We start from the raw sequence: 288,358 nt of genomic DNA, 5'->3' as shown, positions 1-288,358 counted from the left end.
ATGAACAAATAAGTAAACTATTTACTTTTTATTGTGCGATATTGTCCCAGAAATAATTGTGATATGCGATATTATTGTCATTTTAAGACCATTTCATGCCACTGAATATATAATCATAATATAACAGCAAGTAGGCCTACACACTTTCAAATGACAATGAACTTAACTCTTAAGAATATTTAGATAGGCTACTGGAATTGAAGCGTGAAAAAAATAATGTTGAATAAATAATAAACCTTTGCTAACAAAAACTGCAAAATAAGAAGAAGAAAAAAAAAAAAAAAAAAAACACTTGCAAATGCACAAAAGAAACTTATATGGAGATTTTCCATCTACAGGCTTTTCCCTGACCTTATTTTCTCAGTAAAGTAAGGGTGCACGCTATTGTCAGATGTCCATATGAACAAAGACACAGATTTAGAAGTCACATATGGCCTGTTGAGGTATCTGTTTTTCTAGAGGCATGTTTGAAAAACTTCTTTTAACTTGAGTGCCGCGTTTTAGCGCCACATCATGCACAAGATGCTGCGAAAGACGCGAGTGCAACAGTCAAACAAACACGTTTTAATGGAAAAACAGCGCAGTGGAATGCAAAAACGCGTTCTCTATGAAAACAAACAAGACACTCGCGACTGCCGCGTCCTGTGTGAAACTAGTTGTGAGCGTGCACCATTTCGCGCTGTCATGTTTATATTTGCACCAGTGGATTGCGGAATTCTTTGCACTTATTCTTTCAAAGTGTCTGTAGTTGTCAGGAAAACACTAACGTTTCGAATGGCGCATTTTTCCGCCTGTCGATGTCAGCTCTGTGTATAAAGGAGCTGCCTGAGCCCCGCTTTCACCTCGGAGAGCAGACGAGATGACAGAGGCAGCCCGATCGGCAAAATGTCAGTGACATTTATTTTTGTGTAAACATAATGGGCAATATATCACGTCACCAAAAATGATCTAGGTCATGTCCATATATTGTGCGATAAGTCGATATATCGACTATCGCGACAGGCCTTACAATAATTCAAAGCCTTACAATAATTCAAATTATTACAGAAGTACTGGGATAAAAGTTTATAGTTCCGATATAAACACTAATGTCTACTGTAGCTTCAGTAAGTAATGCTTCAAGCAATCAGCTTTTGAAAGTAATGTTTTAAATAAGGATTGTATCAATTACATCATTACACCAGTAGGTAGAAACAAGTGACTGTTAAAAAATGAAAAAAAAAAAAAAAACATTGAATCATTCATTAAAACTTTTTTTAAAAAATAATTTAAAATGAATTATTTTTAAATAGACTGCAGCAAATAACATTTTGTCAGAACCTGTGATAAATGACGTGATTTTGTTTAGCAGTCTATTCAGAATCGTGGGAGATTTGTGATCTTTATTTTAAAGAATTTATCCAGAATCGTGCAGCTCTAAATGCATTATTGAGAAAATAACAGGCATATACACCCTTTCCTTACAGCAGAAATGCAGTAAGGCACTTACCCTTCCTGGCATCTCCAGAGGCAACCTCTGCAAGATATCTGTAGTAGTCACCCTTCATCTTTAAATAGAAGACTTTGCTCTCAGCATTTGTTGAGTTCTCGATCAAATATTTGCCCAGCAGTCCCTGAGGGTGGGAAGAAAGAGGATGTGTAAGGAAAAACAAGCTCTCTCTATCTGTCTATCCACTTTAAACAAAACGGTTACAATTAACTAATTAAGGTGGAAATGGCTGCAGTTTTATGGAACTGTAAATGTGAAATATTCATTTCAAAAGTATGCACAGTCTGGTGTATTTTATACTGAGAAATCAAACTCTTTTCCACAACCAGTTTGAGGCAACAGTTTACAACATTCTGGGCGTTGGTGGTTCAGTGGGGCTGTTAGACAAACCATGCAAACGCACACAAACCCAACTGTAAAGCACAGAATGGTGCAGACTTCCTGTGTGACAGCCTAGCCCTTTCACTGCTCAGCCTGTCATTTTAGATCTGCAGAACCAAACTGTGTTCACTTCCCTAATGTGAAAGAAAATAAGAAAAAAGAAAGATGTTTTTTTTGTTGTTGTTTTTTTTTTTTTTTTTTTTTTTAAAGGAAACTAAAGAGAGAAGAAAATGAAAAAAAGAAAAGGCAAAGGAAAAAGAACAAATAGTGAAATTAAAAAGTAAAAGACTGACATCAGTGCATTTAGTCTAAAGAGGGCAGTCATGGTACTCTGGCCCCACATGACCCTGTGATTACACAGTCAGAGCAGCAGCCACATCACATGTGCTTCCTAATGCCTGATTTAACAGCAAGCCTGAGCACTGCAACACACTCCCCCTCATGACAACACAGACACGGATGTGTCAGAACATAAAATCCACTGTCAGGGGTAATATTTAAAAAGAAACCTTACAATGTTCATAGTGAAGAAATAGTAATGCTTTCTGGACTTTTTCAAGATGTTTAACAAGCATAAAGCATGTAAATATGTGACCTGAAGAGTAACTGAATGTTGATGGAATAAAGGTCACTTTTTGGGTGTTATGGAACAGAAGAAAGTGAAACCACATACAAGCAATCTTGCATAAAAAAAACACTCAGAAACAGCTACTGTAACCTGAATGAGATAAAGCTTAGATTTTCTATTTTAATATATAATTAATACCTGTGATGGCAGAGCTGCATTTTCAGCATCATTACTTCAGGTTTCAGTGTCACATGATCCTTCAGAAATCATTCTAACATGCTGATTTGCTGCTCAAGATTTCTTACTGTGCGTTCACACCGCCGTCGGCATAAGCGTCAAAATTCACTCTGGCTGCCCTGCCAACGACGCTGTACTGTGCGTTCAGACCGCCGCCGGTGGAAGCGTCAAAGTAATCAATCGGAATGTAGAAGTCCTCCGTTTGAGAGGATTCCAGAGAACGCAGAGAACAAATTGCTTAACTGGAGAAAATAATGATAAATGTCATTAGGCTTAAATATATAATGCATACAGCTATAAATTTATATAGTTAATACTATATAGGCATACAGCTATGCCATTTTAGACATAGCATGCAAAACAATGTCAGACACCTTGGTCCACGCATCATTTTTCTTATTTATGCCCCTGTTAGCAAACAGGGACACACATCGTATATTATTGGGAAACCCGTCACGGCAATTATCCACCTCTCCTCCATTTTGCTTGGGAACTAATGTTTGGTCGGAACCAAAGTTTACACGACTGCGTTCTCTGGAATCCTCTCAAGCGGAGGACCTCTACATTCTGATTGGTTGCCGCCGAACCGCCTCATAGCTCATAACCATAAAGTTGACCTAACTTCAACTCTCCTCGATGCCCACACAGTCCAAGACGCGCGGTGCCACGGCTCGCCGGAGCTTGCCGCCGGCTCAGATTGAAAATGAATGACTTCCTGTCACTTTGATGCTCTCGCCGGTGGCGGTGTGAACGCACTGTTATTACTATCAATGTTGAAAATAGTTGTTCTGCTTAAAAGATTTGTAGAAACAGTGATACACTGTTTCCATGATTCTTTGAAGAACAGAAAGTTCAAAAGAACAGCATTTATTTGAAAAATGAATGTTTTGTAAAATTATAAATGTCTTTGCTGGCTCTTGATCTTTTTAATGTGTCCTTGCTGAATAAAAGAATAGTATTTCTATATAGTATATATGAAGTATTTCTTTCATTAAAAAAAAAAACAAAAAACTTTTGAACAGACGTTTGTTTTATGCAGACTACCACATTCAGATATCATGCCATCAGAAAAAATCTTTATGTAACATTAGGAAGGATAAAACAAGAAATTAACGCACTGTAATTTTCAATCTCCTAATGCAAGTTAAAGTTTAAACATCAGTGTTTACTGCCTGCTGTTAACAGCAACTAAACTTAAAATGGCAAATGTCAGTAAAGCAAGCGTGACATTTAACCCCACTGTACACATTAATCTGTCTAACAGATAATTAGCACAGCTCTAATGTCTATGAAGCCAGGGATCATTTTCCTGTTTGCCATCCAGTAATCCAGCTGGTACCACCTTAAGAAAAGGAACTGGAACGGGATTTGATAATGAGAGCAGAGAATTTATGCAGCCATGTACCCTTCAGTCCAGCTGAAGTAAAGGGACTGATCCCGAGTCCCCTGCAAAGTGTAGTTATGGTCAAAGACATTTTAAATGAAAAGATTTTGATGCATCTTTGAGCAATCTGTGGAAGTCTGATGATGAAACTAGCATGACTCCAAGTTGCATAACAGCCAAACATAATGGAAACAAATAGCTAGTCATTTCCCCTGAAGGAACCTGAGGTTAAGTGCCTTCTTCAAGGACAAAATGGTGAAAGGTCATGGCTTATTTTTTGTATTGCTTGAACCAGCAGCGTTCAACGTTTCCACACCATTCACATTAAAACACACTGAAAAATAGAAATTAGCCCCTCTGTTTTGATTTAAAAGTTGTTTGCAAGACAGATTATATTAGTGTTACACTATTTTAGTAGTATATGTATACTATTCTAGTATTCATTAAAATTTTGAATTAGCATTTATTTTTATATTTTCAGTTTATTTTAATTTACGTTTTAGTAACTTAGTTTTCTGATTTTTGTTTTGGTATGCACATGACATCACAGTAGGTGGGAGTCACTGCGGTTACACCCTGAGTGTTACATACTGAGTGGCAGCGTTGGTGTTCAGCCAGAATGCCGTGAAAGACACAAAAACATCTAAAATGGGAAAGAGCTTTGCAATTGATCCAGCGTTTATTAAAAAAAAACATCCACTATGATGAGCCTTATGTTCTACAAAGGGGGATGGTTAGACAATGTTAGACAAACCCGGTTTTCCTTAGAAAGCAAGTTTAGATAAATAGATAGGAGCACAAAGGAGTTCAGTTCACAGAGTGAAACTCTATATCACCTGCCTGACGGTAACAGTTGACAGTGATCCAGATATCTTTTAAAAGATTCTACAAAACATACTGAAACAACCAGAATATCCATTGATGTCCTCGTCACTTTTATCCCATCTGGAAGTACGACCAAGCGTCAAGTCAAATTTATTAACGCTTCGCAATATACAGTTTCCAGGCAGCTTTACAGAAAGTCATAATGTTGTGTCTATAATGCCATAAGGCTTCAACAAGTTTTACAGCTGGGCGATATGACGATATTTAACAATGATATAAGTGATCATTCGGATTTAGATCTACCTATATTGTATTTATAGTGTTGTCTAGAAGATAAAGCGTTCACAGGCTTTGCTTTATGCATTTCCACTCCGTCAAAATCCATGGACCACTGGTTCTTTGGTAAGTTGTAAGGAATACTGTCGAGTCCAACTGAATTTGATTTAAAAAGATGATAGTTTGTTTTACTCCTGTTTTCACAGTTTCTCACATTAAGTCCATTTATGTTGCAGGATGTTTTGCCACTCAGTCCAGCTGGAGGCGGCGTGTTCGGGTGGGAAAGTGATGTCAATGCTAGTGTTGTCAAAAGTACCAACTTCGATACCAAGTCAGTACTGAAATTTAAAAAATGTAACGCTTTGAGCACCTCTGATTGGCCATTCAACATATATGTCTGTGATTGGCTACAATGATCAAGGCAGGGGAGCGTTTGAAAGCACACGGAAGTGTTTGAAAGTGTTTTGGAAGCCGGAGCTTTTATTATGCATTTATTAGCGGCATATCTGTATTAGCACTTGGTGAAGAGCGTCAATGATGTCTATTTACAACATCTTTTTGAAGCGTTGATCATTGTAGACAATCACAGACATATCTGATGAGCGAGTGAACACAATGGCCAATCAGAGGTGTTTATGAATCCGCTCAACAGTGCTCAAAGCATCACATTTTTAAAACTGGTACTTTTGACAACACTAGATACCCTGTATATAAATATATATAGAATGAGATTTCTATATTGCTTTAATTTTTTTTAAATTCCATTTGTTTTAGTAACTGTAGTACTTCAACTTATTTTATTTCAGTTAGTTGCTAAGATATTTCTAGTTTTCATTTTTTTTTTTTTATAAAAGTAATTATAATTTATTTAGCTTTATTTCAATTTAAAAAATATTTTTAGTAGTTCTAGTTAATAACAACATTGACAAATACATAGCTAGTTTTGAATTGCAAGCAATGGACAAAGACCCATTTGCAGTCACATGGTGTAGTTACAGAACCTACCAGCAGGGGCGAACTGGGCCATGCTAACCAGCCAAACCTTGACCCTATGATAGTCACCCTTTACACAAAGAGAGACTTCATAAAGTCATGCCCTTTACTCTACACTCCAATGGATATCCTCCCTGTGTGTCAGCGGCCCCTGACCTTCCTCTCTTCACACATTTTTTTTTTTTGTCTGACAGGAAACCAGCTATTTTAATGCCCTTCCTCCCGTTCTCTTCAGCATAAAGAGATGCAAAGAAAACAGTGGCTGACATGATGATGTGCACATCCATTTCCTGCCACCTTGTGCGACATGTAGCCTACAGTATGCATGCACACAATGACTCTCCATTACAGGATGGGCCCCTCATGTTAAGGATACCACTCCACACAGTCAGACGGATTAGCAAAACACAATCCTGAAACAAACCACGCTATTAAAAAACAGAGCACACTACAACAGTCAACTGCACGGCAATGCATCGCCACGGAAACTGTCTTAAAGGCTACTTTTAGTAGCTGAAGTCATTTGTTTCTAACCACAAATATTTTCTATCTGCAGCATGTGACAATGGTAAAAGCTCCTTTGTTAGACCTGTGAAGAAAGATGCAGATAATGAAAGCTGAACTGATCAGCAAAACTCTTCATTATCAAGAAAAAGCTGTTTGTGAAGAATTATTTGCTCCCTTCAAGCTGGTTTAACAGATAAACCTTTATAATATAAAGCCCAGCTTGAGTTTAAGTCAAAACGTCAGAGGTTGCACAACAAAATTATCATTATGCACCACTACGATGGCCTGGGTTGTACATTTTCTATCATGCCCTACCCCAATCCATTTTATCTGTCAGTAAATAAGTGTAACACTTGGTATTTCTAATGAACAAGAACTTCTGATCTTTTAGTCTCTTCAAATGCAATGTTGCAGGCTCTTTTTTCTTTTATTCTGCTGTCGCAATATAAAAGACAACACTCATCACTCTTGTGATCTGGTCAAGTGATTTAATGAAAAATATCCCATTAATTACTGCGTTGGAATCTTTAGTTTTTCTCTCAAAATCCTTACTCATGTTCCACAGAAGAAAAAATGTCACAGGTTTGGAATGACATGAGTGGGAGCAAATGAAAACAAAATGATTATTTTAAGGTGAACTATCTCTTTAAATTATCTGTCAGTCTGTCAATTTCATCACATAACATTAATAGTCTTGTCTGTACTGCAGCAGAATTTCAACAAGTTTGATAAGATGACTGGGCTACCAGGGGAGTGACAGTAGGAATCCAATAGTGATGACACAGAACCTCACAGCCTGTGGGAGAAGAGAGAGAAAGATGCTGTACTTCTGCCTGCAATACATATCGATTGTGAGAAGCTGAAGGCTTGGTTCTTGCTCTCTGCACCATTTCTCGGAGGAATCAATTCTCTAATAGTTCCACGAGAGCCTCTTACAACAAGAGCACTGTGATGAGGTGCCAAGCTAGACACCGGAACACTGTATGTGGCTGTTTTCCCCTCTAAATATGCCATGCCTCAACACAGCACTCCTTTTGAGACGAATACGATTCTTCTTAATTCAATGAGGTTAGAGGGGTACATAACCACTGGGTTCAATGCTTGTCTGCCATGTACTGCCAGCGATGACACTGCTAACAGTGACAGATCCCTGCTGGTGCTCAAATCCAGTTCCACATCATTGCTAAACCTTAAAGGCTCTGTATGTTTATCCATACATAATGATGGTCCATATGTAATACTGATGCATAGAGGTCAGCAAGGGGGGAAAAAAGTTAAGCTAAAAGAAGTTAAATATAATAAAAGATCATTCAAAATAGTAATGAATAATAATAGCATATAAAAGAACTCACCATGAAATCAAAATCTGCAGTTCTTATTTTTTTATGGAATACTGCAGTATTTATTATACATGATGTATCCATGCAATTCTTGTGATCTTGTAACCTTTAATCAAAACAATTTTCCCTCTCTCTTGCAATGACATCTCTTCTCTGATGACATGTTTGCTGGCGTGAGGACGGGACAATAACCTCTTTCCAGCAACCTGCGTAAAACTTAAAACTTTTAAGCTTGCTTTAAACCAACTTTAAAGTCTGCATTAAAAGGAAGCAATAGTCTTTTCTTCCTTATTGTGATTTATGAGTGAAACAGCTTCTCAAACATGAAAAAATGTAGGGCAGGACTTGATTTTGTCCATCGGGAATTGACTGGATCATTGTTATTTGCTATTGCTGCGATCCCATGTGAGTGACGGGCTGTCCCGTCCTCAAGAAAAATGTCATCAGAGAAGAGATGTTGTTAGAAGAAGGAGGGGAAGTTATTTTAATTACATATTTAAAAAATAATGATGTTTATGGATATGGATAAATCATTAATACTGCGATATTCCATCAAAAAATAAGAATTGTCAATTATGATTTCATGGTGACTTTAAATGCGTAATATAGAGTGTCAAAATTTAGTATAGTATTTAGCCAGCATAGTGTGTATACAGCATTTTATATATAGCCAGATTAGCAAATAAAGAGGCAGTATAGATTATAGACATACTGAGTATGGATATAGAAGTATAGATATCTAGTCAATACAGAGTCAGTATTGAGTATAGTTCAGATATAGTTACTACAGTACAGCAAATGGGGCTGGGCAAAAAAAAAAAAAAAAAAAAAAAAAAAGATTTTTCGATTAATCTTTTTTGTTTGTTTGTTTTAAATGTGTCGATTCAACATTGATTCTCAAAAGCCACGAATCGATTTTTCAATATTTATTTCCGCAAACATTGAACATAGCGCACATACTCGAAGCGCTCACAGCAGTGCGCCTCAGACAACTTGCAAATAATAAAATGAATTCTCTTTCACCTCTCCTTGTGCCTAAACAGAGAAATTCACACAAATTTATCTCAAAATGTCGCCTTTGCGAGTATCCAGGTTAACATAGTCGGTTATGGTTATGGTAAGCAGTAGAGAAAACACACGTGTATCATTATTGAATCCGTGCATTAGTCTTAAAGTGACAGCAACCTAATATTCCTGCAGCTGTCTGTGTTTTCGTTAATCAAAAAAAAAAAAAAAAAACGAGAAAATTACTCCCTGCTCTTCGCTGAATAACGTTCTTGTAACTTCAATAAGAATTAACCTTTATTTAATTTGTAAAGAGAAGATTATATGCGGTGTTGTTCTACATTTGATTATTCAATTTCTGTACCTGGAAACTACTACTACTACTACTACTATCGAAATCGAATCGAGATCTTGTAAATCGGAATCGAATCGAATTGGGACACCTGAATCGATACCCATCCCTAATAGCGAGTATTTATCTAGCATAGAGAGTCAATAGTTAGGGCATTGTAAATATGGAGTACATTCAGTTATAGTAACGTTATATAGGCATTATAGAGAACAGCCTTACCAACACCTCGTTGCAAATATCGCGTAATTCGGCCTCCACCTTCTCCCTGTACTCCTTCACCATCTGAAGCTTCTTGTCGTTGCCCTCGGTTTTCTGTTCAATACTGGAGATAACTCTCCAGGCCGACCTCCGAGCCCCGACGACGTTCTTGTAGGCGACGGAGAGCAGGTTCCTCTCCTCGTTGGTGAGTTCGGCTCCCTGCTCCGTCACCTGCTTCATGCACGCGGCCATGTCATCATAGCGCTCCGCCTGCTCCGCCAGCTTGGCTTTCTGAATCAGCTCCGTCTTATCCATGATTTAATCGCACGATGCGGCCGTTTAAACTCCGGGAAATGGCGAGTCCAGCAAAGAGGGGAGGGAGAGAAAAACAGTGTGTATAGGGGGAAAGGAGAAGCTGGCTGGCCGAAGCAGTAAGGGTGAAGTAATCCAGGAGCACCTGAGGATAAATTATGACAGTTTTAATCAATCAGATGTTCAGAAGGGACACAGCATTTTGTTCAGATTAATGAATATTGTATTTTATAATATTTTCCGGCTTTTAGCCTGTCAAAGAAGTGTTATTATGCTACACAATACATATTTTGTTTAATATGTCAATTTGAATCACATGAGGTTTATAGCCATACACCAGGCATGGTCGCTAATGTCCTATTAATCTCTTTAATTAATTCTCAAAATAAACAGAATAGAGATGTTTGATATTAAATAAATTTCTCCTTCTCGAGTTACTCACGCTTGTCTAATCTAATACTGTCCATTAACCAGCCGATGGCTAACCTACTACTAATGGACCACGACGAGCGCCACGATTCTGTCACTTCCAGCAAACCTGTCCGCTGTTCGTGTAAATATGTTTTAAATATCATTTAAGATAAATAATGCCAATACATATCAAATATTTGCATTGGCTTTGAATAATGCCCAGTTCACCTGATAGCGCGTGTAATTGAATTGGTTAGCTTGTGACAGCTAACGACTGCACTCCTATCTGACAGTATGAGTTTTACAAAATAATACCTGGCAGCGAACGCTAAGATCAAACACTATCAAATTCATTATATAACTGGAATAAGGAATACTATACGACGAGGCAAAAAAGTAAGAAAATGTTCCCACCTTGAAGAACGGTACCAATCAGCTACTCCGCGAAAGCTATATCCGCTTTGGGTTGGAGGGAGAAAAGATTCGCCTTCGCCTCAACCGAACCTGAAAAGGGGGCGTGGCTTTTAGAGCGCAAGTCCAATCAGGTCTTAGATATAGCATACTTTTTAAACGTCGGTCAAACTAAATTGACCAATGGTCGATAAAATATTGAAATAAAGGCGGGATTAGAGGAGGTTCACCCTGAGACCATGGAGTTTACGCCAATTAGAGCAAGTGAGAGGACGTCATCATCACGATGGACACGACCCCCCGATTCTTGTGCACTCAGCGGGCGTGGTAGGATCATTAATTCGGAAAATGGATGGTGTGCAAATATTTGATATATTTACAACATTGTAAATATGTTATATCCACGTTTACGTCGTATTTTCGATAGAAGTCTAAACATTCCACTCGCATGTAGCGCTGTCTGCAATAGTGTTTGTGTAGTGCTCTTATTGACACTTATTAGTTGGCTGCAGTTCAACTGTATTCTAATCTGCTTAGGTAACTCTCATAAACACTATACATGGAAGATCTGTATATGCATTGCTTTGATAAGTTTTCTGCAAAAAATATGTATGAATAAGAAGCTTTGGGAAATACATTATAATGATTGAAGTAAAATTTTGAATGAATTTGAATGTTCATGAACCCATATGCATCTAATAATCTTTCATAAAATAAGAGGTGGTAGTTTAGGATGTGCATAATTTTTAGGAGCCCAACTGTCCATTAGTTTAATCAATATGTTAGAAGATCATGCATTATAAATGTTCTCAGTAATGATATACCAGTTTACAGAGAACAGAGATACATTATGTTGTACTTAATATGTACAATGACTGAATCAAACAGTCTGAAAAATGGCTGCAAAGTGGTTGTAAATTACCACTTACTTTGTGTTCATGCCAATGAACCTATATTCATTATGTCTGACTTAAAAGTTTGTGTTCTGATCACTTTTTTCCCTTTCTATGACATTAAATGCTTCAAAGTAAAGAAAAGAAGCACTCATACTTGAATTTTAAATTGAAGTACCCAAAACAGGTCCAGCAAAAGGAATAAAATGGGGGACTGAATTGAAAATAGTGGACCTTTTGCTCCAGGTCAGACTTCACAATAGGTCACATGGCCTGCTCTAAAACAGGAAAAACTGCAGCTCAGTTACCGGGAATGATCTCTTGCCCTGTAATCCCATCCTTTTGTTATGCCCCAAGGACTGGAAGGGTGTATGGTGTTTTTATCACTGAATGGGGCCTTTCTGATTCATGACATGGCATTCCTCAACTCCATGATGCAATGTATAAATACTTAACTTTCATTGGATCTTCCAACCAGAACATATTTTACTGAATCACAGGAACACAAGGTGGCAGAGATGCTAATAGGCCTGCACTGCCTTCTGTTTAAATCTTACACCACTTTATAGTGCTATCTTTCTATATCTTCCACTTTATACTTCCACTTACTTCACTTTATATTCTTCTATCAGGCTTAAAATGATATGGGGATATTACAGTGATAGAGAGCAGTAATACACTGAGCCTCCTTCTCAGCACACATCTAGCCTATACTTGGCTTATCTAACACTCACATGGAGCCTGAGAGCTGTGGAGAATGTTGATGATGAGTGCTGGGCATTTCTGAACTGCTGCACCCGCTCTGTCCTCGGGGTCGTAAAACATTCATAAAGAGCGGAAAGAGAAAGAAGGAGAGGGAAAGTGTTCCCTGATTAGAAAAGCCTAAGATAAGGGTGATGTCTCTAATGAGGTAGGCTACCCTTTCAAGAAAATATGGTTTTATGATTATGGTTGTATGATTTTCTGGTCCTAAAATAAATAACATATCATATATGATTCATAATTATTTTTAATAATAATAATACTGATTAAGCAACATAATTTGTTTAACAGACAAGAGCATATAGTGATAGCATCATTTTTTATATGAAAATGTTTTGATATAGAAAGATGTTTCTTGAATAACTTTCAAGTACTTTATGAAGCATCAATTTGCTTGTATTGCTTAAATATCACTAAATTAATAAATTTGATTAGACTTTTATTCATTTTACTATTTTTTTATTATTATTATTTGGCAGCTACTGGAAAACTTTTTTTCACCATTTTTATCACCTTCAACAAAAGCAAAAATCATCTCTTCCATGAGCACTTAACTGCATATTTCTATTTTATAATAATAGTTCTTCTTCTATGTTTTTACTATTTCTTATATCCCCTGTTGTTGCTTGTACTATTCTGGACAATGTTTGAAACATTGTATTACTATCACTTCTCGTGTTTTTGCCTCCTTAAGATGAATCGCTTGTATTCCGCATTTGTAAGTTGCTTTGGATAAAAGCATCTGCTAAATGAATAAATTAATGAAATAATATCAAGTTTTTTTGTCTTAATTATATACCTAAATATTTCTACCTAATATATCAAAGTATAGAAATATAGGTATTCTCATTAGCTATATAAACCCACAACTTTTAAAAAATATTAAATGTTAGATCAAGTTATTTAAAAATCCATCTTTTGGATCAGGAAAATTGGGCAGCGCTTAATGAAGTACACATCATACTATATGTTTTGAGCTTCATAGTGAATACAGAGCAAGATAAAGCCTTTTAGTGAAATGCATATTGCATTGCTCACACCCTCTCCAATCTTTCCTCCACCTCCTCCCAGCCCGTCTGCTGTCATGCGCGTTCACGAACTGGATCAGTCAGGCTGTCGGCTCACACTGTCTGCACAGGCGAGCGTTATTACGTAATGGTTTCTTTTTCAGTGAATAAGAAGGAAAAATGTCCCAGGGCGTTGTCTCGTCTCCTGAAAACCTGCCTGGAAACAAAGCTTACTCATCCCTGTTATCGTGGCTGTGTAAAATAGTTTCTATTTAAATTTTCTCTCAACCCCTCACTGCACTCCAGTGTTACAGCATCCAAAAACAGGGATGTTCCAGAAAAACAAGACTCATCAGAAAAATCATTCTGGGAGTGGTCAGAACTGAAGAAACATGAAGAAACATGTGGAATACGATTCAGATGGGTATTTCATAGACTACTGTGCCTGTGCATGACTGTCCTCTGTGAACCTGTGATCCAACACAGCTGAATCAGAGGCTTTGATGGAATCACATCTCTGGGGACTATTATTTTGTCATTCCTCTTTTTCTCCACTTTATCAAGGCAGCAGTTGAAATTTCCTTCCTGCTTTCCTCTATTACTTATCTGGTTTCAGTCTTTGATTATATTGATATTCACATTCACAAAGCTCTCTGGCTGCATCACAAATTGTGTTATGATCTGATTTTATAATATGTACAAGAGCCTCCTTTGTTTTGTGGTTATGTAGATATTATGTAATTAATAACAAAAGAAAAAAAAAAGAAATATTACACTACATTAACATCAGTATAATTTATTCTGTGTGCTTGGAAAAAGTTTTACTATGTTCAAATCATGTAAAATTCAATAACATATATATATATGTTATTTATATGTTATATATATATATAATAGGTCATATAATAGGTCATCATATAATAACATATATATATGGGTTATTCTGTGTCAAATCAACCAAATTTCAGACCTTAAAAATGAATATTCCAAAAGAAAAGTTATTATTATTATTAAGAATGATAATCTAGAAGGATATCAAGATATCTTGAATACTTTTAGAGTTACAGGCATGACAACTTTAGAAAAATAATATTTATGGCACACAGACAGGTATGTTTTATGCAATTGAGCTGATAGAAAAAAGAGACATTTCTAGTTTTAACATTATTTGTTTTTTAGATATTCCTCTTTAAAAGAAAAAAAAAGTTGTACTCAGCTGTATTCAAAGTGACCCTCATTTTGTTTTTGACCACTGAAAATGTGTAGCCTACAATTTACCAATTTACTCATGGAGCCACATTAACATGTCCATATCTCTGGGATTGAATCATCGAAGGCCTTTAAAATGAAGATACCAAAAGGAAAGTTTGCTAAGAACCAGAATGTAAAAGGATATTAATATATCTTTAAAACTTCTTGAGTTACAGGCATGCAAACTTGAGGCAAAAAAAAAAAAAAAAAAAACAAGAAAAAAAAACAAGAAGTGATTTTTGCCATTTTTGAACTGTCACCATTGGCATATAATGAAACAAAGATTGCTAAAGTAAACAGATTTTACTAAAAGACCTACCAATCTCTGTGTATAAATAAAATGATGCTATCTTTCTAAAGTCATTTTTACACCCCTCTATTTTGGCTCCAAATCTCAGGTGATAGTGGATTATTCAGTAAATATATATCTGTGAAATTGAATATTGTGGCTTTCATCACTATTTATGTTTGTCTTACTACAGAAAAAATATTAACAAAATCAAAAATTTGAGCCGGGGACATCTGGTTGAGTTTACACGTAATGACCCTTTTAGACTTCCAAAAGAAACCTGCGTCTTAGGGCGGTTGCCAATGTCTTATTCTGGGATCTAAGCTTGATCTAAGCTTGGATGGGCACATATTATAGACAAGTTTGGCAATAGCATAGGTTAATTTTCACCACTGGCACCATCTCAATTAATTTAATCTCTCTCTTCTCAAACTCACAGCTTCTTAAGCTTGGCTGCATATGAGTAGGCTGAAAATTAAAGCGATGGTATGACTTTAACCTTGATTTAACAGTTTCTGATGTTGAAGAGAACAGCATAACCCTGTTATATTTCTGGGGCCTTCCAAAAGCAGGAGGCAAATGGAAGCTCTAGGTGTCATTTCTGAGGTCTCATCATTTCTGAGGTGCTTTGATGTATAACGCTTGGGCACAAGTTGTCGCCCTCATTTCTGGCTCTGTTAGTATGCTGCTGGCCGTCAGGTTTCATTTATCACTATGCAGAAGCTGTTAAAGTATTTAGCACTGATGCTAAATATGGCTACTGTGAATGTTCTTCTTACATCTGCATCTATGTGGTTCTGTAAATCCTCAGGAAAATGCGACATGTCAGAAAAGTAATAATGTTAAAGAATGGCTTTAACTTGCCAACAATCATAATATTAAGTCATTGTATATATATATATTTTTTCTATCATGACAACTCTCTGAAGATTTTTAGCATGGTAATGGATATGACAATGTTAATGTGTTTGGTCTTGGCAGAATAGATCTGCTATGCTGCTGCTGTAGATTATTGCTGTTGTTATAGATTATTGCTGCTGCTGCAGAGCAAGTACAGGAATTTGCTACTGCCAATACACCGATACGCTGCTGCGAGTAAGACAGTGCTGCTGCACAAATGGCATATATCAATAACACATAGCAGATCTATACAGGTGGAGCTGGGGAAGGTGGAGGGTTTTAGAGGAACTCTGAAGCGTGTTGCAAACTGCCATAGTGAATGTATCCAGCCATTTAAATGTGTGAGCAACAAGCTCATTGGCTGCAGAAGTGACATGAACATTAGCTTATGCCAGTAATTAAAAGGGTTAGTTCACCCAAAAATGAAAAATGAAAGCAACGAGAATACTTTTTGTACGCCAAAAAAAACCCCAAAATAACGACTTTTCAACAATACCTAGTGATGGCCAATTTCAAAACACTTTGGCAGTTTGATACACGCTCTGAACCACTGATTCGAAACAAAAGCTTTGAAGCTTCATGAAGCAGTGTTTTGAAATCGGCCATCACTAGATATTGTTGAAAAGTCGTTATTTTGGTTTTTTTGGTGCACAAAAAGTATTCTCATCACTTTATAATATTAAGGTAGAACTACTGTACTCACATGAACTGTTTTAAATATGTCTTTAGTACCTTTATGGATCTTGAGAGGTTCAGTGAAATTGCTGTCAATGGAGGCCTCACTGAGTCATCGGATTTCATCAAAAATATCTTAATTTGTGTTCAGAAGATGAACGAAGGTCTTACTGGTGTAGAACGACATGAGGGTGAGTAATTAATGACAGAATTTTCATTTTTGGGTGAACTAACCCTTTAACGCTGTAATTATCATCAGCTTGCGCATCAGCCTATGCCATCAGAGTTTCATGACAGAACTATGTATATAATCCATATTTTTGCTGGCACAAAAGCAATGAGGGGTTTTAAATGTCTGCACAATTTCTTGAATTAGCTGTAAATCTCAAATCATAAGGGAGCTTCTACAACAATACAAAATATGGATCAGTGTTAAAGCCACATTTCCGGTGATATGGGCGTTCTCTTGTTTAAAGAGAAATTGACTGCCGATGGTGCTTCTAGCTAATGCTTTTGTTGCCTACACTGTGTTATATAAGTACAATCTGTGATCACAAGCGTAATATATAACATTAGTAGTCACATCCTGCATCCGGTCATTTGAGCCAGAAGCCAAAAGCAAGGCTTATACTTTGCTGTGGTTTCTGTCAGATGCACACAAAAACAAGCACACACATATGCAAAGGAACATGCTCAGACTTTTTTCTCTTTCCTTCTTTTTACATCACTGACACACGCAGTAAAACATTCTTTTGGTTTGTTCTTGGGCATACAAGCATGAATTTGCAGTAATTCCATTCAGTGCAAAATTCTTCTCTATCCAGAGCCTGATAGCACATTGTGCTCTAGATTGGCAGAGTACCAATGGGCCTTTCAGTCCAAGAGAGAGTGAAAGGGAAAGCCCACATATGGAGTCCGTAGACCACTCACCCTCAAAGCATGCCTCAGCTCTCAGGATAATGAAATATTCATTGCATGCTCAAACAGACAGTGCACGTTTCCTCCATTTTTAAAGTGGCCTAGAAGTGGAACTTATCATATTGGCCATAATTCAATCAGGTTTTCATCTGGTGATCATCAAATACATACAGCAGCCTGTCTGGGAAATACCCCTCTTAGATATTAAATAAACACATAAGTACTTTAACTTTCCAAAGCCATCAGATCTTCTTACTCTCACTGAGATCACTGACTACTAGGGGCCACTATAGTTCTGTCAACACTAACTCTACTAATCCATTTGTATTGCATACCTTAGTAACTCCATCAGATAGCTGAGATCAGCTTATCTTGTTTCTACAACACACCAATAATACATGCAGAGTGCTGTGCAAATTACTTTTCGTTGGGATCAATCTTTCATTTTGCATATGCTTCAAATCCTGCATTGTTAATGCATCAATATTAACACTGAAACAGGTTCATAATGCATGGCTTTAACTAATCACTACTTCAGGAATTCACTTTTTTAATTGAGGAATTATTAAATTGCTTTATAATATTGTACAACTGTCGTTGTTGCAGTCTTCACTCTATTTGTGCCATATAAATTTCATTATAGTGATGGGTGCTTTGGAAACACTTCTTCATGAAGCTTTGAAACTTTTATGAATCTTTTGTTTCAAATCATCGGTTCGGAGTGTGTTTCAAACTGCCAAAGTCACGTGATTTCAGTAAACGAGGGTTTGTTATGTCATAACTGTTTTGAAACATTTCGAAATTTCCATGGTTCACCGCTGCAATCTCTGTGAACCCAGACGTGTGAGACGTTTTAATGAGACATTTGTACAAATAAAGAGAAAAAGTTAATAGTCTCTTATTGGCCTTTTTAGCTGAGCCATCTAACGAACGAATGAAACAAGCCCTGAAAATTGATAAAAGAACACATATTAAACAGACCCTTAATATTTAATGATATTAGATGATTAGTTAATTGTATTTGATAGATTATAATTTCAATAAAACACTTGAAATGGGTTTTTAAAAGCTGTTTTATGCATGTTTGGCCTGAGTTTTTGTTGCATTTACACTGTTTTGACCGGCAGGCGTCACCAGCGTGTGACGTTTTGAACGCTTCGAAACAGTGAATCATTTGGCGACGCAATTAGTTCAATTGATTCAAAGCTTCGAAAAGCTTTGTGTCTTCCATCACTATTTCATTATAGGCCCGTAATTCAGCCTGTTAAATACTGCACATCAGTTTTTGATGAGTGTAGTGCCAGGTGTGGTTTGTATGCGGTTGCGGGTAAAAAAGTGTGGAAGTTGTGAAAATTGCAATGCAGCTATCATGATTACGAGCTAAATACAAAAGACGCATCTAAAATAACCCAATTACTGTCATGGACTGCATTTCCCATCATCCTCCCTGGCACCTAATCACGCACACCCGGAACTCATCTAGCCCTCATCACCAGCACTATATAGAGCACACACGTTCCCTCAGTTGTTGTCTGGCTTTGTCTGGTGTGACACACTATACCTGGTTTATATTCCTGATTACGTTGCTATTTACTGCTGTTTCCTCCTTAAAGTTGATCTCCAGTCATCCCCCCTTATCAGTGTTGCCAATTTAGTGATTTTGTCACTAGATTTAGTGACTCCCTCACCCCTTTTGAGACTTTTTTTTCAAAAGCCTAGTGACAGATCTAGCAACTTCTTGGGCAAACCTTATCAAGATTCTTATCTCACTCACTGATTTATATTTATATTTATATAAATCAGTGAAATCGCCATTATGACGTCATCTAGTGACATTTAGCGATCAGATTTAGCTACTTTCAACTGAAAGCGGTTGGCAACACTGCTCCTCATTGTGTTTCCCTTGTGTGTGTAGTGTGTACGCATGCTCCAACAGTTCTGTAAGACAAAGATTTAAAGTTAACAATTCAAGTGTATCTCATCTGCTAATGACCTCAAGTATAATCACTTACCTGTTTATGCACTGTGTTCCTGCCATATCTGCAAATAAACCTGCCTCTTTGAGTTTTACCTCAGTTCTGGTCATTGTGTCCAAGCCTGAGCATGACAGTTATATAACAGACATTAATCACTTAGTTTAGGGCATTTTTAAATGTGACAATTATATTAATTGCAATTATAATGGTCTACATATTTTATCAATACACATGGATAAATTATACACATGAACAAAGTAGCCTGTACACTCTAAAAATGACTGTAAAAAACGAAAAAAATTTACAGTAAAATTTATATTAAATTTATAGTAAAATACTGTTTTCCACTGAAACCGTAATATACCATAAAAACAATGCATTCTGGGTAATATTTGTCATTTTAAGAAAAGAGGCCTATAGGCTACTTTCTCGAAAACGACAAATAATATTACCCAGAATGCATTGTAATATACAAAAGTAATATACTGTAAAAACAATGCATTCTGGGTAATGTCATTTTCGAGAAAGTAGCCTAAAGGTTACTTTCTCAAAAATGACTAATATTGCCCAGAATTCATTGCTTTTATGGTATAATTCTGTTTCAACGGAAAACATTATTTTACTGTGTAAATTTGTTTAGTTTTTTTACAGTTATTTTTTAGAGTGTAACTTTTTTTTTATTTATTTAAAGAAATATATTGTGGCATACCTCAAACTTTCATGAATATTTGAGAGTAATTTATAAGAACAGATTTGTATAAAAGTAATTTGTTTGCTAATCGAATTATGGACTGGATCCCATTGTGCGGCTTCCCCTTACCATGTCGCTGTTCAAATGAGTAATTGCCTTGAGGACTCTCTGTTGGGTCCTTCAGAAGAGTTGACTATCAATAATTCATGTTTTATTTCACTTTTGAGAAAGCTCAGGATCGCATACATACTGTGGTGCTGCTTCTGCCCACATCACCTCATTATCCAGTGAATGTCTGAATAAAGCATATATATTTAAGAATAATGAAATTCTGCTGCAGCATTCTAGTTCACACAGATTTTTGCAATCTATAAATAAAAATCACTCTTCTACATAACTTTAAAACAGATGAAACAATGGCAGCTGGACACTTTAAATGAATTAAAAACAAACTCCCATTATATGAACACTGAAAACAAGTTCTAAAGCAAAACTGGACACTTAAAGAAGCTTAACCTTGAGGGAGTGAACTGGAGTTGGTGGAAGGACAGTGCCTAGAGCAAAGAAACTAGTGAGACATGCAGCCTCAGTCTGGTCATGAGATTTCATCACTCTAAAAATACATCCTCTCAAAAGCCCAAAGAGCTTTTCTGTGCTCTCAGTACGTGTGCGCGCACGCGCGTGTGTGTGTGTGTGTGTATGTGTTGAATAATGAAGTGTGAGAGCTGGCAGAGCATGCACAGTGTACTGATTCTCCTCAGAGAATTCTCCACCTAGCTTTTGCCACATAATTTTGACTCCGCCCCTTTATAGAAATATGAAGTTATGCTGGGCTCTATTAAAGGGATACTCTAGCCAAAAATGAAAATTATCATTATCATTTACTCACTCTCATGCCATCCCAGATGTATATGACTTTCTTTCTTCAGATGAACACAAAGAAAGATTTTTAGAAAAATAATCTATCTCTGCAAAGTGACTCATCTAATGAAACTGTGTAGTAGTAGCCCAAAAGATGACACTTCAAAAACCACACAAAGCGAACACGATGATAACCCATCCGACCCCACTGGATGAATCAGAGTATTCTGAAGCAGAATGACAGGTAAAATATAAATATTTAAACTTTTAAACTAATATTTTAATACTAATGCTTTGTCATAGGTGTGTTCATTAATTCATGCTTGATGTAAATGTCAGCAAGTTGTGAAGAGTGATGGAAGTGCGCTGTGAAACTCGAGAAGTGATGGTTCCCCATCACTTCTTGTGCGAGCACAATGTGCTGACGTAACTATGCTCTGACGTAACAATGCTCTCATGAACTCACACCTGAGTGTGAGTGTGAGTGTAAAATATTAGTATTTTTCTCACACATGCCTATCGTTTCACTTTAGAAGACATTGATTAGTCCATTGGGGTCATATGGGTTACCATTGTGTTCATTTTGCGTGGTTTTTAAAGCATCAAATTTTGGGTTACTATCCACTTGCATTATATGGATTCGCAAAGATTGAGGGTGAGTAAATACGTTTTTGTTGTTTTGGGAGCCTGAAAATGCAAACTTTTGAAAATGGGTTTCAAAGTTTACGTTTTTGAAAAAGATACCATTATTGTCTCGGCGTAAACTTCAAAAACACGAATTTGTGAAAACGGTGACGTCATGCACATGTGTATTATGTGTTTAGTCTTATAGGCGTATAGTTTTTTTTTTTTACAAAGCCAACTACTGGCCTGGCATGCATAATACAGCGTTTTTCATAATTTTGCAGATCCGTGTGAATGGAGATCGTTTTTGTAATGTTGTCGTCTGTACGCAAAGAAAATACTTTTTTGAAAAACCTTTCCGTTTTTAATACATCATTGTACAAACGTACAAGTACAAACGTGCCCATAGCTTTTACCTGAGTTCTCGTTCTTTGTTTGTTACTATGGTTTCCAATTAGACACACCTGTTCCTTGTTTTGTTGATTACCTGTCTCTGTGTGTTTAAGCCCTCTGTTTGCACATTTCTTGGTTCTGTGTCATCAGTGTTAATGTGTGTAGTATTTCATGTTCTTGATGTTTATTAAAAGCCTCTTTATTGGAGTACTACTACATGCTATACTTGAGAGGCACATTTCAGCTGCTGTACTGAAAAAAATATTGACCAATAACCTATCAAGAAACTTCCTCAATTGTTGCTACTACAATGACATCTTCATTAACAAAGAAGCAAAATGATAATAAAATGAAGTAAATAACAGCAAGAAAATTGCATAGGCCTATTATGCTGAATACTACCATCCTGTCTTCCCTTCTCTTATTGGTATTTCTTTTGATGTCACAATATTATGTCTGAATGCCTTTTCAAAACCGCTCTGTCCCACCACCTCTAAAATCACACACACTTTCACACATATAAACACAATCATACTGTAGCTAACAAGGGAAGGGTGAGATGTGTGCGATGAAGGAATAAAGGCTGCATAATTCATGTGTGTGGGCAGGTGTCACCGCATTCTGACAAGCCTGAGATTTCTAGTGACTAAAAGCCACAAAACTTTACATTAACAGTGATGACAAATAAGACTGAGTGATGCTTTGTTCTGACCCTCACCCACTGATGCAATTAATCTATGAGTACATGACCACATGCCAGCAGAGTAATCATGAAATAATGGTGCTTTTCTCTAGCTAATGCATGTTAATACCTATATGCAGCAGACATATTAAACAAATAATGTAGATTGGAGACATATCTCTCTATGGAAACAGAAATGTTATTTTGCAGTATATACTATTTGTCTGTGTTTTGCAGAGGTTATCAAACTGAAGTGCAGGTTAATGTTTGACTTGATAATCTCTTTGATGTGTGAAAGTTCTATTCAAGTAAATGGGTCAAAAGCCATGGCAATAATTACAGTCCTCTGTGAAGAAAGAAGAGTAAAGCACTAACCAAACGCTTGGCACTTTAATCTTCAGATAAATCACTTTCTCACTGCAGAATCACCAGATGCCTTTCTCATGCTTACATATTAAAACAATCTCCCAAGAATTAAAAAATCATCAGGGATGTAAAAATACAGCGAAAAAAGGTGAAGTGAATGAAAAATGTGACTCAAGTACTGTATACAAGTAAAATATGATATTTGGTGTCAGTAATTATTTGATATTATTTGAATTTATTTATCTTAGCATTAAATACCGTTCAAAAGTTGAGTAAGAGGTTGTAAACTTTATGTTTTTGAATAAGTATCTTATGCTCAACAAGGCTGCATTTATTTATAAAATACAGTAAAAACGGTAATACTGTGAAATATTATTACAATTTAAAATAACTGTTTTCTATTTGTATATATTTTAAAATGTAATTTATTTCTGTGATGGCAAAGCTGAATTTTCAGCATTGTTACAGTCTTCAGTGTCACATGATCCTTCAGAAATCATTCTAATATGCTGTTTTGGTGCTAAAGAAACATTTCTTATAATTATCAATGCTGAAAACTACAGTTGTGATACTTAATATTTTTGTGAAAACCATTGAAACAAAGTTTCAGAGCTTAAAATGTCCTCCTCGTTATAAACAAAGCATGTATTAAAACAGCTTGTTTGGATAGATATTGGGGGACTTGTGACGTCACGCGGGCAAATGTATTTGCATATGACCAAGACATCAACAAATAGTTTTACATCATCATACCACAGGCCCCACCTACTGGCGTTCCAGATGAGAGCGTTGCATCAAATGCAGCAACAAAAAAAAAACATTATAATCATTGACGCTGTCTACACTGGATACAGTACAGATGCCCGTTCACTTTACTCCACGTGCTTGAGTGCAGACAAGAGGACAAACAGAAGAGTAAACAGAAAGTTTGCTTTGACGCGTCCTGTTTAAACAGCTTGTTTAAGTCTCTCTGTACAGACTTCAGAAGCATACTAGCATCATGGAACAAGTGGATGGTTTGTTTTTAATGGTGTCCTGGGTTGCGTCGGAGGGTTCTATGTTTGTTCAGTAAATTTGACTGCAGATTATTTTTTAAACGAGGCACAGTGTAATGGAGAGTTCGCGAAGAAACATTTGTTGACAGATGAAGCAGTCAGCTGTATTGTATCTGACAGCAGATACATCGCAAATTGTAAGTAAAGAATTTCATCTTGTCTGTAAATTACGGTTTTATATGGATAATATTTTCAAAACACCCACTTGCAATAGCGGGTGGGCGTTGATACTGTTTCTCCTATGCAATGACGTTAGCCAATCATAACAGTGCCTGTATACTGACAAGCCTTAAAGGAGCCGCCCCTTAAAATGGATCATTTCAGACAGAAGGTCCAAATGAGGGTTGAAAATAATCGTTTTTTTAACATATTTGCGTTGTTTTGTTTTGATCAAAAAACTTTATTAACATTATAAGTGAACCTCAAGAAACATATAAAAATAAAAATCCATTTCATGACAGCACAACAGTTTTCAATATTGCAAATAAAAATAAATGTTTCTTGAGCACCAAATTAGCATATTAGAATGATTATCTGAAGGATCATGTGACACTGAAGACTGAAGTAATGGCTGCTGAAAATTCAGCTTTGACATCACAGGAATAAATTACATTTTAAAATGTATTAAAATAGAAAACAGTTATTTTAAATTGTAATAATATTAGACAGTTTTTACTGTTTGACTGTATTTTGCTCAAATACATGCAGCCTTGGTGAGCACAAGAGACATCTCTCAAGAACATTAAAAAATCTTACTGACCCCACACTTTTGAACGGTAGTGTATTTAGCTTGCAAAAATATATATTGTCAGAATATACAACTTTTAAATATGGAGAAAGATACTTTTTGCAGGCATATGTTGAAGTTACAGCATCTACCAGCAAGAGCTAATGGGGGCATGCAAACTAGTTAAACCATGTCACCTTGGATGAGATAAAATTAGACAAAGCTTTTAAGAAAATCCCACTGCGCTGTTTTATCATTGTTTGCACATCACATGTGCTCAGGAAATGTAATAGCTCTTATCTTCTCAGTTAAAGATACAGATAATGGTATGCAATTAGATAAATAGCAACGCTTTATGAATGAGGCATGAAATGACCCTCGCTAAGGGACATATTAGTAAAACCTGGATGCCAGTTTTCACCATAACACTTCAAAGTTGCAGTGAACTAGGCTTTATAAGGCATTACATAATCTGACTGGGATGCTTTAATGCAATGTTTTGCACAAACAAACTATTAGCAATAACCTGGCAATAACCTCAGTACTCTGGAGGGTGATAGAGTTCCCTTCAAATATGTTTCATTAAAGCAGATGTGATATTATAAAAATAGTTAGCTAAACATATTGAATAAAGCTCATTCAAATTCTTTTAGATTTTCTCTGTCATGACAGTAGTTGACCTTATCAGAAAAATCAACACAATCTCATTGCAATTTGTAACTATTTTAAGTTTTGACGAATTGGTGACTAATTCGTATGAAGTTGTACACTCTCATTTGTACGTTTTCGTACAATCTGCTTACGCCCCATTGACGGTTAGGTTTGGGGTAGGGTTAGGGTTGGACCTTCATGCCTTTTTCTCCCCTAAAATGCAAACATTTTCACATACTAGGAATTCACGCGAAATCACTACCTTGTAAAATAGTTTTCTCATGAGATGGGGTTGGAAAAAAACGGACTGTAGAAGAAGTTTATGCTAATGTCCATTATATCACCTCTTGAGGCAGCGTTGAGCACAACATGTATTTTCATTGTATTATGAATAACAGTTTGACACATTTTACCCTAACCCTAAATCAAGAGCAGACAAAATTGAACTTGAGTAGATAAAAGTGTCTGCGTTCATGTATTTGCGAAGACTAGTTCTTAGTTTTCGGCTTAAATCTACACGTGTGCCACTCGAAAACAGAAGAGGCTTTTACTATGCACTGCCCACACAAAGCTTTTGTTCTTTACTCTCTTCAAAAGAAATTGAGCATGTTCAAGTGAGGTGTTTTATAAAAGGCTATGCAATTACTGTAAAAGGTATATTGGAATGTAGTAGATGTGGCGGACCTATTTTTAGTTGGTTGCAAGGAGTTAGTTACCATAGAATTCTTCTTTCTCTTTGCCTCTTTTTCTCTCACACATACTCTAGCTTTCATTGTCATAGAGTCCACCGGTAGTTGCTATGGAGACAGCCCCCGTTATCCCACGCTTGGTATTGTATTTTGAACAACCCTTTAGCAGGTGGGGGAGCCGTGGAGACCAGATCTGCCGATGGGTATGTACCAATCACAATATAAGACCTCACAGGAGTACCCTGGGTATTTGCGCCTTTAATGTAATTATGTAAAAAAGCTGTCTGTTAAGTCTTTAATGATGGGGCTGTCTTCGGTTTCAAACACAGCCTATATTCATAATCGGCCTAAAATGATCTCTTATGCTATATTGCTTAATTAAAAGAAAGGAAATATTGGTCATCTGCCACAGTGCATTACTGTTCAATGAACTCCAGAAAGTAATAGGCCACACCCACTTAATATAGTGTTAGATTAAATATAGATTAAATATAGTGTTACATAAATATGCATGAGTGTCATATTATTAAAATTGTCTATATACCTCTCCTAATATTTCATACATTGTAATAATAGACCTCATTCACAAATAATTACATACATTTTGTGTATTTATGTGAGCAGAAAATTTACTTATGCAAAACTGGTAAGCATGCACATAAAATTGTTCTTGCTGTTTTAAAGATGCAATGTGTAAATTTTAGGAGGATCTATTGACAGAAATGCAATATAATATACATAACTATGTTTTCAGTGGTGTATAAAGATGTACATAATAAACCGTTATGTTTTTATTACCTTAGAATGAGCCATTTCTATCTACATACACCGCGGGTCCCCTTATATGTTAAAGGGGTGGTTCATTGCGATTTCAATTTTTTAACTTTAGTTAGTGTGTGATGTTGCTGCTTGAGCATAAACAGTATCTGCAAAGTTACGACGCTCAAAGTTCAAAGCAAACTGAGATATTTTCTTTTAAAGAATTCTCTGTTTAAGGACTACAACAGCTGGTAGGGACTACAACAAGCTTCTTCCTGGGTTGGTGACATCACTAACCCAAGAATTTACATAAACCCTGCCCCTGAGAACACGCAACAAAGGGGGTGAGGCCATGTTACTGCATTACAGTAGGTAACACAAATGCAACAGCATGTCATAAAAGCAAGATGACAAAATGACAAGTTATAAACGTAATTAAACTAAACTATATCTGTTCTATCTTCATGCAGCATATATTCTCTGGCTCTGTTAGCATCTTACAAAAGTTCCCACAGGAGCGATTTATAGATTATCATGACAGAATATGCTAATCAATGACTTTAAGATAGTTAACTCCACATCAGCTACATAAATTCATCAACTAACCATTCAGAAACATCCTGTTGCATTCTACATGTTGTCACTTCTTCTTGAGTCTCTCCATCATCCGTTTTGAACATAAAAGGCTGAACAGTTTCTGACATTTTCAGTGAGTCTGCGTGAGGTAATGTGAGGTGCTGCTAAGTGCTAACATGAGCTCTTGAAACTCTGCCCCCTTTTGAGAGCAGCAGCTTATTTGCATTTAAAGGGACACACACAAAAACGGAGCGTTTTTGCTCCCCCTTAAAAAGTGACAAATTTAACAAGCTATAAAAAATTATCTGTATGGTATTTTGAGCTAAAACTTCACATACACACTCTGGGGACATCAGAGACTTATTTTACATCTTGTAAAAGTGGCATTGTACCACCCCTTTAAATCGTCATTTTGCGGCGGCATGTTTCTACAGTAGCCCTAAATGGACAAACTGTTCTACAGAGCGCTTTTGCTTGACTGGCTTCTCTCTTCTGACGACAACATTTTTGTCCTGTGTTAACCACGGTAGCTTCTCTATATTGCAATTCACAATCTCACCGCTAGATGCCGCTAAAATTTACAAACAGCACCTTTAATGCTCATGAATCTGAATTATTCTAAAAGAGAAATAGAGCTTGTTATTTGCATAAAACACACGCAAACCATATCCATATAAGGGTTTTCCCTTCTGAGAGCATGTTCGAGTGCCAATTTTCAAAACCAATAAAACACACACACGTATATATAAAAATTTTTATATAGTTTCAGATAGTTTCAGACTAGCTGTGCATATGCATATAGCCTGCATTTTGTCATGTGTTTTGTATATTACTTATTACTCAAAAATAATATCTTTGTAGAGTCACTAAGTTATTCCATTTCTGATACATTTTTTTAAGCATTTGTTTCTTAGGCTACTGGGAATATGTGGTTCTGAAGGCTTTCGTAAATTAATTGCAAGCTTATTGATGAATAACACCAGCAATTGTAGAAAGTGAATCACTCTCCTCGGAAACTGAAGGAGCCAGCTGAATTTCAAAGGTCATCCCAGGATACTGGGAAATGCCTCATTCCTTTCTGCTGACCACAGTATATTCTAATGGGGCTGGTAGAGTCACGTCAGTCAATTATCGGTCATGCTCTGAGAACCATATTGCAGTTGTGGGGAAGTAGGAAAGTCTTAAGTCTTTTGTTTACAAAGAAGCAGGAATAAATAGCCATCTGGAAGGAATAAATAGACGCATGGAAATCAAGAATCTGAGCAGCTCATTGATTCAGAGAGTCTTGGAAGTATGTTGAGCTTTAGTGTTCCAGAGATGTGTTAGGCTGACTGCAGATTGTGTTAATCAAATGGATGGGACAGTCATACTGACTTCTGCTGTCCTCTAAACATATGCCTGTTCAAAGTATTTCTGAAAGAAAGGAAATGTGTGCAGCTTTTATCACCATGGTGATGGCGGGCTGAGTAAACAGCGGGCCTGCTGACAGGCTACCGCAGTGACTAATGATGGCAATGAGGTCATTTGTTCCAGAGTGATGGGAGGAACTAAAATCTGGTGTGTATGTCTATATGTGTAGCTTCACCCATAGATGTAGTGAAAGTGTATACCGTACTTGTATAAACTACCATGTGCTGTACTGTGAAGTGTGGATTCTGTTCACATAAATATGCAGCCTGTTATTTACAGACCAGTGTGTAAACAGCTATAAAGATTTCAATGCTCCAAGTGAACACAACAAATATAGGCCTGGTCATGTTTGACTCTGCATAGAATGTTCTGAATTAAATATAAACAAAGAATGAAGCTAAAAGTGTGAACCTGATCATATATATTACATGTGTATGTTCGTGGACTTTTATGTTATTCCAGTCTTGAGTGCCATGTTGTAGTTCTTTGTAGTTTTTCCCCTTGATTAGTCTACCCAGGTGTGTCTCATTATCGTTATCTTGTTAAGCTTGTTTGCCCCTGTGTATATATCCCTTGTGGTTCTCTTGTGCTTGGTCAGTCGATGTTTGGTGTTTCTTGCGTTTACATGCTCTCTGTGCTCCCCAGGTTTTGGATTAGTTTGTGTTTGTTTATTAAACGTACTCTCTGCACTTAGATCCTCACCACTGCCTGTTCTCTCCAAACGCTACAGATCGACTGACCAAGCACAAGAGAAACACAAGGGCTATATACACAAGGGCAAACAAGCTTAACAAGATAATGAGGTAACAAAACACACCTGGAGAAGAACTACAACATGGCACTCAAGACAGGAAGTAACATAAAAGTCCACAAGCACACACAGGGAATATGTAACAGACTACAAAGGCTGAATCCCAAATGGCACCCTAAACCCTCATGGTCTTCCTCTGAGTCCGCACTTTTCTGACGTAATGCCGCTTTGACTGCCAGGTAAAGTCCTCTGTGTAGCTCACAGACTTGCGGGCTCAGCTGAAGTGCGCATCGAGGACGCTCAGCAGCCGCAAAGGGGGTGCTTGCGAGCACCCTTCTGAAACCTAAAATGATGAATGGGACAACCTACGGTTTTGTGAACTTAACAGACACGCACACGTGGCAGCCATTGTAAGTCCACAAGTCCAAATGTGCATAGAAGTGTGCCATTTGGGATTCAGCCAAAGAACTACAACATGACACTCAAAACAGGAAGTAACATAAAAGTCCACAAACACACACAGAGAGTATGTAACAATGTAACATTTAGATAATTTGCTCATCATTACAAGAACAAAATTGTTTTGTCACTTATTTATCGATCTGACTGTCATATTCAAGGCCATTTTGATAGCTCAAAAACATATTTAACCTTGAAGCGTCAGGTTGATTCCTCATGACTTTTCTTAATTATATGAAAACTGCATCATTTCTCCATGGAACCTATTACATTTGTTTGTAGTCTCTTACCTTTTACCCTTAACCTTTGTTAATAACAAAACAAAACAAAAAAAACACATAAATACAATCTTTTGTATTTTCTACTAGTGTTTTGGCTGGAGTCAAATTTACCCCAAAATGTCACTACATTGAATAGCAGTTATATTTCTGAAAGGTTTACTTTGTGATCCAACAAATATGATCCAAGTAAATACTGCAATAAATTTAAATTACTATAACACTGGGGTCTCTTAGACCTCAAACATGAACTTACAATCAGAAAATTATGGTTAGAAAACACCACAACATTACTTTTCAAATATTCCTCTGCATATTAACCCTAGATAATTATTAAAACGGGTACATTCAAATCATCTGATTAATGTGTAACATTTAAATTCTCTCAGTGGAAAAGGTGGTTGATCCAGACCCCACAAAACATCAGATCCTTTGTGGATGCATAATTCTAGCAGCCTCTTTGAAATGAGAACTGTGCACGGTGCATGCGCTCTCATCTTTGATTATGCATGAACTACCCCCTCCGTTTGCTCCGACTGCCACTACGTGGTGTGGTTGCCATGGTAACCGACGGGACGCAGACCTGAGGTGGGCAACAATAGGATTTTCCATGTGTGTAGTGTGTGAGAGCGAGTGAAGATTCCACTGCCTCCACCTCACCATATCAAAAGATGTATTTGATGATGGATAATATCTGTACAATTGAAGCATGAATTAAGTTATAGATTCAATATTTTAAGTTTATTTAATAAATCATATATGTTTATTTGCTCCAATTTCATTAGTTAAAACAGCAATGTGTATACAGAGGTTTTAGTATGTCAATGCAGTGCTTGGTGACATTACTGCATCACACTAGCATTTATCCCAACTCAACAAAAAAATGCTGCCAGCCAAGATAGACTGATTATCTGGCTGAAAAGAATAACTTATTAATCCATATTATACCATATTAATCCAAGGTAGTTTATGCTGGTTTGGTTCTGGTCTAGTCTGTGGACCAGCAAAACCATGTTGTTCACCAACAAAAATGTCTTTCTGATGAAGCTGGTTGACCAAGGGAGGTTAACTGGTTAACAGTGATGTGCAAAAGCATCGATAATTCTCAGCATTAATACAATAAGTAGGGATTGTACACCACTCTAAGAAAAGCAACGTTCTCTAAGCATGACGCAACGACTAGACAGAGATACAGAGACAGAGAAAAACAGGCACAGGATGTTCTTAGAATCTTACAATGGCCACTTTAAGACAGAATGTCTTACCCATTGAACATCCATGTGCGTTTATATGAAAATAAGAATTTAGGAATTTATATTCATAGGAATTCATAGGAATTTATAATGCAATTCGACTAATGATTTTTGAACTTGGCCTATCCTATACACAATCACTGTTCCCTTCTGGTGTGCTTGTTTTGGTTTTATTATATTTACCAGGGCAGTATCTGGAGGTCTTGCCAATAATCTGTTTTGTAATGATAGCCACACATCTACTGCACCATCTGGTGGAAACGGATATATTATGACAACTTTAGCAAAGATAACATTTTCAAGTGGTAGTCCGAGGTTTGATTGTGCTTTTGATGCTACTTCAAACCACGTTTTTCCTTGTACTATTGTCCACTCACATAATAGGTCCGATAAGGACATCAATATATTTCGCTTTGATATATTTTGAAAATTCTGTTCTTTATTGTGAACAGGTAAAACACAATTCTATCTGGATATGGTCTCTGAAGTATTATGTTTTCCAATCTTGGTTCTGACTCTAGGGAACTTTTAACTAAGTGAACAATATTCTCGCCGAATGCTTCGACAGCTTCTATGGATGAACACTGTGTGAAACTCTCTAGCGGCGGTACATCCATTAATAAGAATTTGGCCCTTAGTGCATACAGGGTTGTGTAAAGAGTTAGCACTGTTTGACTCAATGGGCCATATATCTTCTCGCTTTGGATTACCCCCACCTTACTATTTGAGGTAGTTCTTTCCTCCGCTTAATCAGTGTTTTTCCTCCTCCCTGTTAGGCAGTAAGGTGAATCCCCCTTTGAGATTCTATGTGTGCTTACATTATCTCAAATGTTTCCAAGAATGTTTAAATCCAGGGAAATAAGCAATTTTAACCAGGACACGGGCCATGTCCGTCGTTTCTGCTCGCACAACACTCAGCCCTGCTTTGCTTCATAATACAGTAACGTTAATAATCTCATCCATGAACATGATTTCTGCCGAGTCTCGTCCTGATTCTTTTCCACCGGCTGTAGACGTGAAGACAACATCTCCCATGATTCCGCGAAATCAATGTGTCATCAAGCTACGCCTTGAATAAGCGACCTCTAGTGGTGAAAATTTACATAGTGTGCCTTTAAGTGTTAAATATGATAGCAAAGATTGTTTCATGGTTAGGTTTTAATTACAAAGAAACAGACATTTCCAGTGAATTGGTTGAACCGGTCTCACCAGTTTGAGTTGATCAGAAGTGGTCATAAATTACTTCCTGAACTGATCCGGCTTAGCGGTTCCTTCAAACTACCTCACGCGTTGCGTGCTTATACACACATACAAATTTAGATTAAGTGTTATAAATATGATAGTTAATAGTGTTTCATACTCTTTAATTACAGATAAAGTCTACTGTGTGGTGCAGCTCACAACAAGCAGTGGCTGGTTTTTGGGCCAACCTCAGCTGCCATGAACAGCAGGAAGCTGAGTCGTGATGGGAAAAGCAGTGAGAGCATGTAATATTTATACCAGTTAGGAACTAAGTGTGCAAGACTCAAGTATAATTTTCTCTTCGCCCACAGCCTCCTACTATCTCTATCCATGCAATGCGACGTCTGTGGGGATGTGAAACGTGCCATACTGGAGGGAGTGCAATCCGCTGCATTATTAGTGTGAAGAATAATACCACCTGGCTGCAGTTACTGACTATTCCTGATTTCCATTGGCAACAATGCTGCGTTTTGCATAGAGAACATGAAAGAAAGCATGGGAGGCAGTAAACCATGAAATTGGCCCGGTGGTGAAAGAAGCAGCTTTCTTCAAAGAGGTGGGGAGGAGGAAGGGAGGTTTGCTTTGCTGATGCCCACGTGAAAAAAAAAGAAACACACACACACACACACAAGAAAAACACATAGGCCTATGCACTCAAAAGACAAATGTCACACTGCACATTGAATCTCCTTTTATTTTGTCTGTAACATATTATTGCTGATAATGTGTTAAAAATTCCCTGCAGCTCTTCAACTTTAAATGCATAATCTGGACATAAACATTCATGAATCATATTATAAATATGGTGTGCTTATACGTGGCTGGAGAAATGTCATAAAAATGTAATGTTTGATATGAATACTGCTAATAAGACCATCATACAGACAAGGACACTATTATATCTGTCATCATGGAGTGAGGAGAGTGGTAGGAAAAAAGAGAATGCTGCTCAGTTTTATTTATTTGTTTTATTTATTTATTTATTTTTGTAAAGGAAATTTGGGGGGAACGGATGCAGTCCAGGTATGGAGTACTATGATATTGTTTACACCCCCAAGGCACTGACAGATTCATGGACTTATACACCATCTACTGTTCATTGTCCATGATGACATATGTCTTAGTTATGCAGTAGAGACATGGCAGATAAAGTGGTAATAATAACTATGCATTTGTATTGCCAAAACAAAAGCACAATATGTAAATTAATGATAGCAATTGGTAACATTAAATCAAATAATAATCAAATAATAATATAAATAATAAAATAATTGAATTCTTTATTTCTACATACATGAGAGTGTGCAAGTATGTGTATTTTCTAAAATAAATTGAACTTCCAGATTAAATAATGTATTTAGTAAGTTTTATAAATATATAATAAAATTATACTGTATTATGTACAATTATTACACAATTACTTTTTTTTATATATTATGCATATGTATAAAATATAATAATAATATAATATAAATAATAATAAACCAAGTATTATTTATGAAGTAATTATATAAAATAAGGGATATACTAATAAGTATTCTTTATTTCTACACACCGTGCGCAAATATGCATTACTATGACCATTATTAGCATTTTGCTAATTTTTAACTTATCTATTAAAGTATTTATTATAATTTATATTTAATCATGTAAAATAATTGTATAACATTCAATTATTACACAGTTTTTATATTAGGCATATATAAAAATGTATTTAATTTTATCATAAAAAATACATAAAAATAATAAACTATAAAATTAGAAGTAAATATATAACAAAATAATGAATGTTCACAGTAATAAAATAAACTAAAGGTTTAAAACCAATTTTTAACTCTCATAAAAATTTAGATGACCTTGGACTTTTATTATGAAAATTATGCGTAATTTCCCTTCCCACGCTGCTTGATCACAGAAGGAAAACAAAACTGTGCGCGCAGGATGGAAGTTTATATGGAAGTTTTAAGAAGCTCGTATTGAAATCATGGACGAAGAGTTAACTGTGAGTTTCTCCTAAAGTTAGTGTTGTTTGGCGGTTTGCACTGGTATTTCACTATGGGAGCTTATGATGATGTTGCTGCTTGCTTGCTTGATGTCTTCTTCCAGGCTGAATACAGTGAGCCATGTGGCCAGTGCGCTGCTGTGGACTGGGGAGTTTCCGATGAGGGTCACTTCTTCTGCAATAACTGCCACAATGTGATCGAGGTTGGTAAATAGACGCAAATTATTAGATATCCGGAGCTCTCGCAGTCATGGAAATCAGTTTTTTTCTGTTTTCCAAGGTTAGAAAATTCTAGTTATTAAATTTTTTGAAAACAATGAACATTTGTGTGGTCCATATACGTGTTTTTCGGCTGTAAAATATTTAATATTCTACAGATTCTCATTTTAAATGCGGTTTCCAGTCCAGTGATGCAAATGACTGAAAAATCAATGCAATAATATGTATATAATATATATATAATATATTTTCACATCTTCTCCTAGAAAACGAAGGTGGTGTTTGATGAGTCCTCCCTTCATAGTAAAAACAGCAGGGTCTCATCATTTAAGAAATCCAAGAGAAAGAGAGAGGGTCAGTCAGTGTCTTCTCTCCACTTTGATAAGCTGGTATGAGACATTTAGAGTTGCAAAGCACTGTCCTTTACATGATCTCATGACTTCTGTCTGATTTCAGAGGATGAACGAGAGTGGATGGTATGTGAGGGATTTCAGTTCATCTTGAAACACCAGGCCAAGGCTTTGGTCGGTCTTGGTGTTTGCATGAAGTTTGAGGTTAGTAGCTTTTCCCCCCCGTTTCACAGATAAGGCTTAAGCTTTGTCTCAGACTAAAATGATGCACACTAGTAATGTTTTTTTCTAAGGCATGTTTATAAAAGCTACTTAAATATCCTAATTGAACTAAGGCCTAATCCTGGCTTAATCGAAGTGCTGTTTGTGAAACCAGGCCTTAGTGTAATATATCACAGTCTTAAAGGGTTAGTTCACCCAAAAATTAAAATTCTGTCATTAATTACTCACCCTCTTGTCGTTCCACACCCGTAAGACCTTCGTTAATCTTCGGAACACAAATGAAGATATTTTTGTTGAAATCCGATGGCTCAGTGAGGCCTCTATAGCCAGCAATGACATTTCCTCAAGATCCATTAATGTACTAAAAACATATTTAAATCAGTTCATGTGAGTACAGTGGTTCAATATTAATATTATAAAGCGAATATTTTTGGTGCGCCAAAAAACACAAAATAACGACTTATATAGTGATGGCCGATTTCAAAATACTGCTTCAGGAAGCTTCGGAGCGTTATGAATCAGCTTATCAAATCATGATTCAGATTGCGTGTCAAACCGCCAGACTGCTGAAATCACGTGACTTTGGTGCTCTGAACCGCTGATTCGATACGCTGATTCATAACGCTCCGAAGCTTCATGAAGCAGTATTTTGAAATCGGCCATCACTATATAAGTCGTTATTTATTTATTTTTTTGGCGCACCAAAAATATTCTCATCGCTTTATAATATTAATATTGAACCACTGTACTCACATGAACTGATTCAAATATGTTTTTATTACAATAATGGATCTTGAGAGAGGAAATGTCATTGCTGGCTATGGAGGCCTCACTGAGCCATCGGATTTCAACTAAAAAATATCTTAATTTGTGTTCCGAAGATTAATGAAGGTCTTACGGGTGTGGAACGGCATAAGGGTGAGTAATAAATTACATTAGTTTCATTTTTGGGTGAACTAACCCTTTAAGGCCCTTTCACACTGAGCTTGACGCGATAAAGCAAAGCGAATCGCTGACGAATAGTGGTTTCACACCAAACGCCTGCACGATTCCTGCTGACCAAGAATGCATTTTCCCCTGTATGTGTATCGTTGTTTTTTTTCATTTGGCTTTAACCTCATCCACTGCTCTATATACAACAGTAAATTAAGATAAAGTTTGATACTACACCAGAAACACAAACTATCTATAATGCTTAAGAGACCTTACGAGGATTCTTTTGACCAAATACATCATAAAATCGCAGCTAGGTAAAAGGTGTATTAGATATGATTAGTAACAAGCTACACCTCACCATTTATGAGATTATTACTGTTTTTGCTCAAAAGCCACTTTAAACCATCATCGAGTGCTTTTAATAACTTTTGATAACTTTTAAAACAGACACCAAGCGCTCTGTACGCTGTTTCAAGCTCTTTAGATCATATAATTCAGTGGAAAATGAATAGAAATTATATTTTGTATAAAGAAATATTAAGTAAACGTGACAATAAATCTGTTCACCACACCGCTGATAACAAGAATTCAACATCCATTCTCTTCTCTCTTCCTGAATACTTTTCTTCAGTGTTAATGCTGGTTTTCAAAACCGCACCACCAGTCTCTCCCTTTTGTGCAACAACAGCATCTCCGGGCACATGATCTAAAGCTCAAATCTAATTGGACGGCCCATTTCATCGTGGGGCAATGGGGGGGGGGAAATCGACACACTGATCAGAAAAAAATCTTGCTTTGTCGCACCGTGATTGATTGCGCTCTGTGTGAATAGCTCCATAGGGATATGTTTCGATTTAAGAGTGTCATTGTGTTGTACATTCACATCACTTAATTGCACTCAGAGCGAAAGGCCCTTTATAGATGACAAGAAGAAAGTGACTGTAAGATCCATCATATTTTGTTTTGACAGACAGAAGTTGTATGGAATTTCTGGAAGAGATACCTGCAGAACACAGAGCAAGCTTTCACAGAAAATCCAGTGTACACTCCAAGATTTACAATGGTAAGTTTTATGTTGAATTTTAATTTTACATTAAATAGAAAAAACTTTGGATTTTGTATAGTGTAAAAAAAAAAATCCCCCTCTTTGCTCCAATGTTATTTTAGTATTATTTATATTCTGTTATAGTGTTCATTCATATTTTCAATTAGCTTTTATTTATAAATTTTCAGTTTTTATTTTAAATTAAAGGTACACTTTTCAAAAAAATTAACAACATTTAAATAGTCAATACATAATCAATCACACGTTTAAAAAAAAAATGCTGAACAGAGTGTGTGCTTGCAAAAAGTGAAAGCGACAAAGCTTGTAATATAACATAATAAATAATAATATAACATAATATGGACTGAATGATTTGAAATGTTGTAAAAGCGACACGGTATTTTATTGAACAGATAAATTATGTATCTGTCTAACAGTTCATTGTAAAGCATTAACTATTGTGAAGGGTAGTTTCATTATGGTTGTTGTAGCGCTGTGCTGCTATTTATTTTCAAGGAAGTACCGTGTCTATTAATGGGTATACTGTAGCTACAGTAACGTCTTCAGCTAGTCAGCTTGAGATTCTTTCTATCTAAACTGGTCATATCTCTTAAACCTAGTAGTGAATGATTTATGAGCCGCAGGATAATCTCCCTCTCTTTTTGTAGGTAATGAGAAAGAACCATATTCACCCGCGCGGTCACACAGAGCCAAAGCACAACAAAAACATGTTCATCAAAAAAATGTTCTACTGCAAAATGCATGCAGTTTTGCTTTTTAACCACTTGAGGGCCAAAAGTTACATAGTGTGCCTTTTTAAGTTTGAAATGTTTGGTTATGTGCTTTTTATGTCATTTATTTTATTTTATTTTTTTATCACTTTTTAGATTTCTATTTAGCTGTAATTTATTTGTATTTCAGTTTGAGTAATTTAGTACTTCAACTTATAGTATTTCAGTTAGTTGCCTAGTTGTTTATCTAATATTTCTATTCTATTCTATTTTTTTTTTTTTTTTTTTTTTTTTTTTTTTTCAGTAACCAAAAATGATTTTTACATGATTTAGTTAACAGTAACCACTGCTCTGCTTTCTTCGTATCTTTTGCCCTCAAGTACAAGAAGAAGAAGAAGAAGAAGAGTGAGTCAGAGTCTGACATTCAGAGCGAGCTGTCTTGTCACGGTAGTGAGACTGCTTCAGATGCTTCAGGACAGTTGTCATGCTCAGGTATGAATATCATTATGAATATGACTTTCTGTCAGCTGGCACATTTACACCTTATTTAAAGTGTCAGTTGAGCTGCATTTAGTTTTCCTGCTGCAGGTTACACCAGTGAAGAACAGTCATCTCTTGACTCTGCTCTATACCAACATTCATACCCTCTTATGACCATGCCACGGACGCTGGCCCTGTGCCATCTGGCTCTGCTTTGGGTCCGAGAGGCCATCACTCTGACTGACTTACTGAGGTTTGGAAGACAACCTCTTATTAAGTTGCTTATTTCAACTCTAATTGCCTTTTGTGACCCATTTACTTCATAATGTTACATTTATGAGTGAAATGGGACATAGAGTGGGATATGATACTATCAATTGGGAATTGTTTGGATTTGGCTATTAATTAAAGGGTTAGTTCACTCAAAAATGACATTTCTGTCATTAAATACTCACCCTCATGTCTTTCCAAACCCATAAGACCTTCGTTCATCTTCGGAACACAAATTAAGACATTTATGATGAAATCTGAGAGTTTCTATTTTTTATCCCCCATAGCAAGCAATGTGATTACTGTCATTCAAGGTCCAGAAAAGCGGTAAAGACATGGTTAAAATAGTCATTGTGACTACAGTGGTTCTACCTTAATGTTATGAAGCGACAAGAATACTTTTTGTGTTGTTTTTGTGCACAAAATGAATTTTCGTCGCTTCATAACATTAAGGTTGAACCACTGTAGTCTTAACGATGTCTTTACTACTTTTCTGGACCTTGAATGTGGTAATTATGTTGCTTTCTATGGGGGATAAAAAAAATTGGATTTCATCAAAAATATTTTAATTTGTGTTCCGAAGATGAAAGAAGGTCTTACAGGTTTGGAAACGTCATGAGGGTCAGTATTTAATGACAGAAATTTCATTTTTTGGGTGAACTAACCCTTTAACATTATCCAGTAGCCAGCACGTCCTAAGTGTAGGGCTGCATGATTAACTGAAATAAAAGTAAGATTGTGATATGGCTTAGTGTGATCATCAAATTGCAAAGGCTCATGATCTGGTGTTTTCATTGTCTCGCAGCCACTTGGTTTACAGTAAATGCTGCTCCACATCTCTGTATCTACTCTGCGTTTGGATTAAGACAGACATAAACATTAGTATTGTGACTGATTTTGTACTTATTTTATAGTTCTATATATACATACTCACATTTTGGGCCAAATTGTGCAGCCTTACAAACAAACTGCAAACCTGTAGCTTTTTTCTTTGTAATTGCAGTCACATTTTTTTTTATTAGAAAAGGTTTTCCCCCAAATCATGCAGCCCTACTTTTAAGATTGATTAAAGGGTTAATCCACCCAAAAATGAAATTTCTGTCATTAAATACTCACCTTCATGTCGTTCCACACCTTCGTTCATCTTCAGAACACAAATTATTTTTGATTAAAATTAGTGAGCCTTCTGGCCTCCGATAGACTGCAACACAATTACCACTTTCATTCTTTGGAATAACATGCGCCAATGAATCATTCTTCATTTACATGCATGTAAATGAGGTCGATTTTTGGTTTTCATGCTAACTTGATGCTGTTTATGTGTTTGATGTGTTTGCTTTAGACAATTTATAGGCCCAAGGTTTATGCATGGTGTGCACTGTGCGGCATCAAAATGTTGCTTTTCGGTCTTTTCAGCCTGTGTAATTAGATGTATTGTTAGTGATGACATGATGCTTTTTACACTGTGTATACTTGTACAGGATCATTTGAAAAACGTCTGATTTTGCAGTCATGTTTTTTGCAGGTTGGTCTCAGAGAGACGTGTCCCTTATATAGACATTCAAGATGTTTTTCCACAGGAGATGAGACTGTTTGGAAGAGATGTCGAAGTCTTTCGAGTTCAGGTGAGGATAACAACCAGTTCACACTTCATGAATCAATGTGTTGTATTTCTAATAGCTATGACTTCTGGATTTCTACAGAAACTTCCGCTCTACTCAGTGGTCCATAGAGAAGCTTTGTTGCTGGCTAAGGTCATGAAATTACCTTCCTTCCCAACGGTTTCCCAGGACTGCCTTCTCCACCCACTTCCACTCACTGTCCGATATCTGCTAGAAGCAAACCTCCCAGGTGAGCGTTTTTGACTGTAATGGAGAGTTTGTGGCAAATGATGGCTTTATTACCATTACAGTCAAAAACGCTCACATACACATACGCTTTACACATACTTCTCATTTTATATGTTTGTTTGGCACTCTTTTGACTAGCTATATGTCTCTGATCCTCCTCAGATGCCCTTCATGTTTGGGTCCACAAGGTTATAAAAGGGGCAGGTATGGATGATGACTCCTATCTGACCTTTAACCCCAACAGAGAGAGCCCTTATCTCTTGCGCTATGAGATTCAGGCAGTAGCTGTCATCATTGTCACCATGAAGCTCCTTTTCAAGTTGGATGATCGTGTGGAGTGGTGCGTCACTTTATAATATGTAACTGAGGGTTTTGACGTTATCTTTGGGGTAAAAAGGTCTTTTTTATACTTTACTGGCTTTGTAAAATTTGAATTTTTGCTGAATGTTTCTCTTTTTCTCATTAATGTCTCAAGGAAGTTATCTGAGGTAGTGGCCCAGAAGAAGAAAACGGAAGGTAACACTTGTTTGCTAGTTTTTATTGTGATTAAAAACCCACAACATGCTCTCATAAGCTTTTCACAGTCTTCAGGTTAGACAGGTGGTTTGCAATAGTACAACCGGTCTTAGAGAAAGCCAGACAGAATGAGGAACGAGAAGAAGCCCTGTAAGACACAATTATTTCAATAGTTTCCATGACTTTTATTGACACATCTTTAACTATAATCGTTTCTGTTCTTCTCTTTCAGCCGGAAATGGAAACCCACTAATCCTTTCATTACATCTTTGGGCAGAAAGTACTTAATCATGAAAAAAAGACGTAAGCTGATCTGGTCACATCTCAGTAATGATCTCAGTACTGTATCTCTGTCTCTCATCCAATGCTGTCTACTTTCACATCTCCAGGCGTGGCTGATTATTTGGAGCACAGATTTCGTAGGTTAACCGACTCTGCATCAAAACAACTGCCTTCCACCACAAACCCTCACTCCAGCTTTCGCTTCAGCTGGGGAAATGAAGAGGGTTCGGATGGACCCAGTATGTATAACAGTTGTTTGGTCTGTACCTTCAACAAAGATGGGGTCAAGTACCTCACCAACCGAAAATACTGGCATCCTGAACTGAGGTTATGCGTATCTAAGTGAGTCATCACAAATGCTTTTTCTCAATGACAGATACTTTAATACTGTATTATATTTTAGTATAATATATATTATATTATAAAATATATAATGTAACGTGTAAAATATTTTCTCATACTTTTTTTTTTTTTTTTCTCTCTTCTTACTTTCCCTTTCATAGGTCTTGCGGTGATCATTTCCCTGAAGTTGAGCCCTGGTTGCCCAGGATGTACTCATGGGTCCTTGATCTTTTCTCTTTCATTCTGGGGGTCCGTCAGGCAGAAGTGCACAAAGCGGTTCTCGATGTTGAGCGTCGCTTCTTGAGAAGAAATCATTCTGCGTTTAAATGGACTTATAAATCCGTCCTAAAGCAAAAAATAAAGTCCAAAACTGGAAATTGATTTGTCATGTATTGTCATGATTTTCACATGTGTGCATTATTATTTTCAATAGTGTCTTACACAGTTTATCTCTGTTATGAGACTTGGAATGAACAGTATCTGTTTCCCTAAAAAATGTTATTTATCTTGTATTTATTTTATATTTTGATTAAAATGAAATATACAGCTTACATTGGTTGTAGCTGAACAGATAAACCAGCAGGGGGAGTAATGCGACTCACAATTGAGTGTTGATAGATTCTTTTGTCCTGCAGCTCACTAAAATGGTTTTGTCTGTTATTTGTGAAAGGAAAAATTGATGTGTAAAAATGTAAGTAATTCTTCTGGGTATATTTACTGCTTGAGGGTTTTGTTTCTGAGCAGTTTTCTTTGTTCTTAAAGTCTTTGCAGTAATAGACCTGGGTGAAGGAATCCATTTCACCCTTTTCAGTTCAATAAATGACTCGTTTAGGAGAATGTGGCCATATATTTGACCATACTCTGCCTTAAAGTAATTCCATATATACATATTCCAGCTGTCCTGTTGCTCTAGATTCTGCTGACACGAAATTAAACTTATACATGTCATTTCAGTATGCCTCAATTGTGTCATATTGTATTGCAAAGTGACAAATTTGTTTCTTAAAAATCTCATGAGAAATATCACCTATTGAAATAACACCAGATGTGATAAAGCTACTGATGAAAAGAGTTCATATTGTTTTTATTTGTCTGCACGTGATTTCTGTATTTGTTTTGCTGCTTTGTCCATCTCAAGATATTTGTTTGCCAAGTTGATGAAAACCTGTGTTCAAGAAATGTGTTCAATAAAATTGCATTGACGTTATATTATTATTTTTTCTCGATATTTCTCTCTCTCTATCTCTTACAAAAAAATGGAGGAATGGGGGGAGGGAATAAAACAAAGGAAAACTTTTGTTTTTATGTTTGAACTTTTTGACCGAAGAGTACAGTCCAATTGGCTAAAGAGGAGTTGGACTATTTCAGCCAAGAAATAAAACACGTTTGATCCAGAGAGAGAGAGATAAACATTGAAACAGCAAGGCAGGAGTGATGGAGGGAGGAAGAAATTTGAGAAAGACTGAGCCAGGGGGGCTGGCCGAGAAGGGAAAACCAGGACAGAGAGCCATGGGTGTTTTTCTGGCACTATTCCTCAGCCAAACCAGCTGACTGAGCGTGTGTGCATGTAAACACCGTCTACATGCTTTCTGCATGAAAAACCCTGACGTGCACAAACGTATACTAACACTCACAGAAACACTCTTGTTTCCAGCGAAACAAATTACCCAGCATGCTTTTCAGGGTTGTTTTCCCTTCTCACGTGTAGAGGGGCCGTTTTCCTGGCATGTTTTCTGTTTGACTTGGGCTCTCCCAAACAGACAGCACTATTTTTGAGCTGATCACACTCCGTGGTGCCAAATGGAAAACACTCGGTCTGGGGATTGCACGAGCGGGGTTTAACCTTGGCTTACTGACCAGGGTTTGTGTGCACACAGATAAACATGCTAGACCGGCGCAATTTCATTGTAAACAACCGACGGTTTTATCTTTAGTGTTTTATCTCACACTTCACTTCCTCTCCTTCCCCCACCTCTGTTTCTCTCTTTTATTCTACTTCGTGTCAGTATTTGACGCTTTAGTTTTAGCTCGTTAACCATTTATATAACCAGTATTATGAAACTACATTTAGAAAAACTCAAAAGAAAAGTTTTTATCATAGAGTTGACACTTTTCATGTTTTAATGAAAGCAGTCGCAAAAGCCACTTCCCCTCAAAATATTGCCTCAAATATTCTTCTCCAGGTTTTTCTTCATCAGCTGTTATATTTGAGCTTCAAGTCAGTAAAACAATAAAACTGTGTAGGCCTAATTCTGAAAAATGTGAACAAGCACGATTTTCCTGCAGTTTATTTATGGTCCTAGGTTAAAGGGCAGTGGACAAACATCTTTAGTGAACTTATCAAGCTCTATTCAATTGCTAAACTATCACAACTACAGATATCCAAGTCTGACTAAGACTTACTTACTGCTGAATCAAAAATTATTCAAAACTTTGTGGTAAGATTACACTAACTTCTTTCTTTCGTTCTTTCTTTAAGAACATACTTTTATTTAGCACACATGAAACTGATTAGTGGGTATTTATAATGTTACAAAAGATTCCTAAAGATCTTTTAAATAAATGCTGTTCTTTTGAACTTTCTATTAATTAAGGAATCCTTTAATTAAATAAAAAGTATCACAGTTTCAAGAAAAATATTAAGCAGCACATCTGTTTTCTGATAAACAACACTGATAAAATAAGTTTCTTGAGCACCAATTCAGTATATTAAACTAATTTCTAAAGGATCATGTGACTCTAAAGACTGAAATAATGGCTGCTGAAAACTCATCACAGGCATATAAATTACATTTTAAAATATATTAAAATACAAAACAATTATTTTAAATTGTAATAATATTTTACTGTATTTTTGATCAAATAAATGCAGAGCATAAGAGATTTCCTTCAAAAACATTTTTTTTTTAATTGTACAGACCCCAAACTTTGCTATTATCATGATACATTTTTTTCAGAAATAAGAAATAGTTGCTTACAGACTGTGTGGACTCCTTTGTGTGCATTATACAAGATTTACTTTTTATCTGCAAAAATGCTTTGCAAAACAGACTCACAATGTGCCTTTATCACTAATGCTACAGGTTAACCAAGTAGACAGGCCATCATGTTTTAGTTGTGTGCTAACTTGTCAGTGTGAGTCAATGTGCATTTACCCTTTCTTGCATTATGTTGCATATTCAGAACTGAGGGGTGTGTATATTGTGAAAAATGTTTTCATCCTTCTGTGTGAGTCGTGGGTGTGGAGGCGAGCTGTTTGCTCTTACAGTCTCAACTCATGTGATGGTGCCTCTGAGAATTCATGTAACTTACTCAAAATGCTGAGTATGTCTCATTCCAGTACAAAAACTGTGAGATAAAGCACCAACGCTCTTACTTTGATTTATGATGTTAATTTATCAACATTTATTTCTAACGGCCATGATGGGGCAGATTCAGGCTATGCAACACGGAAAGCACGTTGCATCTTAGAGGTTAAAAGCGAGCCCGCCCTTTTTGGATGACCTACTTTTTGAGAACCCCACCTATTTAAGCTGAGCTCAAGTCATTCAGTTCAGACACGCTGCAGCAGCACATTGGATGAAGCCCCAAAGTTTCAACTGTTTTTCCTCAGCAGCCAAAAGCGGACAGCACATCTGCCACCCAACCCTCCTCAAAGCCTGTGTTTGCATGCCCTGTTTGGCCTCTCTCTTTCACACACACAGACACACACACTGCCTCCCTTGGCCAGCAGCTTAACCCCCATAAATGGCCTCACTTCCCTCCCAAGATTCCACAGTCTCTGGGTTCAAACAGCTCATTCTCGAAAACACAAGCTATGGTGATGAATCTAGAACCTACAAGTTGTTTGTGATGTATAACAGTGCAAAATTTTAGGTCTAACAATTTAAATAAAGATTTGTATAATAATGTCTCAGCTTCATTTAAAATGATGTGTGCAAAGCAAAGGTTGTACATCTCCAGAACTCTTTATATAATTTTATTTCTCATTAAATAGACTGACTTTAAAAGTTGTCATAATTACTAAACTAAAAAAAAAAACACATGAATAATTCAAGTAGTAATATCTTGTGAAATATTATCTATTTAGTCACTTGTATTTTATGCTAACATTTTAGTTCTAATTCTAAACAATGTTATTTATACTTATTGAGAAACAAAAATGATTACATTTTCACTAAGTACTGGAACTACTATTATAGTGGGGTTAGCTCTTTATATTTTTATATACCAAATACTTTCTTCTATATTTATTTATTTATTTTAAATATAACCATTCAGCAGCTGTATTCAGAAATTACTGTGGGAATCGATAAAGGAAATAATTGTGTCATTTAAACACTCAAATGTTTTTTAAGGAAGCAGTTGTCAAACGAAGAAAAAAAATATCCAATCATAAACAAATAACCAATCACTGCATTCGGGACAAACATTTTTTTGGTCCTGAGACTTCCACAGAAGATTATGTACATTTTTTAATATTAAGACCACTTCTATTATTGATTACTATCAGGATGTGAAGAGAGTTTCAACCAGTATAACAAAAAGTGTTTATGAAAAACATTGCCTATACCCTATCTTTAATGTGTTTTTTTTCCCCACAGCAAAGACATGTTAAATTGATCAAAAGTGACAGTAAAGACTTGGTACAAAAGATTTCTATTTCAAATAAATGCTATTCTTTTGAAATTTCTATTAATCAAAGAATACTGAAAAAAAATGAATCATGGTTTCCACAAAATTAAGTACCAGTTTTACTTTTTTCAAAAACATTAAAAAATCTCACTGATCCCATACTTTTTCTGAGTGTTTTTAGTTTATGTGCAACTTTTCTTCTACTTTGTTGATCTGTTTTCTTGTTCCATCAACACAGGAGATCTTCTTTCCTCTGTTCCGCCAGGATCACTATCGTCAAATATGATTGATAATTGCATAGAGATTGTATTGGCGGTCTGGTTCTGTTCTGGGCAAGAACTCCCTAGCAGCCTAGCATGGATAAGAGCAGGGAGAGCAGCAATAACCCCCCTTAGGGTGAACAGAACAGAACCAACATATGCAGATATCATTAATGTCAATAATTTAACATGTACACATATTTCAAGAATTAGTCTGATTCAGGGGAATTATAAGGCCAATCCTGACTGAAAAGAGGAGGAGCTGGGGATGGAGGAGGGTATTTAGCTCCTGAGAAATGCGATAGCTGCTGATAATACTGAGGAGCTTATATATGAATGCCGTGATAGGCGCCATATTCCTATAGGTAGACATGAGTCACCTGGGAGTCATCTGATGCGAGCTTGACTGACGTGACCTGCCAGAACTGACGCTAACGCTGGATTCTTTTGCTTTTTCTTACAGCTTTTGCTAAATGGAGACATGTTCTTTATTTACATGCATCATCTCTACAATATTAAAGACCTTTGTGTATTTTCTCTTTACATGTGACTCCCACAACACCAGTTTCAAAAACAACTGAAAACCCCCAATCCTGCTATCAAAATGTAGGCTAATAATTATGAAGCAAAACCAGATGTTGCCTTCTAAACCTCCATAAAGAAATGTGTTTCACCAATAAAAGTCCTCTTTTGTTTAAATATTTTAGATGGTTTAACACTTTTAGCAGGCTTAAGAAGCAATTATTTTGTTATAATGTCCAATTAGTTGTCATTTTTTCCCATGGGGTTAATATTTCCAGATCCGCGTCACAAAACGCTCAGTCTTTATTATCAGACAAAATGGCTGAACCTTCCCTATATGTATATAGAATTAAATATCGCTCTTTAATAGGCCTTTGTTCTCGTGTCAATTATGTGTTTAGGACTCCACATTCATTTTTATTATTGAATTATCTTTGTGCAAAAAAGGTGTGCTACACTGTTTAATTATTATTCAAAAGACATTAAGTGTTGCCCATTTATATACATTTGACGATTTTATTTCACGAATATCGACTATAAATTCCCTTTATTTCTTTGCTAAGAACATTAATAAATGCTAAACATTTCTAAGGACGGCAAATGTCTTCCTCGGCTGTACAACACATCGCAGACAGAGAAATACAATCTCCTCTGTCTTTTTCACTGAATATCTGAATCTCAGAAGAGGAGGGGTAGACCAATGAAGCCTTTTGTCTGCTCAGCTCTGCTCACCTAGACAAACCAGCAAAATCACAGCCCTCCTGCAGGGACACACAATTAGGATATACCAGTGATTTACACACATTTACACCTGTTCCGACTAATCATTTCAGTGTAAGAACAGCTAATTATCACGAAAAAACACACAAAGAGAGAGACACATAAAGGTTAGTGTAGCTACAACAAAGAGATGCAGCACACTCATAGGCTCCGCCCTGGATTCTTTCACAGAAAGCTGTTCCACTGAGGTTCCTGAGTTCAGTTTAGTTCACTGAAACCAGGTCCGTGTACGCACGTCATGTGGGAGATGTAATGATTTCCGGACCACTCTTGTGACAACTGTCTTTTTTAAGAGACAAATAAAATGAGATATCATAATAAATGTGCATCCGTAATTTTTCTAAAATCGTTTGTTTTTGTTAAAAAGGCGAAGTAAATATGATTATACTATATATTTCCATATTATTATTGTCATTAGTCGCATTGTTTTTCATTTTTAGTATAGCTATTATTCAATACTTCTTTTAGCAGCCTCTCACTGTATTCCCGTTTCGCCTTTGTGCACCAGTCGCATGATGCTACTAAACATTCATGACAATAGTATATATTATAAAAGCAATACAGACTGTCCATAAAAACACAAAGCCATATTTTATATAAAATATGTACGATACGGTTTTCGCTTCTATATTTCAGTTTTGTCTTGAACACAGGCGTTGGCTCACGTACATCCAGTGTGGACTCAGCGCGCGCTCGTCTGCGCATGCCACACTCCGATGGCAGAGCTAGCCAGACGCGTGCGAGTATCTCACGATTCCGCTCGTTCGCTGCACCGACCTTTCCCCCAGTTCTCGAGCACCGGGTTCACCGGGTTTACTCTGACACCGCTGACTCCTCTGTAACGCCCCCCAACAGCCACGCACCCCGTTTCAGCCAATCGGCGTGCGATCACGTACTGATCACGCGCTGCCTGCTTTTTCATTGGTCCTTTCCCGCTACACCTTTGTTTTTGATTGGTAACATGTTACCACCCGCCAGAGTGCTCTGAATTTTGTTTCTGTTTTTTTTTTCTTTCTGTTGTTTTTTTGCGCTTCTGATTCACTCAGCTGAGGTTGGACCCTGCTGTAAAAAAAGTGGTTAGACTTATGTGCCCGGGCTTCGCATCACAACTGTCTACTCGTTGCTTTTAAGAGACGTACACATATGCTGAATTTTGCTTCTGACTCCGGCCGGGTAAGTTGATTTTATTGACAAAGTGGCTTTATTGCTACTTTTTTAGTATTTGCGCATTGACCCACTAATGACAACCGCTTTTTCTGTAAGTTGCGCCCCATGTAAAATAATTTAATGCTCACTGACGGAGAACAGTTGACTTTGAGCAAAACAATGTGTATAATTTCTGTTTACACACACAAAAAACATACTTGACAGCTGAAATGAACCACATTCTTTGTGTTAAATTGCTTTAATTAAATAAGTCATGATGAGCCATTTGCCGCAATCATTGTTGTGCATTTCCCTCCTGCATTGAGCTGCAGTGCTACTTTACGTTCAAACTGTTGTCATCAGTTTTTTTGTTTGTTAGCGACCTTATGTGCCCCCTGAACATAATTGAGTTTGAACATAAATTTTCACCTCCTTCATTTATACATTTAATTCTCAGTTATTTCAGAATGCATTGTTTGTGTTATTACAACAACGTTGTGCATTTTCTCTATTATGCTTGGTGTATCATAAGGGCTCTATTATGACAAAAAGAGTAACCTTAATGCAAAACGTCTTGATATGGTTAACCACTTGGATTATACTTTTTTTTTTTTTTTTGCATGGCACACTCACATGGCTTTTTGGTTGGGTGCACGTCACTCTTAAATCTATATTTGGCGATGGGAGGTTCCCAGCAGCTCACGGTTAACGCTATGCAAGGCGCTGGGTGGGTGTAGTCGCCAACTACTGGGGCCCCTTTCTTTGCTTATGAATGGCAGCAGCAGCTATTTACAGCAGATGCATAACAAACATCACCATTTTGCCACTTTTATTGTATGTCATGCAATTAGATTGATATATATGAACCGTTATCGTGATGGTGTCAATTCAGATTTAGTGTCATTTGCAGTTTATTAACCAGCCCACTGTGGCATTAAAAAGATAAATGTGCTTTTTTATAATCTATAGTCTAGTCTTGTGGACATCTGCGAGGTGATGATGGAGAGAAACAGGCATGACAGTGAGAAGTCCTGCTCCTCCACTCTGGAATACAATGACCTGGAGGCTGCGGAAGCTTTAGTGTGCATGAGCTCCTGGGTCCAGAGGACGCACAAGCCTCGCCCACTGACTCCCACCTCAGACTCCTGTGATTCTCTCGCCTTGCAGCCTGAGCTCATTGAGTCCCCTAAAGACCTGGTCTCCCTTTCATCACTGGTGAGTGACTCTAAATAAAAAAAAAAAAAGGACTGTGTGAGCATTCTAAATGATTTTTTCCAAATAAGGTTTGTGGATGCTGCATAAGTGAAAGCTGTTATGGCCTACTTCATTTCGAAAGAGGAAGTGTAAAGTAGGCTTGAATAAACTACATGTTTAAGATCAGAACAGATTTTAAAACACAAGGCATCACACTCTTGCTGACTTTGTAAATGGTTCTAAATAAAAACCGGGCATCATACACTAAATGACTATCACACGCTACCAGACTTTCAAGTCGTTATGAACACAACAAACTCATGCACCCCATTGCTAGAAGCATGACAAATAAAAGCAATATTTGTTCCAAAATCAGCTCAAAATAACAAACATGTTTTGACTGGATAGCAGTGGTGTCATTTCACCAAAATCCAGGGTATGCCAGACCCTGATTACATCATCCAATCTTACTCCCTCCACATGACCGTCTCACTTTCTTCACACAACTTTTTCCAGCACTTCAAAGCTCAAAAGTCTGAATATTATCTGATTTAAGTGTTATTTTTAATATGATTACCAAAAACATCTGGTTTATCCTACAAAGATTGACTTTTAGTTTTACAAATGAGGACAATCAATCAAAAGCCACAGCGAATCAGAACAGAGTGTGGGCGGGCTCTCGCAGCATTTGCAGAAATGGATAAGTACATAATCAAATTCACAAATATTACACAATTTAAACATTATTTAAAACACATACTAAAACAATCTTTGTCATAGAATACACTTGTTTGTTCACAGTTTGAACATTCTTGCTTCCACTTGTTTAATTTCAAGATCTGAGGTGAATTAGCTTTTACTACGGCTACAAAGCTGGGAGCACTAAATGATATTAAAAGTCACATTGCATGCTTTTAACATTAAATAAAGCACATAAACATTACCTGAGATTATCATTGCCATACTTTGTGTTGTTGTTCCAGCCGCGACTTCGCAAAAAAATAAAAAAAGTTTCTAAAATAGGACAACCGGTAACTTAAACACCTCTGATTGGTCATTATTTTCAACAGAAATCCCTGTGATTGGCTACATTACGCAATGCTGCAAAATCACATTGGGAATAGACACATTGGCAGCGCCGGTGATCTTACATGACTTTTACTTAACAATACAAATTATATGTTACATAACTCTGTTAATCCTGCATGCAATGGATAAAATTATATAAGTTGCATTGACTTGACCAGGCAGCCAAGGTATGGCAGTCGCCACACCCTGCCATACCCAATTGACGCCCATGCTGGATAGAATCATAGTCTGAAGCTACAAAATTGGAGTCTGTGCCCATCATACACTATGTGATTTTCTGTAAAAAATCAATAAACTCAGACTTCCCAAAATCTGCAGACTGGCTCTGACTTTCAGCAACTAGCGTCAACTTGTCCAGACTGAAAATTGGCCAAAAATCATGTAGTATATTCCAGCCTTAAAGGAAATTCCCAATGCTCAATACAAATTTCTTCTCTCCCACCAGTGCATGACCCCTCCCCACAGCCCAAGCTTTGCGGAAACTTCAGGCACAGCGGTTCTCAGTACCTCAGTGGCCTGCTCAAGTCTCAAACCACATCCCAGACTATGCTCAGCCTTGACCAACAGGGCTGCATGTCACATCAACTTGCATCCCAGTACCACAGTCCTTCTCAACCCAGCTCAGCCGCAGACGGCAGAACAGTCCTCGTTGCGCAGAGCCACCAGTGTTATACGGCACACCGCCGACAGATCCGTGGACCACAACATTCCATCTCCGACCACAGGGCAGGAGCAGCCATGTTCCACAGAAATCCCTCTACAGCACACAGAGCCCAATGCCAACCTCAAAGCAGAACTGCAAAGCTGCAGTAGCCCATGTGACACTGCAGAAACGGAGAGAACGGCCCCTTCTCCTGACTCCCCATGCTTTGCTATCCCTACTTCACAGTCCGCCGTTCCACAGTCGGCCATTTCCAGCCCGCCGGTGCTCTGTCAGGTGTTTCCTGTTAACGGGCAGACTGGAATCATCTCAGCGTTCGTTCAGACTCCAGTTCAGATGCAGACCTCAGGGTCAAAGCCCATTCTTCCACATTCTCAACCTCTTCTGGTGAGCTCATCTGTGGCTCAGGGCACTGTGATGTTTGTAGTCCCGCAGTCTCAGGTATCCCAATCCTCCACCTGCCAGCAGAGCGTTGTTACGCTTGGGAACACGAAGCTCCTGCCTTTGGCACCCGCTCCAGTCTATGTGCCCTCAGGTCAGAGCGGCGGAGTGACACAGTCTGACTTCTCACGTAGGCGGAATTACGTCTGCAGCTTCCAAGGATGCAAGAAGACTTACTTTAAAAGTTCCCACTTGAAGGCTCATTTAAGAACCCATACAGGTTTGTATCCATTTGGCGGACAATACGTTTTTGTTCTAATCAGTTGCACCCATAAACATGTTTATTGATAATCTCCCTCTGTTTTTCAGGTGAGAAGCCATTCAGTTGTCATTGGGAAGGGTGTGACAAAAAATTTGCCCGTTCAGATGAACTCTCCAGGCATCGTCGGACACACACGGGTGAAAAGAAGTTTGTCTGTCCTGTCTGTGAGCGTCGGTTCATGCGAAGTGACCACCTGACCAAACACGCACGGCGTCATATGACAACCAAGAGGTCTACGGCATGGCCTAACGAAGTTCGTGATGTAAACAAAATGGCCACTTCCCAAGCACCATCTTCCATGCCCCTTAGTGTGCTTCTTCCTGCCTCAAACTAAGTTGAGACTCCTACCACTCACCTCAGGACAATATCCCACTGACCATTTAACGGGAAATACAAGAAAACCAAGGCTGCTACACATCCATGTATATAAACAATGTGACATTGCACTGGATTTTTACTTTAATCATTGTTGTTTATAAGGAATTCTTGTTTACTTTTATATAAGTTATGTCTCCCAATATGTATTTACTCCCTTTGCCAAAGTCTTTGCATCATTTCATCTGTTACTTACTCTTTACTGTTGTATATTTGTATATAAATATTACTATCTATATGAATGTAATGTGTATTCAAATTTGCATTTATTGTTGAAATATATAAATAAATGTTATTGATGTTACTTCTGTTAATTGGACAGTATTCCTGTATGTGATACTACCTGCAATATTCCATATTATTTAATAATAAACATTTGTAGTAAGAATATAGAATTTGTTTTATTTGTTACCTCTGATAAATGAAAATAAATTACTTGTGTGTAATTAGATACATTTAAGTGTTCAAGACATTTTAAAAACATTACTTGGTTTTAAAAGAAAAAAAAGACCACTTGAAATGGTTCACCAAATATATTTTTACAAAAAAAAAAAAAAACAAACAAACAAAAAAACAAAGATTAAACTTACCCATGAAAAAACAACAAAAAAACATTAATGTGAACACAGGCTGACAAGTGTTACACAACGTGTAAAACGTGGATAAAGAAAACAATAGAATCATTACATAGCCATGAACTGGTGTGACGACACAGTTACACAACACCAGCTCAACATCAATTCTCAACATTGTCACCCCACAGCACCCAGTAACAAACCTCGTCCAATCACATCGCTCCATTGTGGAGCGGTTAGGGGGCGCGACCAATCACAGAAGATGACTATTTGTAAATATGGCAGCAGCAGCTTGACTGACAAGCCTTGGTCTCCGCCCATTTGCCTTACTGACCGATATTTCCAAACGGAAAAAGGAAACACAACATAAATAAAAACAGTAACTGCAAAAGTCGATTTAAGATACAATATTTTCTGTTTTAATGATGATTAACTAAACCAAAGTGAGAAGTAAAGAAAAATGGCAAAATTCAACGATGGCTTATTACGTGAACAACTGTATTTTTAAAAAGAAAAAGAAAAAGAAAAAAGCAATTGGCGGACGGAATACAGTGATTTTTTTCTTTGTATATATTATAATTTATGATAATATATGTATATATGATAATAATAGCCTTTTAACAACTTTTATTAAATGCAGACAATCCATATTAAATCTCGCGAACGGCAAATTGCAATATAGGTGAAGCGCGCCCCCTGCTGTCTCTAGCATTACAGGCAGTTTACTGCAAAATATTCGAGGCTTTGTTTTGTTTTATTTCATCCACGGTGTTGATCCCACTATCGCATTTAGTGATTTGATAGCAGCTAAAATGTTTTGTGTGTATGTGTATTTTGTTCTATTTTATCTTTGCATTCGGCCTGTTACCATCATATCCATAAAGAGTCAAATAGTAATTCATCAAGATTCTAACTAAATAAGTAATGTAATGTTGTCTGCGAGAAGATTATGAAGATGATGTGTATGCAGCAGATAATTTTTCAAAAAGAAATGTACAAATGTTTTGCTTTGTTACCAGAATTTATTTGATGAGTTTCTGCAATACTAACATATCACATCTGTGATTATTGTCCTCCTGCCACTAGGAAGCAGTATCCTAAAAGCATTCAGTATTTTATCCCAGGCAGTGACCTCTTGGGCGTTTATTGTTCCTTGTCCCGCGTCCTGAAAATGTTTTTTTTTTTTTTTGTTATAAGAAAACAAAGGATTTCGACATTTTTGCTGTTGTAAAATACATTTTCAACACAATTTGGGTCGTTGTGTTATGCCGATTTTTATCTAATCACAAACCTCGTAGAAATTCGTGTTTTGGTTTGGCCGTGGCGAGCTACTGGCTAAACAGCTGATTGTTTGTTGTGTAATGTTTAATAGTCACTTGAAATGCATATACTTATAATCTCTCTTTTTAGACACTAAAGTCTACAGTTAATATTAATTAATGATGGTCACAGTGATCTTTGTACTTGTGGACAAGAGAAACAAGAAGAAGATAAACAAAACACTGTACGCCACGTCAAAGGGATGAATTTATGAAGGTAGTGGTTTTAAAGATCACATATCTAGTTTATGTTCATCATTAAAAATGAATATTTCAGTTAAGTATTATTGATAATAATACGGGTTGACGTTATGTATTTCAGTTGTTTACTGAAATCTGGCGCGCAAAATTGCTTCCTGGCAGGTTTTTGTTGTTGAAAATAGGCTTGGGTTTGTTGTTGACTTGTTATATAAAGATGCACTGAGAAATGTATTTTCCCCACTGATCGATTTTTCCCCCCGATACAGCAGTTGGGATGTTGTTTTACCTTAAAAAACATTTATTGTGTGCTGTTTAATGTTGCATCTGTAATCGACAACTGCTGTCTTTGTGACTTGAGTGGTTTAAATGGCACCACGTGTCATTTTATATTAACTTATTCTGTTCGAATAGAATTATAAATTATATCAACTCATTAGAATAAAGTGTATCCAGAAATTCCATATCCTGTACATGTAAGACTTTCTTTAGTGACAGTTAATCTGAACAAACATTTCGCTCAATATATTGTAAATTATATAAAATATTAGTATAATACAATATAATAATTTGTATAAAATATTAGCGTGATTTTGATATTTTTTACCTCATATTCGCGCCTTTTTAGACCGGTTTGTGTAATTGCATGTTCGGTTTTGTGTAACACTTCGCATCCCCCAACATCTTTGAATTTCCCGCGAGGCGTAGTTCTCACGTGACATCTTGGAGCATTTTGATTGGTTCATCTGATGAAAGAGTTAAAAGGACCAAACAAAGCAGTGAGGTTTGCCCTTTTCCTATTGGCTGAGAATGAGCGCCAAGAATCGAATATAAAAGAGTATCACTGGCATTCAGTCTTCATCTTCTTCGCTTCAGCTGGACTGTAGATCTTCAAGCTCATACTTTTCTTTTTATTTATTTGTATCTGACTTTGTTTTAGAAGTTTTTTTTTTTTTAAACTTTTAACTTATCCTCATTTTCTGTTCTGCCTAACGCTTTAAGCTTTACAATGATGTCAACTCGCTCTCCACTGAAGGCCAAAAATGAAAACGCAGTTTCTGCAAAAATAAATAACATGTCCTTGATGGACAAAGAGAACACAGTAAGTTTATTCTTTTAGCTATTATCAGATATTTATACATGTATTTTTAAGACGTAACGTTACTGAGATACTCTTAATTTTCAGGATTAACGTTACTAGATCAGTAGTATATACTATGACAGAAATATCACTTACGTTTAAGACAAATACTAAACTGTTAGTCTTGATATAGATTGTAAAATGTGTGATTTTTGTCCTCAGCCACCTAGTCTGAACTCCACCAGAATTCTGGCGTCCAAAACGGCGCGCAAAATCTTTGATGATACAGAGGTATGCTCACTTTTACTGCACTCCTGCACGTTTCTAAAGGATTTCTAGCAATAATGAATGTCAAATATATACCAACTTAAACAATTTATTTCTCGAGCGATGTTTTAAAGGAGATAAAATTTGGCGGATTCAGAGCGCGCCAAATTGGGCTGGTCCTTCCAAACTATTCGGTCCTTTGATAAGAACAATGGCTCGTAAAAAGCAATCTAACTGAAGAGCATGCTATGTTAACTTAAAATGGGGGGTTATTGTGTATTAAGCCGGGTTGTAGGTTGATTTGGCGGGTCAGTATCTCGAGCTGATTTAATGTAGTCTAAACGACGCAGAATTGTTTTTGAAAACTTACGATTAAATATGTAAATATTCTGTACATGTTTCGAGCAATATTTACATTAAGTTACCATATTTTCGTATATTTATTGTAATTTTTATCCGGTTAACTTAACTGGAACACCCTTGTTTTACCGGCAAACTAGACCGGAAGTGGGTCCAGAAAGGGTTTACTTTTATAGTACTACGTTTATAAAGTCCAGCGAAAGCCACAGTTACATAGTAACAAATGGTAATGTTTTCTTTTTCTTTTCTTTTTTTTTTATGAAATGTCTCACTTCTAAGTTTTTTTTTTTTTTTTTTTTTTTTTTTTTTAGCATGGAAAAAGTGCATATTGGTCAAAATGGTAAATGTTTTGTATTTAAATGCTGCGAAGTCAAGTCTTCACATGACGGTGGTCAATCATGACGTGTTTTGTGCATAGTTATTAACTATGCTCCTCCCATTCACATGCAATATAATAGGCACTGGCTATTAGATTTGTTTTAGTTGCCACATAGTTTGTCTCAGCAAATAATTAATTTTTTTTTTTTTTTTTTTTTTTTTTTTTTAATAAATAAACTTTAAGGATCAGACAAAGACCAAGAAAGGAAGTGTGGAGGAAGAGCCCCTTCTAAAGGACAACCCCCATCGCTTTGTCATCTTCCCAATTCAGTACCATGACATCTGGCAGATGTACAAGAAAGCAGAGGCCTCCTTCTGGACCGCTGAGGAGGTGAGCCTCAAAGAATATTTAATACACCAGAAGAATTGAAAGTTTGTTCAATTCCTAATTATAAATTATAGATTAAATCTATGATGTCAAATACAACCTTAAAGCTGCTTGTACGCTTGCCTTGATTTTTAGATTGCAGTATTTTAAATTTTACTTTTTCCAAGGTTGACCTGTCCAAAGATCTTCAGCACTGGGATTCCCTGAAAGACGAGGAGAGATATTTCATCTCTCATGTTTTGGCTTTCTTTGCTGCAAGCGATGGCATTGTCAATGAGAACTTGGTGCGTTCAGAAGCAAACTTTCACAAGATTTTCAGACTTCTTTAAAAAGTCACTCACCTTATCGCATGTCTTCTGTGATGATCTAGGTGGAACGATTTACTCAGGAAGTCCAAGTGACAGAAGCCCGTTGCTTCTACGGTTTCCAGATTGCAATGGAAAACATCCACTCTGAAATGTACAGTCTGTTGATCGATACCTACATCAAAGATCCCAAAGAGAGGTGAGCTATTGGACATGTTGTGGGAGTTATTTGGGAGCAATGATGAGTGGCGCAGGGGTACGTACCTCAGCTGATAATGGGAGCTGAGTGTTGACTGCTCAAGATCAGTGGACGTGTGGTCTGCTGGTTGTAGGGTGTCAGCACGAAAATATCGCCTTTACTGAGCTCCCTAAATTGTCTAATTTCAATCTATTTTGACACTTACTTAATGATGTGTTTCTTTTGCTCCTGTAGAGAATATCTGTTCAATGCTATTGAGACAATGCCTTGTGTAAAGAAGAAGGCTGACTGGGCACTCAACTGGATTGGTGACAAAAATGCACAATACGGTATGTTGTATTAACATACTACTGCAGTTATTATTTGCTAATGACTTTAAATTATGGCCTGAGCTAATTTAAGTCTCTTTGTGTGTTTAGGGGAGAGAGTGGTGGCTTTTGCCGCAGTGGAAGGAATCTTCTTTTCTGGGTCTTTTGCTTCCATTTTCTGGCTAAAGAAGAGAGGACTCATGCCTGGACTCACCTTCTCCAATGAACTCATCAGCAGAGATGAGGTAACCATTTTCAGATGTCTTCTAACACAGGCATTAATGCACTCGGATGTGTAGTGTTATAGTTGAAGAATTGATCTTAACGCTAATTCTTATTCTCCTCACAGGGTCTTCATTGTGACTTTGCCTGCCTCATGTTCAAGCACTTGATCAACAAACCATCAGAAGCTACAGTAAAGAGAATCATCATGAATGCAGTTGAAATTGAACAGGTTTGTGTGCTTGCACAACACCAAATCCCTTTCAGGATTTCAACCAGTATGTAGTTTACACATACTTTAAACTGCTTTGAATGAAATGCAGGATACTGGCAAGAAACAAATTGGATTTGTCTCTTTAACTTCCTAGGAGTTCCTGACTGATGCTCTGCCAGTAAAGCTTATCGGCATGAACTGTGACCTAATGAAACAATACATTGAGTTTGTGGCTGACAGGTTACTGCTGGAGTTGGGATTTGACAAGGTAGGCTTATTTGGTTATTTTAATATAGCCAATTTTATGACTTGTGTAAACTGACATGTTTAATGGAGTTTTATGGTAGTTTAGCATCTTTGCTCATGGTGGTAGTGTAGCCTTTGTGACTGACCTCAGATCAGTAGCCTTGTTGGCTAATATCGGACTACATATCAAACTTGTTCTGTGCCTTCAGTTTAACAGATGGCATTTCAAGTGTTATTAACCTTCTACATTTCTTTCTAGGTCTATAAAGTGGAAAACCCTTTTGACTTCATGGAAAACATTTCCTTGGAGGGCAAGACCAACTTCTTTGAGAAGCGAGTTGGCGAGTACCAGCGGATGGGAGTCATGTCTGGAGCTACAGATAACACTTTCAGACTGGATGCTGATTTTTAAAGACTCAATCTTGGTGCCTGAATGGACACTTGTAAGCTATGGATCCTTTGGACTCTAAAGAGATTCAACCTCACTTATTCTACAGTGTTTACATGATTTTTCTTGAACTTTTCCTTTGTTTTAATGATATCTAATACTTTTTATTTTTGTTGTTTTAAATAATAATAAAAAGGACCGATCTACTTGCTGCTTTTCTACTCATTGCTTTGCCTGTAGGGTGTGGCAGAGATGAGGATTAGGGGTCAATGACATGATGTGCATATTGTGTCCAAGTGCATTTCCTTTTAAAATAATTTGGTAAATTCATGTCATATCACTATCTTATAAAACCTATTTAGTTTGAATGAATTTTAGTACGTTTAATGCAAATTATTTTTGTTTTAAACCCCAAAAATGTAAGGTTGGTACAAATGTCTGAACAAAAGAAACTAAAACTATTGTAAATGGTGTCTTAAGAGGAAAAAAAATAACTAAATACTATTGCATTTTAGGTTTGAAACCTTTAATAAACTTTATAAATATCAGTAGTTTTAAAGCTGTTGAGGTAATTGGGAAAAACAACTGCAAACATGGCTCTTTTATCAATTAAGGTAATAAAAGTAAACATGCATCCAGAGGACCCCAACTGATCCTTGTGGCAGAGTGAAAAGGTTTGTAGTTCTTTCTCAAATACTTGTAAAAATGGCTAATTTCAAGTATAGGTAGGTTGGTACTTTCCATGTCAGGTACAACTACAATATACACATGCAGCTATTTGGTTGTACCACCTGATACAAACAGTCAAAAAAATTAAACGCTTTAAAATGTTATTTAACAACTGAAACATGTTTAAAGACATGACTCAAATATGCGTTACATCAGTTTTGAAAAGGGTTGTTTGTTTGTTTTTGTTTATTTTATTTTTTTTTTTTTTTTTGAAGCTTTATTTGGCTACTATAAGACACTTGTTGCACACTGCAGTAAACTAGATCGCTATTAGGCATGGTAAAACATCATACTCGCTGTAAATCAAGAAAACGAGATTTAAACAATAAAACTTAATGTGTTGAGCTATATAACATGATTAGTTTTGTCAATGAATGAATTCATCCAAACAGTTGCTCACCTGTCTAACAAAACACACAATATATTAAAGCGTCTTTGGTGTTTCCATGGTTTCTACTAAAGAAAAATGGAAACCGAGGGTAACGCAGGTACGATGTCATTGCTAGGCGACACACAGACAGCCCATATCCTGGTTAAAATTGCTTATTTCTCTGGATTTAAATATTGGAAAAATTTGGGATAATGTAAACATAAGTCAACAAAATATATAACATTGTTCTAGTGGTTTTTTGGATATTTTAATCCAAAAATCTTACATATTGTGCCTTTAAATCCAAAACATCTCTTCTAAAAGTGTATAACATTTGGGACCTTTTCCCTTCATGACTGCCGCTGTCTCCTACACAGGCTTAATGAAATCTTTCAGCTGCTGTAAAGCTTTATAGCATCTGCCCAAACTGGAAAAGGCTTACTGACTTCAACTAGTCTTTCAAAATGTCACTCTGTTTTTCATTTTGAAGTATGATGAATCAAAATAAGTTTTCACTGGAGGTTGATTTTCAAAGAGTGCTACAGTTCATAACTGATCTTGGAATTCTGATCAATACAATAAGCCAGTAACTACTGGCCATTGAATGATCAATATTAAATTCACATTGCAATTTTTTAATTTCATATTTTAAACTTCTCAAGGTTAATCAGGACTTAATGTTTTAATACACTAAGTGGATTACATGGTTTTCTCCATGCACACCTGTAATGAACAACATTGCTGACATGGAAACTTCTGAAGCACTCAATATATTTATAGTAGTCATTATCTGGGGCACTCCTGGTATGAGCTGGTGACCGACCGCTCTCCTCTAAGTGCTTTCAGGACGTTTCGAAACAGTTTCTGCATGGGACAGCATGAACTTTAAGATGTAGGAACTTAAACACGAAGAACAGAGCGTTAACATTGTCCGGCCTGCTTTAATATAGCACAATTAATCCTTTATGTTTATTTACATGCTGATATCAGTTTTCTTTTGCACATACTAAAACAAGTGTTATATCTTTCCTCAATTCACATTTCTGTTTTGGAGTGTGGCACAACTGTCATTGACTTGTCAGCTGATCTGTCTTACTGAACATAATTCTTCCTGTCTGAGTTAGTATGAGTGTCTGAATATGAACAGTGATTGGCTCTAAGGCATGTACATTACCGTGAGGATCATTTATATGGGTTTTTCTCATTAGCATGCCTGTCAGCGGTCTGTCATTCTGAAGAGTTAACAGCTGCTTTAGCCAACACATTGACACACAGTAGATCTTGTTAGCAGACATTATATCACTAAAACAGCTCAGTGTCACATCTATCTATCTATCTATCTATCTATCTATCTATCTATCTATCTATCTATCTATCTATCTATCTATCTATCTATCTATCATCTATATCAATCAATCAATCAGTCAATCAATCAGCTGGTCACTTACTTACTGGCATTTCCCCCCCAGTAGATATTCGACTTTTAATAAAAGGCCCTGCAAACACTACACGATGTGGATCAACAGCCCAGCATATGATCCACATCACTCTCTGGTATGGCCCTGCAGGGTCATGTCACAAACAGGTTGATCAACAAACCATTGCTCCCAGTGTAATGAATGTTAAAAAGCATTTGGGCCCAACAGTTGCCACACTCCAAGTGGTGGTCTACTGGTAAGCGCAGCTGTCTGAAACAGGCAAATCCTGTGTCCCCTTCATGCCCTTTTAAGGAGACAGGACCCTGTCAAAGTGCTTGTGTTGGTTGCCTGCTTTGTTTGACCACTGGGCCTCCCACACAGCAGCGCTTCTTAACTGACGCTCATAGATTACAACCCAGTAAATATTGCCATGGTAGAATTACAACTGTTACTGTACTTTAATAGCCCGATAGGAACACCCAAATTCCTTCATTTATCTTTCCTGAACATCATGGATGCACACTTTTCACCAGAATGATACTAAACCAGACTATAATTTCAAAGAAGCCATTAGCAATGATCTCATTTTGCTAAACAGCATCATCAGAGCTATAATAAGATGCTAGTATCGGTCACAGTATACGTGAGGGTTCAAGGGAATCCGAAAGGATTGTGATCTGTAGATATCTATCAAGCTATGGTGAAAAAAAAATGGCTAATAATAGCACATCTAACAGAGGCTTGAACTTTATGATGCTCAAAAATGCTCACACATAATCCAACTTTGGCACAGCAAGCCGAAAAGTCTATAAGAAACTCTAGAAATCTGATAACAAAAGGTTAGAAAATACTATCACGCTGATATCACAGTCTTTTTCAGTCAGGCTTGAGCTTTGAGGATCACAAATAGAACATTATCTTCTGTTCACCAAGCCTGAAACAACACAAGATAACACCTACACGTCAAAACAGGAGGCAATGCCAAATGGTGAAATAAAATGAATTTGTAATATGCATGTCTTAACCCAAAGTATATGCGTAGAATCAAACTACAGTATTTCACAAATATAGAGGAATATACAGAGGAAACAATCTCTGTTTTCTCACAGTGTCGAGTGAAAGAGATAACGGGGGAGAAGGTGACAAATAAGGAGTTGGAGCCAAGCAAGCAGCACTGAGGAGCAGCACTGATGTGTCGCCAGGAGCACCTGTCACTCACCATGACCCTAAAAGGACAGAGCTGGGCCAATCAGAGAACAGCAGTTGCAGAGAAAGGACACAGGTCCTTCCTAACACCCCCACACCTCTCAGCTGTCTGGCATGTTATGGGCCCGATCGCATACCAGGGTCCAGGCCATTTGACAAAGGTGGTGTAACTCAGGTCTGGCTCCTAGATGTGACCCCACGCATCTAGTGTTACATCCCCTGTGTTCTGAACTTTCAAATGCCTGAGAAGTCAGATCATTTTTTTTTTTCATCACTGACCTTACACATATATTGGTATATTGTTCCGTGTCAAAGGTCATGATGTGTGATTTCCTGACATTCCTATAAGTTTATTTGTGTGGTGTACACTCTGAAAAAAAATGGTTGGGTTAAATGTTTGCTCAACCTGCTGGGTAGTTTTATTTAACTCAACTATTGTTTAAAAATTACTGTATTACTTGCTTAAAATGAACTCAAAATGTTGAAAATTAACATTTATTAATATGTTTATTAAATGAACATTTATTAATAAGTTTAATGAATAATAATTAAATGATAAACATTTATTAAGTTGCTTATTAATAAATGTTCACCTTTTGATTATTATTGTTGCATCCTGTAATTATGTGTCTGATTTTTAATTTCCAACTTATTTGGGGTTCGTTTTAAGTCAGCCATAGTAATTTTAAACAATAGTTGGGTTAAATAAAACTGCCCAGCAGGTTGGGCATACATTTAACCCAACCGCTGGGTTAAAACAACCCAGTCGCCAGGTTTGTCCATTTTCAACCCAACTTGGGTTGTTTTTAACCCAGCATTTTTTAAAGTGTATGTAATGGCATCACAAACTTGCATGTGCTATTGTCTCGTTTTGCCTAAATTATATTGTAATTCTGGTCGATAAGATTAATACTAAAATAGCCAAATTCACTTGTATCATTTAAAATGACTGATTTTTTATTATTATTTTTTAATTTATTTAAACAAAATCGTATAGAATTTTAATATTGACCATTTATTGGCCAATATTAAAATTCTATACGATTTTGTTTAAATAAATTAAAAAATAATAATAAAAAATCTGTCATTTTAAATGATACAAGTGAATTTGGATATTTTAGTATTATTTATACACTAACATTTTGAATTAGCTTTTGTTTTATATTTCTCATAAAATGTAATTAAAGGTTTTAGTATTTTTCTTTTGTAATTTTTATTAATATATTTTTAATATTTCTATTTAACTTAAAAAAAAAATTTTTTTTCAAGTTTTCAAGTAATTTTAGTTCTTCAGCTTAAACTTATTTTATTTCAGTCAGTTACCAAGGCAACATTTCCAATTTTTGTTTGTCTACGTTTAAGTTTTCCAACTAATAATTATATTTTATTTTATTTCAGCTGTATTTCAATTAAGGAAAACAAATTTTAATACATTTAGTTAACAATAGCAACACTGATTTCGCCATTACATTATACAGTATGATACAGTATGTACAGTATAAAAAATTCATTTTGATATTTGCTAAAGTTTAACAGTTTTAAATTATTGTTTTTAAACATTACTTTTAAAAAGTGTTAGATTACATCAAAAGTAATCTAAATGTAAAAATAGGAGAAATTAACATGCACAATTAAATCAAATATCTGCTCTGCCCATATGATAAAATAAAAAAATCTCTAATATGGTCCGATAACCATAGCTATGGTATTTGGTATTATGGTATCTTTAGAAGAATGGCATCATGAAACAGTTAGCATAATTTTTTTTTACCCATATTCAAAGAAAACAATGCTGTTCTTTATGATTAAATCACATCCAGTAACATTCAGTAATCGTTAAGAATTATTTAATTTTTTTTTGTCACACGTAATAACAGAACATGACATAAAACATTACATAATATATTAAAAGAGATGGAGAACAATGAAAGAATAGTACTTGGCTTCTTTTGACCTTCCATTTGGCTCTGAAATAATAACAAACCGTTTTCCACTGCTTATTTTGCTACCAAAGAGGATCTGTCACCTCTTAAGAAACATCTGTCCATTTTGGTAATGCTGGAGACCATGGAGTACAGGATATACTGGCTGTGGGCCATTTTCTAGCATCTCTTATTTGGTGTTGTGTGAACTCCTGATCCCGCCCCTGAACTCCAACCCCCCCAACCACTAGCATATTTAAGGGGCATCCTTCTCACATGCCCTTCATCCCAGTGGAAACCCCAGTCTTGTGCTACAACTTGGTGAGTGCTTGCTACTTTATCTCTATGGACTACTTCAGGGAAGACAGACACACAGACAGACAGAGAGAGAGAGAGATTTGAGAAGGAATAACCCAACACTTCATCTCCTACATGGGAAGGAACATAAATCTCTGGAATTCATGATGCAGATGGTGGATAATTGGCTGATTTTACATCTATGGTTTTAGCAGAAACTGCTTTTTCTGATAATTGTTCATCTTCTGTGCTAAGATAAGTATCTGTAGCTGTAGCTAGAGAAATGTATGAAAAGGATGGTTGGGCATAAACAAATAATACTCGAAGTATTGAAGGATAGCAGGATGAAGCAGTGGTAACTAGTTGTATTTGACTGACTGAAGGATTCATTGGATTGGAATCCATAGATCTAGATCTCATAAGGGTCACTTGAAAATGCTCTAATAAAGGAAGTCATCAACAGATGTAGTGACGTGGCACATGTTGCCAGTGGATCTCTTACAGTTTCTAGACAGCTGAGGAGGCGACCCTTAGGTCCTGCTCTGTCATTTGTCATCAGACAACTGCGAAATAGCTACAGATAGGACACTCGGTCAGGGGCTTCTGTTCAGAATGACAAGAGCTGATGCCTAAAATAGTTTAAAGGGGTTCTGCTGTGATGCTTTTGGCCTTTTATTGACCTTATCTGATGCTACATTTTCTATCTTGACCAGTTTGAAATGTAAATGAAAGCTAAAAGACATATAAAAGTTATTTAATATGTATTTTATTAACTTTGTTAATAAAATACAATCTCCGAACATGTTTTCTTTCTTCTATAGGACCATTCTAAAAAAGACCAATCATGTGTGACGACGATGAGACTACCGCACTCGTGTGCGACAATGGTTCTGGTTTGGTCAAGGCTGGATTCGCCGGTGATGATGCTCCCCGTGCTGTCTTTCCCTCTATTGTTGGCAGACCCCGTCACCAGGTGGGCCTCCAATGAATGTAGTAAATTCCTGGTTCCAGCCTAGAAAGCGTATGCAGTGTTTTATACAAACAAACTGAACTACAGATTATAGATCTAACCCATGACTTGTTTACCTTAGGGTGTGATGGTCGGTATGGGTCAAAAAGACAGCTATGTGGGAGATGAGGCTCAGAGCAAGAGAGGTATCCTCACTCTGAAATACCCCATCGAGCACGGCATCATCACCAACTGGGATGACATGGAGAAGGTAGAATTATTACAGAATTCTAATTTGTTTTTCATCTATTAATCAAACATAAGGATTTTCCCCCCTATTAGTTCGGTCATCAAGGGATTCACTCCATGCATTTATCCATTCATTTTAATACATTTCAATGTTTTCAGATCTGGCACCACACCTTCTACAACGAGCTGCGTGTGGCCCCTGAGGAGCACCCCACTCTGCTCACTGAGGCCCCCCTCAACCCTAAAGCCAACAGGGAGAAGATGACACAGGTAAGCTAATGCAGGGGTTTACAAACTTTTTTTTTGCCACGGACCAAAATATGAATGTCCCCTCGTGAGGGACCCACATGTTGTGGTGGAAGCATATAATAGCAGCCATATATTTTCAAACCCATTTATACTGTAAAAATGAGTTGTAACAGTAGCCTATAACTTTATTAATGTGAAATTATATAAATCTTATTTATTAGTTTTATTTATTTATATTTTTCTGAACGTTTTCACGGACGCTCTAGCGCCCCCTTGTGGCCCCCTGAGCCTCGGGTTTTACATTAACAGTATGTGTTTACCATTACTGGTGCTGAAACCAGTGTTATTTTAGTATCATTGAAATACAATTATTGTTGTCAGTATTTTGAATTCTATCTATCTATCTATCTATCTATCTATCTATCTATCTATCTATCTATCTTTAAATCAATCAATCAATCAGCTAGCTGGTAACCATGATTCTGCCAAGTAAGATAGTAACATATTTTGTTGATCCTGGAAAATTTTGTCATAACCCTATTCCTACCCCTAAACCTATCCCTACCCATAATTTATCCCTAAAATCAGAGGGAAATGATAGGTGAATAACACTGACGTAGAAGCACCTAACCCTGGTTGTAAGCCTAAACTTGACATAAACTGTAAACTTTTCCCTCAAATCTGATTGGTTGATTGGAATGTTGTTCCAGGATCAACAAAGATGCTGATCCAGGAACATGTTGTACTTGGTAAAATCACGTTCACCCTAGAGAGCTAGTGTTGTTTTAGTATTATTTAAAAACTATTATAGTATCTATCTATCTACCTATCATTTAATGTGTATTTTATTTCAAGTAATGAAAATGTTTTTTATGATTGTAGTTTTAGTTAACGATAATAACCCTGACTATAATTTCTCACTTTTCAGATCATGTTTGAGACCTTCAACGTCCCTGCCATGTATGTTGCCATTCAGGCTGTGCTCTCCCTGTACGCCTCTGGTCGTACCACTGGTCAGTGTCTATCAAATCAATTAATTCCTATATAAATCTGTAACGGAAACAATATATACTTGACATGCCAATCGAATACTTGATATGCCAATGCATCATGTTACAGGTATCGTGCTGGACTCTGGTGATGGTGTGACCCACAACGTCCCCATCTATGAGGGTTATGCTCTACCTCACGCCATCATGCGTCTGGATCTGGCCGGTCGAGATCTCACTGACTACCTGATGAAGATCCTGACAGAGCGTGGTTACTCTTTCGTGACTACTGGTGGGTGCTCTATGAAGAATAACGTACAGTCATGTACACAAAATAAATGTTTTCATTGTCTTTTCCCAATATACTTACTCTTTTCTCTTCCATAGCTGAGCGTGAGATTGTGCGTGATATTAAGGAGAAGCTGTGCTACGTCGCTCTGGACTTTGAGAATGAGATGGCCACTGCTGCCTCTTCCTCCTCTCTGGAGAAGTCCTATGAGTTGCCTGACGGCCAGGTCATCACCATTGGAAATGAACGTTTCCGCTGTCCTGAGACCCTCTTCCAGCCCTCTTTCATTGGTATGTTTAAGTTGGGCCTTGCATCAATGCATGTTGCTGTTCATACATCACAAGTGCTCCCTCCTGAAATATGCAAATATCACTAACATAGTTTGTGACATTGCACTTCACAGGTATGGAGTCTGCTGGCATTCATGAAACCGCCTACAACAGCATTATGAAGTGCGACATTGATATCCGCAAGGATCTGTACGCCAACAATGTCCTTTCTGGTGGTACCACCATGTACCCTGGTATTGCTGATCGTATGCAGAAGGAGATCACTGCTCTGGCCCCCAGCACAATGAAGATCAAGGTAAACTTTTAACTGACTAAATGAGCTCTTGTTTGTTTTATAGCTCTAGTTTTACAGTCTAGCTACATTCATGTTCTTGTGTTTGTTTTCTAGATCATCGCTCCCCCTGAACGTAAGTACTCCGTCTGGATTGGCGGTTCCATCCTGGCTTCCCTGTCCACCTTCCAGCAGATGTGGATCAGCAAGCAGGAGTATGATGAGGCAGGTCCCTCCATCGTCCATAGGAAGTGCTTCTAAACCTCCAGTCCCACTCAAGTCAATCCAACTAACCCTCCGTATGCATTTGTATTGTGCCTTGTGCTGTATATACATGTACTGTTGTAATAAAAGTTGTGAAGTGTAACAGTATTTTTGGTCCTCTTTGTGTTTTGTCTTTAATACTTGCAGCTATTAGTCACATATGTTTACTCAACAAAAGCTTTTAGTTTATTAATATCAATTTCATCTTAAATTCTGTAAATATACTGTATACTACATAGTACTATACATTTTTTGTTTTAAAAGATTTCTAAAAAAACAAAAACAAAAAAAAAAAACAATTCTCAAAATTTTACACACAATGTGGAAAATAGACCAAGTCCAAGTGCAAAAAAGGTCCAAAAAGTCCAAAAGCAAAAATGCTTTTCTCTAGCATTCTTAAATTATAGTTATTCAAATTTTTAAAATCCTCAAAAATACAGAAAAGGTGGGACATTTTGTAAAATAAAAAACAGCAACAACAAAAAAAACAATCTGTGTAAACAATTTGGTACTTCTCTTGAACCTTTATTTAATTGACAAAAGTACAAAGAAAAAATTTCCAATGTTTTTTACTGTCCTTAATAATTGTATTTTGTAAATATAAACCAATTATGAATTTCATGAAACACACTCCAAACAAGTTGGGACAGAGGCAAAATAAAAGTGAAAAGATTACAGAATATCCAAATTAAACTGTTTTGAAAGAGTCCACAATTAGCAGGTGAATTGGTAATAGGTGAGGGTTTCGTTTCATGTTTGGATATAAAAGGAGTGATTTCTCAATGCAAGATTGAAAAGTATTTAGGTCTTACACCATCTACCATACATAATATTGTGAAAAGTTTCAAGGAATCCAGAAAGAAATCTCAGTAGGGAAATGTTGCATCAATTCTATGCAGAGATGGCGCCAAGTTCTCTGGCCCCGAGCTCATCTTAGATGGTCAAAAAGACAGTGGAAATGTGTGCTGTGGTCAGATAAGTCAACCTTTCAGCATGTTTTTGGGAACAACAGACATCGAGTTCTCAGTCCCATGACGATCAGACCATCCAGACTTTCATCAGCGACCAGTGCAAAAGCAAACATCTGTCATGGTAAAGGGGTGCATCTGCAAATGCAATGGATGACTTCCATATGTGCGAATATGCATATTGCCAAAAGTTTTGGGACGCCTGCCTTTATGTGCACATGAACTTTAATGACATCCTATTCTTAATCCGTAGGGTTTAATATGGAGTTGGCCCACCCTTTGCAGCTATAACAGCCTCAACTCTTCTAAGAAGGCTTTCCACAAGGTTTAGGAGTGTGTTTATGGGAATTTTTGACCATTCTTCTAGAACCGCATTTGTGAGGTCAGGCACTGATGTTGGACGAGAAGGCCTGGCTCACAGTCTCTGCTCTAATTCATCCCAAAGATGTTCTATCGGGTTGAGGTCAGGACTCTGTGCAGGCCAGTCAAGTTTCTCCACACCAAACTCGCTCATCCATGTCTTTATGGACCTTGCTCTGTGCACTGGTGCGCAGTCATGTTGGAACAGGAAGGGACCATCCCCAAACTGTTCCCACAGAGTTGGGAGCATGAAATTGTCCAAAATGTCTTAGTATGCTGAAGCATTAAGTGTTCCTTTCACTGGAACTAAGGGGCCAAGCCCAACCCCTGAAAAACAACCCCACACCATAATCCCCCCTCCACCAAACTTTACACTTGGCACAATGCAGTCAGGCAAGTACCGTTCTCCTGGCAACCGCCAAACCCAGATTCGTCTGGATTGCCAGACAGAGAAGCATGATTCGTCACTTCAGAGAAAACGTCTCCACTGCTCTAGAGTCCAGTGGCGGCGTGCTTTACACCACTGCATCCGACGCTTTGCATTGCACTTGGTAATGTAAGGCTTGGATGCAGCTGCTCGGCCATGGAAATCCATTTCATGAAGCTCTCTACGCACTGTTCTTAAGCTAATCTGAAGGCCACACGAAGTTTGGAGATCCGTAGCTATTGACTCTGCAGAAAGTTGGCGACTTCTGCGCACTGTGTGCCTCAGCATGCGCTGACCCCGCTCTGTGATTTTACGTGGCCTACCACTTCACGGCTGAGCTGCTGTTGTTCCCAATTGCTTCCACTTTATTATGATACCACTAACAGTTGACCGTGGAATATTTAGTAGTGAGGAAATTTCACGAATGGACTTATTGCATAGATGGCAACCTATCACGGTACCACGCTTGAATTCACTGAGCTCCTGAGAGCGACCCCTTCTTTCACAAATGTTTGTAGAAGCGGTCTGCATGCCTAGGTGCTTGATTTTATACACCTGTGGCCATGAAAGTGATTGGAACACCTGAATTCAATGATTTGGAGGGGTGTCCCAATACTTTTGGCAATATAGTGTACCATTGACATGGAGGCATATATTGGGATTGTACAGAAACAAATGTTGCCATCAAGATGACATCTTTCCTGTGAAGCAAGCCATCTCGGCCTCATTCTGCGTTTGCTACAGTGGTTTCTTAGACACTTTACACTGTAGAGTGGATGTGCTTGACTGGCCTTCCTGCAGTCCAGATCTGTCTCCTATTGAAATTGTATGGCCATCATAAAAAGGAGTCAATTAGACAATGATGACTACAGAGCAGCTGGTATCAGGTGAGATTGGGCAAAAATTCCACTTGCAAAACTGCAACAATTAGTATCCTCAACTCCCAAACGATTTAAAAGTGTAATTAAAAGGAAAGGTGATGTGACACAGTTGTAAACATGCCTCTGTCCCAACTTTCTAGTGTGTTGCAGCCATCAAAATTTGTTTATATTTACAAAATACAAATACGTTGGTCATTGAAAACGAAAATCTTTTCTTTGAACTTTTGTCAGTTAAATAAAGGTTAAAGAGAATTAACAAATCACAGATTCATGATTTTATTGCATTTTACAAAATGTCCCAACTGTTTTGGAAATGGGGTTGATAATGTCAATACCATCATATTTATGTAACTGCCGTGTAAACAAGTAAACACAATTAAATGTCACACTTATGTGTCACACATTACATTGGGTAGTACTTTAGGGAAATATATAAATATTGAATTAGCTAAGATATAATTATATATTCCATAAATATTGTAATATAGCCTAATTCATGCCTGTTTGCGAGAATAGACTACCACGGAAATCATTGAATTATTGAACCATTGCTGTTGGCTATTATTCTTTGCATTGTAGGCTATGGGCTATTTGCACTGTAAACGTTAATCTATTATTATTATAATTCGATTAAAGTGACGACGCGACACACCTCACATGTAGCCAAGTGACATTTATTATAGACAATACTTAATATATATAATAATAATAATAATTATAAGGAAAATATGAGGTTTGTTCCCTTATGGGCCTACCGTTTCCATTAAAATACAGCAGCATGTTTTAACGGATATGTGCTCGTCACTACGTAAACCAATGATAATTTGTAGAGGCGAGATGATTCGGCTGCTTGGCAACAGAGGAAATGAAGCGAGGAGGAGGAGGAGGAGGAGGAGGACGGCATCTGTGTTGAACCCGACACACTCTCTCTCAATCCAGATTACATGGTAGGTTATCCCTTTGTATTTGGTTAACTATTTATTCTTTATACAACACGTTGGATGTTTAGCTTTTCTGAACAACGAATATTTTTCTGAATGTGCGAGTATATAATAACGGCCTATGTTTTTATCAAGCCTGTTTACTTGTGACGTAGTTACATTCAGGGATGTGCGTTTTCTATGAGCTCAATAATATCTAAATTATAGATCATATAATCAAATTTATAACCCAGTTTCTACATTATTTGGTCGGTGAATATAAAATAATAAAAATAATGTATATATTTTATTTACATATAACGTTTTAGCATACATCGCAGCAAAAAATTTTGTTTATTGTCGGTGTAGTGAACGTCAACAATGGGTTCGGCTCCGAAAATGACACACACGGTTCTTCTGAGTGTCATCATAAGCTCGATGGCCGTCGTTTCTGGCCGCAGTCCACGCACGGTGGATCAGGTGTCGGAGGCGGATATCCAGCGCCTGCTTCATGGTGTGATGGAGCAGCTGGGAATCGCGCGGCCAAGGGTCGAGTATCCCGCGCACCAGGCCACCAACATAGTGGGTCCTCTCAGCATCCAAGGTAAGAGTTTCTTTGTATACAAGATGTGAATGATTATATAGGGAATAAAAGAACTTTAAAGTTTAAAGGGTTATCCTTTATATAATACTCATTACGCGGTTATCTTTATCTGTAATTTACACTTTGTCCAATAGGTGGTGCCCATGAGGGACTCCAACATCTCGGGCCTTATGGGAACATCCCTAACATTGTTGCAGAGTTAACTGGGGACAGTGTTCCCAAAGACTTCAGTGAGGACCATGGTTATCCCGACCCTCCCAATCCTTGCCCCCTTGGAAAGACTGGTATGCACATCCAAATGCAACCGAATACAGAAATATACAGTGGTGCCACCATTCACTTAGATTATCAATCACATAGCTAATAACCAGGAATCCATTTTCTGAGGCGAATAAAATTTGTTTAGGAAAAGTTTACCGTTTTCCCCCAAAGGTATGACAACTCTAAACTTCTGTGAATGGTTTGAAAATGGGGAGCATTAAAATGTGATCATGTCTTTATAGCTGCTGATGGATGTTTAGAGAACTCTCCAGACACTGCAGAGTTCAGTCGAGAATTTCAGAAACATCAGCATCTCTTTGACCCTGAGCATGACTACCCTGCGCTAGCGAAGTGGGTAAGTTCACACTTGACACCTTCAAACAGGCCGGAGCAGACTTCTGAGTTTTAATTTAAATGAAATTAATGATTCATTTAGTGAAAAGTAATTTGAAGTTACTTTACTTTCTCTCAGTTATCAGACTTTTATTGTACTAATCATATTTAGAAGGATAAAAGTAACCAACCTGTCAAAACATATTTTTGTGCATTAGCATAATATTTAATTGATGATTCTGTCAGGTACTTTTCTGTGCTTACATACGTACATACTGGTGAAATCAATCAAGTTAACTACATAATAACTATGTAATTTAATACAAAATAACAATATAATATAAAAAAAAGTGTAGAAGGACCTTAAATTACCTCTCTGAAAAATGTTAGTGTCATAGTGGGTAGTTTAGTTTTAGGGTAGTTTGATTTTATGAGGTGGTGACTTCGCATGAATTCGTATGATTCAATTTTAGAAAAAAGTAAGTTACAAATGAGATTTTACGAATTCATACAACTTAGCCACCAATTCGCCAAAATGTAAAATAGTTACAAATTGTCATGAGAGTGCGTTGTAGCAGTTAATGTACAGAGAATGCATAATGTACAAATGTGTAAATACTGGTCTGTAACAGACTGCACTAAATATCTATTTTTTGTCTTTCAGAATAAAGGACTGTTGTATGAAAAGCTGAAGGGTGGGCCAAAAAGAAGAAAAAGGGTATTCTATAAATATGAGAATAACTAAACCATTATTTTTCTTTGTATATTTTGGTTGTATCTTTCTCAATAGATCAAAACATGAATAAGATAGACCACCATTGCATACATGTCTCGTATTTTCAGTAAAAAGTCACAGGATCTGTCACTGACTGTGTTTCAGAGTGCAAATCCATACCTGATGGGACAGAGGCTGGATAACGTGGTGGCCAAGAAATCAGTGCCACATTTCCCTGAGGAAGATGAAGTTGAAACTGCTACAAGCAATATCAAGACCTGAACATGATGTTGTTCATATAATTTGTATGAAAATGACATTGCAGTTTCACAGTAAAGTGAGAATTAAATTATGTGTGATATTCAAATGAATCATATTATTATAGAGCAAGGGTGCAAAAGGTGATTGTAACATGAATGATTATTCTCTTGGCACAACTTTCATTGTAATACCACTTAATCAAATAAAAATTATGTATATGTTCATGTGCAGATATTCTGGGGTATGTGTTTTTACCTTCATGATTCATCTAAATTACAAATATGCATCCGATATGCCTTCATCGTGAAGGACCTTACTCTCTAAAAGCACTGGACCATCCCCAAGTGCTGTGAATGATCTTAGACTGAGGAGGCGTGGACTGCCCCATTCTCTTAAATGTCAGCGCTCAGAACAGAGCTCCATACCTTATTTTGACTCTCACTCTTGAGTTTTGGATCTTTCGGTTCAACCTATTTTTAATTGTAGTTTGTTATGGTATACAAAGACCTTTGTGAACAGCTGAAGTCCATGTGAAGAAGTTTGAACTATCATTAATCTGAGGTAAGTGTGCATATCTACTGGATAATGGCTTTAAAAATTATGTAGGGAACTTAGATAAAATTTTAAAAATTGTATTAAATAATTGGTATCTATGTATAACATTTGCTAGCTGTGTTAATTTTATATTTATATGATATTTATGTGAAATATTTTATAAAATGTAATATTGTATATTTTTATTAAAAACCTTAAAATAGCAAACTGTATATATAATTTACTATATATTAAATTTAATGTTACATTTCTTTCTTCATGTGAAAGAATGACTAAAGACGCATTAGCTGTCACTATCGTGGTCTTGTGGCTGCTCTGCAATCCGGCGAGGATCAGGGGAACCGGGGGATTTCAAGGCGCCATTCCTCACCCAAATAAATACAGCCCAAACCAGTCGGAACAGTCACCGCAGACACCGCAGGCCAGTTCTGGGGGAATGGGACCGCCTTCAGTCGGGGACGAGGTGCTGGACTCCAGCCAGGAGGCTTTACACGTAACGGAGCGCCGTTATCTCAAACTTGATTGGTGTAAAACGCAGCCGTTGAAACTGATGATTTACGAGGACGGGTGCCAGCCGCGCACCATCATCAATCGCTTCTGTTACGGACAGTGCAACTCATTCTACATACCTCGACACGTTTATCAGGAGGACAGTGCGTTTCAGTCGTGCTCCGTGTGTAAGCCGAAGAGTTTCACGACTGTCACGTATACGCTCACCTGTCCCGGGCAGATCCCAAGCACCAAAAAGAAGCGCGTGCGCCGCGTGAAGCAGTGCCGCTGTACTTCTGTCGACTTGGATTAAACTTGCTGACGTCATTGTTGTGGGCAAGTTGTGTGTTTGTGTGTGTGTGTTTTGTCTGAAAGTCAAGCTTAAATGCACTCCTATAGCTTAACAATGTAGGAGCCTGATCGCTTTGTTTCTTGCATCGTTGTTCAGTCATCAAAATGTGGCTTTTATATTGTGAAGAAATACAACTGATGCAATTAATTGTAGCCTACTATAAAACAAGTTGCATAAGTTATAATACTATAAAAAAGAGTGACATATTAAAAATATGCTTATATTATTTTCCACTGTGTGGATCAATGTAGATACATTTGTAATGTAGATACACTTGGGTGTAAATAGGTAATTTTGTAAAAACAACAACATTCCAATGTGTTTTGTCCTGGTCTTAATACAACACTGTAATGTGAAATGAATGAGGTGCCAAAGTTACAACCTTCTTGATCACTTTGAATTTCATGACTGATGAAGAACATCTAGGTGAAACTCTATTAATAATAAAGACAGAAAACATGTTAAATGGATGGAAATAATTGTTTTCATAACAATGATGTGTTTATTGCAAAAGGAACACTATTACTGGGATTAAACGGCAATGAGATGTGATGAAGCAAGATGGCTGTCATCAATACAAATGGGTGATGTTGTTCAAAATAAAACTGATAAGGATATTATTTTACATGTACATTATCTTTTGTAATATTATGTAATGATTTAATATGACAATAAAAAGTTACGCAATTTTGTTACTCAATATACAAAATAAAGTTACTGCTTTTTCCAAGTCGGATATTGCTGTTTTCAACATGTTTGAATGCTTAACTGTAATAGCAGATGGAGTTAACTTGTAATATAAACATTTCTTAAATGTTTCTCACTTTGAACAGCATTCATTCATATCTTAATCATAATCAAAGGGATCTTTGGATCATAAATGTGCAAGTGAGTGATTGGTTGTTGGGCTACACACAGGATCCAGTAATATGACAGACAGGCTGTCATCCTGTACAGTAACACATGCAGTCTGGAGAAAAAGTGTCACACAAGCAGGTGCGCTTCATTTTGACCCTACCAACAATGCAAGTGCCTGGGTCTTGAATATATATATATATATATATATATATATGATTCTCTTTGGAAATGGCAGATATGGTTAGCTGGTGGTCAGACTTGCTTCTTTCAGACGCAGTCTCTCTTTCTGTCATAAAGAAACATATAGAAACAAACATCATTTTGAAGTGTTATTCAGCTGTAAATGAATTATTCAGAAAGGTTTTAAAAATCTGGTTCATAAAAGTACAATAGCTACTAGTGTTTGCTTATCTATCCGCCACCCACACTTCATCAAAGATGAAGGCCGACGCTTACCAGTCCATTTGCATTGGCCCTTCTGGTCTCAATCTTTTTCTCTGCTGTCATGTTGCGCACAGACTGTTGGGCCTCTTTGATTCTGAAGTCAAAAAGAATGCAGATTGATTGCATTTTACTTATCCGTAATGTTTCAATTCCAGCAGGTTTTAATGCATGAAATTCAAAACAACAACAGTCATTAACAAAATTACCCTTAACTTGGTTGATGCTAGATCCTCAAGATGCTGTTAACTTCTCACCTCTGTTTGGATATGACCTTGTTCTCTCTCTTCCATCTGATCTTGAAGTCATTGCAAAATTCAAACCAAAGTGTGAAAACATAGCCTGGCACAGTCTCTTGCTCCCCGGAACGTGGCTTCAGCCCAAAGTACTCCACTAGGTAAGAGAAGCTGAGGAAGGAAAGACATGAAGCAAAGTTGGAGACAATAAGGAAATCAGGATGACCATAATTGTAAATTACCGTAACTTAATGTCAAAAATGTTTATGAAATTTGCATTTTTTGTAATAAGAGTGATGTGTCTGTACCTTTTATGTGCCGATATCACTTGGTGTTCCACAGCAATTAGCTCTTTTTGTGCTGTTAAATGAAAAGATGTGTATCAACATTTGAATTTAGATTGTATCATAATCAGTATTATATTTTTCATAAAGACTCCTGCAAATGGTTTCAATATTGAGAGCCAATATCTCTTCCATTACTTCAGGATCTTATTTTAAAAAAAAAATAATGTTCTAAGAACGTTTAGCTAACGTTTAGCTCATTTAGTTAGTTTCTTCTTACTTCTACCAAAGAACGGTCTCTGTTTCTAATAAACCATACAACTACTACTACTACTACTACTACTTCTTCGTGCGTATTCAACATAGTGACAATGCAAGCTGCCTCTAAAAACACAAGAACAACATAGCGACTAAACACGCTCTGTAGAGTGTTTGTCCATTTAGGGCTGCTGTAGAAACATGCCAGCGCATAATTGCGACTTGACATGGAGGGGGGACCCACGGTGTATGTGATAGAAATGGCTCATTCTAAGGTAGATTGGAACATAACGGTTCATTATGTAAGGTCTTTATGTGCCACTGAAAACATAGTTATGTATATTATATTGCATTTCTGCTAAAAGATCCTCCCAAATTTTACACGTTGCACCTTTAAGGGAACATTCCATTTGATCATTTTGCAAACATTATGGGAACGTTACTTTTGAATGTTCTCTGAATGTTCTAAAACAAGTAGTAACATTAAAAAAATGTTAGAAGAACATCCAACTAAAATGTTTCAGAAAAAAAAAAAAAACGTTACATGAATGAAGTGTGTATATATATATATATATATATATATATATATATATATATATGTTAGTGGAAAAATGTTTGCTCATTACTTTAAGAGAACCTTGTCAGAACCTTGCCAAAGTTCTGAGAACATTCCCTGTTAGCTTGGATTGCACTTCTTTGTCAGTTATGCTACATAACATTATGGTCCCAAATTCCTAGCCTTTCTACCAGGGCCTTTCTACCTGTGTTTCTCCTTTACTAAGAAGTCTCCTTTATTGCCAAAGTCTCTCTGATTCCTATCTCCGTGTCTGTCTTCTGAACTTGACCAGCTATCTTTTACAGGTAGGCAGTCACAGACACTTATCAGGTCCCCAAAAGGGCATACGGCAGATATTCTTCATGACTGCAGGATGTGTGCTGTCTTATCTGTGTAGTGGAGACAATCAAATAATTGTAGTAGGAAGAATGTGAGGAAAGGAAAAGCTTTGTTTTAAACTTGCTGCTATATACATAAACTACAAAAAGAGTAAATCTTATTTGTCTAGTTCACTATAGCTAGCATTGCCTCATCCAGCTGTTCTGTAGTGAATGACGACCAGTTTATATCTCCATATATCTGCCTCTATGATCTGCAAAACAAAACAATCCTGTATACAATCTAGGCAAACATTTGTACTCCTCTCCATCAATCTTCTAGAGAGGCAGGTCGTCTCAGAGACCAACTAGACTTTATATCTGAACAAGGTAGACGAGAGGGATTGGCTGATGTGACAGAGCACATAAATAGAAGACTTAAAAACTTTGAATACAGATCCTCTTCTAAAAGGTAATGTATCATAGCATAGCTCACCGTTGGCAATGAAAAAGTCCATTTTCTCCTTGAAGGGATGTATGTGCTCTTGAGAAGAGTTGGTACACACGGTTAGAACATCCTTTTCACAAACTGTATGAGACAAAAAAGAATAACACTGGGTTAGAGTAAAGTCCCCGACCAGGTCCAATTTTCAGAAGCCAGTCATTGTAAGACAAAGTTTACACTAACTTTAACGCAATATTTTATCCAAAAATAAACAGTCTTCTTTTCTGTTAGACCACCATGAGCGCTTACTTTTTATTCCAATAACCTAGATCCTAACCTAAAATGTAAATATATACTACCATTCAGAAGTCTGGGGTCAATAAGATTTCTTTTGAAAGAAATCAGTACTTTTACTCAGCAAGGATGCATTAAATTGATCAAAGGTCTCAGTAAAGACATTTATAATGTTACTAAAGATTTCTCTTTCAAATAAATGCTGTTCTTTTTAACTTTCTATTCACCAAATAATCCTGAAAAAAAGTATCACAGTTTCTACAAAAATATTAACTGTTTGCAACATTGATAATAAGAAGAAACATTTCTTAAGCAGGAAATCAGCATATTAGAATGATTTCTGAAGTATCATGTGACACTGAAGACTAGAGTAATGGCTGCTGAATATTCATCTTTTGCAATCACAGGAATAAGCTGCATTTTAAAATATATTAAAATAGAAAACAGTTATTTTAAATTGTAATAATATATCACAATATTACTATTTTTACTGTATTTTTGATTAAATAAATGCATAAGAGACTTCTTTAAAAAAAATATATATTTCAAAATATATTATTTGTGAAACTAATACAAAATATTTACTTATTTAAATGTAGTGTATGTGGCCATGTTTGTCACTCCACTCTTGCCACATTCTGATTAAGCACCAACTGCTTTTTTACCAGGAGTCCAACAATCATTTACAACTTCAGCTTAAGTTGGCTTTATCAGGTCATCTAAAACAACAGCTACTGCAGTCAAAGCCATTAGCACATCACTGATTACTTGCACATGGAATGAAAGCACTTTCTGCTGATGAAGCAAATGCTGTTAGTGCCTAATTATGACATCAGTGCAGTGAATTATGTCGATTACATCTGTAAAAACAATGGTTACAGTATACTGATTTTGATTTTGGTTAATGGGGGAATTTCCAAAGTCTAAAAACAAGCTGAGCATTAGACTTCTATGTATGCTGGATATTGTAATAACTGTATATATATATATATATACACACACACACACACACACACACATCGAACAGGCATAACATTATGACCACCTTCCTAATATTGTGTTGGTCCCCATTTTGCTGCCAAAACAGCCCTGAACCGTCAAGGCATGGACTCCACTAGACCCCTGAATCTGGCACCAAGATGTTAGCAGCAGATCCTTTAAGTCCTGTAAGTTGTGAGGTGGGGCCTCCATAGATCGGACTTGTTTGTTCAGCACATCCCACAGATGATCGACTGGACTGAGATCTGGGGAATTTGGAGGCCAAATCAACACCTCAAACTCATTGTTGTGCTCCTCAAACCATTCCTGAATCATTTTTTCCCAGCATAACATTGCCCGAAGCATCACACTGCCTCCGCCGGCTTGCCTTCTTCCCATAGTGCATCCTAGTTCCATGTGTTCCCCAGGTAAGCGACGCACACACACCCGGCCATCCACGTGATGTAAAAGAAAACGTGATTCATTAGACCAGGCCACCTTCTTCCACTGCTCTGTGGTCCAGTTCTGATGTTCACGTGCCCACTGTTGGCACTTTCGGCGGTGGACAGGGGTCAGCTTGGGCACCCTGACTGGTCTGCGGCTATGCAGCCCCATACAAAACAAACTGCAATGCACTGTGTATTCTGACACGTTCTTGTGCAATTTGAGCTACAGTAGCTCGTCTGTAGGATCAGACCACAGGGGCCAGCCTTTGTACCCCACGTGCATCAATGAGCCTTGGCCGCTCATGACCCTGTCGCCGGTTCACCACTGTTCCTTCCTTGGACCACTTTTGATAGATACTGACCACTGCAGACCGTGAACACCCCACGAGCTGCAGTTTTAGAGATGCTCTGACATCATGCTCTGTCATCTAGCCATCACAATTTGGCCCTTGTCAAACTCGCTTAAATCCTTACGCTTGCCCATTTTTCCTGCTTCTAACACATCAACTTTGAGGACAAAATGTTCACTTGCTGCCTAATATATCCCACCCACTAACAGGTGCTGTGATGAAGAGATAATCAGTGTTATTCATTTCACCTGTCAGTGGTCATAATGTTATGCCTGATCGATGTATACACACACACACACACACACACACACACACATATATATATATATATAGAGAGAGAGAGAGAGAGAGAGAGTGTTACAACTCCAGTGAGGTCCAAAACAGCTGTGAACCCCAATGAATTTCATTGTATGATGACTTTTCTCAAAATATCTTCTTTTGAAATTTAAATGAGGGTGAATAAATGATGACCTTTTTTCATTTGGGGGGGAAACTATCTCTTTAAACCCTTTTTGTTTGTAGGCAATGAACAAGAAAACACAATAGAGCTAAAGCTCCACCTGTGACAGAGTCAGAGGTTACCAAATGTCTTTTTTTCTTAGTAAAATCTGTTTTGATGCACCTCTGATCACATCTTCAGATAGTCACTGTACCACCCGTGGACGTACATAGCACTGTTTGTTCAACGTCCAATCAGAAGATCAGAGGAGCCAGTCTCCTTCCCCAGTCATAATACACCCTGATGGGAACCCCGTACTGTTGGATACGCTCCATCTGCATCTCACCCCGGATAAGGCTACACATACTACTGTTTTCATTGAGCATTTGTGTAAACTGTGAACACAGCTGGCAATGAAGAAGCAGTTATAAATCTTTTTCACAGCAATTCTACAAGAAATATCAATTAATTATAGTTTAGATTGATTAGATCCTCATATACTGTGTCCACCAAGGCGGCTCATAGCTACATTCAGGTTTTCTCAACTGTGCACCTTGGCGAGCCAAACCACTGCCACAATGATCTCAAAGAGATCAAAAAGATGTCTCAAACGCAAGCCAGATGAATCAGCTGTGGAGACTCAAAGCATTAGATGTGCTTCACAATGTTGTCATAATTGTCTCTGGAAAATAAAATCACAGGGACATTCCCTTTTTGTGTAGGCACACAGTGACTAATTTGATTAGTGCAGCACTTTCTTGCTCCGCAAAATTACATCGCAGACAAATGCGGTCACCTTGAGCAGCCAAAACCTCAGTGGGGCTGTAAGTAATTCGAAAGAATCTAACAAACACAGCATAAAAAACAAAGACATGATTCTCTCTCAGTCATGAGGGGAGTTCAAACAGCAGGACAAAAAAGGGAGAGCGCGATGGGCCAGATTTGGCAGTCTCTCCGTCGCCCGATAAGAAAGGCTTGTTGAGAGGTAAAGAAAAGAATCTCTGACACACATCTGCGGGGCCACACTGAACACGGACTGATACAGTGTAGCAGGAGAATGGCAGTGCATCTCTGCGCAGATAAAGCCCATCCCGCCAGCGATAAGCTGCTCTTCTCTCAGATTACATAAGCGCCAAAGCACTGTAGCCTTTGGCCCCTCTGACGGAGCTAAAGAATCACACAATGCCAGAGCATCTGATGGGCAGGATTAAAGTCATATCTAAAAGGCGCCATGGCAAAATCACACAGACTCCACTTCGTCTCTGCATCTGTGCGTGCACATATATACATAGGCAAACATGTCTCTATATTCCACCTGATCTAATGTGGTTTAATAATGAGTTGTTGCTAACAGATGCTGTAAAGTCCTCAGGATTCTGCTGGAGCCATGTTGCAGGATTGCAGCCATCCATCCACCCACCCAAACCCATGTAATCTTGCTTCTTTTGATGCCACAGTAAATCAGTGGCACGCTAAAATCGTTTCTGAAGACCTTGAGAGTGTTTTTGGTAATTCTTACCCGTCAAGTCTCTGTTCATCTTCCTGAGATCCTTTGAAAGGTCATCAAACTTCACTTGAGAGGAAAGGAAAACATCTTGAGGTTCAGGCAAAGGAAAGATGCTCTTTTCTGTCCCAGCATTCTGGAGAGAGATTGTATACATGATCGAGAAAGACTTAAAGATCTATGTTTTTAGAAGTTCTTAGAAATATTTGTGGTTGGTAAGATTTTTAAATGTTTTTGAAAGAAGGCTGCATTTATTTGATCAAAAATATAGTGAAAACTTGTCACAACTTGACAAAATTATTATTACAATTTAAAATATTTGTTTTCTAATTTCATATATTTTAAAATGCAATTTATTCCTGTGAATGTAATTTATCGCAAATCTTCAGTCACAGAAATAAAATTAAATTAAAAACACATTTAATTTCATATAGGATGAAAAATGAGTCACGTTACTGACTCTGAAAACAATGTGAACAGATGTAGATCTGCTGTGTGCATATAAAAAATTGCATGTGAAAGATTACGTTCATGCTTTACCTCATCAAAGTGACGCAGATAATAGGAAACAATGTAGTCCAACAGACTCATTTGATTTACCTGTAGATATATAGAGAATTATGTCAAAAAAGTACATCAATCATTACAAACTGCTAGCAAACAGAAAGAACAAATCGCATTGAGGCTCGGTGTGTGAGGCTATAGTGTTTGCACAGTGCCAAACATGGGCTCTTGAAATGAAGAAAATCTTTACCCTGCTCTTGACATCTTTAAGCTTGGGAAGAATCTCAAGCCCAAAGCCGTCGGCCTGTCCTCGAGCTCTGCTCCCTCCATTCATGTAGTTTCCCAGAGCAAGCACCAGTCCCATCACCTCCTTCACACTATCTTTCTCCAACAGATACTAAAACACAAAAGACACATCAACATTTATTTGTGCATTCATCACATGGAGATGTTGGAGATGTTGGAAACAAAGCAAGCACTTAGATCTCACTTGAATAAACTGGAAGGGCTGTTTTTTGCTCTTAAGAATGCCAGCGTCGATACTTTATCAAATGTTTGATAATATCTGAGGTCTGACCCCTTTGAAAGTGCCTTTGTACCTTGCAGACGTGGAGAATAATCTCTGTCTTGCGTTGTATGGAGGCAACGGCGTCAGTAAACTTCGACTGAAAAATTAAACAGTGAACTCGACTGGAGAACTCAGGGATCTGGGAGAGTTCATACAGGAACCTGTCAAGGAAAAGCAATGAACATCTGTCAACCTAAAGTGTGTAGTGTTGAAAACACTACTTTTTCTTCGTTTGTCCTCAAATGAAGGAACGTTAGAGAAGTATACATTGCAAAGAGCATATAGAAAGTGCCCTTGTAAGTGACAATTGACGTATCACTAGTCGCTAAATGCATAAAAAAGAGAGTTATCTGGTGTGTTTCTGGAATATCTCACTGTTCAGGCTTGTCCAGTAGTTTGACCTGCTCCTCGTCTGAGGTTTCATAGTGTTTCTTAATCTTCTCTAACTCCTCAGGCTGAGCTCTCTGGGAGAAACAGAACAGACGTATTCATATGAAAACTGACCAATGATACACACATAAACTTATGAAACCACACAGGACTATCAATTATTTAGTTATGTTGGAACTGGAGCTAGAGACAAGAAGGGTGATACAGAGTCTGCAGACTTTTTGTGCATTTTCTGAAGTGATTTTTGGGAGAAAGGTGAGGGTTGCTGTGAGACACAATGGAAGTTAATGTAAACATTAAAATACTCACTATTTCAATAGTTTAGCCACAAAATTTAAACAAAATGCATGATTTTAGTGTGGAAAAAAATGCTTATTAACCTTTTATGTGTAAAGTTTACATCCAACTTTTTCGCCATGACAACTCATGCCATAAACCCTAAAATGACTGTACAAATTATGATTTAAATAGCTTTACAGTTCACATATTACAATAGTTTAATAGAATAATTAATGTAAGTGCTTTGTTAACAATTATAATCTCTACATTTCTCACTCTAAAAACTGGCCTCATTCACTTCCATTGTAAGTGCGTCATCGTAACCTCCATTTTTACTATTTGAAAACAAGAAAACATGCAATGGGTGCGAATGTGTAGAACTTTGTGAATGCAAATCTACTGCTTTAGAGGCTGGGATTTAGTGTGGGCCTGTACATAAGTAAGTTTCCAATGTGGCAGGATACTTACATTTTCATACATGGCTTCAATAGCATCCAAGTCAACCACAGAATTGTCGAGATTCAAAACAGCTGTGTAATGAAGAAGTATTAGTCTCTAGACAAGAATACTGATTAGTTATTGGACATATTTGTGTCATGGATGTGATATGTGAATGTAAAAGTCTAAATATGTATTTGAAAGCTTTTTTTCCCCATTCACTGCTCAATTTACTGTAATCATCAAAAACATCTGCCTGTCTGACTCTGTTAAGGCAAGCTGTGATGAATTCAAGATTGTCAATGTGAAAAGTATACGTTTAGTAAGTGGGGCTGATATACATGCGAAAGAATATTTCTAGTGGTAAACCGCAAGACTAGTTTATTTAACAAACATACAGCCAATTTATCCTTGATAAGAGCTGGAGCCAATCACATTGTTGCAAGATATGTCTCTATACACAGAATTATTTCAACATCATGTCTTAGCTTGCCTTTCACTATCCAGGCCACACAAATATGTATCATTTAACATGTCTGTTTATTATTAGTGGAGGCAAAATTAGTCTGGACATAATAAAATGACACTCTGCTGAGCTGGTGGTTGAGTATTTCACAGTATATGAGGCTGTTCAATGTGATTTACCTTGCTGGATGTCCTTCATTTCCAGGTGGAGACTTGAGATTAAGATGCCCACAGCCTGAGAGCGCTTGCCATCCAGTAATTTAATGACCTAAAAAAGTTCAACAATGATGATAATAAAAAAAATCCAAATTCACAAGACAACCCACACTTCAAAATGACTTTGACCTTCTGCTTATACCACCATATGAATACAATGTTGTAAAGACTCATTCCTGTATTATGCAAAAGTGGAATGAATAAATAAAGAAACTTTGGGAAATTCCAAACCTCCATTATAAAATCCGCCTGCCAAAGGTAACAATGGCATGATCACATTTCATAAACAGATTCATTTATTTCAAATTATCCTCATTTTCAATATAATTATATCAATTTCAAAGGCAATTGTAGAGGCATTTGTGGGATCCTGATATTACGCATAAGCATTTGCATCAGATTAGTGGATTTTCAATAAAGTGACTGCACCTGACAAATGATGTTTCTGTATAAGAAAAGTAATTAGCAGAGGTGAATGGATGAATGCATCAGTTTTGCTAGTGTTCCAGGCATACATATAATTTAGAAGTGTTGAAAACTGCTCCACCTAGTGGACACTTCTCAAATCTGAATATTCTAAACTTACTGAGCAATGAATAACATTTATGCATTTTAGAAGATGCTTTTATCCAAAGCGACTTACAGAGCATTTTTTAAATTAGCTGAATCAAACACACAACTTTGCATTTACTATATAAATGTGTAGCAAACTACATTTGCTATATAGATATAAAAAGGCAAAAAAGCACATGTATAAAATGAATGGGACTGCCATTCAGAATAAGATCCTCTCTACGTCATGTCATTTTTCTCATCTTCAGGGAAGAGTGGTACCTTCCTGGCTTTGGTTTTCTTCTCATAGGCTTCGGATAGGGGCTTTCTTTTGGTGGGCGATGTGGCTTTAGCAAACAGTTCCGCAAACTCATTGGTGTTTATTATCTGTGGCTCTTCCAGGGAACTCCATAGCATATCATTCCTAAGAAAAGACAGAAAGACATGAGGAGAGATTTAATTTTTCTTCATTTTTTTTGGCATTTTCGACAGTTTCTGCTCAGTCTAATGCTTATCGAGATCAAAATCATAGTACAGGCCACCAACCAAAGCATTTCCTAACACTGGCATCTGTAAAAACCACATGTTACATGAGTTACGTGAGTTATTTACTGTTGCTGAGCAGCCTTGCCAGAAAGCAGGAAAAGAAAAAAATCAACAGGAGCAGAATGTGTGTAATCTGACTTGCTAAATTTTCTCTCCCATAAAAATAATTAAGGAGCCAGGACGACGGCGCACAGCTAAGCTTGACTGGGTTCGGCTTTGGCTTGACAAAATGCTCACGAAGAGAGCAGAAAGCTTTCATGAGGAGTCAAATAACATTGCAACAGCACAGAGGTGGCCGGGGAGTCGAATCCCACAGAAATCCACACCGCCACTAGAGGTCCTGGAAAGACTGCCGCTCAGCCTGTGGCTGGCCCCTCATGCAGACAAATGTCTGCAGTGGTCTGTCTTAAACTTCCCATGAGGTCTGACGAGGGAGAGTTGAAAATGTCAGCGTCACTTGTGGACATACATTGCGTGTTTGAGGAATCTTTTAATTGAGGAACAATGGAAATGTTGTTTATATGGCAGGGTGAATACAGGTAGAGTGGGATGATATGCTTTTTTTTTTTTTTAGTTTAAAGTACTTATTATCTATTTAAAAGCAAATTGTGTTTAGTGTTGTTATTGTTATCTAAAACTCTCTATAACTGAAATAAAAATAAATAAAGCCAAATATATATATATATATGTAGCCTATATATATATATATATGTAGCCTATATATATATATATATAAACTAATAAAAATGTCAAAAGCACGTAACAAAAGTACCAAAACTTAAACAAATATTAAAATAAAAAATTTAATATAAGCTATTTCAAAATATTAATAAATAAAAATAATCCTAAAACAACACAGATTGTATCAGTAAACCCTTTATCATGATAACTTAAATGGTCACCAGTGATGAATGATCAGATGTGTCCTGTTTTATTCAGCCTTTATGACATTATTTGACCATGACAAGGAAAAAGAAAATTCCTTTAAAAATATTTTAAAAGACTTACTGACCTTGACACAGTCATGAGGGGCCTTCTATAAAACATAAATAAATAAATATAAATTCTATAAAATGTTCCTGTTTTATGTTTATTATGTTTTTTTGGTCACATGCAATGACTTAAAATTTTATTTATTTTTTGAATAAGACATAATAAAATACTATGCCATACTACCTACTAGTAGTGTTGTCAAAAGTACCATACCAAGCCGGTACTGAAATTTTAAAAATGTGACGCTTTGAGCGCTGTTGGGTGGATTTGTAAACACCTCTGATTGGCCATCGTGTTCACGCGCTCATCAGATATGTCTGATTGGCTACGATGATCAAGGCACGGGAGCGTTTGAAAGCACACTGAAGTGTTTGAATTTGAAAGTGTTTTGAAAGCGAGAGCGTTTGAAAGCAGGCGTCTATCAGCGGACCTATGTAAGCTCTCGGTGAAGAGCATCATTGATGTCTATTTACAACATGTTTCTGAAGCACTGATCATTGTGGGCAATCACAGACATATCTGATGAGCGCGTGAACACAGTTGCCAATTAGAAGTGTTTATAAATCCGCTCAACGGCACTCAAAGCGTCACATTTTTAAAATTTCAGTACCGACTTGGTATCGTGGTCAGTACTTTTGTAGTCTCAACCTCAGACGTCACGCCCACAGACCATTGGCTGAACGTCTGATGCATATGGCACACTTATCTGGAAACACTTCAGGAGTTTTGAAGTCGTCATCTGGTTGGTTGAATTCTATAGGATGTCCGGGAGACGCGTGTGTCGCGTTCTTTAACGGTCCGCCTGGAAACAAATGCCGTGACGGTAAACCAGCTCGTGGAAGAAGAACGCTGTTGTGTTTACGCGGCTCCATTATTGCAGTAAACTTGTTATTGAATGAATAATTTACTAGATGCATGCCGGTCTGTTATTGTAGGGACATGGACCTTACATTTTTTAATGCCCTTAAACATGACGTGGAACAAAACGAACTGCGATTGGTTGCATTACATGTCAGTCAAACGTCCTCTTGGGCGGTCCCTGGCCAATGAAAGCTGGGATAGAGTCCAGATCTTCTGCCGTCATTCTGAAGGTCTGGCTATGTGAGACTAGTACTTTTGGAGTCTCAAGAATTTCATCCCTTTAATTAGTTTTTTTCTTTATTATAAGCATGTTTGACTTTATACCCCATAAAAACATGAAAATAGTTTTAACTGAGAAATTAAACAATTAAAAAAAGGTACATTTAAACAAATGTGCATCATGTCATTGTCCTAATTAAAACATGAGATAAGGTGAAGAGAGATACCTGTTATCTTGAATCTGTATTCGTGTCCAGTAGAGCGGTTTCATTGGACAGACTGGCTCCACTGAAGGTTTGCGAGGAGGATTGTCTGCTGCTGTACTGGGGAAGATACCAACTCCAAAAGGGAGATTAGAGGTAGAGTGGAGGACGGGTGGTGGCGGTGGAAGACCACATCCTGTCATGGGTGGAGGTGGCGGAGGAGGTGGAGGAGGCACACTTCCTGGATTATCCAGTGGCGGAGCAGGAAGTGGAGGTACATTAGGAGTACAAGGGCCAGGAGGAGGAGGAGGAGGAGGAGGAGGAGGAGGTGGAATCTTGTTTCTATCCATCTGTAACTGAGGTGATACAGGTGGGGCAGCTGGAGGAGGAACTGTCTTTTGTCTGCCAGTAAAGTTTTTTGTTGAGTTGACGTCAGCATTTTTAGGCAGGGGGTCAAGAGTCCTGCTCTGCGCTTCCTTGGCCTCCTCAGACCTGATGAATGTCTCTCTGTCTGTCTGAATGCACACAGAGTGGAAGGTCCGTGTTTTGATGTTGTCTTCAGTGGATACGGCAACATCTCTGTGATCTCTGTGAAGATCTTTGTCTTTCTCTCTTTGTAAGCTTGCAATGGTTGCCGCTAGTCTGGACAGATCCTCTTCATTCTTCTTTTGTAACCGGAAGAGCTCAAGTTTGAAGTCGGCCTGTGTTAAAGAGTCCAAACAACAATATACAGTATATATTTTCCAAGGGAATACATGAACTGATGAAAAAAGTATAACATTTCATAAAAAGTGTCTACTAAAGTAAATGTAAACATTTAGTAGTGTGACTCCTAGCAGATGACACATCTTTGAAATCTTGAGTGTGTTTTGCTTGCTTGCATACTGCAATGCATTTGCAAAAGCACTGATTCTGGAAACATACTTTTCCTGGGAGAGGTTTTAAATTCTTGATGCTATTAGTAAACTGTTTCCATTCAGTTGTAAAATACTGTTCTTGAGTTTCTCACCTGTAACTTCTCCACCTCTTCATTACATTCTCTTTTTAGCTGCAGAAGAGCAGCCTGATGCTCTGAGAACATAAAACAAGGACATCATTATGGCTAAACATATAACAAAACCCAATGAATAGTGCTAGAAACCACATAAAATAGTGCTCTACCTTATAATATATACAAATGTACAACCATTCAAACATTTGAGGTCGGTAAGAATTTTTTTGGAAGAAGCCTTTTATGCTCACCAAGGCTACATTTATTTGATTTAAAATACAGTAAAAACAGTAATATTGTTACAATACATATTATATAACAATAAATATTATTACAATTTTAAATAACTGTTTTCTATTTTAATATATTTTATAATGTAATGTATTCCTGTGATGGCAAAGCTGAATTTTCAGCAACCATTACTTCAGTCTTTAGTGTCACATGATCCTTCAGAAATAATTGTAATTTGCTAATTTTTAAAATTAAATTAAATTAAAATTTAAAAATTAAATTTATTAAAAAACCTTTCTATTATCGATGTTGAAAACAGTTGTGCTGCTTAATATTTTTGTGGAAACAGTGATACATTTTTTCAGGATTCTTTGATTAATATAAAAAGTTCAAAAGAACAACATTTATTTGAAATAAAAATCTTTTGTAACATTAAAAAATGTCTTTACTGTCAGTGTCATCAGATTTGGTCAATTTAATGCATCCTTACTAAATGAAAGTGTTAATTTCTTTTTCTTTTCTTTTCTTTTTCATTTTACTGACCCCAAACTTAATATCCATTGTAGATGTAAACTTTCCAATAGATGGCAGTGTTGAGACTGTAATATAGATATGATCACTGCCTTGTCCATGGGAAAAACTATTTGACTTTTATGTAAGATAACAAATTTCCTCAAGTATATTTAAGACATTTGACAACAACACTCTGAGTGTGTGTGCTTAGGTGTGTCTGAGGACTCCACACCCTTTAAATCTACAAGATACTGCAATACGGGCAATCCAACGGATGGTCAATAAGGTTTATTATAAAACTATAGTATTGAATGTAAACATTTATGTAGTTTTCAATGCAGCAAGAATAATGACTGCATTGCTGAGAAAACAAATATTCTTTCAAGTAACAAACAATTTTACATTGTATCCAAAGTAAGTTATTTCATCTGCAGAACTGCCCTTTAGGAACACATTTAGATTTAGGGTGGAGATGTATTGGAATTTGTTTGGACAGTGTTGTTCCATTAGATACAAAGGCAAATATTTGAATCAGAGCAAACATTTACACTTACTGCTTTTTTTTTGTGCTAATTATACAATAAGCCCTTACCAGCTTCCGTGTATTTTAGACCAATCTTCTCCTCCTCATTTTTCGGTTTTGGTGGAGGCCAGACAGTCTGAAGTCGCTTTGGGGTGTGCTCCTCACTCACTTCAGTCTAAGACACAAAAGAGTAACAATTAATGTGCATTGTACTGTTAAAATATGTTGAATTAAAGGACCTAATAAAAAAAAAGGATGCAGCATTCTCATGACCCTGCAGATGGATGAATAAAGAAAAACAAAATAAAAATAAATAAATAAAATAAAATAAAATAATCAAGATGCTGCATCCCCATGACCCGGCAGAAGGATGAATAAAATAAAATAAAATAATTAAATTTTTAGGTGCACATAAAGGAAGACTTTTCATATAAACTTTAAGTATTGATACTGAGATGCCACCAATGAATGCAATCATCATCACTTCATACTTTAGAATCCGTAGTTTCTTTGTTGTCTGGAGACTTGCTTGAGTTCCTGTCAAAGAAAGCTCTGAGGACATCTTTGTCCTTGTTGATCTTCTTCTTTACAGTGTCCAGGTCCATGCGATTTGAAGTCTCCTTCTTGGCAGTTTTAACTGTGAAGAAAGCCTTCAATGCACCTAAGGCTGTCTCTGCATTTGCAGATTTGTTTGTTTCTTCAGAATGGGAAACGACCAGCTCCTCTACAGTTGTTTCTGGCTTTTCCGCAGGTTCCTGACCGATTGGAGACAGTGGGGGGCTTGACATGCTCTCTTGCTTTTTCTTCCCTTCCCCCTTGCTGAGGAATTGGGTAAGCTGTTCCAGGAAGTCTCCCTTGACTTCTTTCTTGTTAGACTGATCAGTAAAAAGTCCTCGTTTGGCAGGGCTTTGGGGCTGCTCTGTAGTTTCTTTTTCCTCAAGTGCTTCTTTTTTGGGGCTGAGCAGCCCAGTGAAGAGGGACGACAGTTGGAGCGGTTTCTCTTTTACTGTAGCGGGGGAGAGTATGGTTTGGTCTTCTGTGGTCTTCTCAGTGGAAGATGAATCTGTATCTAACACAGTGTCTTCTTGTATTATTTCGTCCTCATTTCTCTTCATTTCTGCCTCGGTATGCACTTTCGTCTCCACCTGAATGACTGAAGGAACCTGTTCTGGTTCTGAATTAGTCTTATTATCTAGCTCAGATGAACTGGAATTGTGTTCTTCAGTGTCACAGAGGTCGGAACATTCTAAAATCTCACCTCCAGTCTCAAAATGTCTTATTTGGTTCTCCTGACTTGAGGTAGGTGGATGGATCTCCACAAAATTGCTGTCTGAACTTGTGCTGCTTCCATTGAATATAGCTTGACTACCTGCAGTCTCATCTCTCAGATGGACCTTTTCAGTATCATTACACGATCCTGCAGAAAGAGCTTCAACACGTGTAAGGGTGATGACCACAGTTTTGGCATTCAAAGGTGAGTTTGAGGAAAGAACCTTTTTATCAGTGAGACTATGAACTTCACAATGTGCTAATGTGGCCTGAATGTCCATGTTTGTAGATGCCCTGTGGTTAGTCAGAGTTTGTTCATTTACACCAGCTTTGGCTACCTCTGGAACATCTGCAGTGTTTTGAAGATTTCTATCAGACTCTATTTTGCTCTCAGAAGCAGATACTTCCTGGTGACATTGCATTGAAATGTCATTATTGTTATTTGTGGATGAATTCAAAGAATTTGTTATTAAAAATTCAGTCAGATTATTTCTGCTTTGAGTGTCTGTAGGGACGTCCTGACAGACTCTGTCCTTCAATGGTTCTTCCTCAGCAAACAGCTCCACATTGCTGGAGATATCTAATTCCATAACAACCGTCTCATTTGCAGATGTGTCATGACTGAGTCTGTGTTTCCTCATATTCTTATCATTGCTTTTTGAAACAAACTCTTGATCATTGTCTAAAGATTTTTCTCTGAAAACAGGGTCTGTATTATCCACTGAACCAATTGCTGAATCCTCAAGTTGTTTATCCAGTCTGTTAGCACTGCCACTGACTGAGACGTCGCTAAGTGATTTAGACGGTGTGTCAGCTTGACCATCTGTTACATCCTGGTCAGTCTGGCGCACTACTGATGTTTTATTGTAATGATCTCTCTGGTGCATAACATTGAGGTCCAAGTCCACTTCCTCCTTTTCTGAAGAAAAATCTATTTCATTAACATTCTGATGCTCTGATCTGTTGATATGGTCCTTTGTCCTGTCTTCCTCAGCATTTGTATGTAAAATCTTAACAATTATAGCAAAATCCTCCCCTTGATCATCGAAACCATCCTGCCTTTGAACACCTTTTTGTTGACCATTAACTCCTTCCTCAGTCAAAGAGCAAAAAGAAGTCACATCTGGACTCTCCTCAGTCAGTGTTTGGAGTTCATGTTTTTCATGGTGAGTAAAAAAGTTTGTTAATTTGTCAAAAAACGTATTGATGGGCTTACTCTCCATTTCCTTCCAGTATGTTTACAGTCTCTTTAAGATCAAATTTAGTCAGTATTCAGACAAGCATATATAAAACCAGAAACAAAGTCAAAATTCAAACTATAGTTAAAACTGATGTGTCTATGTTTGCAGTAACAAAAAATCAAGGTTCGTTCCACTAGCCTTCCCAAGTCCATTCACCCAAACCTGAATTTCCAGCCCTTGTGCTGAACAACCATTGACAAATTATGAGTAAGTTCCATTTATTGTCTTCTACTGGATTGAAAAACTGTTCCATTTTACTAAAATAATTTGAGGTTGGTTTAAGTCTAATGTCTTTTTTTTGGTAATATGTTGTCCTTACATGAAGTTTCCAGAATCATGGATGCCAGGAAAATGTGCATTAAAGACCAAAGATGCTGTTCTCAGACTCTCATTACAGGAGAGCTGAAGAAATGGAAGAAAACATTCCGCAACGACATTCCAAATAGTGCCATAATGCAGCTTGCTCCATTTATCCCGCCTTTACTTTCTTTTTAGCCTCTTCGTTTTTTTCCATGTTGGATTTTGTAATGTCTACTTGCTCTTAATCCACAATTTGCAACAAAAGTGCAGACGCCAAAACATTAAATCCTGAGCTACGAATACAGGCAGTGAGTGCTCCACCCACTTATTTTCTGCCACATGACTGGATTTCTGGTCCCACTCTCAGTCATCCATATGAGGAAGAAGTAGCATCCAGTACCACACCCAGAAGAGCAAACAAAACTCCAGTAAGAGTAACTGTCCAGTCAAGACAGTCTATCCTGCTTCAGTGCTTCTGTATGGCTGGATATCTCCTTCTGTCCACTTCACACTGGATAACATCACATTAATCACCACGATTAACCTGTTAACCCCTCCTACATCCTTGTTTTGTCACCTATGGTTTTGTTTGTAGAGACTATTCCTGAAACCATCACAGGTATGTATTTACTACAGTAATCCACAAGGAAAGAACAATGTAAATAGAGATTCTTTAGCATGCTTTAAATAAAAAACCTAATAATAATAATAAATTTAAATTTTACATCACATGAAAATATATATTATAGTTTTTTGTTCTGAATACTGTTTTTTGTGACATATATACATCAATATATAAACTAACACACAATAATGGTTCACTGAAAGTCTATCAAAAATAAATACTAATACTTACAGTGAGGTCAAGGTCAGGAGAGACATGTGGGAAAATGATGATTTCATCTTCTTCACTTTGTTTGTGCTTGGACACAGAGTTGCAGAAGGGCAAATTTTCACTGTGCTCAAAAGGCCACTTGTCTTCTGCATGCACCATGTTCTCGTTCTTCTCTGTGAAAAAACAAACAAAACAAAACTAAACAAATTTATTCATACTCAAGGTTTGTAATGACCAAAATATCAACAAAACAACCCACCAGACAGGTGGCTTTGGATTTGGACTCTGCAGCACAGCATATAATGAATATGCATTAGCCAGATGCATGAGCCAAAGGGTGTTTTGTCAGTTACAACAGCTAGCTTATAATTCTCTTTGTAGAAAATAAAAGCATACATATTTATAGCTACAATGCTATTTGATACAAGATCACAGTTGCACATCATTTTATGATGTATTTGTCAACATATAAATTGGAATATATGGAAATCCACATCCTTATTGCTGTGAGCATAGCTAACAGGAATAGGCCTACACAGACTGCCACAGAGTGGACATTGAAGTGTACTGCAATTGAGTGGTACATTCTACAGTCTTCACTCAGTTTATCTAGCCTCACATTTACCTCATTTAAAAAAAAAAAAAAAAAAAAAACTAATATAAAGTAAAAACAAAAATGCAGAACCCAATAACTGGATATTCTGCAAGTGAACATAAATCATATTAAATCAGACAAACATGGAAAATCTCTACAGAACACCAAGAATCAATAAAGCTTTTATCCATTAAATATACAGCTGAGGTTCACAGTGTGTTTACAGCAGCGGGAGTGTAGGAGACCTGAGATCCAGGCCTCCCCCCTGCAGAGCAGGAAACAATGAACAAACAATCAATGGACAGATTTCATTGAATATGCAGGAGAGAACAGAGCAGTGCAGCAGACAGTTACATCATTTTAAAAAGGCACAGGTCATAGATTACTGTCTACTGTGGAAAGAAAAGTTTCACGTTTGTTCTTTCTATGAAATGTTACATTATCTGAAGGATCGTCATTGCTTTTTTTAATAATTAGGAATTAAAGAATGTGCAACTTGCTGGGATAAAAAGTATTTAAATAAACATTTAAGTAATCTGCATTTATGTAGGCATACAGGCTATATTATTTTGCAAATATTTGACAAAATTCGTTCTTTATTTGCAACGCCCTGCGACGTCATCAAATACAGACGACACTTGAGTCGCGCACAGAGTAGCATAAGCATTGGTGTAAATAAACACTACAATAGTTTCATATAAAATGTTGGCTTATATTATAGATTAGTGACCTTGAAGTAATCCAAAAGTAATCAGATTACATTACTTTCATATTGTGGTACTTGGATTACGTTTTTATGAAGTAATTTGTAACTGTAATGGATTACATTTTTAAAGTAACCCTCCCAAGCCTAGCCCGTGCATGTGTTGGTCACTTTTGCTTTATCTTAGGAGTTCAGTTTTTTTCCATTGTGATTAAAACATTAACCTTGGACAACTCTATAGTAGTCATGCAGAGGTTATGTCATTAGCTTCATGGCGTGAGTTATTTTTTGTAAGCAGTGGACAGAACCCTGAGGGGAGTGGTGAGTGATTGTCCAGATAACAGATACTGTAGGTTAAAAGAGTTGAGAGATAGTAGTGTGGAAACAAGCACATTGTCCTTATTTAAACTTCACTCTACTCTACTGACTGTTCGATTAAAATAGAGAAAACAAAGAGAGGCCAACAAAATGTCAATAATACAAACACTTTGGGGCACAGAGACCAGGGTTGGACAAAATTTATATCTGACTCTCTTTAAATTCATTAAGTGGAATTTAATTTGAAAAGACAATAGGAGGAATTTCACTGAATTGGTTAAAATAAATTCAGTACAGCCACACTTAAAAACATGTTAACTGAAATAATTAAACTACCAATTAAAAAATGTGCGGTTATAAGATTTTTACTGTATTTGAAAGAAGTCTTATGCTCACCAAGGCTGCATTTATTTGATCAAAATACAGTAAAAACAATCATTAAAATGTAATGAATTCTTATTATGGCAAAGACGATCACTTGATCCTTTAAAAAAAAAAAAAAAAAATGCTGATTTGGTGCTCAAGAAACATTTCTTATTATTCTGCTGCATTAGTTCAAATTCAGGGTTTAGGGTTGTAATTCAGTTCATTCTCAACTATATTCTGACACACACACACACACACACATACACACACATGTTTGTTTTTGTGAATTGTGGGCACATTCCATAAGCGTAATGGTTTTTATACTGTACAAACCGTATTTTCTATCGCCCTACACCAACTCTAAACCTAAACCTACCCATCACAGAAAACTGGGAAACATGGTTCCAATGGTCCCCCATTGGAAAATGGGGACATGGTAAGTCACCCTCTCCTTGTAATACCTATGTAATACCTATGTCATACACATGTAATTATACAAATATGTGTCCTGATATGTCACAAAAACACGCGCACATACACACACACACACACACACACACACACACAAACACACACACCAACCAATCTCATTTGAGAGGGTGCAGGCTTGACTCATCTGTAAAGCTCAAGGGATGGGAACATTAACAGCTGGCCGTTGGGCTGAAACTGCTGCTACTGTGATACGTGAGTCTTAACATAATGCGGCAGGCAGCCACATTCACGTTGCTTTCTTTAATATCCTGTATTCTTTGGGGTCTACGCATTGAAGATATGTCTAAAATGAATTTAAATAAGATCAAAGGAGTTTAGGCCTGTCATCTCAAAATCAATACAGGGATGAGACGTGAAATAAAGCAATATATAAATATCTAAATAACCAATTTCACACAAGATTGATTGCACATTCCACATGTCATGGTCTATTCACCGCACTTCTAATAACAGATGATAGATCACAAGCCTGAAGAATTAGCTGATAGCTTTATCTGGAACACAGTGTCTTTACAGCCAATAGATGAACAAGTGTAAGCCCACAACAAATCACACAATCTTATTAACTGATGTGTATTCAAACAGGTATCTGTACTGAAAGAAACTCCCAAGAGATTAACCTCAACTGCAAGTTAGCAGAAGATACTTCCTGATTCCTCATTCTTCATCATTTTCCTTTTTTAGGCAAGTTGGGCATTACTTCAACAAGAGCAGGGAGATCAAAAGTTATCTACAAGCTTTCATGGTAGGATGCCTCATTTACGTTGAGTTTTAATGTTCACATTCCTGAAAACCTCAAGCACCACCAGTTAACAGACTACAGGCCCATAATGTTTAATTCTTTGACCCCTGAAATCATATGATCGTCTGCAAAATATAGAAGTATTGAGGTTGACACAGCATACCTCAAGGTTTTGGACTGGAAGTCTTCAGTGTTTCAGCATCTCACCCGTGCTAATCTGTATCATGACAACCATCACAAGGTTTAGGTTTTGCATTCCTATCCACCTCAGTGATCACAGACTCTGTGAGGAGTATTATGCTTAATCCCTCCTCAGTGTGTTTCTACTTTAAAAACACTTAAATACCTTCAAAACATAATGCTGAAGAAGCATAAGGCATTACATAATGCTGCACATCTTAATCTTGCCTCTTTAGCTCCGTGTTTTGATATGTTTTATTATATATATACAGTATTTCACAGAAGTGAGTACACCCCTCACATTTTTGTAAATATTTTATTATATCTTTTCATATGACAACACTGAAGAAATGACACTTTGCTACAATGTAAAGTATGAGTGTATAGCTTGTATAACAGTGTCAATTTGCTGTCCCCTCAATATAACTCAACACACAGCCATTAATGTCTAAATCGCTGGCCACAAAAGTGAGTACACCCCTAAGTAAGTAATTGGGCCCAATTAGCCATTTTCTCTCCCCGGTGTCATGTGACTCGTTAGTGTTACAAGGTCTCAGGTGTGAATGGGGAGCAGGGGAACGTTAGGAGAATGTTAGAATTACGTTATAGGAACGTTAGAATAACATTAGGATAATGTTAAAATAACATTAGGGGAACGTTAAAATAATGTTAGAATAACGTTAGGGGAACGTTAGCATTGCGTTATAGTAGGGCTGTGCGATATGACGATATCGTTACCACAAAATAAAATGACTATCGTTAGAAATTTTGCTATATCGTATATATCGTAGTATGTAAATATATTGCACTATTGGCACTTCAGAGTGATGAAATGCTTGAATGAGAATATAAAGAGCGGGACGTGCTTTATGTTAAAAGAGTTATAAGCGCAATATATCCTGAAAAGGAACTCGGTGCACCACTCGTGCTGACTGGCACACTGCCAAAGTGCGCGCATGAAACCTGCCTCTCTCAGAAGGCGATCGCGAATTAGAGACGTGCTCGATGTTAAAGTGTATTAAGCACAATAAGTAGGGGTGGGCGATATACTGGTAGACACGATTAGCCGGTTGAAATTTGGCAACTGGTAGAGATTTTGGACGATCTGTCGCGTGAGGTTGCTATGCTGCGCGGTCACGAACGCTTAGAATTTGCATGAGTTTTTAAGCATTGCGGTTTAAAAACAAGTGGTTTTAAACCATTTAAGTGCAATTAGCAGCGAAAGACAACTCATTTCAGCGTATGCACGCGCTCTCTGAGAGACTGTTTCCCAGCGCTGTCTGAGAGACGCGCGACATGAAGCTGCTGCTCATAGAGCGCGTGAGGACTGAACTGAGTGCTTTTTGACGCCTAATTGGGATTGAACGGGTAAATACACATACCTATGTGCCAAAGTGACCACGTATTTGCAAGTAAACAGAGCCATTTATGTCTTAAGTGAAGGTACAGTTGAGTAAGACAAGGCTCGAGTTAATGGATCGGTGCAGTCAGTCTTAAAGGGACAGCATCCAAATTTAAAATCTCTCACTGCTTACTTTTGTAACTTTAATTAGAATATATGTATATTTAATTTACACAGTAAAGACTATGCATTGTTTTTAATACCTTTGATTACTTTATACATTTTCTAGTGCTTGAAGTTTTTTCATCTATTTCATCTGTCTTTCTTCTATTGTAGTTTGTTTTCTTTGCTCTTTCCTTATCACAGTTTATTTGTCTTCAGTAAGCTTGAGAGTTTTTTAGGCTAGTATTAATTTTCATCAATTGATGATAATTATGAAATTTCAGTGATATGGAAAATTTTAATATCATAAAAATCGTATTTAAAGCAAAAATAACTATATTGTGATTTATATCGTTATCGTGATATAAAATTACTCATATTGTGATATAAAATGTTGGTCATATCGCCTAGCCCTACGTTATAGGAATGATAGAATAACATTAGGGAAACGTTAGAATAATGTAATAGGAATGTTAGAATAACATTAGGGAAACGTTAGAATAATGTTATAAGAATGTTAGTATAACATTAGGGGAACGTTAGGATAACGTTAAGGGAATGTTAGAATAACGTTAGGAGAACGTTAGAATTGCGTTATAGGAATGGTAGAATAACATTAGGGGAATGTTAGAGGAACGTTAGAGGAACGTTAAGATAACGTTCAGGGAATGGTAAAATAACATTAGGGGAAAGTTAAAATAACGTTAGAATAATGTTAGAATAACGTTAGGGGAATGTTAGAATAACGTTAAGGGAAGGTTAAAATAACATTGGGGAATGTTAAAAGAACGTTAGAATAATTTTACAATAACGTTAAGGGAACGTTAAAATAACATTAGGGGAACATTAAAATAACGTTAGAATAATGTTAGAATAACGCTAAAATAATGTTAAAATAACATTAGAATGATGTTAGAATAAAGTTAAAATAATGTTAAAATAACAATGTTAGAATAACATTAGGGGAACATTAGAATAACGTTAGAATAATGTTAGAATAACGTTAAAATAACATTAGGGGAACGTTAAAATAACGTTAGAATAATGTTAGAATAACGTTAGGGGAACGTTATAATAAAGTTAAGGGGATGTTAAAATAATGTTAGAATAACGTTAGGGGAACGTTATAATAAAGTTAAAGGGATGCTAAAATAACGTTAGAATAATGTTAGAATAACGTTAAAATAATGTTAGAATAATGTTAGAATAATGTTAGAATAACATTAGGGGAACGTTAGAATAAAGTTAGGGGAACGTTACAAAAATGTTAGAATAATGTTAGAATAACATTAGGGGAACGTTATAATAACGTTAAGGGGATGTTAAAATAATGATAGAATACTGTTACAATAACGTTAAAATAACATTAGGGGAACGTTAAAATAACGTTAGAATAATGTTAGAATAACGTTAGGGGAACATTATAATAAAGTTAAGGGGATGTTAAAATAACGTTAGAATAATGTTAGAATAACGTTAAAATAATGTTAAAATAACGTTAGAATAATGTTAAAATAATGTTAGAATAATGTTAGAATAACAATAAAATAATATTAAAATAATGTTAGAATAATGTTAGAATAACGTTAAAATAATGTTAGAATAACATTAAAATAATGTTAAAACAACATTAGAATAATGTTAAAATAATGTTAGAATAATGTTAGAATAACGTTAAAATAATGTTAAAATAATGTTAGGGGAACGTTAAAATAACGTTAGAATAATGTTAGAATAACATTAATGATAAAATAACGTTAGAATAATGTTAAAATAATGTTAGAATAATGTTAGAATAATGTTAGAATAACGGTAGAATAATGTTAGAATAACGTTAGGGGAACGTTAGAATAATGTTAAGGGAACGTTAAAATAGTGTTAGAATAATGTTAGAATAACGTTAAAATAACGTTAAAATAACGTTAGAATAATCTTAAAATAATGTTAGAATAATGTTAGAATAACATTAAAATAATATTAAAATAATGTTAGAATAATGTTAGAATAACGTTAAAATAATGTTAAAATAATGTTAGAATAGCGTTAAAATAATGTTAGAATAATGTTAGAATAACGTTAAAATAATGTTAAAATAACATTAAAATAACTTTAAAATAACGTTAGAATAATGTTAAAATAACGTTAGAATAATGTTAGAATAACATTAAGATAACGTTTAAGTAACGTTAGTATAATGTTAAAATAATGTTAGAATAACGGTAAAATAATGTTAAAATAATGTTAGAATAATGTTAGAATAACGTTAAAATAACGTTAGAATAATGTTAGAATAACGTTAAAATAACATTAGAATAATGCTAAAATAACATTAGGGGAACGTTAAAATAATGTTAGGGGAATGTTAAAATAACGTTAGAATAATGTTAGAATAATGTTAAAATAATGTTAGAATAATGTTAGAATAACATTAATATAATATTAAAATAATGTTAGAATAACGTTAAAATAGCGTTAAAATAATGTTAGAATAACGTTAAAATAACGTTGGAATAACGTTAAAATAACATTAAAATAACGTTAAAATAATGTTAGAATAATGTTAAAATAACGTTGGAATAACGTTAGGGGAACGTTAAAATAACATTAGAATAATATTAGAATAACATTAGGGAAACATTAGAATAATGTTAAGGGAATGTTAAAATAACATTAGAGGAATGTTAAAATAATGTTAGGGGAACGTTAAAATAATGTTAGAATAATGTTAGAATAACATTAAAATAGCGTTAGAATAACGTTAAAATAATGTTAGAATAACGTTAAAATAACATTAGAGTAATGCTAAAATAACATTAGGGGAACATTAAAATGACGTTAGAATAATGTTAGAATAATGTTAGCATAATGTTAGAATAACGTTATAAGAACGTTAGGGGAACGTTAAAATAACATTAGGGGAATGATTAAATAATGTTAGAATAATATTAAAATGACGTTAGGGGAATGTTAGGGGAACATTACAATAACGTTAGGGGACGTTAGAATAACGTTAAGAGAACGTTAAAATAACATTAGGGGAACGTTAAAATAACATTAGAATAATGTTAAAATAACATTAGGGGAATGTTAAAATGACGTTAAAATAACGTTAGAATAATGTTAGAATAATGTTAGAATAACATTAAAATAACGTTAGAATAATGTTAGAATAACGTTAAAATAATGTTAAAATAATGTTAGAATAACGTTAAAATTACGTTAGAATAATGTTAAAATAATGTTAGAATAACATTGAAATAATGTTAAAATAACATTAGAATAATGTTAAAATAAAGTTAGAATAATGTTAGAATAACATTAAAACAACGTTTAAGTAACGTAAGAATAATGTTAAAATAATGTTAGAATAATGTTAGAATACCATTAAAATAATGTTAAAATAATGTTAGAATAATGTTAGAATAACGTTAAAATAATGTTAGAATAACATTAAAATAATATTAAAATAATGTTAGAATAACGTTAAAATAACATTAGAATAATGTTAAAATAACATTAGGGGAACGTTAAAATGACGTTAGAATAATGTTAGCATAATGTTAGAATAACGTTAAAATAACGTTAGAATAATGTTAAAATAATGTGAGAATAATGTTAGAATAACGTTAGGGGAACGTTAGAATAACGTTAAGGGAATGTTAAAATAACATTAGGGGAACGTTAAAATAACGTTAGAATAATGTTAAAATAATGTTAGAATAATGTTAGAATAACATTAAAATAACGTTAGAATAATGTTAAAATAATGTTAGAATAATGTTAGAATAACGTTAAGGGAACGTTAAAATAACATTAAGGGAACGTTAAAATAACGTTAGAATAATGTTAGAATAACGTTAAAATAACATTAGGGGAACATTAAAAAAATGACGTTAGAATAATGTTAGCATAATGTTAGAATAACGTTAAAATAACGTTGGAATAACGTTATAACGTTAAGAGAACGTTAAAATAACATTAGGGGAACGTTAAAATAACATTAGAATAATGTTAGAATAACGTTAGGGGAACGTTAGAATAACGTTAAGGGAACGTTAAAATAACATTAGGGGAATGTTAAAATAACGTTAGAATAATGTTAAAATAACGTTAGAATAATGTTAGAATAACATTACAGGAACGTTAGAATAACGTTAAGGGAATGTTAAAATAACATTAGGGGAATGTTAAAATAACGTTAGAATAATGTTAAAATAACGTTAGAATAATGTTAGAATAACATTACAGGAACGTTAGAATAATGTTAAAATAATGTTAGAATAATGTTAGAATAACATTAGGGGAACGTTAGAATAATGTTAGAATAACATTAGGGGAACGTTAAATAACGTTAAGTACACGTTAAAATAACATTAGGGGAACGTTAAAATAATGTTAGAATAACTTTCTACAAACCAAACTAATGTTCCATGTCTGTTTAGAAAACTTTCCTGGCTATCCAAAAACAAACCGTAAAAACGAACATTCTGGGAACCAAAAACTGTAAGCTGGGCCCCAGCCAAAACAGAACGTTAAATATAAACGTTAGTGTTTGGTTCAAGTTAGAATCTAACATTTGCTGTGTCAGTTTGAGCATTTGATTTGCCGTTTGCTGTGTCAGTCTGAGCATTTGATTTATTTATTTGCAATGTCGGTTTGAGCATTTGATTTATTTATTTGCAATGTCGGTTTGAGCATTTTATTTATCTTTCGTGATGTCCGTTTGAGCATTTGATTTGCAATTTTCAATGTTGGTTTGAGCATTTGATTTATGATTTGAGCATCGAATTATAGATTTAATTATGACAGGTTAACACTGGGTTGATAATGAAAATTAAAAATCAAATACAAATTAGTTTTAATTTGATTTTTGATACAGTTCATGCTTCCCCGAATGAGGATATGAAATCCCACGTAGAAGGCGACGTTCTCAGGACCTTGCGCAACGTTCTCTAAAAGTTCTCTAAAGGTGACAAAAATTCCGAACCTTTACAGAACATTCGGGACATTCCTAAAACATCCTTTTTTGGTAATGAAAGTGCTGCAGTTCAAGGTTCCTTATGACTTATGACATTCCATTTTGGTTATTTTATGGTCAAAAAAGAACGTTACAAAGAGGACATTTGGGAAGTTAATAGAACGTCCTATAGTAATAGTCCCCTAAACATTCCCAGAACGTCCTGAATGTTCCCTGAAGGTCCACCAAATAACGTCCCCCAACCCTTAAAAGAACTCCACATCGTGACTGTCTCTGAACGTACTGGGAACGTTACTAGGCAACGTCCTTAATACCAGTGGGAACGTTCTGAGAATGTTCTGGGAACGTAAAATTTCTAGCAGGGATTGCATTTGAGCATTTGATTTATCATTTGAGCAGCCGTTTGAGAGTTTAATTTATTATTTAATAATTTGAGCATTTGATTTATCATTTGAGCAGAATCAGGAAGTGTTATATTCTTGAGGACAGAGAGGTCACACACCTGGAGAAGTGAGGATGGTTGTAGTGGATGGGGTCCAACTGACACTCTGCTCAATGACTGTTGATACAGATCCATCATAGGTGCTCCTTTCTGTGCTGCCGTATAGATAAATTCTGTCGTAGTCCTCTGCATCCACTTCAGGTAGCGGCAGAATACGGTATTGCGGCAGGGGCTTGGAGGTTTGTGAGGATAGACGGAATAATGCTGGGGATACAGTGTGAAGACTTGTTGAAATTGCAGCGACAGCATCTGAAGAAGAGAAAGAAATGTTCTTCATTCCTGATTTTATTTTTGTTTGTTTAAGTACTTTGGAGAGCTCCAAAGGGAAACTCTCCATGTGCTGGGTGGGTATGTGACTGTCCTTATGCAAAAACCCATCTGCGGTTGAGGCATGTGTGCTTCCTCTCAAACAGTCTAAACTGGTGCAAAAAACTTGGTGAATAACATTCTCCACTTCGACTATTTTGTCTCTCACTCTGGACATTGCTTCCTGCTGCTCCATACCTTCATTCCCACACCGGTATGGTTGAATCATGTCTGTTGTTTGAGACTTCTCTTGCTTAGTAGTCTTCATCCGGCCATGTGTATTTTGTGTCTCGTCTGAATCAATTTCAAATCCATTGTCATACTCTGAGAGCTCACTGGACAGATCTTCCTCAAAACTCTTTGAATCCTTAGCTATTGCTTTATTTTTCAATTCAGTCAGCATCTTGGGACATTCATGCTTGCATTGCCTCTTTGCATTTTTTAAAACTTTGTGTGAGAGTGGTTGAGTAGTGCTCATGGGCGTCCTCCTCTCCACACCCCGCGAGCTCATCATCCACAATTTCTTCTCTTTCCGCCCTCTGGAGGCTTTTCTCAGGCTTTTAGGAGAAATGATGAGCTTGTGCTCCAGGCTGCTGGTGCAACACAGATCCACCCCACTCCCGTGGTCACTTTCCAAGTCGGAATTCTTGTTCCCCTGTTGATTTCCCATTATAGCCTCGGCTTTGCAATCCGCAGTACGATCCAACAGGTCCTCAAAAAGCACCTTATTTCTGACTTCATTTGTCTTATCAAGACCCTCACGCTCAGTCTTTGGTCCCACCTCCTTCATGCCAGAACTAATCAAAGCTTTGCCCTTAAGAGCTGCCCTTCCCTTCGTTATGGAGCCTGGACCGTTATTGACTGGGAGAAACTTAGTTATCTTGTTTTTCTCTCTGATTGTTTTGTAAAGCTGAAGAACAGTGCTGGTCCCCTCCATGACAGTCTGCTTCCTTATTAGAGTGTTAACCATTATGACGGTCCCTCTAAGAAAGATAAAATATCCAAATGAGTTTTAAATAAATGCTGTTTAAACCTTCTATTCATCAAAGAAGCATCATGGGTACCACAAAAATATTAACTGTTGGTAATACTAGTTTCTTGAGCACCAAATCAGCATATTAGAGTGATTTCTAAAGGATCATGTGACAATGAAAATGAAAACATTCAGTTTGTCCATCACAAATCTGAGTAACATTTGACAGTTCAGTTAACTTTACACTGATTGTAGTTTTGACTACAGATGGACTATCTGCATTAATTTAACAAGCACTTGTGTCAACAAAGGTAAAAATGAAAGTTAAAAAGTTGCTACAAACAGGTTGCAAAGTGAAGCAAGTAAAAGTCTTTATAAAATGCTTATGTAAAATCCATTTATTTTAGTAATCTGGAATGAAAACTTTAATTCTTACCATCATCCTCCTGCTACTTCACTGGTATTCATTCGAACTGTAGCCTGTCCCATGAGTCTTTCCTGTATTGTCCCCTCTGGCTGTGATTGACAGAAAACTGTCCAATCAACACTGACTTGAACAGGCATCATGCCAATCCAAGATCTGAGGTCAGTGTCACAACACAAGTATCCCGTATTAAAAAATTAATAACATGCAGGAATGATACAGATGGGAGAGATATTAAAAGGGCAGGCAAAGGTTAAAACAAGTATAATATTTAAAAATGCGTGTGTTTGGATACATGATCTAGCAGGGGACATTAATGATAGCGTGCCACAACAGGCTGTTGGCACAGAAGCTGGGTTGTGTCCTCTTCTCACTGATGAATGTTGGAATCCAGCGACTGCAGTTCAGAGTTGTCCGCCAGATGGAGCTGTTCCTCCAGAATTTAATCTAGAGACTTTAAGCCAAGTACCTTTACGACCGTCAATTATGTGACGCTTGTAAATGACCTGACATTAGTCCTGTCATTGGTAGGCAATAATTCACATAAAATATATAATACAATGCTATGTTATTTACTTGCATATTTCTCATATTTAATATGCATTCATTAATGTATTTTTGAATGTCAATTTATTCCATTTTATCTTTTATTTTATTTTAAGAGTTGACTGACTGAATAAACCTGTATTAGTATCTTATTTTATTTTATTTTAGATTTATTACTAGTATTTTTTTTACCTGTCACATTTTTATGGTGTGTAATGATGCTGTAGCAATATTTTATGCAATTATCGGCTACTAGTAATACTTTGAAATTGAAAATTGAAATTTTATTCAATTTTATTTTTTAATATTTCATTATTCTTTTATTGTATATTTCTTATCTTCATTTTACTACTTATTACTGGCACCTTATCATTGGTTTATAGCCTACTTCTTTCTCTCTTTTTTTTAATTTTCCTGCACTATTTTTATTAATGCTTTGACAATGTTATGTAAAATAATTATGACTATTTTAAGTACCTCAGAAAATGAAAATGATTCATTTTCAGCTATCAAAGTGCTTGAATGCTTTTAGAAATAACATTCTTACTTCATGATCGTATCGGCATAGATCTTCTAGGTAATCTTTATCAACGTATAATGCAATTATTTCTTTGTTTGGTGTGTGTAGCCTATAACACCGTCCCAGGGGCTTTAAATTAAGCAAAAAAAGCTTTTACAGCATTATTCCGTCTCACATTCACCTGCTTGTGAGAGACGTTTAATATTGCAGTATGGAGAGTACTTTTTTGCATGCTGACTTTAACCCTTGATATTTTCCGTTTCATTGGAACATCGCAGGTGATGCAGATCGTCCTCGTGATGGTGCTCCACTGGCATTAAGAGCGAGAGCGCTCGTGACACTGAGTGACAGTAGCGGCAGTGGGCTTGCCCGCTCTCCCCTATATGGCTGTGGATGGAGCGCTATGCTAATATCGGCAGGACAGGAGAAGCACCGCTCCGCTGCCTGCTGTCAGTGGTGGCTTTCAGAGTCTAGGCAGGCTCTTCTACAGCCATGGCCGAAGGTGGTGAAGGGGAAGATGAGGTTCAGTTCTTACGAACTGTAAGTAAAAGCTCCGTTCTTTATTTTGCAAATGCAATTTTTTTTTGCGCATTCTTGATGATTAATTACGATAAGACAGTGTAATGCTGAGACATCAAAAATGTTGGATCGTACGCCGGGATTAAAGCAACGCTGTTGGGCTTTTCTCACTGGTTAATTGATTTATTTTCCGTCCTTACGCATATATAATGGCAACATGTCATATTAGCAGCTATTTACAGTATTGTTCCTTTTTTTGGAACTTGAGTCAGGTGCGAGTTTGCTCTCGCGACGCACCTGTAGTCAACGCGCGTGAATGGGAATTCAATGAGCATCAGGCAGGTGCAAGGACAAATGATGTTTATGCGACTTTAATTTTAGCGAGAGTCAGATATGCATGTATGTCTAAGAAGAAATAAATATGTTTTTTGCTTCGTTGTGATTGTCTATAGAGGAGTTACTGAGCGTGCGAGTAGTAGCCTATACATCCAGTTGCCTCTCATGCACTGATTGTCGAGCTTATGCTGCAGTATATTTCGTTCCATAAAGAAGTGCTCTGTTTGTGCGATTACATTTGATACGATCCTCTCACCTTCTTTAGGACTTTTCTATTTCTGTGGTTCGACGCAGATTGGTTACATAGATGCCATGGCGCATGGCAGTTACCTGTGTAAACGATATGATAGGATAGGACACCGCGGTGTGAATTACTGTCACACTTAGTTATGAAAATGAAGAGATGGTTGAGTAGAGATGTCTTGAGGACTGCTTAGCATATTTTAAATGTTGTTACATGATAAACTCATATACACCCATAAGGGGTCCAATCAGCATTGTGATTTTACTGCACTAAGTCTGCTTAGGCAAAATAGACTTTAAATCACAAAGATCCCAAACTTGGTGGAGTAGTCACAAATCCCTCAAACTACGCAGGCATACAAGTACTGTAGGTGTGTCCCATTTTGCATACTGTACTTCTGCACTATTCCACGCCATTTTGCAGTATAGCGTGAATAGCATTTTCACATTCGACAAGTTTGATTTGAGATGACACTACCTTTCTAAAATGCATACCTTCTGCCATAGTATAAATTGTGTATAGTGTAAATGAACAGTGGATAGTACATTGTTTGCGATGCAATTAATGATTTGTTTTTCTATTTGTTTATTTTTTTTTACAGCAGTTTTGAATATTCTGAAAAATCTACTTTTCACTTTCAGCAGCTAATATCTTAAACTGTGAACTGCTGATCATTTTGAAATTTGGCATATTCATATAAGGTGTCTAGATGAGGCATTGTACCAACCGGCTAATTTTTATTTTTGCAAATAACACTTTTATAGAAATTTTTAAAAAACAAACTTTTCTCATCCTAGGCTGTTCATCTGATCTGCATTAATAATAAAGAGACCTAAAGCTACCTACAGATTCTTCTGACATAAGAACTTTGGTTCATTTATTCATTTAGCAGATATGGGCTGATATTTTTTTTTGAGGGAATGGACCATAATGACTAATTGGTTGGGTATCTTGGGAGAACAATGTCCAAACTTTACAAAACTTGGTAGACATGGACAAAAGGACATTCTGAGAGTACATGCCAAATTGCAACAGTTTCTGATGTGGCTTTGGTAATGTTCCTGAATGGGAGTGCTGCAGTGACACAGCATTCATATTGACTGTGACATGAAATAGTAAATTAGAAGTATTAAAACAAGTCACAGTTTAGGTTAGGACAAAATCTTTAAAATAATATATACATTTATGCATATATACTGTATGTATGAAAAAACTGTTGGGGCCCCAGTTAGTATTTTAATATAAAGTGTGTAAAATATGTTGTGTTGAGTTATGGTTATGAAGAATTTGTATTGTTGATATTTTTAATATGCTTATGCAGCATCAATCAAATCCATCACACCAATTAATTGCAGTCTGTTACAGCATCTTGCATGAGTCAGGTGTGTGACATCTCACTTTCCTGTTAAAGCGTTAAAGTGAGAACTCTGGCAGTGAAGGTTACAATCTCACTAAATAGCGGACATTAATGCACCCTAGACGTCTGTGAAAGGTGCCCCAATTCTGTCTTTGCTGTTGGTTGGCTGGGCTCACTGAGCACAAAATAGCAGTTGCATGGTTTTCACACTCCAATTGCTGGTCATTTTATATGCATCTGGATGTTATTCATTCTCTTTAGCTTCTTTTTGGAAGCAAATAGTTTGGACAGTCAATCAAGGCAATTTACTCTGGACATCAATAATGGGCAGCATATAGTCTGGTTAAGCTTATAATAAATAAGTGGAGAGTAATTGCTCAGGGGAAAACATTATTACTGTAAATATAAATAGTAAAAACTAGTACAAAAAAAGTTTCATTGTGCCTCCACAGGTTACCCAAACTCAGATGTTCTCTTTAGAGAAATGGCAAGAAATTCGTTGTCCAATGTGCAGTGTTGGTCAAATGAGACTTGACAGTGTTGTTTAGGCACACTTCTATAAATCCAGATGTAGAGTTCACCAGTGCAGTAGCACTGAGCTTATTTGGAGTTTATGTTGTTCTGGAAGCCTTCTGCATTCCAGGGTTTAAATTTAGCCTCTTAAAAGTTAATACTTCCACTGCACATACGCACACAGTTCTCAGGCTCCAGCTCCATAGGTCATTGCATCAGCTAGTTTAACAAGCCAGGCCACTGATGTTTCATTACTGTTTTTATTTGCACAGTATCGTATTTTAAAGTCAACAACTACCACATGTGCTAAGATATTAAAAAAATACTGCAAAGAGTACTGCAAACCTGGATTAGTATAGCGTATCCTCACCTTGCACTGGAATACTTGATTCTGATTGGTCAGTCGTGGCATGGAGTGGTCGTATAAATCACTATAAATCAGTACTTCAGTATAAATTAATAAATTCATGTTAATTTTCAGCAAAAGTCTGCTGATGATGCCTAATGCATCATCCAGCAGTCATCTGTCAGCTCCAGAGCTTTTGTGAAAAACTACACTTCCGCATTTTTGCACTTCCGTCGGATCGACAGAGGGTTATTAACAGAACAGTTATTGTAAGAGTAGATTGATCACTGAAAATCATATCTTTGTACTTTACTCTTTAAACAGCATTATGGTAAAAATGGAACTCTGTGGCAACAGCTTTCTTACCTGCGACAGTGTTTTGCTTTGAGGGGGGTTTATTTCAGTTTTTATAATCCAGCACGTAAAACCTAAAATGTTTTCTGTATAAAGCAGAGTTTCCATTTTTTGTTTAACCACAAATTTAACGGCATATTTTTACAATGTAGCACAAATGTTCCTCCAGTTCTTTTCTTTAAATAGGTTTTGTTTTAGGAAACACCTCCCAGAGATAACCTTTAAATTACACTAGTACATTTGCAGAACACCAGACTGTTTTGACAGCTCTTAGCGTGTGTATCTTTGATCAGCAATTGAGGAGGATATTTGAAAGCATTTTGTGCTTATCTGCTCTCACTATTCCACCATCACCGAGATCGTGCTGAGTGTTGATAGCTTCAGCGACTATGAGTAATGAGAGGTACCCAGGTAAAAGGTAAACCACAGTGCTTTGGGGCACAGATGGAATCCGCAGTATGTGAATTGAATTGCGTGTGTGTGACTCTGTGGTTTTTGTATAAGGCTGCTGATGAGTGACTCGTCTGCGGTCTATGAGCTTCATGTGGCAGCCTCAGCTCATTGAGCTTCCTTAAGATTAATTAAACCCAGACTGATGTCACTGCAGTGCTGATGACAACACAAGTGCTGAGGCTTAAAAGTATTTGTGTGTGTTTACTGTACCAACATTTGTAAAGCATGTTTAGTGTATAATTTATCTGACAGGATTCCATCGGACTGGTGTATACGTTGAGCTCGTTAACTGTTATAAAATCCACTTCAGGCAATTAGCTTATGCCAAGATTACACGAGAATTCTTGTCTTAACAAAGTCAGCACATATGTGGCATAGCTTTTGCTTGTCTGACACACGGGCATCATAGCAGCGAGACGGCCTTGGGGGCCCCTGGAGCTGACAGCTTACTCAAGAGCACAACAGCATTGCTCAGAGGAAGTACTCAAGCAAGGTCTTAAAGGGATAGTTATAGCTATAAATGAATATTCTGTCATTATTTATTATGTCTTTGCAAACACTTATGACTTTCTTTTTTTCCTGTGGATCACAAAAAGATGTTTTTTTTTTTTAAAGTAATGCTTTGATTCAACAAGGATGCATTAAATTGATCAAAACTGAGGTCATTTAGAATGTTACAAAAAAAATCTATTTCAAATAAGTGCTGTTATTTTGAACTGTCCTTCATAGAATCCTGAAAAACTGTATCAAAGGTTTCTCCAGAAATATTAATCAGCACAACTGTTTCAGCTGTGATTATAATAATAAGAAATATTTCTTGAATACCACATCAGAATATTAGAATGATCATGTGACACTGAAGACTGGAGTATTGACTGCTGAAAACCTTTGCCATCACAGGAATAAATTACATTTTAAAATATATTAAAACAGAAAACAGTTTTTTATTATAATAATATTTCACAATATTACAATTTTTGATCAAGTAAATGCTGCCTTGGTGAGCATTAAAGACTTAAAAAACATTTAAAAAATCTTACCAACCCCAACCTTTTGAGCAGTATTGTATAATAAATGTGAATGAGTACTGGAGCTGTCAAGCTGTCAAAAATTACCATAAAGGTATTATAAAAGTAGTCCATAAGACCTGTGTGTTATATTCCAACTATTCTGAAACCATATGATAACTTTGTGTGAGGAACAGAGTGAAATTTAAGTTGTTATTCTTTGAAAATCTTGACATCTGCCCTAGCTGTCTGTGGCATGTTCATGAGAGAAGTAGCGGTATCCAATTCGGGAATGAATCTTTTGAATCAGATCTTTTAATGATTCACTTTTTCAGTTGACAGTCAGTTCACAAAACCAGTCTGAATGATTAGTTCACAAAATTAAATTGATTAGGTTGTCATGTTTATTTCACAAACTTCATGATCTAGCTGCATAATGGTGGCAGGTGAAGGGAAGATTTTATGTGAATAATGATTCACATTTTATTTAATTCGCCACATAAAGCAATTTGACTTCATGATACTTAAAATAAAGTGCACAAGCCTGATGTACTACTTTTTTGATATTTTATGATGATTGCTATTTTTAACAGCTTTTAAAAGTTCTCATTCAAATTCCCAAAATCTAATTTTGTGTCTTTGCAATTGTATGGAAAAAGCGTACAGTACATTATTAAAAAATGAATTTTGGATTATTTTGGTTTGGAACAACATGAGAATGAGTAAATGATGATATTTTTGGGATATTTCCCAGTGCATTAACTGCTCCTCCAGCTATAAATGGTGAACCCAGAGTTCACTCCTTCTTCACTGATCAAACCTCATCTCATGCACTAGTATTTTATCTACATGCAGAGATATCTCTGTCTACCGGCAGTCTGTCTGAATTCATTTGTTAGTGTAGATGGAGCTCACTCAGGCGTGCATACAAGCCACTTTCTATTGCATGAGGCTATTTTTCCCAGCAGTGCGCATGCTAAGTTAGCCCAGGCTGCTGAGTAATACAATTTGTAATTTGGCTGTAGTGGAAGACACAGTACTTGCTGTCTGTGAACCTCTTGCTCTTAGGCACTCTGAAGTGATTGGGTCTCCTTGACCCAATCACAATTTTAGCAGTGCTCTCAGACTCTTTTAAAACATCACAGCATGCCTTCTGCTGTGTCACTCAAGGAAACGTCTCTGTAAGGATGCTTGACAGCACTGGTGAAAAGGGTTTTGCATTTTTAATCGATTTTCTATGAATGCCCTCTTGTTGTGTTGCACCTTTTCTTCTGAACTTCGGATCTTCTGTGTGAAGAAAGCTGGATTCTCTGTGTATCCAGCCTCTTTGTGTGATTATGTCTGCTAGAGAATAAAGAGTGAAAAATAATCACATCAGCTGCATTAATTGCACAAAACAACTCTATTTTTGATTAATTAATAATCTCTTTGAGCATGTCTCTGCAATGAAATTAGTTTAAAGTGTGAAAAGACATTAAATTAGAATCATTCATCCATAGTTAGACATGGATTTAATACAGCACAAAGCAAATCTTGAGCACAGTGCTACTGCATCAGCGTTTCTCAGTCTCAAATAGCCAGGGGGTCTGTGGAAAATGTATGAATTGAAAAATAAAAATCTCACTACTAAGACCATGACAAGTAATATGATTAGAGTGCATAGTGACAGTCCATTTTTGGGGTTCTACTTATACTTTCCATTTATTTTCTCCATCCAATTCTTTAGTAAACAGTTTTAAACCTTAAACCAAGCCAAACAACTTAGAGATAAATCACATCATAAAATATTACAGAACTACTGACTTTCACCAACTTTAAATAATATTGATATTGAATAATATTGATAATAATAAGAATTTTTTTTGAGCACCAAATGATCATTTTGATTTCTAAATGATTTCTAAAGGATCAAGTGACACTGAAGACAGGAGAAATGACTTCTGAAAATTCAGCTTTGCCATCACAGGAATAAATTACATTTTAAATATTTTAGAATAGAAAAAAATAGTTATTTTAAATTGTAATAATTTTACTGTTTTTACTGAATTTGGGATCAAATAAATGTAGCCTTGGTGAGCATAAGAGAAAACATCATACAGACCCCAAACTTTTGAACGGCAGTGTACCAAAATGTAGGACTGCAAAGTTGAGTGATTTATGTTTCCATGGATACAATTTCTCTGATTGATAGATTTTGTTTGATGTTTGTTGGTAGTGTAATGTAGTAATTTGACAATGATGAAATTAAAGGGTTAGTTCACCAAAAAATGAAAATGATGTCATTTATTACTCACCCTCATGTCGTTCCACACCCGTAAGACCTTCGTTCATCTTCAGAACAGAAATTAAGATATTTTTGATAAAATCCGATGGCTCAGCAAAGCCTCCATTGCCAGCAAGATCATTTCCTTTTTCAATGCCCAGAAAGGTACTAAAGAAATATTTAAAACAGTTCATGTGACTACAGTGGTTCAACCTTAATATTATAAAGCGACGAGAATACTTTTTGTGCGCCAAAACAAAAACCAAAATAGCGACTTTATTCAACAATATCAAGTGATGGGCGATTTCAAAACACTGCTTCATGAAGCTTCGAAGCTTTACAAATCTTTTGTTTCGAATCAGTGGTTCAGAGCGCCAAAATCACGTGATTTCAGTAAACAAGGTTTTGTTACATCATAAGTGTTTCAAAATTTTAATAGTTCATGTGAACTATTTTGATACACGCTCCGAACCACTGATTCGAAACAAAAGATTCGTAAAGCTTCGAAGCTTCATGAAGAAGTGTTTTGAAATCGCCCATCACTAGATATTGTTAAATAAAGTCGCTATTTTTTTTTTTTTTTTGGCGCACAAAAAGTATTCTCGTCGCTTTATAATATTAAGGTTAAACCACTGTAGTCAAATGAACTGTTTTAAATATGTCTTTAGTACCTTTCTGGGCATCTAAAAAAGGAAATGATCTTTCTGGCAATGCAGAACTCACAGAGCCATCGGATTTTATCAAAAATATCTTAATTTGTGTTCCGAAGATGAACGAAGGTCTTACGGGTGTGGAACGACATGAGGGTGAGTAATTAATGACATAATTTTCATTTTTGGGTGAACTAACAATTTAAAACATGAATTAAAATTTTTTTAAAAACATAATTGACTATTGGCATCTCCTGAAGGTGTGTCTTTGAACAGTTTGGGATCATGAAAGAGGTATTTGGTCCACAAAAGTTAGAAAATCCCTTCTGTGCATAACTTTTTCTTTTTCGCAGTTCAAGGAGAACATTTCTCTCTTTCAGAGCATTATTGAAGGACTCTGCAACTTAACTGGATGCAGATATGGAGGTGATAAAGACGTGAGCTCATTCAGCCATCTCATTAAGCTGTCACATTCAGGGGCGTGAGCCACCTGCTTGGTGAAGTGCAGTAGCTGGCAGTGAATTTGAGTTATTTAAGGAATAAGAGTTCAGCTGAGATGTGGAAAATACAGAGAACCATCTCTTCAAACCCTCACTTTAGGTGAGAGCATCATGAATTGCTCAAATTTACTCTAAATTGGTCTTTTTATATTGAAAAGTTGGCAGTGGAATCTGAAGTCTAAACAACATTGAAAATCTGGGAAAAGAATGTTTTTTGTTGTAAAAAATATTTTAGATATTTAGATACTTTTAGGAAAAACATTTCAAATTTCTTTTTAACAAAAATGAATTGGAAGCCTCAAATCACAAAAGCATATGAACAATTTTACTCAAATTGTTATGCTGATAATATAAAAAATTGCATTCAATTAGAAAACTTTGAAGAACAATGCATTTTTACTTAGTCTTTTGAACCGCATTGTACATACAATGATTTATGATGTGTTTGGAGACACCGAAACCTCATCTTTGGATCTACAGTGCTCACTGCAGATCCAAATGATGTCCCCCCTATAATGGGGGGAGCTTGACCTAGTCCAGCTCCACCTCTGTGGACCTAATGGGTGGAGTTATGTTTAGCGACCCATTACATCCAGCGAAGGTGAGCTGGACGTCAAGCTCAACCTATTGGCTCTGCAGTGAGCAGCCGCTCCATCTTTCAGATGGCTGAACAATTCTACAGTGTTCGAGACCGTGGCCTGTATGACTGAGCATGTGCGCACATTTCAAAATAGCATTGTGGGAGGGGCGATGCTGTGTATTCACCTTTTCTCAAGTTCATGTCAGTCGCAGGGCCGGGTGAGTTGAGCATTTATTTGGCACCAGAGCACATCAGGACCTCTCGGATTACAGCCCCTGAAGTCTTCAGGCCACACACCCACACCTGTTCATGTCCTTAAAGACACACACTGAGTATGCTGGAGGAGGGGGGTGGGGAGACCTGTATTCCAATGCTGCACCTGTGTTTAAACTCACAAGCATGATGGCTTGAATAGGGTTGGTCTGTCCATAAGGTGCTGATTGGGTTGGCAGATGGTCCAGGAAGTCAGGCGTATGGAATATGGATGCATAACAGAGAGTTTGGAGAGTTCTGGTTCTTGCCCTTGTGATTTGGTGCAGACGCACCCCACCCCCAGCATCCTTAAACACGCAGCACCCCTATAGATAGACTGTGACTCTGCCCCTTAGCTGTTTTGCAGATGGCTTTGCAGCTTTCCCCTGGATCACTTTGCTGCAGATTCACCAGATTCCTTGGCAGGGGATCTAGGTGGGACCTAAGAAAGGGAAGATCTCCTCTTTTAGATAAAGACCACTCTACTGCATTAGGCAGAGAACGCTGTATTGTAAATAGACTTGCATACATCATAGGTACAACATCTGTCTTATACTAATGCTGTTAATCAGAATGAGCTTTTATTGCCAAACTAAGTCGAAAATAAAATATGCATAAAATAAAGTAAATAGAATATACACTGTGTTCCAAATTATTATGCAAGTGACGTATCAGTGGGATTTCAGTACAATAAACATTCAGATTTTAGTTTTTCAAAGAAAGTGTTTGTTTGTTTTATTTTCTGTATCTTTTTAGATAACTGGTATCAATCTCAGAAGGGTTTGTTAAATAGTTTGCCAGGCCTACTTAGGTAAATGGAAACCCTACTTAAGGATGTTGTTCCACATTATTAAGCAAGTCACAGTTCTCATGCAATATGGGGAGGAAGAAAGATCTTTCTGAAGATGAAAATCATGAAATGGTGCAATGTTGTGCAAAAGCATGAAAACAACTAATATTGTGTGAAAAGTGAATGGAGATATGGAACTATCATAAGATTTGTGAGTGATTTAGAGTACAGCAGAACTCGGTCAGATAAAGGCTTAAAGTTTCTGTCAAACAAGTTAATTGTATTAAAAGGACAGCTGTAAAAAAAAAAAAAAAAAAAAAAAAAAAAAAAAGCCACTGTTGAGCAGTTCAAGGTGGTTAGAGGTGGCTGGAATGCAACTTTTATGCACAACTGCCAGCCAGCATGGAGAGAGGTTCTTCAGACTCCAGAGACACCAGGAGCTTCAAATACCTGTTTGCTGCTCAACAGTGGCTTTTTTTTTTTATTTTATTTTTTTTATAGCTGTCCTTTTAATACGACTAATTTTTTTGACAGAAACTTTCCTTAAAAGTTCTGCTGTGCTCTAAGTCACTCACAAATCTTATGATAGTTTGATAATTTACATTCACTTTTCGCACAATATTAGTTGTTTTCATGCCTTTTACATAACATTGCACTATTTCATGCTTTTCATCTTCAGAAAGATCTTTCTTCCTCCCCATATTGCATGAGAACTGTGACTTGCTTCATAATGTGGAACAACCTCTTTAAGTAGGGTTTCCATTTACCTATAGACCTGGCAAACTGTTTTGTCTTTTGATAACAATTATCTAAAAAGATATGGAGAAATAAAACAAACAAACACTTTCTTTGAAAAACTAAAATCTGAATGTTTAAGGCCTTTGCACACTGAGTCTGCACAATTCGCGTCTGAAATTTTCGCACGTTAAAAAATAAATACGACCTCACGTTATGTCAGTCACATTTACACACTGCCTCCGAAACTGTAAAAAAATTCGGATCAGGTTCGTTTTTCTGCGTTTTTCGCATCCGTGGCACACATTTTGAGAGATGTTTTGACAATTCAGAGCCACCGTACAAGCTAAAATCCCGAACGCCGTCTGACAAGTTGATCCACGTTGTCTACAGCACAAAGCAGTAGCACTGTATGACAAACAAAGTGCGGAATACAAAGACCGAATATAAAGACAGATTTTGCCAGTATCACTAGCAAAGCATCATGTTTCAACAATGTTTCAACTGTTTTTCTCTATACAATAAAAGTCAGTGGGATCCAAAACAACACTGGACCTCATTGACTTTTATTGTATAAATAATTATAAAAAAAAAAAAAAAAAAAAAAAAAATTAATGTAAAAATAATTAAATTAAATAAATAAATAAAATTCAAAAATAAAAATAAATAAATTAAATAATTCATTCAATCATTAAATAAATAAATTCAGAACATAACAACAACAGTATCTCAAAGGGCTTATCAGTTTGGCTCAAACAGGAATCAATACACTACCGTTCAAAAGATTGGGGTCGGTATGATGTTTTTGAAAGAAGTCGAGTCAGCAGCCTTGATTGGTCTATAGAGTATTGTTTAAAGACATACAGGACTGATCATTTAATTTGTCAGTAGAAAGGCAAACATTGAAAAGATTTTTTCAGTTTATAATCAGGGGCTAAATTGGATCGGAATGTTTTGGAAATTGCTTTAGATCCAGTACATACATTTCATCTCCAAGTGTATTGGTCCAAACAAATTTCCATAGAATATCAATTTGCCCCATACCTCATACACCAAATATGCTCTGTGGCCTCTCAAATACAGTGAAATCACAAAATAAAATAACCCCCAGTTATGATAAGTATAAGCTGATACGTAGTAACAATTTTCAGTTTATCCATATATGTGTGCGTTTCATTTCTGAACTTAACAAAACTGCCAACATACACTGCCATTCAAAAGTCTGTAAGATCTTTTAATGTGAAGTCTCTTATGCTCAACAAGGTTGCATTTATTTGATCAAAATACAATAAAAAGAGTAATATTGTGAAATATTATTACAATTCAAAATAACTGTTTTCTATTCTAATATATTTTTAAATGTATTTTATTCCTATGATGGCAAAGCAATATTCCAGTCTTCAGTGTCACATGATCCTTTAGAAATCATTCTAATATGCTGATTTGGTGCTCAAGAATAATTTCTTATTATTATCAATGTTGAAAACAGTTGTGCTGCTTAATAATTTTGTGGAAACCGTTATATATTTTTTTTAGGATTCTTTGATGAACAGAACGTTTAAAACAAAACATTTTGTTACATTAAAATCGTCTTTATGGTCACATTTGATCAGTTGAATGCATCCTTGCTGAATAAAAGTATACATTTCTTTAAAAAATGGGGTAATTGTGGGTAATGTTATATTAGGCTTATTTGTTTTTATCAAATGTTGGTTTGGCATCTGGATTATGTTACTAGGCGCTCCCACTGCTTTACTGTCAGAGTAACAGAGTTCCCCTTGTCATTCTTCAGTTTTAGTTTGCTGTTTGACAGCCCACATTAATTATAACTCAAGCCCAAATATTATTATTCCTGCTAGCTGGGCATTCTGAACCTGATGAATGAAATATAAAAAAATAAACTTCCATGCCGTGACTGTGTTAAAGAATTGTTACTTTTATGATGGTGTTCATCAGATCCATGGCAACCATCAGCTAGGATTAATGTGATACGTGAGCTGGCACACAAGAAAAGCACCAGGTAGGAAACAAATGAGACAGAAATCAATATATTCATCCTGAGAGAGAATGAGGATGTACAGAGATTCATTGTGGCTTCTAATGACATAAGTGTCTCCACTCTTCTTCCTTTCCTCTACTGACAGTTTTGAGATAATTTAGCTGTTGTTACATCAATAAAATTTATTTAAACATTTACTTGTTTATGACTTGACATGATGGCCCGGTTTCACAGACAGGGCTTAGCCTAAGCCAGGATTAGGCCTTAGATCAATTAGGATATTTAAGCTTTTATAAATGTTCACTAGAAAAAAACATAACTGGTGTGCATCTTGAGACAAAACAAGATGTTACTTTCAGTTACAACAGCTCAAACATGCATTTTAGTCTAGGACTATCTTAAGCCTTGTCTGTGAAACCGGGGGGATATGTCTTTCAGTTACATTTCTTTTTCAGGGACTTAAGGAAGTTCTTTTTAAATGTTTATTTTTTTGTATCTGTTCCTATTTTTTCTGTTTTATTTGTAGCAATTTTATTTTATAATTCATATATTTAGCTATTGATAACTATTTTAGCTAACAATATTATTGATCAGTGTGTAAGTAAAGTGTGTAATTTTTAATGTTAAAAAAATTCCTTTCCCATTTTAATTATGGGATTAATATGGGATGTAATTCCCTCAAAAAGTGTAAAATATAACGGTTATGTTCAGTTTTTATTGTCATTGTGTTTGGTTTTCCATGCCTGCTTGTCTGTATTCCTAGTTAGTCTCCTTGGTTGTTAATTAGCTCTACATCAATAACATGGAGACTGAACTGCAATCTTTGCTGGCTTTGTTGTCATTTTTAGCAGGCATTGTGCAGTTAAACTCTTAATTTTTTAATACTGCAGCTACCTACATGCACAAGAGGCAGCTGTTTACACTTGTACGCACATGCCCAGTGTCCATGAACAGTCATGTGACATGCGTTTTTGGTTGTGTAGTGTAGACGGAGATCGTTTCTGAAACGCTGTGGAAACTCCAGTGTAGACAAGGATCATTTTAATTTTAAAACGCTGTTTTAAAAACGAAAATGCACTAGTGTAAAAAGAATCATACTACCCAAAAGAAACACACCCCTCCCTTCATTGCTCCGCCCCCAAAATAACAAACACACTATGCAACACAGGCAACCACTAACAGCTGCCGCATCAGACAGCACAAGTATGGATGAATCAGATGCGATTCAACAACAACAACAGCAGCATACAATAGCAGAAGCAATGTTACTAATGTATCCAGCAGAAACAAAGCAACCTCTGCGTCCGTTTTCAGGCCCTCCTGCTCTCTAACGGCTCTCCAGTGCTGGAAAGCTTTATACAATATTAACGGGGGTTCTAGCTCTTGCCTGATCGTAACCCTTCTTCTTCCAATTATATTCCTCTGACCATTTCCTTTTTAGTAATATGTCAGCCATCTCTCTTTTCACAGTCTTTTTGCAAATGCCCCGTTTCCTCACTCTCTCTCCTCCCCCATCATAAGTGGATATGTCCCCTATTGCTGAATGGCTACAAGAGTTTTTTGTGCTCAATGGATCACTCCGATCCACTTTGTTTTTTTTCTTATTTACACAGCCAGAACTATGTAGAAACACAATATTTTTTCAACACACACACAGAACAGACATCTAGCAAATAATCACAAAATTGTTTGTTTAGGTGTTGATTTAAATTTTCAACAGCATTTCTCAGAAATCACTTACCGCACATTGTGTTATGATCTTGGGACTACTTTTCGTTAAAGTATCTGGAGTGTTTTTACTTTTAAACATAAGTTTAATACATTGTTTTTGTTTTGGCAGGAAGATGAGGTGGTGCTGCAGTGTGTCGCCGCCATTCAGAAGGAGAATCGCAAATTCTGCCTTTCAGCAGAGGGACTTGGCAACCGCCTGTGTTATCTAGAGCCCACATCAGAGGCGAAGGTAAAGCTCCATGTGTTCTGAGAAACTAATCACTGCTTCAATATGTTTGAATCTCACCACACAAACCACAATGCAGTTTGAAGCAAAACAATTTATGAAAAACAGCTTTAATTTAATGGTTAGACAACTACAATATACAAGTGCATAATTTTAGAATTACACAATCTGATATGCTTTATGTATGCTGATTAAGAAATACTTTAAATAATATAGGGCGATGTAAACATGTTCGAAGACATTTGCCTTTGATATGTTGTCCTCTAGCAATACATCAAATTAATGGAAAGAGATTCATGTAGTTGAAAACCATGGCAACAGCAATTGATCCTAGTGCTCTGCACCATATTTTCTATGCATCAGGAGGCAAGGCAGTAGAAGATGTGTGGGCATCTCTATGGTTATGTGCAGTGTCTACTGAGCCTGACCTTGTTCATATATTGAAAAAAAGAAGGTGGAGGATGATGATCTTTCCATTATCATATAAAGTATTGGTCTTCTTCATGCATATCAATAGATGAATCCTTATGGGTTCACTTGAAATGGATGAAATGGATAACTCTTAGTGACACTGAGACATCTGCTATAATTGCCTGAGTGACAAAGAAGATAAAACTGTCAGTCTTTACCATCATGCTTTACAGTTACCCTGGTCTATACATACATATACACATATATATCTCACATACACATACATATATACATATATGTTTAAAACCATAAACGGAAACGTATTTTATGTCAATACATACATAGAGATTTTGGATCATATATATGGGTAATATTCAAGGTCATTAAAATTTTATTCTCAAGTCTCATGTGTGGAGTTATATACAGTCAAACCAAAATTTATTCAGACACCTTGAACATTTCATTCATTAATGCAGTTTATTCACTATAGTATAATGGTGATAAAATATGACAAGATCTCAGTGTTATAAAAAATTTATTATGTCAGATAACACTTAAGCAAAACATGGTCAGGTCAAAGTGTCTGAATGATTTTTGGTTCCAAATTTTTATCAATGTTACTGGTAGTCCACTGTATGAAGAATTTTTGGGTATAATATGTCACAGTTTACTTTATTTTGCGATCCTCTCTTACATAAATGAACTATAGTGTCCTGCACCCACTAGTAAAAATATATCAAAAATATAAAAAAATGTCTGAATAATTTTTGGTTTGACTGTATATATATATATATATATATATATATATAATACACATTTAGCATTACAAATACAAATATTTTTGCATATTTGCGGGCCTCCAGAGACTGTAATTAATGGGAGACACTGTATATACACACACTAATTCATACATACAATATATTTGTATATAACTGTAATAATTTATATATACATATATAATTAAACATAATATATTATTAAAAATAATATAATCATATTTTATAAATATTATTACATTATTGTTTTTTATATAAATAATTAAAAAATAAAATAAAAATAGATTTTCAACCTGACCGAATAGAGATATAATACCTACATAGTATTTTCTCTTTGTTGTTTATGGCTACAGATGACTTTCCTCAGAGGCATCTGTCACTCTACTTAGCACATTCTCCATATCATATTAAGACCCTAGAGGTCACAGGTCACCATAATTCATGGCTTATTTCTCCATGCAGTGTAGGAAAGGGTTTATAAAGTATACATTCAGTAAGACTGTACATAATTCAGACTGTAGTTATCAGAAGGTGACAGAATGTTCACTTTCTCTGGATAGCTGAACCAGACAGTCAAGGCGCTTTAAATAGCAGCCTGATAAACAGATGCAGGGTGGGAGAAGACTTCTCTAGACCAAGGGTGGAGCTCACCACTTGCCCATGTAAATCCTTGCTGACCTCTCAAGCTAATCCTAATAAACACATATCGAAAACAAAACATCTATTTAGGCCTAATGAAAGACTTGTAAACATAGCCACTCTACCAATTATATGACTTTATCCATAATGAAAAGTAAACAAAAACACCCACACTATCTCTTTTTCCTTCCACAGTATTTTCCTCCTGACCTATGCATCTGTAACTTTGTGCTGGAGCAGTCGCTCTCAGTGCGGGCTCTACAGGAGATGCTCGCCGGGCAGACCGGTGAAGGAGTAAGTAAACAGATAACAGTGATTACAGGGTTACTATACTGAATATACAGTTTTATTGTAAGAATCCTTTAAAAACTTTTACTTTTGAGTACATTTACCATGTCATTAGGAAAGTATAATGGTGCTGCAAATGAATCCTGAAGGTAAATTAAAGTATAATTTGTGAGGCTCCATTGACATTGATGAGCAAATGCTAAATTTAGTGACGGGATAACCACTAATTAATAAAATATCCTATGCATTTTGATGTAGACAATAAGTCATGTGTTTTAAAAGAAACGGAAAAGAAAGTCATACTCTTGGCAGAATTACTTTTCATTGAACTGTCATGGAAAGTTACAGTAGCTGGGAAATTATATACACTACCAATCAAAAATCTGGGGTCAGTAAGATTTTTTTTAAGCGATTAATATTTTAGTCTTTGATTAAAGATTACGAGTTCACATGAATTAAAAAAATAATAATGTGCACAGATAAATAATTTATAATAAACTGCAACATTCTGTAAAAAAAATAATAACTGTCGATATTTGTTTAACATTGGCTTTAAGCAGCACAAATGTTTTCAACATTGATTGTTTATTGACCACCAAATCAGGATATTAGAATGATTTCTTAAGGATCATGTGACTTTGAAGACTGGAGTAATGATGCTTAAAATTCAGCTTTGACATCACAGGAATAAATTACATTTTAAAATATATTAACATAGAAAACAGTTATTTTTAATTGTACTAATATTTCATAATATTACTGTTTTCTCTATATTTTTTAACAAATAAATGCAGCCTGAGCATAAGAAAAAATCTTACCGACCCCAAACTTGAGTTTTTATTGGCAAAACAATCCCATTAGCTGTAGTTCTGTAGTTCTGTGCGACCTAGGGTAAGTAATCATGAGTGATGACATTGATATTGTGTAGTACTGAACACAGACAAATCACAACTACAATTCACACTGGCAGGTTTTATTTGGAGAGTTTTATGAATTGGTCCTCAGTCCTCCGATGCCAGAAATTACTTTACGTTTTCAATATGATAGTAATGCAAATCCATTATCCCTTAATCATTTAAACACCTACTTACTAACAAATGCAGGTGAGGTATGTAGTGTCATAAATGGATAAAATACTGCCATCCTTTAAATGCGTAGTGTCGTACCTCACCTTCTGCTTTGCATAGACTAATTACATCGCTCCACATGTCAATTCTGCTTTCAATAGAAATTGAAATTAATGTTTTTTTTTATTATTTTTGCATTTATATATTTATTTTAATAGAATGACTTCACAAATATACATTTTATTTAAGTTATTTTAAGCTATTTAGTTGTTTTTGCTTATGGGTTGCCTCATCATTTGTCAACATTCAGTTCATCATATCCAGTATCCAAACGATATAAATATTTGAATTCTGACTTTTAGAAAAAAAAAGAAAAAAAAAACAGTAGCAAGAGTGGGTATAATTAATTAATTTGGTTTTTGGTGAGACATAATGAACTGAATGTGCTGAAGTGGCGAGGGTTTTCCAACTGCCTTCTTTAATCATATCTGTATCTTTGTTCATCATTGCAAGAATCCTGATCATGAGCAATGGGTATGTTCACAATTTGTTGACCAACGAGTATGCATGAATGTCAATCCAAATTATGTAAAAAAAAAAAAAAAAAAAAAATGTTTAACTTGCATTATTACACCTACTGCTCCTTTTAAGCATTCCAACCATGTGTAATTAACTGACTTTTAAGTGTGATTTAACTCATGACATAACCCTACTAAAACACTTCACAGTGCTAACCTTGTCAGAGAATCAGGATCTATCACCTTTATCTCAGACTCGTCTTCTCCTTTCCATTTCTATGTTATAATTGAGAGTGTAAAATGTTTCTGTAGCCCAAAGAACATACATAAACTTGTCAAACCTAGAAGTTAGTAGCCCTGAATTATGCAAATCCCAAAATAAAATCTACTGGCTAAGCATGTTCTGCACAGGGCCATTTGAATGCTTTACTCGCCCTCCCTTCAGCACAAAATGGCATGCCTAATATTTTATTTCATGTTTATTGTTTTTTTACTGCAGCATTTTGAAATGAGATTGTCACAGCATATATTTTATTGTCTATCTGTGCTAACATTAATGTCTAAGAGAGAGTGAGTTCTGTTGGAGAACCATTGTGCCTTTGAGTTTCTACATAAAATACTTCACTATATAGATCCATATCATGTCATTTATGTAATGAACTTAGTGTTTGATACACCTGTTGTGAAGAAACAAATGCATTTTAATGCCTTTTTTTTGTGTTGATTATTTGTAGTTTGAGATGTGAACTTTGTTTCTTCTTGCATTTGGGCTCTAACACTGTCAAATTTCAGGAGTACCAATGACGAGGAAATGATCTGGAATGCTGATTCCAGAATTAATGTTTCTTGACACATGAATATGCCATGACTATTCAGTCTTTTTATTCATGTTTTGCTTCTTTTTCAGCCCAAAAATAGTATATTATGCTACTTAAAGGGTTAGTTCACCCAAAAATGAAAATTCTGTCATTAATTACTCACCCTCATGTCGTTCCACACTCGTAAGACCTTCGATCATCTTCAGAACACAAATTAAGTTATTTTTGATGAAATCCAAGAGGTATATGACTCGTCCATAGACAGCAATTCATCCGACACTTTCAAGGTCCAGAAAGGTACTAAAGACATCGTCAAAACAGTCGACGTGACTGCAGTAGTTCAACCTTAATTTTATGAAGCAACGAGAATACTTTTTGTGCGCAAAAACAAAACAAAAATAATGACTTTATTCAACAATATCTTCTCTACCCTGTCATTATCCTGTCAATATGCACAGTAAGCACAGTGAAGGCTTCCGTGTTTATGTCTGAATGCCGGCTCAGTATTGGCCAAAGCTGATCACGTGAGCAGCATGAAGCATGCGTGTGATGCTGATGCAGGAGCCGGCCAGCGTTATGACGTAGAATCTGGAAGCGCTGAACGTAAACAACGTATGAGAATGACACTGAAGAGAAGATATTGTTGAATAAAGTTGTTATTTTTGTTTTGTTTTTGCCCACAAAAAGTATTCTCGTCACTTCATAAAATTAAGGTTGAACTACTGCAGTCACGTCGACTGTTTTAACGATGTCTTTAGTACCTTTCTGGACCTTGAAAGTGTCAGTTAAATTGCTGTCTATGGACGAGTCATATACCTCTCGGATTTCATCAAAAATATCTTAATTTGTGTTCCGAAGATGAACGAAGGTTTTACGGGTGTGGAACGACATGAGGGTGAGTAATTAATGACAGAGTTTTCATTTTTGTGTGAACTAACCCTTTAATACTACTCTACCGTTCAAAGTTTAAAGGATGCATTAAACTGATCAAAATGACATTAAAGACCTTTAAAAAATCTATTTAAAATAAATGCTGTTCTTTTGAACATTCTATTCATCAAAAAGTTCTGAAAAAAATCCACAAAAATATTAAGCAGCAATTTGCAACATTGATAATAATAAGAAATGTTTTATGAGCACCAAATTAGCATATTAGAATGATTTATGAAGGATCATGTGAGACTGTAGACTGGAGTAATGATGCTGAAAATTCAGCTTTGCCGTCAGGAATAAATTACATTTTAAAATGTATTCAAATAGAAATCAGTTGTTTTGAATTGTAATAATATTTATGTATTATTGCTGTATTGTGATCAAATAAATACAGCTTTGGTGAGCATAAAAGTCTTCTTTCAAAAACATTATAAAATCCCACCAACCCTAAACTTTTGAACGGTAGTGTATACTCATATAATAGTGTATATTATTTATCAACAGTCTAGAGATCTTGCCATTTTTAATAAGCTGACAGTGAACACAGTAGTCTGATTTACCAGGAAAAAAAAACAAACAAACTGGAAACTGTTTGGAAGTTGCAGTTTCAGGTTAAGTGTGGCGCTAAACTGTACAATATCACAGAGACTTACAGCAATGGACTGTTGTGTATCATCTGATATTTCAGTAAGACAGCAGGCATACAGCAACAGCTGAGAGTAGGGAACACAAGTTTCAACTTTCCTCTTTGTCAAAGTCAGTAGTTTTTGGACTGCTAGTGAGGGGTTCAAATGGTGTTCAGAACTAAACAGATCATAATCATGATAGATTAGTGAACACAATCACCGGCTGCAGACTAAAACATGAGCTTTACCTGAGGTTCTACATTATACTTATACTTAACTAAAAGAAACATCTTTTTCCCCCAGTGCACTCAGAGACTTATAAGACGGGTAAGTATATTTATTCCTCTATTTCTTGTGGGCCATTTTTACTTTTTCTTTCTAGTTTTTTCCACACCCTCCTCACATTTCCTCATCTACGGTACAACAACGAAATTTTGTTCTCGTTCAAATTTCCATTTAACATCCCTCCGGCATGTTCTTCCCAGTGTCAGTGTTTTCTGTTTCATTGACTCCTAACTTTATTTTAGCAGTGACCATTCTGTCCGCTTCTCTGAACCCTTGCCTTGAGTGTGCTAACAGCATTTTACTCTCTCTTCTGTAGGCAGCACAAGGAGGTGGACATCGGACACTGCTCTACGGTCACGCTATCCTCCTTAGGCATTCCTTCAGTGGAATGGTGAGAATGCGCCACACAAATTGAAGCCAGTGGGGAGATGGATTAGGCAGCCTGTCACAGCTTACAGCTCACACACATCTACTTCATTATCGATGACTCCCAACAGTATTTTGGGGGAGATGGGGATAAGTGAAAATGCTTTAACATCACGAATGACAGGACGGCTTATGTTTAAATGGGATAATTATGTGTTTGTATTGTTGATAAACATTGACTATGAAGCTTGAAGCTTTCTGTAGGCATGTACCCATAATGCATTGCTACAGTGTACGGGAACCTTATTTGTCATGATTTATTAGTAGAATTTACACTTATTTCTTTGTTTTCCCACAGTATCTGACATGTCTGAAAACTTCCAGATCTCTAACAGACAAACTGTCTTTTGATGTTGGCCTAGAAGAGGATTCAATTGGTAACAACATCAGTGTTATTTTAGTATTATTTATGTACTATTATAGTATTTATTTATATTTTGAATTAGCTTTTATTTTTATATTTACATTATTTTATACAACTGGTAACAACATTAGTGTTATTTTACTATTATTTATATACGATTATAGTATTTATTAATATTTTGAATTAGCTTTTAATTTTATATTTACATTTTTTATTTTATTTTTAGTTTGTGTTAGTTTGTCATCTCTATTATTTTTTTCTATTTTTTTTTCAGGTTTTAGTTTTAGTAATTTTAGTACCTTAACTTAAACTTTTTGTTTCATTTTTGTTTCAAAAATTTGTTTCATTTAGCTGCCAATGTTTTTTCATCTGTTTTTATTTTATTTTATTTTTCATTTCGTTTTTCATTTCCATTTTCATTATTTTTATTTAATTTCATTTTATTATAGTATAGTATTTATTTTAGTATTTTATTTTATTTATTTCAATTAACAAAAAGATTTTTAATAGTTTTAGTTATCAATAACATCACTGAATTAACTTAATATATGCAATGCTCTGTATAGGTGTGCTTCAAGGGTTGACACAATTTTATTTTTTTAATGAATCATCCCTTTTCTGGCCTCTTTCTGGCTGTGATTGACATTTGAACTGTAGGTAACAGATGCAGTGCTAGGGCTACTTCCCAAGCTTTGAAAAGAGATCCAAAATTAAACATAGATATCTTACTATTTTTGTGTATTGTGTCACCCAGAATAGGGGAACATGAATATCCGTATCAACATCTAAGTTTGCAAACACCCAAAAGATCTTATGGGCGATCTCAGTTCATCATGGTCAAAGGTTGATTGAATCATTGACAGCTGTAGGACATTGATGAGCTGTTTCTTTATTTACATCTGGTCAATTTCCTTTAACTGATGTTTTGTTCAATCAAAGGGGAAGCTTGTTGGTGGACAATTCACCCAGCATCCAAACAGAGGTCAGAGGGTGAGAAAGTGCGCATTGGTGATGACCTCATCTTGGTCAGCGTGTCCTCTGAGAGGTTCCTGGTGAGTACCTGGTGTGTTTGAAGTTAAAAGAGCAATGCAGCTCTTTCCATACAACACCAAGCCATAGTGACCATGTTTTTCAAGCCCCAGTAAAACACGATATAAAAAATAGTTTATTCAACTCATGCAGTGTTTTCTAAGTCTTCTGAAATCATATGATAGCTTTGTGTGAGCAACAGACAGTCTTGATTTTGTTTTTGGGGTCTACTAGAATAGTTTTTCATGCTTGAATGTTCAAAAGACACATTATTTTTACATATTTGACATTGTTGCAGCACCTCTCTTCCTAGTCTGTCAGTAACGCTCTGTTTAGTCTTATGAAGCCCCTCCTTCCGAAAAGTGCTCTGATTGTTTGGCTGTACCAGTGTGTTGTGATTGGTCAACCTCTTAGAGTGTGTTTCAGAAATGTCACATCCCTTACCATGACCACCTTTTCCAGGGTTCAACTTAACCAAGCCTCACCCCCTTTATTCTGCTTGTGCCTTGAGCGGGAATTATTTAAATGAGAAATATTGTCAGAAACAGTGCTTACTGATATAGATAATAATTCCCTTTGGAATGGACTTTGTGCTTTGTAACTTTGCAGACATTTTTAAGTGAAGTGTGAGTGAGTGAAATGACGTGTGGCCAAGTATGGTGTCCCATACTTGGAATTTGTGCTCTGCATTTCACCCATCCAAGTGAACACACACACCGTGAACACACACCCAGAACAGTGGGCAGCCATTTTTGCTGCAGCCCCTCGGGAGTGATTGGGGGTTAGGTGCCTTGCTCGGGGCACCTCCGTTGTGGGTAATGAGAGTGGAAGAGAACGTTGTTAATTCACTTCCCCACCTACACTTCCTGCCAGTACTGAGATTTGAACCCGCGACCTTCAGGTTGCAAGTCCGACTTTCTAACTATTAGGCCACCATTTTTCATGCTCAAACATTACACACTAAAGAAAGTTAAAAATGTAAAAGAAAGCATAATAGGTCCTCTTTTAAAAAATGGGGTGTTAGTTTTTAATGTTGTTTATTAATGTTTCATTGGCAGTTCCTTATGAACTGCCAGTGTATGAACAATTTTGAGTGATCTATTCTTTTAATTAACTCAGTCAATGTTTAAAAATTCCCTAATTTCCCTGATAAACTTTTACCTTTAAGCAATGCAAATATGTAGTACATAGACTGATAGTCTATAGTAAAAAAAAAGAAAATAAAGAAAAAGTTATTCCATAACTTCTCATTATAATTTCATTTGTGTCTGGTAAGATGGCTTTGGCAGATGTGCTGACAGTTAATATACCTCTTTCATGCAGAGGGAACCCATCAGGTTTAATCAAGTAAGTTGTCATGGTGACGTGCTCAGCCTGCCAACAGAGCATTGAGTTCCCCTAGATGTACAGGAGGAGAATGGATGAGAGAGAGAAAGTGGTTTTACCCCATTTATGGCCCACTTTTGTCTTGTTTCAGACTTATTGGATTATATCTTACCAGCAGGGTGAAAATTATTATTATTATTATTTTTGGGGGGGTGTAAGATTGGTAAGATTTTTAAAATGATTTTGAAAGAAGTGTCTCATGCTCACCAAGGCTGCGTTTATTTGATCAAAAATACAGTAAAGATGGTAATATTGTAAAATATTATTACAATTTAAATTCTTTTCTATTTTCTATTATTTTAATAATTTTTAAAATGTCATTTATTTGTGGTGCTTAAGAAACATTTCTTATAATTAATGTTGAAAACAGTTGTGCTGCTTGATATTTTTGTGAAACGGTGTAATTTTTTTTTTTTACCAAGATTATTTAATAAATAGAAAGTTCAAAAGAACAGCATTTATTTAAAATCTTTGTAGCATTACAGATGTGTTTACTGTCACTTTTTATCAATTTAATGCACCCTTGCTGAATAAAAGTAATGTCAAAAACAGTAGTGTACATTTAAATAAGTATAAACAAGTATACACATTACATAAGACCTTTCAAAATTCCTCAGAAATAGTTCACCCCTGAAAGTCATTATAATTCAGGTACTGCTCTATTTTGTTCAGGTCAGTTGCATTGTTTTTGTTTTAGCTATGGATTAACTAAAAAAGCCTTTAAGTCCCTTGAAAGGGGTTGGGGAGCTGCTCATGCAGAGAGCTAGTGTTCTGGGAAAGGCAGTTGTTTGTATTTTCTAGACAGTAATCTTTTAAAAACAGATTTGTAACTAAGATCCTGACAACACAGACAGGCTGGCAGCATCAAGGCCACATGGCAGTATCTCTTTTCCTGTTCTCTTTTGCTATATATCTTTTTCTCACTGTCTCCCTTGCTCTCACTTCCTTTCTGTTTTTTTTTTTTTTCCGATTCTGCAAGTTTGTTCAAGCACAAACATGCACACATAGTTAGTTTAGTAAAACACTTGCCTCTTTCTCTCTTTTGCAGCACCTCTCCATGTCCAATGGAAGTATTCAAGTGGATGCTTCTTTCATGCAAACACTGTGGAATGTTCAGCCTACCTGCTCCAGAAGCAACGTGGAAGTGGGTGAGTTGAGTTAATTCTGTGTGCTTTCTAAAATCGAAATCTATTACTTTTCTGTCTCGCTTTCCTAGTTGTAAAATCACAGTTGATGTTAGGAATTGTCTCTCTGTTCCCTTGTCTCTGTAGGATTTCTTCTGGGTGGCCAAGTGATGCGCTTGTTCCATGGGCACGACGAGAGCCTCACTATACCAGGATCCGAACAAAGCGAAGAGCAACAGAGGTGAGTCTATGTATCTATGTATCTATCTATCTATCTATCTATGTATTGTAGCAAATTAGCTCAAAGGGGAAATATGAATAATTAATCATAACTCGTTATAATTAATTATAAATATTAGAATCAGTTAATACCATTAACTTGATGTAGCTGAGTTAGTATTACATTCAATTAATCTGTTCGGCCAGCGAACACTCAGTATTGATCGTCTATCAACTCTTCTGAAAGAAGAGTTTTTCTTTGCATGTAGCTGTGATTGTAATCGTTATCAGTGACATTGGTTTATAAGCAGATCAGAATCAACACGCAAGAATGCGCACACAAGTTTCTAATTAACTAAATCACAAACACATAACTAGACTAAACACACACAGACATACAAATCACGCATACATAGTAAATGAGAGAGTGGAAATGAATTTGAACCATAGCATAACAGGGAAAAGGAGCTATGAAAAGAGTCATTTAACGAGCTGGAAGAACCATCAGTTTCTCACTATAAAGCAAAGGGATTCACAACTTAATACTAAATCACCGTTTAGTGTTCAAATGTACGATACTAGCTGTTGAAGAGTGTCCGGATATGCAGTCTCAGGAGAAATTCTTGATGGTTCGGTCCTATGGAGCTGAAGTTGTAATCAATATCTTCTACGTTGAATGAAGAAATGACTACGAACTTGCGCTGTTAATTTGACCCTGTTGTCTGTGTATCTATCTACCTATCTATCTATCTGTCATCTATCTGTCTGTCTGTCGATTGTTCGCTCTATTGATTGATCTGTCTGCCTATCTATCGTGTCTATCTAAAAAACTATATAGACAATTTCAGAAATTGGCGTAATAGGACATATCCATCCATCCATCGTTGTGAGAAAACATGTCTGCTAATCTCTTTATCTCCTTTAGAGTGGTGAACTATGAGACTGGTAAAGGAGGGTCCAAAGCCAGGTCTTTATGGAGATTGGAGCCTCTTCGGATAAGGTAAAATCAAATACACACTTTCTTACCTGCTTGTGTGTACACACACACACACACACACACACACACACACACACACACACACACACACACACACTATTGGTGTATATTGGTGCACCCATCATTATGAGGACATTCCATAGGCATAATGGTTTTTCTACAGTACAAACTGTATATTCTATTTCCTAACCCTGCCCCTAAACCTACCCATCACAGAAAACTTTCTGCATTTTTATATATTTTTTAATAAAAAGCCATTTTAAGCCATTTTTTATTACGAGGACTCAGGAAATGTCCTCATAAACCAGGTTATGTTGTAATACCAGTGTAATACCCATGTCATTATACAAATTTGTGTCCTCATAAATCATATAAACAAGCACACACACACACCCTTTGGGTTGAAACTGCAGTAAATTTTTCATGCCCCAGACTTGTTTCTCCTCCTCTGTCTTTTCCAATTATGCCCAAAAGGGTAGTTCAAAGTCAGGTCAGTGAGCAGTGAGTGTAATCCATGACTTAGACAATCGAAAGGTTTCCTAATCTTCTGCAAAGTCCTATTGATTGATTAAGCATTAAAATTGTTAGCATCTCATATTTGAAATCTTTTTCTTTGAATTATAGCTGGAGTGGGAGCCATATCAGATGGGGTCAGCCCTTCCGCCTGCGCCACCTCTCCACCGGTCACTACCTGGGACAGACAGAAGATAATGGCCTGATACTGCTGGACAGAGAGAAGTCTGACACTACTGCAACTGCCTTCTGTTTCCGGGCAAGCAAGGTTGGAACCATATATTTTAAAGTTGTCCATTGATAGAAGAAGTTAGAAGTTAAGCTCAATTGACAGCATTTGTGGCATAAGACATGTCCTTCCTTTTTTAAAAATAAAGCTAAAATCTTTGTTTCATGACAACATAATGCTTAAAACGAATATAAAAATAATAAGAACAACTTCATAACTCAAATAATACACAAGTTTTAACTGAAGTATTAAGTGCTTTTATAAAATTATAAGCTTCAGATTTCTGTTTTAAATTCTCAAAAGAATATCCTCAGTTACTTCCATTGTAAGTGCCTCACTGAAACCTTTATTTTAGCTTTCAATTTTTGTTTGTGCTAATCAACATTGTGCCACTAATGTAGTCGACAGAGCTAGTAACATTCCCTATATTTATTTGAAAATTAAATAAATGAGACGAATCAATGACTTTCAGAGTTAGGCAGCTTCAGCTATTGGACAAACTGACTTTATTAGATTTTAGCCCTGCTAGTCAGTGCTTAGACTCTTTAATTGCTACATCTGATTCCCAATTACTAATCCTCAGTGCATTATTACTGTATATTGGAATTTCATTATCCTTGCTCTGCTGCAACAAGCAGAGAGGTCACAAACCCAGCTGTCTATTTTATCTCAATAAAGCTTACACATGACCACCTGACAATGAGTTGGCACAGCAATGGCAGGACTTGTGCAATTTGTCTTTTTTCCTTTGCAGGAAAAGATTGACTCCGGCCCAAAGCGTGATATTGATGGTATGGGGGTTGCAGAGATCAAATATGGTGATTCGGTCTGCTTCATCATGCACGTGTCCACGGGCCTGTGGCTGTCCTACCAAGCACCTGACGCAAAATCTTCTCGCCTGGGACCACTGAAGAGAAGGGTGAGAGATAGAGTTCTTGTCCTTTTTTGTCCTAATAGGCTGAAACTATCACCAAGCTCCCTCTCCAGGTCAAGCTTACATGATTACAACGACTTTGAATGACACACACAACTTTTATGACATCATGTGCTGTAAGTTATGATCCTGTTAAAGATTATGGGGCTCACAGGATGGTCTAATGTTGGCTCAAGCCTAACCGCAGTGGCTTCTGTGTAGAGTGTAGGATATATGAGGCCATGGTTTAAATGTGATAATGAGGTAGGCATGGTGACAGTGTGTTTTTGTGGAGTGGTCAGGATTACACGTTCACATGGACTGCACATCTTTCCAGCGTTGTGGTATGCAACTTAACTCCGGGCTAAAGGCCAGAAAAAGCAAGCCACCTTTACGTACAGTCCAGGCAGCCAAAGTCATAACTTTGGTGACACTTGATTCAATTTTCACTTCAAAAATATTGAACCAATATTGAATTTTCTTAGTTTATTAAGTCTGCTGGACAGACTTTGACTTTCCTGTGAGGAGGATGTGCCAAGTTGTAGATAAAGCCCACAGATTGAACTCAAAAACCCTTTTGCATCAATAGCTATGTTTCCATCCACATATTTTTATGTGCATTTTGGGATATTGCATTAAAAAATGCTGGATGGAAACGCCAAGATGCGCATAAATTCTAAAAATGTGGTCAAATGAGTTGGATAAATTTTTTATGCAATACGAAAACACTTTTACCGAATAAATTCCTTGATGCGCATCAAAAAAGACATGTGACTGCTATGGCACTGCATAACTGGACCAACCAGCGGATGGATCTTGTTGCACAGCATCTGAAATGCTGTTTTGGTCATTCTCTAATGCCTGAGCAAAGTCTGTCGTTAAAGTGGTTCAGTGTAATTCCATCCCAGAAGCGCCTCACATGATTACGTTCACAAACACTAGGCATCTGAATGCAAGATAACATGACAGCATTTATTGGGTTTCGTCTGCGTGCTTAAAGGCGCAAGTAATTTATTATATACAAAAATTATTATGTACAGTGGCTTCTACTGCAACAACTTCCATTTTTCTTAGTGATATTTAGCACCAGTTTATCAGGAAGTGGCGATTTTGTTCTCTTCGACTCACTGGATGGAAACAGTGCTTTATTCGCAAATGTTTTATGCGATATTCCAAATTTGCGCACAGCAAATTTAAGTGTGAAAAAAATTACCAATATTTCAGATTCTGCACTATTTCTATATATAGATTGTCAGATGTTCATTTAATAAGCAAAAATTACAAATACTAATATACTAAAATTCATATTTTTTTTTAATAAAATTTTAATTTTTATACTGATAATACAATTTGTGATGAAAAATGTATTGAATTAGAAAAATGCAAAATGAACTTTTGAACCTTGTGTATTTGAACTGGTTTGTCAGCTGTTTTACTTTTCAGTCAAAATCGCCTTTATTTTAGCTTTCAATTTTTGTTTGTGCTAATCAACATTATGCCACTAATGTAGTCGACAGAGCTAGTAACATTCCTTATATTTAATAGAAAATTAAATAAATGAGATGAATCAATGACTTTCAGAGTTAGGCAGCTTCAGCTATTGGACAAACTGACTTTATTAGATTTTAGCCCTGCTAGTCAGTGCTGTTTTACTTTTCAGTCAGTGTTAATGTACATTTACGATGTGTGCAGGCTGTCCTGTCTCTTGAGGGCCATATGGATGACGGGCTGACTCTGCAGCTCTGCCAGCACGAGGAGTCCAGGGCGGCTCGCATCATTCGTAATACTACCCATCTCTTCACACAGTTCATCAGGTACTGGATTCAAACTCACTGGGCTCAAATAGTACAATACAAATGTTCCTCCTCTCATAACTGAGTGCCATTTGGAACAAGAATACCATGAGACTAGTTATTATTAAATTCTGAATGCTTAATATTAAAATATTTAAAAATCTGAAATAATTATTTAAATAAATATTGATAATATTCTTTATTATCCTGGGCTTAGGGGTCTGGATGGTTTGAATGGAGAAAAGTCTACAGAGGTGACTCTGCCTGTCTGTGAAGTGCTACAGACCCTCAACGACCTCATCGTGTACTTCCAACAGCCAGACTCTGAGCTGGAACATGAGGAGAAACAGAGGCAGCTTCGATCTCTCATCAAGCGCCAAGATCTCTTCAAAGAGGAGGTTTAATACAACTCACGTATGCTTTATTAGATTCATGATTATACAATGTACAGGGTGACACTTATTATGATTATTTTAGGGAATGCTAACCCTGGTCTCACACTGCATTGATCGACTAAACGTGTACAACAGTGCTGCTGAGTTTGAGGAGCTAGCTGGTGAGGAGGCCGGAGAGGCGTGGAAGGACATTCTCAACCTCCTCTATGAGCTTCTGGGTAAGAATTCAATCACATGTCCATAGCCTTCAGCTGTTCACAGAAGGTGATGATGGAGAGATATGACAGTTATTAGAGGCAGTTAAATAGCAATTCTATTCTCTTTTATCACCTTGTTGTTGACTCTCAGCCTGATTTATGGAGGGCAAACATACAGTTAGAGAAGAAGGACCTTGTTCAAGATATTAAAAGTTCAGATTGAAGCAAAATTGCTTCAGAAATCTTATATGAAGACCATTTTATTTCTGCTTCTTTTCCAATTTTTTTGTAGATCCTGAAGCATAAGTAATGAAGTTTCAAGTAATGAAGATTACTTTCAAGTAATGAAGATTTTTTATGGTTTTAGGTTTAACTATAATAACCCTTATACTTGTAAAATATATTGAATAATGTGACAAATAATGTTCTTAGTCTTTCCTTCCTGTGACAGAAGATACAGTAGTTTACTATAAATTAAATAGAAATTAAATTAAGTTAAATACAGTTTGTTGTGTAAACAAAATAACAATAATGACCAGGAAAAAATAATTATAAACCATCCCGCGTACACCGTGACTCTTATTCTGAAATGTCTGCAGTCTGCACTGTAGCAGGCTGCTCATTTAAGTTCAGATGAGGGAGATTAAATATGCATTCTTACAACCGTCTAAAACATATTACCATATAAACATTGTGTAGTAAACATTGTCATAATTCATCAACATTAGCTTGTAAGCAATCGCTTGGCATAAATGTGCACTATTCATTATTTGCGAAGCAGTCTGAAGTCCTGCTGGGTGAGCCTGTAGAGCGCACAACAGCGCCGCGTTTCCTGCGGTTAGATCAGCACATTACACTGTAAGATGTGCGCATCTTCCACACAGGACATCAGAGCAATCCTGATTGGATATCTTCCCAAACCGTCCCTCTCTATCATTTTTGTCTAGTTTTTATTCGTTGACGAAAATAAGAGTGGATTTTAGTCATAGTTTTAGTCATTCAAAACGCATTTTTATTTAGTCGTCTCATTTTCGTCTGTGAAAAAATGTCGTTGACGAAAATTATGACGAAAATTTTTCGTCAACGAAATTACCACTGCACCAAAGTTGCATGATTTCAACGTCACCAACAGTGTTGGGGAAAGTAATGCGTTACCCCGTTAAAAAGTAACTAATTACTTTTTATAGAAAGCAATGTGTAACATTACTTTTGCATTACTTTTTCGCACCTTAGCTGGCTTTGGCTATTTCTCTTTTTCAGACCAGCTTGCTTTTTTTTTAATCACAAGTGTAAAGGCCTTTTCGCAACAAATATGGAATGAAAAAGCAAAAAAGATTGCCGATGTATGATCCTTGCACACCAAAAGTGAAAATAACAAGTGTCAGATTGAAAGAAATCAAATACATGCCTTTACAGTAGAGGGCACAACACAAACACACCTTTTAGCTGCATTCATTGAGTTTTTGACGACTTTTTATTTAAAATTTACAAATAAAATTTACAAATTTAAAAACTGTATTTATAATAGTTTGCAAGAGCATAAGTGTAAACACAATGAGGCTGTAAAAGAAGACTAGTGTACACAATATTCTGTACTGTTCACATTATGTTATGTCGTAGAATAAAATATAAAAATATCTTGAGTTTATTTCAGGATTTTAAACAAAAACCCATTCTAACCCAATGACTTTGGGGCGTTGAAACCGGAGGTCCAAAAACGTATCTTTAGTTGTTGATTTTTGTTTGAATTTTTAACATCACATCAGGATCCATTGAGCATAAACACTCTCCTTGGTTCTCCTTCACTGGCTTGGCATTTATCAGAGCCCCCATCGAGGCTCGCTCTGAATTTTGCTCGCTCAGAGTTGCTGAGGTCACCCTCGAGAGGGGCCGTGCAGAGACTGTCTGGCGAACATCAGCGTGATACATTAGGCTAGTGACAACAGCCAGTTTTTAACGGCTCTATACGGGTGCATTTGCTGCCTCAGGAAGCAGCTCTTTTTGGGATGTTTGGGCTTCAAAACCGCCAAAACAATCTCCCAGCAAAGTGCCTTTATCTCTAGGGTTGAGTTTGATTGATTGCTCTGAGAAAAATTGTCTAGGTTAGGATTACTCCTATTTAGTATTTTACACACTCACACACCAGAAGGTGCTTTCATTTCAGAACATGACCATTCAAGGGGGAAACCTTGTGTGAAGGATAGTGAAAGGGATTTGTCAAGGTATGTAGGAAAAACAGTGTAACTTATTGCCATTGATTTTTGACCATTAGCCGCTCTGATTCGAGGCAACAGGACCAACTGCACACAGTTCTCTCGCAAGCTGGACTGGCTAGTCAGCAAGCTAGAGCGATTGGAGTCCTCATCAGGTAAATACCACCATACGTCAAATTAGACACATACATTAGCACTGATTATAGAGGGGTTATACATTAACCAGTCTGACTTACGTAGCCATAAACTGAGTGATGCACCGTCAGCATCTGCACATATATCAATGGTTTTAGCTTTGGCCCATGTCACGGCAGTATTACATGGGATTCATTGCAGCATGTGGACAATATTCATTATAAAATCAATAGTAATTTGCTTATACAACTCTCTGCTATCTGATTATGCCTTTATCATTCTTTGTGTTTACTGCAATGCAATATTAATAAAGCAATTCTATACAGGAATTTTAGAGGTGCTTCATTGTATCCTCATTGAGAGTCCAGAATCTCTGAACATCATCCAGAAGGCCCATATCAGATCCATTATTTCTCTGCTGTACAAGCATGGGCGCAACCACAAGGTCAGCATTTGCTGTTTTTACAAACACACACACGCACAGATTATGTATGGAGTAGAGTATGGAATATAAAGGATGTTGCTGACCATCCAAAGTCTTTAGATGGAAACTAAGACCTGCAGTCCTGAGTACTATAAATATTATATGAAGAGCTGAAAATGCAGTTTCATAGATAAATCGGTCAGATTTATTGTGAATCTATACATTTTTTTATTATGGGGAAGACATACACTACCAGTCAAAAGTTTGTGGTCAGCAAGATTTTTAATGTTTTTGAAGAAAAAATTATTTTATGCTCACCACAGCTGTATTTATTTGATCAAAAATACAGTAAAAACAGTTTTACTGATATTTCATCAGTCATTAATTCAGTATTCAGTGTCACATGATTTTTCAGAAATAATTCTAATATGCTGATTTGGTGCTCAAGAAACATTTCTTATTATCATCAATGTTCAAAACAGTTGTGCTGCTTAATATTTTTGTTTGAAACCATGATCATTTTTTGTTAGAATTATTTGATGAATAGAAAGTTCTAAAGAACAGCATTTATTTGAAATAGATTTTTTGTAATATTATTAATGTCTTTAATTTCTTTAAAAAAGAAAAAAATCTTCCTGACCCCAGATGTTGAATAGTAGTATAAAAAAATAGCTTAAACTTCACAAGATGCAATGGTGCAAACATCCAGACATTTTAACAAGGGGCCGGTGTAGACCCTTGCTACTTGACTTGAGAATTCCTCTGTCTTATAAAATGTGGGTCATGTAAACTCGTAAATACATTCTAGGAGCTGCACAGCATGTTATGCTAGCAAACACTCTCAAGTGTGCACTTAAGAATATGCAGGCACAAGACTGTAAAGTTGTACGTAGGGAAAATGTGCAGTATGAAATGTGTTTGAAGCAATAGCAACAGCATTGTTAAAATGTATCCCACACTCCTTTGTAGATTCTAGATGTTCTCTGTTCCCTGTGTGTCTGCAATGGTGTGGCTGTGAGAGCCAATCAGAACTTCATCTGTGATCACCTGCTTCCCAGGAGAGACCTGCTGCTCCAGACACGTCTGGTCAATGATGTCCAAAGGTAGACAAGCCAACACTACCCCCCCCCACACACACACACACTCCATTTGCTCCATTCTTGTTTTACGTGTAAACTTTTTTTTTTTTTTTTGGGGGGGGGGATTTTTGAATAAAACAGTTATGTGCCATTTTTCTTGTTTTACAAGTTGTGCCATTTTTCTTGTTTTACAGATTTTTACAGTATATATTTTACTAGATCACATGACAAAACACAGATTAAGACAATTTTTTTTTTTAGTGAAGCTCATTGTCAACACACAAACATCTATAATGGACTTAATATTTGTTAATAATTTATGTATTTTTTTCTGTAATTGCAATGTGATCTCTGTTTATACAGTATGAGACCCAACATCTTCCTGGGCATGAGTGAGGGCTCTGCGCAGTATAAGAAATGGTACTTTGAGCTGATCATCGATCAAGTAGACCACTATGTGACCAGTGAGCCCACCCACCTTCGTGTTGGCTGGGCCACCACCAAAGGCTACGCCCCTTATCCAGGGGGTGGAGAGGGTTGGGGAGGAAATGGTGTGGGTGACGATCTTTACTCCTACGGTTTTGATGGGCTTCATCTGTGGTCAGGTACATTTAAGGCTGTTTTACCCATGTTTCTCACTAGCTGATCTAATATGACATTAAGAACAATGCATATATAAATGTGACTCATAAATCATTTCTGATACTCTTGTTTGAGCAGCAGTATTCACACAAATCTACTAAATTTTTTATTCTCTCCACGTCCGATAGGGCGAATCCCACGGGCCGTGGCCTCTATTAACCAGCACTTGCTGAATTCAGATGATGTGGTGAGCTGCTGTCTGGATCTCGGAGCCCCTAGCATGTCTTTCCGAATTAACGGTCAGCCCGTTCAAGGCATGTTTGAAGACTTCAACGTAGATGGCTTCTTCTTTCCCGTCGTCAGTTTCTCTGCAGGGGTCAAGTGAGTTTCTCCAATATAAAGTGCCCAGCACTGCTGATCTGTCGGGTTGAGTAACAGATGCATAAATAGCAAGAAGGAATATGGTAAGATTTACAGTATACATACATTTTAATATTAATGAGGACAAAATTCTGCAGTAATCATTCAGCGTGTGTTTCTGTCATTTTTACTTCGAGCATAGCACTTCTGAAATTATTGTACAAGAGTAGTTCTGTGTGACAAACCCTTTCTTCTTTCGCTTTATGTTCAATCAACAGACAAAGGCCATTACTCTTTTGACTTCTCAACCAAATCCAAACAAATTAAGTAGCACCAAGACATCTTTGGACAACTCTGTGTTGCTATTAGGATTAATCAAGTAATTGACCATGAGTTTAAATGCCGTCTTTCTTTCTTTTTCCTCAAGGGTCCGTTTCTTGTTGGGTGGTCGCCATGGAGACTTTAAGTTCCTGCCTCCAGCAGGCTATGCACCATGTTATGAAGCCCTGCTCCCCAAGGAAAAGATGCGTGTGGAGCCTGTAAAGGAGTATAAAAGAGATGTGGAGGGAGTGAGAGATCTGCTGGGCACCACAGAGTTCCTGTCCCAGGCTTCCTTCATTCCTGTTCCTGTCGACACCAGCCAGGTGAGATATTAACTGAGTAATTCACCATATTTTTACACACTTTTTACATGTTCTCAAGCTCTTCTAGTGCTGCTCAATTAATTCAAGATTAATCAAAGACTAAAATGGCTTAGTGTGATTATACAAAGACAGACATAAATATTGGTATTGTAAATTTACAGTTGTATTGTAAAATTAAAACTGTTCTTTTGTTGTTCTTGTTGTTGTCTTGTGATCCAGATTGTCCTGCCTCCATATCTTGAAAATGTGCGGGACAAGTTAGCTGAGAACATCCATGAGCTCTGGGGCATGAACAAAATAGAGCTTGGCTGGATATACGGCAAGGTAGTAAACATTTTAGGGGACTATAAAAATACTAAACAGCATCGTCAGAATTTCTCAGCAAAAGCAAAATCCTCTCTGTACGACACAAGCTCAGGATGATTTCTGCTGTGTAACTTGAACTACTGGAGGAATTCAGAGGAGGATAATTGAAAATGTCAGCCTAAATTGAGAGTCCTTGGCTGCAGCCTAAATGAATATTTAAGCATCCTGAGTAGCTACACAGCAGATGGGCATGCAGATCTCATTTTCAGATAGTAATGGCAAAAGGAAAGCACTTTGATCCGGTTTTGTTTCTTCCACTGATCGTTGCAGGAGAGTAACTCCAGAAATTGCAGAGCACAGTGGAAAAGCACTCCGATATGACAGAGCTTTGCAGTATTACAGTAGTTAAGACAATCTTAATGAGCAGCATGCTGTCCAAGAGCGTGGCAGAAAAATGAATTATGGTTGAGCGCTGCCATTACTCCTGAGGCCAGATCTTAGCATTTATTAATAACAAATATTTCAGAGGCCCAGCTGGTCTCCGATTAATCAGATTTTAAAGACTTTGCTGGCTCAAGGTGGCACAGTTGTGAGTGTGTGGGGTTACAGGACAAGAGCGACTTGGCAAGCACAATGCCACTTTCATTCTGTCACCATTATTCAATCCTAAACGCTTTAGCATTCTCTCGCATCACATCAATCTAAAGAGTTTGATGGGTCATGAATTAGAGAGTGGTATTAGTTTTGCAGTATCTGACTCAAATCTGTCCTTGCTGATTTATTATTTCACTCACTTATTAATATATATATATATATATATATATATGTATAAAATGCTATTTTTTAGGTTCGAGATGACAACAAGAGACAGCACCCTTGTCTTGTCGACTTTTCTAAACTGCCAGAAACAGAAAAGAATTATAACCTGCAAATGTCAACTGAAACTTTAAAGTGAGTATTACCGCAATGTATTCCATGATATAGACTTGCATGTACTGTAAAAGGCTGTAGTTTGGGCCATGATTATTAAAATGCTTATTATAATTAAATGCATGTCAGTAAATATTGATAGGCTGTGGCTGCAAATTCATTTCATCTCAATACCGCTTCTAGACTCGGCAGTATTTAGATTGAAGCTCAATGAGGTGTTGAACAGATTCATTTCTGTTCATTAGCAGAAACATGCACTACTTCATGTACTACTTGTCATTTCCTCAGTTTTCTGAAAGTTATTCTTTTTCAGGACCCTACTTGCTTTGGGCTGCCATGTTGCACAAGTCAATATAAATGCTGAGGAAGACCTGAAAAAGATGAAACTCCCCAAGAAGTAAAACTAGCACACATTTTAAAACCAATACCATAAAGTTTCTATTTCAGCTAGCTATCTAAATGAAATTTGATTGATGAACGTTTTAATATTGTGAAATATTTTTTTTGTTTCTGCTTTAATACCTTCCCTGCTTGTATCCTAATTCATTTAAAGCTACATGATGGCAAATGGTTATAAACCTACACCACTAGAACTTTCTGAAGTGAAACTGACACCTGGTCAAGAGGTTCTAGTTGATAAACTGGCTGAAAACGCTCATAATGTTTGGGCCAAAGATCGTATCAAACAAGGATGGACCTATGGTATTCAGCAGGTAAAAATGTCCTTTTCATTATTCATTAGATATGATGTTGCCTTAAGTGCATTGACAAACAAACCCGTTAAGAATGATTAAAAGTAATATGAACATATTTTTCCCCCCATAAAGTTGTTTGCAATCATGTGTTTTGCATTTTATTCGAAGGATTTGAAAAGCCGTCGTAATCCACGGTTGGTGCCATATGCTTTATTAGATGAACGCACTAAGAAATCGAACAGAGACAGTCTTCGAGAGGCCATCCGTACTTTGGTTGGATATGGATATTTCATAGATCCACCTGATCAAGAGAGTGAGTTTTAATGCATTCTCTCTCTCTCCCTCTCTCTCTCTCTCTCTCTATACAGTATATACTGTGTATACAGACGTGGACTTCACCAGATTGCATGTTTCATCTCTTTCCATAGGTGTTTGTTGGGATTCAGATCAAGGCTCATAGAAGGCCATTTCAGAACAGTCCAGTATTTTGTTCTCAGCCATTCTTGCTTTTAGCTGTATGTTTTGAGTCATTATCCTGTTGGGGGACCTATGAGCTGTGACTCAGACAGAGCTTTCTGACGCTTGGCAGTACATTTCACTCCAGAATGCCTTGATAGTGTTTAAACTTTATTGTGCCCTGCACAGATTCAAGGCACCCTGTGCCAGACGGAGCAAAGCAGCCTCTTCTCTTTGAAAGCTTAATTTTTCCGTCTGTGAACACAGAGTTGATATGCCTTGCCAAAAAGCTTCAGAGGACATTCTCCCAAAAGCATTGTGGCTTGTCAATGTGCATTTCAGCAAATTCCAGTCTGGCTTTTTTATGTTTTTCTTTTACTTTTAACAGTGGAGTCCTCCTGGGTTTTCTTTCATGGAGCCCACTTTTGCTCAAAAAGCGACGGATGGTACTAATAAACGTGTGATACTAATTAAGCAAAGCAGTTAGTTTGATTCATCACTATAATACAATTATTTGTATTTCTTTTCTAGGGGTACCAACAAATCTGTTCAGACCATTTTAGAATATCTCTGTAGAATAAACAAACATTGATATCTTTTCACACTGTAACGCGGGGTGATTCAGAAAGACGAAGTATCCAATTGCAACTAAAATGTTTATTAACCAACAACACAAGATTAAAACCAGCAAAAACAGAGTAAATCCAGACACTGTGCAAGGCAGGGAAGGACAACACCGGACTCTGAACAAAAGAAAACACAGGGGTATAAACATACAGGATAACAAGAGGCTAACAAGGAACCAGTGTGGGTAATGAATCGCTATGGAAAATAACAAGTGTGACTTTGGAAACAAAGTAAACAGGAACAAAACACAGGAAGTGGACACTGGGAGCAATGGACACAGAAAATACACTTCAAAATAAAAGTCCTAAACACAAGACAGGGGAAACGAGACAGGAATTGTAACACACACTTTCTTTGCATGACTCTTTGACATACCAAAGGCATGCAGATATACATGAGACAGTTCCTTTTAATTTACTCAACTTTCAGGAGGAATGAATAATAATTTAATGAGCTGTAAGGGTACCAACAAATTTGTCCATGTCTATATATATATATATATATATATATATATAAATAATTGCAATAAATAATTTCATTCTTTAGCTGCTCACAATGGAGAAAAGGATGGCATTGAATCTATCCGTCTCTTCCGTGTGGAGAAGACCTATGCTGTGAAGACAGGGAAGTGGTATTTTGAGTTTGAGGCACTCACTGGAGGCGACATGCGGGTTGGCTGGGCACGGCCTGGGTGCAGACCTGATATGGAACTGGGACTAGATGACCAATCCTTCGTCTTTGATGGCTACAGGGTGATTATCTGATACTGTCACATTGTTATGTTATTAGTTTTATTTTTTTATTTATAGTGGTACAAGATATTGAGGACATACAGTGAAGTCCAAAGGATTTTCAGTGTGGACTGTAAACACATTCAAAATGTACTGAACAAAACAGAAGTATTTTCTCATGAATCTACATTCAATAAGATCTTCCGAGCGATCAGAAAATAATCGAATAATGTTTGCTAATAATGTATTAGTCAATAATGCTACATGATTTTAATAGTTTTGATCAAATCCAAAAATTGCTTGCAGGGCCGCCGGGTGCATATGGGCAGTCATTTTTTTGGGAGGACGTGGAATAAAGGAGATGTGGTGGGCTGCATGATCAACATGGAGGATAAATCCATGATATTCACCCTGAATGGAGAGATCTTAATCACCAACAAGGGCTCTGAGCTCTGCTTTGCTGACTTTGAAACCGAAGATGGTAAACAGACAATAATCTTCATAAAAACAAAACCTGTAATATATATTATATTACTTAAAATGTTGCATGGTCAAAATAAAAGTAAAGGAACGTGGCATTCATTTAAGTGACTGGTCACTGGTTTTCAGACCTACCTTGAAAATAATGAAACAAACTGACCTTTGTCACCCCTAGGGTTCATTCCAGTGTGCAGCCTGGGTCTTTCCCAAATTGGTCGCATGAACTTGGGGAAAGATGCTAGTACTTTTAAGTACTACACTATGTGTGGCCTTCAGGAGGGCTTTGAACCCTTTGCTGTCAACATGAATCGAGAGGTCACCATGTGGTTCAGCAAACGCCTGCCTACATTTGTTATTGTGCCAGAGGACCACCCCCATATTGAGGTACAGTTATATGTTGAACTTGTGGATTATATCCTAGGACTGTCTTGAACAAACCGGGATGGGTTCTTTAATTGGCATCCCTTTGTGTTTAGGTTACTAGAATAGATGGGACTGTGGACACACCTCCATGTCTAAAGGTTACACACAAGACATTTGGCACCCAGACCAGCAATGATGACATGGTCTGTTGTCGTCTGAGCATGCCTGTTGAGTTCCACTCTGGCTCTCGGAAGATCACTGATATCAATGAGGTGATCGCTGAGGGCCAAAGAGCCAAGAAGGACGATGGTGGCAAGATTGATTATGGCAGCATTACAAAGGTAAAAAAAAAAGATTATACTTAAGTACAGTACTTGCATCTGCAGACCTTTTGTTGTCTGTGAAGCTAACTCTTAACACAACACCTTGTTAACACTAATCCATTACATTTGAGAATAATCAAAGAACCTTATTATTGTGCTTATTTGACTTTTGATGTACATGTACTTGTGCCTTAGTACTTCTACTCTGTGAGAGTGTTTGCCGGACAAGATCCATCATCAGTTTGGGTGGGCTGGGTAACACCAGACTACCATTACTACAGCAAATATTTCAGCCTCAACACAGTTCGCACCGTCACAGTAACACTGGGAGATGAGCGGGGACGTGTTCATGAGAGGTCAGTTCAAAAGACTGGTTCTCATTACCCTAATGAACACCAAAAGAAACCCCATCACTGCAGATTGCTGTTCCGTTTTCACACAGTCGTTTTCACACGTCTCCAACATATATTAATAGCTCAGAAATGTTGGGAATTTCTCTTGATTGATGCTCATTGTTGTCTTTTTGTCATCTCTCTTAATTCAGTGTGAGGAGAAGTAACTGTTACATGGTCTGTGCTGGCGACATTTTCAGCAACTCCACAGGCCGTAGTAACACTGATCTGGAGATTGGCTGCTCCATAGATCTTGCCTCTGGCCTGGTCTCATTTACTGCCAATGGCAAAGAGCTGCCTACTGCATACCAGGTAATCTCAACTTCTAACTTTTAACAAAATGGGAAATAGTCGCTAGACGTAAATAACATACAGAGCTTAGTCTGTTAATGCAATATAATAATGCAAAGCTCACTACAAGAGTAAATTATTCAATAATTCAATTCACTTTTTCAGGATTTTTAATTTCACTATTAATGCTGCTATAAAGGTTTGCTAAAAAAAGAAGCTAAAATAAAAATTATAATCTAAAGATACAGAAAAATACAGTTAAATTGAACTATATTTTTGGTTTAAATCTCAAAGACACTTTATTTAAATTTCTTTAAATAGATCTAATAAAATTGAAAATGACTGCATTTCAGTGGCAGTCAGTTTGGTGATATTTGATGTTTAATGTACAGTTATTTTGGACCAATGAGATGTCACGATGTGCAAATCTACCCCAGTACAACAATGGTACATACACCAAGTGGTTTATAAAATGGCTGCATCTGAAATCACATTCTCTGCACTAAATTGCATATTTTTACTCAGTTTGGGCCTCTGAATAAAATTGAGGTGTTTATTTCCTCCTTGAGTATGAGCTCTATTTTCTCACTCTGTCATACTATATGAGACATAAAAGCCTGATGTATCAAATATAATACTCAACACAAACTTTTTTCATTACCATTTTGTCTAAAAGTTCGATGAACTGTTCCATTAAAAAAAAAAAAAAAGATTATTATGTCAGACCTTACAGGGTTAAGCATTTGGAGAGTCACTTGGGTTGAAAGTGAGACTTTCCAGAGTGCTAGTAACAGCTATTGCAATATAACATTAATGAAGCCCTGTGCTCAGTCTAGTCTTAGTTTGCCTCAGGCTCTGATTTCGAATCAGACTCACAATAGCAATTATTTAAAGGCTGTATAATGTCTGAACAGACTGGATTTAAATTAATAGTAGTGCAACACAAGTAGTGTGCAACACTTGCTCATCCAAATAGAGCAAGTAAACTATAATCATAATGGTCTTCATATGCTTTCTGCCTTCTTAGGTTGAGCCTAACACTAAGCTCTTTCCTGCTGTGTTTGTTCAACCCACGAGTCCCAACCTCTTCCAGTTTGAGTTTCCAAAAATCCCAGTAAGTCTATACAATTAATGTATTCAAGTTACTCTATTTCACATATTTTTAATTTACTGACATCTGCATCAATTGTCACACAGGATGCAATGCCCCTGTCTTCAGCCATCTTTAAGAGTTTACAAAGAAACCCAGAGCCCCAGTGTCCTCCTCGGCTGGATGTCCAGACAATTGTGTCCGTGCTGTGGAGCAGAATGCCCAACACCTTCCTGTCGGTGGAGACAGCCCGCGTGAGTGAGAGGCATGGCTGGGTGGTGCAATGTCTGGAGCCCTTGCAGATGATGGCCGTGCATATCCCAGAGGAGAACAGGTGATGCATTACTCATACACTCGGTTTTACACATTGGCAACTTTGTGATCCTGGGAATGTGACCTTTCATTGAAATAAAACCCCTTAAGTGCTCATTTGGCTCCTACCTCAAATGCCAACTGAGTTGGATGATCTTAACCTACTTCCTGTTTCCCCCACCCTAGGTGTATCGACATCATGGAGCTGTCGGAAAATGAAGATCTACGGCAGTTCCACTACCACACTTTAAAGCTTTTTTGCGCCCTTTGCGCCCTGGGCAACACTCGCGTAGCTCACGCCCTCTGTAGCCATCTTGACCAATCGCAGCTCCTGTACACCATTGATAACCAATACCTGAGTGGTCAGCTACGTGAAGGCTTTTACGACGTCCTCATCAGCATTCACTTGGAGACAGCCAAAGAGGCCCATCTAATGATGAACAACGAGTTTATAATCCCAGTGACGGATGAGACCAGGAGCATCCGCCTCTTCCCTGACGACTCAAAGCGTCACTCTCTTCCTGGAGTGGGCCTAAGCACCTCACTTACTACTCGCCTCAACTTCTCCCCTCCGTGTTTTATTACCACCAAGCGCATTCAGCCTCTCTTCAGCCCTCAGATCCCTCTGGGTATCCTGAAGGAGAAAGCCATTAGTATGCTGACGGAAGCTGTACAGGGCGGAGGCGCCCACATTCGAGATCCTGTGGGCGGAAGTGTGGAGTATCAGTTTGTGCCTATTCTCAAGTTGATTGGCACACTGCTGATAATGGGGGCGATGACCAGCGAGGAAGTTAGAACCATTCTGCTTCTCATCGACCCCAGTGTGTTTGGGGACAGTAAGGAGGAGGAGGAACAGACAGCAGTTGCGGAACAAGGAGCTGAAAAAGAGGAGGCCACCAGTAATGAAGAGAAGGCTGTGGAGGCTGGGGAGGAGGAGAGTAAAGACTCCAAGCAGCTTCCCAAAGGTCTTCTGGAGAAGAGCTTGCCCGAATCTGTCAAACGCCAGGTGAATGACTTGTTATCTTGATCGTGATGACCTGTCGTTTGCCATGCAAATCATTTTCTGATTAATGTCCATATTATGGTAAAACTTCATTCTGAAAAAGATGTTTACAAGCTATTGGAATATGCTTGCTCTTGACATACTAATAATTTTGGACAGAAATGTAATCATTATTTAATAATTTAAACTAATGTACTCAAATTTTCTAAAAAATATATCAAGTAAAAGTAAAATTGACTAACTAAATAAATAATAAATAAAAAAAGTAAATCAAATCTTCTCTAAAACAGTGTTGTCATTGTTAACTAAAACTATTAATAGTCATTTTCGGTAATTTAAATAGAGCTAAGATAAAACAAAATATAAATATTAGATGAAAAACTTAAAAAAAAAATTAAAATGAAAAAGGTTGCCTCTGCAACTAACTGAAATAAATAAGTTTAAGTTTAAGTACTAAAATTGCTAAAACTAAAAATTAAATAAAGCGATATAGAAATATTTTAAAAACAAACCTAAAAATGACAAAAGCACATAACAAAGTTACTAAAACAAAGATAAATTAGAATGAAAACTGAAAATATGAAAATAAAAATATTTAAATTTAAAATATTATGAAATATTATATGAATAATGCTAGAACAACAATTCTCTAAAGTGTTTACTTAACTTTTGTCTGTATATAATATCACCCATAATTATCAGGTTAATGCTTTACATTACAAATTTACATGATTCTTCTGCATGTAAACAAGTATATTGAGTATGAATGAATATATGGTTGTAACTGTAAAATCTTTCTGTGGAAGTGAATATTTCTAACCAATTTTTCAGGCTTTTAACCACAACTCTCTCATGCTCGTCTAAAATAAGTATATTAGATATATGCATTCAAATGAAGTGGGTTCTGTTTGTTTATCATGCAGATGTGTGAGCTCCTGCACTATTTCTGTGACTGTGAGTTGAAGCAGCGCATTGAGGCTATCGTGGCCTTCTCAGATGATTTTGTGTCCAAGCTGCAGTACAATCAGAAGTTCCGCTACAACGAGTTGATGCTAGCCCTCAATATGTCAGCTGCTGTCACTGCCAAGAAGACTAGAGAGTTCCGCTCACCTCCTCAAGAGCAGGTTGGCCTTCATCCTAGACCCACATAGAGCCACATTCTTAATAAAGTTCAGAAGATCCAAAGACATTTAATGACTCTTGAACACTTTAATGACAGACTTTAGATCATCTCTGATGTCTTCATCACATGTAGCATGCTTCGCTCATTATGCGTTTCACTTCACTTCCTTTGTTGTGTAATTCCAGATATATGGTTTTTATGTTTATAAAATGTATATAAATGTTTTTATTATACAAAACTAATTTAAGCAGTTACACTGGGTTGTAGACCAAGGAATGTTCCTCCTGCTGTCATCATGTTTCTTCTCATTTCTGAGTACAACTACATTCTTTTGGATGGGAACTAGAAAACAAACACCTTGGCATCAGAACATATTTGGCTTTTATTTGAATTTGTAGAGCAAGTAAACCAGTGCCAAGGTCTTGACTTTATTTTCTTTTGATTTGCGCTTAGCACAGCTCCAAGATTGATTCAGAATGGACTTTTTCCAGAATTATTCATGTTTACTTTTTTTAATTACGCGTCTGTTTCAGTCACTGAGAAGATGCATCTTCTGCACCCACTCCATTATTCTCAGAGCCACTGATTAGGACTACTTGGCAGAACGGATCACCCTATTTAAAATACACAGCACATCTACTAACTGAGAAACCCCCCTGTAGTTGAGCCTACGTGCCCACCATAAGCTCATGTTGGAAATAAATTTGTCTGTCTCTGTAACCAGGGCAACAGAAAGGTTTCTTACAGATACAGCTGGTTTCCATTAGAATGTTACATAACTTCTGTGAAAGGTTAGGCTTATGAAATCTATATTTCATGATCCATCGTATTTAAAAAAAAGAAGACAGAAATGTATTTCAGATTACTTCTCAGTTTTTGTTTTGGTGAAGTGATGCTTTTGTTCCTGAGGCAGCATATCATTTTTCATTGCAGATAAACATGCTGTTGAACTTCAGTGCTGGTGATGATTGCACCTGCCCTGAGGAGCTTCAAGAGGAACTTCAAGGCTTCCATGATGACCTTCGACTACATTGTGGTATGTATTTATCCAGTCTTTCCATTGTCCACCTCCATTCTCACCCCATATTTCTCTTTATATAAGTGTGTTGAAAGGTCAAATCAATTTCAAATCATGATTTATATGAGCTTCTGAAGTTTCCATTTTAATTCTACTTCCTTGAATTCAGGTTTAAAGGGGACCTATTATGCCCCCTTTTACAAGATGTAAAATAAGTCTCTGATGTCCCCAGAGTGTGTATGTGAAGTTTTAGCTCATAATACCCCACAGATCATTTTTTATAGCATGTTGAATTTGCCACTTTTTGGGGTTGAGCAAAAATGCTCCGTTTCAGCGTGTGCCCTTTAAATGCAAATGAGCTGCTGCGCTCGGCCTAAGAGGGCGGAGCTTCAAGAGCTCGTTCTCCCCTGTCAGGAGTCAGTCAGGACGACAGAAACTGCGAATATATGCTGCATGGAGATAGAACAGGTATAGTTTAGTTTAATTACGGTTATAACTTATATTATCTTCTTGTTTTTATCCACTATATTAGTACAAGCCAGTTTACCGATGAGTTTCATAACATTTATTGTACTTCACACAAAAGATGAAGCGCCTGTTTTCACTCTAGAAAATCTCTGTAAGAGCTTAATAAAACACAGTGCAAGTGTGCATTAAAATATTATCCATAAACTCTCTCTCTCTCTCTCCCTTGCATTATCATCAAGATACACAGCGAAGTACACAGAAACACTCGTTACAACTAACAGTAAACAAATATATAAAGACCTTATGCCTTTTCAGGCGGTGCTTAATAAACTGGTAAACTTTATATCTGTAAATCAACTTAGATGAACTGTAAAAAAGTGCTCTCACCTTCATTACTGCCGTATCCAGTATCACTCTGGAGACCGTATGTTTTGTATTGTCCCTTTGTATTGACATTCTGTCCGGTGTGAAATGATTCGTGCAGACATAAACGAATTTCGGTAGAGTTGAGGGAGCATTTTTTTGGAAACAAAATGAATCCACCTCGTCTTCAGCGGCTCAGATTTAGGGAGTAAATGGAGAGAGCTATGTGGATTAATCATCCAGCTACAGAACATCTAAAACGCTTGGGAGACGTTCTTGTCAGTGCAGCAATGGCGGACTGTACAACTGGCTGTGAACTCGCTCAGGGCGGTTCTATGTTAAAACGGCAGTGTCTGTCAACATTCGTGGGCGGGGCCTGTGGCTAATGTGACGTCACATTGCCAGGGATCCGGAAACGGCTTGCTCTGAGACACTGCTTATGATTTATGGGGATTAAAAAAAGGAGTGGTTGGATTTTTATCATTATAGGGTGGTTGTGTACACACACTGCCTACACATTTATGTCCAAACACCATGCAAAAGTGAATTTTGCATAATAGGTCCCCTTTAAATTAAAAACCTACAACTTGTTTTTTCACAATTCAAATTCAGGAATTAAAATTTTAAAGGTATTATTAATTAAACCCTAATGTCATGAAATGCCAGCTGCAGCACAAATAATTGGAAGAAGCAGATAAAGTGAATAAATGAGGCATTTATATAGCACTTTACTATGTACTACTGTACACCCAAAGCGCTTTACAATCGTATCAGGGGGTCTCAACCACCACCAGTGTGCATCATCCACTTGGATGATAAAGTGTTCATCTTTGTGTATATATGCAGGCATCCCTATGGAAGAGGAGGAGGAGGAGCAGGACACATCTCTTAAAGGCCGCCTGATGTCCCTGGTATACAAGATTAAAGGTCGTCCTCAAAAAACTGAGGCACAGCCAACTGAGCAAGAGCAGGCTGCTCCTAGTAAGGCTCTTTTCAAAAACAAATTCTTCCAACATTTTTTTATTTCTTACCCTTTTTTTTATGCCTTTTGTTATGCTGTATCTGGTTATAAAAGACTGTCTCCTAAGGGCCAGAACATTCTAAACCAAAGTGTGCAAACATTTCTAAAGAAAAAATACTTCTAGGCTGCTTATTAAGCAAAGAATTAACATTGTTTAAATTGTACAGAATGTGCTTAAAGGGTTAGTTCACCCAAAAATGAAAATTCTGTCATTAATTACTCAATCTCATGTCGTTCCACACCCTTAAGACCTTAGTTCATCTTTGGAACACATATTAAGATATTTTTGATAAAATCTGTTGTGCGCCAAAAAAACAAATAATGACTTTATTCAACAATATCTAGTGATGGCCGATTTCAAAACACTGCTTCATGAAGCTTTGAAGCTTTAAAAATCTTTTGTTTCGAATCAGTGGTTCGGAGCGTGTTTCAAACTGCCAAAGTCACGTGATTTCAGTAAACAAGGCTTCGTTACATCATAAGTGTTTCGAAATTTCAATGCTTCACCACTGGGGGTCGTGACTTTAGCAGTTTGAAACATGTTCTGAACCTGCTGTTGGGGCTAAAGGCCCAATAATTAACATGATAATGAACAGCTGGATGACTTTTCCATTTGTTGACATAACATTGTTAGATTCAGATGGTAAATATTATATATTAAGTTGGGTGTCCACCTTAGAGATAATCACCATATTATTATTATATTAATCATATCATATAATAAAATATCATTTATTGTTACTACTGTAAATCTATATTAAATTATTATGGTATCTCCTTCAGTGCTTTCAGAATCTTTACTTTCTAAAAATTATTTTGTTTCTGTATTTTTAATATATATTTTTATATTAACACACAGTATTTTAGTGACAGTATATATATATTGAACAAAAATTAATTCTTTTATTTATCAAAATAAACAGAAAATAGTACAAACTTTGCTTAAATGACAAGTATTAACTTAGACATTATTAAAAACATATGATTTTAGCTTAAGTATTTGTATCAGTACTGTGTGCCTTTTGCCCCATGCTGGTGAGCCTTTTACCTCGTGTGTGGGGTAAAAGGCCCCCCTCGCCACCTCATACATTTATAAGATTTTTAATCAAAATAAACCACTTTTATGATTTATTTTCACACAAAATCTGTTGCTCCATAAATGTTCAACACACACACATATATATTTTTTCTGCATTAATTCCCTATGGGAGTAGTGAAAAACAGTTTTTCTTAAGGTGTGCCTTTAGCCCCGTTGTACCCTATACATGCAGTATACGGCACTGGTATTAAGTGTTATGTCTTTGTACAAAAGGTCATCAAAATCATCTGGTTAGAAATTTATTTCTACTGTGTATTTGTTTTATAGCCTCCAAAATGAAATGCAGTCAGTACTGAGCTGCAAATAAGCATAAAAGGGTATTAAGATGGCAAGAATATTAACATAGACTTAAATCATGTTACCAGCAATGGGTGGACAGGTACGTATTAAAATGGATGTAATTTGCTGATGTTGGATAAAAAGCGCCAGTGCTGCACTCTCTCTTGATGAGAGGAGTATGTGATTAGAGCAGCTATTCTAAGAACAGCATACAGGGGCAATATATGAATAGAAAATATTAATAGATTTAACGACATACACTAATGGTCCTCACAAATTAAGCTTGACTAGAGCAGAGGTCTAAAACCTCTTTTACATTATTTTAATTTAATATTACAGATTAAATTTAGGCTTTTATTCAGATATAAACATTGATCAGCAAACATAAACAAAGGTTCAACCGTACATGCTTGACGCACGAGAAACCTCATTGGTTCTTGCGAAAGCTCAAACGTACTGCGTAACACACAAGAATGAACCTTGTTGGAGAATAAAAGCCTAAAATAACTGTTCAGCGTATAAAGCAATCGTGTCTCTTCAGAAATTTGGACTAAACAACTTTTTGAAGCGTCAATGTGGTAGTTGCCTAGCTGTCAATGGAAGGAAATAAATCACTCAGATTTTATTAAAAATACCTTCATTTGTGTTCTGAAGATGAACGAATGTCTAACGGGTTTGGAACGACATGAGGGTGAGTAAATGATGACAGAATTTTCATTTTTGGGTGAACTAAACCTTTAATCCATATTCAGTTCTTCACATTACAGGGATCTAATTAAAAGCAACAAAGTTGAAAAACATACCTAAAGATACAGAATCCTAAAAAATGCTAATATATTTTTTTTCTTATTCTTTTTTTGTCTCCTCCAGCCAACCTGAAGGAGCTGATATCTCAGACTATGGTCAGCTGGGCTCAGGAGTGCAAAATCCAAGACCCGGCACTGGTTCGCAGCATGTTCAGTCTTTTGAGGAGACAGTATGATGGCATCGGTGAGCTGCTAAGGGCTTTGAGGAAGAGCTACACCATCAGTGCCAAGTCTGTAGGGGATGCAATCAACCTGCTGGCCTCATTGGGCCAGATCCGTTCACTACTCAGCGTCCGCATGGGGGAAGAGGAGGGCCAGCTTATGATTGATGGCCTGGGGTAAAATTTCATCTTTCAGTCTTTACGAGGTTTGCATCCTACTGAGGATGCACAATATTTCTGTACCATACTAGTTATCAGTTGACATTAAGTCGACATTATTGAGATTTTTAAATGGTCGATATCGATATTTGTGCATATTCATTTGCCCTATTTTTACATTTAGATTTGCTGTCATCTAATACTCACTTAAAGTTAATTAAAAAAAAGTAATTATGAACACTGTTAAATGTAATCTTCAAATACTGTACATTTTAAAATGATTGATTTCAGTTTTCACTGTTTTATTTTAAATTTACTTAGACATTTATTTAAATTATTTAAATCATTTTAAATTATGATGATAAATTATTTATTTAAATGCATTTAAAATGATTGATTTTATATTTTAGTTTTATTTTCTAAATTTATTTAGACAAAATAGTAAATAATTTTAATATCCACCATCATCTTATTGCATCAGCTAGAATACAGCTACATCCTATAAAGTGTTTCTCTTATTCTTGCATTCAGGGACATCATGAACAACAAAGTGTTTTACCAGCATCCAAATCTGATGCGTGTTCTTGGCATGCACGAGACAGTAATGGAGGTCATGGTCAATGTGCTAGGTGGAGACAAGAATAAGGTACTATTTTTTGAGCCATACTGCCCCAAAAGTGCTTTTTCTGTAGTGGGGTGCACTGATGTTCTGTTGATGTGACGTGTTATATTCTGACGGTTGTAATGCACATACTTAACAAGTTTCTTCTGTCCATTTTATCAAGTGGTAAAAAAACAAGACTATGATAATACTGATTTTTTATGATCATAATAAGATCCCATGACTCACTTGGACACTTGTGTGTCCAGGCCAAACCCCTCTCAGTCAGATCTTCTTAAACTAAACACGATATCTTGAGGGATAACATGTAGAACATAGGCAAATACAGTACCTATGGTGCCTTGTGTCTAACAGTTTAATACCTTCTTATGCTTAGGGGTGGCAATAGGGCGAAAGCTAAGACAAGGAATGGGTCGCTTCTCATGCCAGACCTTTTTGGGGTTTGTCGGGAGTCTGGGATGTGAATTAATACCACTGACTATGTCAGATATGACATTGCCACAGTGTCTCTCATTTCTGCTTGGCAGCCTCATTAAAGAGGCCTGACGCAAAGGGACGTGGGTTCCAGGCATTTAGGGTGACCATATTCCCTGCTCAGATGAAGTACAAAACATATTTGCTTGTATTCACGGTGGAGCCTCACGTCTCGTATTTCAGTCTGGTTTAGCTGTCTCGGGGGGTTCTTTCGATATCTCAAGTATGTTACATTACACACATTTAGCCACAGCGTGAGGACACGCACGCAAAAAAGACGAAAGATTAATTTGAAGTGTGAAGGAAATGATCTCCATCTGTGCAGAAGTAAAATGAATGCTGTTTTTAACTCTCAGGAGATTGCCTTCCCCAAGATGGTGGCCAGCTGTTGTCGCTTTCTGTGCTACTTCTGTCGCATCAGCCGTCAGAACCAGAAGTCTATGTTTGACCACCTGAGCTACCTCCTGGAGAACAGCAGCGTGGGGCTGGGTAATCACACACACAAACACACACACACACACACACACACAGTTCTTTAGAGATGCAGGTCAGGCAGGGCTGAATCACAGTGTCTGTGTTGCCATGTCCACTTATTAAAATGACTTTGGGCTGTTTGTTTCATGGTTTTTAATATACAAATACAATCACGTATTTGAGCTTGCAGTGGGGCGCAAAAATGAGATATGCCACAAATACTGTACTGCATAGGGGCACAACTCAAAGGAAGGCGCCAAATGTTTGTTACTTAACCCCTAAAAATGAGGTAGTTGCTATTGTGCTCCATAGCACAATAAAGGCCACTAATAGCAGTTAACAAATATCCACACTCTGTGTATCATTATTAACCGCTGTATTTATTCTTATGTATATATTTTACTTTATTCCTGTGATGGCAAAGCAAATTTTCAGAAGCCATTACTCTCGTCTTCAGTGTCACATGATCCTTCAAAAATCATTCTTATATGCTGATTTGGTCCTCAAGAAACATTTCTTATTATCAATATCAAAAACAGTTGTGCTGCTTAATATTTAGTGGAAAAAAGAATACATTTTTTTTTTTTCAGGATTCGTGGATCAGGAAAGAACAAAAGAACAGCATTTATATGAAATAGAAATCTTTTGTAACTTCATAAATGACTTTACTGCCATTTTTGCTCAATTTAATGTGCCCTTGCTGAATAAACGTTTTATGCTACAATAAATCACATCAATGAAACAGGCAAATCTCCTTGATCCATAAACACCTCCCTAAAAACAAAACTGCTGCTTATGTTGGTGCAGCAACTCATTAATTTCAGGCTTGTTTTGTCAGACCAGGTCGCTTGTTTTTCGAGCAAGATCTGGCAACACTGAACAGTGCGCTGTTTTGACTGTGAATAATAGCTTGTGCAGCTGAGAGCACCTGACTCTGCAGGAGTCGTTTCCTATAACGGCACATTAATGAGCAGCTGAGAGCCCACTCACACCTTTATAGTCCTTATCACCCCAAGATCAATGACAGGACAGATCAGATCAGATGAAGATAATGCCGCAAGCTACAAACCAGGGTGTGATCTTCATGCTGCATAGATAGTGTTGTGTAGCTGCCGTTTTAGTCATCATTTTTAATTTCAGTAATATAAGCTCACTGATTGGGTTATACAGAGCAGCTGAACCAAGTTGAAATCAGATATGCTGTCAAATATGTAGGAATTTATGATTGCAAACAATAACGTATAGAGATTATATCAATCAGAAAAAATTGAATATAACTATATATTTCCTAAAATTACTTTAGAAAACTGTTTTTATACAAGTTACAATAGCATATTATGATAACATGGACAAAGGGGGGAAAAAACTTGCCAAAAAAAGTAAAGACTGCCATCTGCTGGTGATTGTGCCTTATTAAAAATCTGCTGCCCCTCTTGGCCTATGGATATAATGTTGGTTTCTTATTTCTCTCCAGCATGCCCAGCCATGAGAGGCTCCACACCTTTAGACGTAGCTGCCTCCTCTGTGATGGACAATAACAGTTTGGCTCTGGCACTAGAGGAACCTGATCTTGAGAAGGTAACTGGTTACATAACATCAGCCCTGTTCATGTAATACTTCTTAATATAATTAATAAAAATGACATATAGAAGGGTTCCTTGTAAAGAAAAAAAGTTAAAAGCTGATATTTTGATCCTCTAGTTTTGTTTTTGGTGGTTCAGTGTGAGGAATATACTTCATATGTGTCGCCACAGAATTTTTGGATGAAAAAACAAAGGCACCCTATAGATAAATTTCTGATGGTATATTTACAATTGAGGTTGAAGTTTCGGAAAGACTTATGACATTCACTGAGCTTTTAGTAGAGCACAGCAAGGGATCAGACTATAGTTCTTGTAATTTAATTGATGTATTGTGTTGCAATGCCTAATAAAGTTTCCTGCCAAATGGTTGCCAAATAAATTTGACTAAACCAGTTTTTAATGCCATTTGGATTTCATTTTGGATCCTGTCCATGTGTATTTCAGGTGGTTACATATCTGGCAGGCTGTGGGTTGCAGAACTGCCCAATGCTCATTGCCAAGGGATACCCAGACATTGGCTGGAACCCAATAGAAGGAGAACGTTATTTGTCCTTCCTACGGTTTGCTGTTTTTGTTAATGGTTAGTATTTATTTATTTTGTTTACAAAAATACTTGCTTTGGATAACTCTTTGTTTCGTGGTTAATAGAAAAAGACTTCATGATGCAAACATTTTTGTGTTTGTTCTGGTCATCTCAGGCGAAAGTGTTGAAGAGAACGCTAATGTCGTTGTGAAGCTTTTGATCAGGCGTCCGGAGTGCTTTGGACCTGCTCTTAGAGGAGAAGGAGGTCAAGGTTTACTCGCTGCCATGAAGGAAGCCATCAAAATCTCAGAAGATCCTACTTTAGACCTGCCCAACTTACCTGAAGGGGTTGCACCAACGTAAGACCGCTTAATTCTTCCATCCATCTGCATAATTTTCCATTTTATGTTAGGTTTGATTTAAAAAGGTAAGTTGTAGTTGAGATGTCCTTTGACCTCCGGAATGAGTGAGCTTGATTTAAAATAAGCAAGTCTGCTCTTTGTTTTGACAGGGTTGGGGAGTCTGAAGAGGAGGAGGAGGTCGCCCACATGGGCAACTCTATTATGTCCTTCTACTCAGCCCTTATTGATCTTCTGGGCCGCTGTGCACCTGAGATGCATGTGAGTGCTCCTTTCTGCCACATTTTATTGATTTACAAAGCTGGGGACAAAACTTGCAGTTTCCTTTAGTATAGTGCTGTTGAACTGTACACAGCCTCACTTTAATATAATACCGATGCTGTTTTACAGCTTATAAACAAAGGCAAAGGTGAAGCATTGCGTATTCGTGCCATCCTCCGTTCCCTAGTACCCACTAAAGATTTGGTTGGAATTATCAGTATTCCACTCAAAATGCCAGTCGTCAATAAAGGTTTGTACAAGTCACTAGATGCCTTTGAAAGAGTCTGAAGACATAATCTCTGAAACTCATTATGTGCCTAAGATTGATTGACGCTATTACTCTTTCAATGTCATCTTCATCCCTACGTGTCTCATTATCTGTGCTTCTTGTTCCGCAGTCATTATAACCCTAATGTCTTTTTGTTTCACTCTCTCGGCTACTTAGATGGCACTGTGACGGAGCCAGATATGAATGCCAGCTTCTGTCCAGAGCACAAGGCGCCCATGGTGCTTTTTCTGGACCGTGTCTATGGTATTGATGACCAAAGCTTCTTGTTGCACCTGCTGGAGGTGGGCTTCCTGCCAGACCTGCGAGCATCAGCCTCCCTAGACTCGGTAAGGGTGTTCTGCGGAGCAAAACAGAGAAAAGTCACAGATAAATTTACCATGCTTTGTGTGAAAAAGCCTAAAAGGTTCATTGATGTCAACCATCTAATATAGTGATTCAGCAGTAGCAAAAGTAGATATGAATATTAAAAAGAACCCATTTAACCTCTTTAACTTGAATGATTGCTATAGAATTAAGAATGTATTTAGTTTTGCATTATTATAATATTAAAATATAATTATAAAAATGTAAACATACAACTCAGTTACTTGATTTGTTTTTCGTGTTATTTTTTTGCATGCATCAGGAGGTGCTCAGGACCACTGAGACAGCCCTGGCCATGAACCGGTACATTGGATCCGCAGTGCTTCCTCTGTTGACCCGCTGTGCTCATCTGTTCACTCACACTGAGCACTATGCAATGCTCATTGACTCTACGCTTCACACAATCTATCGCCTCTCAAAGGGCCGATCACTCACCAAGGCCCAGAGAGATGCTATTGACGAATGTCTACTGGCCATCTGCATGTAAGAACCTCCTGAAAACCTTTAGCTGAGAGACTGGGATGGTTTTCTCAGCTCAGTGAAAACTCAAGCTGCATTTTTCATGCTAGATAACACTTAATTAAAGGTTAGGTATCATCTGATGTTATACGTTATACCTTTCATCTGATATTTATACTTTTTACAGGCATCTGCGACCGTCAATGCTACAGCAACTTTTGCGTCGTCTTGTGTTTGATGTCCCACAGCTTACAGAGTACTGCAAGATGCCCATTAAGGTAGGTTTAATAAACAATAAATGTACATATACTACCATTCAAAAGCTTGGGGTTGTTAGGATTTTTTTTTTGTTTTTTAAAGTTTTTGAAAGAAGTCTCTTATGCTCACATTTATTTGATTAAAACAGTAATGTTGTGGAATATTACTACAATTTAAAACAATTGTTTTCTATTTTAATATATTTTATTGTCTTGAGTATCACGTGATCCTTCAGAAATAATTCTGATATGCTGATTTGGTGCTTAAGAAACATTTCTTCTTATTAATTTTTTTTCCAGGACTCTTTGATGAGTAGAAAATTCAAAAGAACAACCTTTTTTTTTAAACTGAATTTTTTTATAACAGTTATAAATTTACTGTCACTTTTGATCAATTTAATGCGTTCTTGCTGAGCTAAATAATTTATTTAAAAAAAAACAATAACTTGTGACCCCCAATGGTAGTGTACATATCATCTTTATTACCCTTTGGCTCCATTATTCATTTTAGTAAGAACTTAAGAGGCAAATTCACTAAACAGTTTTTCAGCACAAAACCTGCATCTTATTCACTAACCACATGCAATTCTACTAAATTTCTAATTGCACTAAAATAGCACTGCAACATGACTGTTTAAATAAAGTCACTGTTTTAAATGCAAATGTGCCATATTTCGATTTAAATTACTATGTAAGTTCCACCTTATTCACAAAATTTCTTGGTGCTATTAAAAAAAAAAAAAAAAAAAAGACATTAAAGTGGATGTTTGTGTACATTTTCTGTTTATCATGCCAGCAGTGATTCATCAAATGATGATCAAATGGTGGAGACAAGTGTTTTAACCAAGCAAATCCAAACACAAAGTGTAGTCAAGCACACTTTCGACATTTTAAAGAGCTAAATCAAGTATGCCAGATACACTCTGACCCACAAGATGTGTTCCATACTAATTGCATTAAGGACATATCTTGTCGTGTGTTTGCGATGTTACCTGATAAGGGGGCACACTTCTTGATTTTTTTTATTCTTGGTTTTCCTCATTACAGTGAGGTCACTCGACTCACAGTTATAACTTCTGTGATTTGACAGCTTTACACACCCTGCACACACACAGAGCATCTGGATTACATATTACCTGATGCAACTGTCAATATGAGTCACCACAGATCCACTTTCTCATGAGCCTTTGATAGGCAGGTGTAAGCAGGTCATATTTTCCTCACAATTTCAGCACCTTGTCTCTCTGCTGGCAGCTGTCTCACCCCATCATAACCCCCTTCCACAGGGCAGGGTTATCAGAAGAGGGCTTCGCTCCACACACCTTTGAATTATTTAGTAACTATGAACCAATACAATTCCCTAAATCAAAACCAAATATAAAATCAACCCTTATTCTAGGAGAGTTATTATTTACCCAAAACAGTACTTATGTGAGTTTAAAGTATCCTGAATGTTGACAGCCTAATCCACATATCTGTTTATCCTTGCAGCTTTTGACGAAACACTATGAGCAGAATTGGAAGTACTACTGTCTGCCAACGGGCCTGGGCAGCTATGGAATGGCCTCAGAGGAGGAACTCCACCTCACCAAGAAACTCTTCTGGGGATTTTTTGATGCTCTTTCTCAAAAGGTACAAAACATACTTAAGTATAAATTTGGGCTGTCAATCAAACAAACAATGTATTCATAGTAATGACTTGTTATACCAATTATAATGAATTATTATGCCATAAAAATGCATTAAATAGACACTAAAAAGGTTGATTTGGAATTCCTCAATAATTTTCAATTGTTGGTCAAGGTACACTTCTGAGGTCATCCCATCAGGTTTTAAATTTTTAAGTTTTTTAAAGGGGACCTATAATGCCCCTTTTACAAGATGTAATATAAGTCTCTGGTGTCCCCAGAATGTGCCTGTAAAGTTTCAGCTCAAAACACCTCACAGATCATTTATTAAAACTTGTCAAATTTGCCGTATTTGGGTGTGAGCAAAAACACACCATTTTTGTGTGTGTCTTTTTAAATGCAAATGAGCTGCTGCTCCCAGCCCACTTTCTAGAAGAGGGTGTAGCTTTAACAGCTCGCGCTTTGGTTGCTCAGCAACAACAAAGTTGGAGAATCTCACGCAGCCAAAATGACGATTGTCAGTAACGGTGTTCAGCCTTACATTGTTCAAACTGGAGTCGGACACTAATGGAGAGACTTTTACAACTTTTAGAATGCATTGGGACGTTTCTGAATGGTTAGTGGATAAATTCGTCATGTTAATCTTTTGTGCAAATCCAGCGTTGAATTGACCCTGGAGAAGCAGTCCGGCGTAAAAATGACGGCATGGTAACAACACTCTACTACAACAACTCTTCCTCTTCTCTAAAGCAGCCCAACATGGCCTCAACCCCTTTGTTGCATGTTCCTGGGGGCAGTGTTTATGTAAATTTTGGGGTTTGTGATGTCAACAACCCGGGAAGAACCTCGTTGTAGTCCCAACCAGCCATTTGTTGTAGTCCTTAAAAAGCGATTTCTGTAAAAGAAAATATCTCCCTTTGCTTTGAACTTTGAGCGTCATAACTTTGCAGATGTTGTTTGTGCTCAAACAGCAACATTAGACACTAACTAAAGTTAAAAAAGTGAAATCATAATCAAGGGCCCCTTTAAAAAAAAATGTAAAAGCTGTGTTAATTTTAATATGATTCAGCTTTTATAAATCCACCACCTACACTTAGGTAGAAATAGTAGAAAAATCCCTTACTATTTGTGTGATTAAGGAAGTATGATTAATTGTATTATTTTTTATAGAATTAATAATGTTAAATAAAAAACACTACATTTATAGCCCCGCTATAGTTATTTCACTAAATTAATTAAACCACAAAGTTATTATCAAACCTTGCTCTTTGACTCCATTTTCTGTTTTGCAGAAATATGATGCAGAGCTTTTCAAGATGGCCATGTCGTGTCTGAGTGCCATATCCGGTGCAATACCACCTGACTACGTGGACTCCAGCCCTGGTTCCACATTAGTTAAGCAGGCCTCTGTGGATGCACAAGGCAGCTTCGACCCCCAGCCTATTAACACTGCTAAGTAAGTACCACAGAAACACTAAAAATCGCATGTAGACATCCTTTTATTTAAACTTTCTGTGGACTTCATTATATACTGTTTTGTATTTCAGCATTTCGCTGCCTGAAAAATTAGATTACATTGCAAGCAAGTTTGCTGAGCATACTCATGAGAAATGGTCCTCTGAGAAGGTTGGACAATGTTAAAACTCATCTCATTAATCTTGCGCATTCTATTGTGTCACTAGAGCTCTTCTTCTGTTGAAGTAGACAAAGGATGACTGCTTGTTTGTTCTTGTATGGTGATAGATCGCTCTTGGCTGGTCTGCTGGAGATAAATTAGATGACAAAGCTAAAACTCATCCGCTTCTGAAACCATACAAAGCTCTGAGTGAAAAGGTACACATAAAAACTAAGTCACATTCTTCTGTATTGACTTTTGTCTCTAACATAAATGCAAAGTTTAATCTACCCCAATCTGTCACTTTATATAGGAAAGGGAGACTTATCGCTACCCTGTGAAAGAAACTCTAAAGAGCATGTTGGCAATGGGATGGAACATTGAGAGGACCAGAGAAGGAGAGGCCATGTTTCAGCAAAGGGAAACAGAAAAACAGCGAAAGATATCAGAGTCCTCACAGGTAATGGTGGGGGGCATATCTTTCTTTATAGTGGCTATCAAATCAGTGCATTTAGGACATTGTGTTGCCTCCTCTTCACTTTACAGGGTGAGTTTAATCCAGCCCCACAAGATTTGGAAAATGTCATTCTATCAAGAGAACTACAGGCAAGTGTTAATCAAATTGTTAAAAAACAATACGTATCGCATAAATTGTGTATTAAACTGGTGATCATTTCAACAGGCAATGGTTGAAACAGTTGCAGAAAATTACCACAACATTTGGGCAAAGAAGAAGAAAAAGGAACTTGACAGTAAAGGTGATGCTTTTCTCCTGGGAAAAGTCTTGTTTGGCTCAATCCTGTCTATGCTGTCCCAGGTGCATTGACTCATTGTGTGTTGTCATCGAAAGGAGGAGGAAGTCATCCATTACTGGTACCGTACGACACGCTGACAGCGAAGGAGAAGTACAGAGACAGAGAGAAAGCCCAGGAGCTCTTTAAATTCCTGCAGGTCAATGGATATGCCATTAGCAGGTCAGTGTACTAACAAATTTTGTCTTGTATAATCAGAAAAAAAAACTGAATTAATGAGAAAAAAAATCTATTATTCAGCATGGATGCATTTATATATTAATAATGTTACTAAGTATGTATATTTCAAATAAATGCTGTAAACTTTCTATTCATCAAGAAATCCTGAAAAAAATCAGTTTTCACACACACACACACACACACACACACACACATACCCGTTTGTCGGGCTAGAGGGACAATTTTTGAATTTTTTCGCAAATCAGACTAGGCACAGGGCTGTGGGGACACCAGGTTCCAGTGGTGCTAGAGCTACAAAAAACATATCAAAAATCATGAAAAAAATCAGCGAACCTATACACAACTTAAAATTAAAAGATTTTCTTTGCACAACTGAGATATAAAAAAGGGCTATTTTTCAGACTTTCTAGTGGTTTGTAAAGACTTTTCTGTAACACAGTCTATAAGGACAGTGTGGTGTACAAGGTCAGTGATGTCATCATACATATACACTAAGTATAACCTGCTTTGAAAGGACACAAGGTCTGGAAGGCCAGTTCACCATACACACACACCGAGCGTAACCTGCTTTGAAAGGACACAAGGTCTGGAAGGCCAGTTCACCATACACACACACCGAGCGTAACCTGCTTTGAAAGGACACAAGGTCTGGAAGGCCAGTTCACCATACACACGCACCGAGTGTAACCTGCTTTGAAAGGACACAAGGTCTGGAAGGCCAGTTCATCATACACACACACCGAGTATAACCTGCTTTGAAAGGACACATGGATTATAAGACCAAAGTGACTGAGGCACACCATTATAACAATATGGATTATATTAAGAGTTCATTTTTGTTTTCTCTGTTGACTTCTGTTGTGCATTACAATTTGGCACATAAGTTGTAAATAACTCATCACATCTGGACATACTTTGCAGATAAGAGCATATCCACTAAGCATGGATAAGAGCAGGAAGAGCAGCAATAACCCCCCTAAGGGTAAACAGAACAGAACCAACATAATGTATTGCAGATATCATTAATGTTGGTATTAAATGTACAAAATAATTCAGGAATTTAGTCTGATTCAAGGGGAATTAGAATACCAAATCCTGACTGGACAAGAGGAGGAGCTGGGGATGGAGGAGGGTAAATGAGTACTGGAGAACGCGATAGCAGCTGATAATACTGAGGAGCTATATTATATATGTATGCTGTGATAGACGTCGTATTCCTATAGGTAGATGTGATCAGCTGACAGTCAGCTGATGCAAACTTGACTAAAGTTACCTGCCAGAATTGACGCTATACGCTTGATTTATGCTTGCTATTTTGTTGTTTTGTGGAGATTGCGAATAGGATCACAACTTGCTGAGGTCTCATAGTATATTTAGCTCATTAGTTGATTTCATTATGTTTGCCTACTAAACTTAACTCATCTGCATTTAAGCTAAAAATGTTGAAATAAATAATCTAGGTCATTATTAACACACAACACAACATTTGTTGAATCACTGAACTATATTTGATTGTCACCTCAAGAATCAATTCCTTAACAAAGGACAGCATTGAAAAAATTAAGGAAAATAAAAGTGAATCCTGACAATAAAAGGCCCAGGCTAACCACATAGCAAAACAAACAAAACAAAAAACACTGCCTGTGAGCAAAATAAATTAAAGTTACCTAAACCATTTCTGAACAAGGTAAAGGCTCAGGCTGTCCAAAAGTGCATTTAGTGTTTAGCATTTGACTGCCTTTTAAAGGCCAAGCCTCTATTGCGTACAAAATCTCTAATGTTTTGAATGGATCTTGTCTCCAAGATAGGTTGTTCCTTTTCCTTGCACTTCAGGCACTGCTCATTGGTGACAGTGACACCATTTTCAATAAAAGGCCTCATATGTTTCATCACAGCTTGTATCTCCTCCTCAGACCATGGTCTCTTCACACACCGCCTTGATGAAACACGGAAACCTAAACAATTTAAAGATCAGAAGATTAAAAAAAAGATAAAAGATCCTGCGAGATGTACAAACCCGATTCCAAAAAAGTTGGGACACTGTACAAATTGTGAATAAAAAAAGGAATGCAATAATTTACAAATCTCAAACTTATGTTATCTATATTCTATTGTGAATAAAATATATCAAATGTTGAAAGTGAGACATTTTGAAATGTCATGCCAAATATTGGCTCATTTTGGATTTCATGAGAGCTACACATTCCAAAAAAGTTGGGACAGGTAGCAATAAGAGGCCGGAAAAGTTAAATGTACATATAAGGAACAGCTGGAGGACCAATTTGCAACTTATTAGGTCAGTTGGCAACATGATTGGGTATAAAAAGAGCCTCTCAGAATGGCAGTGTCTCTCAGAAGTCAAAATGGGCAGAGGATCACCAATTCCCCCAATGCTGCAGCGAAAAATAGTGGAGCAATATCAGAAAGGAGTTCCTCAGAGAAAAATTGCAAAGAGTTTGAAGTTATCATCATCTACAGTGCATAATATCATCCAAAGATTCAGAGAATCTGGAACAATCTCTGTGCGTAAGGGTCAAGGCCGGAAAACCATACTGGATGCCCGTGATCTTCGGGCCCTTAGACGGCACTGTATCACATACAGGAATGCTACTGTAATGGAAATCACAATATGGGCTCAGGAATACTGCCAGAAAACATTGTCGGTGAACACAATCCACCGTGCCATTCGCCGTTGCCGGCTAAAACTCTATTAGGTCAAAAAAGAAGCCATATCTAAACATGATCCAGAAGCGCAGGCGTTTTCTCTGGGCCAAGGCTCATTTAAAATGGACTGTGGCAAAGTGGAAAACTGTTCTGTGGTCAGACGAATCAAAATTTGAAGTTCTTTTTGGAAAACTGGGACGCCATGTCATCCGGACTAAAGAGGACAAGGACAACCCAAGTTGTTATCAGCGCTCAGTTCAGAAGCCTGCATCTCTGATGGTATGGGGTTGCATGAGTGCGTGTGGCATAGGCAGCTTACACATCTGGAAAGGCACCATCAATGCTGAAAGGTATATCCAAGTTCTAGAACAACATATGCTCCCATCCAGACATCGTCTCTTTCAGTGAAGACCTTGCATTTTCCAAAATGACAATGCCAGACCACATACTGCATCAATTACAACATCATGGCTGCGTAGAAGAAGGATCCGGGTACTGAAATGGCCAGCCTGCAGTCCAGATCTTTCACCCATAGAAAACATTTGGCACATCATAAAGAGGAAGATGCGACAAAGAAGACCTAAGACAGTTGAGCAACTAGAAGCCTGTATTAGACAAGAATGGGACAACATTCCTATTCCTAAACTTGAGCAACTTGTCTCCTCAGTCCCCAGACGTTTGCAGACTGTTATAAAAAGAAGAGGGGATGCCACACAGTGGTAAACATGGCCTTGTCCCAACTTTTTTGAGATGTGTTGATGCCATGAAATTTAAAATCAACTTATTTTTCACTTAAAATGATACATTTTCTCAGTTTAAACATTTGATATGTCATCTATGTTGTATTCTGAATAAAATATTGAAATTTGAAACTTCCACATCATTGCATTCCTTTTTTATTCACAATTTGTACAGTGTCCCAACTTTTTTTTTTGCCGTTCAAAATTGCCAAACAAGCCGGAACTTGTGTAGACAAAATGTGTGTGAAAATAAACTGACTTTAGATCTGCTAAAAATCAAGTTTGATTGTTTTCATTAACATGACATTTCATTACACTGCTTGTTAAAAACAAAATACATCCAGCTTTATATGCTTTATATGTCTAACCAAACATAATGTAAGTGTTGAATGCACATTAGCAAGTGTGCCTAGTGATGGACATGGCACCGTATTTAAATGATACCTTGAGTAACTGAGTCAGGGAGATGAGGTGAACCAGAAGTTACACAGGCAGTGTTCCCCTGGTCATCTAAAAAAAAAAAAAATATTACACAGTATAAATGTATGGGCTTAAAGAGCCTGTCTGCCTACCAATCAAACACTTTGGGCATGGAGGGGATACATGAAAAACTGCAGACAGCCAATTCTATTATAATAACTATACTCATGGCAAAGTTGTTGAACCGGATGAAGTCAGGAGAGCGTGAATGTGCAACAATACCTTGAGTGATAATTTTACTAGGAAATGATGTAGATTTTACACAGGCCAAGTCTTCCTTGTTTTAAAATGATCATGCAAACTACTGAACACATCAAAATACTAGCCACAAAGCATATGCGTCACAATTAGGGATGGAACGATTACCGGTTTTACGATAAACCACGGTAAAAGGTACTGAAGGTTAGTAATATCGTTTAAATTTTAATTTTTTAATTTGATTATCACGATTTTGAAAACTTGCAGTAAATCCTATCCAGCCAGCATCAGTCTGGTGCAGATGCAGCGCGCAACGTTGTTTTTTGAATGAGAAGAAATGGCAGAAGGCAGTGACAGCGCCAGGAGATTTCAGCCTTCTAAAAGGACTAAATCTGAGGTGTGGTCATATTTTGGCTTTTACAAAAGTCCTGAGGGAAACTTAATAGAGTATGATCATCCTGTCTGCAGAACATGCAAGAAGAAAGTCGCTGCTATAATGGTAAACACTTCAAATCTGCAAACACAGGGCGAGTGGACTTTGACCTCAATACTAAAACTACATCTGAGAAATAATAATGTGAAGCTTCCACGAAGAAAAGTTCGCAGTAAATGGCTTTGAGCCAAAGACGAACTAACAAGTTCAGACAAGACTAGGGTGACATTTAAGGGATAATAATGTATATTCATTGTGCACTTATTACACAGATTTTCTTTACCACATAAATAATTACAAGGACATACTGAATTGAGATTAATGTTTTATATCTAACCTGCTTATAAATCCATTTTGTACAGTGTACAAAACAATCGTCCAGACAAGATGATCACAACAAGTTATAGTAATAATTGTAGTATTATTAGTAAAGTCTGATTTTCATTTCAATACAATCAAAAACAGAGACGCAAGTGGCATTAATGAAACGAGAGAGGGTGTCCGTTGTGATACGTGGATGTGCGCTGTTATAATGCATTATTGCGCTACTGACGATGGTTATCATAAGGAAGGAAATGCCACAGAATAGAATCTTGCTTAAAGTGCATAGAGCTGCTTGATTTATTTGTCGTTTGTTTATTTTGAAATATAAAAGTTGTTGAAATGTTTTCAGTGTGTGCATCTGTTCTTTTTGAACACTTTCATCTTATTTTAACAAAACCATAATAATATTGATAATCGTGATAACTTGGGTCACTATAATCATGATATGAAATTTTCATACCGTTCCATCCCTAGTCACAATGAAGAGAGATGACACAAAGTTAAGCTTCTAACAAAGTTTCTAACCATCGTACTACTGGAAAATTCCTGACTAAAACATTTTTAATACACTCTAATGAACCCACAGATCCCAGCTCATTACATGAGATATGTTGGGCAAACTTCGGGTCCAACATTGAGATCATACCTTGAGCTGCAGACTCAGAGAGGTGAGGCGATCCAAAAGTCACAGAAGCCAACATTTCTTCATTGTCTAAAAACAAAAGACAAAAAAAAAAAAAAAAAAAAAAAAACCCAATGGTATCGACTACACAGCAAAGAGGGTAGGCAATAAAAAGTTCATACATGTTTGAAATAACAGTAGGCTGTTATCTAAATGTATAAAAAAAGCCTATTTTAAATATTTCACCAATGCAATTGAAAAATTCGCAACAGAATACAACAATTTCAGTAGCCTTGGGAGCCAATTTTAACAGTACCTTGCAATGTGGAAACATTAGGGAGTTGCTGTGATCCGGTATCCATATCGTCTATGTCATCTATTAAATTACATTGTAAAAATGTTATCAAATGTTATTACACCAACCATATACACATACACCAAGTAGATTTAACAACATGTAAATGATTCATACCACCAATTTCGTCCAGAGATTTTCCTTGAATATCCTTCACACTTCCCTTCTCCATAGCCATAAGCAGCTTTGAGATCTTAGCTAGCTGAATTGTTGATTGGGGCAGTCGATAGTACTCTCTATGCACCCTAATATCATGACCGAGAAAATCGGCCAGCTGGTCCAGTTCATTATCTTTCAAGTTCATGACTTGGCTTATTGTGGCGATCTGTTTGCGAAGGTTAGTTGATCTGAGGTTTTGAGGATCTTCGGCTCCACAAGCATCTGCAAATTGACCGAACTGCCCTCTGTAGTGACCATCACTACAAGGAATAGCGAAGAGGTAATTGTTGTTTTCAGTTACTCCACACTCTTTCCTCTTACTAATGAGGAGTGACAGGTTAGCAGTCATATCAGGAGTCAGGATCACAGCAACCTTTCGTCCTTTTTTTCCCCTCAGTTCCACTCTGGCAAATTGTTTGCAAAGTCTCTTCTCAACTTCTGTAAGCCCAGTGCTTATGTCATCGTTTAGTTGGGACATGTCACGATCTTCAAAATTTTTTACAGTCATCCGTGCCACTTCACCTTCCCTCCTCCTATTAAACAAAATGACTTGACAGAGGGTCACCTTTGCTAGTGCTGCATAAGTGCCTGCTGTTGGGTTATTGGCTAGTTTCTCCTTAGTCAATTCCACTTGCTGACCAAGATATAACTGTAGCTTCTGAACGTCTTTGGCCAGTGGAAGCCTGGTGCTCTTGTTGTATTTTGCCTCACTCAGGTTTGATAAGGCAGAATGGGAAACTAATTCAGACCACTTTGTTTCATGAAGTGTATGAAACCTCCTGATGGAATCAATCACCTCTTGGTCCTCTTCCATGAGAGCACGACACATGATGAGGTCACTTATCTTTCTGAGAGAATGCCCAATTTTCAGGGCCAAACTTGGGGCTTTGAATGTGTTGTTTTTGTTATCAAAACCTGAAACTCTCTTGACAGCACTAGTAAGAATAAAGAAGTTGCCTGGTTTTATTGCCTCTTCCATGTTATGGATTCTTGTTGTGTGGCGCAAAGTCACAAGTAATCTCCCAAGTTCCCTTACTTTCTGTCTTATATACTCATGCTTTGATCTGTCACTTCCATGCTTATTAAAGAGGGACTGGGAAAACTGCATGAGATAATGATCATTCCTTATAGCAGTGGACACATCATCCTTGTGCATTTTGCCCAGCACTGACCAAAGTTCACTTGAAATTGGCTGGGACATTGTGGATTGAGCAGATGCTATACCAAAGACTCTCTCTCTCAACTCAGGTCCCTCTTCAACATTATTCTCTGGTCTAAGAGCACATCTTTTCATATGTCGAGAAAGCTCTTTTCTGGATAACATACCTTTACAGTACAAGCAGTAATCATACGTCTCAGGGCTGCTGCTCTGTTTGGAACTCCTTTTCACTTTAAGACATCCTGATCCTGTGATTTTAACAACCGAGTTGTGCTTGAAGTTGCCAAGGTTTCGGAATTTCTCAAGAAGAACCTTTCGGTCTTTTGATGATTTGGGGAACTGGAGTGCCTGTGCGATTTCAGCATTTTCATTTACATGCCTCTCGAGATGACGTGCAAATTTTGTTTGAGGTTTTCCACATACAAAACAATAATTGACGTGGCTTTTAAGGAATTTTGCTGATTTGGTTGGGGATTTACTTTGGCCAAGAATATCCACAGTATCCTTTTCGTTACTCGCATCTTTTGTTTTCTGCTGGTATGACTCTGAGCTATCTGGTTCTGGTTCGGGGTCACTTTGGTCACTTTGGAGATCAGAAGTAGTTTCTAGATCCATCAGGATATTCTTACAGTTGTCCTGTATATCTATGGTCTGTTCTTGTTCAGCAAAAGTAACACCTAAATCAGGCATATTAGTGGTATGGGACTTTTTGGATGGTTCAGGCAACTCAACACTCAACTCTGTCCCTGAGCTTTCTGGATCCGATACAGACTCTGGGATGTACTCGTCATCAGATGAGACATCATCCTGTAAAGTACATTAAATTAACTAATTAATTAATTAATTAATTTAATTAATTAAATACAGCATACAGAAATACACATGGGAAGGATGGATGTCAAAAACAAACTGCTAAGAGCCATCACATTGATATTAAGCATATTATACTTCAATGTACACTTACATCTGATATATCCCAGTCTTCTGAGGATTTCTGGAGGCAGATTTTATGCCACACACCACAGCATTCTTCACAGACAAAATTAAGCAAACCACAGCGTTAGACAACAATTGATCAGTTTCCCATGCTGACCAATTACATACTCATTTTCTTATTAAATGCAAACACAGCTTCACACTTATGAAACATACAAAATCAAGAAATGCAACGGTTCAGTACAAATGCACAGTTTGAGTGATGGCTAACATTTTCCATTTAGACTGGTTTCAACCATTAAGGTAGAATTCACTGGAGTGGCAGAGCATTTACATTACCCATTCAAAGTCAAAGTTAAAAAAAAAAATTATGTAGTGATCCCACACATCACACATTAAATTCACTAACGCCACTAAACATAAGCATAAAGTGAACTGAAAACTAAAGCATAAAGTGAGTTCAGAATGAAAAGCAGGATTTTTTGAAAAATGACTGTTCAAATGGTGCATTCTGATGGGATTTCCAGACAGATACAAACAGATTTAAACTTACAAATATGATATATGGCATCGTCTTAATCAAGAAATTTGAGATTCTGATTATAAAACATTGTTATTGTAAAAACAGACAAATTAGTAGCCTGACCTGACCAAACACATTCTTTTTTTAATGTGTAATATGCAAGGTGTGAGGCCATATAGGCTATGTTTCAGAATGCATCCTTGGCCCAAAGACTTCTGGCAGAATGGTCTAATGTGGAACAAATGCTGAAATGTTTATCCTACATTAATTAATTAAGGCTTGTGAGAATAAAAGGAATTCTTCCAAAAAGTAATTGGAAAGGTGTGGAGACACCTACAAGCATTTGGATTGCCAATTGCTTGGTGGATCTATTGAATTAGGTCTGAATTTATTAGGCCTAAAGTTTTTGTTCATCATGACCTTTTATATACAGTATATTTATCTTCTCAATTAGCCAAACTAAATTCGAAGTCCACTCGAAAAGCCCACTCGATCTATTATCAACTCAGATGAATAAAGATGACCCAGTGACTTATTGGAAGGCACAAAGTTAGAAAAAGTTAGAAAAAAAAAAAACACATGGAAATGCTTATTGGACAGATACTTTGAGTACGTAGACATTCTAAGAAATTTGCAAGTTTGATGCAATGTTTGCTCGAAGGGTTTAACATCATCTTCTAAGTTTGTGAGCATATGCGTGATTACAGAATGACTTCAGCAATGACCTGAGCACACCACGGACTTGAGGGCATTTTACTTGTGTTGATACTAACTTAGACATAATGAAATGTTTGTGCGTTATGCTTTTCAGCCAAGCTAATCTTTAAAAATGCTGATGAAGCAGCACAAACATTACGTACACACATAGCGGATCAAACCAAGAACTGCGGTTTTTGCATTGGTGTCGCAAATATGAGCTTGTTGAAATTCGTCTATACAACAGTTCAAACAGTGGCGTTTCGCTTATTGTGCAATTGGGTTAACATTGCAAGTGAATAAAGTCCATGAAAGACGCATTTAGCTGAGCTGCAGCGAACCGAATGAAAGAGAGAAACATTTGCGAGGATTTAAGGTTGTAGCCTAACATCGCTTCACGTCAATGGCCAATTTTGATTCCAAAATGGTAAATTTTGCCAAAAGTTTAGTTTGCAGTATGCTCTCTGTTCTCTGCCATATGCCTCAGCTTGCAAACTCACTTGCGTGGTATGTCATAGTATCTGCCACTACAGTGTTTTCCACCGCAATGGTTTGAACTGATAAAACATTCAAGCAACATGTTTTTATGCTTTATAGGTGTGAGTCTGGAACTGACTCATGGCATGAAATTAAACTACTTATGGTATACTAAGAAATGCATTAATTAAAAGAAGATGAATAACACACTTACGTTTGCATCTTACACCGTGCCATCTGATAGATGTCAAAGGTGAATGGCATATCCAGCATTTATCAATTCTCACTGATTCAAAAACCAGCTTATGGATTGTACACTGTGGGGAAAAAAAAAAAAATATATATATATATATATAATAATAATAATAATAATAATAATAATAATTCAAAACTTGAAATAAAACACCTTTACACACAAATTATATCATGAATTAAAAAAAAAACAACAACATTTGGATGTTTTACTTTCACACAACCTTTTCTACAAATCCTTCAGGAGAGATGAAAAGGGGGAAAGAAGTTACTTTTGAGATATAATGGCGACGCATATCTATTCAGTTCCTGTGACTTATGTTAAGCTTGGCTAACTGTTTGGGCGTCACTCATCACACACACAAGAGAAAGATATGCTTCTACTTGGAACTCTTGGGATGATGGCAAAGACAATTCCTCTAAATAATGAAGTAAACCTTCATCTGGCATTTAAAAAACACAACACATCTAGTTTCTGAACCTGTGTCCAAAGCCAAATTTAGATTTACCCTGCTTAACTTCTAATATCTGTTACCCGAATCTATTTAAGTAAAGCAAAAGTAAAAACAATTCTAAGAAACTAAAGTAATTTTGTGAAAAAAAAGTAAAGATCTGTGTACGTGTGTGTGTGTAACACAGACAAACTCAAGGTATGCAAGGACACTGTCCTTTGGACTTGTAATGACATCCATGCTCAAACCTTGAGTCTTCCACTGTTGAACTCCCAGTGGCACACTCAGAAAAACACCAGTGTTGGGGGGACACCGTGGTTAGAAAAGACCATCCATACTGAATAGAGGCCAGTTCCACCACAGCTGCAAGATGTTTACTAAAACACTGAAAATTGTGTTCCATGGAACATCACAGTACTTCTAACCATTGGTCAATTTCAAAACAAAGGTAAATTCAAACTCACCTCACAAGCAGAGTCGTTTGGCGCGGCTCTGGATGATTGACACGCTGATCTCGATTCGGTCTCTGTACAAGGGAACACAGGGAGATTCAGTGCTTGGCTTTTCTCAAGTCATAAAAACACATATAGGCATAACATACTCAACTCACATCCCTGACAGACAAAAGTCTACTCAAAATATCCATCAAGACGCAAAGTAAAACTCAAGTTAAACTAAAAACTTTAACTGACCACTGGAAAGGTCTGTTGAGAACACAGGGGGTGACACCTCCTGGTGCTGGACACCAACTTCTCCAATCCCCTCTTTCGCAGAAGAAGTGTCACATTGACCTCTGACACAATGCACCTAAAAAAAAAGAACCGCAATATGCAAAGATGAACAGGCATCAACTGGTACAGTGTCCATTTCACCTAAGAGGGACACCCTCACTCAAACCTTTAAGTTTATGACACTCAAAATGATGTAGACAGGGGAACACAATGTTAAATGATGACTATCTGTACCGACAAAGATTCAGACTGTACCTGCAGTATTATTGTAATTAACTGATAAATATGTCCCTTATGAAACTAAACATTCATACATCCCGTAATAAACAGCTGAATTCAAACTAACCTCATGCTCAGGGCTGTCTGGTGTGGGACTGGATGACTGACACTCTGCTCTCAATTCGGTGTCTGTTGAAGAGAACACAGGACATGAAGGCACAGTGCTTTGCAAGACCCCAGTATTTACCAGGCATTGCTTATTCAAGCAGGGACTCACCTCTGAATAAGTCTGTAGAGAAAACATTGGGTTCCAAGTCATGGGCGTGGTCACCAAGCTCTGCAACGGAGTGTTGGCCAGAAGGGATGCTTGCACTATTTTGCTGTGTATAAAAAGTTGAACAGATACAGTAAACATCTTGCAGCTGTGGTGGAACTGGCCTCTATTCAGTATGGATGGTCTTTTCTAACCACGGTGTCCCCCCAACACTGGTGTTTTTCTGAGTGTGCCACTGGGAGTTCAACAGTGGAAGACTCAAGGTTTGAGCATGGATGTCATTACAAGTCCAAAGGACAGTGTCCTTGCATACCTTGTGTCACACACAGTTCAATTTTTACTTTACCTTTACTTCATACTAAATTACTTTCTTTTATTACAATTGTTTTTACATTTCTTGCTTTACTTAAATAGATAGTCCAGGGTTAATAAACCCTTCCCTTGCTGTTAGGGGTGGCAGTGCTGTGGCTAGGAAGAAGGAGAATAATCGGTACAGCATTGACCGAAGTTGTAGGCTAAAGCTAACTGAACTGGGCAGGGAAATGACACTGAAATGGAGTTTCCTTCCCCTATCAGATTGTGTTACCTGCTGTTTTGCTTTTAGTCTATGGTGTAAAAAATGTTCTTGTTCTTCCTATTGACAGCACTCGGTAACCTCAAACAACAGGTCTATAGGTTGATTTACCCTGAAGTTTAGCTTTTAGTGTTACGCAAAGCCTTTGATAGGTAGAGATTCCTGTTGGCTTTTTCATTTTTATAGCAATGGCGTGCTTCAAACATCATGTAGTTCCTCCGCACCTGTAGAGAAGTTTTGTTCCAATAAAATGACAGCAGGGGTAGTGAGGAATGATTTTTCTCACATTTGAATTTGAATTAGCTCAATGCAAAAGTTTTAAGTTAGTCTTTTTTTTAATCATCAATTTCAAAAGGAGCTATGATTATCATTATTTTGACATTAGAAACAATTTGCAGTGGTTTGTGGTATAAGCTCTTTTACTTGGACAATAGCATATCTATATAGTCTTTTATTGTTTACTTTTTTATTATTGTTATGAAATGTTTTCTGGTCATTATTTACCCCGTAGTTAGCAAAGTATGTTTTTTTTTTTGTGTGTGTTGGTATTTAAATAATTGAAATTTTTTTCTTGTCATCCTACATAGTTGTGAAAAATTTAGTACATGTGGCTTTAAACTCTGTCTTAGTACAACTTTATAATAAACGTATAGGTGGTATCCAAGTTCTCATCTGCAAACCGATAGGGGAAGGAAATTCCATTTCAGTGTCATTTCCCTGCCTGGTTCAGTTAGCTTTAGCCTACAACTTCGGTCAATGCTGTACCGATTATTCTCCTTCTTCCTAGCCACAGCACTGCCACCCCTAACAGCAAGGGAAGGGTTTATTAACCCTGGACTATCTATTTAAGTAAAGCAAGAAATGTAAAAACAATTGTAAGAAAAGAAAGTAATTTAGTATAAAGTAAAGGTAAAAAAGTAAAAATTGAACTGTGTACGTGTGTGTGTAACACAGACAAACTCAAGGTATGCAAGGACACTGTCCTTTGGACTTGTAATGACATCCATGCTCAAACCTTGAGTCTTCCACTGTTGAACTCCCAGTGGCACACTCAGAAAAACACCAGTGTTGGGGGGACACCGTGGTTAGAAAAGACCATCCATACTGAATAGAGGCCAGTTCCACCACAGCTGCAAGATGTTTACTAAAACACTGAAAATTGTGTTCCATGGAACATCACAGTACTTCTAACCATTGGTCAATTTCAAAACAAAGGTAAATTCAAACTCACCTCACAAGCAGAGTCGTTTGGCGCGGCTCTGGATGATTGACACGCTGATCTCGATTCGGTCTCTGTACAAGGGAACACAGGGAGATTCAGTGCTTGGCTTTCCTCAAGTCATAAAACCACATATAGGCATAACATACTCAACTCACATCCCTGACAGACAAAATTCTACTCAAAATATCCATCAAGACACAAAATAATCATCTAAAAATGGCCTGATATTGCCACATGTTTTTTCCATGCTGCAAACCCTCAGGCATGCCATGCATTGCCAGAAGTTAACATTTACTCAAAACTTTAACTGACCACTGGTAAGGTCTGTTGAGAACACAGGGGGTGACACCTCCTGGTGCTGGACACCAACTTCTCCAATCCCCTCTTTCGCAGAAGAAGTGTCACATTGACCTCTGACACAATGCACCTTAAAAAAAAAACAAAAACAAAAAAAATGCAATATGCAAAGATGAACAGGCATCAACTGGTACAGTGTCCATTTCACCTAAGAGGGACACCCTCACTCAAACCTTTCAGTTTATGACACTCAAAATGATGTAGACAGGGGAACACAATGTTAAATGATGACTATCTGTAGCAACAAAGATTTTCAGACTGTACCTGCAGTATAATTGTAATTAACTGATAAATATGTCCCTTATGAAACTAAACATTCATACATCCCGTAATAAACAGCTGAATTCAAACTAACCTCATGCTCAGGGCTGTCTGGTGTGGGACTGGATGACTGACACTCTGCTCTCAATTCGGTGTCTGTTGAAGAGAACACAGGACATGAAGGCACAGTGCTTTGCAAGACCCCAGTATTTACCAGGCATTGCTTATTCAAGCAGGGACTCACCTCTGAATAAGTCTGTAGAGAAAACATTGGGTTCCAAGTCATGGGCGTGGTCACCAAGCTCTGCAACGGAGTGTTGGCCAGAAGGGATGCTTGCACCACTGAGCTGTGTCTAAACAAGTTAAACAGAAAAATGCACATGTGAACTTGGACATCACCTGCACAATTGTGTTATTGTACAGTTGAACTGACTAAAGTCCCATTGTTGTAAAACAATGGGACTTATTGCTTTAACAGACAGCCGTATTCAACCTCACCTCACAAGCAGAACTGCCTGATGTTATATTGCAGTACTGGACTTCTGGTCTCTCTCTGGTCTCTGTAGAATACAGGAAAGAATATGAGGAAGGCCAGGGAGGGTGGGGTTGTGCATCACTCTAGAAGCAACCACACCATCACTGGTTCACATCCTATATAGACAATACATTTATATGCCCACCATAACTAATGTAAAACATTATGTCAAACAGTCACTGACCTTCAATAGAGACTGTGGATGACATGGCTTGGTCTTGGAAACGGTCTTTAATAGACTCTTGGGCAGCAGTGCTTGTAACAGTAGGGGGAATCTACAAAACATACAGATAACCTTGCTGGCATCACCTGGGAGAGTCATGCAAGCTCAAGATTAACCTGACAAGATTGACTGAAAACCACAGTGAATACCACCAAGAAGTGACTTCTGTTTTTTGGTTATAATTGTTGGCACTAACAAGCGATAGGTATTGTGTAATCTCTGTGGCATCATGAAACTGACACAGCTTAACACACAGTAGCTTTTAAGACAGAGATGATTTCATTGTTATCAAGATGTCTAGATGTATAGGCTTTAAACCTTGACACCAATTCATAAGAAAAAAAAAAAAAAAAAAAAAAAAAAAAAAAAAAAAAAAAATCAAAATGACCCACCTCTTTACGCCAGGGCCATTCTTTCCCACCATAGTCATAAGTGATTTCAGTTCCTGCTGTAATTTCCTTCAGTGCAAAAAGGCAGAGATGTGGCTTCCCTTCTGCTTCGATCAACTTCATTCTGCAATTTGGTGCCTTGTGCTCATCGTTTACCAGTCGCCCAAATGACCCATCTTCAAGTGCTCCATCAATACTGCAAATTTACAAACATCATGCACTAAACAGACGTTTATAGTGACACGCTTTTGAATTGTACTTTAATTTGTAAGCAACTACACTAATGCCAACATCCAATACAAGTATAGTTGTTCGATGCATAGTTTAAAGAGCAACATGAGATCTTTACTTCAGAAATCCTGACTTCTCACTATAGAAATCTAAACATATTAGTCATTCTGAACCTACCACCATGTCTTCCGCTTCCATATGAAGTCAAACATGAAGACCGAACATTCATTGTGGTACAGTTTACGTCTATGTTCAGCTTCAGCTGCATCAATGAGCTCCCCTCTATACTCCACCACAAAGTCTCCTTGATTGAAAACAGCTAAAGTGAAGATACCACGACCTGCAGACACAACCTCATTAAAGACACAGAGGTAGAAGACTATCCACTGGATACAACTCAGCACTGCAAATAATCACATAAAATTGAATTATTCCTATAAATTGCTACTATGCAACATTGTGTTTTTTTTTTTTCAATTCTACATGTAGAATAATGAATACATGTCCAAGTGTAGAATACAGCAACAGACAGGCCCACTATTAACTAAAATATTATTAAAATACTATTAACAACTTTAATTTATATTGATGTTTGTACAATTAATAGTCATAGACTTAAAACCACTGGTCATAATATCAGTTCAAGAACCAGTGACGTGTAACCCCTCAGTCTAGCCTGCAGTGTGTCAAAGTCACTCACCTTTAACTGGATTAATATATTTGATTTCTAACATTGAATTCTTGTCTCTTCCTGCAAGGATGTGATTAATGGCATCCTGAAGGGGAGTAGTTCTCCGTGGCATGACAGAATTTGCTAAGGAAATTAAGAACAAAAATGTAAACAACAACACAACTTCACTACTTTTTATCTCACTAATAGCATGGGTATTCAAACAGTTTCAATTGAGTTCTATGTTTTCATAACATTCACATAACATTTCCCCGCTGTCAGTATATCAATATATTTTAAGTTCTGTGAGGGGACATGCACAGACAAACAGATGGACACAAGGGTCTAATTTCAATACCCTAAAACATTATCTCCCGGTTTCACAGACAAGGCTTAAGCTAGTCTCAGACTAAAATGCATGTCTGAGCTGTTTTAACTGGAAGCAACTTGCACTGACATATCTTAAAATATGTCAGTGTCATTGTTTTGTCTCAAGATGCACACCAGTAATGTATTTTTCTAAGGCACGTTTATAAAAGCTACTTAAATGTCCTAATTGAACTAAGGCCTAATCCTGGCTTTGTCTAAACCCTGTCTGTAAAACCGGGCGTTAGATCTCTTAGAAATGTAATGTGCTTCACTAATACAACTATAAGAGTGCAAAACAATATAATGCAATTTAAAAAGGTAAAACTTTACAATATTTTATAAACAAATATGTGCAGCGTATACTGAAGAATGCGTCCTGTCATCCCTGTTACTCTTGTCAGTCCTGTTACTATGACGTCAATCCTGTTACTGTCATTAATTTCATAAAAAGTATAAAAATTATATTTGTAATGGCCTTCCAAGTTTTTCCATTGTAACCCTATCTATATTGTATTTTTGACAAAGGCCTTCTTTTAATATCTCTCTTGTAAACATATATATTCTTTTCTTAATTGACATGTGATCACCCTCCAAAATTTGTATGTTCTTGGTCATTTGAATGAAAAAAAAAAAAATCCAAAATTTGAAACAATCCCAGTGAAAAGAGGGACTAAAATACTGCTCATATATGTGAAAACTATTGCGTAGTTGTAATTAAAACTATTGTATAGTAACGCATGCGTCTATAACAGGCATGACAAAAATATCAAAACATGAGGTTTTGTAGTCATAAAATAATAATAAAAAAATACATAGCCTGAGATGGCACAATACAATTTCTTGTCCTTTTAAGCTGTCTTCATTTCATGGATATTTAAAACAAAGCGATTAAACTTATTTTTTTAATTTGCCAAAGTTGAAAAGGCCCTGATTTCGTGGAATGACCCGTTTTACTGTTAAGTTTAACTTTGTATTGTTGTTATTTGTATGTCGCTTTGGATAAAAGCGTCTGCTAAATACCATAACCATAAACATACTTCTCATTCGAACCTATTAAAACGTTTTGTAATTGATTTCTTACCTGTTCTCCACAGCGTGCATTTCCAGAACTCCCGGGAAAATGAATCAGCTGATGACAATCGAAGCTCTCTCCCATCCAGCCAATCAAAATGAGTCATGCTAATATGAGCATGCGCAGTGATGAATTAGCGTCTAATTTCGCGCGTTGTGTATAATGTCCCGCGTTTGTGTATAATTTCCCGCGCTTGTGTGTCGCTGCATGCAGGGACCACAACAACAGATAGGGGGCAGTGTCGGACACACAAATATACAACATATGTCAGGTTTTTGGTATACAAAGACTTTTGAGAAAACCACTTTTTAGGTATTAAAACATGCTGAGAAAAGGTTTTATACGGTTCATTTTTATGAGGACAGCCAACTGTCCTCCTATACCAGAGGGTCCTCATTGCTCGGTGAAATGTCTTGAAATCTGTCCTTCTATGCCTCAAAACAAACACACACACACACACACACACACACACACACACACACACACAAAAAAGCAGCACAACTGTTTTTAACTTTGAAATAATAAAAAAAAGTTTCTTAAGCACCAAATCAGTGTATTAGAATGATTTTTTTTGTGCTGTGTTGGGTCACCACTTGATTTACAATCTGGGTCTTAAAGGATTGTATTTTGCAACAGTTTGTGATCTCTTTATTAATGCTTTTTTCTCTATGCAGAGGTCTGAAGGACATGGAGCAAGATTCCTCTTCTATGGAAAAAAGGATTGCCTTTAAGTTCCTCAAGAGGCTCTTGAGTTATGTAGATTCTGCACAGGAGTTCATCGCCCATCTTGGTGAGCAAAGATGATGAAGATAAACAATTAAAGACTGATATGTTTGCAAACATATAAAGTTGATCAGTTGTTTTCTTTGCATAACATTTTCAGAGGCTATGGCTACCAGTGGGAAGACAGACAAATCTCCCCATGATCAAGAGATCAAGTTTTTTGCTAAGGTAGCTTTTACCATATGTAGAACAGTCTTAAAACTTCATATTTCATGGGAGTTAGAGGTCAGTTTTTAAAAGTTTTTTCTCTTGATTGGTAAAAACACAGGTTCTGCTACCCCTCATAGACCAGTACTTCAAGAACCACTGCTTGTACTTCCTGTCATCCCCCAACATCAACCTTAGCAGCAGTGGCTACGCATCCAACAAAGAGAAGGAGATGATCACCAGGTGCTGCTGTTACAACTAAGCCAAATTCTGTTATTTAGAATGAGACAATATTAACCCATATGATTATAAATGTTTATTATATAAGTCCTGAGAAGGTGCAATAATAACAGATTAGTTAATTTTCAACTCATAATAGTATAAACTTAGTATAAACATTTCCAAATCTATATAGGATACAGTATATCAGAATTCCCATTCATTCACTGTACTGTATATACTGAATTAAGTGAAGAATGGACTTCTTTTTTTGTACTTTAACTTTTGAATCTGAAGGCTCATCAGCTCCTGTGACATTATGGGACAGCACAGCATCAGTTGGTTGCACACAATATAAATTCAGTAGATCAATTACATCATCTGGGTGTTTCATCAATACTGAGGATTCACACATCCTACTCATTTGACATACATATTTTTTTCACATACTGCATAGCAGGGAAGTGTGCATTTTTGGACGCAAGGATTGTTTTATGTATAGTCATAATAACTTGAATCATTCTTCCTTAGTCTTTTCTGTAAGCTGGCAGCCCTTGTCAGACATAGGATTTCACTCTTTGGTAAGACATCTCAAAGCATTCAAATTCTTTAAAAAAAATGAAGGTTCATTTTGCCTGGCGTACCTCATTTCACTGATTTTGTTCTTTCAGGAAGTGACTCATCCACCATGGTGAGCTGCTTACACATCCTGTCACGCTCACTGGACTTCAGGTAGTGAGCAAAATCTCAGTGCAACATGAATCAGTCAATGGTGGTTGATGTCTCAGTTGTTTTGATCTGATTCTGTTCTTACCGTAGGACTGTGATGAAGTCTGGCTCAGAGCTGGTGAAGGCTGGTGTCAGGACGTTCTTTGAGAATGCAGCGGAAGATCTGGAGAAGACTCTGGAGAACTTGAAGCTGGGGAAGCTGGGTCAGTCACGCACTCAGATGAAGGGCGTTACCCAGATCATCAGCTACACCTCAGTGGCCCTGCTGCCCATCCTGACGGTTCTTTTTCAGCATATCACCCAACACCAGTTTGGAGCAGAGCTGCTATGTGAGTGAGAAATGATGTTAGTTATTTCTAGTTAATCAAAAACATACAGTGCAACCAGTGTAGCTAAAAAAACTCCTCAAACACTTTTCATTGTATGTTTCAGTGGATGACATTCAGCTGTCCTGCTATCGCATCCTTACCAGCCTGTACTCTTTGGGCACTGGCAAGAACATTTATGTGGAAAAGTACAAAAAACTTTATTTCTGAGGGAACTTTTTTCTGAGGGAATTATTCATTTCTTGAAACTGAGACCACTGTGTTGGGTTTTTACAGACAGCTTCCCGCACTGGGTGAATGTTTATCTACTCTGGTTGGAGCCATGCCTGTTGCTTTCCTGGAACCCCACCTAAATGTGTACAATCCCCAATCTGTCTTCAACACCAAGACACCAAGAGAACGAGCTAGTGAGTATATTTGGCAGGATCTGAGACTCTTTTAAATAATTTGGAATTCAGTAAGAAACCATACAATGAAAATATGGTTCATTTGCAGCCAGTCATAATAGGCCAATTAGTCTTTTGATGACAATGGCATATTACTTTTTTTAAAGGAAAAATATGATTTGTAAAACTCCCAGCCGTAATATTGAATGTTTTACAGTTTTGAGCATGCCAGACACCGTGGATGAGATGTGTCCTGAGATGCCTCATCTAGATGGCCTAATGAAGGACATTGGTGACATTTCTGAATCTGGAGCACGCTATACAGAGATGCCACAGGTCATCGAGGTCATCCTGCCCATGTTGTGTAACTACCTGTCTTACTGGTGGGCAAAAGGTCCAGAGAACTCCCCAGCTGGTGCCAGTTGCTGCACAACTGTCACATCTGAGCATCTCAGCCTCATCCTGGGCAATATCCTCAAGATTCTCAATAACAACCTTGGCATTGATAATGCCCCCTGGATGAAAAGGCTTGCAGGTGAGGGTGAAGTTGAATTGGAAATGATGATTAGCCAGCTTTGATACAGGTTGATTGCAAAATATCAGGACGATTCTCAAATATCTGTAAACTCCCTCCTATGTAGTATACACCCAACCAATCATTAGCAAGGCTAGCGCAGATCTCCTGAGAGCACACTTCCTGCCAACACTGGAGAAACTGAAGAAGAAGACAGTGAAGATAGTGGCTGAGGAGGAGCTGCTGAGGGCTGAAAGCAGGGCAGACACTCAGGAAGCTGAACTGCAGATTCTGGATGAGTTTGCTGTTCTCTGCAGGGATCTGTATGCCTTCTATCCAATGCTCATTCGTTATGTGGACAACAACAGGTATTTGTTATGTAATGACCTAAGTGCGAACTGCTAAAATTTTTCCAGTTTTGGCTTTTTAGAGTATTTTTATTCATTATGGTTTTATTTAGTTGTTTATTAAATAAAAGTCCAATTTCTGGAATATAGAAAAAATAAAACGTCAGCTTTCCAAAACAATGACCATCTGTCTTTTGACAATCTAGATCTAAATGGCTGAAGGAACCAAATTCAGATTCAAATGAACTTTTCAAAATGGTGTCAGAGATTTTCATCCTTTGGTGTAAATCTCATGTAAGTTCTCTGTATTGCTCCAAATAATAATTTCAAAGACCTGCAAATATTTCAAGATTTCCAAAAGTTGTTTCTGCTCTTTGTTAATAGAACTTTAAAAGGGAAGAGCAAAATTTTGTGGTGCAAAATGAAATTAACAACCTGGCATTCCTTACTGGAGACAGCAAGACAAAGATGTCAAAAGTAAGTGTGTTTATAAAGTAATTGTTAGCTATAATAAATTGGACCCAAAAGCTGTGAGCTAATTACCCAGTAAACACATTTTCATGAAAACAAAAAGCTATTATAAGAGCTATAGAGCCATGTGTTTAAGATATTGCTTTGTGAAAGCAGTCTGGAGGTCAGGACCAAGAGAGGAGAGGAAAAAGGAGAAGAGGAGAGTTGTACTCCATCCAGACTTCCCTTATTGTAGCAGCTCACAAGAAGATGCTGCCCATTGGCCTGAACATGTGCACTCCTGGAGACCAGGAGCTCATTTCCCTCGCCAAGATCCGTTATAGTCTGGTGAGTGTATGTGTTGTTGTCTTAATTATGCTCTATAAGTGATCTCCAACAAGCCTCTAACAATGTCTCCCTTTAACAGAAAGACACAGATGATGAGGTTAAGGATTACCTGAGAAAGAACCTCCATCTTCAGGAGAAGGTCTGGAGAAACAAATGCATACATGATTAGATGCTGAAATGTTGACATTGGCTTATTGGTGTTTCTTGTCTCGTCACAGTCTGCAGATCCAGCGGTGCAGTGGCAGCTGAACCTCTATAAAGATGTTGTGGTGAAGAGTGAGGGACCTCCAGACCCAGAGCAAAATGTGGAGAGAGTTCAGGGCATCTCCGCTGCTGTCTACTACCTTGAACAGGTACAATAGCCATAAAAATGAAATCCACCCAATCCACCTATTCCTCATCTGCCTAGACCGGTTGAACAACCTTGTTTATTGGGTAACACTTAACAGGTTCAATTAGTTAACTTTAGTTATTGCATTAGTTATCATGAACTAACAATAAAAACACCTTAACAGCATTTATTAATCTAGGCTAATGTTAAATTCTACATATTCTATACTACATTTATTTCACTCTCAGGTTGAGCAGCCACTTAGGAACAAGAAGCTGGTGTTTCAGAAGCTGCTGTCAAAGCAAAGAAAGCGTGCCGTGGTGGCCTGTTTCCGCATGGCACCACTCTACAACTTACCAAGGTATGTCCTTGGAAGCCTTTGTATTAAAATTCCAACTTTGCAATATACATTCACAGCATTCAGCATTAACATGTACTGACTCAATGGACATTAGATACTTCTGAAAAGTTTCCTTGATAGCTATTCCTTCCTTCCAAATGCATCTGAATGCATTCTTTACTCCCTCTAGTGCAGGGGTCTCCAACACGTCGCTCGCGAGCTACCAGTAGCTCGTGGCCTGATTGGAGGTACTGTAGCTCGCCAAGACATACTTTTCATCCAGTCAAAGTCAGCTAATATAGACTAATATAGACTGAGCTAAGTATTTATTTGACATATCGGCCGTGAGGTTATTTTTTTTATTTATTTATGAACATGCAGATGTAATTACAATATAACAGAATAACAACCAACAAACAGTCAAGCACATCATCACACTTATTTGGCTACAAGGCAGGATTAGCTAGTGTCAGCTCCCTAGGTTAGTAGTCAGGGCACTGATCAGGGATTCGGCTATTTTAAGTGCTGTTAGAAATAGTCATCTGCGTCCCAATGTGTAGTGAGCCAGGGTCCTTACTGTCCTTACCAGTGCCTGAATTAGTGTACACGATATACTGATTTACGACCTAGGGAAGCTAGGGAACTGTTTGAGATGCACTCGTTGTTTGGATCAGGATGATTAAAGACAAATATTACCGTTTTCATATTTTAAGTAGTATTAAAACCGTATTTGATTATTGTGATCTCAAAAATATGTGGTAAATATTGTTCAGAATTAAGCAAAGTTAGAGTGCTGAGAGAAATTATATGAAAGAATGTATGAATAAATCAATTATATGAATGTATCTCTAAGGGGGAATCACCTGTCTTCAGAAAGGTTTCGATGGCATTTGCTTTTCATCTTCCCTCCGTGTAATACCTAATAAAGTAGTGTTTATGAGCACAGTGCTGCTTTGTTTACAGAGGTTACCTGGGAAACAGCTCTATTTCTGCTCTTCCATGAGCGCCGCCTACTGTCAGAGAGTGGATTTACATTTTCATTCAGTCTGTCTGGTGTTTTTGTTAAGACCAATGTGAAAATCTGATCAAATGTTTGTTGTTAATTTTAACCAGTCATAAAAATAAGCTAATGTGAATTCTAATAATCTCAACTCTTCGGATAATCAGGTAACCTATGGAGAATTGGTTATGAATTGTTTATGGAGCAGATAAAATGCCTATAATTAAATTTATCATTTTAAGATCCTTTTCATAAAAAATATTTAAAGGCTGAAATGTGAGGTTTATCATTTTATCAGTGCAGAGCTGTATCAATATACAAAAACTCTTTCCGGTGAATATCAGTTGATTGTTCATTTGAGAGTTATAATACACTATTTAAGAGTTTTAAGTATTGTATAACATGAGTAGTTCTCAGCCACTTTCATTTTTAAAAAGTAGCTTTCAAATGAAATAAGGTTAGAGACCCCTGCTCTAGTGTCATTCTGTTTAAATGTGTTTTTATTGGTGTTTTTCCATGCTCCTTTCTTCCTCCTCCTAAAACCTGTCCCTTTCTATTGTCTCCATAACACACTTCAGATACAAAAATAATAATTACTTCCTGAATGGCTATCGGTACGTTTGGCTGGAAAAGGTGTACCATACCTCCAGCTTTGACCGTCTGTTCTCCATGCTAACGGTAATGTGAGACTAAGAGAACTCATGATCCCAACCTCCTTCTCCTCCTCCTCCATTCTCCAAGCTAAGGGCTGAGCACAAGCATACAGTTAGCGCCGCCACTCTGAATGGTCACCTTCCGTTTCCAACGGGTCTCTTAACTTTATGTAGCGACAGGGTGGGTGGAAGGTTCTTCACCTGGATAAGTTCTTTGTGATAAGTCTTCATACAACAATGATCATTTAGATGGTAGCTGTGCTTTCATGGACGTCCTCATTAAGGTGACCAGTCAGATCAGGCCATGGACTGTACATCTTCCTCCCACATCACAGAATGCACCTCCTTCCCTCATCTTCCTCTTAACCTCCCTCTCCCCCCCACTCCTCAGGCATCGCTCAATTAACCTCTTCCTCAGTGGCTATCAGAGACTTTGGATAGAGACAGAGGAGTACTCCTTTGAGGAGAAGCTAGTGCAGGACCTGGCAGTAAGTACCGGGCTGGCATCAGCGCTGCCCCGTGTGCTGTGTGTGCCCGCTGGTGCCTTCTCGGCGGCCGAATGCTCTGCGGCCAGCACCGTGCCTGCTCAGGCGCGGGAGCACGTCTCTGCCCGCCTCATGTACTCATCCTGGCCTGTGTTCAGCTCTGCTGGTTACGTGACACACTACCGACCGAGGCACAGCAGCCAAGGCATGCATGATTTTCGGCTGAGCCTCAGTCCCCGCCATCTCACTAGAAAAGCAGTCCGTTTCAGCGCAGCTGTGGTAAGAGGGGCGGACGTTCCCCGCGACGCTCTGCTTTGTTCTTTGGGTGTCGTCTTTCTTTCGTAAGTCTCTGTTGTGAGAGTCGGTGGCATGTTCACCTCATGTAGAGATCATGTCTCAGCTAAAGTTTAGTCTGCGGTCTAAATCGACCCACCTGATTTGTGCGTCTTAAATAAGAATACATTTATTCATTAATGAGCTAGAAATATTTTAAGCACTAATGAAGTATTTAACATAACTCGTATTATCATTATTAATTGTAAACATTGATAATTGGGCGCTCATTATTAAAATCTTGTCAAGACACCCTTTTAGTAATACTTAATATTTGTTTAATAATGAAACAAGTACATTTACATCAGTATGTAACACTTAACATACACTGCATAGCCATTTGCATTGCCGTGTGTCTCCATGTGAATTTGCATGTTTATCCTGAGCTGGTCATTGGTCCTTGTGTAATTCTGGAGCATCCATCCAGACCCCATTGACCATGCTCAGACCACTATGTCATCCGAACAAGTGTTTCTCAGCTGAGGCCCAGTGGACGTTCAGTATCCAACAAATTTGACCCAGTTGTGCAGCATGTCTGATCCAAATAAAGTAATATAACAGTAGTTTCTTTCTTTAAAGTTTTAAAATGTTGATTTAAAGTGGCTTCACGGGACCTGAACAGAGAGACACTGATCCTGATTACATTTAAATGTGTTTTTGTGGTAAAATAACTGCATGTCTAATTTAAATCCGTAGCTCCTTGTCACAAGATCAGGAAGCAAAGTATTGGAGTCGTAATGCTGAAAATGACTGGAATGAAATTTGCATAAAGTGTCACGTGTTTATTTCATGTTTATTCTCATAGTGAGGAGAACAGATTTTATGTAGTGTTTTTACTGAGGTTTTTTTATGTATGTGATGTAATGGTTTGATTTGTAACATGTAGAAGTAATTTGTTCAGGGTTGTGCATCATTTAGAATTGAGAATTTAGCTCCTAAATTTAAAAAGTTAAGCAAGATGCTGAAAGTAATTATAATTTGATTGTAAGGAAGTGGAATTGGAATTAATTTATAGAAATTCATAGATTTTTTTTTTTTTTAATAAATTTCATTATCCATAAACATTATCACACACACGCAATATGAGATATTTCCAGAAACATTAGATAATAGACAATGATGACTTTAATGTATTTAATGTATACTTTATTTGCCAGACTGCTATGATTTACCTGTTCAAAATGTCAGACACCATGAAGTGATCTGCTCTTGAAAAAATTTTTTTTGTTGTGTTGGACACATGAAATACCTATGCTGTGTGACTATGTTATATTTCTTTGTATTGCAATTCAATAATTTCCTTTTCTTGTAATTCCAGTTTCAAATTCCCATTAGGACATGGCCAGTTGAAGTCATTAATTCACACTCATTAATTAAAAGGGAGCTAATTCTTAAATTCTGAATTTAGCAAAACACTGGTAATAGAACAGATGAGCATGGCTTGAGTGAGAGGGTGATTGAAGTGTCAGAGTGTGTTAGTGCATTGTCATTTGGTTTATTTAGCTTCTGACTGGTGCGTGTGCTTATAAAAATATAAATGACAGTTGTCAAATAAACCTAGTTTTATAAAATTAGACCTTTGATTATAGTAAAAAAAATGTACACATTTGCTTGTCTGGGGTTAAACAGAGTTAGAGAGAAAACTGGTGATCAACAGATCGTGGGAAGTGCAGTGTTTATAACTTCAGTGGCTCTTGCTGCAGAAAAGTCATATGACTGTGGTAGAGGAAGAAGAGGAAGAGCAAGCTGAAGTTCAGCCAGACCCTCTTCATCAGCTCATCCTTCACTTCAGTCACAATGCTCTGACGGAGAGAAGGTGATGTTTCATATATGTGCTGTAAAGTATTTTGAAGTAAATATGTATTCATTCAATACTGGTTAAACAACTGACTGTGTTTGTGTTTCTGTAGTTTCCTAGAAGAGGATCCTCTCTATATTGCATATGCTGACATGATGGCAAAAGTCAGTGTTGTATTTAATCAAATTAATCCTTCTAAATTATATTGTAATTGTTTTAAAGAGTCAATATTCAATCAGTCAATATTTTATTTTACAGAGCTGTGCCGAGAATGAAGAAGAAGAGGAAGAGGAGGGAAAAGAAAAAACTTTTGAGGTATTCAATTCCTGAATTAAAAAATAAGTCATATGAACAGGTACACTCCTCTTCCATTTGACCAAGCATGGTTTACTACAGTGTAAAATATCATTCACACTTAACCAATGCCCAGTTGGCCAAATTTTTGCAACCGTTGCAAACTTTCACCTGCCAACCACCTGCATATGTTTTGGACATGTCCGCAGTTTGAAACTTTTTGGCTCAGTGTATTTGACACACTTAAAAAGCAAGGTTGTTTCTTTTACTACGATCCTGGCCAGACGGGCTATCCTTCTAAAGTGGAAGCATGACACATGACAGGTGGATACAGGACATTTTTTACTGTATTAGACTTAAAAGTTAAGATGCTTGCTCTCTGGCTCACTTAAATCCTTTTATATAGGACTTGGGATCCCTTTTTGAATAATTTGAATAATAATAATATTTGTCAGCTATTAGAAGGACCTTGTTAATTTTAATTTTATTTTACCTTTTCTCTTTGTTTACTTGTTTCTTGTCTATTAGAGTTAGTTGGAATGGGGGGATCATGGAAGGGATTAATAATGGACAATGTCGTACTGTTTACCTTATTGTCACACAAAACACCAATAAAAAGATTTGGAGTAAAAATAATGCATATGATGTTTCATGAACTGTAAGCAATAATGTGGTAAATTTTAATGCTTTTGTCATTTCTCACAGGAAAAAGAAATGGAGAAGCAGAAGATTCTGTACCAGCAGGCTAGACTTCATGCCCGTGGGGCTGCTGAAATGGTGCTACAGATGATCAGTGCCAGTAAAGGTACACACTTCTCTATTTCTGACCCGCTTTTGCTATCTCAAACTTCTTAATCCATTTGATTTTCTATAGCAGCATTTGTTTGATTGCAGGCCGACTTGGTCCTATGGTGACTGACACCCTAAAACTGGGTATTTCTATCCTAAATGGAGGCAATGTTCTTGTCCAGCAGGTAAAGAGCTTGACTGGGCAGATCATGTTAGTTTTGTCCCACAGGGGATACTGAGCTCAGTAAATACTTTTAATTTATAATTCTTTAGAAAATGCTGGATTATTTGAAGGAGAAGCGAGATGCCGGCTTCTTTAAAAGTTTATCTGGACTAATGATGTCTTGCAGGTGGGTGTGAACATAGACCTGCACTGATTATCCATTTTGCCCTACTGTGATTATTAATTTTAACTGTTTCTCTATACCTCTGGCAGTGTGCTGGATTTGAATGCATTTGAAAGGCAAAATAAGGCAGAGAGTCTTGGAATGGTGACTGAAGAGGGGTCAAGTAAGCCAATAAGCTTTATTTTTCTCTATTTGCAATTTTTTAATGTATTTGATAACAACATCTGCATAATATATTTACTGCCATTATACTACAAAACAGACATAAGTTTTGTGTTTATGTATATGCAGAGTATATTTGCCTTTTTTTAAGTACTGTACAGGATTGAAAGTGGTACCAGTTCTGGTCCTTTGTTTGGCTAGCTGGCAAATGATACACACTCATAACTTTGTGAAGTGCATTGTTACTGTGTGTACATGGATTCACTGCAACAGCGGAAGTTGCAGTATTCTTCTCATGCAATGTCAAATGTCTATGGGATGCCATTAACATTAAATGTTTTATTATGCAGTAATTAAAGGGCTTCATCTTCAAAGGTGAAATGAAGGACCACAGTGGTGTGATGATGCTGTGCACAAAAATAAAGAAATGTCAACATTGGTTAAATGAAACATTTATTTTTTTTTTTTTAATTATATATATTGCATTGTGGACATTATTTTCTTGACAAGTATCCCCCATACTGTAATCCGTCTAGATGTTTGCAATTTTTATTATTTCCAACGTTTTTTCTCATTAGATTATAATTACTATGAATTACTCGTCTAGATTTAAAAAATAAATAAATAAATAAAATAATATTAAACAGTGGAACAAAAATTTCCATTATTTAATATATTTTATATATATTTTATTATATATTTATATTTATATTATTTATTTATTTATTTAATTTAAACTGTAATGAAAAAGTATTTTATACAGCTAGCAGTTTTTTTATACAACTTTATACAAAATATTTTATAACCTTAACCCTTGTGGTGAAATTTAATCTAGACATATTCTTGAAAGGCCTGATGAGTTTAACATAATAGCTTTATTTTATGAGCCATATTACTGCCATTGGCATCGGATATTATATGAAAGGCATCAGATATCAAGTATGATACAGAACATGATCGAAACTACTGCACTGCAAATAATACTAACACCTTCTTTAACTACTGATTTGGCAGGATGACTCTGTACTCACAACTAAACAAATAAAGCCTTGTCCAATCCTAGTGAATAGTTTGCTGTAGTGTTACACACTATGTGGTTCAAATTTAGTTGCATTGTTATGGATTGCATCTAATTAAAAACCAAAGGTCTTAAATTCCATGAAACACGTCTGAAGTCTTTCTCTGTCTACATCTGTAACTGCATGTCCATCCTCTCACTAAAAGTTCAATGACTCTTCTTTTTTCTTTCTGAAATTCAGTCTCTCTCCATTTGCTTATGTCTGCTCTCTTTGTTTGTTTTCCATCATTTTATACTGGATTGCAGTCAACATGAGAGAGCGGGGTAAATAAAGTTTAGCTACTCATTTCTTAATGCTGTTCCCTGGCATGTCACCATTTCTTGAAACTTTTCTCCTCCCCTGCTACTGGTGATATGAATGCACTACTCTTCGGTGCTGGCTTTTAGACACTAATGCATGCTGACACAAAATTAAGATAGAACTAAGACTAAAGCCAGGCTTATTTACCTAACCCCTTTACTAAACTAGTTCACTCAATGGGAACATTTTATCTTCCATGTGAACATTATGAATCTTCTGTACTCATACTTTGTTGAAAAAGATTAATACCTGTTAAAAAAGGTGTACACTCAGCTAAAGATTAGACCACATCTACAAAATGAGCAAAGAGCTTTGCCATGCTGTGAATCTGGGGCTATTTCACAAAGCTGGTTCTTTACATGACTAACTTTCACAAGTATGACATTGTGTAGAACATAATAAATACAATAGGTTCTCCTCTGTATGTGTGCAGTATATAATAATTAAAATCGACAAAATATGGCACTATTATTAAGTAAGTATAATCTGTTTGTATGTCCAGCATATACTGTACACCATCCTTGTGAAAGTTACCTCACTAACCCAGCTTCTTGAAATTTCTGCCATTTCTGTGTATTAATCGACAAGCTTTTCTTTTTCCAGTCAGCTCTTGGGATGCAGTTGCGAGCCTGCAATCTAAAGCTCCTCATCCTAAGTGAAGCAAGCTCCCAAAATATGTGCTAGTCATCTGCTTGCTTGAGACTGATGTAAATTTGTTATTTGGTTTTGCTTTAACCATATGGCCCAGAAATAATTACATTTCTCTGTCATGTTTTAAGGTTCCAAAGTACTTCAAAATGATGAGTTTACAAAGGATCTATTCAGGTTTTTGCAACTTCTGTGCGAGGGCCACAATAATGGTAAGACTTGTAATTTCTATTATTTTTAATAATAATAGTATTATATTTAATTTGCGGCAATTAAAAAAATAACTCCATGACCCATTCTAACTGTTTCCAAACCTATGTTAGCCAGCTAGATAGCGTTACTGTACGTCACATTTAAATAAACACAATGTTACAGAAAAACAATGGTTTGCAAGGCATTACAAATATATCAAGAATTAAGATTTCACAGAAAAACAGCCCATTTAACTATGCTTCGCTGCCTATTCTCTACTGTTTTCCTTTTTCCATTTTAAATTCCCTCAACAGATTTCCAAAACTTCTTGCGGACACAGACTGGAAACACTACTACAGTCAACATTATCATTAGCACTGTGGACTACCTATTACGTCTACAAGTAAAACAAAAAAACTAAATACATATGTAGATGTGTTAACTTATATATGAGAACAACATAGCTCTAAATCCTCATTAATCTACTCAACTTCAGTCTCTGGTATTGGTTGTGCTTGTTTTCACCACCAGGAATCCATAAGTGATTTCTACTGGTATTACTCTGGGAAAGATGTCATGGATGAAGCTGGGCAACTTAACTTCTCCAAAGCTTTGGCAGTAGCCAAACAAATCTTTAATTCACTCACTGAGTACATTCAGGTAATTTATACACTCTACACCAGCACATGTTAGATTTCAATGGATGTCTGCATTACATAATACTGTATTTCCTCTTTTTAGGGCCCTTGTATTGGGAATCAGCAGAGTTTGGCACACAGCAGGTTGTGGGATGCAGTGGTCGGATTTCTGCATGTTTTCGCCAACATGCAAATGAAACTGTCACAGGTAACCCGTCAGGGCACCGCTAATGTTGAGCTCTTACCAAAGATCGTGCCTCTCAAAACTGAATATTGTCCATTTGTTTCAGGATTCTAGTCAAATTGAGTTATTGAAGGAACTGATGGATTTGCAGAAGGATATGGTGGTCATGATGTTATCTCTTCTAGAGGGTGAGAGTGTATTGGACTTTCAAACATCACAGTGGAGCTAGTGAGAGACTAGCAATGGTTAATGCATCAACTGCATGTTACAGGTAATGTGGTGAATGGAACTATCGGGAAGCAGATGGTCGATACTTTAGTGGAGTCCTCCAGCAATGTGGAAATGATCCTCAAGTTCTTCGACATGTTCCTTAAACTGAAGGACCTCACTACATCTGATAACTTCAGGGAGTATGACCCAGACTGCAAAGGCGTTATATCCAAGAAGGAGTTCCATAAGTCTATGGAGAGCCAGAAGCAATACACACAGTCTGAGATCGAGTTTCTTCTCTCCTGTGTGGAGGCAGATGAAAATGACATGTTCAACTACGAGCAGTTTGTGGAACGCTTCCATGAACCAGCCAAAGACATCGGCTTCAACGTGGCCGTGCTTCTCACTAACCTATCAGAACATATGCCTCACGACTCGCGCCTGTCCACCTTCTTAGACCTGGCTGAAAGCGTGCTCAATTACTTTGAGCCGTATCTGGGCCGTATTGAGATCATGGGCGGTGCCAAAAGGATTGAGAGAGTTTACTTTGAGATCAGCGAGTCTAGCAGAACCCAGTGGGAGAAGCCTCAAGTCAAAGAGTCCAAACGGCAGTTCATCTTCGATGTGGTCAATGAAGGCGGTGAGAGCGAGAAGATGGAGTTATTTGTAAACTTCTGTGAGGACACCATCTTTGAGATGCAGTTGGCCTCTCAGATCTCCGAGCCAGATGCCGCAGAACGACCTGAGGAGGATGAAGATGAAGAGGTGCACAGTCTGCTTGAAGGCTTTTCTGAGGAGGAAGACACATCTCTTGAATCCGCCTCGGCCTTCACGGCAGCTTGTGTCTCTGTGAAGAAGAGCATGACTAATTTCCGTCAAATGCTGACGTTTAAGAGTATGAAGAAGCAGTTTAAAAAATTCAAAAAGCTGACCATCAGAGAAATGATCACAGGGTTCTTCTCCTTCTTCTGGATGCTCTTCACCGGGTTTTTCAAAGGCATTTTCAGCATCATCTTCGGGTTCTTCCATATTATTTGGTCCTCCATGTTTGGAGGGGGTCTTGTAGAGGGAGCTAAAAACATGAAAGTGACAGATATTTTGGGTAATATGCCTGATCCAACACAGTTTGGGATCCATGGCGATGTACTGGAAGCAGAAAAAACTGAGAGCAGTGAGCTGGTGGTGTCGGCAGATATGGTACAGATGACCGGTGCTGGTGCTGAGAAGCTGGAGGCAGATATGATCATGGATCTACTTAATTCTAGTGTAAAGAAAGAAGGCAAGCATGGAGCAGAACCTGGTCTGGGCGATGTCTGTGAAGTCTTGACTGAGGCTAGTGCCCCTGCCGAGAAGAAGAAAAGTCAGGTTTGTATCTACATATCGACTTTAGTCATTGTAGACACCAAATTGAATTTTACGCAAATGAAAATGAGGCTGTGAGGGATATCCAGACAGAAACATAGTGTTGGACCAGATCTGGCCCACATATGGTTCATGTGGATTCCACACGGGCTAGATGTGGGCCGGATCTTGGCCGACACTATGTTGCTGTCTGGGATAGACTTGCAGTCTTTACAATAGCGTTTAAGTTTCTAGATCACATGTAATTTTCACAACTGTTTTATGGAGTTTTTGTCTAGTGAATGGTGTTTGGAAAGATGTTTTGTCAGCTGAACAGTTGGCATGTTTTAAACAACAGCACAACCCCATTGAACTTATCCCTTAAAGCCTCAATTTAATTCCTGTTAAAACATAAATATGGTGCTTCTCAGACTTAGTTCTCTTATTTTAATATTTGAAACAAATGTGATGCACTGCAGTGTTTCATACAATTTATAGATTTGCCAAAGTATTTTGTTTTTTATTACACAGAAAGTAGCAGCAGAGAAGCCAGAATCTGAGCCAGAGAAAGCTGAGTAAGTTGACTATTGTAATAAGATATTGTCTTATCATTTCTTTGTCAAAATGTTCTGACATGGCAATGTTTTTTTAGCACCGAGAACCAGGAGAAAGAAGACAAGGCTAAAGAGGAAACGCCTGAGGAACCAGCAGCAGCAAAACCAGCTCCAAAAGCCAAACGTGGCTCATCAAAAGAAGCAGCTCCAGCATTCATGGCCAGCTTCTTTGCAGGGCTTGAAGTCTACAAAACCAAAATCCTAGTAAGAAAAAGCTTCATTCACATTTTTAGTTAAACTTCTTTGTCCTGTAGGAAATGTTGTTTTAGTGGCAAACATGAAAAATTGAAGTTTACTTCTTCTCTGTAGAACTACCTGGCTCGTAATTTCTACAACCTTCGTTTTTTGGCTCTGTTTGTGGCCTTTGCCATCAACTTCATCCTGCTCTTCTACAAGGTGCCTTGCAAATATTAATTATTAACTTTAATTGTGCTTATAAATATGAAGTAGACATTTGAAGTATAAAAAACATTTTGAATTGCCTATTTGGTAATTTTATAGTTGCTTTTTTACACGTTTGAATATTGTCACTCTCTAAAGGTGACTGGAGATTTCGATGACGATGAAGAGGAGGAGGGATCCTGGGGTGGAGAAGAGGAGGACGGTGATGAAGATGATGAAGGATTTGAATACTTTATTCTTCAGGAGAACACTGGCTACATGGCTCCCACGTTGACTTTCTTGGCTATACTACACACAGTCATCTCCTTGCTCTGTGTTTTTGGATATTACTGCCTTAAGGTTTATCCCGATTCCTCTAGTTTGGTTATATTTATCAGGATTAAGAGTACATCAAAGCCAGATGCTGCACAGCCGTGTCCATGTAACCTTGTTTTCTCCTCACTGTAGGTTCCTTTAGTCGTGTTCAAGCGGGAGAAGGAGATCGCGAGGAAGCTTGAGTTTGATGGTTTGTATATTACCGAGCAGCCGTCTGATGATGACATCAAAGGACAGTGGGATCGTTTGGTCATTGCAACTCCGTAAGAAACACTTTTGACATTCTTTTTGGGCCCCGTTTACAATGGATTTTGGTCAATCGGATCACATTCCCGTTTACACCTGGTGTTTGATTCTGTCTCTTTTGTCCACTTTCAACCACTTCTGTCCTGATTTCTTCGAGGGGAGGGTTTATGGGTGGGTATGGGCTTTTTCAGATCTTGCGATCTAATGGACGAAATAAGCTCATGCAATTTACATATGAATGCGACCCGGAGACAACGGAAAAACACAGAGAGCAGCAGCAAGACCATGTCAAACACTGTGGATGTGTGTTAGATATCAGGAATGGTGAAAGAACATCCTGCTTGGTATGCTTTTTGTCTTCAAACCAAACTTGGGTCTTCAGCCGACAAAGTTTAAATCCTGTCTGGCTAGTGTGCTTCCCATAATGTTTACGCATTAGGTCAGTAGGCGAAGAGTAGGTGGTCTTTTGTGGCTGTTCGAATGTATTTGACCACATTTGCGTGTACACTATGAAAGCAATCTGGTTGTATGTGTTTTCGACTACCTCTGGAAGTGGTTGAAAGTGGACAAGCTCAAAACATTTTAGACCGCATTTACATGTGTATTTAGTGTCGTCCAATTCTGATCTGATCGACCAAAACACATCTTAATACCGGGTGTAAACAGGGCCTTTCATTCAGTCACTTATGTTACATTTACAATACAGTGTCAGTGTTTCAAAAAAAAAAAAAAAAAAATTCTATAGCAATTGTCAGTACTTTTAACAGTGTGCATTAGCACCACATACATACACATAGAGTACACCACATCTTTTGTAACATTAATTTACTGCCACTTTTGATCAATTAATATGTCCTTGCTGAATAAAAATAGTATTAATTTCTTTCAAAGTTAAAAATCTTGAAAATCTGACCCTAAACTTTTTAATGGTAGTGTATGTACAATGGAATAGAATATTTTGGAAAGTTGATATTATGTACTAGAATTTACAATAAATATACATATCAAACATTTTCACAGATAAAAAAAAAAACTAAACATATTTGTCACACTATAGAACCATTTACCCACATACTGTTTGTTAGTATAAGACAATCCATCAATCCTTCAGAGCATCCAATATTTATTGTCATGCATCTGTTAACATCTATTGAATTTGAGTACTTAGAAACTAACTTACCTGTCTTTCAGGTCTTTCCCTAACAATTACTGGGACAAATTTGTTAAGAGGAAGGTAAGCAGAATCACAATAAACTTGTCATGTTACTCATTTATGGTGCTTGTATTCAGTGGACTGTCTTCATATCTGATTTACATTGTCTTTGTTAGGTCATCAATAAATATGGTGACTTGTACGGGGCCGAGCGCATAGCTGAACTCCTGGGTCTGGATAAGAGTGCTCTGGACTTTGATCCCACTGAAGAGGCCGTGGTGAAGGAAGCCTCCCTACTGTCCTGGTGAGCTGACAGGACCCAAAAACATTTGGTTTTAAGGAGCATTGAAGTATTCAGTCATGTTTTGGTTTCAATTGCAGGTTGAGCTCAATTGATACAAAGTACCACATCTGGAAAATGGGGGTTGTGATGACGGACAACGTGAGTACGGTTCAAATTTGAAAACATTAGGAAGATTATCCTATTCCAGGACAATAACGTTTTGTCTTTCATCTCTAGTCTTTCCTCTACCTGATCTGGTACACCACTATGTCAATCCTGGGACATTACAATAACTTCTTCTTTGCTGCTCATTTGCTGGACATTGCCATGGGCTTCAAGACCTTGAGGACTATCCTCTCTTCTGTGACTCACAATGGCAAACAGGCAAGTATCAACCAGCAGGGGGTGACTGCAGTACAGCTTTACCACCAAAATACCTCAAATCTGATGAAAATACGTTCTTGATTTAAACAGCTGGTGCTGACCGTGGGCCTCCTGGCTGTTGTGGTCTACCTATACACTGTAGTGGCTTTTAACTTCTTCCGCAAGTTCTACAACAAGAGCGAGGATGAGGATGCGCCTGACATGAAGTGTGATGATATGATGACTGTGAGTTTTGAAAGGGAGGAAAGGATCCCTGGGCTTGAATATAGATTTACTGTACTAAGTTTTTCTTACACTATATGATCTGGAAGTCATCTTGGACTTGTACTAACTATTGGTGTGGGTGCGTTATTGCACAAACACAAAATGTCAGAAATGCATTAATTTACAGTCAGGAAGTCATGTGACCTAATATTTTTCAAAAGTACTATTCTACAGAGCCCTTAAAGGAACATAGTGGTGGGAAAAAAAAATCTGAGATAGGAGGAAAAAATATATTTCAAAACTTTTGCATTCCTCCAAGAAACTGCCTTTCACGCAAAGAACTTTTTGCAAGCAAACTTGAAGTTTCTTGGGGGAACAAACATTTTTTGAGCGAACACAACATTTCTTGGGGGAACACAAAACATTCGTGAGAGAACATAAAAGCATTACATATAATTTTTCCTCCCATCTTGTATTTTTTTTTTCCATCACTGTCCCTTTGGAGACTCCCTACTATTCAATAAAAAAAAAAAATCCTTTTTTTTTTTTTTTTTAAAAAGGGAAATACTATTGAAAGTGCCTTTAAATCTTGGTTTTTACCTTTTTTTACTTTTATATTTAATTATTATACTCTACCATTCAAAAGTTTGTGGTCAGTAAGATTTTTTTTTTTAAAGAAATGAATACTTTTGCTCATCAAGGACACATTAAATTGATCAAAAGTGACAGTAAAGACATTTATAAGGTTACAAAAGAATTCAGTTTCAAATAAACTGTTCTTTTCAACTTTCTATTCAACAAGGAATCTAGAAAAAGAAAACATATCATGGTTTCCACAAAATTATTAAGCAGCACAACTGTTTTCAACACTGATAATAATAAGAAATGTTTCTTTAGCACCAAATCAGCATATTAGAATGATTTCTGAAGGATCATGTGACTCAGAAGACTGAAGTAAAATTCAGCTTGGCCATCACATGAATAAATTACATTTTAAAATATATTAAAATAGAAAACTGTTATTTGTAATTGTAATAATATTCAACAAGATTACTGTTTTTACTATATTTTTGATCAAATAAATGTGTGTATATATATATGTGTGTATATATGTATGCCTAAACTGCTTTGCTAGAACTAAAACAAATCCTATGAATCCTCAGTGCTACCTGTTCCACATGTACGTGGGTGTGAGAGCTGGCGGTGGCATCGGTGATGAAATCGAGGACCCGGCCGGCGACCCTTACGAGCTCTACCGCATCCTGTTTGACATCACCTTCTTCTTCTTTGTCATCGTCATTCTGCTGGCCATCATTCAGGGTACTGCTGCACTGCAATGATTTACATGCCCCATTAAACTCCTTATATTAACACTGCTCTTAAATAGCAGCAAAACTACCCAAACGATCATAACCTCACACTCAATATTTTGCATCTTCAGAACACCAAGATAATAGTGAATGCTTTTATTTTTCAAACCAGGCTTGATCATTGATGCCTTCGGTGAGTTGAGAGACCAGCAGGAGCAGGTGAAAGAGGACATGGAGGTGAGTGCTGTCACACGTCCTCCTGTGAAGTCTAAATAGAGCAGTCTGTTCCTGTTTTAACGTTTTGTCTTCGCTCTAGACAAAATGCTTCATCTGTGGAATCGGGAATGACTACTTTGACAGAACCCCTCATGGTTTTGAGACCCATACCTTACAAGAGCACAATCTGGCCAACTATTTGTAAGTAAATCCTCTATATGATGTACTACACCATACAATGTGTCATCTGATGACAACCTTTGCATTGTTAGAATGCTTCCTTTATAAACTAATTAACATTTTAATATTCAAATATTCCTATTTAACAGATTCTTCCTGATGTATCTTATCAACAAAGATGAGACTGAACACACTGGTCAGGTAATCTACTAATCTAATTGAAATTAACGGAATATAAGATCATATACTGTTCAGACGTTTGGGTTTGGTAAGATGTTTTTGTAATAAGTATTATGCTCAACAAGGCTGTTTTTTTTTTTTTTTTTAAGCAAAACTGTAATATGAAATATTATAGTTTAGTTCTTTACAGTCGCTAGGACCCATATCTCAATATGTAGGACACTTTTTCAAAACTCTCTAAACAGTGAGATCACAACATTGCACATTACATACTCTTTTTAAAACAGTTAACTTAAATTCAAACCTTAACATAATACAAGCTGAAAAAGACAGTAATTTGCTATATTTTTTAGCAATACCAAATTTAAATAGATTCTGAATCTAAAAAATAAAATGCTATCAAAACAATTAGGGCCTACATAGGTGTTAGTCTTTCAATACCATCTGTACAAAAGGGGAAACTCATTTCTTGTTTTGTAAAGAATTTTTTACAAAAGTAAATATTGTATTGCTAGAGATTTTTAGGTCGTTGCTTTATGAATGATAAACTTTGCTTGTTGGGTGACAACCTTTGCTAATGTTGTGGAAGAATGACACGATTTGAGAAGTGTTTTTTAGTAGTTTTAGTGCATTTTGAAAGTAAAATTAACTGCTGTGCCAAGCTGAAAGTTGAATAGGACAACTGTGAGGTTTGGAAAAGTGACCTCAAGTATTGAGAAATGTGTCCTAGTGATTAAAATTTAATATATTATTTCTATTTTAATATATTTTAAAATGTAATTTATTCCTGTGATGGCAAAGCTGAATTTTCAGCATCATTACTCTAGTCTTCAGTGTCACATGATCCTTCAGAAATCATTCTAATATGCTGATTTGCTGCACAAGAAATATTTATTATTATTGTCAATGTTGAAAACAGTTGTGCTCCTTTAATATATTATTATGGAAACCATGATTTTTTTACCCCAAGATTTTTGATGAATAGAATAGCTGAGTTTTGCACTTTTTTGAAATATATATATATTTATATTTTTTGGAACATTATAAAAAGTATTTTTTCCCACAATTAAATACTAATCCCAAACATTTGAACAATAGTGTATATTCTTATAATTAATAAATGATATTCTCATATTACTTCTCTATCCTTTTACTACAGGAGTCGTATGTTTGGAAGATGTATCAGGAGAGGTGCTGGGATTTCTTTCCTGCTGGGGACTGTTTCCGGAAGCAATACGAGGACCTGCTGGGCTAGAGGACATACTGTTGCCCTCAGTCCAAATATGAAAGAAATCACATGCTCCAACCTACATGAGCTCCCAATAAAAATGGATTTTAGGATCTTATGTAGGTTGGACACAACATCCTAAACTAGCTCTTATCAAATGCTGCTCACTGATTCATCCAATCAAAAAACAAAACCTCAGCTGTTTCTACACCAGAAATGACAGCAACATACCGAGAAATCATTGTGATCAAGCCAAAAATGTGAACTCAAATACAACATTGAGGAAAAAAAAAAAAAGAAAAGAGAGAGAGAGAAAAAAAAAAATACATGTAGCACACATTGCCAAATTAAGACACAAGCCATGTTTGATATATATATATATAAAAAAAAAACATGGTAAATTCATTTGCTTAACTCACAAATGCACATGAACTTGTGAGATGAGATGTTACCATATGTATGTTTTTGATGTTGAATGAACGTCTACACAAATATGCACAAGAATACCTTCTGAGTGCCAAACACAATTTATGCCTGTTTGATTTAAAAACAAACAACAACAACAAAGAATGTGAAGAATGTGCAATGCCTTTAAGGACGGTAATCTGACTGATAGAATGAGAAATATAAAGATCATCTGCTTCAGTTCACTTGATGTTTCTCATACAGAAAAGTGCCTTATGACAAGAGACTATGCAAACATTTGGTTCCCGCTCGTATGTTTTGCTAGTTTGCATTTGAGTTTAGACTCTCACTGACAGTCTCACCTAGGTTAGTAGTTTTGTAGCTTAAGTTGATGGTTCATGAGTAAAGATGATCACTGCTTTTTTAAAGTGTTTGGTTAAGGTTAAATAACTAAAATTGTGTCTGCCTGATCATTTATGAAGTACGATTGCAAAACAATGGAAATCTATATTCAAGGACAAAAATGATTAACAAATTTATTGAACAGTCAATACTGTAAACTGCTATTGTATGGCCATTTGTATGTATGTAGTGGCTTTGGTGATTTGCATTTGTTTTGAGCAGGGGGAACGAAAATAAAGTAGCCAATGCAATAAATCCCAGCTGGCCACAGCTGCATTTAATCTGAATGCAATCCGAGTCAAATGAGGAGTGAGAATATGATGCATCTGAGAACTGTTAGCATTACATCAGTATTTTTATGAGTAATATATTGAGGAAGCATTCTATATTCCACATGCCTGAATTAGTCTTGGCTATTTATAAGACTTCACGAAGTGTCACAGTATGATGTACACGTCCACACAGATTAGCAAAGCTGCATGTGCTGATTTAATCCACAGCCGTGTCAGTCAGAAGGGAGGAAAGTGCTTCTCTCAGGTCAAGAGATCATGCTGTCCAGCCAGTCCTCCAGATCCTCCTCTGTCACTTCCTGCCGTGTAGGTTCAGGTTCAGTCTCCGTTTCTGGTTTCGTCTCTTTCATAACAACCATTTGATCTTTTCTTTCTTCTTCCTCTGAACCTGTAGAGATGATAATGTTCAGGAAGCGACTTTGAATATATAACTTGCAAAGCTAGAAGACTGATGAACATAAAGCAGTTCAACAGAATCTAAACTCAAGATAAACTTTTAAAGTAGTTATCAGAAGTTACTGTTTTTTTTTATCAATATGTGAGAATTAATTTTTCAAAAAAAAAAAAAAAAAAAATGTATTAATGACCCCAAACTTTTGAACAGTAGTGTGATTATTTATAGAGTGAAAAAAAGAGCATATGTAGCTCAAAAAGATCTAATTCGGCAAAATTCAGCTTGAACTGATTTACATGAAGTGTGAAAATGTCTCACTAAAATTAATCTGATTTCCAAACACTACTTAGTTCATTTGTTACTGAAAATTACTACTTTTAGTTAGTTAGTTACAGCACCCTCAACACTGTTTAACAAAAATGAACACCATATACTAATTCATGTGAATACCTTGTGTTGGGGTGTTCAACACATCATCTGTTGTAGTGTGGGCTTCAGATGAAGAAAGTTCTGTGACAGGTTTCTGCAAGCTGAGGAGAAGGTCGAGCTCCTGGTCAGCATCATCTGTGGCAGTAGGGACGGATGTGGAGACACCGAGTGATGCTGTGGTACTTGAAACAGGCTTTACACTGCAGGAAATGCCCGGGCCCGACTCTCGGCCTACCTGAGGAGCTTTCAGTGTCGAGTCGGTTCTGTGAGGGACTGTCGCAGGTGGCAGTTCAACAGGAGTCGTCACCTGAAACATAGTAAAGCACTAGTAAATCATACTTCACTAGTACTACCATTTCATAGTATTTCCAAAATAATAAAAAAAGATTACCTGAACAAGCTCAGCCTCCAGGTTCAGTCTCGTGTGCAGTGGAAGCTCTTGAAGTGACTGAGTCAAAGCTGGCAGGTCTATAAAAAGAGCTGGAATCTGGTAACAATCAACCATGACAAGAAACTTAATAACTGCACTGGAAAACATACAAGTAAATCATAATATTTAGTGACTTGAGAATCAGGCACCTGATTTTTTGCCAGTGAGTCCATCTCCCAGTCCTTCTCATCAGAGAACCTGAACTGTGTGAAAGAGTCCCCTAAAACAGATAAACATGCAATACATTGTTAAAAAAAAAAAAACTATATTTATACAGTATATCACCCAGAGCTTAAATAGATTGCCTAATGTGATTCGCCAGCTAATGTGTTTGTTTTGTTTCAACACTTTCAGGAAGCTTGGATTGAATTCTTTGATTAAATTACATTATCAACAAACTCAAAATTCTCAAATTGTTATATTTACTATCAAATATTAAAGGGATAGTTCACCCAAAAATGAAAATTATGTCATCATTCACTCGCCCTCAAGTTGTTCCAAACCTGTATACATTTCTTTGTTCTGCTGAACACAAAGGAAGATATTTTGAAGGAAGTTTGTAACCAAGCCGCTTTGGGGTACCAATGACTTCCATAGTAGGAAAAAAAAAATACTATGGAAGTCAATGGTGCCCCCGAATTGTTCAGTTTCCCACATTCTTTAAAATATATTCCTTCGTGTTCAGCAGAACAAAGAAATTTATACAGCTTTGGAACAACCTGAGGGTTAGTAAATGATGACAGAATTTAAATTTTTGGGTGAACTATCCCTTTAATATTTGACAGTACATTTATATGAATCTTCATTATAATCAACATTAATCAGAATCAACATTATAATAATGCAATAATTTTATAGATTATGCACACTCTGTTGATTCATTTAACAGGATTGAAATGATCCAGTTCATTAAAAATAATAGTACAGTTGTGTTATTTTAGTATTATTTATATTCTTTGATTGTATTTAAGTATTTAAATAATTTAGTAATTATTTTGTGCTTTTATATATATATATATATATATATATTTTTTTTTTAATATTTCTATTTAGCTTTAATTTTTTTTATTTCTGTTTTAGTAATTTTACTTCAAATTTAAACCTATTTTATTTTAGTTGTCAAGGCAAAATTTCTAAGTTTTTTTTTTTTTTTTTTTTTTAAGTTTTCCCATATAATATTTGTACTTGATTTTAAGCTTTATTTCGATTAACGAAAATGATTTTTAATAGTTTTCATCAACAAAAACTGCTGTACTACAGCTCATCTTCATAGACCCTGTATTGCTGTAACAAGACAATTATTAATCATATCTTCTGTTTTATTTTCAATTCCAACTGGGACATAATGACACGGCCAAGAAAAACAACTCCGCACACTCAGTTCACTGCACACCATCACAGCAGCAGCTGAACGAATGTCATCTTTTCAAGTCATTTTCACCTTGACACAAGCAGCGTGAAATCTGAGGCGGCAGCAAGTTGGGACAGCTGAAGAAAGAAGCCGTGGGTCTGTCACGCTCAGCTGTCCCAGACAGGGTGAGGAAGAATAGCAGGCGTCCCGCCTCAGAAACACTCTTTCACTGAAGACACACTTGCCAACTGCAGTTGGCCAAACTGACAGGGATGATACAGTGCAGGGTCTCAAGGTCAAGTAGAGGGATCCTTCTTCAAAAGCGAGCATTCTGGCACCAAAGGCTCCATGCAAAGTCCGTTAGAAAGATAAAGCAGCACCTAAAGATTTTGTCTATACACCATCCCAGTGACTCAGAACCTGACGTCACAGGAAACCAGATTCCTACTAAAACTGAGCAGACTGCCAAATACACAGTGGTTGATGTCATCAGTGTAGAAAACGCTGTTATGAGTGACTGGAGCTGTGGACAGGAGAAGCCATCCAGGCAAATTTCATCACGTTTCCTTCACTGGCAGTGACAGCACCATGGAAACTGCTGCCATAACAATGAGCAAATGTCCTGTCAGCATGTGCGGCGAGGGCCAGCGTAGCATTATCAGAGCGAGTAGTGAGTGGTTAGCCAATATAACAAACCAGCTGCATGTGACATACGTATTGCTGTGCTGCATTAATTATGGTAAAGACACTGTTTGTAAAAGTGAAACAGTGCAAGAATAACTGAAGAAATAATTATATGGATGGATACAGTTTAGTATAGAATATGTTGGCTGATACCAAAAGCCAAAAATCATTTTTATGTTATGGCTGATAAACAATATAATTGAGCAATATCGCACACGTAATAATACTGATATTCAGTACTACAGCATGACTACATGCGTGATATTTTTTTATACACGTTCAATAAAATGAACGCTGCTATGTGTAATGGTAAATTACTGTCTTCTATACATATATTAACTATAATTAAAAGCAGTTTACCCAATCATTTACTCACTGCTCATTTCATTTATTTGAAGGACAAGGAGTGCCACTTAAATATAAAAATTATATGAAGGAATCAATTTATTGATTCAAAACAGAATATAAATACATGAACTAATAAATAACTTTTCAAATTGACAAATATAAATAATCAAATGGTTTATTTAATTTATGCTTAAAAATGTAGTTAAAATTATGGAAGCCACTGAATAAAAAATAAAAAAGGTAATTGTGACTGTTTTTCTCGCAAATTGTTCTCGCACAATTATGACTTTTTTTTTCCTCAGAATTGTGATATAAACTCGCAATTGCGAGATATAAAGTCCGAATTGTGAGATTTAAACTTGCAATTCTAAGAAATAAAGTTGCAATTCTGACATTATTTTCTCACAATTGCAAATTTATATATCACAATTCTGTGGGGGAAAAAAATGTACTTTTTTATTACGAGGTGGAAACAAGCCTCCATAAAAATGACTGCACAAAATAAATTTTCACATTTCAAGTGATTTATTAGATGTAACAAATTCTTTTCCTTAATCAGTTTTCCAAATGATTGTAGTCTTTTTTTCAAAACAAGTTAAAAAAAGAAAATGCCATTGGACAGGTTCAGACATTCAGGGGCAGTTGTGGCCTAATGGTTAGAGAGTTGGACTCAAAGGACCCAAAGGTCATGGGTTTGAGTCTCAGTACTGGCAGGAAATATAGGTGGGGGAAGTGAATGAACAGCGCGCTCTTCAACTCTCATTACCCACAACTGAGGTGCCCTTGAGCAAGACAACTAACCCCCAATTACTCCCCGGGCGCTGCAGCAAAAAATGGCTGCCCACTGCTCTGGGGGTGTGTTCACTTGGATGGGTGAAATGCAGAGCACAAATTCCAAGTACGGGACACCATACTTGGCTACACGTCATGTCACTTTCACTTTCAAATGAAATTAATAACCAAAAGTTGACATATTGTGCATAACTCTTTAGTAACAAATAAGCAAAGAACTCAGTAAGATAAAAATGGCTGCTTTGAAAGGAAGAGCAGTTGTCAGTAGCAGCTCTGATGCAGTACTGGCAAAAAGTCAGAGTGGCAGATGTGTGTCTCTCTGCAGGTTGGCGTCCTCTGACCCGCTCTCTCAATGAGTGAGAGCAGCGGAGCAGGAAGCCACGCTACAAGTACAGGTCATTTCCTCCCAGAGAGTGGCACCAAGTATGCAGCCTGCCAACCCCAAACTGGCCAGTGTTCTTTGCTTTTTCAAGGGCCCCAATAAAACACTGATGACACGAGGACCATGAAACGCTGTGGACCCACAAGCCCAGCACTATTAAACCGAGCACAGGCCATTCACTGATAGTCATTAAATGGCACTTAATGTAGGGAGGCTACAGCCCTTTGGAAGAAACTGCTAATTTGCTTTGTCGTCACGGCTCTTGAGCAAATCATTGCTAAGCCAATTACCACAAAGCAACTCTGTAACGAACTGAACCATCAAAATAAATCAGTCTGTGGTGATTGCAATTAAAACATTTCAAGCCTGAACAATCCAAACAATAAGACAGTTATTTACTATACGCTTCAACATAGCTGCCATGAGAACACCAAAAGTTTCCTATTAGTGTCTAGACTTGAAAAGAAAGACTTTGTGCAGTTCAAACACTTGGTTCATTTGAAAACACATCTTTAAATGGAACACTGCTTGGATATCTGAAAGAGGCCAAATGTGTAAAATAAAAATGTTTTCCTTCAGATCATTAAAAGTTTGAGCTCTTCTTTCGGTTTTGATCAGTCAGCGTGAATCGTGATACCGAACAAACTGTTGCGTAACCTTCAAATCATTATGTTTATAAAGTGGTCTGAGCTTCCTAAACCAGAAACGGGGAATAAAACACATCTATTCAGTTAAATCACAATTGAAATGACTGGAACTATAGCTGTGAATCTCATCATGTGGTTTCAACAGTGCAGAAAGTGGTAAATCAACTCTTATTTTGAAATAATTAATGTATCAGAAATCAAATAATAACAAAAATAGCAGCTCTTCAAATTGGCTGTGATCTCTAAATATTTCAATGTATATCTTAATGTACATGTTTCTCTTTAAATATGTGTGTATTTACACTCATGAAAAGAAAGTTCACCCTTTGAATTCTATGGTTTTACATATCAGGACATAATAAAAAGTCATCTGGTCCTTGGCAGGTCTTAAAATTAGGTAAGTAAGTACAACCTCAGATGAACAACACATGACATATTGCACTGTGTCATGGTTTATTTAACAAAAACTATTCATCCCCAAGGTCAGAAGATGCACTGCTAATACAAACTGCAAAAAAAAAAAAAAAAAAAAAAAACAAGAGCATGGTTCTGCATCTCAGACTCTATAGGCTTCATGTTAAATGTTAAAGTTCATGACTGTACAATTAGAAAAAGACTGAACAAGTATGGCTTGTTTGGAAGGGTTGCCAGGAGAGATCCTCTTCTCTCTGCAAAGAACATGGCAACATGGCTTAGGTTTGCAAAGTTGCATCTGAACAAACCACAAGACTTCTGCAACAATGTTCTTTGGACAGATGAGACCAACGTGGAGATGTTTGGTCATAATGCACAGCGCTACATTTGGCGAAAACCAAACACAGCATAGCAGCTGTGTCAAAGTCAGACCTCAACCAGAAACTAGAAATGCTGTTGCAGGACTTTAAGAGAGCTGTGCATAAACAGATGCCCACAAACCTCAATGAACCGAAGCAATGTTGTAAAGAAGAGTGGGCAAAAATTCCTCCACAATGATGTGAGAGACTGATAAACTCATATAGAAAATGATTACTTTTAGTTACTGCTGTTAAAGGTGGTTCTACAAGCAATTAAATCATAGGGTGTGCTTAGTTTGTCACACATGGCTTCTCCATTTTGGCTTTATATTTGTTAAATAAGTAATGACACAGTGTAATATGTCATGTTTTGTTGTTCATCTGAGGTTGTATTTATCTCATTTTAAGACTTGCTAAAGACCAGATGATTTTTTATTATGTCTTGATATGTAAAACCATAGAATTCAAAAGGGTGTACTTTCTTTTTCACATGAGTGTATATATAAACACTTTTTTTCAATTAGAAAAGACAGAAAGACAAAGAAAGACAGAAAGAAAGAAAGACAGACAGAAAGACAGAAAGAAAGAAAGAAAGAAAGAAAGAAAGAAAGAAAGAAAGAAAGAAAGAAAGAAAGAACCTCCCCATATGTCTCTATGGCCCCGCCACTGTGCAGTAGTGTGTATGAGAACAGGACTCTAGTGTAAGGTAGGGGTGTAACGATACCCTCATGTCACGATTCGATATATATCATGATACTGAACTCATGATGCAATATTATTGCACTACTCCAAGACATACGGTAAAAGGTTAACAAAAAATGAACTGTTGATTAAAATGCTAAATTTGGTATTACATTGGGAGTGGAAATTAATAGGCTTGGACTTGGTGTTGGTAACCCAATGCACAGGTCAATGTTGATACCAGAACAAAAATATTCATTACTCTGAAGCTGAAAATACAGAATTATTTTCGACGTATATGTTTGCACTCTGTCATTAACTAGATATATTTAAAATAAGAACTTTTTACTTTATCTTAAGATATTTGACATTATTTGGACCCACAAATATTCCCCCATTGCATTATTATACATTGTATTCAACATAATATATAGTAGTTTAATGTAGTACTGACACTAAAACTCTGTAAACTTGAAATTTTTCCCCTCACACAGTAATTTTGATTTTAGGGTGAACTATACACAATACAGATACAATACAGTATTGCGATATATTGTTTGTGACACGATATATAGTTACACCCCTAGTGTGAGGTGCACCTCAAGTGAATGATACACAAGTTCTGAACCTCTCCTCAGTAGACTGACATCTGTCCTTGAGGGGTGAAAGCGCATCTGAGCCACAATGACCCAAACCCTGGAATGAATTAAAGGCAGAGATGAATCACAAAGGCCTCTTCCACGGGACCACGAAGAGCAGAGGTCATCCAGAGTGCTTTTCTGAATCCATCTTTCTCTGCACAACCTGAACTTCACTACAAGCGCAGCAGTATTCTCCTGACATTTTTATATAAACATAAAAGCCACTCCAAGTTACATAACTTTCATTGTGTCTGTGTGTGTTTACTTTCTACAAGTGCGGCCTGTATTGCAGCTGGGACGCTGGGCTGAGCTGATCATCAGGTTAGCAGACAGACAGCTGTGGCTCATCTTAATAAGAGATTTAGAAGAGTAATTTATTTCCATAGAGATGAATCAACCACTCTTGATCAAAGGAAATGGTTTTCTCAATGATGAACATGATGATGAATGGAGGCTCACCTTCAGAAACAACTAAAAAAGCAATGTCAATATTTAAGAGGAGTAAAATATTTTATAGAAATTAATAAAAGCATGTCATATAATACTGCAGGCTAGGCTTTTCTGAGATTTTTAACAAAAAAAAAAAAAAAATTATGTAAAATTAATACTTAAAAATATTAAATAAGCAAACCTATACTGCTTAAAACAGTAAAATTTATTGTAAGAGATAGACTAATTATAGACTAATTCTTGATAGACTGAGCAATGCATTGATTATAAGTAATATTATTGCAATATCTTTGCTGACATAAAATATATACAGTATCAGGGTGGCCGCGGGTCCTTTAAAAAGTCTTAAAATGTCTTAAATTCGGATTTGATGGGTCTTCCAATCAATGCAAAAATATCTATATATATATATTGAATATAGTCAAAATTTGGAAAAGTATTGAGGTGCAAATTTTTAGTTATATTGCCCAGGTCTAAGTTGGACTGCATTTAATTTCAAGACTGACATAAACACTGCATCTGAATAAGCGAATCTTGAAAGATTTCTCTTTCATTTCTTATGATAGACTTCCCAACCACAGAGAATCCAGATTACAGAAAAAAAAACTGAGGTATTTTAATGACAGCGCCCATTAAAAACATCCACTTCCAACCAAATACCAAAGGACTTCATGCCCCAAATATCAACACTGCCCCAAATAATGCATCTCTGGGCATACATGAACTCAAAGGGACAATCAGGGGACCATTTCCTGGCAGAATTATAAAACAGATTCAATGGGGACAAAATATTAGATCATTCAGGCTATTTATAGTCAAAAGCTATCATTACACAACCATATTTATGCAAAAGTGTCACTTGAACCTTTAACCTGTAAATACGGTTTGAAAAAAGCTCCCATATTTCAGTGATGTGACAACAAAGAACAATCGCCACAGGAAACACAAGTTATGGTGAACCGATGAAAAGATATAGAAAGCCAATATGGAAATGATTAGAAACAAGTGGCCTCTGTTGCTCATCCCAACATTCATGAAGGTGCCTGAAGGATACAAAATGGCTTTAAAATAATGAGTGGTCTCATGCAAATCGCACAGGTGTTATGGTAACAACAGCAGAGAGGGAAGAGAGTGAGTGTGAGGAGAGACGCACACAGTCATTAACAGAGTGGTTGTTACTGTTACACGTTATTACAGAGATGACATTCTGATACTTTGTGTGGGTGCAAACGCACACCCCCACATCATAATTACTGTCCAATGCTTGATGCAGGGGACTACAGTCACAGTGTGTGCGTGATCAAAAACACAGGCACAAAGCACAGGTGCTCAGCATTTAAGTGAAGATTGCTCCAGCATTCTTCCAAAAACAGCAGTTTGTGCTAGAAAAAAAAAAAAAACACGATTTGTGTGATTACACTCAGCAGGCACTTAACATCCCTTTTGCATACTTCAACTTAAATTAAATCAACTAGGCTCAGATTCAGAGAAAACAAAGTCCACAACTGATATCCAATCAATCAAAAATAGCAATGTATGTTTAGCAAGTAACAGTTCAAAGGCTTGGGGTGGGTAAGATTTTTTGGTAACACTTTACAATAAGGTCTCATTTGTTGACATTAGGTAATGCAGTGGTTCCAAAACTGGGGGCGCAGCAAGGCTGAGGGTGAGGGATTGTGCTCAGTTAGCAGATTATTATGCAAAAGAAACCTCTGCAGGGTGATACAAGACTATACTGAAATCCCCTACGGTAATCTGATGCCTCGTATTTCTGACGAACTCCAGGCCTCCGACACAAAGGACAAATGGATTTGCAACGTTCGCTTTGTCGCGTCTAGACATCAACTGTTGCGACGCGGCCGTCGCGGTGAGAAGACAAGAAATATGACGAGGCATATCTTTCCCTCGGATTCACCAGTACAAAGGTGGGTAATGAAGCCGAACAAGTTAAGACGCCAATACTATATTAATCACAATATTTCAAATCATATATAATTTTGCAATCAAGGTCATGTCTGAGAGTGCCTTTTTGGGTCCATGTATATTCATAAAAGAATCCTGAAAAAAAATAGTTTACTTAGCAGCACAATTGTTTTCAACATTGATAATAATCAGAAATGTTTCTTGAGCACCAAATCAGCATATTAAAATGATTTCTGAAGGATCACGTGACACTGAAGATGCTGAAAATTCAGTTTTACCATCACAGGAATAAATTATATGTAAAAAAATTCAAATAGAAAAAAATACATTAAATTGAAATATTTAACAATATTAATGTGTTTACTGTTGAGCATAAGATGGTAGGGGTCAGGGATTGGGTGGGCTTGAAAATATTTTTCTCTACAAAAGGGGGTCCCAGCAGGAAAAGTTTGGGAACCACTGAGTTAATGTATTAACCAACATGAACTAACACTGAGCAGTACATTTATTAATATTTATATTACAATATATTAGTATTTATTAATCTTTGTTAATGTTAGTTAAGAAAAATACAGTCATTCATGTTAGTTCAGTACAATAACATGTTAACAAATACAATTTGATTTTAATAATGTATTAGTAAATGTTGAAATTAACATGAACTAAGATTAATAAATGCTGTAGAATTATTAATTCTTCTTAGTTCATGTTAACTAAAGTAGTTAACTTAGTAGAAACCTTATAGTAAAGTGTTACCAATTTTTTTTAATGTTTCTGAAGTCTCTTATGCTCACCAAGCCTGCATTTATTTGATCAAAAATACAGTAAAAACAGTAATATTTTGAAATATTATTACAGTTTAAAATAACTGTTTAATTTCTATAGTAATGTATTTTAAAATTTTATTTATTCCTGTGAAGCTGAATGTCCAGCATCATTACTCCAGTCTTCAGTGTCACGTGCTCCTTCAGAAATCATTCTAATGTGCTCGAGAAACCTTTTTATATTATCAATGTTGAAAACAGTCGTGTTGCTTAATATTTTTGTATGAACTGTGATATATTTTTGGACACTGATGAACAAAAGGAACATTCAATTGAAATAGAAATCTTTTGCAACATTATAAAAGACTTTACTGTCACCTTTAATCAATATTGCTGAAAAAAAGTAATACCATCTTTAAAAAAAAAAAAAAAAAAAAAACATGTTATTCATGACCATTGCCTTTCAAAGCATGTGGACAATGCTGATTCCACTTGCAGTCTGATTAAAGGTCAAACTTGCTGGATGAAGGCAAGCTACAATCACATTAGTCACAAAAAAACAAACTGGATTATATGACAAAAAAAAAAAAGATCAATTAATGCTTAGGTTTGACTGAAACTGAACTTATAAAGTGCATGTAAACAAACACATCTAGCATGTGTTTATCAGCATGCTTAAAAACAATAAGAGTTCTATGGTAGTTGGAATTCAGTGGCTGAGTTTGTGCAAGATACAGAAGGTTGTTGCTTGCCAACAATATAAAAAGAGAGACAATCTAGAGAGCTGTGGCCCACCAGGGTGCAGTCATTTTTGGAGGGTCCAGCTGGTGAAACTGCCAGTAGCAGGGCCACAGGTGGAGGTCCAAGGTACTGAAATAAAGGAAAGCAAGTTGGGAGGGGGCACGGTTTCCTACAGGTGCAGTGTCATTGGTAATGCATTAACATCTCTTTCCTTCTCTGCAGGAGCATAGACATGTAGAAGTGCAGTCAACAGCTAAACAAGGTCATGCAATTCAGGCAACATTTAGTATTAATTTGCTGCTCTCACTGTCAAGTGTAACACAAGTATGTAGCGTGAGTTGTGTCTGCTGGCCATCTGAGACCCAGAGGAGACATACTACGTTAGGGCAGATACACATGCAGCCGAACACAGCGGGGCTGTCACTGTATATCTATGCCCTTCATTATTAGTCCTCCTCCAGGGTACGTGATATGGCTCATATCCTCCATTATGATCTCATTATGATCAATAAACTTGGAGGCCTGGAAATCCTGCCCTACATGGCACTATCTTACATAAGCCATTTCCTGTCAACCTGACTGTACGACTTAAAGATGTGAGATCGTGCTGCTCCAGCATCCCACCGTGGCACTGCATAAAACCACGTGATGGCTGACAAAAGGAAAAAGTGTAAAAAGAAATGACCCTGAATTGGTCTATCTGTTTTCAATCCCCAGGCCAGACAAAGCTTACACAGACTCACCTTGCAAGGGCACGATGTCACTCATTTCCTGAGCATCCTGCACTCTTACCAGTGTAACTCTGTGCATTGAATTTTTTTTTTCCATTTATCATTCAAGGCTTCCTTTGATGGCCTGTGATGTAACTAATTGGACCCATGCAGCTGGAGAGCAGAATTTGAGGGATCATCTTCATATGATTAAGGCTATTTTTAAATATAAACTATAAATTAAGGCTAACCTCTTAAAATAGTGTAAGTGCAAAAATAAATGAATAAATGTATAAATAAATACACTACCGTTCAAAAGTCGGTTCGATTTTTTTCATGTTTTAAAGGAAGTCCTTTATGCTTACCAATATGTACCTTGTTGATCAAAAATATAGTAAAAACAGTAATATTGTGAAATAGTACTACAATTTCTAATAACTATTTTCTATTTTAATATATTTTAAATTTATTCCTGAGGTGGCAAAGGTGAATTTTCAGCAGTCATTACTCCAGTCTTCAGTGTCACATGATCCTTAAGAAATCATTAATATGCTGATTTGCTGCACAAGCATTTCTTATTATTATAGAAACATTTCTTATTATTATCAATGTTAAAAACAGTTGTGCTGATTAACATTTTTGTGGAATGTGATGAATAGAAAGCTCAAAAGAACAGCATATATCTTTTGTGACACTGTAAATGTTTTTAATGTCATTTTTGACCGATTTAACGCATATAAAAGTATTAATTTCTTTCAAAACAAAAATCTAACTGACCCCAAACTTTTGATCAGTAGTATAAATATATAAAATCATAATGGTCAAGGATGTATGAACAGCTAAATGTTGAAGTACATCATTTTTTTTAAACATTAAAATATACATTATTCCAGTGCGACAAAGTAGCATTGACTCAACCAATGATGTGAATTTGGGGCTATTAATTTGGCTAACCAATGGCAGATGAAATTTGAACTTTATTTTCTTTGTTTGGTAAAGCTAGTGGAACAAAAACAAATTTACTTCAGCTTTAAAACTGTAACTGTAAGGTGAACTTTCATACGTGAATGACTACAGATTTTTGATAACCTTGTGTTAAACATCAGACAAACAGCTGCATTACCTCAAAAACTATTGAAAATCCATAAATTAAAAAAAAAAAAAAAAAATCAATTCACCTGGCACTTTAATAATTTGTAATATTTTAGAGGACCATTTTACTTTGATTTGAGCTGAAGTAGCTCTTATACAGACATAACAAAAAGTCATTAAATGACCCTCTTGCTTCTGTATTTGTAGATAACCGATCCTCTCCACCCACCTATTTGCTCACAGCCACACTATCTGTGTCAAAAGAGAGTAATTAATGCCTCCATTATTTTTCAGTGAGCATCATACCACCCTTTCACACCCCCCCACAGTCTCCAGCATGAGCATGAACGGTCTAACCTTCATCCCCTCATTTCTGCTTCAGTTCAGCCCCCTGCTCTTCTCCTCTTCCTCCTCCCATTCTCGTCGTCTGCCTGTTGTTCACTGCCCCAAATCATGACGAGCATCCCAACCCAGAGGGAATGACCTCCTCCCAGCCATTTACATCTGTGTCTGTCAGTGCATCCACAGGCAGCAGCACATATTCATCCAAAGAAACAGCAGCAGCAGCATTTCCCTATCATCCTCCACCACTGAGAGAAAAGGAGATGCTTAACAATGGACTTTGGTGTGGTCGTCACAACTTGAGACAGAGCTCAAGTTGAGAACATCCAATAACAGAGGAGAACATATTACTACAACTTTGAGGATTATATAATTAAGAACGGGCTTATAACTGGATGAAGAAGCAACATCGAGACACTCGATTCCAGAGAGTGATGGTGAGAGTTCCAAAGAGAGGAAAAGGTTTGGGATGGGTGACAGTCTGACTGAGCTCGATCTGCAGATGGAGTTCAAGACTGAGAGATGAAAACAGTGAGTACTAAATTCATAATTAGTCAATGTAGTAATTACTATTGTATTGGGCAAATTAGGTCAACATTATTAAAGACAGCAGATATCACTGACTGTTATTATAGTGAATTAATTATGTTTTAATTACAATGTTTAAAAAGTAAAGGGATAATTCATCACGTTCTAACCCACATGTTGTTATCAAAACTTTCTTTCTGCTGTGGAAGACAAAAGCAGATATTTTGAAAAAATGCCTTGTCCATACAGTCAGTCGGGTTTAATTTTGTTGCTTTTATGTTCCACATAAGGAATAAAGTCATACAGGTTTGGAACAGGTTTGGAGACAAAGGTTAGTAAATGATGACAGACTTTTAATTTTTAGGTTAATTATCCCTTAACAGACATTGTTTGCAATGATGTTATGTTAGGGGCATCCCAGAGTTCCACTAAACTGATTTAAATGGACAGTAAAAAGCAGTATTTGTGCTGGGGATCACCTACACACCAAATAAAGCTCCCACCTATAGAAACTGTGTAAAATTACCAAATAAATTAATATGTGCTATATGATTTACTGTATTAAACATATGCTTTTCAATTAGGTTAAATTTGATAACATTACACAACATTACATCATAAACTAACCATGAACAATACTTTTACAGCATTTATCAATCTAATATTATTATTATTATTTTTTACATATACTTAAACAAGTTGTAAATCAGCATTTATTAATGTAATGTGACGAATAAAGGCTGTAAAAAAATTGTTCATGGTACTCAATGCATTAACTAATGTTAACAAATTGAACATTATTATGTAAAGTGTTTAATATTAAATATAAATATTACATTAAATATAAATATTATACCTTTAATATTATATCTGTATGCACTATTAGAGTTACATTCCCTGTAAATACAATATTCTAAGCTGTGTTGACAATACAGACTCCTTACCGAAACTAGAAATCAATGCAAAGCTAATATGGCTGTGTTTATAAAATGTTTAAATATTCAACCATCTTAAGCGGGAAATTGAGCCCTCTTTACAGGGGATCTCCACATCAATTTCATCTGAAGGAGGTCGTTATTACCTTGTATTACGAGGTAGCTATTACCAAATTTATCTCATAGTGGATTTTCAAAGCAATGCGAGTTGCAGGTTTGTTCCGACTGGACACAAAAAAGCTTAAGCAATGTCCTATGACGCTGGCCCTAGCAACAAGTTAACCGCTACAGTGATAAGGACTGGATGCTATTCAAATTTAAAAATGTTATTGGGAGGTTCTGACAGATTAATCTTCGATCAGCTGTGAGATTAGACAAAATAAAATTACCCATCTGTGTGACAGTAATATGCGCAAAAAAATGATTGCATCAGAGATTTGATACAGCATGAAGCTCTCGGTGAACAGATTTTCAATTATCTGACAGATGTAGTGTTCTTTAGTGACAGCCTAAAAGATATGCCTACTAGGGACCATAATTTGACTTACACATAATAGATCAGTGCAAATCAACAGATTACAGCAATCTTGCTGTTGAATGCAAATCAAACCTTATGGAATATTGTCTCAATTACATAATATTGCTACACCTGTGTTACTGTATATGTCAAAGAATGGTTAAGAAAGCAGAATGAGTTTTCTATGAACAGCATGAGGATTTCTTCACTTAAACAGAGTACAAACTACCCTGTGGGTGACAAACAGGTGCAAGCACCTGCTGTCATGAAGAAGACAACTCATCTGTTTTAATGTAATCTGTGTAATTGCAAGTTACAGGATACAGAATTATGGATATTGAAAAGTTAAAAGTGACCATAGTGGACCAAGAGGTGAACCAAGTGAAAAAGGACCCAGTTCTCTGCACATTCACACTGTCCCTGTCCCTGAAAGAGGACTCAGATCCTTTTTGGTTCACTTAAGCAGGAATGTGGTCTCAGACTTCTTTGTGTTCATACTGTTGCTTTTTGGATCTAGTCCAGTTATATGTTTGATGGCTGACCCCATGGCCTTCAAAATTTGATCCAATTCACTTACATTGTATGTGCCTCACTAACCAATATATTTGTTTTTTAAAGATTATTATTATTATTATTATTTTGTAAAACAACATTGCTACAAATGCTGTTGAATGAGCTTAACTCCAAGTTGTTTATCTTTTGCACAAAAATATAAATTTTGTTCTGATACTACATATTCTTGCACACATCCACCTTTGTAAATAACATTTATTTTAAATTGTTTTCCTTGAATCATGTTTTTTTTTTTTATTATTGCAGAAAGCAATGATAACATCAGCATAGAAGAAAAAAAAAAAAAAACAATAGGACAAATATAATAAAAGAAAGATGCAAATGAAATAAACTGCTTTAAATTTTCCAGGTACAGTAGGTATACCTTAAAGCAGAATTCAAGTAAAAAATGGAATAATCAAATGAAAAAAATAAAACTGCATATTCATCACTGTATGAATAAAATGTGTTCTGATTCTACTGATTCTTATGTTAGGCTGCTGTCCCTTTAAGAACTACAGTAATGCACTGATCCAATATACTGATACGCATACACAATTTATTTCACAGATGTTTATATTCACTTAGGACAAAACCAACTGTTTATGTGAACCTTGTGTGTTTTTGACACTTTAAACACAATAAGACGCTAAAGAGAATTTAGTTTAGTACATGCGCTGACAGCTGGCTTTCCGTGCATGTGCTAAGTGTGTGCGCTCGAAAATATCAAAAATTTGAAACTGCCACGTCTCTACAGTAAATTGGAAGTGGTTTAAATTACAATGAACAAATGTACATTGTGAATGAATAATTTGTAGAGATCTGCCAGAAGAAGCAACCATGATGAACATCTGATTTGTACGGAGGCATCTGATGACCAAACTACAATGGAATTTGCAAATGGAAAAATCAAGTGAGCCCGGACTGATTTGTGTTCACAATGGACATTTTTAGTGAACCGTACTCAAACCACCTCCCGAGATGGTCTTGGTTCAGTTTGAAAAGGACCAAGTGTGAAAACACCCTAAGAAATGAAAATGTTGTCATTTACTCTCTCCCATGTAGTTCCAAACCTGTAGAACTTTTAAGGTGACTAAATAATGACACAATTTTAATTTTGGGCAAACTAACCCCTTTAAAGAATCCAGATTAAGTTATGATTTTGATCATTTGTGAGAAAGCTCAAGGGTAATTGTAGGGTGTTCCTCCACTTTTTTCCACTCCCTGGTGAAAGCTGAATTACACTCATTTGGTACCTAATCAGTCCGTTACCACCACACACACTAATCAGGGCCTGCTGGCAGAATCATAATGAGATAAAGGACAGCAAGTTGAGTATTGCAGGGGAGGTCAGGCAACTTTGAAAGACATGTGGAGCTGAACAAACCGGAACAGCCATCTTTCTATTTATAACTTGGCTGAAGTCATTATATTGCAATATTTGACCAAGAGGTGTGACCATATTTATATTTCTTATCAAACAAAACATGTAAAGAGTTTTTTTTTTTAACGGTTAAATGACAGAAAAGAAGATTCTTCATCAAAGCAGTCAGTTAAAGCACTGAACCATTTCTTTTGTTGTTGTCATATGACAAACAAATGGTGCTGTACAACCACATCATGATGGAAAAGCTGTCCTACACAATTCCTGAAGTCATGGATACAATATTCATTCTGGAGAACAGATACAAATTCCACCCACATTCACAGGGATCAGCGAGTTTGAACCTCTGATGACTAATCATAAATGTGCAGGGAACAACAGAGGAAAAAATAGAGAGCAACAAAACAGATTAAGTGCTCCAATTTCGTTTGGAGTACAACTTTCGGCCACAACAAACAGAAACAGATTGCAACTAACAAATGACATTTCCTAGTAAGGAAGTTTGCACAGATATGCACAAGAGATAAATAGTCTGTCTTTTGCAGTACCACAAGAGGCAGTGCAATCCTGCAGTACTTCACTGTCGTAAAATTAGATGACACAAATATATCTCATGAATATCAATGTGGCTTTTGAGGAAGCAGATTAGGGAAATGAGAGGCAAATTAAGCAAAGAAAATTTCCTCAAGAGAACAGCATAATGGAAACTTATTCTGCACTTATGAAGGATTTAGGCTCATTAAATTTGAGGTACAAACGCCTCTGTAATGGTTCGTTTTGAATAATTAGACTGTTGTGTTAACGACTTGCCCTTGAACATAACGTACAATCTCTGCATTCACTGACATAAATACAGGAAGTGGGCAGCACATCAAATCGCGTATTGCTTTGGCTATGGGCATTTCCTGAAAACCCATTACATCAATCTCCATGTTTTAACTTGCTTACACTATCGTTGAAAAGTTTGGGGTCAGTAAGACTTTAATGTTTTTGAAAGAAGTCTCTTATGCTCACCAAGGCTTTTCAATTTTCAGCATCATTACCACAGTCTTCAGTGTCACATGATCCTTCAGAAATCATTCTAATATGCTGATTTGGTGCTCAAGAAACATTTCTTATTAATATTAATGTTGAAAACTTAATATGCTTAATATTTTTGTGGACACTTGATATTTTTTCAGGATTCTTTGATAAATAAAAGTTCAATAGAACAGCATTTAAATAGAAAATAGAAATCTTTTGTAACATTACAAATGTCTTTACTGCCAATTTTGATAAATTTATTGCATTTATGGCATCCATGCCAGAAAAAGTAGTAATTAAAAAAAAAAAAATCTTACTAACCCCAGATTTCTCATTCAGGCAGCATAAAATAAACTGTGAGTGGTAATGGTTGCTCACTGTGTTATTTGTAAACATGGCAAAAACTGTTGCTCAGGAGATGAGTCCTCAGTCCTTCATTAATCAGTTCCAACCGTGCAACAGAAATAGAGCTTTGCCCTTCTCGTCGCCTTTAGTATCTCAATAGCACACAGCAGGACAGCTGGTTAACACCATCGTTGTTCTACATTAATTTTGGTTTTGATTTCCTGCCTGCATGAGCTGTATCAGAGGCACAGGGGAAATATGACACAGATTTAAGTGGGTAGTATGTCTTACCAGCTGAAGTGAGGAGGACATGATAGTCGGTGCCTCTTTGTGTAGGAACATCTTCATTAATTTCCTCTTTCTCAGATTCCTTATAACGGTCCCAGTTGGGCTCAAGCTTTCGTCTAGAGAAAGTGTTGTCCTCCTCCACTTCCTCAATATTTTCTTTGTTGTCATGGTCATCTTGATTCTGAAAGGATGACAGTGAGCAAGCGTGACACAATGCATAAAATTAATACTTACACACACATGACCGACTAAGAAGTTTTGAATGGTTACTGATGCTAAATTGGTTTGGTTTCTAATAAACTAATAAAACTATTTTAAAAAATTACCATAGTAACCATCGCCAACACATTATAGTACAGTAATAATGTTAATACAGAAATACCATAAATTAAGTTTATAATTATTTTTCCATTAATCTTATTCAAACAGTGACTCTCTTAATGCTTGTGACGTTATTTTATTTTCACATATTTAATATTTATGACATCCGTGTCTAATATCAAGTAGCCAGAGATTTGTTTTAATAATAATTACTGTAATTATGGCATTAAGTAGTAACTGTAACTTTGTATTTCGGCAGAAACTATGGTTGTCATGGTGATTGTTTTATTATGGGTGACACTCACTCGTCGAAACTCTCTAAAGTCTGCAGGAGGTCCATAATCGCGTCCTCTTCCTCTACGATGATCCCGTTTGCCTCTTCCACGATGGTGGCCCCCTCTTCCGCGACCCCTGTGCTCTCCCGAACTGCCAGTGTCAGCGTTACCTCCATCTCCACCTCCACCTCCACCTCCTCCTCCACCTCCTCTTTTCCAATAACCACCACGTCCCCGACTATGTCTAGCTTCCATAACTGAATATGAAACTTAGACCTAATACCGAGGCTGTAATCATGTAACACCACAACAGTTGTTACATTTAAAAAGAACCCTCCTCTTCAATGGAGAAACGTTCCGCCCATTCAACTAGTTCCGCCTATAATCATTTTTACTTCGCAAACGTGCATCAAATACAAATTTAAGCTGGTCGAACTCGGGAAAAACATTATGAATATCAATAGTATCAAATGTTGTAGGACCAGGGGTGAAACAAGCTCTTTTAAGGGGCATGTTAGATCTGACCGGGTGCTCCCTTGCAGTCCTGTCACTCCTTTGCATATAATACTGTATTTGCTACTTTATTAAAAGTCAAAACCTAAATGTCAACAATTAAATATCAATACAATCATAAATAAAAGGTATATAAAAGGAATGTATATTACAGTTATTATATTTTGAAGGATGAAATCTTGCCACAGTCGTTTAGGATATTGCGATGCATACTGTTATTATTATGTTCTTTATTGCAATTTAAGGCAATACAACAGGTGAATAGGGTAAAATTTAATTAACATCACAATACTTCCCCAGTTGATTAATCACATTACATTAAGACAATGTTATATATTACATTATATATATATATATATTTACATTTTATTATATCATATATTTATCATACATTTACATTTTATTACATTATTTATGAAATGCTATGTTTAAATAGGCCTATGCAAATTTAAATAGGCATTATGTAATTAAGTATGCTCTTATTTGTATACATTTCCAGAACAGAAATCTAGAATGTTTGGTGTATGTAAGTACATCTCAGCACATGACAAAAAAAGACAATTTTTTTGAAAACAGCCTTTTTTATGTATTTATAATTAAAATCAACAGATGCAAATAGATAAAGTGTGAAAAAAATAACACTTGAATGTGTATTTTGGATGTTTTCTTTCCACTAGTCTGAAAGAAGAAATGTGCATGAAAAAAAAACAATACTTTGTCTGTAACGTCTTGCTTTAGAAAACCCCAAGTTTCATTGTAAAGCTTTAGTGTGGAAGCTACTTGGTAATTATCCTATGAAGTGTTTGGCCTATATTAAAATGATTTGTTTATATTAGGTGTCAGACACTCATGTGACACACAAATATTCTGTTTTTTTGAAATATAAAGTCTCTTTATTTTATGTTTTCAGATTATCCATTGCCAAGTGAGCATGAAGAATACAGTGCAACTTTCATCCAGCATTTACTAACCTGTCAGCAGTAACAGGATGGACATGGATATTCAAAATTTAACTGCAAGTGGAAATGTCTCCGCTGTCCTGCCAGCCCCATACAGTCTGTTGGAGGTCATAACCATTGCAACAGTGTCAGCTGTTGTGAGTCTCATCACAATAGTGGGGAATGTTCTGGTGATGCTCTCTTTCAAGGTCAACAGCCAACTTAAGACTGTTAACAACTACTACTTACTCAGTTTAGCTTTTGCAGACCTCATTATCGGTGTTTTCTCCATGAACCTGTACACATCCTACATTCTCATGGGATACTGGTCTTTAGGGAATATAGCTTGTGATCTGTGGTTGGCCATTGACTATGTTGCAAGTAATGCATCAGTGATGAACTTGCTGGTCATCAGCTTTGACAGATATTTCTCCATTACAAGACCACTTACCTACAGGGCTAAACGGACCCCAAAACGTGCAGGCATCATGATTGGCTTGGCCTGGTTGATATCGTTTATACTGTGGGCTCCACCCATTCTGTGCTGGCAGTACTTTGTCGGAGAGAGGACGGTTCGTCCTGACCAATGCCAGATCCAGTTTTTCTCAGAACCCACAATTACATTTGGGACAGCCATAGCGGCCTTTTATGTCCCGGTATCCATCATGACAATTTTATATTGCAAAATCTACAAAGAAACAGAGAAACGTACAAAGAACTTAGCAGAACTCCAAGGATACCCATCGCTAGACAGCCGTGAAAACTCTAAAACACGAAAGCCGATACTACAATGCTTTAGCTTTAAAAACAAGAGGGACGGGACTCAAGCATCATGGTCTTCGTCCAACCAGAGTTACGTAACTAGGACAACGATGCAGTCTGATGACTTGTGGACAAAATCTGACCAGGTCACCACCTTGAACAGTTATACATCCTCAGAAGACGACGAGCGGTCTGTCTCTGAGATGACCCCGCGAGAATCTTTCAAGAACCAAGAATCGACACTTAATAAAAATGGACAGCTGGACTGTTATGAAGACAGCAAATATCTAAGTGATCTTGCAAAATGCTCCCAGATGAACAATAAAAAATGTATGTCATACAAGTTCAAGCCGATCCTTAGTGACATCAGCGCTTTGCAAGGTAGTACAGAGACTGAGAGAACAAACTCAGATCATTGTCAGTCCTCAGAGCCACAGGCTCCTTCATCCACGTCGTCTTCAACCAAACCAGAAGATCCAAACTTGAAGATCCAGATGACCAAGCGTAAACGAATGGTCCTTATCAAGGAGAAGAAGGCTGCACAGACTCTCAGTGCCATCCTTCTGGCTTTCCTCCTCACCTGGACCCCGTACAACATCATGGTGCTCATCTCCACCTTCTGTTCTAAATGCATCCCAGTGTCCCTCTGGCATCTGGGCTACTGGCTCTGCTATGTCAACAGCACCATCAACCCTATGTGTTATGCCCTATGCAACAAGACCTTCCAGAAGACCTTTTGGATGTTAGTCCTCTGCAAATGGAAGAAAAACAGAGGAGAGGAGAAACTGTACTGGTCAGGTCAAAACCATTAAATACTGAAGAAACACAACAGAGATGGCTAACATTAAATTAATTTTAGTTTATGCTGTGCATACAGTAGCTGCGTCTCATTTCGGAGGCTGCGTTCTCTGGAGGTCGCATTTGAAGGCTGTATATGTCTTCAAGGATGTCTTATTTAAAAAAAGTAACCGTAATAAAACTGACTGTTTTTTCTCATGAGGTGTAAAATACTGTAATTTCTTTCTTACCTTGCAATCTAATGGTTACTTTTCTTAAATGAGACCACCTCGATGACGTATGCAGCCTTCAAATGCGACGTCCAGAGGATGCAGCCTTCGAAATGAGACGCAGCTACTGTCATTTTCCTTTATTACTCCTTTTCATATTCTTGGCCATGTTTTTTGTGTACATACTGTTTAAAAATATGATTTATTAATATTTATTTTAGCTTCTAATCTTTTTTATATTGTTTTTTCATAATTTAACATGTTTATTGTGTAATGTCTAAAGGCTAGGGATGGTGAGGACAGAACATAAAGATATAGACTGTGAATTTTTAAATTATTATAGATACCAAAAACATAAAGTGTTTATTACATGGTTAACTTTTTGCGATAGAATGATTTGAAATATTACGTATTGTACGCCTTGGTCATGTCAGTGACACTGCATGCATAGAAATGTATCTGGTGTGCAAAGCAATGTTGTTGTATTATGTTTGCAGAACTGGACAGTGTTAGATATGAATCTTTAGATTTTGGAGCTGGCAAACTTCACTTCTGTAGAGAGACAGTAGAGATACACACAAAAGATTGTAGCTTCACTCTGGATGTAATATCCATGATATTGCAGAGATTCCAACTGTACATCATGTGAAACATTTCTACAACATCACCCATATAATCCCAATGTGCAGTGGCTCATATTAAAGGGTTAGTTCACCCAAAAATGAAAAATCTGTCATTAATTACTCACCCTCATGTCGTTCCACACCCGTAAGACCTTCGTTCATCTTCGGAACATAAATTAAGATATTTTTGATAAAATCCGATGGCTCAGTGAAGCCTCCATTGACAGCAAGATAATTAACACTTTCAATGCCCAGAAAGCTACTAAAGACACATTTAAAACAGTTCATGTGACTACAGTGATGCAACCATAATGTTACGAAGCAACGAGAATACTTTTTGTGTGCCAAAAAAACAAAACAACGACCTTATTCAATAACATCTAGTGATGGGAGATTTCAAAACACTGCTTCATGAAGCTTCAAAGCTTTATGAATCTTTTATTTCGAATCAGTGGTTTGGAGCGTGTATCAAACTGCCAAAGTCACGTGAACCATTACAATTTTGAAACGTTTCGAAACACTTATGACAAAACGAAGCCTCGTTTACTGAAATCACGTGACTTTGGCAGTTTGATACCTGCTCCGAACCACTGATTTGAAACAAAAGATTCATAAAGCTTCAAAGCTTCATGAAGCAGTGTTTTAAAATCGCCCATCACTAGATATTGTTGAATAAAGTTATTTTGTTTTTTTGCACACAAAAAATATGTTCGATCTTAAGATTGAACCACTTTAGTCACGTTAACTGTTTTCAGTATGTCTTTAGTAGCTTTCTGGGCATTGAAAGTGTTAATTATCTTGCTGGCAATGCAGGCCTCACTGAGCCATCGGATTTTATCAAAAATATCTTAATTTTTGTTCCGAAGATGAACGAAGGTCTTACAGCTGTGGAACAACATGAGGGTGAGTAATTAATGACAGAATTTTCATTTTTGGGTGAACTAACCATTTAAATAGAAAACAAATCCCTATTTGTGGTGCCATGAATTAAATCTCAACTGGCTTGAACATTAAACATCACATAAGCAGATTTATGATGTGAAATGGCTGTTTTCCATTCATGTTGTTTAATAAGTCTCTCTTTGTGTTGTGATGAAATGCCATTTAATTTGTGAAATAAATGTTTTAAGATGACATTTACCCAACTAATTGAAACTCCATCAGTCTGGATTTGGCAGGGGTTCCTTCTTCCAAACTAAAGCTTTACAACTACCCACTGAGTCTGACATACTTGCAACAGTTTACCAGTCATGAATGTTGTCCTAAATCTCACTGTCCGCACACACATCTTACATGCAAGCATCATGATGAGAAAAGTAAACAAATAAGCAAGATGTTAAGGATATTTCCCACCAAAGTTTATTTCCATTCAGTTTAAATAAGTTTATACTTCATAGCTTAAATCTTACGCATTTTTCATCTTCATTCACAGTCTTGTACAAACCCAACAAGATATAGTAAATATTATAACCTAGAAGCTTTATTTCAAGTAGTTATGAAACAATAGGAATCAACGTCACCTCCTCGGGCTGGTCAGAAAACACGCAAGGCGTCACTGCAAAGATGGACCCTCAGATTTTTTTCCTCGATACTTAAGCTTAAGTGTACTTTTGAAATATCCCAGAAAGCTTGTGACAAACTGAGCAAAAACAACTACATACAGTGAGTACTAATTTCTGCATCTGACTTTATCAGTGCAGCCAAACTGCAGCTATTGCATCAACCCAAAGCACTCAACAGCCACAATATGCTAAATTTTACTTACTAAATCTTTAATTCTCACTTTTATTCAAGTTGTAACGGAGGTGAAACTGCATTGCCCTTAATTATGAGAAGGAATCATATCTGTGTGATGAATCTTATATGCAGCAGCAGGAAAAGCATAGACTACCATCATGTTAATTGCATGACAAGATATTGAAATGTTTCAGAAAAACTGAATATCTCAGTCTAACAGTCTCTCTTGGAATCTTGACCAATCCTTTACTTTCACTCATTCTACGTTTAAAGTTAAAACATACTATTTAAGCTCTATTTTTTATTTAAAAACAAAGATGAATTCATGCCTTGCTCCATCTCTACTGGTCTTTTCCATTTTAAATGTTATGTATAGTTTTCAGTGTATCATTACCATGATTAAAATGATCTGATTATTAACAATGCATCTAAAGAAGACAATTAAGGGTGGAAAAGTAGCACAGTGCAAACACAGTCCTGCTTTGTCAAGCATTTCAGTTGAAAAAGAAACTGTTCATATACTTTAAAAAAAAAGAAAAAAAAAGAAAAAAAAAGAAGAAAACCAGTAAAATGGTGTTAATGAAAACCGACAAAATGATCCGAAGTACACGGCACTACCTCCTCTTCAAAGCAACACTTCTGCTGCCTTTGTTCCCTCCACCAGACTTACTGGAGCCCTTGGAGAACAATTTAGTCATGAATTCAGAAACATCTGGCAATTCTGGGTTAGGGTTCAACATATTCATAGATTGCTCCATTTCCTGCAGGAAAAAAAACAGAAAAAAAAAAAAAAAAAATTGTATGAATAAAGAAATATACAGAGGATGAGGATGTCTGTTTAGCATATAATACTTGTAAATATGTTTTGTATTACCTTTCTCATCTCAGGATCATTAGTATTTACCACCTTTGGGAGCAGGACGATGATTAATAAGGGAAGGACCATCATCATAACCTAAGGACAACAAAAACATTTTAAAAGTGAAGTCACAACAGGTATTAGAAACCATCAGCAACCCATTTTGTGTCATAGATAATTCATACTATTATAAATTGCTCTGTGCATTTGTAATACTGCTAACAATAAGGTTTCATTTGTTAAAGGTTGCATTAGATAACAAATGATACAAATAAACTAAGAATGAAAAATACTACAGCATTTATTAATCTAAGTTAATGTTGATCTCAACATTTACAAATACATTTTTAGGATCAAATGTTGTATCTGTTGACATTAGTTAATGCACTGTGAACAAACATGAACAGTTTTATTAACTAACATTGACAAAGGTTAAAGGGTTAGTCCAGCCAAAAATGAAAATTCTGTCATTAATTACTCACCCTCATGTCATTCCAAACCCGTAAGGCCTTCATTCATCTTCGGAACACAAATTAAGATATTTTTGATGAAATCCGTGAGGTATATGACTCGTCCATAGACAGCAATATAATCACCACCTTCAAGGTCCGGAAAGGTACTAAAGACATCTTTAAAACAGTCGACGTGACTGCAGTGGTTCAACCTTAATGTTATGAAGCAACGAGAATACTTTTTGTACGCAAAAACAAAACAAAAATAACTACTTTATTCAACAATGTCTTCTCTTCTCTGTCATTATCCTTAAGTAGCAGTAAGCACAGTGAAGGCTTCCGTGTTTCTGTCTGAACGCTGGCTCAGTATTGGGCAAAGCTACACACGTGAGCAGCACGACACATGCGTGTGATGCTGACGCAGGAGCTGGCCAATAATGAGTCGACGTTATGATGTAAAACTTGAAAGTGCTGGACGTAAACAACGTATGAAAATGACACAGAAGAAAAGATATTGTTGAATAAAGTCGCCATTTTTGTTTTTGCGCACAAAGTATTCTCATCGCTTCATAAAATTAAGGTTGAACCACTGCAGTCACATCGACTGTTTTAATGATGTCTTTAGTACCTTTGTGGACCTTAAAAGTGTTGATTATATTGCCGTCTATGGACAAGTCATACTGTATACCTCTCGGATTTCATCAAAAATATCTTAATTTGTGTTCCGAAGATGAAGGAAGGTCTTACAGGTTTGGAACGACATAAGGGTGAGTAATTAATGACAGAATTTTCATTTTTGGGTGAACTAACACTAATAAATGCTGTAAGAATATATTGCTTATTGTTAGTTCATGTACATATATATAGAATACATGTATAGTTAAAGAGTAAGTAAACAAAAGAAACCTCGACTGGGTGTAATTTCCAGTCAAATCACAAAAAGTACAACCAAACGCATCTGTAGAAAAAGTAAACACTGAAATCATATGATCATACCATTGGGTTCATCAGAAAATCAGTCCACCCCCAGGTTTCCCGTTTCATGAAGTATGTGTGTGGACCACTGGATCTGATCTGAAGAGGGTATGGCTGTCGAATAACTTCAGAGGTTTTGATGTAATTCACTAAGCGTGCCCTGTGGTTCAGCAACAACTTGATATTAACAGAGATGTTCATGAATCGACATGTTAGAAGGTAGAAGAATTAGGATTGTTAGCTACCTCATTTTCCCTTTGGAGGTAATGTCCACCCGAACAGGATCAAATCTGAAAGATGGTGATACGATTTCAACCACATATGAGCCAGAGGGAACATCATTGACAGCAAAGCTCCCATCAGTCCTAGAAGGAAAATTGATGTGGTTAATTGACATCTTGGTAAAACCTCGTTTAACAAAGGCATGTTTTGAAACCCTTGACCATCCAATCTGAATTTATCATGCCCTGTAATGACATTACATATAACCTGCATATTATATTTCACAATAACACATTAGGAATAGGGAGACGTATTTATATAACAGAATGCTTCAAACAAGATCATTATAATCGAGATTCTTATTGTCATTTTTGAGACACGTTGCTTTAAACCGAGCACACACGCATTCATATTTACATGGCTGTTTTGCCGTTAGTATGGCTTGCGATATGACTCACTTGAGAAACCCAACATATTCCTCGCCCTCCACCTGGATTCGGGCTGTGGAGATCCAGTCTTGTGTTTTCACTCCAGGAACAATCGCTCGTCCTTCAATTTTGAAACGGTCTCCATTCGACTGAGAACCTGCTACAGGCCCCGGCTCTGCGTCAGAAAAACACCATGACAACACAAACAGAGCCTGCAACGCTATATATACATCTAATAGACGTTTAATGTATTGCATCGTGCTTTGTCACACGATATATACGACGATTATATTGCACAATATTTCACTACGCGTCAATATGAACCACAGGTATTGGTCTCAGCTGAAGGAAGTAAACGGTAAGCGGAAATCATAAATGCAGAGACCGGAAGAACATGTTACACGTGATTATCGTTGAGGCGGGGCTTTTGGGTGGGAGTCTGACTTTTTTTCGTGAATCCGTTCTTTCGAACAGTTCATGCTGAATAAATAGTTTAAAAGCCAATTCATCGATTATTTTTCATCATGTCCATCATATTAAATACCCTTAATCGTTACAGTAAAATCATATATAGGCACATATTGTTGTTTAATACGTTGTATTTGTTTATTTTGTATTTCATTGTCTCCCAGTTCAGTTTGGTATGCGTAGTCAAACCAAAATGTATTCAGACACCTTTAACATTTCATTCATTATTACAGTTTATTCACTATAGTTTAAAAAAAATGGTAATGAAATATGACAAGATCTCAGAGTTAAACTGTCAGAAAAAAATAATCTTAATTATGTCAGATAACACTTAAGCAATACACGGTCAAGTCAAAGTGTCTGAATAATTTTTGGTCCCAAATCTTTATCAATTTTACTGGTAGTCCACTGTATGAATAATTTTTGGGTATAATATGTCACAGTTTACTTTATTTTGCAACCCTCTCTTACATAAATGAACTATAGTGTCCTGCACCCACTAGTAAAAAAATATATTAAAAATTATATCTAGTGTCTGAATAATTTTTGGTTTGACTGTATGTATATGTATATACATGTATTAAAAAAGTCAAAATACTTTTCATATTTATCATTAAAAATCATTTTTACTTGTGGTAAAAGGTCAACACAACAGTGACACATTAATGACAAACTCTGAGTTTACATGTTGTGAAAAGGTTTTAAATACACCTTTTAGTAAGGACAACAAGCAGTCAACAAGCACTCCTGTGTCTTGTATTCTGGGGAAAAAAAGTTTATTAGTTACCATGGTATTCCCCTAATCGTTCCAGTAAAATCATATGTAGGAACACATTGGTTGTTTAATATGTTGTATTTGTTTATTTTGTATTTCATTGTCTCCCAGTTCAGTTTGTTGCACCCATGACATAATTCACGATAAATTTTAAACCCAGTTTAGTATGTACTTGATAAATTATTTGAAACCTAATACGAAAAAAATCCAGTATATTTAAACTGTACTGTTGCTGAAAAATATAAATTTGAACGCAACTTATTTTTGGCCCAAAATGCTACCGACAACTCAATCATCCGTTCTTGGTTTAGGCAGACTAAAATATAGACTTATTTTTTTGTCTGCAAATTTTGCACAGCTCGTTTTTTTAGTAACAATTAACCACAATTTTTTTTCCCTCTCAATTCACTTCCCTTGTGATTAGGGTTGTGACTGCACCAGATGGTTGGGAAATTTTTCTTATCTTAGTTAAATAAATAACATGTATGTAAAATGTAAGTTTTCATATAAACTTCAAGGTGGAAAAAACATTCAGATTATGTAGATTTATTTGAAAGTTCATTAAAAGAAAATCACTATGTACACATTACACTCAAATATCCATTCATGATCGGGCAATGGACAACAAACACTAATAACTTAAAACTCCTGCAATTCAAGTGCATGACTGAAAAACATCTAATAAAGGTACATTTACACAATCACATCCACTTAAGCAGATTCACACCATAGCACTACAAGTGCAACAGTTAAAACTTCTGCTCGGCACTTCAGTGAGTCGCCTGATTCCAGAGAGTCTCATGGAGTTGATTATGTGCCCCTAAGCAAGTCCACTTCAATGTGAAGCAGTCATTCAGTGCCTGCAGGAAGAGTTCCTCCTCCAGTGCTGAAATCGGAGTGTCTGAATTGTTCAGTTCATCTATCCCCAATTCACCACAGCCTACCGAGCTTCAGATTCACCAGCTCCAAGCCGATCAAAGAGCTTAAAATACATCAAGAGTTTGTAGTGGTTTTCTCCTTAGTGTGCTACACTGATACATCAGCGCAGTTGTGATACATATGATTCTATTACCTGCAAAACAAAAGCAAGAGAGAACCAGTAAGGGAAAAAGTTCAAACTGATTTTTGTAAAGTTGTTAATTTTTACTTCACTAAGAACACTTCACCTTTGCAGTTTCACCTACAGCTCCTGGAACTGAGCTTAAGTGACTCTTGCCCTCCCACAGTTCAAGCAGCATTGCCTTCATTGCCTGAACGTTCCTGCTAGATGCAAACATGTTTAGTTACACCTCCCAGCAAACATTTATTAGATGTTCTGCCATTTTATTTCTGTATATGCATATAAAAATGCAGCACCTGTCATTTGAACAGCCATCATGCAAGCTTATGTTGTTTGTGGAAAGCTCAGACCACCAATTTTTAATGACAGACTGAACCCAGTGTAAAGCTACGATGAGGTGTCTGGAAAAAATTCAACAGTTTAAAAGATTAATTAATTTGGGCAGAACTTTTAATGGCAACAGAAAGCAACAAATTTATATACATCTATATATAAATACGTATATATATATACACACACAGTCAAACCAAAATTTATTCAGACACCTTTAACATTTCATTCATTATTACAGTTTATTCACTATAGTTAAAAAAAGGGAATAAAATATGACAAGATCTCAGAGTTAAACTGTGTCAGAAAAAAATAATCTTAATTATGTCAGATAACACTTAAGCAAAACATGGTCAGGTCAAAGTGTCTGAATAATTTTTGGTCCCAAATTTTTATCAATTTTACTGGTAGTCCACTGTATGAAGAATTTTTGGGTATAATATGTCACAGTTTACTTTATTTTGTGATCCTCACATAAACGAACTATAGTGTCCTGCACCCACTAGTAAAAAAATATATATAAAAAATTATATCTAGTGTCTGAATAATTTTTGGTTTGACTGTATGTATATGTATATACATGTATAAAAAAAGTCGAAATACTTACTCTTCATATTTAGCGTTAAGAATCATTTTTACTTGTGGTAAAAGGTCAACACAACAGCCTATGGAAATGCACGGCTGTTCTTCCTGAAGACTATAGAGGGAAAAACTGGTATTAAACAACATGTTTATCAAACCTATAACATGTCTATCTAACATCAATGACAAACTTTGAGTTTACATGTTATGAAAAGGTTTTAAATACACTACCTTTTAGTTAGGACAGGCAAGCAGTCAACAAGCACTCCTGTGTCTTGTATTCTGGGAAAAAAAAGTTAATTAGTTACCATGGTATTCCAATGATGACTCTAACTGTAGAATTGCAAGCTTAAATATGCCAAAAAAAGTGAAGAAAAAAAGGCAACTCATCATACTGTAAAAACAAATCTACAGATATTTGCAATATTTCATTTACACTACTGTACACTAAGGTTTAGTTGATTTTTTTAATTAAATAATTAACTTATTACTTTCTAAACAAAATTATGGTAGTGTGTATTTTATATATATATATATATTTTTTTTTTTTTTTGTCATTTTGAACATAGTTACAGTAAATGTCAAACTGCTAACCTGTTCAAGTATGCCACTAGTTCACTTGCATTTTTCCGCCAAAGAGTCAAAGCAACATTGAGTCTGAGATTCCTTCCAAAGAGCACATGAGTCATTGCTTCATGGTCCTTTGATAACTGAAATTAAACACATAATTAAGTAAATACAAATACAATTTTCTGATAGATCACACTTTGCCATGACTGATACCCCAAAAATAGAGGAGATAGAGTATTATCACAGGTGGACATTTATGAATAAGAATCAACACAGGGAAGTTTCCAGAACACCAGCTTAGAATGACAAAAACAGAGTCAGCACAAATATTAGCATTTAGCTTAACTCACCTCAGTGAAATAATCACTGTACTTGGAGCCAGCTCCTGCCATTTTTGAGGCCTCTGTTGAGTTCACGGGGAACCCACAGTTGTCACTGTAAAGAATAGCCTGCACGTCATCAGCACAGGTCAGTTCATTTTCTTTGTTTGCCATGTCAGATGTCCTACTTGAGGTGGGCGATCTCCGACATACTCTTGATCCCACTGCGGAATGACGTGTTTTCTTCTTGCTAATCACCGCTCGCTTCGCTTTGCTGTATTTGTGCACACAACGGCCCACTGGAAATCTATGGGATGGAGGATAAAACATGCTCATACCTTAAAAATGACTTATTTTTTGTCATTTTCCCATGTAAGCTTGTCAAAACAAGGAATAACACAAAATGTCATTGAGTTTGCATTTGGCCCAAAAACATACCTCTCTTGATCGGTTTCGTCCTTAAATGAATAATCCACCTGAAAATAAATAACAGTCAAAGCTAGCATTAATAAAGGCTGAAATAAATTACATGACTCATACATATTTTTGCATCATACACTAAACGACCGAGGATCACACACTACCAGACTTTCAAGCCATTCTGAAAACAATAAACTCACACGGAAACACGTGCCTCGTTTCTATGAGACACATGAGAAATAAAAACAACTTCAAACATGTTTACTATTCTCCACTTGGATGGAATCATAGTTGAAGCTGTTGCTTTCGGCAACTAGTGTTAATGTGTTCAGACTGCAAATTGGGGCAAAGATCATGTAGGGCATTCCAGCATTAAAAAGCTGAAAATTATTTTAGAAAACCGAAAATTAAGCCCTATTAGTCCCACCAAGCATATTACAAACAACTGTCAATTTTTTAAATGGATTCCTCTTACCTCCCTCATGTTCTTCTCATCTCCAGAACGAACCATACGTTTGAGAAGATCATGGGGCTGGGCCTGCTTGAGCCTGTGGACTTCTGCATTACTTCCAACATGACTTCCAGTGGCCATAATAAGGGACTCTAGAGTACAATGGCAAACAACACATTAGCTGGCACAGGATGCATGATGTTTTTAAAGCAAACAGCTGCAGTCTGTTTGTTCAAAGCCTCGATTGTGTAGCTTCTCTTTTAGAGCTTATAATCACACTATAATCAAACAACTTATCTTCATGAAACTTTAAAATGTATAGCTTTCGCCATTGTTAGACAGTCAGGCACAGTAGTCAATGTAGCATATGGCTTAATCATAACCAGCTAAAAAAAGATTCCTACAACGTTCTGTGAACTTTTTTAGATTATAAAACTAAACCTATAAATAACCATTAGAAAAAGTTCTGTATGGTTCTTTTTATGTTGTCACAAAAAACTGCAACGTTCTGAGAAGGTTAGTTTTTTTAGTTACAAAATCCTACAGAGAACGTTATTATTATTATTATTTCGTTCTGTGTTTGCCAGTGCTGTCTCACAAAACCTATCAAGACAACACTAAATACACGTAATATCATTAATACCATGCTATTGTAAAGCATATTTCATTACCACATACGAAAGAGAAGCTTTGTCATTTTCAAATGGACGTCTTACCACGTAGCACGTTACGCTGAGTCAGAGAACAACTCTATGAACCGTTTGAACCAAACCTAACTAACACGTTTCAGAATAACAAGCTAATATTCCTGGTAAATGTCTGTTGGACATCTGTCAGACGGAGCTTTAGGCCTCCAGTGATATGACGATGCTGTTTAGGTTTAAAGTCTGTTAGCACTAGCGAGCTAATTAAGTCAACTAACGTACATTTTGACAAACAGTCAATAATCTGTGACTAAATTGCAAAAGACCAGTCTAGAGATTAGTCTACACTCACACTAGCCTGTGCATATCAAAGCAAGTGATGAAAACACAGCAGATAGCTAGTTGCTAAACAAACAGGCTAATCACCTGCTAGCAAACAAGGACTTGGCACGTACAAAACATATAACTTGTACAACGTTGTCAGCCAATCGTATTTCCTAAGTACCCACCATAACATTGTGTAAAGTTGTCTATGCATCCTAGAGCACGTTATATATCCGAGAGCATATCCATGCACAACCAGGAAGAAACGGTAATTTGAGAGGATTTCGAGGAAAGGAAGAACCATTCAAATAAATACAAACTTGAAATGCTGGGATGGGAGACGCACCAGAGGATTGAAGGTTTAGCGACATCTGATGGGGCATAATGGAACTGCGCGGCGTTGGAAAATAACATTTTTAGTAGGCGATATGAATGCAGCATCACAGTGCAAAATCAACAGAAACTATGAAACAACACATTTGAAAGTATGAGATTTATAATATTACCAAAAAGGTAAAAAACAACACTATTTGCACATGCTTAGCAATATCTCAAACCAACTTCATGAGGTGCATCCTGGATTTTCAACAGTCCTGAAGGAATTTCCATGCATGCCGGACAATTGTTAGCTGTGTTTCCTTTACAATTAGAGTCCAACACATCCATTTTGAATCAGCAGTTCTCACTTTTCTCAGTTCTAACTTTTTGACTCGAAGGCCCCGCAATGTCCAACATAATATTCGAACATATAGGCAGAAGGTAAGATATTTCCGTTTTTTTTTTTTTTTTTCTGTTTTAATTATGACAAAGCTGCTTGTTTCATACTTTTTTATTAATAGAATCTGGGAGCACTGATATATTACATTAACCACAATTTATTTTGTGATTCTAGAAATTTCAAGAACAGTATGTTCTTCCATAAGAACAATATTATACAAGTAAAAGAAACTTGACCTGCAGTTTACATCTTGGTTTAATTTAAATTAGAGTTCAATGATGTTAACATTAATAATGCATTTTAAATGTAAATACTTTGAAGTCATCCTGTGGCCCCCTTGGAAATTTGCCGAGGCCACCTAGTTGAGATCCACTGTTTAATATTAATAAATAAAAAGAAGCATACACCTTTAGATAAAATGTCTTTAATTAAGCAATAAGGTACTCGAGGCTGTGCTGTATCATGAATAAGTCATGGCTGTAGGGCGTTGTTAGGCACGACGTGAAGCGGAGTTCCTGTAACTCCTTCAGCCATGACTTATTCACGATACAGCACTAGCCTCGAGTACCTTATTGCTTTTATAAAACGGTTACCACACAATACAAATATTAAAGCCAAAAAATATATGTATCAATGCAACTATGAAGTAAAATCACTAGAAGCCTTCCTTCCGCTAGACAAAATAGTCCCTGACCGTGAACAGCAACAGAAGTTACAATATTACACCATTAGATGGCGGCAAAGACTGTCTTTATGATTAAGTCAGTCAGTATCGAACTGTTGTGAACACGGAACAAGGCGCAACTGACAAATGCTTTGACTAGCGCTGTCAGTCACAGGAAAACCCTTAACTGTTAAAAGGACAAGATAATACATCGGACATTCAAACAAGTTTTATTATGAACATAGGACTGACCTGAAGGAAAATGCTAAATCTGAATGCAGGTAATAAACTCTCTTTCTCACAACACTCTTCTACATAATACAGTAAGCTTCAATGAACAATATTGAGAACAAACAGTTTACGTTGTTAAGAGTGGTTGCTAAGGGTGTTGTGTAGTGATACACAGAACCGTTGGGTGAAGTGGTCATAGCTGTGTTTTATCGTGAATAAAACACAGCTATTGACCAATAAGAATCAAGGACAGGAACTAACCGTTTTATAATAACATATATATATGGGTTTCACTTTTTCAAAGTGATGCAAAAAAAAAAAAAAAAAAAAAAAAAACATCACAAAAAACATCACAAATAAAGATCCTCAATAAATATCACTGTAATACCACTTTAATCTTTAGTGGTTAGGATTGATAATGATCTCAATATTGATAATGATCTCAACATTATCAATCCTTGTTAGGATTGATAATGTTGAGATCATTTTTCATCTCATGACCTTAAGTTCAAAGGTGTTAACAAAGGTGATGATGACTATAATGGCAAACAGTGCTGATGTGATCATTAGTTCATGAAAAGCTCAACGAAACCACAAACTGAAATAAAGGGACACATAGTTACTGTGATGTAAATACTTAAGAGGTTTGAGGTCAATCATACATATCCCATTAGACAGCTAAAGTAAATGTCAGATATGAATCACATTTCACCCAAACTTATTCTCTTACTGTAACTCTATTATAATAAATAGTTAAGATAGAAGTTCAGCCAAACCACTTACAATGGATTTAATACTGTACATATTGCCATTAAACTACATCCCTGAAGGATCTAAAGGTGTAGACTTTATTATGAATGCAGGAAGATTTATGAATGTTTGAGTGTACAAAAGCAGCACGCCGCCAGCAGACCGCCATAATTTTGATCAATCTGCTTTCAGTTCTAAAATAATTTCTGAAGTTAAGCACAAGAAATCAATGCCATTTCTTGAAGAATGTGTCATGGAAAACAAATCTTACCACAGTTCAAATAAAAAGCTGCTGAACTGATGGGGGAAACTGAATAAAATAGCCGACATTAGGACTCATATTCAGACAGCCACAAAAATTCACCAACATTTCCACCATTTATTTGGGTTGCGCCTTTCAATAAAAATAATTATAATAGTTACTCTTTCAAGAGTCACTATTAGACTGCAATAATAGCTACTATTTCAATATGTGTAAAAATAGTCTAACAGTCTTGAAAAAAAAAAAAAAAAACTAAAGATAAACAGACTTGACTTCCTTAGTTTTCATTGGAATGAAAATGGCAGACACTGGGGAACAAAAACACATTCTTCACTGCACTTGTTTAAAACAAAATATTGGAAAAATGACATTTAATTGACTTGAACATATGAGATTTTATTAGTTTTTCAAAAAAATTGAAATGTACGCTTCCGTTCAATGATTTGGGGGTGGTGAGATTTTTGTAATGTTTTTAAAATAAGTCTCTTATGTTCACCAAGGCTGCATATATTTGATCAAAAATACAGTACAAACAGTAATATTGTGAAATTTTATTACCATTTAAAACAACTGTTTTCTATTTTAATACATTTTGATGTGACGGCAAAGCTGAATTTTCAGCATCAGTGCTCAAGTGTCACATGATCCTTCAGAAATCATTCTAATATTCTAATTTGAAGCAAACATTTCCTTTTTATTATCAGTGTTGAAAACAGTTGTGCTTTTTGTAGAAACCATGGTGCATTTTTCTCTATTTTACAGATGTTATAGCCACATATTATATTTGCAAGTGATGATATAATGGTGATATAATCTTTGAAGAAGGTGACATTTGATATATAAACTATTCAGGCTTGTAACATTTTGTTCCTTAAATGGACATCTAATCTCTGATCTTTTGTAAATGTATTAGCATGACTAGGCAGACCTCCACCTGTGATGTAACATCTTAGATGAATAGTAAAGATGGGAATGGGTTTGACAAGGTTACCATCTGTTCTTCTCTTCATCAGATTGTTGAGATCACTGAGGTTTTGGGACGATGGCTCTCATTTCACCTCTAACGACAAAACCTGGGATCAGGCTGATGGATCCTGCTTTCGCTGTGAGATATCAAAAATATGAAAGATTAGCTGCAACTTTTTTTTAGCATGACTTAGACAAAATCATATAAAGCTAAGAAAAGCAAATATAAAGATAACTGAATACTTATATTATACATCAGAGAGAGTAATATATTCACTCATTTACAGGTTGTTTCCTTGTGCTGACTTACAGGATTTACATTCACAAAAGAATTCATCTTACATTCATCTTTCATCTGGCTTTTTTTCTTGCCAAAGGGAAGATATATGCTGGATGGTATACAGTAAGTCCAAAACTAACACAAACTGATCGAGGATAGTTAATTTTGAATATCTTCTGGGCGGCTTTCAATTCCAAAACACTACATTTCAAGCAACCACCAGATGGCGATATGAAGCTGTGAAAACTCAAGTGTATGTGGCTGAGCTGTTATTTATTAGCTGTCTGTCACAACTCAATTCTCTAACGTTCTTCTGTGGCGTAACCTTCATTTTTGTACATATTGAAATTAGTTTGAACAAGGGAATTCAAACCTCAAATTAGCATTAGTGGTAGTTTAACCAGATATCTTTTGTGTCTTCAGATACTCTCTGACCCTACTAACCCTAATATAAACTTTGACCTCTGAACTCATTCTGCTTGGTTAACCTGACATTACACCTGACCTAGCTTAGAATAAATACACTTTATGGTCAATTCAATTATCTACTTTTTTTCTACAATGTCCACTCAAAGTTCAAACTTATCGCACAGTTTCCTAACAAAAGCAACCAAAATTCAAAACAAACATAAACCAAACAAAAAAAGCCATATTCAGTCAGGGTTAATTTTTCCAATTTGTTTCCATACATATATATTCTGTATGTGTGTCATATTACTGACAATGTTGTGTTCATATATCAAGCATGTAATTGGAAAGCAATAAGGGCAGTTTTTACTTCAAATGTCATCCTGATTGGCCCAATGGCTGTTTGGATTTCATGTAGCCCTCTTGATGCAGTCTTTTTCTTTAGACCTTCATGTGAACATGATTATGAAGAGTTCATTCAGTGCAGAATAAAAAATATAACTCTCCTTCACACATATTGTTCAAAAACTGTACTTTACATTACTATGTAAAGTATCATAAATCATACAGCCCAGATCTATGAACTAAAATTTAAAAGATCGACCCAACAGAGTGATTTGTTCATGACTCTTAACTTCTGTCTATTTCTCTAACACAGTTGTCATATGACTTTAGAAGATTTATACTGCAACATAAATATAGCACATATGCATGGCATAGACCACTTTTATGAGACTTATGGTGCTTTTTTTTCATTTTTGGACTTGGCAACCCTGGTCCTTTTTTCTTTTTTATAATATTGAAAAGAGTGACCAGAATATTAAGAATATTCTTTTGTGTTCCACAAGCAAGTTCATGTGGATTTGGAAAAATACAGTTCATTCATTTCTGAAGTAAACTATCCTCTTAAGAAGGTAAAACAAAAGGCATGAGTCAAGACAGGTTTTTACAAATGTGATCCCTGGTCTTTAATTAAATCTGTTTTGACTTATTATTGCGAATGCGGTCTCAAAGACATTTGAAAACTCTCAGAGCAACTCTCCAAAACCATACAACTTACTGCACATTTCAATATATACTGTATATTCAAGCTAAGACCAGACAATATAACTCTGTGTGATGAAATTAGAAAAGGAAGTGCTGGAAAAACAGCACTGATGGTAGGAAAACAGTCATTGTTTTTCAGCCAGTATTTGCTGTGTGTGGGAAGATTGACAGGGCTGGGATTCCAGATCCTGACAGGCTGGCCAGTCTTTCTTCTCTCTGCAGGGAGGTAAGATGATACCTCGAGTGGCGTATGAGACTCGACTGCAAATTTACAGCTCATCTGCCAACATGGAGCAGGGATGTATTCATCATGGTGCCCATGGACTGAAACCTGCCACTGCAGGTAACCTGTGCCAGGATTTACTTCATCTGAAAGAGACAAGATCAGCATATTGTTTTTTTTATGCAGTCATATAAGTAATGTAAAGCTGGTTTCCACCTTAAAAATAAACTAAAGGTAATTGTGACTATCTCTCTCTCTGACTTCAATGAAAGCCATACAGGATTGGAGCAACATGAGGCTCGTTCACATCACAAATGATAACCATATTAGCATTCAATGGACAAAACTGTTTTGTTTATTATAAAGGTCTGTTCACACATTATAGCATGATTATAGCAATAACTATAAAGTTTTAATAGTCGGCCAAAATCTATGAGAACTACAGTTACACAGGCCCGTTCACACCAAGGACAATAACTATAATGATAAAAATATAGTTCTAAAAATCATTCTAATTATAAAAGAATATCAGAGTCCAAACCACAACTATAACAATAACGGCACAGAAACTATATCATTGGAATCAGTTTCCAAACGTTTTGTTTTCCAGCCGATGAACGATAAAAATTGACGGCCAATCAGTATCCACATGATGTTAAAGAGCCAGAGTATATAGCACCCTTATAAAAACAGAACATTATTGTGCATTGGTGTGGACGCTAACGTTGGTTGCGTCCAAAAGCTTAGGCAGCTGACTTGTTGCCTAACTGCCCTCAGGCAATGACTTTTCAAGCAGCATTTGCACACAAAGCATCTGCTGAAACTGAAACTGATTGACTTCTAAAGAGGCATAACAGTTTAATGATCTACTACAACAAAATAGAGAGAGCTTTGGTGATAACTAACCAAATATTTACTACAATAGTGATTTCTCAATAGAAATTACATCAAAAGTGGAAATATTTGTCAAAAAAATATATATATATACACAACCCAACTGCACCTTTCAGACCCCATCTTAATTTTTTTATGTTGCCTTCAAAAGTCGATCAGATAAAGGTATCTCAGTAGAAAGGAAGTGAAGTTAACAGTGGATTCGGATGTGCCTTGATGCATTCCTACCTTGGAATGCATCCTCCGAAGGCAGCATTTTTAAGCTTTCGAATGCAGCCATAAAAGATTTCTTTCATCATTTTTGGTGTGAATGGTGCTTAATGATAATGACACAAAAAAGGGGCTATAACATTGGAATCACTTTCAGAACATTTTTTTCCCCCAGGTGATGGAAGATAAAAACACTGACAACCAATCAAAATCCACCTGAATTTAAAGAGCTTGAGTATTTGAGCTTAATATGTTTATTGTTGTAGTTACTTTCACTCTTGGTGGGAAAGGGCCTTAAGCATGCAGTTATTTCATCCACCGATTCTGATCAATGTCAATATTTTGTTCATTAGCTGGAAAAAAACCCTCTATTAAAGTCATTCCAAAGATATAGTTCTGTGTTGTTATCATTAGTTGTGGTGTGGACTTCCCTATTCTTATAAATTTACTAAAACATTTACAGTTATCGTTATACCACTTATCCTTGGTGTGAACGGGCCTTAAATGATAATAGAATTTTCATTTTTGCTGAACTGTCCCTTTAACACTTGTATAACTCTGTGGATTCAACAAACACAAAATATGCTTTCTTTGTATTCACCTTTTTGAGCAACCTAAACACTGGAGTTTGGCCAAATAGCACATATGTCAGCATTTTGAATCACGTGCAGATTTGCGTATGTATTATGCAGGCTGTCCTGCTTTATGTACAGTTTCCCTGGTGTAATGAATCGATAATGTACTGTATTTTCACAAGATGGGTTACTTCCTGACTGTGCCAAAGTTCCTCAGAGGATACTGACATCAAACAGCCGCACATTTTCATATGATCGAGCGAGTGTGCTTTTTCACAACAAATTACATTTACCGCAAACTTAGAGAAAATGGTTTCCATTTGGCTTTTCGCAGTCCACCCTTTGACTCATGACGAAGGCCTTAGGAGTGTGATATCAGATGAGCTAAGAATGCTGATTGACTCTTTACATTTTTGCATTTGGCAGACAATTTTAACCAAAGCAACTTCATTCAATATATATGTAAAAGTCAGTGTGTTCCCTGTGAATTAAACCCATGAAGTCAGTGTTGCTATAGTGCCATGTTCTATCCGTTTAGCTACAGGAACAATTATAAATCAGTTAAGTGTTATCAGCCACATGAAGGCGAACTTTGTCAGGTAATATTATAAATACGACAAATTTTCCTAATGCACCTCCTTGTATAGTCTGTGTAGGTCGAACGAGAGTGTGAACGTCCTAAAACCTTCACCACATTTTTGTGGGAGTCATGCCGACCGCACACCGATCCAGCTGTAGTCTGAGTGGTACCAGAATCACTCTGGGAGTACTTTCAGAATTTCAGACACATTCAGACCAATAAATCCATACCAGATTCATAAAGGGCCACCAAATTGTCAACAAGCCCTGGGGCCACACGCTAAGCAGTGAGATTCTACCCCAGCAGCAGTTCATCTGTTCTTCCTTTTTCATGGGGATCCAGGCACTGAGTCAGTCTTTGGCTCGCTGCTCATGACATCACTGTCATATTTCATACAGAAACCAAAGTGACAGAGCGAGAAGAAGCCTTAAAGTTCAGAACTTCCAATAGATGAGGTCCAGAGTCACGGCTTTGCAGTATTCTTTTATTTTTTTTTGCTTGTTCTCATCTGCCTAGCAGACGAAAGACACATCTGGGTAATGCAAACATTTCAAGCTGGATTTTTAACACTTTTTTATCACAATTATGAGATTACTTTGGAAATTAAAAGGGTATTAAAATCTGTCATCATATACTCATGTTGTTCCAAACCCGTATGACTTTCTTTTTTTCCTGTGGAACACAAAAGAAGATATTTTGAAGAATGTTGGTAACCAAATAGTTTTGGTTACCACTGACTTCTGTTGTATGCACAAATATATATAGGTAACACTTTACAATAAGGTTCATTAGTTAAATTTTTTAGTTTCTTTGTTAATTTCAACATTTACTAATACATTATTAAAATCAAGAGTTGTATTTGTTAACATTAGTTAATGCACTGTGAACTAACATGAACAAACAATGAACATACATTGTTTATACACACACACACACACACACACACACACACACATACATATATATATATATATATATATATATATATATATACACACAGTGCACAGCATAAATGAGTACACCCCCTCTGAACAAATACAAAAGATGTATTTTCTTTATGATCACTAATACAATTCATGGAATGATGGCAAAACTAAAATGTATTAAACATATACATAATAAAAACTAAGAAATATATGTCATTAATAATAAGTAAATTAGCCAATTTTGTTTAAATTAAGGATTGCAGAAATGAGTACACCCCAGATTTAATTCAACAAATGTATAATATTCTAGTACTTAGTATGCCCTCCATAATTTTGAATATACTGTGCTGACACATCTTGGCACGGAGTGTACAAGTTCATGACAAATTGTTGCTCAACTCGTCTCTACAGAATCCACCACAGGCGCTCAAGAGTGTTAAGATTGAGTGCAATACATGTCCATTGTCCACAGAAGGTTTTTCACCTTGGGAGAATGCATATCCTCCTTGTCATGTTTAAAAAATGCCCAACAATGCAGGGAATGAGGAAAAGGTAACATCTTCTGTTTCAAGTTTGTGTATTAAATTACACAGTGGTGTGGGAATTCATGACAGCATTGATAAAGCACAACTCCCTCACACCTTCAACACTCATACATCCCTATATAAGAGCTTTACTAGCACTGAACTTTACTGTGGGAACCAGGCACTTCTCACTGTACTCCTCCTCTAGCAACAGCATAACATTTTGGATGCTGTTAGATCCAAAATGATTGATTTGGTCTCATGAGACCAGAGTATTGATTCCCAGAATCTATATTTTGTAAATATGGGCTTTGGAAATGGCTAACTGACTTTATTGTGCTTTGGCTACAGTAGGTAGTTCCAGTGAGAACAACAACCATGCATGTCATTTCTGCAGGCTGCGTCTTACTCTGTGAGATAAACAGTCACTCTTTTCATGGCTTTTGCTGGCTCTGAGACACTCACTTGGTATTTCTCCTGCTCTTTGTCTAGCAAAAAAATCCCTCATCACAAAATGAAAGCTTAAAATGAAGGCCTGATTATTTCAGGGGCCTTGTCACAAGTCCATTGTTTTTGAATTTCTGTTATTTTTGATATATTTTCACACTTATAACAATGATTTGGTAATCCTCTTGTACCACTGTCCTCTTTTGTGCTAAGAAATAAGTCTCCTGACAGTTCTCTCCCAAGTGGTTCCACTGTTGTCAGCATTAAGTCTGAGAATGATTCAGTGGGCTATATAACACTTTTAAATGTCAAGAAATTACTTTTCTTTAAATGTTTTGGTTCAACATACTTACCTGTTGATCAAACATTTAATTAATATTAAGTAGTTTTTTATGACACCACACCATGCATAAATAGTTGAGTAAGTCCACTAAGAAAAAAAAAAAGAAAAAAAAAAAAAAGAAGACTTCTTGCCATCAATTGTGTATTTGTTTTGGCTATGTTTGTATTTCGTTTCCAACTTGAATGCCTGATCTTGGCTTTCCAGGTCCACTTGAAGGCAGAGAAGGTCAGCAAATTTTGCTCTCTGCAAGTTTTTACTATACACTGAACATGAACCATTTCCATCAGTTTGGATTGTTAAATACGTGTACTTTTTGTGTGTGCACATGTTCTCTGAGAGTTTCCACAGAATTCTGAAAGTCAAACAAGGACATGAACCATCAGTCATCAAAGATGAAGAGCTACTGCTGGTATTGTTTAAATTAGAGTTTCCCAATTCCGCTTTGTTTGATTATCCATGAAAGGAGAGAAGGATCACATGCAGCCTCACACTGGAACATACTCGACAAATTACCCTGAAAAACAAAACTAAATCTGCTGTTATGCACAAATAGAAACTTTGCCACCATCCATAGACTAATAGTGCATGTTTCCTTAGCTTTGAGTCCAAATATGCTCCAAGATATGTCAGAGGACCATACTTTTCTGATCACTGTGACAAATATACATCAAACCACTTCAAATTAGCTTTGACGGATGATTCAATTTAGCAGCACAATCAAGCCATTTTCCTTTATGTCTGTCATTGAGGTTCATGTGATCAAGGCAGATAGACAGACAGGCGCATGGGAAAATATTATAATGACAGAATGTTTGAGGCTACTTGTAAATGTTTGAGGCAATGTAAACACAGCAATGCACGTAATTCACACACTGGGACAAACATTGACTAACACTAAACTCCCACACACGCTCATAGAGCCAAAGAGGAAGCTGTTGGCTCTTTCCATTCTGATTACACACAGACGTAAACTTGGACCCACACACGGCTAGAAAGGGTTTCATTCTGAACTGGTGTCTGAGTACATGTATGTAATATATGCACATACATCATAAGAAGTTATTACAAGTACCTATTTTGTACAGTAAAGTGTCTACTGATAGACCAGCACAGAAGCCAGACCTGTACAGCTGTGTGGGGGTCACGTTCATACAGAGTCTGCCAAGGTTTACATATGTTTTGAAGGATAAATAAAGAGGATAGGGTTAGAGTGTTTCATTACTTCATTGTAATACATTGTAAGGAGTTGGCATGGACTTTAGCATTTACATCTGCCATTCAAAGTTAAGGGTCTTCAATGACATGGAACAGCTATCAAGTGGACCTACTGTAAACACAACTTAGAACAAACGCAGCTTAGTCTGATACAGTGATGGGAACAATCATAGCCTACTACGTGCTAATAGCCTGAACCTCAAAAGCATTTTTGTTTCCCAGAACAGTTCAGCATGGCTACAATCCCCTGTGGAGTTGCAAACATCTAATGTGGAAAATGTAGAATGAGCTACTGAACCTCAAAATGCTGTGAAAAGAGGCAGAGCGTGTGGAAAGCCGGCCTCCCTCTGCGCACAGGCATGATGTGTGTGATTTATGAATGTAGCCTAGATATAATTATTGCGACTCCAGGATATCACTCTCTGTAAATGTTGTAAAACACACAGCTCCGGATTGTTAATAAAGGCCTTCTGAAGCGAAACGATGCGTTTGTGTAAAATAAATATCCATATTTAAAGAAGTTGTGAAGTCGAATATCGAGTTTCCGCCAGACCGCCTTCCGTATTCAACATACACAGAAAGTGTAAACCTCTTGCAGTTCACAAAGCTTATGCTATGTCATGCGCCTTCCCTATTAAACTAACGGAAAAAGTGTAATTGACGCGACACCAGTTTACACTTTCTTCGTAACTTGTATACGGAATGCGGTCTAGCGGAAGCTCGATATTCGACTTCATAACTTGTTAAATATGGATATTTATTTTACACAAACGCATCGTTTTGCTTCAGAAGGCCTTTATTAACACTCCGGAGCTGTGTGAAGCACATATTTATGATCGATGGATGTGGATGGAAGCACTTTATTCAGCTCATACTCATTGAGCCCTATCACTGCCATTATAAAGCTCGGATGCGTCAGGATATTTATTAATATTTCTCTGATTGTCTTCGTCAGAAACAAGAAAGTCATATACACCGATTTGTCATCAAAGTGAATTAATCCTTTAATTTACTGCTTATTATTAGTAAGGTAATTGTTGTAGCGTTTAAGTTTAGGTATGGGGTAGGATTTAGGGATGTAGCATATGGTCATGCAGAATAAGGCATTAATATGTGCTTTATAAGTACTAATAAACAGCCAAAATCCAAGCTAATAAGCAACTAGTTAAAAGTGAGAATTGTTCCCCATACTAAAGTGTTGCCAAAAAATCTTACTGACCTTAAACCTTTGAACAGTAGCATATATTTTTGCAATGTCCTATAAAACCATTACTTTTGAGGCCAGTGTGCCATATGAACTACTTGTATCTAATTAGTAGCAAAGCCCAAGCATTGTTATTAGAGTTAACTTAAACTTAAACACCAACAAATCCTTGCCCTTTGAGCCTATTGCTGCCCCTATCCATTAACATTGGGAATTATAAAAACATGCAAAGCATGAGTGGAATGGAGGGAATCCTCTTGGCAGCACAAGAAAGCTTCTGCCATCAATGTGTGGCTGAATAAAAAGTGTTACACATGTCTGTAAAGAAAAAAAAAGAGAACAATTTAGTGACATACTGTATCAGAAAGATGATACAAACAATGTACCTTTTTGTAAAATTGAGAAATATTTGGGAATAAGAATTACACCACAACTATACTTATTCAGGCTAACAAAAAATATAGCATTTTAAATGTATGTTGTTCCAGCCAAACTGGCCTTCCTGGGACTTATACACACTTCAGACATTAAGGTGAAAGGATTATACACTGTCTGAAACAGTATCCAGTTCACCTCTCCGAAGGTCAGATTCCAAATTCCTCCTGAAGCAGATCTCACCCCCCCTTTGCAATGCAATATTTCAAGCAGAGAGCTCAGAAAGGGATACACAACAACCCATAAAGTGGGTGCAAGACCATAGATATTACATGACGTGCACAAATAAAGACCTTTTATACCCCATAACATTGGGATTTGTTGACTTTATGTATATCTATGACCTGATTCAACATGGTTAACCAGATTAGACTTTAACTCACCCAGTTGTAACAAAGAGAAAAGTGTTTTTAATTGGTTGATGCCCGAGTATACACATCTGGTGCCTGATATTTGAGAATATTGGTAAAAATTAAATAGTTTATTAATATTAAATATTAAAAAATAAAAAATCTGTACCATTCATAACCTGGAAGAAATGCAATTAGCTATTTTTAATTATTATTTACATTGTTACTAAAAGACACCATCATTATTTTCCCCTCATCTTCAGCATTATCAGATTTAAATGGCACGAAGCAACATCTAAGGAATAAAATATTCTATTTTAGTAAATGTATGCATAATTTGTGCTGGAATTTTGTTGACTCTCTTCTCTTCACACACATATTTGGCTTAAAATGTAATGAAATACTTTTCTGTCTCTTTATCTTCAGAACTTGGACAAGAGATCTGTCACAAATGACACAGGTCACAGTAAAAAAATAAATAAATCTTTGTGTGATGAAACTGTAACTGGAGTCTCTCTAATAGTGAGGGTGTGATGAAGCATGTACACAGAGATGAAACAGAGAGGTCATTTTGGAAAATATAAACACCTCTACTCAAATGCTTGGCCAGAAACAACACTGTCATCAAAAGAGATTCCAGAGACAGTAGGAAAGATCCACATGGCAAATGTTTAGATCTTGCTTATCATTCACCACACCAGAATTCTCACCAGTTGGAAAACTCCCCTGAGATGCCACTAATGTGTGTTGTTTGATAGAGTAGGGATCAAGGAGACTGTATTGAGGAGCAAACAGTCTTCCATAAACTCTCTCTTCCTGGAAGCTCAGTCTGTCTTAATGAGTTGGCTTTGGTAAAAAGGAAACACGTCGCTTGCAAATTTTGCTCTTTCAAGTGCTGCTTTGGAATACCATCAATCCACATGCTCATCCTCATCGTCTTCGTTCTCAACGTGCCACAGTGTTGGGGAAACTCCATTACAAAGAGTTCCTGCGGGTATATCGAAGGATCTGTTACTCCATTCCGCAAATTCTCATTTCAAAAACTGTCCCACCAGCTGTGGGGGCAACAAAATGTGAAGTAAACAGTATGACTAGTGCACAAATGTTTCTGAAGAATGAAAAAAAATAAAATTATAATAAAAAAATGCTACTTAAAGGGTTAGTTTGCCCAAAAATGAAAATTCTGTCATTAATTACTCACCCTCATGTCGTTCCACACCCGTAAGACCTTCGTTCACCTTCAGAACACAAATTAAGATATTTTTCATAAAATCTGATGGCTCAGTGGGTCCTGCATTGCCAGCAAGACAACACTTTCAATGGCCAGAAAGCTACTAAAGACGTATTTAAAACAGTTCGTGTGACTGCAGTGGTTCAACCTTAATGTTATGAAGCGACGAGAATACTTTTTGTGCGCCAAAACCCGCCCCCCCAAAGTAACGACTTTATTCAACAATATTTAGTGATGGGTGATTTCAAAACACTGCTTCATGATCGCCCATCACTAAATATTGTTGAATAAAGCTGTTATTTTGGGGGGTTTTGGCGCAAAAAAGTATTCTTGTCACTTTATAACATTAAGGTTGAACCACTGTAGTCACATGAACTGTTTTAAATACGTCTTTAGTACCTTTCTGGGCATTGAAAGTGTTAAATTGTCTTGCTGGCAATGCAGGCCTCACATTTTTTTTTATACATTTAAGAAAATAAAAATATGCTCATTGTATGGTGTATTCAACTCATTGCATGAATGAATTGCATTTTTAACATATATTTTAATACATGATTAGGACATTGACCCAAAAATCATTTTCATTATTGATTCAATGTCATTATGAAAGTGTACCATATTGTACCGCATTGCTTTTTTTTTCTTTTTTGTTTGATCAGGCACTAAGCATTAGGGTTTATTGAGCTTTTTGCTTAGACTGGCCAGGTTTCCCTGCACAATACCTCTCTCTGTTGGCCACTGTGCTCAAAAAACAACCCTGAACTTAGACATTTCATCCCTGTCCAACAGATATGCAAAGGGGCCCATCTTGTGTTGTTGTATATTTCCCTTTTATTTTCTTTCTGCACAACACAGGTCCACAGATACACAACTGACCTCTTCCACTAATAAATTAACATCTAAACATATCACCTTCACTGCCAGCCCGGGTGGGTCAATTGGACTCGATGAGTGAATCTGAGAACAGAGGGCCCCACGGTACTAAAACGTGGTGTCTGATTTTGCACTGTTAGGCGATGTTATTTTAGCCAGTGTTTGACTTTTGCGGCTGAGGCTAGACTTGTTAGTTTAGGTTCCTGCCCTTCTGCCAATGTTGTTAGCCACATTCAGAGCCACCCTCGACATATTAGATGTCTCTTTGCTTCTTAGCTTTTGAAAATAACATAGCAGAGTGTCCCCCACCTGAAGTGTTTTGCTCAGAGGAGCATCTGATTCCACTCTGAGGTGGAAACTTTTGAGCTTTGGCTTCAAATGAATCTTGCTCTTTTGATTGAGCAGCATGGAAATGTGTTTGACTTGCTAAATGAGGAGGTTCACTAGCACATAAAGCAGCATGGTGATTTTGAAAGTGTGCATCTATTCAGCCCACAGTTATGTAACAGACAATTAGCTTGTGGTTTCATTCAGCCACAGCTTTGAAAGGGCACCACAGTGAATGAGGCTCAAAAGAGGATCATGTACTTAACGTCCGTCTATCTTTTGAAAAATATATATAAAATCAAGTACACATAAACGAAAAAAACCCCCCTGCAATATATCAACCTAAATCATATGTTTTCAAACTGGGGTGCAGGGACCTTCAGGGACCCGCAAAATAATAATAATAACCATAATAAAATAAAATAATATTTCAGTTGTGAGCTGAAAGTGTATGTCTGCAGTTCAGCCAGAGTGTTCGGCACTGCAAGAGTTTAGGCCTTGTGAACAATGTAATTATTCTGTGTGAGGAATGACAGCAAGTGATGTATGAACAAACACTCAGAGCATGACCTCTGACAAAACAGGTTAGAGTGCTTCCTTTTTGGGAACTCGCACTAAGGTACAGAATTCCTGTTACTTATAAATGGCTCACAAGGTGTAAATCTTTGCAGTACTAAACACTCTAACTGCAGTGCAGAGAAGCGTTCTTAGCTCACATCGCAGTTCTCTGTGGTGTTAAGACCTGATCACACCAAGAACCATAACTATAAAGATAACGATAATATCTATATTAGCATCCACACCAATACACAATAACATTGTTTATTTATAAGTGCATTCTGCAGTTACGTAATCTTCTGCTTTAAATGCATGAGCTCTTAAAGGCACAATATGTAAGATTTTTTAGTTAAAATATCCCAAAACCACATATGATGTATGTTATATATTTTGTTGACTTGTGTACTTACATTACCAAATGTATGCAAGAATGTTTAAATCCAGAGAAATAAGCAATTTTAACCAGGACATGGACAGTGTCCGTTAGGGTGGTCCTTATTATGGGGTAATTTTTTTTTTTTTTTAAATGTTAACCTCTCACCCCCTCATTTGTTTCTCCATTAGAAGTAAGTAATGTATGCAAAATTCCATCCAGATAATTTGTCATTTAGGGTATGCTCAAAGAATGCATCTTTTTATCAACAGGTACTTGATATCTGATTGGTGATATTAGCAAAGGTTTCGTTCACTGATAAACTTTTGACTGTTTCTGATATCAGATGGGAGTCTTTATCAGCAATTTTCCGCAGGGGCAGTCGTGTCCTAATGGTTAGCGAGTATGACGGGTAACCCAAAGGTTGCTGTTTTGATTCCAGCACCGGCAGGAAATAGCTGAGGTGCCCTTGAGCAAGACACCAAACCCTTTATTGCTCCCCAAGTGCCACAGCATAATGGCTGCCCACTGCTCCAGGTGTGTGTGTCCACGGTTTGCAGTGTTTGTGTGTGTTTACTGCTCACTGCTCCTAATGTGTGCGCACTAACTTGGATGGGTTAAATACAGAGGACACATTCCTAGTATGGGTTACCATACTTGGCCTTCACATGTCACTTACCCCTTTCACTGACATTGACAATGTTCTTCGAGTATATCTGCACCGAATGGGGAAAAAGGGTATAGTGAGGCATGAAGCATCAGTGCAGACCATGAAGGAAAAGCTACACCTTTGTTTTAAATAAGCAACCTCTAGCGGTGAAAATTACATATTGTGCCTTTAAGTCAAGTGGATTCTAATAGGCTGTCTATGTTTATGTTTTCATCAGCTGAAAAAAAAAAAAAAAAATCACTCTAAAAAATGATTCAAACGATATAATTCCTCTGTGTCTTTATCATTGTTATAGTTGTGTTGTGCACTTCTCTATTCTCATACATTAGAATGATTAATTAACTTTTACAGTTATTTTTATCATTAAAGCCCACTCACACCAAGAATAACTATATTAGCGTCCAAATCAACAAACAATAAATTTGTTTATTATAGGCTTGCACTGCAGTTATGATGCCTGTCATTTAAATGCTCAAGCTCTTTATAGTCGGGTGGATTCTGATTGGCTGTCAATGTTTTTATCATTTATCAGCTGGGAAAAAACCCTTCTAAAAGTAATTCCAACGATACTGTTCTTCGTTGTCGTTATCATTATAGTTGTGGTGTGGACTTCCCATTTCTCATAGAATAAGAATGATTAATAAACCTTTATAGTTTCTGTTATATCATTTTGATGCTTGACAGACCTAGTCTGTGAATAAATAAAAGTGCAGGAAACTGAACTGATCTATAAGCTCACACACAAATGCCACTTACGTACTGAAAGCTAACACAGGAAACCGTTGGGATTGCATGAGAAGGAAACCAGTGCTTTTATAGTGTACCCCAGTGCTTTCAAGTATATCCCATCAACACCACAAGAAGGTAAAGAATGCAGTGTAAACAGCAAGAAGTAATAAAATGTAGGGGCAACAACAAGGCGATTCTTTGTATACACAGCGTACCAAACAGTGTCCCTTCCACATGATGTGGTACGGTCCCGAAAAGGTGCTACTAAAGTGTTTGACATATGAAACCCTACAAAACATAAAAACATCACCACCATGGTGGGGCTGAGGGCTGTTGAAAGGTCCCCGGTCCAATCAGTTCAACTGCGGCATTAACAGCTCGTTGAGGTGCCAGTGGGAGTGACTGACACCTGACAGGAGAAAACTCTGTGTGAAAGCACACACTGCTCATAAACATCATCTCTAGTTAATAAAAAAAATGCTTAAAGGCTCTATGCATTATTAAGATTCCCACAATGGAAGTCATAACCGTGGCAGGAAATAGTGATATACTGAAAAAGTCAATTGCAGCTGATTATGTAAGTGTTCTCTGTGCAGAAAAAAAGGTCAGGAAAAGCGTACTGACTGTTCTGAACTGTGATGCTAATGAAAAGCAATCATGCATAATTATAGCACAATTTCTTAATCGGTTAGGCTTTTAACAACATGGTCCTAATATCATGTTCCTACCGCTAATTGATTGAGACCACATTGAAAAATCTGGGATTTAAAACTCTACTTAAATCTGGAAATCTCAGACCTTCTGACACTGTGTATCGACAAAAACTGTATAAATATCAAGACAGTTTACTTATATTACTATGAATGGGAGAAACTGCAATGTGCAGTATAGCTGAATAAGTCCCGTCTTCTAAATAAAAGCCGATCGCAATTAATTATAAGATGAAGTGTAAAATAAGAAATAATGTCAATGAGAAATATAAATTCACTATTGAGAGATATAAAGTCTTTCATGAGAAGCAAAGTCACATTGTGAGATATAAAGTCACAATTGCGACATTAAGGCTTGGTTTCACAGACAGGGCTTTTCTAGGCTTGATTGTGTTTATGGGGTGCAGTTTAACATGACTTAATACTTCGTTTTTTTAAAAAAACTGTATTTTTCACATATTTTACCTTTATTCTAGACCGCTGTCTCCATTGTCATTTGTCTCCATTGTCATTTGATTCTATGATACCACTCCCTCCGAAATATGCAAGGTGCTCAGATTGGTTAGCTGGCCCAGTGTACTGTGATTCGCTGAAGCATCCGGAAACGCCACGCCCCTTACCATTAGATGTTGCATGTGCTTCAGTGAAAATGTAAATAATGGCGTCTATATTGCTGTATCAAATTGAGCCCAAATCAGACCCAGATAGCAGTAATGATGATGAGCGTCAAGCAGAACCTCTGCAAGCACGGTTTTTAAAAGACGTTTCTGAATGGTTAAAAAAAAGTATTTCCATTTGTACTTGTGTCAAAGCGTTTAGATATGCTGTCACTTGTAAATGTTACTGCTGTTTATGTTAGCTTTCAATATACAATTTTATCCTGATTAAAGCTTTAATGTAGCTGAATACATGACTGAGTAGTAGCATTTTTGTAAAGGTATTGTTTAATTTATAGCATGAACAACTGTTTGTCTATGAACATATAAGTTTGTTGTTGGCGTTTGTTGGAGAAGTATGAAATAGAATTTAGCTAACTGGCAAGCGAAGCCAAACCGCGTTGGTCTTTGTTTTCATCCTTGATGCAACCAAAAAATAGATATTTAAAAGACATGTACAAACAATAAATCATGCTTACAGGTTGGGGCCCATAAACAGCTTCTGCTTTTAAAGTGGGAACTGCTTCATCTTTCAGTAATAACCTTTGTGCAAATTCAGCATTGAACTTGTGTAGATTCTGGAAGCCGTCTTCTGTATTGCCGCGCGACATGGCCTCATCCACTTTGTTGCGTGTTCCCGGGGGCAAGGTTTATGTTAATTGCAGGATTTATGATGTCACTAACCCAGGAAGAAGCTCGTTGTAGTCCAAACCGGTCGTAATTGTAGGCATTAAACTGCCATAACTTTAAAAGGCAATATCTCCGTTTGTAACTCAATATTCAACGGAATTCAATATCTTGAATTGTAACTTTGCAGATACTGTTTATGCTCAAGCAGCAACATTACACACTAACTAAAGTTAAAAAAGTGAAATCGCAATGAACCACCCCTTTAAGTAGCTTTTATAAATGTTCCTTAGAAAAAACAAAACATTACTGGTGTGCATCTTGAGACAAAACAATGGCACTGACATATTTTAAGATAGTTTTAAATGCAAGTTGCTTTCAGTTAAAACAGCTCAAGCATACATTTTAGTCTGGGACTATAGCCTTAAGCCTTGTCTGTGAAACCGGGGGTGAGTCACAATTACGAGAAAAAGTTGCAATTGCGAAATATAGTCATATAGTGAGATATTAAGTCACAACTGGGAGATATTAAATACATTTGCATATGTGAGATATAAAGTCATGGTTATCTTTTTGTTTATTTATTTATTTTTTATTCTGAGGTGAAAACGGGCTTCCAAGTTTTCCCTCCTTTTGGTAACGTCAAGACTTTAGAATATTAATGCTTCGAGGTCACCAAATTTATGTTTTAATAGAGGGAGGAAGTTTTAATGGCCCATTATCCTGCTATTTTGACACAGTGATTCTTCAGTGAGGCTTATAATGCACTTACCTCAGTTCTTTCAGTGTAAGCTCAAGTCTTTGAAGCTGTTTCCTGGTGTGTGAGATGCTGAATTGCAGCCAGTTCTTACTAAGAGAGTAATGTAGCCGGGTATCCTCCCTGCTCCTTAAGGTCTCCAAACTATCAAGGAAAACCTCCAACAGTGAGGTCTATGGAAAGATCATATCATTTTGAGCTTACAACATTTTTATTCCATTTTTAATTTTTATATAAATATTCTTTATAAATTGTAAACATTTGATCAGTCTCATAAATCCATTTTATGTTGCATTTTGTAGTTCTGGTTTATGGTGTTTCTAAGTGCTGCTTTTCAGGACTGCGCTAAAGCTTTTAAGAGCCAATGTTTTCCATTAATATGATGTTTGGAAATCCCGCTTGGCATGTGGTCATCGCTTTATTCAGCCAGACGGGTCAGGGTGACTGGCACCTCCTTTGCTCTGGCACTGTCTGTAGGAGTATGAGACGGTTCAAAGCTGCACCCAGGCACAAAGGGGAGACTTGTTCCCTCCACTCACTGACCTGAGACCAAATATGAAGCTCTCACAGCCTGCAGGGGAGAGTGAAATCAAAGGCATGATTCTGCCACCTTCGCAAAATCTTGCATCGTTGAACGTTTGGGTCAGACGTCACCGCTGAGAGAAACCTTGGCCAGCAGTAAAGCTGCGCTCTTGACAAATCCTCTTAAGAAATCTGTAGCCGTTGGAAGACAAACAAGAAACTCATTCTGTATGTTACACCTGAATGTTCCTGGGGTAAATGGCCGACAGGATGTGAATGAATAAATAAAAAAATAAATGTTTGTAAAAGCCAAATCTGTAATGTGTACCATGATTTGGTTTAAAATGTAAATGTTACTATCAAAGACACTTCAAAAGGACCCGAGAAAGTATGCAAGAAGATGGGGGACTGGAGACAAAATCTTTACATTTATACACCACAAGCATTCACCCATCCATCCATCTCTCCCAGCGCACACATTAATCCAGCACATTAGACTGTCAGCTTGAATACATTGACTACTGCATGTGTCAACAGGGATCTGCTTGTCTTGCCCACGGAGCAACTGAGGTATACATGACCTGACACTCGCACAGAGACTCGTCTGAATGCCTGGAGAAAAAGGAAGAGAGGGAGTCAACGAACTTACATGAGGTCTATGGCGAGGTCACAGATTAAAGAGGCACCCACTGGTCTCAAACGGGAGTACAACTGTAAGTATGTATGATATGAGGGTCCAAGCTGTTTCAACAGAACAAGATCAGGTGTTGAAATTAATTCGTATGGGACTGTCCGCCTTTGCTGGAATGCAGCGTTTGCATGTTTAACTTAAGCCTGGGATTTCACATCTCCTTAGATGTTTCTTCAAATAACAAAACATCTATGTAGGTAAAAATAATTATCTGAGAATGAATCTCTTTGTAACAATTCAAAGGCTGAGAAAGTGAAAACAGGGCTGAAACACACACAGAACAATGAAAAAGCTGAAAAAACCTGGCAAGTCTTAAAAAAAGGCATATCTGACTGATACTGTTTTTTACACGTTAGGTTTTGATCCGTATGATCCGTTTGATCCGATTCTTCAGGCTCTTGTTGGTTGGTGCAGTGCTACAATCTGGTAAGATTTTAATTGTACACACAAATCCTTTCCCGGCAGAACATTCTGGCAGTACAACCAATCGAAACAGTCATATCTACCAGAAGAAGGTATCGTTTACAGTCAACAGAGGGGTTTTCCTTGGCCATTTCATGCAGGATTATATGAGATATCAGAGAGTCCCTGAACAGTGTGTACCTGTACACAAATTTCAATCTCAGGGTCATTATCATTGTCACTGGGAAAAATTTCTGGAATGTTTTCTCCCCTCTGGCCCATGAGGCCAGATTACTGCAGCCCTAAAGTGATGTTCTACATTCCCTCAACAGATCCTGTGAGCTTTTGAAGAAAAACTTCAAAAACTGGAGAAACATTCCTCACTTGTTATTGACTACAATTAGATGAGAAGACTTCTCCTGTCTATTGGTCCTTAGCACGCATCTGGAGGAGAAACAGAGACGCTCGCTGTCTCTCAGGATTGTCGGACCAATGCTATGGAAACAAACCGGCTGCAGCGCTGCTGTCACTTAAGAATGAACAAATATTAAGGATTGAGACCCAAATCCGCGTAACTATCTAAAAATAAAACTCCTTGACCAATTTCCCACGCCAATCACTAGAATAATCTTAACCACAGCCCTCTGTCTACAATCCTTTAACTGTGTCTGGATTCAACGATACATTTTCTGTTTTTGTGTTTGGCATTAAAGGAATATTTCAACCAAAAATGAGAATTCTGCCATGCTGTTATGACTGTATGTCGTCATTTTTTTCAGTGTAACAGAAAATAACATATTAAACAATGTTAATTTTTAACTATACAGTATATTACAGAACACCAAACAAATGAAAAAAAATATGGCAAGTATGTACGCGCTTGATTCACTAAAAAGAATCGACTCATAAGAGTCATTAATATGCGACTCAGACTACACTAGTTCCGCTCTTTGTGTTTGATTCACTAAAAAGAACCGACTCATACTGAACTTTGTTCTGTAATCAGACTACAATTCACCCTTCGTCAGGAGTTTGATTGACAGGCAATCTGACCAATCATAACGCCCAATCCACCATTTTATCAGACAAACAAATCAGACCGTACAGTTACTAGATTAACGTTGGTGGACTTGAACCTGAAAAATAGTGTACTGACGTCTTTCCGCAGTTGAAACAAGATACCTTTTGATTCTGGTGTTTATTCATGTTTATTTCATGCAATAACTAGGTAGAGATGAACGGTTTACTTGTCGCTTGAACTAAGGCGCTACAGCGATCTGTCACCACACATTAAAGAGGCACAAAATGATATTTATTGTTTGAATTTCTTTAAAAAAAAAAAAAATGAAAAAAAATTTAAAAGCCAAGACTTTGTTTCATACCAAAAGTAACATCCTCTGTCTTGTCTGTCGGCACGCTGTCATCGTCCCTCTTCGCGCCGCAATGTATTTTTCATTAAGTGTGGCGTGAGAGCGCTATGACTTGTCGGACGTAGCGACGGTAACTTAAGGGGGGTGGGTCTTTCGAAGGGTCAATTGGCCACACTAAGTTTTTGATTCACAAAAAAAAAAAAAGTAGCCTATGCATTTATATCGGCATGTCTGTTTTATGATTTACTACAAAACAACCAAATCATAAGAGTCATTTGCTCAGGAATTGGACTACAATGGCTGTGCTGTATGTGTTTGATTCACTAAAAACAACCAAATCCTAAAAGTCATTCTCTCAGGAACTGGACTACACTGGTCACGCTACATGAATCAGATTACAGTGTTTACACTGTATGTTTTTGATTCATTAAAAAGAACTGGCTCATTAGAGTCATTCATTCAGGAATCAGACTACACTGGGTGCATTGTATGTTTTTGATTCACTAAAAAGAACCGATTTATTAGAGTCATTTGTTCAGGAATCAGATTACACTGGTTCTGCTGTATGTGTTTGATTCACTAAAAACAGCCACCTCATAAGAGTCATTCACTCGGAAATTGGACCACACTGGTCACACTGTATGTGTTTTATTCACTAAAAAGGACCGGCTCATACTTTTTAATCAGACATCGCTGGTTCTTCTAAACATCATTCAGGTCTGGTATTTCAAAAAAAAAAAAAAAAAAATGAAACTGCTTCCGAAACGGCAGACTTTAACTTTTTTTCCTGGCTTGATACTTAGGGTGCCTTTAGGAAGAGATAACATGACTTTTTAGAGCACTGTTTTTCCACAGGGCCAAGAGTCTTTTGATAGATGTGTTTGCATAACTGGTCTGTCTGTGGTGTTAGAGGGTCTGAAAAATCAGGCCAGCCAAGGAAAGTAACACAGCTGCAACTGCTGGCCCCCTTGCTTTACATTAGACCTTAGGCTATCACAAAGATACCTTTATGCAGAGAGCCACTGAGTTCAAGGGAAGGAGGGAGAGCACACACACACTGTGAACACAACATGTCAGAGCACAAGGAAGGGAGGTAAGTATGTTCAAATGGAAACGTGAAGGTGCAAAAGGTTACATTGCAATGCTATTTAGGTACTGCACATTTGCAGAGAACTATTTGGGAAAAATATATACATTTCATTTTAAAAGGACTTAAGAGGAGTTAAAAAAAGACTCTCTGTGTAGACAGTGACAAAAAAAAAAAAAAAAAAATTTGTTTGTAATGGATCAAGAACGTACTGGGAAACAACATCAAATGGACTAAAATCCATCTCATAATCACTGAAGTAGCCACAAGGGTCATGTAAACATTTTCAATCAGTCTCAGACAGAGAAAAACAGTTTTATGGACAGAGTATTCTTTCCTGGAATAAGTGTGTTTTTATTCGCTGAAATATTAATGCACAAGCAAGAAGAATGCCATGCTAATTCCTCTATTTTGAAAAGAACAACCTCAATCAATTTAATTGCATTTTTGAATTTCTTTCTAGACTTTAAACATCAAGAGAATGAACAGATGTGGCCCTAGCTTCCTCTAGAGGTTTAGGCGGTTGATACTGATATCATCCAACAATCTAGTGGCCCCTGGCGCAATATCAGCAGTCTGCCACCATGGAGATCTAAAGTCTTTAGTAAGAACAATGAAGCAGAGATCTCTTCAGGTCCAATCTCAGATTTCATTTCATTGTGATTTCAGTCATATGTACCAGTCATTTCATTGTCCCACCTGCTGAAGTACCAGAGTTACGTAACACTCACAGCAGATCTGAGGGCTTTAGAATAGTGTTAATTCTCAGTGCCTTTCAGTGACATTAAATACTTTCAGCGAAGATAAAGCTGTCTGACAGCGATGGGCTTTGGGGTATTTCCTGTAAAATGGTCTTAAGTTTAAAACACTCAAGTTTAGATGACAGCTATAAATCATGAAGTGTACATTTGGTCTGAACTATTTATAAACCAAACTAAGTTGGCATCTTAAAATATTGTGTATATGTATACCTTTTTCTCAGTTCTAGTTTTTAGGAGAATTCCATAGTTCTTTATATTGTTCTTGGCAAAACATGCTACCCATTTTATATTCTTTGGATTGTGGAGGTGAACACATTTGCAGTCACTTTTAGTTTCCAATGGAAAATTAAATTAAATCCCTCAGTAAAAAAATCTGAGAGTCAAATTTGGAATGAATAAACTCCTCATACCCTCATAGAAATATAAAAATTCTATGTCTGACACCCTAGAAGTCGCCTAGCGCAACTATCTAAAACGACGAGAATACTTTTTGTGCACCAAAAAACAAAATAGCGACTTTATTCAACAATATCTAGTGATGGACGATTTGAAAACACTGCTTCATGAAGCTTCAAAGCTTCAAATCTTTTGTTTCGAATCACGTGATTTCAGTAAATGAGGCTTTGTTACGTCATGTGTTTTGAAATTTCAATAGTTTACGTGACTTTGGCAGTTTGATACGCGCTCCAAACCACTGATTTGAAACGAATGATTCATAAAGCTTCGAAGCTTCATGAAGCAGTGTTTTGAAATCGGCCATCACTAGATATTTTTTGAATAAAGTTGCAAATATTTTTTTTTTTTTTTTTTTTTTTTGCGCACAAAAACTATTCTTGTCGCTTTATAATATTTAGGTTGAACCACTGTACTCACATGAACTGTTTAAATATGTTTTTAGTAGGTTTCTGGGCATTGAAAGTGCTAATTGTCTTGCTGCCAATGCAGGCCTCACTGAGCCATTGGATTTTATCGACAATATCTTAATTTGTGTTCCGAAGATGAATGAAGGTCTTACGGGTGTGGAACGACATGAGGGTGAGTAATTAATGACAGAATTTTCATTTTTGGGTGAACTAACCCTTTAAAATTCATGCCTCCTCCTTTGACTCTGACTTTATACTACACTGCCCAACAAGACAATTTAAACTCCAATTCCTCACACAAACCAAAAGGCCAAAAGACTAAAAACCTTGTCACCACAAACTAGCGTGACCCTGACGCCAGGTTCACACATACTCTGTTTGCAGTGCATATGTGGAGCGTATTTTTTTCCGTGCCCATGTTAACAGCATTCACACCGCACAAGGATGCAGTCGTTTCCGCACAGAGTCTATTTTTGCTGTGCTGCATGTGCTGAATTAAAGTGACAGCGCATCGTTTGCAAAAAAATTATACATGGACTGACACGAAAATGCAGTAATTTCAGCGTAAATGCATATAATTAATCTCTACTGTGTTTCACAGTCAACATATGGCTTTTTGCCCAGGGTAGAGCAAGGAAAACTGCACCCTACATCACATTTAGATAAACAAGGCAACATAATGGATGGCACTAGTCTCTTTGTGGAGGAGGAAAAACAAGTTCTTTATGACCAGCTGTTTTTGTCAACTGTAAGTTTTAATTTAAAATGTTTACGATTTTAACATAAGAAAAAGTATATGTTTAAATGTTTTGCCACTTGCTTGAGCAACTTAATATATAAATCTATGGCCTATAGAAGTAATGAATTGAATAACGCATTGTTTAAATTTAGTGCGTTTAAACGTGAATACGTCTGTGAAAGACTGTATAACTGTACTGTGTACCATTGTGAATCACAATGCTGAAAACCACTTTCAGTAACAGGTTTTGGATTTGAAAAATAAAGAATAAAGGTTGAGTTTGTGGTATACAGCTGCGGATCAGTTATGCACTACAAATGAGTGCTGCTTCTGCGTACTACAATACGTACTGCATACACACTGCAACTGGAGTATATGTGAACCTGGTGTAAGATGAAGTAGCCAGTGTTTACCGTACTGATGCAGGCCACACCAACGTAAGTCATCCAACATAGTTGCAGAGGCTGCTGTGTGGAGATGCTGCCCAACCTCAACCATACAAAGGTCTCATTCTGTAGTAAAGTGAAGGTTCAGGAATGCCCAAGGAAGGTATTAGACAGCGGACATGTAAATATTTCCACATCGCTTCAGTTAAACTTCCTGGGGGCAGTTTTCCTTCGCTCTCAGCACTACATTTGAAGGAAATGAAACCTGGCACAAACTATGGAAGTGAATTTTCTGTGGAAAGGGCTAGGGGATGACAAGAAACATTTTAGAGAGGCAGACAGAAATGGATAAAAGTAGTGAGATGTGTAGAAGTTCAGATGGATGACTCTGAGGGAAGCCACCGGTGTGGACAGACAGTGAAGAGGTACATTAAAAAAGGAGGAGGGCCCCCATGTATGAAAGGTGCTTCATAAATTTTGTAAACCTTGAAGTCCTCATCGCTTATTTTTTCATCAGCTGACTTTAATGATGAAAAGGCGGAAAGAACTTTGTGGGAAAGCTTGGGGAAGTATCCTCACAGACACTTCTTTATGCGTTTCACGCACCGATGCGCACCTGCAGAGACACACACGGTGTGTCAGTGGAAATGCACTGAGAGCTGCAGATAAACACGCAGCCACAGAGTGCCTGTGTTTGGCCGATCATTGCACATAGGAAACTCTGTTTATTGAGCCAATCGCTCCTCGTGGATTGAAAACACAAGGGCAGTTCATGAGGAAAATTAGCAGGAAAGTAAAAAAAGAGCATATGTTTCCTATAAAAGCATGAAGAAATGTGACCAAAAATGAAAAAAAAAAAAAAAGTGCATATTTTTTTTTTTTTTTTTTTTACAGATATTCACTTTTAACGGTTCTTCAAAATCTGGTCTACTGATAAATGCCATTCAGAGGTAAAGTAAATTATTTGATATATTGTTTGAATAAAAGCCATTCATTCATTCATTTGGGCTATTGATTATGACATAGCCAAAAAACAAAGACAAAAATACATTTGCAAGCATTTAGATCATTAAACAACTTTGCATTATTATGATGACGTTTAACAATAATAATAATCATCATCATTTTTAGATGGTCACAAATGTATGCATAAATTATAATATGTATAATAGCAATAGCAATACTGTCCAATCTCTACTCAAAACTGCTTTTCCAGTCATTGTTGCACAAAATGTCAGCACTATGTTGAAGAATCCCAAATACTGAGGTCTTAGGGCCAAGAGAGAAATATATTCTTAAAAGCCAAACAAGACATAATGCCAGCTATGAAACAAACTTTATAACACAACAGACTATTAAAGCTAGCAAACTATTCAAATACATTCATTTGAAATGCCTTTAATTCTGAAACATTCAGCTTTCTTTATGCCACAACAATTGATGTGACCTGATTCTAGCAAACTAGATTTAAAATATTTGACACTTTCAATTGTGTACAGTCAGAATCTTTCAAATGCATAGAATTCATTTAATGTGTATTCATGTGTGGTAACCCTTCAAATAGGCCTGGCAGCATGGCCGTTAATCCACCATAAGAGATCATCTACTGAATATTGATGAGGAGCTTGGCAGCACCATAGGCTGGACACCAACACTAGGGCAATGTTAGAGCTCTTGCTGGACTGTAATATTCTGGAATTATGTAAGTTACCATTTCCGTCTTGACGTTGCCAGGTGGTTAAGGGAGGTCCGGATGATGATTTGGGGGCCTCACATTAGGTTTGTTTAACCATGTTTAAATACATATCTAATACATAAAAAATTTCTCCAGAATCCTGTTATGTAAATATCAAGTTCGAGTGGGTTGTAGATTGATCAGATCCACTCTGATGGCAAACCTGATGTTTTGACACAAAATTTTAAGAACAATCTTGTGTTTCATGATCACGATTGACCTAAGAACCTGTTCTTTACATAAAATGAATGGATGATACCTCCCAAATCAGACGCAACTTTTACTTTTCCCTGAACCTCAATGGAGCTTTTCCAACAACATCATCACCACCCTTCATTTTTGAGGGAAGGCCATAATGTACAATAATGACTGGAGTCATAGAAACTCTCAAAAGAGGGAAAACACTCTTTGAGACACGTGTAGAGAAATCAGCCTCACGTGAGGAAAAACAGAGCCACAATACTTTCAGACTGTGTTACAGCACTATATCATACTTTTCATAAACACAAGCTGATGAAAAGTGAGGTTTATGGGTAGACTATAACACACAGGAAAACATTTTTGCCTTAACATACAGTACTGAGTCATGGCCACCTTTCACTTTCATTGTATGGAAAAGAGCAGCTTAGACATTCTGATAAATGTCTCTTTTTGTGTTCTATTCAAAAAAGAAAGCAATACAGGTTTGAGATAACAATTAGGGAGAGTAAATGTTGACAGAATTTTTATTTTGGGGTGAACTGTCCTTTGAAAGACTGTTTTTAAGATCTTCTTTGAGATATGAACTATGGGTCTGGTCTGTCAACTAAAATCAATTTGTGGTCAGCAGAGATGAGCACTGGAGTGAAGGCACGTGCACACTGCCCGCTGACAGCATTAATTCAGCAGAAACAAAGTAAACATATGTAACGTGACTAACATGGATAGTCTCAAATCTGCTCTCTGTGGTGCTCCATAAAAAGCATTTCTTAGCAACTGTCAAAAATAAAGACGTTTTCCAAACTTTACTGAAAAAAATAAATGAGTCCACTATCACTATCAAGACAATAGAAATACACTAACGTTCAAAAGTTTGGGGTCAGTACTTTTTTTTATGTTTTTGGAAGAAGCCTCTTATGCTCACTAAGGCTGAATTTATTTGTTCGAAAATTTAGTAAAAACATATTTCTTGTGAAATATTATTACAATTCAAAATAGCTTTTTTCTATTTTAATATATTTCAAAATGTGATTTATTCCTGTGGTGGCAAAGCTGAATTTTCAGCATCATTACTCTGGTTTTCAGTATCACATGATCTTTCAGGAATCATTCTGATATGTTGATTTGGTGCTCAAGAAACATTTTGTATTATTATCAATGTTGAAAACCAACCTGGTTTGCTTAAAATTTTTGTGGAAATTCTGATATTGTTGTTTTTTCAGGATTCTTTGATGAATAAAAAGTTCAAAAGAACAGTCTTTATTTAGAACAGAAATCTTTTGTAACACGTCTTTATACTGTCACATTTGATCAGTTCAATGCATCCTTGCTGAATAAAAGTATTAACTTCTTAAATAAAATACTACTGACCTCAAACTGTCAAATTTAAACCTATAACTGAACAGAATGTGCTAAGATTTTTTTCAAAGTATTCCTATTAATAAGAATTATTTAATGTTATATTTCAATTTCTATTTCTTTTTGTGATACTGATCTTGCAAACTTTTTTTTTTCTTGCAAACAGTCAGATGTTCTTACTTCCACTGCACAAGCACAAGATGCTCTTTGAATCATTCCAAATCATGACAACATGATCATCAGATTTTACACAAACTTGTGAAGTTCTTGCAGCTCGAGTCCTGCTGTCATTAAAGCAAAAGAGGGACTCTAAAAATATTACATTATGATAGTCACAGAATTCAAATTTTTACTTAAACTGTCAAACTGATAATATAATTTGCAATGGGAAAATGTTAAACTACTAGTTGGCCCGTATTTTTAAACCTCTATAGGGAAGAGGTAAATAGGTAAAAAAGGGAAGACCACTTTACTCAGAAAATCTCAGCTGGATTACTTTAAATACTATTAATGTGCCCATAAACCGACTATTGCCTCACATTCAGAGCTTTTCGGTTCACGTTGACCACAAACATGTGGCTGACACAGTGGGTCTAGCTATGCGAACACAATGTGATTCCAAGCCCTGTGCACAACACAAACTCATATCGGCAGTCCTCTGGTACTACATCAGAAAGATGTTTTTTGATTATAAAATGACTTGTGGATCATTTTAGAAATGACAAAGACTGAAGGAATTAGGTTTGTACTCATTTTAAATCAGATGTTTATGAGAAAATCTTTTGATTCCAGTGCTATCGTTCTGCTTGTCACACTAGAGACGGCTCATGATGAAACGGGGTGCAAATATGAAAAACTAATGGCAAATAGGCAAGAACAACATGTGATTTTTGCTTGGAGAGGACCAGGAAGATTTAATTCAGCATGTGGAATCAATTCACTCAATCATCAATTCACTAGTGACTGTAATTACAACCTCAGGGAAAAATGGATAAGCTTTATCATATGTAGAACAATGTCTTCTTGAAGAAAATTGGACAAATAACTCTGAGGAGCACGTAACTGTCATAATTTAACACAACATATTATATATAGGAGAAACAATTCACATACAGTACTTGATCTCTGAATCCTTCCTCTGAACATTACAGCTATAGTTTAGAAAGTCACCTAAATAGAAGCAAAAGTTAACCAAAATTCACAAATCAGATTTCTCTAAAATTAATAAGAACTTCTAAAATTATTCAAGAGTTTATGCGAAACACATGCATTAGATCTAAGCAATGTTGCATGAGCACGATACATTAAAAAAAAAAAAAAAAAAAAAAACGTACAAAGCAAGCCCATCTCTGAGCAACACACAGTGGCGTGCCTAAATCTGAATCAGTGTTTCTGAACAAACTGTCGAGTGAATAATTTAGCGATTCATAAAAACTTGTTTCGTTCTTGAATGAATCAGTGTGTTTGAACAAAGATAAATAAAAGATTTAAAGGGGTGGTTGATTATGATTTCACTTTTTTAACTTTAGTTAGTGTGTGATGTTGCTGTTAGAGCACAAACAACGTCTGCAAAGTTACGACGCTCAAAGTTCAAAGCAAAGGGAGATATTTTCTTATAAAGAATTCTCTGTTTAAGGACTACAACAAACGGCTGGTAGGGACTACAACGAACTTCTTCCCAGGTTGGTGACATCACTAACCCTAAAATTTACATAAACACCACCCCCGAGAACAACAAAGGAGTAAGGCCATGTTATTGCAATACAGTAAATAACACAAATGCAATAGCATGTCAAAAAACGCCACATGCCAACATAAGTTAATTAAACTAAACTATACCTGTTATATCTTCATGCAGCATATATTCTCTGGCTTTGTAGAAATCTCACGAGCGATTTATAGATTATCATGACAGAATACGCTAATCAATGACAATGTGATATCCCACATCAGCTACATAAATTAAGCAACTAACCATTCAGAAACGTCCTGTTGCATTCTACATGTTGTCACTTCTTCTTGAGCCTCTCCATCATTGTCTGACTTCGGTTTGAACATAAAAGGCTGAACAGTTTCTGACATTTTCAGAGAGTCTGAGGTAATCGCCGCTGCTAACATTATTTGCTAACGCGGGCTCTTGAAACTCCACCCTCTGCTTAGGAACAGCAGCTCATTTGCATTTAAAGGGACACACACAAAAACTGAGCGTTTTTGCTTACCCTCAAAAAGTGACAAATTTAACATGATATAAAAAATTATCTATGGGGTATTTTGAGCTAAAACTTCACATACACACTTTGGGGACATCAGAGACTTATTTTACATCAGAGACTTATTTTACATGTAAAAATGGCATTATACTACCCCACATAAAACGCACCTACTGGTGCAACTGAAAAATCATTACCACTATTATATTGACAAAGTCAGTCTGAAACACACAAATACAATCGGTGTGATACAAACAGTCGCTATGTTTCCATCCATTTTATGTGAAGTTTCAGATATTGCATTTAAAAAAAAAAAAAAAAACGCTGGATGGAAATGTCAAGATGCGAAACATAGCTAGTGAAAAGTCCCAGTGCTGTTATTTCAGCACTCTTTAATAAAGCTATTCAATGCAGAACAGCTTTGATTCCACTTGATCTTTTTGGTAATCTCATAGAGAAGGAAAAATATCCTTTAAGGTCTTTCACTAACCTGACCAGCTTCACAGTGAACACAGCCTGACCCCATGTACTGAGGAAGGGTGTGTCAATGGAAGGATATACTACTGCAGAAGCTGGAATATAATGTGGCCCTTTCTGTGCCACATACCAGTGGCTTTAATTTTTGCTAAAGAAATGAGGCAACACAGAACTTCCTATGTCACGCTTGGCTGAAAGTACTGATGTCATTCCTCTACCGCAAAAAATACTGGCATTGGTTTTCTCATAGAAAGTTAGCTTCTGTCACATTGGATGTAATTAACATTTTCAAGCATATTAATATACAAGCTGAAAATGCAATACCACACTCAGGCTTATGACTTCAAGGTCTGGTGGGATATTTAATGTTACAATAACTACACAGTTTTATGAATTAAGAAATCTAGTACCCCATCATAACTAAACTATGTGGGTTTTGGGTCTGAAAAAGGCCTTTTGGTTTGGGTGAAGTCAGTGAACAGTCAAACAAGAATAATGACCGTCTCTAAAGCTGTGGTGATAATAATATCACTTAGAATTTTTATTTATTCCCTGCAGATTATTAAATCTGTCGTTTAGAGGGTCTGGTACCATACGTGTATGCCGGCTTGTCACAAAAGGAAAGAATATCTATAACTCTACATTTTCTCAGGCAGGTCTGCATGAGACCATTTAATATGGTTTTCAGTCAGATTAGGTCATTAAAAGACTTATCCTACAATATTTTTAACATCGTAACTCATGACCTTATTTCCATTTAAAGAGAATCAGCTGAGTGTATTTCATCATGGCTGTGCAATAAATTCTCTTTGAATATCAATTTCTTCACTGGTTTACTCTATTAAAAAAAAACGTTCAGCTACAAACATGATTTATATGCAGTTCTGTCACTGCAAGTCTGTATGATTTCTAGTTCAAATGATTCATGAAATAGTGGTCTAGCAGTACATGAGCTCTGACACATGAAGCCCTGGTGCTCATGCAGGTGATGTAAGTTCAAATCTGTTCCTATCTATTTTCTGTCCTATCACTAACACTACATCTAAATAAAAAGTGTGGGAAAAGGCAAATACAATTTAAAAAAAAAATTTAAATTATGAATTACAATTTTTGAAAATCATATCCGCCTTTTGCAATATTTTTTAAAAAATACAAAAAAACCTAAAAATAAATAAAAACAAAAATCATAGTCATGTTAAATAATTCAGTTGAAGCGGTTCACAATTGGTCTAAATGATTCATTAGCAAATTAATTTGAATATTAATCCTGTAAAAAAAAAAGTTCTGAAATAGAATTTTGATGGTTCGGTCAGGATCACTATCGTCAAAGATGACTGGCAGTTAGCATACAGTTTGGATTGGCGGTATGGTTCTATTCTGGGCAAAAACTCCCTGCCCATCTATGCAGCCTAGCATGGATAAGAGCAGGGAGAGCAGCGATAACCCCCCTTAGGGTAAACAGAACAGAACCAAGAATTGCAATATCATAAATTTTCTTAATGACAATAATTAATGTAACATAATTGAAGAAATTAGTTTAATCAAAAGAAATATCAGAAGGTTAAGTCCTGACTGGACAAAGGAGGAGCTGGGGACAGAGGAGGATAATTAGCTCCTGAGCAAAGTGATAAAGCTGCTGATAATACTGAATGGACCATATATATATACACAAATGCAGTGATAGGCGTCATATTCATATAGGTCAATGTGAATCAGCTGAGTGTCAGCTGATGCGAGCTTGACTAACGTGACCTGCCAGAACTAATGCTATGCGCTTGATTTGTATGACATTCTACAACCCGAATTCCGGAATTTTGGGACGTTTTTTAAGTTTTAATAAAATGAAAACTAAAAGACTTTCAAATCACATGAGCCAATATTTTATTCACAATAGAACAAAGATAACATAACAAATGTTTAAACAGAGAAATTTTACACTTTTATCCAATAAATGAGCTCATTTCAAATTTGATGCCTGCTACAGGTCGGCACAGGGGCAACAAATGGCTGAAAAAGCAAGAAATTTTGAAAAGATTCAGCTGGGAGAACATCTAGCAACTAATTAAGTTAATTGATATCAGGCATGTAACATGATTAGCTATAAAAGGGATGTCTTAGAGAGTCAGAGTCTCTCAGAAGTAAAGATGGCCAGAGGCTTTGAAAGAGTGTGTAAAAAGATTGTGGAATACTTTAAAAACAATGTTCCTCAACGTCAAATTGCAAAGGCTTTGCAAATCTCATCATCTACAGTGCATAACATCATCAAAAGATTCAGAGAAACTGGAGAAATCTCTGTGCGTAAGGGACAAGGCCGAAGACCTTTATTGGATGCCTGTGGTCTTCAGGTCCTCAGACAACACTGCATTAGTCAACGGCATGATTGTGCCAATGACATTACTAAATGGGCCCAGGAATACTTCCAGAAACCACTGTCAGTAAACACAATCCACCGTGCCATCTGCAGATGCCAACTAAAGCTCTATCATGCAAAAAGGAAGTCTGTTTCAGGGAAAGCCTTGTGTATTTCAGCATGCTGAATTGGCCTGCCTGCAGTCCAGATCTTTCACCTATAGAGAACATTTGGTGCATCATTAAACGAAAAAGACGTCAAAGATAACAACGAACTCTTCAGCAGCTGGAAACCTATATCAGGCAAGAACGGGACCAAATTCCAACACTAAAACTCCAGAAACTCATAACCTCGATGCCCAGACGTCTTCAAACTGTTTTGAAAAGAAGAGGAGATGCTACACCATGGTAAACATTTTTTTTTTTTTTAAATGAATGAAATAAAGATCTAGTTTCCAGAGAGTCCAGATCAGATAAGTTCTGAGTGATCTTTATCTCAACTAACCCTAACCCCTAAAATTAAACCTTTTAGATGCTATCAAGATGTTGCAAAGGGTAGATCTTGTTTATTTTAAACTTAAAATTTCACATAAATTCTATATAAATAAACCCTTCTGTATATTAAAAACTTGGAGGAACAGCTGTTTCTTCTTATAAACAAATACATATTATATTTTTCCATACTTCACTCTTTGGAAATAATCAGGCCTACAAACTAAATATTCACAAGAGCCATAAGGTGGAGGTTCTTGGTGAATAAAAACCCCTCCCAATAAAATGTATGTGTGTGGGGGGACAGGAGAGTTACTGGAAGTGAGGCAGCAGGGAATGGAAAGTGAAAACGGAGACAGCATTAATGAATGACGGGTACGTGCCAACCATGGTCCATATTCAAGCTTGGAAGACACAGCAGGGAAAGCAGCTTCTTAAGTTATATATACAGTTGTGGGGGGCTAGTTTAGTGACGTAGGACTACTGACTCTGTGGTTAGTATTTAAAGTTGAAGACCCCTTTGTTGATAAAGACAATTAAAATGTATATACAATAAATATTAATAGCAATATAAAATTATTACATATAATTATTAAACTAAAATTTATTAAATTTATAAATATTTAATATATTAGTTTATTAAAAACATTAATATTACAGAACATGTGTGCAATATTTTAATATTACTAAATAAACGTGGGAGACATTTAAATTTTTCAAAAAATGTTCCACTTGAGATTACACATTAATTGCCAGACCCCCTGCAGTACTGGATGCCCATAGAGAAACTTGTTTTTTTTTTAAGGGAAAGAGGCCTTCGGCTGCCCATTTACTTGTTTACCATTTAAAAGTTTTCAGATACTGCCAAAACAACAAAATTATGTTATTCAGAAAGAAAACTATGTTCCATTAACATGACCGTGCATCTCACTGCTATCAAGGTCAACCCAATATTAGCTCTCAGGAGAGATCAATAATAGAGAGAAAACGATCAAAACCAGGTGGAGGAAAACGATCAAAACCAGGTGGAGGAAAACATGTTTAAATATTCAAAGGTGCACTATGTAACGTTTGGCGCTCTAGCGGTTAAACAAAACTACATGCGTCTTGCAGAAGAACACTGTAGCTAGAGCTACAGCTGTGGTCAGAATTATTGGCACCCTTGGTAAATATGATCAAAGATGACTGTAAAAAATAAATCTGCATTGTTTATCCTTTTGATCTTCAATTCATAAAACTAGCAAAAATCTAACCTTTCACTGAAGGAAATGAATTGAAAGTGGGGGGGGGGGGGGTACATTGTTGCATGAACACGCTTTGGATAATATTATTTTGTAAATAAAGTGGTAAATTAAGTTTTTTGCACAAACAAAGCACTGACGTCACTTCCAAAAATTGAGTTTCAACCACTGGAGTCACATGGATTACTTTAATGATTTACTACCTTTCTAGGGAATGAAAGTGGTAGTTTTTGCAGTTCTGATGTTCATTCATGTGAAATGTGTGCTATAACTAGAAGAGATGATCAGTTCACATGCTACTTGAACTGAGGTGCTACACATTAAACTGCCATAAAACGGTATTTATTGTTTGAATTTCTTAAAAATGACAAAGTTTAAAAGCTAAGACTATTTCATATCAAAAGTAACCAGCTCTGTCTGGTCTGTTGGTGCTTTGTCAGTGTCCTCTTTGCTTTGCAATGTATTTTTCACTGTGTGAGAACATGATGTGTGGCGTGAGAGCGACATGGCTTGTCAGACGTAGCAACAGTAACAAGAGGGGAGGGTCTTTGCAAAAAGTTAATTGCAATTTCAAATCATTTAAATCTTTCTGGACTCGGCCGGACTCGACTCGGACTCGGATGTTAAGAACGCGGACTCAAGTCCGGCTCGGCCCCTTTTGGACTCAGACTCGAACTTGATTGGTTAAGGACTTGGACTTGACTCGGACTCGACAAAGGTGGACTCAGACCCAACACTAACACAGCCTCTATTATCCCTTTCAGCAGCGATGCAAGTAGAGCAGCAATTACATAATAAGCTTATAGACTGCAAAAAGAAAAAGAGAATAGCAAGAGGGCTCCGTTCCATGCCACTGGGCTCCTCACCTACGTCCCATAACAGAATGCCTGGAATGTCCTGAAATCTCCCAATCCAGGGGGTCACCATAGGAACAACATGGCATCAGTCCAGCTGAGAACAAACAGAGCAGTTATTGTTCTATTACTCAGTGATCCGTTGACCTCCTACAAACACACACACTCATATGCAAACAGTAAAATCCAACAATTTGTTTTTGTTAAGAGGCAATGGCTTGTGCGAGCAGCAGCTCCCCATGGGATGCAGGTGATGATAGCTGGAAGATCATATTCATCGTCGCATATTATAAACCAGCAGTTTGTCCAAAACCCTTGTTAAAACTGGCAGCCTTTAAGAAGAGCGTGAGACATAGAACCATAAAATGCTTATTACAAAATGATTAATTGTGTGCTGTGATGTGGGTCTTTTCTCACAGCTGCCTTCGCAAACTATATTTTGGATAATTCTCACGAATAATGTCAAGAAAGCAATTTAGCCTTGATGTATGAGTCCTGCAGGAACACAAGAGACAAAATGTGCATAGTTAAGAAATACCAGACACTGAATGAAAAAAAATATGCCATCACATGAAACGCATGATTAACTCGTCAGCTGAAATGACCTTTCTCATAGTCACAAAATCTCAGTGTTAAAGCATCATTTAAATGACATGAACAGTGAACTTCATCAGTAAATCTGTTATTTTAATGGTAAAACTCAGGTTCAGTTTAACATTGGTTAATGCTTTACCTATCATGAACTAACAATCACGAACTAACAACAAATATATTGTTCATTAATTTTTTTTTTTTTTTTTTAAATGAAGAAAAAAGCATTTATAAAGCATTTATAATCCAAGGTATATGTTATTTTCTACATACACTAAAACATTTTTAACATTTAAATACACAATGTATAATAGTACTAGCTTCCGCCCGACCGCCTTCCTTATTCAACTTACGAAAGAAGTGTAACTGTCACAACGCTGTTTCGTAAGTTGAATAGGGAAGGCGTAGGACGTAGGGTAAGCATTCTGAACTGCGAGAGTTGAATACGGAAGGCGGTCGGGCGGAAGCTAGTTATTTTACTTTACAACATGTTAAATATGGATATTTTTCTTACACAAATGCATCGCTTCACTTCAGAAGGCCTTTATTAACTCCACCGGAAATAGCTACTTTTCATGCACTTGAAAAGTAGCTATTTTAAAGCAACACAAACAGAAACATTAAACCACTATACAAAGAGTCACATTCATCTTGGTTAATGGTTTGTACTATCAAAGGTCAATGCTTCAAATACACCCTGACATCATCTAGGCTGGTGGTCCAGACCTGCAACAACTTTCTGGAGATCAGACCACATGGCTGCTGATTAGCAGAGAAATCAGTGACATCACTCTCTCTCTGGGCATCAAACTCATTTGTGTAAATGACTGCAGTACAACTGCAATGCTAAGAAGACCAAGTACTCCTACAGATGCTTGAGAAGTTAAATTTAACAGGTGTATTTCTTTGGCTGCTTTGTATACCTCCCTGATGGTGCGGGTCAGATGTAATTTTTATCAGGCCGTTTGGGTGGCCTTTACCATGTGCAGCATGAACACTATGAGAATTGTTCACTGAAATATACTTATCTCTGGAAGTGAGGGATATAAGTTGTCTTCAGTATTTTAGGCATGTATTTGTAATATTTGTGAGTAAACCTACAATTTAGGGGCATTACATGCATATATATATTTCTTTCTAAATCATGTCCAATGGTTAATAAGCAGCCAAAATGTATTAAAAATGTATAGCATAACTGACAAATTGGCTTGGCATTTGGCACACTGTTGCTCATTCTCAGCCAGGTCACTGAGGCCAACCAGATAAAGTAATATGTTAAAGAAATGGACAGTAGATATAGAATGCTATTCAGCTAAACTGCCTTAAACAATAATATAAATGTCCTTACCAGGATCTCTATGACAAGCAGCTTGTGGCGGAATAAAAAGAACATGCTTAACTGAATATTTTGTGCTCTATCATACGTAATGGTTTATTAATTCAGGGCTCAAGGGAGTCTTTAACTTAAGGATAATAGAATGTTTAACTCAAGGGTAATTGAACTTAAGAGTCATTCTTATCCCACTAAATGATTCTCACAGACTCATGGTGCCTATGAAATGCCTGTCAATGACTATGCAGGAAGTGCTCACACATGCAATTTTCTATCTTGTATATCTTTCATGATTTTTTCATCATTTTTTTATCCATTTCGCATACAAGTAACGAATGGTATAACTTACCAAAGAAAAATGTGTGGCATAAATTGTTGACGGTCATAAATTTTGTTGACAAATGGTTTTCCCTCCTGGTTTTTAGTATTTGTACCATGCATATACGGCACTATCTGCATTCTTCTTGAGCTTCAAACAGAAAAATGAATCAATCATATGTAAAATTGTGTCAATTACATGGCAACATCTGAGATGTGACGAAATATTTTTTTGTTCTACAAATATGACGCTTTTAAAGGATAAAACGGGCTTCAAATTATGCCCAGTTGAAAAGTGATAAACTATGTCTAGCACTATACATGGCAGGAAGTACAAATATTTAAATGTTTTGACTATTCAAAATCAGCACAAAGTATCCATTCCTGAACAGTTTGTTATAGCCAAATGAAACTTATCTAGATTATTTCATATCCAGACACGTCTCCGATGTCCAGCTATGCAGGTCGTAATCTATGTTCAAGATGAACTTGGAATATCATTAATGTGACATCATACTTCTAATCTGTCTCCATGATGCCTTCCATGGCTGCCATTCAAGGGCAGTTTACGCACAGCTGTGACAGACATTAGCTATTCAGTCCCTGTTTACACCTGGTATTAAGATGTGTTTTCGTCAATCCAATCACAAGTGGACAATGCTAAATACAGGTACAAACAGGGTCTAAAACATTTTGAGCTTGTCCACTTTCGACAACTTCCAGAGGTAGTTGAAAACGCATTCGACCGGATTGCTTTCGTAGTGACAGAGTCACAAAAGACGCCTACTCTCCGCCTACTAACCTAATGTGTAAAATTATGGGAAGTGCGCTAGCCAGAGGGGATTTAAACTTTGTCGGCTGAAGACCCAAGTTTGGTTTGAAGACGAAAAACGTACCAAGCACAATGTTCTCTCACCATTCCTGATTTCTAACAAGCATCTGCAGCGTTTGACATGATCTTGTGGTTATTAGAGCAGAAACGAAAGCTGATGCTCTCCGTGTGTTATTTCATCATCTCTGGTCATGTTCATATGTAAATTGCGCTAGATTATTTTGAAAGTGAAAGTGACATGTGAAGGCCAAGTATGGAATTTTTCCTCTGCATTTAACATTAGGAGTAGTGAGTAGTAAACACACATACCTGCTAGTATTGAGAATCGAACCTGCAACCTTCGGGTTACCAGTCTGACTCTCTAACCATTAGGCAACGACTGCCCCTATTTTGTCAATTAGATTGAAAGATCTAAAAAGGCCCATAGATTTATCCATCCATAGAGCCTCCCCTTGAAGAAATCAGGACAGAAGTGGACAAAAGGGACAGATTAAAACACCAGGTGTAAACGGGAATGTGTCACCCTCGTCTACTTGTGATCCGATCGACCAAATACAAGGTGTAAAGAGGGCCTCAGATGCACAAAGGCCTGCAGTCTAATCACTGCTATTGCAGCCTTGATCTAATACATATTAAGGTCAATAGTTACCCTTGCAGTTATCAGCATGTTTTGGGGAATTTAGCTTGAGAGTAAATGGAAGCACATTTAAAACTGGAGACAGGGAATGTCTCCTCCTTTACTGCTTCATAATGTCACTGACATTATTTAGTCCCAAAACTGACTTTCCCCTAATGCTTCTTTTTACAACACCCCATTTATTTGCCAAAATACAAACCTGCCGTCTTAACTCACTGACTCACTGCCCACTATTAGTCTAATCAATGGGTATGAATATTTCTCAGTCTTCTTCAACTCTCCTTTCACCCTAATATAGGGTATTTTCCCTTAATCTCTATAGTTTAAGGTTGCATTTGACCTGAGACCCATCTCTCAGCTCATATCCTCACTCTATGAATGAACAAAGAGATTATCGACTTGTTTAGAGGAGATATTATCTCATGCAAGGCTTGTTTGGCTGAGGTGTGAAACTCACACTGGTCCCGCCTCAACTTCAGCAGGGCAGTGACCTCCACTGGCCACCCACCAGCACACAGAACAGGTCGCGTTTGTCAAGATTTCATTCCTGGGACGGGACGAGGAAGTTAAGAGCCACTCTGTGCGGTCTGAGAACATCTATTTATGGCTTTTAACCTAAGCATGGAAACGACCAAGACTGATGTGGTGGTGTGATGTTTCAGAGCACATTCCCTTGACTCAGGAATGCACGGCAAAGGGGCCCAACAATTTTTAGTCACACTTGAAAGTGAACGAAAAAATAAACAAATGTATACTCCGTATACACCACAATAAACTAAATGTCAATTTGAGAATACTTTGTTTTTTAAAACACACCAAGAGTTATATAATTTATTTCGAGTGAAGTCAAAGGCTCAGGTTTCAAATTTAAACTATAAATAAAAAGCAATTCAGAAAAAACATTAACGCAAATATTTGTTATACATTTTGCTATTTTATTAAAAAATTAACTAATAAAATGTATTTATTATTATTATTAATCAATAAAAATATAAGGAAGAAAAAATATGAAGAAAAAATTGAAAATTAAGCTTGGGTTCTATTTTAGGAACAAGTTTTGTTTGTCATTTAATGCAAGAAAGAAATTGGTTTCTGCTACTTTTTTATCTGTACTTGATTATGGCAACGTAGTGTATCAGTTTGCACCATTATATATTCTCTCTACTTTAGATGCTGTTTATCATGGTGCTCTAAGATTTATATTAAATTGTAAATCTTCAACTCATCATTGTGCCTTGTATAACAGAGTGGGTTGGCCCTCTTTGTCTAGTAGGAGAAAAATGCATTGGTACTTAATTATTTATAAAGCCATCTTGGGGATCTTTGCTGTCTTATTCAACAGAAAACTGTTGAGAAATATTTTCTACGTTCTCAGAACTGTTATACTCTTTCTGTT

General features: G+C 36.7%; 14 protein-coding genes, 3 long non-coding RNA genes and 1 other non-coding gene across 42 annotated transcripts in view; 11 read left to right on the top strand and 7 right to left on the bottom strand.

Annotated features, from left to right (window-relative positions):
* Positions 1-10,828, bottom strand: part of ywhaqa (tyrosine 3-monooxygenase/tryptophan 5-monooxygenase activation protein, theta polypeptide a) — a 16,295-nt gene extending 5,467 nt beyond the window's left edge. The window contains exons 1-3 of the mRNA XM_051876463.1: positions 10,693-10,828; positions 9,577-10,012; positions 1,490-1,613 (exon numbers count right to left, since the gene is read on the bottom strand). Of these exons, the coding sequence (XP_051732423.1) occupies positions 1,490-1,613; positions 9,577-9,870 (418 nt within the window). The 5' untranslated portion in view covers positions 9,871-10,012; positions 10,693-10,828. The remainder of the gene's footprint in view (positions 1-1,489; positions 1,614-9,576; positions 10,013-10,692) is intronic.
* Positions 10,829-23,989: 13,161 nt separating this feature from the next.
* On the top strand, positions 23,990-34,090 carry LOC127502376 (uncharacterized). The gene is made up of 3 exons (XR_007926846.1): positions 23,990-24,169; positions 32,959-33,062; positions 33,139-34,090. It is a non-coding gene; the product is annotated as an uncharacterized LOC127502376 (long non-coding RNA).
* A 590-nt stretch (positions 34,091-34,680) lies between these two features.
* Positions 34,681-43,279, top strand: taf1b (TATA box binding protein (Tbp)-associated factor, RNA polymerase I, B). 2 transcript variants are annotated; one of them, XM_051875321.1, is made up of 15 exons: positions 34,681-34,829; positions 34,934-35,032; positions 35,315-35,402; positions 35,505-35,602; positions 37,527-37,619; positions 38,713-38,824; positions 38,921-39,065; positions 40,608-40,707; positions 40,786-40,933; positions 41,095-41,272; positions 41,408-41,448; positions 41,517-41,598; positions 41,681-41,751; positions 41,838-42,072; positions 42,234-43,279. In XM_051875321.1, the coding sequence occupies exons 1-15, from the start codon at positions 34,812-34,814 to the stop codon at positions 42,451-42,453; spliced, it is 1,728 nt and encodes a 575-aa protein (XP_051731281.1). In that variant the 5' UTR covers positions 34,681-34,811; the 3' UTR covers positions 42,454-43,279. The 2 variants fall into 2 exon arrangements, with proteins under 2 accessions (XP_051731281.1, XP_051731282.1); XM_051875322.1 differs by lacking the exons at positions 41,517-41,598; positions 42,234-43,279 and having other exon boundaries at positions 41,838-42,022.
* Positions 42,556-49,108, bottom strand: LOC127502403 (uncharacterized). Its single transcript, XR_007926855.1, has 2 exons — positions 48,939-49,108; positions 42,556-48,250 (listed from the first exon to the last, which is right to left on the bottom strand). It is a non-coding gene; the product is annotated as an uncharacterized LOC127502403 (long non-coding RNA).
* A 151-nt stretch (positions 49,109-49,259) lies between these two features.
* Positions 49,260-53,832, top strand: klf11a (Kruppel-like factor 11a). The gene is made up of 4 exons (XM_051875323.1): positions 49,260-49,442; positions 50,385-50,630; positions 52,144-53,020; positions 53,110-53,832. Exons 1-4 carry the CDS (start codon positions 49,413-49,415, stop codon positions 53,394-53,396), a joined length of 1,440 nt encoding a protein of 479 aa, XP_051731283.1. The 5' UTR covers positions 49,260-49,412; the 3' UTR covers positions 53,397-53,832.
* Positions 53,833-56,328: 2,496 nt separating this feature from the next.
* On the top strand, positions 56,329-60,031 carry LOC127502592 (ribonucleoside-diphosphate reductase subunit M2). The gene is made up of 10 exons (XM_051875611.1): positions 56,329-56,631; positions 56,833-56,901; positions 57,800-57,946; positions 58,111-58,227; positions 58,314-58,447; positions 58,682-58,776; positions 58,867-59,000; positions 59,105-59,209; positions 59,346-59,459; positions 59,697-60,031. Exons 1-10 carry the CDS (start codon positions 56,539-56,541, stop codon positions 59,847-59,849), a joined length of 1,161 nt encoding a protein of 386 aa, XP_051731571.1. The 5' UTR covers positions 56,329-56,538; the 3' UTR covers positions 59,850-60,031.
* On the top strand, positions 58,481-58,616 carry LOC127503016 (small nucleolar RNA SNORD94). Its single transcript, XR_007927002.1, has one exon. It is a non-coding gene; the product is annotated as a small nucleolar RNA SNORD94 (small nucleolar RNA).
* A 5,662-nt stretch (positions 60,032-65,693) lies between the features above and the next one.
* Positions 65,694-69,425, top strand: actc1a (actin alpha cardiac muscle 1a). The gene is made up of 9 exons (XM_051875923.1): positions 65,694-65,791; positions 66,589-66,740; positions 66,859-66,987; positions 67,125-67,235; positions 68,143-68,227; positions 68,334-68,495; positions 68,591-68,782; positions 68,896-69,077; positions 69,171-69,425. Exons 2-9 carry the CDS (start codon positions 66,612-66,614, stop codon positions 69,312-69,314), a joined length of 1,134 nt encoding a protein of 377 aa, XP_051731883.1. The 5' UTR covers positions 65,694-65,791; positions 66,589-66,611; the 3' UTR covers positions 69,315-69,425.
* Positions 69,426-72,807: 3,382 nt separating this feature from the next.
* On the top strand, positions 72,808-75,277 carry LOC127502818 (neuroendocrine protein 7B2). Its single transcript, XM_051876209.1, has 6 exons — positions 72,808-72,900; positions 73,243-73,477; positions 73,612-73,761; positions 73,981-74,093; positions 74,736-74,789; positions 74,952-75,277. The coding sequence occupies exons 2-6, from the start codon at positions 73,255-73,257 to the stop codon at positions 75,066-75,068; spliced, it is 657 nt and encodes a 218-aa protein (XP_051732169.1). The 5' UTR covers positions 72,808-72,900; positions 73,243-73,254; the 3' UTR covers positions 75,069-75,277.
* A 143-nt stretch (positions 75,278-75,420) lies between these two features.
* On the top strand, positions 75,421-77,176 carry grem1a (gremlin 1a, DAN family BMP antagonist). Its single transcript, XM_051876210.1, has 2 exons — positions 75,421-75,608; positions 75,870-77,176. The coding sequence occupies exon 2, from the start codon at positions 75,871-75,873 to the stop codon at positions 76,402-76,404; it is 534 nt and encodes a 177-aa protein (XP_051732170.1). The 5' UTR covers positions 75,421-75,608; position 75,870; the 3' UTR covers positions 76,405-77,176.
* Positions 76,910-108,125, bottom strand: fmn1 (formin 1). 4 transcript variants are annotated; one of them, XM_051876208.1, is made up of 20 exons: positions 108,082-108,125; positions 106,871-107,655; positions 106,367-106,615; positions 96,008-96,159; positions 92,411-92,516; positions 91,093-91,154; positions 90,108-90,784; positions 87,544-87,685; positions 86,674-86,761; positions 86,059-86,120; positions 85,297-85,385; positions 84,953-85,082; positions 84,604-84,750; positions 84,390-84,449; positions 83,865-83,985; positions 79,890-79,982; positions 78,287-78,338; positions 78,000-78,149; positions 77,758-77,839; positions 76,910-77,587 (listed from the first exon to the last, which is right to left on the bottom strand). In XM_051876208.1, the coding sequence occupies exons 2-20, from the start codon at positions 107,640-107,642 to the stop codon at positions 77,543-77,545; spliced, it is 3,279 nt and encodes a 1,092-aa protein (XP_051732168.1). In that variant the 5' UTR covers positions 107,643-107,655; positions 108,082-108,125; the 3' UTR covers positions 76,910-77,542. The 4 variants fall into 4 exon arrangements, 3 of the variants coding, with proteins under 3 accessions (XP_051732168.1, XP_051732167.1, XP_051732166.1); XM_051876207.1 differs by having other exon boundaries at positions 106,367-107,655; XM_051876206.1 differs by lacking the exons at positions 96,008-96,159; positions 106,367-106,615; positions 106,871-107,655; positions 108,082-108,125 and adding an exon at positions 92,833-95,698.
* Positions 108,126-109,509: 1,384 nt separating this feature from the next.
* Positions 109,510-210,547, top strand: ryr3 (ryanodine receptor 3). Of its 8 annotated transcripts, none has more exons than XM_051874136.1 (103): positions 109,510-109,675; positions 123,874-123,993; positions 126,012-126,110; positions 130,370-130,393; positions 130,668-130,742; positions 131,076-131,154; positions 132,081-132,193; positions 134,605-134,704; positions 134,828-134,921; positions 135,825-135,899; positions 136,521-136,677; positions 137,393-137,557; positions 139,244-139,365; positions 139,562-139,742; positions 139,822-139,957; positions 142,209-142,304; positions 142,611-142,729; positions 143,678-143,811; positions 144,151-144,392; positions 144,558-144,750; positions 145,157-145,373; positions 145,593-145,697; positions 146,527-146,630; positions 146,923-147,006; positions 147,163-147,322; positions 147,473-147,617; positions 148,934-149,139; positions 149,425-149,599; positions 149,774-149,982; positions 150,075-150,302; positions 150,480-150,640; positions 150,829-150,988; positions 151,995-152,081; positions 152,165-152,391; positions 152,556-153,375; positions 154,296-154,496; positions 155,429-155,531; positions 157,191-157,325; positions 159,614-159,887; positions 160,401-160,515; positions 161,322-161,454; positions 162,914-163,017; positions 163,467-163,602; positions 163,721-163,904; positions 164,057-164,165; positions 164,295-164,415; positions 164,611-164,780; positions 165,080-165,300; positions 165,464-165,554; positions 167,025-167,165; positions 168,454-168,617; positions 168,709-168,787; positions 168,905-168,994; positions 169,090-169,236; positions 169,323-169,382; positions 169,459-169,534; positions 169,627-169,750; positions 188,040-188,155; positions 188,249-188,316; positions 188,417-188,538; positions 189,046-189,095; positions 189,186-189,246; positions 189,334-189,572; positions 189,676-189,757; positions 189,846-189,976; positions 190,173-190,490; positions 190,597-190,837; positions 191,023-191,110; positions 191,201-191,293; positions 191,444-191,614; positions 191,694-191,753; positions 191,833-191,967; positions 192,194-192,306; positions 194,330-194,426; positions 196,460-196,572; positions 196,667-196,718; positions 196,813-196,869; positions 197,554-197,653; positions 197,743-197,822; positions 197,911-197,987; positions 198,074-198,147; positions 199,471-199,488; positions 200,305-200,385; positions 200,680-200,768; positions 200,897-201,025; positions 201,107-201,211; positions 201,294-201,375; positions 201,459-202,762; positions 203,270-203,313; positions 203,391-203,556; positions 203,662-203,748; positions 203,893-204,093; positions 204,202-204,332; positions 205,507-205,549; positions 205,645-205,772; positions 205,850-205,910; positions 205,989-206,135; positions 206,226-206,360; positions 207,503-207,659; positions 207,822-207,886; positions 207,966-208,066; positions 208,195-208,246; positions 209,385-210,547. In XM_051874136.1, exons 1-103 carry the CDS (start codon positions 109,628-109,630, stop codon positions 209,478-209,480), a joined length of 14,598 nt encoding a protein of 4,865 aa, XP_051730096.1. In that variant the 5' UTR covers positions 109,510-109,627; the 3' UTR covers positions 209,481-210,547. The 8 variants fall into 8 exon arrangements, with proteins under 8 accessions (XP_051730096.1, XP_051730095.1, XP_051730099.1 ...); XM_051874135.1 differs by lacking the exon at positions 194,330-194,426 and adding an exon at positions 193,864-193,963; XM_051874139.1 differs by lacking the exons at positions 130,370-130,393; positions 194,330-194,426 and adding an exon at positions 193,864-193,963.
* LOC127501876 (uncharacterized) lies at positions 169,949-187,846 on the bottom strand. 9 transcript variants are annotated; one of them, XM_051874144.1, is made up of 20 exons: positions 185,955-187,846; positions 185,432-185,594; positions 185,027-185,219; positions 184,596-184,686; positions 184,375-184,436; positions 184,121-184,229; positions 183,971-184,032; positions 183,571-183,685; positions 183,268-183,329; positions 181,466-181,568; positions 181,316-181,377; positions 180,931-181,045; positions 180,703-180,764; positions 179,749-179,851; positions 177,867-177,931; positions 175,702-177,709; positions 175,546-175,605; positions 175,254-175,319; positions 173,617-173,682; positions 169,949-171,723 (listed from the first exon to the last, which is right to left on the bottom strand). In XM_051874144.1, the coding sequence occupies exons 1-20, from the start codon at positions 186,055-186,057 to the stop codon at positions 171,485-171,487; spliced, it is 3,909 nt and encodes a 1,302-aa protein (XP_051730104.1). In that variant the 5' UTR covers positions 186,058-187,846; the 3' UTR covers positions 169,949-171,484. The 9 variants fall into 9 exon arrangements, with proteins under 9 accessions (XP_051730104.1, XP_051730105.1, XP_051730106.1 ...); XM_051874145.1 differs by having other exon boundaries at positions 185,027-185,594; XM_051874146.1 differs by lacking the exons at positions 180,931-181,045; positions 181,316-181,377; positions 181,466-181,568; positions 183,268-183,329.
* On the bottom strand, positions 210,511-230,598 carry aven (apoptosis, caspase activation inhibitor). The gene is made up of 6 exons (XM_051874156.1): positions 230,323-230,598; positions 229,700-229,877; positions 211,953-212,023; positions 211,765-211,860; positions 211,395-211,680; positions 210,511-210,938 (listed from the first exon to the last, which is right to left on the bottom strand). Exons 1-6 carry the CDS (start codon positions 230,545-230,547, stop codon positions 210,799-210,801), a joined length of 996 nt encoding a protein of 331 aa, XP_051730116.1. The 5' UTR covers positions 230,548-230,598; the 3' UTR covers positions 210,511-210,798.
* On the top strand, positions 224,383-234,756 carry chrm5b (cholinergic receptor, muscarinic 5b). Its single transcript, XM_051874155.1, has 2 exons — positions 224,383-224,655; positions 231,716-234,756. The coding sequence occupies exon 2, from the start codon at positions 231,794-231,796 to the stop codon at positions 233,315-233,317; it is 1,524 nt and encodes a 507-aa protein (XP_051730115.1). The 5' UTR covers positions 224,383-224,655; positions 231,716-231,793; the 3' UTR covers positions 233,318-234,756.
* Positions 234,757-235,471: 715 nt separating this feature from the next.
* On the bottom strand, positions 235,472-239,192 carry emc7b (ER membrane protein complex subunit 7b). Its single transcript, XM_051874157.1, has 5 exons — positions 238,839-239,192; positions 238,404-238,523; positions 238,180-238,318; positions 236,747-236,827; positions 235,472-236,633 (listed from the first exon to the last, which is right to left on the bottom strand). Exons 1-5 carry the CDS (start codon positions 239,063-239,065, stop codon positions 236,487-236,489), a joined length of 714 nt encoding a protein of 237 aa, XP_051730117.1. The 5' UTR covers positions 239,066-239,192; the 3' UTR covers positions 235,472-236,486.
* Positions 239,193-240,581: 1,389 nt separating this feature from the next.
* Positions 240,582-245,150, bottom strand: katnbl1 (katanin p80 subunit B-like 1). Of its 6 annotated transcripts, none has more exons than XM_051876060.1 (10): positions 245,099-245,150; positions 243,809-243,936; positions 243,352-243,389; positions 242,944-243,220; positions 242,618-242,733; positions 242,255-242,305; positions 242,049-242,138; positions 241,408-241,512; positions 241,218-241,314; positions 240,582-241,123 (listed from the first exon to the last, which is right to left on the bottom strand). In XM_051876060.1, the coding sequence occupies exons 1-10, from the start codon at positions 245,133-245,135 to the stop codon at positions 241,091-241,093; spliced, it is 972 nt and encodes a 323-aa protein (XP_051732020.1). In that variant the 5' UTR covers positions 245,136-245,150; the 3' UTR covers positions 240,582-241,090. The 6 variants fall into 6 exon arrangements, with proteins under 6 accessions (XP_051732020.1, XP_051732018.1, XP_051732022.1 ...); XM_051876058.1 differs by lacking the exon at positions 245,099-245,150 and adding an exon at positions 244,855-245,092; XM_051876062.1 differs by lacking the exon at positions 245,099-245,150 and adding an exon at positions 244,938-245,092.
* Positions 245,151-248,343: 3,193 nt separating this feature from the next.
* LOC127502974 (uncharacterized) lies at positions 248,344-267,248 on the top strand. Its single transcript, XR_007926975.1, has 5 exons — positions 248,344-248,482; positions 248,631-248,746; positions 250,301-250,421; positions 266,575-266,750; positions 267,085-267,248. It is a non-coding gene; the product is annotated as an uncharacterized LOC127502974 (long non-coding RNA).
* Positions 267,249-288,358: the final 21,110 nt, after the last annotated feature.

Source organism: Ctenopharyngodon idella, chromosome 20 (assembly GCF_019924925.1).
Source record: "Ctenopharyngodon idella isolate HZGC_01 chromosome 20, HZGC01, whole genome shotgun sequence".
NCBI classification, from domain to species: domain Eukaryota; kingdom Metazoa; phylum Chordata; class Actinopteri; order Cypriniformes; family Xenocyprididae; genus Ctenopharyngodon; species Ctenopharyngodon idella.
The sequence above is the reverse complement of the archived record's forward strand: the minus strand, read 5'-3'. Positions and strand labels throughout refer to the sequence as shown.

What these genes read in the sequence shown, in the direction of transcription:
- taf1b (XM_051875321.1), top strand. An exon ending in ACACTCCAAGATTTACAATG is followed by an intron (nt 37,620 to 38,712) that starts GTAAGTTTTATG and finishes TTTGCCCTCAAG; the next exon opens with TACAAGAAGAAGAAGAAGAA. An exon ending in GCTAGAAGCAAACCTCCCAG is followed by an intron (nt 40,934 to 41,094) that starts GTGAGCGTTTTT and finishes GATCCTCCTCAG; the next exon opens with ATGCCCTTCATGTTTGGGTC.
- klf11a (XM_051875323.1), top strand. Translation starts at nt 49,413, where the DNA reads ATGCTGAATTTTGCTTCTGACTCCGGCCGG. An exon ending in TGGTCTCCCTTTCATCACTG is followed by an intron (nt 50,631 to 52,143) that starts GTGAGTGACTCT and finishes CTCTCCCACCAG; the next exon opens with TGCATGACCCCTCCCCACAG. An exon ending in TCATTTAAGAACCCATACAG is followed by an intron (nt 53,021 to 53,109) that starts GTTTGTATCCAT and finishes TCTGTTTTTCAG; the next exon opens with GTGAGAAGCCATTCAGTTGT.
- LOC127502592 (XM_051875611.1), top strand. Translation starts at nt 56,539, where the DNA reads ATGATGTCAACTCGCTCTCCACTGAAGGCCAAAAATGAAAACGCAGTT. An exon ending in CCTTCTGGACCGCTGAGGAG is followed by an intron (nt 57,947 to 58,110) that starts GTGAGCCTCAAA and finishes ACTTTTTCCAAG; the next exon opens with GTTGACCTGTCCAAAGATCT. An exon ending in TGGAGTTGGGATTTGACAAG is followed by an intron (nt 59,460 to 59,696) that starts GTAGGCTTATTT and finishes ATTTCTTTCTAG; the next exon opens with GTCTATAAAGTGGAAAACCC.
- actc1a (XM_051875923.1), top strand. Translation starts at nt 66,612, where the DNA reads ATGTGTGACGACGATGAGACTACCGCACTCGTGTGCGACAATGGTTCT. An exon ending in TTACTCTTTCGTGACTACTG is followed by an intron (nt 68,496 to 68,590) that starts GTGGGTGCTCTA and finishes TCTCTTCCATAG; the next exon opens with CTGAGCGTGAGATTGTGCGT. An exon ending in CCAGCACAATGAAGATCAAG is followed by an intron (nt 69,078 to 69,170) that starts GTAAACTTTTAA and finishes TTTGTTTTCTAG; the next exon opens with ATCATCGCTCCCCCTGAACG.
- LOC127502818 (XM_051876209.1), top strand. Translation starts at nt 73,255, where the DNA reads ATGGGTTCGGCTCCGAAAATGACACACACGGTTCTTCTGAGTGTCATC. An exon ending in GGGTCCTCTCAGCATCCAAG is followed by an intron (nt 73,478 to 73,611) that starts GTAAGAGTTTCT and finishes TTTGTCCAATAG; the next exon opens with GTGGTGCCCATGAGGGACTC. An exon ending in TTGCCCCCTTGGAAAGACTG is followed by an intron (nt 73,762 to 73,980) that starts GTATGCACATCC and finishes ATGTCTTTATAG; the next exon opens with CTGCTGATGGATGTTTAGAG.
- grem1a (XM_051876210.1), top strand. Translation starts at nt 75,871, where the DNA reads ATGACTAAAGACGCATTAGCTGTCACTATCGTGGTCTTGTGGCTGCTC.
- fmn1 (XM_051876206.1), bottom strand. Translation starts at nt 94,833, where the DNA reads ATGGAGAGTAAGCCCATCAATACGTTTTTTGACAAATTAACAAACTTT. An exon ending in TCTAAAATACACGGAAGCTG is followed by an intron (nt 91,155 to 92,410) that starts GTAAGGGCTTAT and finishes TTATGTTCTCAG; the next exon opens with AGCATCAGGCTGCTCTTCTG. An exon ending in GGGCCAATGCAAATGGACTG is followed by an intron (nt 77,588 to 77,757) that starts GTAAGCGTCGGC and finishes TCTTTATGACAG; the next exon opens with AAAGAGAGACTGCGTCTGAA.
- ryr3 (XM_051874135.1), top strand. Translation starts at nt 109,628, where the DNA reads ATGGCCGAAGGTGGTGAAGGGGAAGATGAGGTTCAGTTCTTACGAACT. An exon ending in GCAAGAGCAGGCTGCTCCTA is followed by an intron (nt 157,326 to 159,613) that starts GTAAGGCTCTTT and finishes TGTCTCCTCCAG; the next exon opens with CCAACCTGAAGGAGCTGATA. An exon ending in GAAAAGAAAAAACTTTTGAG is followed by an intron (nt 196,870 to 197,553) that starts GTATTCAATTCC and finishes CATTTCTCACAG; the next exon opens with GAAAAAGAAATGGAGAAGCA.
- LOC127501876 (XM_051874144.1), bottom strand. Translation starts at nt 186,057, where the DNA reads ATGCCACGGAGAACTACTCCCCTTCAGGATGCCATTAATCACATCCTT. An exon ending in ATCCACAGTCTCTATTGAAG is followed by an intron (nt 184,437 to 184,595) that starts GTCAGTGACTGT and finishes TGTATTCTACAG; the next exon opens with AGACCAGAGAGAGACCAGAA. An exon ending in CTCAACAGACCTTACCAGTG is followed by an intron (nt 183,330 to 183,570) that starts GTCAGTTAAAGT and finishes TCCCTTGTACAG; the next exon opens with AGACCGAATCGAGATCAGCG.
- aven (XM_051874156.1), bottom strand. Translation starts at nt 230,547, where the DNA reads ATGGAAGCTAGACATAGTCGGGGACGTGGTGGTTATTGGAAAAGAGGA. An exon ending in ACTTTAGAGAGTTTCGACGA is followed by an intron (nt 229,878 to 230,322) that starts GTGAGTGTCACC and finishes TCATCCTTTCAG; the next exon opens with AATCAAGATGACCATGACAA. An exon ending in TGGAGGCTGAGCTTGTTCAG is followed by an intron (nt 211,681 to 211,764) that starts GTAATCTTTTTT and finishes ACTATGTTTCAG; the next exon opens with GTGACGACTCCTGTTGAACT.
- chrm5b (XM_051874155.1), top strand. Translation starts at nt 231,794, where the DNA reads ATGGACATGGATATTCAAAATTTAACTGCAAGTGGAAATGTCTCCGCT.
- emc7b (XM_051874157.1), bottom strand. Translation starts at nt 239,065, where the DNA reads ATGCAATACATTAAACGTCTATTAGATGTATATATAGCGTTGCAGGCT. An exon ending in GAATATGTTGGGTTTCTCAA is followed by an intron (nt 238,524 to 238,838) that starts GTGAGTCATATC and finishes TTTTCCTTCTAG; the next exon opens with GACTGATGGGAGCTTTGCTG. An exon ending in ATGATCCTGAGATGAGAAAG is followed by an intron (nt 236,634 to 236,746) that starts GTAATACAAAAC and finishes TTTTTCCTGCAG; the next exon opens with GAAATGGAGCAATCTATGAA.
- katnbl1 (XM_051876058.1), bottom strand. Translation starts at nt 245,056, where the DNA reads ATGGTTCTTCCTTTCCTCGAAATCCTCTCAAATTACCGTTTCTTCCTG. An exon ending in AAGTCCTTGTTTGCTAGCAG is followed by an intron (nt 243,937 to 244,854) that starts GTGATTAGCCTG and finishes ATTGTACTCTAG; the next exon opens with AGTCCCTTATTATGGCCACT. An exon ending in TTGCCTGTCCTAACTAAAAG is followed by an intron (nt 242,139 to 242,254) that starts GTAGTGTATTTA and finishes TTCCCTCTATAG; the next exon opens with TCTTCAGGAAGAACAGCCGT.